Source organism: Thamnophis elegans, chromosome 4 (genome assembly GCF_009769535.1).
Source record: "Thamnophis elegans isolate rThaEle1 chromosome 4, rThaEle1.pri, whole genome shotgun sequence".
In the NCBI taxonomy this organism is placed as follows: domain Eukaryota; kingdom Metazoa; phylum Chordata; class Lepidosauria; order Squamata; family Colubridae; genus Thamnophis; species Thamnophis elegans.
The window spans coordinates 53,187,875-53,476,232 of NC_045544.1; the positions used below are offsets into that span (position 1 = coordinate 53,187,875).

Here is a 288,358-nt window from a genome sequence, read left to right on the forward strand (position 1 = left end):
CACCTTCCTCCTCCTATTTTTGACACCACAGTTACCCTGTGCGGTGAATTGGGCTGAGAGACAAAGAGAGAGGGAAAGAGGAAGAGAGAAAAGAATCACCCAGCTAGCTTTCGTGTCTAAGAAGATGGGACTAGAACTCACAGTCTCCTAGTTTCTAGCCTTGTGCCTTAAACACTCTACTAACTAGGCTATTTGGCAGTTTGACCAAACAAACACCTCAAGATTTACTTGCTTGCTTGGATGCTACCTTGATTGTCAGTTGTACTTTTACCAGGAAGGCCGGTAAACTTCCTCTGTCTGGAATTTCTGAGGATCAGCTTGTTTTGCAATTCTGAAGACAGCTGACTTCAGAAATCCTCTTTTCTTCCAAACAATTGGCTTTCTGTGTCAATTAATACAGAATTTTTGTGGGCTTTTTAAAGGCTGCAGAGGTTGACTTTTTGCATAGATAAACCTAAGAAACTGCTTAGAAAGAATATGTTGAAGTTGTACTATAATATTCTTTACTGAGAACATAGTTTTCTTTCATGTACAAAGTTCTCAAACAAGCAAACAAGAAAACAAAATAGGTATGCCTTGAGAGCCTTGATTAACCTCTTGATTTAGTGATTATGAAAACTGGTTCAGAATTAATGTTTTACTCAAGATACTTAGATCCATATTTAAGAAAATAGCCTAACTTTGAGTCACTAAGGATAAACAAATAAAAGGAATTATGCTGCCTTTCAAATCCTAGTAGTAGAATGTTGATCTTTTTTATACATTATTTTCTTCCTCTGGATCAATTTCATTCTTTATAGTCTTTTGGTTATTCTTTTTATTGTCCCTTTAATTCCCTTAAATTGGGAGGTCTCTAAAAGTTCATTAATTTTCATAATTCTAGAGATGTTTTAAAAAAATATGGTTTAAATATTCATTTACCAATATTCATTTGGTATGTCATAGTATTATCTCTTTATAAAACCAACAAACAAAAATCCAGAGTTTGAGTAGCAGTAGCACAATTCCCACCAGCAAGAAGAAAGGCTTAGTATGTTGTGCAAAGCCAACCATTTATGGTTTATTGAATAAGCCATGATTAAACCAGTGTCCTCTTATATGTATCATACATTAAAGTAGTTAATTAAAGTACATTCCTCTCTTGGAGAGTCTAGAAGCTTCCATATATTGTGTCGGACCAATCTCCCATTTATTCAGTAATGACTCAGTGACTTCAAGGATTGAGATTTTTTTTAATAGCCCACAAATCATTTCAGATGCTTGGAAATGAACATGAGACTCTCAACATCAACCCTAGGAAATCTTCTCCCGATTACTGAATTAAAGGCTAGTAGTAGATGTGAAAGGCAATTCATCTCTCAAGAGGATGCAATTCAGCTCTTCCTCCTATCTCATGTTTCCTCTTGAGCTGCCAGATAAACAGAGGGCTTGGCTTACCTCTGTCTCTCATGAGATTTAATTACCTCTGAGGGAGAGAAATATACATGGATGCTCTGCCAGTTTATTTGCAAATTGCTGCTGTCTACAGTCCTCCCTTGTTAGTGTCCCAGCCATCTTGCAATGGCCAATCTGATTTAAAAAAACCTAAACAAAACCACGTGTACTGTATATAATATGAGGTTGGCGTCACTACACAAAATGGGTAGATTAAGGTTTTTATGAGCCCCTATACAATATTTTGAACCAAACATATAAAACAAAACTGCAACTGAATGGAAACAGGAGGGAGCATGCTAATAATTACTTTATGCTAAACAAGATCTTGAGTTTCAAGAAATTTTTATCAGGATTAAAGAAAAAGGATTTTAAAAAAGTGTGTGTGTGTGTGGGGGGAATCTGGTGAGGCTCAATTGCAGTTGGGGACCAAACAGTGCTGAATTCTTGGGAAAGTTGTAAAACCTTTGGGATAACCATGACCTGGATGACTGAAAATCTCCATAGGAAGCTGTAAAAGTATAGTACTATTTTGTCAATCATGGATTGGCCTTAATACGAATTTTATTTTTATTTTTTAAATTACCACCAAGTTTTAGTTTAGTCCCTCTTACAAAGCACTGAAGAGCAGCTTCAGGAGCTGCCCGGGAACTGTCACTGGTTCATCGCCTCCAACTAAATGAAAGGGGTCTTATTGTGACGCGCTCTGCCAATCCCTGTCGTAAGTCCCGAAAGCTTTTGCATTTGGTCGGAGCGGGGCTGGAATGCGGGGGACGCTCTCCCTCCCGCCTTAATTTCCTTGTCTTCAACTCTTCAGAGGCGTTCACCGAAGGGAAATCACTGCTATGCCGCCTTTTCCGTGCCCCGACCCTGGAAGCACCTCGTCTGCGCTCGACATCTCAGCTTGTATTGCATCCTTCCCGGCTATTTCCTCCTCCGGGCCCGCCGGACTCCTCCCAACTTCTGCTCGGCGCGTCGCCGCCTCTTGCTTTGTTGATGTTTCACTTAATTTTAATGCGCAGTTCCCAAGATGGAGGCAGCGCTGGGGCCGCGCGAGTTGCTCGGGCTGGTGGCAGGGCTCCTGCTGCTGCCTCCAAGCCTTTTCGCCCTGAATCCGACAGCCGCCTTCTCCCGGATGGTAAACCAGGTAGGCAAGGAAAAGTTTCCTGGGAAGCTTCGGCTTCTGGCCCCGAAAACGTGTGTGTGTGTGTGTTTGTTTGTTTGTTTGTTTGTTGTAGGGCAAGGGGAGAAGAGAAAAGATCGGGTCTCCCTTCAAAGCCCTAAGTGGGGAACGTGAAGATGTGATTCGGCACCCGGCTTTGTATGAGTATCAGTCATGGTGGTTTAGAAGAAAGATCTACTAAAGTAGGGACACGCGACGTTGCCATGCTGGTGGCTTGTCTGCCAAGTCTATTTGCAAAACTGAGTTCTGTTGTATGTATCGGGATAACAGGCTAAGTTTTGGGCAGATTGCATGTGGAAATTCTTCTTTTCCCGACTGTTTGGAAGGAACGATTTATGAGTTAATAGTTTTACAAAAAGGTGTGATCCAGGCCTTGTGTATCTCTCTGTGTGTGTCTTGAATACAATACCCAGCATCTTCTCGTTTTACATAGATAACTTGCTACCATATTAGATTTTAATCTTTGTAGTAATGCAATTTGTACTTCCCGTAATAAGCCTGCTTTTTATAGAAAGAACAGTATGTTCTAAGGAAGCCTGTTTCTGTATTTATGTCCTTGACAAACATGAATTAAATATTTCAGGCATCATGATGCATTTGTTACTCTATTACCATGGCTAAAGCAGTCATCTGCTATATTTGTCTTAGTTTGAGGTTTAAACATCACAGTAGTGATTTGAGACATTTCCAAATATTGGATGTGGTTAACTGCCATGATAATGTTAATTGATTAAAGAGCCCACAAACTCTTATCGCACACATAAAACAATTAAATTTGTTTAATTTTACTTCTGGTTTACCATGGAGTACTTAAATAAGAAAGAATTGATTTTATGGAGAGCTGTCAGAACAAAGATTGCAGGCCTATATTTACTTAGCTGAGCTGGACCTTGCTCATTAGCCCTACTTTCATATCTGTAGGTTGTTTTTCAAATCCAAGCCATATGGGAGGTCCTCTGTATTTTACAGCAGGGGGAGAAATATGAATTTGAGGATCATTCTTGAAAAGCAGAGAACCTCCCTACACCCTTAGTCCTGACCCAGTTCTTTGCCCGAGGTGATTCTCTTCACTACAGAGAAGATGAGAAAGATGATAATTACATGCAAAAAAGATGATTATATGCAAGAAATGAAATAGTCCATGTTGGGATTCTTCTGCCTCCCTCCCTCCCCTCCCTTTCAACCCCAGAGAATGAAGATGTAGAAAGCACTCAACATAGAAATAGAGTATGCTGAAGGAAGACAAATGAAAAACTGATTCCAGACTGTTGCCATGAAAACTACATGGATGTGTTTTGAAGGCATCAGGAGTCAAGGTCAATGCTGAAGGGTTTTCCTTCACTCCTTCACTTAGCCAACAAACAAAAAACCTTCGTTGTAAACAAAATATGTAAATACATTAGTCTTTAAAATATACTATTCATTGGTGTAAATAAAGAGATAGCAACTTTATCTCAGTCTTCAAAGGTGGCAGCATCTGTTGGCAGGCTTGGGCCTGGTTAGTACTTGGATGGGAAATGTCCAGGAAATACCAGAATTTTAGAATAGATTGGGACAATCAAAAAATATGCTAAAGGAAGACAATGAAAACCTCTTTCAGATTGTTGCCAAGAAAATGACATGGATATGTTCTGAAGGCATCAAGAATCAAGCTCTTGCTGAAGGATTTCCATACTTCCATTTCTTCCAATGTATTTGGTTCTTTTCCTTATTGTTTTACTCAAGTTTATTCTTCTAAGCAGGTAATATATCCAAAGATTTGAGAAGTGGTGGAAAAATAGTCTCCCTTAAAAGACTGACAGCAAATTCTCTCTCCGTATCATACCTTCTTGGCATTGTATTCATTTCATGCCTGAGTTATTCATTTTGTAGCAAATGAGAATTAGATGTCTTGTTTCAGTCAGAGGAGGATGCTTCTGCTAATTTGCCTTTCCCAAATGGGAAGGCTCCAAATATCTGATTGATTAGTTTGCTCACAAAACCTCCTGGTATAATTTCTTTTCAGAAGGCAATTATTTTTAGAACAGAACTTCAACCAGTTGTTAATAGGACAAGTTAAAATATGAAAAGATTAAAAAAAATCTGTGCCGTAAATTGGTTCATGCAATTTTCATGCAAGTCCACTGTTGCACAATTTCTGTCTTTCCAAATATTTACGCAATATCAACTTTCTCCCCTCTCTGATTTTTCTAAGATGAAATGTGCTTCACGGCTGCCACATCTTCTTTGTTCTGTTGAAATGAGTTGGTAATTTTTTTCCTTTGAGTCAGAGAAATCACAGTGTAATCAAATAATAATCAGAATTATTGTGGAAAATCCCAGAGAGTTTTGAAATAAAAGATGATTAAATGCACTAAGGAAATACTTCCATTGAGTCATATACCGTATATACTCGAGTATAGGCGTATATACTCGAGTATAGGCCGACCCGAATATAAGCCGAGGCACCTAATTTTACCACAAAAAACTGGAAAAGTTGTTGACTCGAGTATAAGCCTAGGGTGGGAAATGCAGCAGCTACCGGTAAATTTCAAAAATAAAAATAGATACCAATAATGTTTTTGAATATTTATTTCAAAGAAAAACAGTAAACTAGCGGTGTATTCAATGAAATACTTCACTCACCTCATGATGCTGATGTCCCGCTGTGATGATGATGTCCCGTGCAGCCGCGGGAGCGATGTCCCGCCTCCTATGACACACGGCACAGTGATTCCTATCATTGGATCACTGTACCAGAGGAGGTGGGACATCGCTATGTGGCTGCTTGTCGTAACAAGGAGGAGGTGGGACATCGTTGCAGAGCGGCAGGAGGGGGAGGAAGGGGAATCGTAAGACAGCCCTGCATTACATTAGAACGTGAGGAGGGGGGATGGTGCGGTGCGCGCTGCGCGGCAAACTGACACAGAGGGAGGGGAAACTCACAGGGGCACTGGGCCATTCACGAGTGTCACCCAGCGGCATGGCCCCGCCCCTTTTTCTCCTCCATTTCGGGCAAATTTTTCACTGACTCGAGTATAAGCCGAGGTGGCTTTTTTCAGCCCAAAAAGTGGGCTGAAAAACTAGGCTTATACTCGAGTATATACAGTAATATAGATAGTATATTTGGCAACACAAGGGATGTGGGGAAGCCACAAGGGAGAAGAGGTTAATTAGTCCTTGTTCCATAACTATAATGTGTAAAAAAGAAGATAATGTGGTATTTACTGATTAAGGCAAGAAACTTTCAGATCCAAATTAATTTCTTTGATGCTTGTTTTGTCTCGTGTATACTGTAGGCTTTTTAAAATTCTCTGAGAGAAATGTGTTTAAATTAATAAGATTGCAAACTGAAATTTTAATAGTGTAACTACCTATTTAACAAGCAAGATTATGTTGCCTTAATACATGCAGCCGCTTTACAAGTATTCTTCATGTTAGAAATTACTTATAATGTTTATTTTCCTACCAAATAAAGCTGAGTAGAAAAATATATATGTATAAGCTAGAAAATGTAGATTAAATTGCTCCTTTAAATTTGATTTTTAAGAATGAAAAACTAAATGCATCAGTGTGAATTATGAAGCAATATGCACAACCCTTCTTAAAAATAGATACATTGATGTGAGGAAGAGTTTGGTCTAGTGGTTAAGGTATCACACTAGAAACCAGGTGACATGGGGTTCTAGTCTGTCTCTAGGCACAAAGCCAGCTGGGTGATCTTGAGCCAGTTACTTTCTCTCAGTCCTAAGAGGCAATGCCAAACCAGTTTTGAAAAACCATGTCAAGAGAACTGCAGGCATTTGTTCAGGCAGTCTCCAAGAAAAAAACACAACTGAATGGAAAAAGAAAAAAGGGGAAAAAAGAATGTCTTCTTTTATGGTTTGGTCCCACTAGTAAAAGCATAGCCTGACTGGAGCTCTGCTCCGGATATTACCCTTGGTTAGGGTTAGGGTTAGAGCTTGTACTATGGCTGGTTGCCCTTTGTCTTCCCAACTTCTGCTATCTTCTTTCATAGCTTTATCTTCAAAATACTACTTTATTTTCCTTGGAATGACAATTCAGATGGTCCCATGACTCAGCACACACACACACATATACTAGTGGGCTCAAGTATTTCTCTTTAAAAGGTGATGATCAAAAGTCATGTATGTAAAATGTGGCAGGTTGGTTGGGGATGGTCTGAATCATCGTAGTGAAAGCGGAGGAGAAAATCCTGCTTTACCTTTTTTTATAGAATTACTCTGTGCTCAAAATCATCTCCCTACTTTCCATCTTCTGCCTATTGTTTCTCTCCCCGCCCCCTTTATGGTGGAAAAGGAATCTAGAGATTTTTGTTTGCAGAAATGGTTATATTGAAAAGATGAAGCAACCCTTTTTCTTAAGATTGCTGCTGCAAGAGTCTCAGTGTTCAATTGTTGGGGGAGATATTGTCAATTTGGGCCATAAAAGGCGGAGAGACAGAATGAAGAAAGATGGTGAGTTAATATAGTCTGTGCCCATGCTGAGCATTGAGATAAGTGTCTTTGGAGTTACTGTGTGAGTTGATAACTGGAGAGAGATGTGTGTGCTGGAAGATTGGAAATGGGCAGTTTCCATTTTCTGGCCCCAGAAGGATGAAGATGTTGGTTACAGGCGACAGGGAGAAGAAATGTAAAACCAGAGTGAGGAATGTGCTTTATCCCAAACCTAAAGTAGATGGAGGCAGAGGAAGATGGATGGCTACCTGCAAAAGGACACCTGGAGGAAGCCTCAGAGCAGGATAGGTTGGGCAGAAGGCCCAATGGGAGATGCATCATGCAACATTAATGCAGGTTGATGACTGTCAAGGTCTGAAAAAGCTGAAAGAAACACTTTAAGTGCACCGCAAAGTAATCAGCTACTTCTCTCTCTTTCTCTCTCACTCTCCTTGAAAAGCTATGGGAGAGGGAGAAGGAAAAAGAAGAGAGTTGGCAGTTAATCAGTGAAGTGAATGTTTGCTGGCAAATACTTGTGGAAAGCAGAAAGAAAATTTAAGATTTGCGAGAAACAGGAGAGAGGAAGAAATGGGCAAACTTGGAAACAGTGCTATAAATAGTTCTGTTTTTTCCACAATTCCTGTAAATATATTTGCATAGAGTTAAAAAAATACAAAAAAATCTTGCATGGACTTGGTCTTTGGGGAGCAGCTGTTCTACTTAATAAGGCACACACAAAATCATAAAACTATAAAAGTACAGTCAGTCATACTATGGCAGCCCCCCCCCCAACATATAAATCTGTACATTTGGTTATCTCTTGGTTATCCATGGTATTTTTGGGAGTCTCTATGCATCAATATTCAAGTGCCAGTATTCTTGCTAGCCTGCTTCCTCACAGTTGAAGTTTCATGGAATATTGTAGGGAAAACTATTGACTGCATGATTCTGAGGGTTTTTTTTATTATCCAGTAATGCATCAGCAATAATTTTTCTTGTTCCTTGGCCTATCTGAAGTGAGGTGGAACATTTTGTATCTCCCTTTCCATGTAAGGTTCTAACCTCTGTTGGATGATGCTAAGTATTATTTTTCTAACATGCAAATTAAATATATTATAATAGTTTGCACACTCTGTTAAATTTCTTTGTTGTTGTTGTTGTTGTTGTTGTTGTTGTTGTTATATAGACTGACTTCTTCCAATCTTTTGGCCATTATGATTTATTGGCATAATTGGTTACAGTTTTTATTAACTCTTCCTCTCTTGCTTGCTATATTTCTGTAGACATTCCATCAATATCTCTTGCTTTCTGACTTAGTACAGGTAGCCCTTGACTTACAACCACAATTGTCCCCAAAATTTGTGTTGCTAATTGAGACAAGTTGTTCAATTTTAAATTTTCCCCATTTTACGACCTTTCTTGTCTCAGTTATTAAGTGAATCACTGCAATTGTTAACTTAAGTAACATGGTTGTTAAGTGAATCTGGATTCTCCATTGACTTTGCTGGTCAGAAGGTCACAAATAGTGATTACATGATCCCGGGACACTGCAACCATTATAAATATAAATCAGTTATCAAGCATCTGAATTTTGATCACATCCATGGGGATGCCGCAATAGTGGTAAGTGTGAAAAATAGTGATAAGTCACTTTTTTAAGTGCCATTATAACTTTGAACAGTCACTAAGTGAACTGTTGTAAGCCATGGACTATCTTATCAGATAATAGATGCTTATCGGTCTTTACCATGAGCAGCATTGGGGCATTCTGATCATTGCATGATTCACCTTGTACCTGCTTACAAACAAAGACTTAAAACCATGAAACCAACAATTAAATCAGTGAGGACTTGGACTGAGAAGGCAAAGCTAAAACTACAGGCTTGCCTTGACTGCACTGTTTGGAATGTTTTCAAAGATACCTCTGCAGACTTGGATGAACTTAGAGATACATAACATCATATGTCAGTTACCTACGAATATACAATAAACAATAAACCTTGGTTCACAGCTAAACTTAACAGCTATGTTGTACCAAAGAGGAAGCCTACAGAAAAGCTGATAGAATGCTGTTCAATCAGGTCAGAAATGTTGTTAACTTAAGTAACATGGTTGTTAAATGTCACCAGTTACAGCAAATCTGCTTCCCATGCCGAAGGAAATCAACAACTGGCAGATGACCTGAATGTGTTTTACTGTAGGTTTGAGAGAAAACTACTGCCACCCATCTCCACAATCCCCATGTCAGACACACCAACAACAGCCAAGTCTCCTATTAGGCCCACCACCTCTTGCGATTACAGAAAATGAGGTGCAAGATCCATTTCACAGACAAAAGCTAGGAAAAGTACCAGGCCCAGACAAGATAACTCCTTGCTTAAAAGTTTGTGCTGACCAACTGGCTCCCATCTTCACCCGCATCTTTAATAAATCACTAGAGATGTCAAATGTTCCTTCTTGCTTCTAACACTCTACTATCATCCCAGTGCTGAAGAAACCCTCCATCAAGGAACTGAATGACTTCAGACTGGTTGCTCTAACATCTGTAGTTATAAAAACCTTTGAAAAGCTAGTGCTGGCCCACCTAAAAACCATCACGGATCTGCTGTTAGACCCCTTGCAATTTGCCTGCTGAGCAAATAGATCGACAGATGATTTTGTTGATATGTCTCTGCACTACATCCTACTACATCTTGAATCTCCAAAGACTTATGCAAGGGTCCTCTTTGTAGACTTCAGCTCAGCACTCAATACCATCATTCCAGATATTATTCTAAGTAAACTAAATCAGCTAGCTTTACCTGACCACACTTGTAAATGGATCATAAGCTTCCTAACAAATAGAAGGTAGCAGGTGAAGTTAGACAAAAATCACATCAGATACCTGTACAATTAGCACAAGAGCCCCCCAAGGCTGTCTGCTCTCTCCACTTCTCTCTGTACACCAATGACTGCATCTCAAAAGATCCCTCTATTAAAGTATTGAAGTTTGCAGATGATACAACAATGATTGGTCTCATTCGAGACAATGACGAATCTGCATACAGACGGGAGGTTTGATCAACTAGCTTTGTGGTGCAACTGGAACAATCTTGAACTAAACTCATTCAAAACTGTAAAAATGATGGTAGATTTTAGGAGAAATCCTCCTATACTACCATCTCTTACCATACTAGAAAACACAGTCAAGACCTAAAGGGCTTTTCATCTGGCATTATAGTGTAACTCCATTTTTATTATATATCTATATGGCTCTCTTGATAATACAGGAATTCTTTTCCATTGTGTCTTCCAGCACAATATGAAACAATGACTTTGACACTGTCACTAAAGCAATTATCTGCCTTTAGTATCTTCCAATATTGCTGCTGTCCAATATAGGCACCTACGTGTGTTAGCTGGGCAGCTGGAATGATGCTAAAGCCTTGAGAGATTATGTGCTTTGGCCTTCTCTCCTGGGTATCTTTGCTCATCTCTTACAGGAACATGCCTCCTCCTTCCTTAATAAAGCAGCACAGCAAGACTTCAGAGAAACGCATTAATAACCTATCAAATTTCAATCCTGTTGATTTCAGTAGGTCTCTTTTAGGCAGGAAGGTGGCTCAATCAAATATACATAGTAAAATGTTTGGTTGTACATATTGCAACTATTGTGAGGATTATGCCATCATTTAGGGTGAGTTGTATGTTGGATCATATAAAATTTACCTGAACATAGCTTCTCATTATTTAGCTTTTAATTGATATGACTGCAAAATGTCAAGCCTTTAGTGGTAGGCAAATAAAATAAATAAAAAAATACATTGGTTTTGGAATATTCTTTATTGCTAGCAAAGTATTATAATACAAAGCATATGAAAACAATTCTTCAGCTAAGGTAATTAAAGCAAAGTTATTCTGAAACTATTTCTCACGTTTTCCCCTTCCTCTGAACTTAGATTTCCTTCTATAAATATTATCTCTGTCCTGCACTTTCTCAGGGTCTGTTAGACGTTTCATTACAGAAAATCATCTGATTATACAATTCGTATTTATGCAGCATAGTATGCACTATTAGGTATAAAAGGCACTTTGGAATCTTGATAGTTATATATACTACACTGGCCTCTATTATTCTCTGGTCTCTGAACCTATTTATGGCATTTTGTTCCTCTTTCAGTTTTTTGACTTTGGTTACTTAGACACAGACTTTAGACATGCTAGATCCTGACAAACCACATTGTGGATGGAAGCATAAATTTGTCTCACAAACTAAAAATTGAATTAAACACCTTTCTTAGTTTATAAACTGTATTGAGTATTTCTTTCTTTTTCTCTTCTTTTTTTTGTCATTTTGTTATTTCAGGAAAATATCAAGATTAAAGTAAATATACTGGAAACCACTGGGGATATTCAGGAAAGACAGGTATTGTATGTTTCACTTCCTGTACTTTTCTTTAGCAAAGTCTTTTCTCTATTGTGATTCATCAGCTTAAGGGTCTTTCTAGTTACTATAATACCATGTTTCCCTGAAAATAAGACCCAACTGGAAAATAACTCCTAGCATGATTTTTTCAGGATAGTAATAGCACTCAGACTTATATACAACTTCACAGTGCTTTTACAGCCCCCTCTAAGTGGTTTACAGAGTCAGCATATTGTCCCCAACAATTTTGGGTCCTCATTTTACCCACCTCGGAAGGAAAGAAGGCTGAGTCAACCTTGAGCCAGGGAGATTTGCTGTGCCAAATTGCAGACAGCCGAGTGTCAGCAAAATAGTCTGCAGTACTGCACTCTAACCCCTGCACCACCACAACTCTTAATGCTCGTAATATAAGCCTTATCCCCCAAATAAACCTCAATTAAGATCATGTCATTTAGTACCCTATTTCCCCCAAAATAAGACCTAACCGGAAAATGCTTCTTTTGGGGAAAAAATTAATATAAGACCCGGCCTTATTTTCGGGGAAACATGGTAGTACAATAAATATACCGAGTTGTTGATTAAGATTTTTGGGATACTCAATAATTCCTTCCAATAAATAGTTTGTTATGTTTGTACTACCTTCTATGAGTTTGTAAAAGTTAGAAGATTATTTTTGGGGTTCCAAATTTGGTGCTTAATTGGCATTATGCTATATACATAGCAATGTGCCTGAATATATGCATTTTGTAAGTGTGCTGCTTTCAGTCATAATAGTTGTCAGTAGTACATAGTTTTATATTATGAACTGACAGATGATGAAGTCCTGTAGATAATATGTGGACCCTTGTTCAGCTTGTTTCAGTTGATGGTGACAACAGACCTAGCTGTTTTTCACTGGCTGTCCCTAAGCTATACTGTTCATAGTTCCCAACACTTACTTTACAGAGTCTATGGGAAATTGAAGACCTGATTTTCCACTGCTGGTTACAAGTCCAAGATACCTGTCTGAGTTAAAGGACTGGTTTAACTACTTGCAGATGTTTCATACCCAAACTAGATAACTGTTCTGTTAATGGTGGTAAGCAAAACCGAGAATGAGTGGCATGAGTATCTAAGTTACAGCCAGAAAATAGATTTTTTAAAGGTTTCAATGACTTCCTGTCAAACAGTGTTACATTCTGCTTTTTACTCCTCTTGCAAAAGCTCAGTTTTTCCACACACAGATACTTCACAGGTTATATTTTTAATCCAAAATCACTAAAATCAGTGGCAATAGTAAGAGTAATAGTAGAGTAAGAGATCAAGCCAGTTTGGTGGAGTGATTAAGGCCCCAGGCTAGAAACCAGGAGATAAGGACGTTTAGCCTTACCTTAGACATGAAGCCAGCTGGATCTATCTTAGCCTTAAGAAGAAGATAATGACAAGCTGCATCTGAAATCTTACCAAGAAAAACACAATAGGATATTAGAGTTGGAAGGGACCTTGGAGGTCGTCTAGTTCAACTTTCTGCTCAAACAGGAGGGCGATTTCAGACAAATGACTGGCCAGTCTCTTCTTAAACAGCTCCAGCGATGGAGGACCCACAACTTCTGAAAGCAAGCCATTCTACTGATTGATTGTTCTCACTGTTACAACTGTGCAGGGATTTGCTTAGGCCAGGGGTAGTCAACCTTTTTATACCTACCGCCCACTTTTGTATCTCTGTTAGTTCAGTTCAGTTCAGTTCACTTTATTTGTATGCCGCCCTTTTCCCTGGGGGGACTCAGGGCGGCTCACAGTTCAAAAGGGGTGGGGGAAGGACAAACAATTTACAACATAAAAGCATTACATCATTTAAGAACTCAACAGTCATACAATTCGAGTAGGGGTTAGAATCTTTAACCCCAGGCCAGCCGGGATAGCCAGATTTTAAGTGCGGCGCGGAAGGTCTGGAGGGTGGTGAGGGTCCGGATCTCCACGGGGAGTTCGTTCCAGAGGGTCGGAGCAGCCACTGAGAAGGCTCTCCTCCGAGTAGTTGCCAGTCTACACTGGCTGGCTGATGGAATTCGGAGGAGGCCTAATCTATGCAATCTTATCGGTCTAGTGGAGGTGATTGGCAGTAGGCGGTCTCTCAAGTACCCAGATCCAATACCATGAAGGGCTTTGTAGGTGACAAGTAGCACCTTGAAGCGCACCCGGAGATCAACAGGCAGCCAGTGCAGCTCGCGGAGGATAGGTGTTATGTGGGTGAATCGAGGTGCACCCATGATCGCTCGTGCGGCTGCATTCTGGACCAGCTGAAGTCGCCGAATACTCTTCAAGGGCAGCCCCATGTAGAGCACATTGCAGTACTCCAGCCTAGAGGTGACAAGGGCACGAGTGACTGTTGTGAGGGCCTCCCGGTTCAGGTAGGGACGCAACTGGTGCACCAGGCGAACCTGGGCAAATGCCCCCCTGGTTACAGCTGACAAATGGTGTTCAAAAGTCAGCTGAGGGTCCAGGAGGACTCCCAAGTTGCGAACCCTATCTGAGGGGCGTACAATTTGACCCCCCAGCCTGAGAGATGGAACACTTGGCCAATTCGTGGGAGGGAAGCACAACAGCCACTCGGTCTTTTCTGGATTGAGCACAAGCTTGTTAACCCCCATCCAGTCTCTAACAGCCTCAAGACCCTGGCTCATCACGTCCATTGCTTCATTGAGTTGGCACGGGGCGGACAGATACAACTGTGTATCGTCCGCATATTGATGGTATTTTATCCCGTGCCGTCGAATGATCTCACCCAGCGGTTTCATGTAGATGTTGAAAAGAAGAGGGGACAGGACCGCACCCTGCGGCACCCCATGTGTTAGGGGCCTAGGGGTTGATCTCTGCCCTCCGACTAACACCGACTGCGACCTGTCCGAGAGGTAGGAGGAGAACCACTGTAAAACAGTGCCTCCCACCCCCACCTCCCGCAGTCGTCGCAGAAGGATACCATGGTCGATGGTATCGAAAGCCGCCGAGAGGTCAAGGAGCACCAGGATGGAGGCATGGCCTCCATCCCTGGCTCTCCAGAGATCTTCGGTCAATGCGACCAAAGCGGTTTCTGTGCTGTAGCCAGGTCTGAAGCCGGACTGGAATGGATCGAGATAACTGGCTTCCTCCAAGGATCGTTGGAGCTGAAAGGCCACCACCTTCTCAACAACCTTCCCCACAAAGGGGAGGTTGGAGACTGGACGATAGTTGTTTAAAATGGCTGGATCCAAGGATGGTTTCTTCAGGAGGGGTCTCACCACCGCCGCCTTTAAAGCGGGGGGAAAGACCCCCTCCCGAAGGGAGGCAGTAACAACCGCCTGGATCCAGCCTCGTGTCACCTCTCTGCTGTTTACAACCAGCCAGGAGGGGCACGGGTCCAGCACACATGTGGAGGCGCCAACAGCTCTCATCGCCTTGTCCACGTCCTCAGGGGTAACAACTTGAAAATCAATCCAGCGATGGCTTACCAGATTATCCCTTAGTGCCTTGGCTGGTTCTGCAGGATTGGAGTCCAGGTCCGCCCGGAGCCGAGCAACCTTGTCCGCGAGGAATTGGACGTAATCCTCAGCCCTGCCCTGCAGCGGATCGCCCGTGTCCCTCCTATTTAGGAGGGAACGGGTTATCCTAAACAGGGCGGCTGGGCGTGACTCAGCGGACGCAATCAGAGAGGCAATATGTGATCTCTTAGACGTCCTGATTGCTCGAATGTATTCTCTGATGCAGGTTGTTAAAAGTGCTCGGCTAGTAGTAAAATTTTCTAACCGCCCACCGGTTTCACAGTAATGGTGATTTATAAAGTAGGGAAGTAACTTTACTTCATAAAATTTATAAAGCAGAGTTACAGCAAACCCCTACCGCCCACCATGAAAGATGGAATGCCCACTAGTGGGCGGTAGGGACCAGGTTGACTACCACTGGCCTAGGCAGTCACCAGGAATCCACATTGACTCAAAGGAACCAAAAAGAAAACCAAACCATTGAGGGTTCAGTATAGGATGGCCTTTCATTTTTTTAAAGCATGAAAGCACAATGATGGCAAATTTATCAACCTATTTGGATGGTAACTAATTTTGAATCTCTTATATTTATGACTTATTTTGATCATTGCTCTCATGATAGTGTAAATTAAACAAAACCTGGTCAACCCTGTATCTTGAAAAGTATAAAATTCTCTTTTTATGAAACTGTACATTCAATATATATTATTCTGTGGATTTTTTTTTAGGTTGTCCTTAATATTACTTATGTGAATGGTCAGATGTATGTAAATGACTTTCCACTGAAGAGCGGAGTCACACGGATAAAATGTCAAACTTTAATCTGTGAGTATTTCTTAATTCACTATCTGGATTGTATGTTCCTCTATAATTCTATAGAGGTAGTCCCCGGCTTATGACTTTGATTGGGACTGGGACTTCAGTATCTAAGTGATGTAGACACTAAGTGAGTCATGCCAATTTTATGACATTTTTGTTGCATTCATTGAGAGAATCACTATGGCCATTAAGCAAATCTGGCTTCCCTTTTAGCTTTGCTTCTCTGAAGCCCCCTGGAAGGTCACCAATGGCAATCATGCAGCCCCAGGATCGGGGTGGGATTCTACCAGTTTGGGTGAACCAGTTCGCTCCAAATTTGAAGTGGGGTCACCCGCCTGCTCCTGCACAACATTCACCTATATTTCCTTTTCCGAAGCCCACCTGATCAGTGCGGAACAGTGGATTGCTGCACCTCAGCTGTTTTCCTCGCCAGCAATAACGCGGAAGGTAAGTTTTCTGAAAACTCCCAGAAAACTCACCTTCCGCATTACTCACAGAAGCGAGTGCACATGAAGGGGCCGCTCAGCAAACCACTTGTTAAACCGGTAGGATCCCACCCCTGCCGAGGATTCTACAGTCATCGTAAATGTATGTTGTTGCCAAGCACCCAAATTTTGATCATGTGACTAGCAGGGATGTTGCGACAGTGGTTAAGTGTAAGGACTGAACATGAATCACTTTGTTTAACCGCATTGTAACTTTTAATGGTCATTAAACTAATAATTGTAAGTTGAAGAATACCTTTAATTGTTTTTTGCATCCCCAGAGTCACTTTTCATGAGTTGGGCAGGCATGTATACATTTGATAAATAAATAACTCTCATTGCTAAAAAATCCCCAACCCTCTGCATATAAATTAGTAACAATAGATTATTTTCATTTCTAAAGAATTCAAGATTATTTATTGGTGATTGTTTATAGTTTTGAATTAATTCAGGGTAGTACATTATTGTGTCCATAACCAAATACAAACAGAGATTAAAAGCTGATTTTAGGAAAGCCCTCAGCAAGTTCCTGTTTGGTTATTTGATTGTGTCGCAGGCTGAGCTGTAGAAACTCAAGGATGTGACTCCACCCTGATAAGTCCTGTCCGTCTCCTCTCACGCCCAGCACACATCCAGCTGAATTGGTGAAGGAGAAAAACAGCATGGTTTTCAGATAGTCTTTGCAAAACACTTTTTAAGAAGACTTTCCTAATTCATATTTTCTGCAAATAAAAAATGGGATTTTTCTTGTAAGGATAAAAGAATTACCCAGCACTTACAAATTTAAAATGATGCTTATTAGAAGAAGCAAGCATTCTGGTTTGTTTACTTTTTTTGGTATTATGTGCCTTACATTGAAAAGAAAGATCCTGATTGGATACATAAGCATAATTTATGAAGCCAAAAAATTACATGCTATTTACGAATGTTTAATACACTAAGTATTTCCTTGATATACTGGTTTCAAGGTTAGCTTTTAAGATAATTTACTCTTTACTCCAAGACATGCTTTACTCAAGGACACGGTAGAAACTGATTCTTAACAGTTTAGAGCAATATGCATAAAAAGATGCTGTAGGAGAAGTGAATCCCAACAGTGGTTCATTGTGGCCTTTTAAAGGGAATCTCATACTTTCTAGTGTTTAACTAGCTCTAATATAGGTAATCCTCAACTTACAACCATTCATTTAATGACCATTCAGTTATTTCAAATGGCATTGAAAAAAGTGACTCAAAACCGGTTCTCACACTTAACTGTTGTAGCACTCCCAGGGTTACATGATCAAAATCTGGGTGCTTGGTAACTGGCATTATACATCCTGGTATCACGTGAATTGCCATTTGCAATCTTCCTAGTTGGCTACTGACAAGTAAAGTCAATGGGGGAAACCAAATTCACATAATGATTGTGTCACTGTTCCGGCATTCACCAAGGACACAACAAGAGAAGCAGTTTGGTGGTTTAAATGCTTTATCTCTTTCTTTGTGAAACCTGTGATAACCGGCAGCAAATGACTGATAATACAAAGAATACATGTGAAATCAGTTCTAACCCAGTTAACCTTACACCCATATATATATACACACAACCCTTCCCATAACCACCCATATGTCATACCCTCACCCACCCTTACACCAAGCTGCACCAACCTCCACCCATAAGCCCCACCCCCTCACCTTGCGAAGCAATGAACCATCACAGGAAGAGAGATCAGTCCAGTTCAGTCCAGTTCAACCCAACCAGGGAATATCCGCAGTCCAGTCAGGAATTAGTCCGGAACATGCCTCAAGCATTCGTTTAATAGGAAACAGCTATTCCCGGCAAAGGCATACGCTCTGCCACGTCACATGGCTCATGACGTCACCACCTGACCAGCCACAATTTTGGGAGCGGAGGAGGAGTGTTGGGCCATGCTGGTGCTCTGAATGAGTGAAGGAGGAAGCAGCCAAGGCGAACGGGGCAGCCAGGATGGCCGGACGCCGATGATTGGAGTGATCTGAACAGCTGGTAACCCCGTGTGCTCTTGTCAGGCTCCTCGCGTGCTGGGAATGGCAGCCTGAGGGCTGACAGATTGCTTGAGTCATTTAATAACTGCAGTGATTCGCTTAACCATGGCAAAAAAGGTCTTAAAAATGGGCGTGACTGGCTTAACAATCACCTTCCTTAGCAACAGAAATTCTGGTCCCAATTGTGATCATAAGTCAAGGACTACCTGAATAGACATAATTTAAAGCAGGGCTGTCAAACTTGTGGCCCACGGGCTAGATGCGTCACATGCTAGCCATGGCCATACCCAGTTTAGCAACTGGGGAAAAAAGATGTAATATGTCATGTGACGACACTGACGACGCAAGTTTGACATCCCTGATTTAAATAGACAAAAGTCCTTCTAAACTCATGGGGTTTTACTTGGGAAAAGTATACATTTCATTTATTTCTCAAACAAAATTTCATTTGCTGTAATCTAATAACTAATTACCTTTAGTTCTCTGAATTTCTATTAAATTCTGAAGAGAAGCACGTGAATTTGAGAACTCAGAATGCAATGCATTATGGTTTTCTCCAGATATAAGAAGCAGAATGTTTGCCTGCAAATCATCACTGACTTTACTGGATTAAATGGAATGGGAGGAAGTTAGATTAGGGAGATTCAGGACTCATAATACAAAAAAAGCCATGGGAACAAGTCCTTGACACTAAAAACTGGATTTCAGTTAAGTGGTACATAATAAATGCCAAGGCTTCTGTGCCACACAAACATCTTGATGATAGTTGTATTCTATGCAAATTTAACTTAATACAATGGCAGCAGTAATTACTATTCTTCTGCTGAAATCAGTGTAAGTGTACATGGCTGGAGAGGAAAAGAAGTTGGGTGTTAGCATAGTAGCAGTGAGCTACATAATTGAGAGAGAAATCTACATTACAGGAAGACAGCCTCCATTTGAAAATGAGGAGAAGATAGCCCAAGAGCGTGTCACTTTATGTTCTATTCCATATGTTGTATAGTGACTTAGATTATGGATGCTTTAGTTTGGATTTAACACGTTAAATGTAAATCTAAATACCTCCTTCAACTCTTTTGTTCAGTGATTTCTGGGACTCACCTAGTAGTACAAGTAGAACTGCTTGATTTTCTAATGCTTCCTTTAGGTGTAAGAATGGTTATATAAAGTTAGTTTATCCTAGTAATTCGATAGCTTCCATCAAATAGTAGGGAGAGGGGTATTCAACTTGATTCAATGAGCTGAAGAACCTACAGAGCAGATTTGGGAAGAAAAGAAATACCCTCAGGGCAGGAGGGAAGAAGAGAGAGTGGGAAAGTGCAATTGCGCAAAAGATGATATTTGTAGAAGACAATCTAGAAAGTAGAAAATATTCCTGTTTCCATTTTAATAGTCTATTTAGCTCTCTGTCATTTTTCCTAAAAATACAGTAATTGTGAAATCTAGTCAGCTAGTTATATTAGTTCCACACTGAATTGCAATATGGCGTCCAATCCACTTTGCAACACTATTTTAATGTGTAACTTGTTTCTAGAGATTTTGTTTCTCTGCGTGGCCTCTATATGACACACAGTTATTTGTTGATAGTGAAGAGTGGAAACCATGATACCTTAGGAATTGTCAGTGTTCGCATTATGATTCATGAGTGGCCAATGGCATCCAGCACCAACTTGAAATTGATTGTTGTTCAAGAAGAAGTGACGGATATAGATGAAAAGCAGGCAAGTATTCTTTTTCTAAATCATTGTATTTACTGGCTTAGGTATAAATCCATAGTGGAAGATTGTTTTTGCAGAATGATGGACATATTTTAGTTCTGCGTTTTATCTTCTGCCAATAAACCAAGAATACTGCTGTCTGATGTTAGATAATTCTGTGTCCTCTTTTGTATCAGAATAGGTACTTTTTAAATTAAAAAAGCCCTCAAAGTCAACACCTTTTTTATATTTTTGTAATTTTTTACAGGAATTTTGATGGTATCTATACAATCATATTTTAAGAATGTTTATATATATTACATATCTCCAGGAAATGGAGGAAAGGAAACGGCTAACTTTTTTAAAGCAGCTACTTTGTATAGTATGTGAGGGTTTTTTTGTTGTATAAGGGTAAAGGGTAAATTGGCCATACATTGAGCTTAATTCTTGATGACCTGATGGATATATCCTTGCAAGTTTTTTTATCAACAATGTGCAGTGGGATTTTTTTCCCAACTTGCCAATCTAATATACAGTGATAGTATTTCACGATGATCTTTCATCTGATTAGTTAGTTAGTTAGTTAGTTAGTTCGTTTTATTGATTTGTATGCCGCCCACTCCCGAAGGACTCCGGGCGGCTTACAATAAAACAAGGGAAGGGGAATAATACACAAACAACATTAAAATATACAACAATCACAATCTCCAGGGGGCTGGATATTTCGAGAGCCCCCCGGCCTGCTGGAGTAGCCAGGACTTAACAGCTTTGCGGAAGGCCAGGAGGGTAGTAAGTGTCCGGATCTCCACGGGGAAATCGTTCCAGAGGGCTGGTGCTGCAACAGAGAAGGCTCTTCCCCGGGGAGTCGCCAGCCGACATTGGCTGGCAGATGGAATCCGAAGGAGACCTAACCTGCGTGATCGAATCGGTCTATGGGAGGTGATCGGCAGGAGGAGGTCTCTCAGGTACCCAGGTCCGATGCCATGAAGGGCTTTATAGGTAACGACCAGCGCCTTGAAGCGGATCCGGAGACTAATGGGTAACCAGTGCAGCTCGCGGAGGATAGGTGTAACGTGGGTGTACCTGGGTGCACCCACAATCGCTCGCGCGGCTGCGTTCTGGACCAGCTGGAGTCTTCGAACACTCTTCAAGGGCAGCCCCATGTAGAGCGCATTACAATAATCCAGTCTTGAGGTCACAAGGGCGTGAGTGACTGTCTGAAGAGCCTCCCGATCCAGGTAGGGTCGCAATTGGTGCACCAGGCGGACCTGGGCAAAGGTCCCCCTGGTCACAGCTGACAGTTGATGTTCTAAAGTCAGCTGTGGATCCAGGAGGACTCCCAAATTGCGAACCCTCTCTGAGGGGCGTATAATTTCGCCCCCCAGCCTGAGAGATGGAATATTTGGCCAATCTTTGGGAGGGAACATCAGTAGCCACTCGGTCTTGTCTGGATTGAGTGCCAACTTATTTACTCCCATCCAGACCCTAACAGCCTCCAGGCACTGGCACATCACTTCTACTGCTTCGCTGAGTTGAGATTATTAACCAGGACTGCCCCTGCTTAACTTCCAAATGCCGAAAAGATCCGGCTAGTGCCAGATGCTAAAACCTCATCAGCACAGACTTCCTCAGAATTATTTTTTAGATCAAAGATGATTCTAAGATTTGCTATTGGGTGTTATTATTCATTTGTTTTTACTTATGAAATGTGGGAGGGAGAAGTACTAAATATACAAATATATATTCAAGAGAGAGATATGGGGGGGGCATAGTTAGGATAGATTAACGAAGGTAAGGGAATAAGGAATGATACTAAATTATATTTGGGTTTGTGGAAAAACCATTCCAAAAAAGCATAAACTGAAACTTGAAAGAGACATCTATAACAACAGAAAAAGAAAGGGAGATAGGAGGAGAGAATAAGAGGAAGAGGAGAGAAGGAAGGAAGTGGTAAGGAGAGGCAGGTGGAAGGGAGAGAAAGAGAAAGAGAGAGGGTAGGAAGGGGAAGAGTAGGAGTAGGGGAGAGGTAAGGGAAGAAGAAAGGGGAAGGAGAGGAGGAAGGAAGAAAGTAGAGAAGGGAGTGGGAGAAAAGAAGGGAAAATAAGGTGATGTTACAACAGGTGGAAGGGATGGTAAATAAAGCAATCCAAATTGTATATTATAATCTATTAAACGGAATGACAAATGTAAAGAAGAATAACAATTATATGAATGTATAATTACAATGGTATGTAAGAGAATACAAAATAAAAAACTTTATAAGGAAAAAAATGTGGGAGAGAGTAAAGATTTGAATAGTTAAATTTGAAAATCCTAATAGCACACATTTATTTTGGAGTTAACACACATTTTGCTCTTCTGCCAGCACTGAGTAGGATCAGTGAAGACCTCCATCTCATATTCCTAGTATTAACAATATCCAATACTTTTTGTCTTGACCATATATTTACTCTTGTTGTTCAAAATCTGGAACAAAAACGTATGTTGTAATACAATTTCCTTATGAAGCAAACCCTCTCCATAATTTAGACAGATTCTACTTAAAATTCCCATGTATAATTAGATCGTGAATCATTTTCATTACAGGGCTTAAGGAAAAGCCTTCCTGTGGAACACAAATACTTAAAAATAGTACAAGAGAATTTCAGATAAGATACCTGTTTCAGGCTTAAATTTTAATTTAATTACAATTTTAAACTTAATTACAAACTTCCACCACATATCGTAGAAAGGAGCTATGAAAATAGCAACTTTCTTACAGTTGGCACAATTAAATCATATATATGATCCAAAATTGGAGGAACCCATGCCCTGCTAAATAGCTTCAAGAACTTGACCACTTGCTTAGAACATACTTTTTAAATTGTAGAGGAGAAAACTTCCTATATACACTTGCATATTACATTAGACAGTTCTGGGATGTTGGATTATTTGTAGTACTATCATTGTGTATGCAACAGTTTTAGACAAATGGAGTGGATAAATTGATCAATTCTGCCAGGAAGCAGCCTTCAGTTTGTTTAAATGCCAAATTATTCAAGACTTTCTCATTTCTGGTTGAAGAGATAAACCTTGACTTTATTTTATTCTGGAAGCCTCTCAGATTGTCTGGTGATAAAGGTTTCTCAACTACAATGCTGCCTAAAAAGGTCCTTACTAATAAGATTTTTTATTGCAGGAAAGGTTCTAATAGATAAGAACCAGGGTAGTTTTCTTGTTTTTAGATTCTTGGTTTATGAATTCCGTTTTGAGAAGTTCTTCTATCTTGCAGGACCATCATTCAACCATGTGATGTGGTCCATAAGTCCACAAATCTTTCATGCAACTCCTCCTCTTGGGGAGAATAATTCACAATCATTCAGCATCTTAAGCACGGTCACTCCTACCAAAGCTCTTAGGTATCTTTATTCAGATACAAGCCCCGTTGGTTCCTTTGCTCCCAGTTAATCAGTTTCATTATTTGGGATGGTATTTGGACCACTGGGCTGCAAACTTCTCATCACATAAAAGTTGCAATAGCAAAATAGCCATGAGTCTTATTTTTGGCCGATCGGAAGCAAAATACAAAATTCATTTTATGTTGCAATGTGGAACATTTGTGAAGTGAATTTGCCCCATTTTACGACTTTTCTTGTCACTGTAGTTAAGTAAATCACTGCAGTTTTAAGTTAACATGATTGTTAAGTGAATCTGGCTTCCCCATTGACTTTGCTTGTCAGAAGGTTGCAAGAGCAGATCACAGGAGCCCGAGACACTGCAACGGTCATAAATATGAACCAGTTGCCAAGCATCTGAATTTTGATCATGGGGATACTGCAATGGTCGTAAGTGTGAAAAATAGTCATAAGTCGCTTTTTTCAGTGGTGCTGTAACTTTGAACTGTTACTAAATGAACTGTTGTAAGTTGAGAACTACCTATATTCCTTGTCTTAGTTAAGGAGAGAGAGGGAGCAGCTTATAATCATTTCTTTGAGGTGATGACTAGGAAGACCCAGGTGCCAGTGAACCCTTCACAGGGAAAAAAATCCTGAGGGCCAGTCCCTCTTTTCAGATCTACTGATCTGACATGAAGTTTTTGCTGGGGAGGAAACCAAAATAAATGGAGAAAATATTATTTTCATCTCCTAGAATACTTATTTATCTACATAATTTGTATGCTGTCCATTCCCAAAGATACAAAATTATCATGAAATAAATAATAACCCCCAGATAAAAAGAAAGCCTCCAAATATAAACAAAAATTAGCACTGTTAAATATTATAAACGGGAGAATACAAAATTATGTGTCTCCTGGAGTCTCATTTTTAGTCACAATTTACTTATAGATTTCTAAGTAAATAATATAATAGTAACTCGGGTTATAGATTATTTTGCCTCTAAAAATATTCAGAATTCAGATCATTCACTCAAACAGTGCAAATGTAGAAGTTAATGTTTGGGTTCAGAATTCATCTATAATTCTCATGATCGATTGTTTTAAAAGGCAACATTCTACTTTTTGCTTACATTGTTTCTCATTGAGAAAACATAATCCATACGGATGCTAGAAATGGAGCCATTTGCTTTCCCTCTTGATATGATGCACAATATTCAGGATATGAATATGATGTTGATGAATAACAAACAGAGAGCATTTCCTTCTAGTATTTCACATACTTCGTGAGGTGAGGGTGGGGGGAAGGGTAGGAATACATTTAGCTGTTACTTAAACAAAAGCATCTTTTCATTTTGAAATCACTTCTTACAATACTTGCTCTGCTTTAAAAAAAAAGTTTGGCTGTTTTCCACAACATTCCCAACATCTGTGGATAAAAAAAGTGGTTCCCATGGTTACACTTCTTTTGCAGGTTAAACAAGACGATGTGATAGAAATAGACCTATTGGTAAAGGATCGGCAAGTCCTGAGACATACAAACTACACCGTTCCTCTGGAGGAAAGTATGCTATATTCCAGCCCGAGGAACAATGATATTTTGTTTACACTTCCAAACTTTGCAGGAAAAGGTACTTAGTCTTGTTGAGTTGCAAGAATTGGACTTTGCTTTATTTATTCATTCAGTTTTTATATCCACCCATCTCATGTATGAGATTCTTATTTTTTTTCTTTAAAAAGATACTATTGAGTTTATTTCTTACCATTTTACTTAAGGATTCTGGCTTTTTTTAAAGAATTCTTCATAAGAAGGGAGTCGATTAAATTCATTATTAATTGTATCTGTTTCAGTGTTCATGGACTTTTTAAGTCATTAAACCTGAGTCAAGCAGTGATCAACAAGTTCTTACCTCAAATTTAATGATTCCACTACTAAAAAAAAAAAGGTCACACTAAAAGCCATAAATTGGCCTTTCTTTTATACGCAGGTCATATTAATATGGTTACAACTGGCTTTGTTTTATTTGTATTCTCATAATATTCTTAGGAAAAATTAAAACATGGGCCAGATCTTTTTCTCTACTATCAAGTTTCAGATGTGTATGGACTTCTATTCCTAGGGCCGTGATGGCGAACCTATGGCACACATGCCACAGATGGTACACAGAGCCCACTCTGAGGGCACGTGAGCCATTGCCCAGGTCAGCTTTACAGCACATGCATGCATGCCACCCGCCGGCCAGCTGATTTTTGGGTCTCTGCTGGAAGACGCGTGCGCATGTTCGCGGATGTGTGCATGTGTGCATACATGGAGGGTCACATGCACATGCATGGGGGGGTCATGTGCACATGCATGGGGGCAGGGAAAGCATGGGGGCTACTGCGATCCCCCTCCCCCCATGCTCCATTTTAGTGCTAGGAGGCTTCAGGGTTGGCCTTCGGAGCCCAGGGGAAACTGTTTTCACCCTCCAAGAGGTCTGAGGAAAGCCTCTGGAGCCTGGGGAGGGTGAAAATGCCCTTCCCCCCCGGGCGTGGTGCAGGAGGCTGAGTAGGCCATGTGGTTGGGGGTTCATGGCATGCATGTGCAGGGAGCAGGGAACATTGCATTGCCCACGATTTTGGCATGTGAGGACAAAAAGGTTAGCCATCACTGTCCTACCGGAATTGTGATAATTGAAATCCACACATCTGAAAGTTGTTGAGGTTGAGACACCTCCTTGGACTAGATAATAGCACAATTGGCTCATTAATGCTTCCACTTTAGCTTGAGGGAAGCATCAAGCCAAGGGCCAGAGGGATCTGTCCTAGTTCCTGTGTTGTTCAACACTTTTGTCAATGACTTGAAACTGGGAGATTTGGTTAAAACTTTAGATGAAAGAAGATTAAAAAAAGATTTAGGGCAGTAGGCCGAAATGAATAGAATGGAAATACGTACAATTCTACATCTTGGTAGGAAAAATGTAAAGCCTTAGCATGGGATGGAGGAATCCTGGCTTAGCCTGTCTTGTGAAAGATTGCCTTGTCAATTGTTTGGGATACTTTAAGAAGAGCACCAATCCAGATCACAAGAAGTAATTGTTCCATTTCATTCCTCCCCGGTCAGAGCCCATTTGGAGTAGGGGGCAGCAGAATCCAAAAAGAACAAATTGGAACAAGTTCAAAGGAGGGCTTGCAAGATAGTGCTGGGTCTGAAAAGGATACCTTATGAGGAACAGTTAGCAAATCTGGATATGCTTAGCCTACAGAAGAGAAAATTGAGGGAGACGTGATAGTCTTCAATAAGAGTGACTGGATGTATTCGCTTAGTCTTTGTGCCCCGGAGAGCAGACCAGAACCAAAGGGTTAAAACTACAAGGAAGTAGGTTCAGACTAGCTGTTAGGAGGAACATCTCCTCTACACAAGCTGTCAGCTAGTGCAACAGGCTGCCTCATAAAACAGTAAATTTTCTTCTGCCGGAGGATTTCAAACAATGGCTGGATGATTTCTATCAAGAGATTTTCTGATGGAACCCACACCAAGAAGGGGGTTGGAACAGATGACCAAAAATCTATACCAACTCCATAATTCTCTAAAAAGATTTAAATAGTTTTGCACTTTTGGACTTTTATTTCTTGTCCTTACTCTGCTTCTTTTTACTGGCTCACCATATGGTTTTTAAAATAACATACTAACCGATCAACCTGTCTTTTTGATTTTTGTAAAATAGATGTTGAAAGTCCTCTACAAACAACCAGTCACTATCTTCTCAGGCAAGTAGAAACTACTGTGGATGAACAGACAATGCCTGGCAAATTGCCAGAGACGCCACTCAGAACAGAGCCACAGTCATCTTATAAGGTATATATTTTTTTGTCACAATGATTGTGAAAGGTAAATATTATAGTTACCTAATTTGAATTAAAGGATATGTAAGGGAATAGGGACACGCTGGCTCAGTGGCTAAGACGCTGAGCTTGTCGATCAGGAGGTTGGCAGTTCAGCCATTTGAATCCCTAGCGCTGCGTAACCGAGTGAGCTCCTGTTACTTGTCCCAGTTCGAAAGCACGTAAAAAATGCAAGTAGAAAAATATGGACCATTTTGTTGGGAAGGTAACAGTGTTCCGTGCTCCTTAGGCATTTAGTCATGACCACAGAGACGTTTTCAGACAGCACTGGCTCTTCGGCTTTGAAATGGAGATGAGCACACACACACACACACCCCGAGTCAGGAACGACTAGCACATATGTGTGAGGGGAACCTTTACCTTACCTTTAATTATTGGTGCCTCATGTATCTGGTAGTCACTCTGTCAAAAAAACTAAATCCAACAAAATAAAAAGGCATGGAAAGAAGGTGGTAACTAGAAGAGAGCTAAAAAAAGTCCAGATGGGGTTGCAACTGTGTGCTTGAAGTCTTCCTTTCTACATGCATATGGTACAGATACTAAGGAGTGCAGCTTCAATCATATAGACATGACCCTCATGTCCAGATTATGGCATCTCCCTCAATTCCCCCTTCACCTGATGCTCCCATGGGTATGTGTATGTCAGAGGTGGTATTCTACCGGTTCACCTGAACCAGTAGCTGAAATCGCGGATGGCCCCGCCCACTTGCTTCAGTTCTACGGCATCCCATTTAAGCCCAGATAACTGTAAGGCAGCTAATAGCCTCTTGGCTCAGCAGTACACTAGACTGGCTACTAGCCCAAACCCATTGCAGCATTGGGCCCTGATGGACTGGTGGCAAGTTCAGCTTCTCCTCTTTGCCCTAGAGATGCAAGGAGGGAGGGAGAGAGAGGGGGAGGCAGGCAGGCAAGCAGAGAGGGAGAGGGAGAAAGGGAGGGAGGCAGGCAGGCAGAGAAGGAGAGGGATAATGGGAGGGAGGGAGGGAGATAGAGAGGGATGGAGGGAGAGAGTGGGGGGGTGAAGTGTGTGTGTGAGAGAGAGAGAGAGAGAAAGAGAGCAAACTGCTCCATTGAGTTTGGTATTGTTGAAACAAAAGACCACAGAACTCATAAACCAGCCCCATTTCCCCTAGAATTATTTATTCCCTAGAAGCCACATAGAAAGTAAGCAATGTAGTTTACCAGGAAAAGTTATTTCAGCTTCAGGGACTTGGGTTTCTCTGTTTTCATGACATTATCCCCAGCTAGGCATGTGTGAAAGGGGTATAAAGTCTGAGCTGGGTCAAACTTAACTTCAGAAGAGGAAACAGAAATAATAAAAATAAAATAAAATGAAATTAGTGGCTTAGTTAAAAAGAAGTTGAACAAGGACACTAGGAGATTACTTCAAACAGTAGAAGATGTGGGAAAAGATGCCAAGGAGGGAAAGAGTTATGTTTGAAAAGATATATATATATATATATATATATATATATATATATATATATATATATATATATATATATATGTGTGTGTGTGTGTGTGTGTGTGTGTGTGTGTGTGTGTGTGAAGTTCCCACATCATGACAGACAAGTGTAAATTATAAATTGATGCAACAAACAACCAAAGAAAAATAGGCTTTTGCAGGTGTCCTTATTGGATTTCATTGGCTGTGTTGTTCTTTTTGCAGGTGATGTGCCAGTGGGTAGAAGATCTGAGAAAGGAGCTTTGTACATTTTGGCTCAATTCTTTTCCTGTATTTTTTAATTTTATGGAGGTCATTGTGGTTGGAGTTGTGGGAGCAACTTTAATCATAAAAGTATTAAAAGTGTTTTGTCCCTCATGTGACACCAGGTAAGCATCTTTTATTTATTTTTTTAATCCTATAAAACAAATTTCCTTGAAGTTTCATATAATCTATTTATTCAAGCTAGGCTAGTTAAATTGATAAACAAAACTTATCCACAGTTTTTATAGTCTGTTAAGGAACTAACGTACCCCACCTGAGGTCTTGATTTGATGACCTTAGAAAACCAATCAGTTAAATTATAAATATTAATTATTAATGGGAAATCATCACCAGAGGATTCAAAAAGTGAGGATGCTCAATGGATTTCTCTCTCATTTTTCTGCCTCTGGCAAGAGCTCTACTTAAAGCATGCCCACTAAGTGGGAAGGGAAAGAAACATACTCCTGTCTGGTTCCTCTCCATCCCTATAAAAGCAGCATCAGATAAAGACGAAATGCTTTAGTTGAAAGAATTGATTTTGCTCTTCCAATAATTATGAACAGGTCCCAGATACACAGCAATAGTCCAGAGGTGTCCTTCCCCATGCCCCATAGGTCTCATCCCTACCTTTCCATACACATTTCAACATAATTGGCATTGGAAGAAATGAGGAACACTAGCGTCCACAGATTAGCAATTAGCTCAGAGACAGACAGGTCAGGTTTTGGAGCCTCAGAAAAGCTCTGAAAGATTTATGGTAAACCATCCTGAAAGCTATCAGTATCTCCTGCTTGCTCAGACTTAGGGGGCCAATTAACATTGCCATTAGCATTCCTCTCATGGTTTTGAAATGGTTGAAGGAGTCCTACCTGTGGAAGGTCCATTCACAATGCCACTCGCTCATATATTATTATACATAGGTGAGTCATGGATGCTTTCTTTAGAAATACTTTGTGGCAAGTACCAGATTGCACGCTAGAAAAAAAGATGAGGAAATAAATGAAGAAAAGGAAAACCCTAGCACCAGTTCTCATAAATCAGGGGCGTTAAACTCAAGACCCGGGGGCCATATCTGGGCTGCGGGGTACTTAGATATGACCCACGGGCTGTCCTAGAAACAGTAAAGGATCGGCCTGCAAAAACGGAGCTCAGGGGGCATGCATGCCCCCCCCCAGCTTTATTTTCACTGGCAGAGGGCGGCAGGAGGCTATCATGGCTGAAAACGGAGATCAGGAGCCCATGTTCGCTGGCAGAACGCTTGGACCACCATAGACGCCCCTGACACGAGTGACGTCAAGCTGGCCATGCCCACCCAGCTCCCCAGGTCAAACACAACCCTGGCGTGGCCCTCAATGGAATCAAGTTTGACATCCCTGTCATAAGTCATTTAGATGAAAATGTTAGTCCGCTGGGAGTTCTGATAATGGAGGAAACAAGTGAATGAAAATGTTTTTTTTCCTAGATAACATTCATCCTGATAATTCTTTGAAACAGGATTTAATTACATTTTGCAGTATATAAAGGCCATTTTCAGAAACCAATGATCTGGTTTTAGAGGCTGAAACACTTTTCCCTAGTTGTTTTAACTGAAGTTGAAATGTTTATATATAATCATATTTCTGAAGTTAGTATTTTAACTGATTTCCTCCCCCCCCCCAGGGGAATCCTTCAACTTGATGCCAGTGTCATACCTGTGGCTGCAATAAGTTTACTTCCAGCAATTCCAGAGAAGATAAACTATGTAGAAGAAAAATGTATTTAAAAAACATGGGTACTGTAATTATTTCAGTTTGTTGACCTAATGAACTTAGCACTTGGATCTTAATATATTACTTAATTCAGCCTTCCGAATGTACTGCCCGAATGACTTTGGGACTACAACTCCCAGTATTCATAAATAATTGCAGTTCTGACATATCTAGAGGACTCTAATTTGGGAACTGCTGATTTCACAGCAGTTCTCACCCTGCTGTTTTTATTAAATTTATGAATGATTCATATTTAAAGGGCATATTAAGGCTGACACCCAGAATTTTTGGATTTTTTTCATTTCAACCATTATGTTTTCTTGACTGGAAAAAAAGCAGTTTCCTTACATAAGGACTTCAGTAAGTTCTACGTTCTGTGAAGTAATTTCCTGCTCCCTGAAATGATATCTTCCTTGTATCTTCCCAACTATACTGGCTGCAGGACACGCAAGGCTAATCCAGGAAATTTGACTCAAGACTAATGGAACAGATTAGCATCAACAGCAGCATAGACCTGTGATAATATTAAAAGCTATTTTAGGCCTTTAAGCGTGCCTTATGGGGGAAGTCAAAAGCAAAAGAGTTTTCATACTGCTCTGACAGTAAACATTGGTGCAATTTTTGTTTGGATTTTCCAAAAATAATCTTCATATTGTAAGCACTTTCAGGGTCTTTCGTACTGAATTTATGAACATTTGTAAAAATGTGCTTCTTAAACACTTATAATACACACTACAAACGTCGTTTATCCAGGAGTACAAAATGTCTAAAAGTACTGTATAAATCGAGAGCATTTTTATATACCAATTTATAAGATCATTAGATCTTACTGCAAATTTGCATCTTGTGATTAAACTGGAGACCATGTAGTGTTCTTTTTTTTCAAATTTGAAGAGGGAGCAAATCTGGATCCAGTCCATTGCATTTGCCAAGTACTCTTATGATGTTCTAGTTGTAGATAAATATTAAGTTGGATCTTGTGGCTTCAACTGTCCATAATGTTTGGGTATGACTATATTAACAAACAGTTTGTTTCAACTGAGTTATAAGACGCTGTTTCTCATTTATAAAAATGCATAATTGGTCTTTGAAAATGCTGATCAGGAAATACTGTAGAGCTCATGTTTCCTTTCCTGTGTGTGTGAACACTTATGTTAATTGATGTTTTGGTGAATGCTGAAATAAGGTGTTTCAAGTTGTTAGCACATTTGCTAAATGAGAGGCACAGTCCATTGATGTTCATCATTCCAAAACTAAATTTACCTAGGATATTTTTTAAGTTTTCCTGATTGCTAACAACGCAGGCATTTATTTCAACAGCAACCAAGAATATTGAAATAACATTGTAGAAGAACATCACCAAGAATATTGCAGTTGCTTCATCATACTAGGCTGCCTTAGTGGTACATTTCAATGGAAGGCACATCAGAAAGGCAAATGGAACTATTGTGTGCTTTGGAATTGAATAACTTGTGGATGCAATATATCCAACTGCTTTAAAACTGTTCTAGAAGACATTTTAGTTCAACCAATTGTTGATAGTCCCAATGGCAACACTGAAAAAGGTGAGCACAGAATCTCAAATAAAGGCTGTCATCCATTAGTTAAAAAAATGTGAAAGCTATTTAAATAGTTGATGTCACTGCTGAAGCACTACAGCCAGGTGGTGGTGATATATTAGATTGTGTATAATACTAAAATAGGAAATAATAGATACTTTTTTTTTTTTTAAAAAGAGCCTTTTTCCTAGGGTTGAGAGAAAGAGGGATTGGCCCAGTTAACAACTGGTTTTGCACCTAAGGCAGAACTAGAATCCATGGTTTCAAGCCCAGTGCCTTTAACCACTACATGAATCTGTTGCTTAACCATATGTTCTGACAAGACCAAGGTATTACAACTAATGATTCTCTGGCAACTATCAACTTTGATAGAGCTCAGCTTGAGCAACTTAGGTAATTTAAGTAAGTTGTCCAAGAACAGAAAATTGTTGCCACAGTTGATATCAGTCATCAAATCAGCCAGACTGCCTCAGCTTTCAATGTGCCATTGTCCCGGTGAAAAAGCCAAAATGCAATTCATCTAATAGTGACAATGTTGCTGTATATGGTGCAGAATCTTGCTTCAAATGAATTTGAATTTTTTTTTTGAAGTTTTCCAAATGCAGTGTCTACCATTTCTATTGTATATTAGGAACTTCAATTTATGACAAAAGGTTACATGAAACAGATATTGCAACCAGCCCATGATAACTGGTTCTGGAGCATTGGATGCAATCATTTGGGCACATCTGCATAAGTTAACGCCCACTTTATTATTATTCTGGAAATCATGCTGTGGTTTTGAATAGTACATGATCAGCTCTTGAAGAAATTTGGCTGGAGCATGTGGAAGTTCTAACAAAACTCAAGACTCGATAAAAGCGAAATAGCTGGGCCACAGCAAACAAATATGGAGGAATGTGCTGTGATATCAGCAGACACAGAGCACGTAAGCCAAGTACTAGTTAAGCTATAAGTTACCAGATGGGAGTTCAGGACTTGAAGCAAGCAAGATGAGTAATATAAAGCATTTAGGTAAACATTCTGAAAAATTGAAAACTTCGAAAGTTTTTTTAAAAAAAAAATAATATTAGTTGGGCAGATGGAAGATCTATAGCAGAGTTCCCAACTCTGTGCACTGTTAGGAACTGGGCTTACAATACAATACAATACAATAGCAGAGTTGGAAGGGACCTTGGAGGTCTTCTAGTCCAACCCCCTGCCTAGGCAAGAAACCTTATACAGTTCCAGACAAATGGCTATCCAGCATCTTCTTAAAGACTTCCAGTGTTGGGGCATTCACAACTTCTGCATAGCTGGAGGTGAGTGGTGGGCAATAAAATCAAAACCATCACCACCACTCTAGTCTGTGGAAAAACTTGTTTTTTTTGTGAAACTGGTCCCTAGTGCCAAAAAAATTGGGGACTGCTTATCTACAGTACTTACTTCAAATGTCTTATTTTCTGTATGGGACATCTATATACCCCTCAAGCAGCTTTAAGTTTGAAAACAGCTGTCACTGTGCTCTTGTGCAATTCCTGTTCAAATAAATCTATCACCCTAACTTTGTCAAAGTCCCATTGATGGACTGACTTGCATATATGTTTGTTCTTTTTAAAGTCATATACATTCTGGCAGTAAATTTTCCTAGTTTATACTTCCAACCACTACTGTTTGTTTCTCTGAATGATTCCCAGGTTACGTTTTATGAGGTAGAATTTACTTCTTTTCATTATAAAGGAAAAGGGAACAAACCTCCAAGGTATCTTTTTTTTCTGAGAAGCATTTCACAGTGTTCGTCATTTAGATTTGTCATGTTTCTGTTTGAAACCATGAAATAGAATACATAAGCTTCAAGTGATCTGGTGCCATTTTCCTGAAAAGTGTCTTCTGGTCTTTTATCATTTTCTTGCCTCTGCCTTTTAGCCATGCTGGGACCTCCTTCATCCAGCTAGTTCCTCTATTAAGCTGTGGTATTGTTTCTGTTCAAATTCTCATTACTAGATGATTAATGAAAAATCGTAATCTCGAAGAGATTTAAAATTCCTGCTTCTCCTGGTACAATTTCCCCTTAACAAATCTCTTGGAAAATTAATGGAATTTATTTTTTGCATTGGATTTTATTTACATTGGGTTTAATAATGCTTTTCTTAACTGATTGAACACTTAAGTTTCACTAAGGGTTAATCTAGTGCCCTCTCCTCTTTGTTCAGTTCCACCACATTAAATGTGAGATATGTATTGAATCAGTGTTAAGTTCTAATTGTGAATTAGCTTTAAAATACTTGTTTTGTGATCTCTAAATATGACAAAGTGAAGCATTTACCTTTATAGAAAAAGAGGAACAACTTTTTCTATGATAAAGAAGTGTAAAGACAAGATTTTTTTTGCACAGAAGGCTATGTGTACTACTTTCCTGAAAAATAGAACTGTAAATTTTAACAGTGACTACTTTTAAAAATATAACCAACAAAATGTAAATATGTGTTATATGTGCAAATGTTGCAAGTGATAGTCTATAGTGTACCAGGAAACAGAACAAGTATGGCTGCAAGAACCTATTCTCATCTAGACAATTGGACTAAGAGGGAAAAATGAGCTGCATTTTAAAAAAGTAACTTTATCATATATGGTTGTTACAAAAAGTTAAAAAATAGCAGTGAGCACCCAGGAGTACTACTTTTTCATTACTTTTGGAACTCTTTGAATACTTAAGGCAGATTTCTCAAGGTAGAAAGGCTTAACATGATCCAAATTCAAAAATCCATTTCTCGTATTTTTCAATGTCCACAGCAGAGACTGATTTTGAAACTTTTTTAAGGCCATTTCAAAATCTTCCATTGTTGTTGGCATGTGCATTTCATCTCTGGAAAGATTTCTGATTTCTTCTGGCGTCAAGCCTTCAATACGCCTTCTCATAGCCATCAGTGAAGCATCTCTGTTGATTAAAAAAAGTGTCTTTAATGAGAATGCAGAAATGCCAAACAATTAACACTAAAAAGCTGCTTTAGCCATAATTAAACCTTCAATGCTTGGTTGTTTATTATTTCCACTTAAAATCTACCCAATCCAGAGTGGCTTAAAAACAAGACAACAACGAACTCACAATCCAGATAAAAACTTATCAATAAACAGATGCCAGAGCCAGACAACACAACGTATCACATACATGACAAAGGCTTCCAATCACCTAGCCCAAAGCCTGGGCGAGAACACCCCGCCCCCCAAAGCCTTCTGAAATGCAATTAAGGTGGGAATCACCCAAATCTCAGGGAACCTCATTCCAGATGACAGGTGCCATGACCTTAAACGTCAAATCAAGCCTGAAGTGGAAAAAGGAACTCTAATCTGGCCTGTCGATATCATCACGTTAAGTCACAATGTTACTTGATCATGCTGGCTAGGGAATTCTGGGAGTTGAAATCTATACATCTTAAAGGTGCCACAGTTGGGAAACACGGGTTTAGTATAAAATATACATGAATTGTTTCAGTATGGCTTAATCAAAATCAAACAAGTTTTTTTAAAATCTTATCCTCTTTTTTAAATACTTTCTTTAGATCTTTTACAGTACCAGTATTTGTACTGTAACTGGGAGTCCTTTTCCATGGTATAAGATTAGAGCTGGTGATTTCAAAATAAAATATAAATAAAAGAATTAATAAAATAATAAAATAAAAGCTGTGAAGTTTTAACATACCTGCACACATTGGTAATGTCAGCTCCAGAATAACCTTCCATATTCTGTGCAATTGTGACAAGGTCAACATCAGCAGCAAGTTCCAACTCCTGTAGATTTATTCTGAGCAGCTCCTCTCTGCCTTTGGCTTAACAAACAAAAGTAACCAAAATGAAACAGAAAAAGCATCCTTTAACCCTTGAATAACATGGTTAAAATTGTTTCAATTATATAATTCCTATCTTTAAACATAACCACCCAAATATACTTACCGTATTTTTGGACTATAAGACGTACTGGTGTATAAGACGCACCATGATTTTGAAAAGGTAAGTAAGGAAAAAAAGTTTTTGTCTTCCCCGGCCCAGAGGAGCACTCTGCAGGCTTCAGCAGGGCTGGGGTAAGGCAAAAGCATCTTTTTTTTCCACCATAACGGCATTTTTCCCTTTCCCCTGTCCTGCTGAAGCCTGCAGAGTGTTTCTGGGGGGTTGGGGGAAGGCAAAACACCCCCATTTGCTGAAATACGGCCCATTTTTCACCAAAATGGGAGCATTTCCCCCTTCCCCCAGCGCTACTGAAGTGTGCAGTGTGTTTCTGGAGGGTTGGGGAGGCAAAAACACACCCATTTTGGTGAAAAATGGGCAGTTTTTTGCCCATTTTTCACAAAAATGAGATGCAGGGGCGGACTTCGGGAGGCAAAACATGGCTGTATTCGCCGTGTATAAGATGTACCAACATTTCCACGCTCTTTCGGGGCGGGGGGGGAGGTGTTTCTTATACTCCGACAAATACGGATGTTTGTTGTTCTAGGTTCTTAACCTGCTGCTTAAGACTTTGCATGTGAATGTAAGGGTATACTAAGGGGATATTTTGTCTAAACTATACCTGGAAATACTCATCATCAAAATCATTGTTCCTGCCTCCTAGAAATGGCAATGATCAAATATGCATTTGATATTAAAAAATGATGTGCCAACTATATTGGATTTTTTTTTTTAAATGGAAGAGTTTATACCTGATGGCAAAGGAATATAAATTCTTTTTTCCAAACGACGTCGTAATGCTTCATCAATATCCCATGGAAAATTAGTAGCAGCAAGTACCATCACCATTTTGGAAGGATCATCATTTTCAGAAGCACCTCCCACTCCTATTATTAGAAGATAAGAAATAAAATAAAATAAAAGGCAATACAAACTAATATATGTACAAGAGTGCAAGTTAGGAAGTTATGTCATATTACATTCAAGCTGAATTTTAATCACCCACTTTCATGGAAACGCATGAATTTTAATTCAAATGCTTTATACTAATGAGAGTATTCAATTGCTTATAATTTGCAATAATATTAGATAAGTATGTAATTACAGATACCATCCCTATTATTCAAGTGCAAGTAAGACAAAGCTATTGCAAACCATTTAGGCATACTAGTGTGAAAACATCTGAGAAATTCTGATTTCTGGATTTGTGTTTTGTTTTTTTGCTGGACAGATACCTCAGTATATCAGTGGTGGGATTCAATTTTTTTTACTATTGATTCTGTGATTGTCTCTTGGTGGGCATGGCAGGGGAAGAATACTGTAAAATCTTCACACACACCCCTCCAGGGGAAGGTTACTGCAAAATCCCCATTTCTTCCCAATTAGCTGGGACTCGAGAATAGATGGGGGTGGGGCCAGTAAGAGGTGGTATTTGCTAGTTCTCTGAACTATCTGTTCTCCAGAACTGGTCAGAACCTGCTGAATGCCACTTGTGCAGTATATGCCCCTTACACATTTGATTTGCTCATACAATTTCTACTGATGCCATTTCAATCCAATTAACTCGTTTCCAACCTTTTATAAGTGTGATTTTACAAGAGAGAATGTGAAAAATCCATGTGTAGATTCTAATACTAGAGTCAATCAAGTTGCAGATGTTATTTCAAACATTCAAATAACAGGCAATCAAATTTATTTACACAATCTGAAAAGTTCTAATTTAACAATTTAAATTAGAATATGTGGCATTTCCTTGCTAAGCCTCTTTTCAGTTTTGCTCATAAATTCTTCTACTGTATTTATATTTGTCTGTTTTATTAATCTATGTTCTGATCCAAGAAAAAGATATACTTGAATTCTAAATAATGAAAATTAAAGTACACAAATAGGCCATTTATCCATAAATGGAACCAACTAGAATTGGGAGGGTAGAAGGTGGCCCTGAGCAGAAGCATCTCAGACTGAAAGTTGAAATCAACTTATTACTGAGTTACTTGGAATAACAACAAAGCACAGATTTAAATGGATTTTAATTTCTTAGTGAGCAATGCATAATGCTCAACTGCTATTATAATACTGAAAGTTCTACTTTTTTTCTTAATATACTTTCAACTAAGCTTGTTTACCATCCATCTGAACAAGTAATTCAGCCTTCACCCTTCGGCTGGCTTCATGTTCCTCAGAAGTTCCTCGCCGGCTACAGATCGAGTCAATTTCATCAATAAATATTGTTGTTGGTGCATAGAACCGAGCCTGGAAATAGAAGTGAATGGTGAAGGAATATTTAACTAAAATGATTCCAACAAACTACTCCTGTTCCAAAACAATATTATTTACAGTAGTGTTACCAGTAAATCGATTCTGGAATGATTTTCAGTACAAAAGGTTGATCTCTTTTATCCACTGCAATCCCAACCTAGATTACTCTCCCTCTGACACATTTTGACTTCAAACAGTGTGACAAGGAACATGTACCATGTAAAAACTACAATTAGGGTTATGTGTAATTTGGCTTGGAATCTTCTAAGTAACAAACTATACTATTATAATACTATCATAATAATAGATGTATATGATACACTAGCACAATGGAATAAATTAATACAAGGCAAAATAAATTTCCAAAATGTTAACTTCTACTACAGATAGCCTCAAATTACAATTGGGATTGGAATCTTGGTCACTGAATTAAATGGTCATTAAACAAGATCTTGTGTGACTGTTCAATGACCAGAATCTGGAAATCCTCATTGTCGTTACTAATCAGCTGGGTTGTTAGGTGGATTGAGTAAAAGAGCTGCCAACCAGAGATATTCAGCTTGGTATGGAGCTGAAATCCTCTGAAAGGCAGCTCTTTCAGCCATCTCCCAGGGATGAGAGGGAGTCCTATTGGCAAGCAGCAGCTGCAATGTTCTAGATTTGTTTGGGAAGAGGACCTTGAAAAAACATAGGAATGCAAGCACAGCATCTTATTAAATCAGTTGTCCATTGGGCTGGCATAGTAGGAAACTATTTAATCTTCTAGTAAATTTGTATTTTATAACTGATCACACTCAATCTGATGACTATTTTGTGAATAATTTATAGTTTGTGAGCGCAATTGCATGAATTTAAAATTCTAAATATGCCCTGGTTCACAAACTTTGCATATTCTGTTATGTGGTAGTATCCTCTCCAACGGCAAAAACACACAAGCTGCGTGACTTTGAGCCAATCACTTTCTGTCAGCCCAACCCATTATACAGGCTTCTTGTTGTGGGTAAAAAAGTTGGAAGGCATATTAGGCATGCTCAGTGCTCTGAGTTATACATTAAAGAGCCAGGATAAAAATATATTAACCCTACTAATAGTATTCCTGTATGAAATTTTAGAGAAATCAGTGAATCACCATTTCAAATAATAGGCGAACAAGCTTTTCAGATTCTCCTCTGTATTTTGAAGTGAGTGTTGATGATGATACATTGAAAAAGGTAGTTTTGCATTCAGTTGCTACAGCTTTTGCAAGCAGTGTTTTTCCAGTGCCAGGAGGACCAACCATCAATACACCCTGTTTACAAAGAGATCCAGAAAACAGTACTGAAAAGAATATTCATTTAAAAAATACAATTCATTTGCCATCACAATTTAAGAAATACTATATAATTTCATTTAAAATAAGCATTTTAAATAAAAGCAAAGGAAACTAGTGTGTGTTTAGTACCTTTTAGCAAGTAGCAACTTTTGTTTAATTTTCCATGTTGCACTAAATTAAATTTTATTCCATTGTGGACCAATGTTATGATACAATTCCAGAACCAAAAGGTTGTCAGAACATAATCAAAATGAAAGGAATTCTAATTGTTAAAGGGCATTATATCACCAGACACTGTTTTACTTACATAGAAAATGACAAGTGAAAAACTCTAGCCATAGGGTAATGACTTTGCACCTTTAGATTATATAAATTTATTTTAATATTATATAAGCAAAATACTTTATATGGTTTGTATTATTCTGCTGTAAAACCCTTGCACTATGTATTTGTACAGGTGTCAAGTTTCCATAATTGAAATCTGAACTCTAGCTTATGTTATTTGTATTATGTTTCCACTTAGTGCTTGAGCAATCATTAATGGGACTGCATAGCCTCGATTTTTTTCACCCTGGCCTAACACTGAATACAACCCAATGAAAACTATTTTGATGTTACCACAATAATTGAGTTGACTTTTACCTTCCATGGCCTTCTGATTCCTTTAAAAAAATCTGGCATCCACATGGGTAAAACTACTGCCTCCTTGAGTAATTTTTTAGCATCCACTAAATCAGCTATATCATCCCTGATAAAAAAAAGAAACGAGCAGATTATGACTTGCCACAAGCACTGCATCCCTATTACATTTCACTGTAATCTTGGCTGAATACATGATTTTTCAGAGTAGTATATTAATATTTTCTATTCAAATTCACTCCATAGGAAAGATTCAATATTCAATTCATTTACAATTTTTATTTTAGAATTCCATCTTTTTCAGGTGTTACAAAACCCAGAATGTTCATCACTTGAATACTCACTTCCATCCCACGGCTGACATCTTTCACTTGCAGACATTCATGGATTGAGTGTGTGTGTGTGTGTGTGTGTGTGTGTACATACATACATAAAGGATCATTTTCTGCAGATGATATCTGAACAATGACAGAAGGCGGACCTATTAATACACCCACAAAATAAGCTGCTATTTGTTCACTGAAAATTGTTCAGTTCAGTACTTTATTATAGTCACATGAGATGGAAGTAAATAAAATAGTATAGTTTAATGTCAGTTCATGTTATTTAATAACTATAATAACCAATGTTAGCATTCTTGGCCAAGGTATATGAAATAAAAAGCTTATAAACATTTGCTTATAGTTTCAGACTATCCTAAGCACATACAGGACTGCAGCTATTTTTTTTTTTTACCATTTGCCAAATAAGAATAGTATGGTGTCTTTCCATTAAAACACCACTCAATTCTGATGATGAACTTCCCCTCTTTCAGCAAGAAAATAACTAAGGATAGGTATGCGGACTGATTAATGTGTTTTTTTCTCAACAGTAGATTATTATGAATGCATCTGTAATGTTGTTCTACAGGTGAAACTCGTGCAAAAGTTCATTTATTTCAGTAATGCAACTTAAAAGGTGAAACTAATATATGAGATAGATTCATTACATGCAAAGCAAGATAATTCAAGCCGTGATTTGTCATAATTCTGATGATTATGGCGTACAGCTCATGAAAGCCCCAAATCCACCATCTCAGAAAATTAGAATATTACATTCAATCAATAAAACAAGGATTGTACATAGAACAATATCGGACCTCTGAAAAGTATAAGCATGCATATGTACTCAGTACTTGGTTTGGGTCCCTTTTGCAGCAATTACTGCCTCAATGCAGCGTGGCATGGAAGCTATCAGCCTGTGGCACTGCTGAGGTGTTATGAAAGACCAAGATGCTTCAATAGTGGCCTTCAGCTCTTCTGCATTGTTCGGTCTCATGTCTCTCATCTTTCTCTTGCCAATGCCCCATAGATTCTCTATGGGGTTCAGGTCAGGAGAGTTTGCTGGCCAATCAAGCACAGTAATCCCACAGTCATTGAACCAGGTTTTGAAGCTTTTGGCAGTGTGGGCAGCTGGAAAATGAAGTCAGCATCCTCATAAAGCTTGTCTGCGGAAGGAAGCACGAAGTGCTCCAAAATCTCCTTAATGAAGCACAGTGGTCCAAAGTCCTATTGCTCAGTGGTCCAAAGTCCTCTTTTCTGATGAGAGCAACTTTTGCCAAAAGCACCAAAACCTGGTTCAATGACCGTTGGGATTACTGAGCTTGATTGGCCTCTCCATTGTTCTTCCATACTCTGGGTCCTTGGTTTCCAAATGAGATGCAAAAGTTTGTAAAATCCCAGTAAGATGTCTCAGTGAGCAAGGTCTACTTCCTCATTTTCATACATTACTGTCTCAAATTAATTATAGTCAGATTTAATTTTCTCTAGAGGCATCATTATGTATTTCAAGTTATAATTGAAATTTCAATTGTAAGCTACTCAGAATCATTGACTGAGATGGGTGGCAATAGAAATTGAATGGATGTATGAATTTATCTAAAAATCCATGAAGCTTATAGACAGACGTCACAACTTAAAAGAATAGAGACAGTTTATACTTACCATCGAACATTGGGATTTTGGGAAATGATATCTTTTTCTAGAGCTTCTACTAAGTCTTTATCATATCCAGTCCCATCAAATTTTTTTGGCTCAGGTTCTGAAATATCAGTTGAGGACTTATTCTGCATTACATAAAAATGCTTATCAAATATATTAATATATCTCAAAATTATTAAGTTATACAACAATAAAAGGGTAAACTTTCAAACAAAGACATAATTGTACAAAACATACAATTAAAATCTCTGGTGTTTTCAACTTTTGTACAATTGCTTTTAAAACATTGGCTAAAATGTTTTTGATAAGGAAATATTACTAAAATACATGAACTTTCCAAAGTAAACAAAGTCAGCTTTTCTCCCACCATGGGGAAGCAATACAAGTTTCCCAACAAGTCTTCAGGAACCAGAAATAGGCAAATACTTTTTTACAGGCATCTGAAAAAACGGATAGGCAGCTTGCATTTTCTCTAAACTGTCTCTAACACTGCAACAGTGGTTGGTTCTGGATCCCGTTCCAACCGGTACAGTTGGAACGGGCCCAGTGTCACCCACATGGACGTGCGCATGCACTGTACTTGCCTGCGACGCTTCCGCAAGCCTCCGCAATGCTCCAGCTGCTCGGCAGAACATCGCACAGGCGCTGTATGTGCCATGTGCGTAAGCGCCAAAGGCTTAAAGGACAGGCAAGGAGCTCGGGTGGGTGGGCCCTCCGGAGCACTGTACCAGAATGGTACCTGGCGCTCCAAGCAAGCTCCGGTACGCCCGTACTGGGGCATACCGCCTGCAACCCACCACTGCACTTCATGAACGTCAGCATTGCTCTACTGTAAATATGTCATTGTTGTGATCCAATCACAAGTCATACAGCTCATCATCTTTTTGTCTTGGGTTAGTGGTAATATGATCTGGTGCTGGAAGATCACTTTCTGGGCATGGTATCTTTCTGGAACTACTTTGAGGATTGGGAGTGTCTTTCTTTTTCTAGTAGTTCTCCTTTTTCCATGGCTAGTTCCAGTTACGGTTGGTAGTTGGCGAGAAGCCTAGACTCAAATTCCTGTTATCTATAGTTCTGCCGGCTCATATCTCTAACTTTTTAAATATCTACCTGAAGCCACTAGGTAAAGTAAGCAGATACCATGAGGAAGAGTATCGTCAGCATGTGATGATACTCTGTTACATATTTCCACTCCTCATCAGACAGTTGGCGTTGTTTCAGGTGCTTGCCCAGTCACTTGAGGCATAAAGGCCTGGATGGGAAAATATTGGCTTGGACTCAACCTCAGAAAGATGGAGTGGTTTTGGATTTTTGCCCTACCATAAATTGTCATTTTTGACCCTTGACAGGGTAGTATTCTCCTAGAGAAAATTCATAAACAATTTGGGGGTATTCCTGGACTATGCCCTTGCCCAAAGAGCAGGTGTCATTCATTGCTAGAAGGCTCTTCGTGAAGTGCAATCATCTTCTGCACTGGACTGCAAGGACTTGCTCACAATCCCTCATGTTTCAGGTACTTCTCCACTGGATTACTCAAGGTGCTCTACAACTGATCCAGAATGCAGCAGTATGCACAGTCCTATGCACTCCATGATTTGCCCATGTTACATTGCTTTGAGAGCTACACCGCTTCCACTTTCTTTCCACGTAGAATTCAAAATGCTGGTTGTCATTTTTAAAACCCTGAATGATATAAGATAAGATTATTTGCAGGACTGTCTCTTACCTAGGGTAAGAGACAACTGGTTTGATGGGGTGAGCATGCTCCAGACCCTCTTAAAAATGTGGTTACCAGGAGGGTCCCAAAAGGTATGCCTTCTCCATATCTTCCCCAACAATTTAAAACAGTTTCCTCACTGACACTTGAAGAACTGCTACCCTCTTAGCTTTCTGGAAGGCCATAAAGACCTAGCTCTTTCCCCAAGCATTGATTGGGATGGCAATGAGCTAGCAAATGTAGAGTTTGTGTGTAGTGATGTCATGACTTCATCTCATGGGTAAGATGGGTGACTACCGGTATATAAATCTCTTAAGTAAAAATAGGTAAGATACACCCTACTCTGAGTAAGCAGAACACTGTACTATTATTTGTGGTTTCTTTTTTTAAACATCTCTATCAAATTCTCTTCCCTAGAAATGCTGATAGGTGAAAGACCAAAAAGAGACTCAAATGATAAGAGGGATGCTTTGTAACAGGGGTGTCAAACTCAAGGACCAGGGGCCGGATTCAGCCTGCAAGGTGCTTAGATCTGGCCCATGGGGCCGCCCTGGAAACAGCAGAGGATTGGCGCCAATGAAAACGGAGCTCAGGAGGGCAGCAGGGGGGTCCCCCTGAGCTCTATTTTTGCTGCCAGAGGGTGCAGGAGGCCGTCATAGCCAAAAATGGAGCTCAGGAGCCTATTTTCAATGTCAGAGTGTTTGGGCCACCAGACGTCGAGCCGGCCATCCCTCGCCCCCTGAAATCAAACACAACCCTGATGCGGCCCTCAATGAAATTGAGTTTCATTTGGAGGTATTGGTTTCACATTCATGAAACTTACTTTTTCCTCTTTTACTTTATTTAATGGATCTTTCTTTTCCCGACCACGAACAACTTTGCCTTTCTCATTAGTATTTCGCGAAGAAGGCCGATGAAGGACTCTAGCAGCTGCTCCGGCTCGGTTATTTTGGTTTCTGCAATCACTGCACTGAGCTGACTGACGTTTCCTAGGCCCTGGTGAAGTTCTGAATGAATACAAAATGGGGAAAATTGTAAATATGATAAGGTATTCTTATCCTAGAATATTTGAATATATTAAAGATTATACACCTTAATCTCCCAGAATCTATGTTCTGTACGAATGTGTTATAATTGCATATCATTGTTTTTTCACATACTAGTTGTGTTTAGTAAACAGATTCAATCGTTCATTGGAGCTCCATTAATGGGAGCAGGAGACAACATTGAATGCTTCTGGGGTTACAGATTAGAAGCTCAAAAACAACAAGTAACATACTTTTTAAACATTTTATATTTGAACACCCTAATAAGCTTTCCCCTCATGGTGTCTCTTACCTACGTTCTGCAGGTACAGGCAATGACCAAACTTCTCCATCATGAGCTGGTAATTCCTGATGTGCCGCTTTTAAAGGAGTGCTGTCTAATTTAAAACTTTCTAGTGTCTTCATGATATCCTTCACATGCTTAGCTTCTATACTTATCTCCTGCCTAACCTGATTAAAAACATGAAATACAAAGAAGCATAATGTTAGCTTGTAGAAACTTGTCAACTTTAAGTACCTAATGAAATGTTTGTGGCTCAGATACATGAAAAAGTTAACTGTGTAAGACATTATAGAAAACTGATGAAGCCTATTACAGAGAAGCAATTGTGCTGATGATTCTTGCAGGAAACCTTTAATGGATTTTAGGGGAAAAAAGTATAATGTATGAATGCTTTTAAAAATAACACAATTTGAAGTGGCACAGTCTTAAAAAATGCTCACACATATACATGGCACATTTCCAAATTAAGTACACCAGCTCAAGATAGATTAACCAAGTAATATTTTTAATCAAACAGGGTGCAGAAGGTAGTGTTTTTGAAGCCACTTTTATTTTACTTTTTAAACAGAGTTCTCTCCAACCACAAATAGCAGCTTTTGTTAATTATTATTATTTTTGTACTGTCACTTGTAATTCATTGGTGTTCAGCAATAGGCATGTTTATTCAATTTAGCTCAGCTTTTAAAATGAGGATTAATTGAATGTTTTGGTTGATAATCCTATTTAATACATGAAAGTAAAGGAACAAAACCAAAAAATGAAAGCTCACCTGTTGCCATTTCTGCTGAAGATACGTATCTTTGACAGAAGAGAGGTATTTGCTTATTTGGTCAAGTACTCCCTGATAGTAAACCATTGCAGAATCATAATTCCCAAGCAACGCATATTCACGTGCTAGCTTCACATTCTCACTTATCATCACAAGACTCATGGTCAACATAAAGCTAGGAAAAAAACATGAAGACCTTCTGTAAATTCAAGATAAAAAGTTGTCAGAGTATAAAAATCAAAAGAAGAGGTATCTACCACTTTAAAAGATAGTGGAAGGGAGAAATCCTCTTATTATTAATCCACTTTGATAGATACTATATTGAGAATAATTTCATTCTGCCACAAAGTCATATCTTCAAAGACAAGGGATTCCAAGATAACTAAGTCATTTGGAATGGTTAAGTAAAAGGAAAACTCATTTATATTGGACACAGCTATTAAAGATTACATGTCAATATTAATTGTTGAGAATTTTACTTTACAAGGCTCCCAAGAGGTACAAAACTACTGCGCACAAACCTTCTAATAACATAATAAAAATTATGTTTATATAAATAAAAATCATTTTTAGCTAGATAAAATTAAATCAACTAATCACTCCAAAATGTAAGAATGAAAGTCTATACCATGGGTGTCAAACTTGATCATAATCACATGACATATTGTGACATATCCTGATTATTTTTCCCTTGGCGGACCTGGGATGGACGTGGCCTGCATGGGACACATCCGGCTCACGGACCACCAGTTTGACAGATCTGGTCTATACAGACAGTGTATAATCCCTATTAGGGACTATTAGGATTAGGAACTGAGTCAATAAGTGTCATTGTAGTAAAGTGTGATGTAATGACTGTGCTGACTTACAATGGCAGTTCCAACTATTTCAGTTGCAATTAGGTGAATCCCATGTGATAGTTAGGAATGAAGTCATGTGATCACCTTTTACGATCTCCTGCTAGCGTCCCCATTGACATTGCTTATTAGAAGATGGCAGTGAAGGTTATAAATGGTGATCATGGGACCACGAGATGCTGCAACTATCATAATTGTGAACTGGCTACCAAATGCAGTCAGGAATACTCGGATGGCCACAACTTTGAGGGCTGGCCATAATCTGCTCATTAAATGCCACTATAATTTTATGTTCAATGAATAAGTGCTGGTAAACCAAGGACTACCTGTATGTAATAAGAATTTCATCTATAAGTAGCTATACTAAGCAGAATACATATACAAAGGAAAATCTGATAAAATATGCTTAACATTCTGCTAAAATAAATCATAAAATTTTCTAATTGGAAATTTAACAATGATGAAGACATGAGCAACACTGAAGGTACCATTTTTTTACACTTTACTTAAGCCCAATAGAAAGAAAATGTAAAGCTATATAGTGAAAAAAAAACCCACTTACATATCTCAAAAGAACACTATTATATTTGGTTGAAGATAAAACATTAACATGTTCATATTGATTTTTAAAATAAGTATCAATTTTCAGACAGCTACATTGTGATCAAGTGTGATATTAGCAACATTTTGTGATTCTTTGAAGAAGGTTATATTGCAAGAAATAGCAACAAAAACAGCTCCTGAAAGTTCTTACTACAGAAGTAGATACTGTACTTTTTGGATCTGAGACCATGCTGGCTGAACCTGACTTGAGCACAAAAATCTTTGGAAGACATCCCATAATCTTTGCCACATTATTAATTTTTATTATCATTATTGTCAAAGTTTTTAGGAAACCCAGATATGTTCTCAACTGGTAATTGAGAACAGAAAAACAAAGCCTCTTAAATCTGGGAATGTTCTACTGCTCAGCAGAAATGGAGACACAAAATGTAGGTAATAGCCTTGACAAAGCTGCGCTCTTATTGAAAATTAAGATCTAAGAGTACTTTGCTTCTGACACTGATGTAACAATTATGCACAGGGATGTTTTCATTCAGCTTAGAGTTTTGGAGATTTAGTCATCATCACGTACACCTTACTCACATCCAGGAGCATTAGTACGCTAATAAAATGAGCAATACTTAAAACTTTACTAGGTAAATACTGCCCAACCAAGTTTTGAAATTAGAGGACATAGTATATATTAAGACAATTAAGACTTGTGCTCAATCTCTCCCAGATGTCCCAATAAATCACTAGGATCTACTAACAGATCCTGCTTGATACGACTGCTGACTAAACATGGCCTTCTCAGCCAAAAGTTTGGAATTTCCTGTTTCAATAATCCGCCTTTCCACTCATCCTAGCATCTGAAAGCTTTATTTTGTTCTGTAGAGCTTTTAAACCACAGATCTGAACAGACACTATTTTATAGTGATTAAGCTGCAGAAACTAATATTAGGAAGACCCTGCTTCAATTCCCCCCCCCCCCGCCCCTCAGCTAAGGAAGCTCACCAGGTGACTTGGTCCAGCCATTCTCTTTTCCAATCCCTATCTATCCCGTGGATGTTGATATGGAGGAAAAGTATGTGATGACTGAGTGCTATGAGCATCAACACGAGCTCCTTAAAAATGCAGGCTATCAATCTAACAAGTAAATATTCCTTTGTTGTTGTTATTTGCGAAGTTGTGTCTGACCGATCATGACCCCCAGACCAGTGTTTCTCAACCTTGGCGACTTTAAATCCTATGAACTTCAACTCCCAGAATTCTGGGAGTTGAAGTCCACAGGACTTAAAGTTGCCAAGGTTGACAAACACTGCTCCAGACCTTCCTGTTCTCTACCATCCTCTGGAGTCAGTGACTCCATCCAGCCACCTCATTCTCTGTCATTCTTTTGCCCTCCATCTTTCCCAGCATTAGGCTCTTCTCCAGTGAGTACCGTAGATATTCTTTTATCTCCCTTTAAAAAAATAAGTTTTTGCTCATGCTATGTTTGAGTCTTAAAAATGGCACATTTTTAGTATTTACCATAAGCACTCTAGATAGCCTATATATTTCTTAAAGAGAACAAAACACACCTAAAGGTATACATACAATCAGTCCAAATTTCCTACATCCATTAAATTGGGAAAGTCGGGAGTCAAGAGCGGGACCTCTTCTTCTTCTTCGGAAAGAAGGAGAAGCAGCACAGAGACAAGCAGATCCGACGCCCAAGAGAAAACTGAAAATCTTTCCAATTCAGGGAGGCCAAAAAAGGCCCCTCGCCTCCCGGGACGTCTCCGAAAGGGCTCCGAGGAGGAGTCGGGTCGGCAGTCCCAGCCCTCGGACCCAACGGCGCAGCTCCCCCGGCAGACCGCGGAAGCTCAGGCCGGCTCCTCCTCTCCCCAGCGGGGCCACCGCCGCCCGGTCCTGCCTGCACCCCCCCCCCTTCCCTTGCTCCCGGGCACCGCGGCCAGCCGGGCCCAGACAGGCAGCGGGGATCCCGCGCTCTCTCCAGTCCCTGCGGGGGAGCGGCCGCCAGAGCTCCGTCAGAGCCGACTTCACTTACCCTTCCTCCGCGCGGGCTCCTCCTCCGTGCCCCGCAGCAGCGGCACTCGCCGCTACCGCCACTTCCAGCCAGACAGACGACCCTTTCGAGCCACTCCGGAGCCGTCGCCGCCTCCCGCCGCCACCGGGGGAGGGAGCAAGAGGTGTGTGTGTCCGTGCCGGGGCTGCTCTTCTCTGGCGGGCAACGCGTAAGGGGCGGCGGGAGAGGGGGGGGGGGTCAGGCACCGCCGTCAGCGCTTCTCCCGACCTCGCCTGGAATCGCTCCGGCTTCCCAGTCGCTCCCGTCCCTCCTCCTCCGCTCGCTGCGTGTCTCAGCCAGCCAAGTCTAAATCAAAATAGTGCCACACAATATGGCGGCGCCTCCAGTTGGCAAGGCTCGCGAGAACTGGCCCCGAAGGTTAACGGGAGAGCGGAGGAGGAGGAGGAGGAGGAGCTCCCGCGTTGCCTCGGTGACGGGTATTGGCGCCGATTTGCCCGGCGAGAGCGAGTGGACGGCGGCCGGGATGCAAAGCGGTGTCCGTCGTAAGTTCTCGCAGGGAGACAAGAACTAGCTTGCTCGGCTCAGCGTCCCAGGGAAAAGAAAATGGGCAAGAGAGGCTTCCTCGCTGAAGCTGTCGCCCGCTTCTCCTCCGTTAACCTCTGACTCGCTCTGCGGATCTTTACTGAAACCGAGAAATGAGGCGGATAGACCACGGAAAGCCGAGTGTGCACGTTAAGTGTGCTGCCTGCCCGCTAACCGTGGAACTGAGATGTGGACGTGCAAAACCAGATTGCGGTGATGGGGAAGGGGAAGAGATAACATACACCGTATCTTTGATAAAACCAAATGGGCTCTCAGAGGAGATAAAACAGGGCCAAGCTTTCTATCCAATTGATTTGGAATTAGGTTTATCCAGTTTTGGATTTGTGGACAGTATTTTAATTTACAACAACGATAATAATGATTCGATTTTTTCTTTATTCCATATTACTATTATCCCAAATTTAACTTTTCCCCACTGTCTCAACTATCCCTTAACCATTAAATACAAATCCACGATTCACTGAGACTGGAAAATACATTGAAACAATAGAGCTAACCTGCACCTCTGCTATGCTATCAACTGACGAATAGCACAACCAAGTATCCTGGCTTGGAATAGGGACTCATTCTTTTGATTGAAATACAGGGTGGGGCATAACCTTTTCCTAGGGGGTCACATCAAGATCGACAGCAGTTTACAACTTCCGCGACACCTCATTTTAAAGCCCATAAAAAACTGAATTGAATGAGCTATTAAATGTTAAATTTGCTTTAAGAATGGCTGGAAAATTCGATTCGGAAGAACAAAGGATCATTGACAGAATAAAATGCATTGCCTTTCGAGAGGCTCGCGATGCTGGAGCGACGTTTATCAATCCACCTCGTTTGAATGCTGTTCGAAGGGCTAATGGTGGTCATACTGACTATTAAATCGTGTCAATAAACTCAGTTTTTGATGGGCTTTCGAATGGTGTATGAATTATTTGTGTTGTTATTACAAGTGTTGCTGTGACCCCCTAGGAAAAGGTTATGCCCCGCCCTGTAGAATCCTTTATGCAGGAACAATGTGTTACATTTTAAGAGTTTAATGCAATACAACAAAAAACAGTATATAATTAAAGAGAGCCAGAGGAAGTTATATTCAAATTCTGTTGAGTAAGTCCAGTATTTTTATCCATGTATTTTTCCATAATTATTAATTTTATATGTATTCCAGTATTGCTGGAAATTAACCATTCTCCAGTGCACTGCTCAGAGAGTCCAAATGCTGGGTTAACACAGCCTATCTGCCCTTGGACTGAGTGATGTTTTTGTTGACCACGCCTCCCTTTGCCTGCACATGCTCAGTTCGAAAACTCAGTCCGCCCGAGCTAGGACTGTTTTGGGAGAGCTCCAGTCTAAGAGCAGAAAGGTTGGAAAAAGTTTCCCAATTTGGACCACGTTTAACTTCTCAGATAAAGGAAATCACGCTTCTACATCAGGTCTGTCCTTTTGCCTCCATTGAGGTTTCTGTCGCTTTAAGAGAAGGGCTGCCGGGTTTCCCTGCTGTTGCTAATTGCAAGCACTGCAGGGGGTTGAAAAGGCTTGCACAGCGGGGGCTGGCTAGCAACTGGAGCAAAGGGTGGGGTAAACCAAGTTCCCTGTCGGAGCAGGGGCGTCCCACGGAGAGGAAAGGTCCAGCGAAGGCTCTGGGAAGGCTCTAAAGCCGGCGAGCCGGATTGCTAGGATTCCCTCGCCTGCTCCATTTTGCCCGGCATCAGCAGAGACGGCTGGAGTCTTCACGCGCTTTTTGAGGCTGGAAAGAGCGGGAAGCGGCTGCGTGCGCACCCCCCCGCCATTTTGGATCGATCCGACTCACTGTGCAGAGCGGCAAAGCTCGGAGCGTGCGAGGAGCGAGGACAGCAAGAAGAGCCCAGCCAGCCAATGGAGCCTCAGCGAGCCCTCAACGACTGCAGAACGCCGCCGGGAGGCTGGAGACTAGACTGGGGAGCCAGCTAGTCTCTCCCTCCGGAAAATAAGCTAAGTCTCGGGGAACCGAGGGCGGTGGGAGGAAGGAATCCGACCCCAAGGCGGCCCTTCCCTCCTGGAGATTCTGCCAGCGCTTTTGGACCGCAAAGGCCAGCGCGTGCCCATCCCAAACCCAGCTATATTCCAGGCCTCGTGGGGACCTGAAATGGCTGAGGAATGCAGGGAGGCCTTAGGGGAACAGGTGGGGCCCTCCAGCAAACGCAGCAAGCTGGATCCCTCTGCAAATAAAGGCATAGGGCACAAAGGCTCACTTGAAAGGTCTTCTCCAAGAGCCACAGTGGATCCCAGGGAGGGTTCAAGGCCCCTTCAGCCAGAACCTAGCCCGGACCGTCGCAGCAGGGAGTCAGCTTCCCCTGATCGTGAGGCCCAATCCCCCGGGGAAAGTGAATTCTTGTTTGGGAATAACTATGCATCTAGGGATCCATCTCCTGAAGCATCTTGGGGGTACCCCGACTCCCCTAGCTCCTCCATTGGAGAGGAACGAGATTCTGTCCAGAACTCCCCCCTTGGGAGGGGTGGACCCAGCTCAGGCAGGCCTAGCCAGCGCAGGCCCAGTAAACAAAAGAGAAAAAGGGGAAAAAGCCCTGCTCTTTCCGATGAAATGAGGGAGGTAATTTCCTTAGCCATCTCCCAGGGGATAGCTGAGGGCATTAAGCGCAAAGGCTCTCGCAAGGGCAAGGCCCCAAAGGAAAAACGCAAACCTAGGGCCTCCACTTCTAAGGAGCCTGCATCCTCCTCCCCATCTTCAAGCCCTTCCCACTCTGGGCTTTCAAGTTCTGAGCAGGAAGAAGGGGAGATCTTCGTCCTTTCCGAGGATGAGAACCCTGCCCCTGACAAGCCAAAATTCACTGGCCTGTTTCAGCCGTCATTATTCAAGTCTATCTTACACAAAACCATGACGGCCACAGAGTTAGGCCCCACTTCCAGACCTGAGGCCTCTCAGGCTTCCACTTCCAAGGATCTTAAGCATGGGTTGTTCAAAGAGACAGTAGAGACTCCCGAGGTTATTCCTGTGCCAGACCTATTTATGGACGCGGTGCAGCGCCAGTGGCTACAGCCGGGCACCCTGACCAACCCCAGTGGGGGGGATAGAACTCTATATGCAGTAGAAGATAAAATGGAGGAAATCCTCAAATTCCCGGAAGTAGATGCCCCAGTCGTGTCTCTGACTTCCAATTCCAACCTGCCGGCTGAGCTCCTAGAGGGACTTAAGGCAGAAGATAAGAGGTCAGAAAAGGCATGTCAGAAGACACACATGGCGTCTGCCTGGGCCATCAAGGCATCCACCTCTGCCTCCTTTTTTATTAGGGCCACCCTATTCTGGCTGCGCCAACTCAGGTCCAGACCCCCGCCCAGGAAAGCTAGGTGGCGCCATGAGCTAACCAAGATTATTACCGCTGTCGAGTATTCGGCGGATGCCACCTTGACAGCAGCAAAATTCTCTTCCAGAGCTCTAGCTTCCAATATCACCTCCCGCCGCCTTCTATGGCTCAGGCATTGGCAGGCCGAAATGAAAGCTAAATGGAAGCTGGCATTGGCCCCATTTAAAGGGGGCCTTCTGTTTGGAGAGGCCCTGGACAGGTTTGTCACCGAAACCAAGGACAAACGCAAGATCCTTCCGGCAACCTTTAAAAGGGGTGACCGGAAAGGGGCGGGATCCTTTCGTAAGAGACCCTACAGGAGCCAGGAAACAGGGCAATCTTCTCACCCTTCCTCCTATCAGAGGCCCTTTCAGGCAGGGGGGGATAGGCACCAAGACAGATCCTTCGGGGCTCGTGCCAACCATTCCCAGTCTTCCTTTCGGAGACCATTCCGAGGAGGAGGAAACAACAGTGGTGGATCCCGGCCCTTTCGTAAAGGAAAGTGACGGTCGCAGGGATCCCCCCATCGGGGGTCGGCTACAGCTGTATGCCGACAGGTGGGAGGAGATAACATCGGACAAGTGGGTCCTCAACACCATTCGCAAGGGCCTTGTCCTGGACTTCCTATCCTTTCCCCAAAGAAAGTTTATCCGCTGTCCTACCCCCAGGAACCCAGAAAAGAGGGAGCGCATGAGGGCAGAAATCCGCCATCTCCTAGAGATAGAGGCGATAGAGCCAGTCCCCAGGGATCAGCAGGGGAGGGGCTTCTATTCGATCCTCTTCCTAGTGCCCAAGAGTTCAGGGGGGTGGAGGGCCATCTTGGACCTCAAGAGCCTAAATCAGCATCTGGCTTACAAGAGGTTCAAGATGCAGTCACTCCACTCCATCCTGGACTGTGTGAGGGAGGGGGACCTATTGACATCAATAGATCTCAAAGAGGCCTACCTGCATGTCCCCATCAATGTGGCACACAGGCGGTTCCTGAGGTTCTGTGCGGAAGGGGAGCATTTCCAGTACAGGGCTCTTCCCTTCGGGCTATCATCTGCGCCCAGAACATTCACCAAAATTCTGGCAGTGCTAGCGGCTCATCTCCGCAACCATCCGGTTCGTCTGGAATGTTATTTAGACGACATAATCATTCACTCTCTCACCACCAAGCAGGCACACCGCGATGTTTCTCTAACTGTGCAGACCCTGCAGTACCATGGCTTCTCTGTCAACATGGAGAAGAGTCAGTTCCGACCATCCAACTGTATACAGCACCTGGGTGCGGTCATCAACTCCACCTCCTGCCAGGTATTTCTTTCGCCAGACCGGCTGTCCAACCTGAGACGCAGAGTGAAGCACTGCAGCCTTGCCAGGTCGGTACCCATCATTCAGCTGTCCCAGCTCCTGGGGATATTGATCTCGTGCCTGGGGATGGTTCCCTGGGCTCGTCTTCACGCCATGGAGCTGCAGTGGTTTCTGCTGCCAATGCAGAGGGCCAAGAACAGCAACTCACTCAAGCGGGTTCGGCTCCCACGAAAGGTGATCCGGTCTCTGGCATGGTGGAAGTCCAAGGCAGTCAGGAAGGGCTGCTTGTTCAAGGAGCCGGAGAGACTAGTTGTCACCACGGATGCCAGCCTCCTGGGGTGGGGCGCCCACTGTCAGGGCCACCTAGCCCAAGGCCGATGGACTCAGAGGGAGGCCGCCCACAGCATCAATTGGCTGGAACTGAGGGCAGCTCGCCTAGCGCTGAGAAAGTTTGCATCTCTAGTAAGAGGGGCTCATGTACTGTTGATGACAGACAATGTGGCGACAAAAGCGCACATAAACCGGCAAGGGGGCACTCGGTCAAAGGCCCTCATGCTCGAGGCGGAAGCGCTGGGCAGGTGGGCGGAACGTCATCTGGCTTCTCTCAGTGCAGATCACATCTCCGGCGTAAGCAACCAGGAAGCAGACTGGCTGAGCCGCTAACGCATCGACCACTTGGAGTGGCGCCTGCACCCGGACCTGTTCCAGCAGATCGTGAGGAGATTTGGCAAGCCACAGGTAGACCTGTTTGCCACACACAACAACACACAGCTCCCACGCTTCTTCAGTCGCTACCGCTCGCCCCAGGCGGAGGGAACAAATGCTCTGAGGTCAGCGTGGCCTCAGGGACTTCTGTATGCCTTCCCTCCACTTCCGCTCATCCCTCAAGTGGTGAACAAACTCCTGACCGAAAAGGCAGACCTCATTCTGGTGGCTCCCTTCTGGCCCAGAAGGCCCTGGTACGCAGACCTGGTCAGCCTCTCAGTTCAAAGACCTTGGAGGATCCCCCGGGACAAGATTGCCCTCAGCCAGGGGGCCATCACCCATCTGGAGCCCCAGTGGCTGCAGCTAGCCGTTTGGCACTTGAGGGGGAGCTCCTGAGAAAGCAAAAATTCTCTGACCAGGTCATTCGAACAATCCAAGCGTCCAGGAAGCCCTCTACGACTAGAATCTACGATGCCACCTGGGCCGCCTTCTCACAATGGTGCAAGACTAAGAATATAGTGGCCTCCTCAGCCTCGATCCCTCAGACCCTAGACTTTTTGCAAGAGGGTCTGGATAAGGGCCTTGCAGTCAGCACCCTCAGATGCCAGGTTGCAGCGTTGTCTACCATCCTGGCAAAGGGCGCCTCTCGCTCGCTGAGTCAGCTCCCTCAGATCAAGAGTTTTCTCAAGGGAGCAGCGAACATCAGCCCTCCAGCTGTTCACCGGTATCCGTCATGGGATCTTCAATTTGTGCTTAAGGCCCTGACCAAAGCCCCATTTGAACCTTTGAAAAAGACCAGTCTCCGCCACCTCACCATCAAGACCGCTTTCCTGGTGGCCATTACATCCGCTCGCAGGGTTTCCGAGCTTGCTGCGCTCTCTGTCAGGGAGGATTTGTGCGTAGTTCATCCGGACAGAGTAATATTGAGACTTGATCCATCATTTGCTCCGAAAATTAACTCTCTGTTTCACAGGACTCAAGAGCTTATTTTGCCCAACTTCTGTCCCCATCCTTCTCACCCTAAGGAGCGTGAGTGGCACAAGCTGGACGTAAGACGGGCCGTGCGCACGTATGTAAAGAGAACAAAGGACTACCGCCGGTCAGAGGCATTCTTTGTCTCCTTCCTCCCTGCGTCCCTGGGCCGCAAGGTCTCCTCTCACACTGTGGGACGTTGGCTGCGTGCTTGCATCAAACTGGCATATGAACACCAGGGCAAGACGGCTCCGAGACGGGTCACCGCTCACTCCACCAGGAGCGCTGCAACGTCTGCAGCCTGGGCAACCCAGGCCTCTATCCTAGACATTTGTAGAGCGGCCACCTGGGCTTCCCCCACGGCCTTTATTAGAAACTATAAGATTGACACCTTTGCCTCAGCCGAAGCCTCCTTTGGCAGAAGAGTATTACAAAGAGTGGCTGAAATGCCAGAGGCTTCGGCGCTTCCCCACCCTGGGACTCAATAGCTTGGGCATGTCCCAGCATTTGGACTCTCTGAGCAGTGCACTGGAGAAAGACCGTTGGCTTACCTGAACGGTTGTTCTCAGGGCACTGCGAAGAGAGTCCAAACCCACCCGGGTGTTTGTACATTGAACGATGTGGCTGTATTGACTGTAATGATTACAGGACGGTGCCTTCGTTTTCGAACTGAGCATGTGCAGGCAAAGGGAGGCGTGGTCAACAAAAACATCACTCAGTCCAAGGGCAGATAGGCTGTGTTAACCCAGCATTTGGACTCTCTTCGCAGTGCCCTGAGAACGACCGTTCAGGTAAGCCAACGGTCTGTTGCTGGGAGTTGGGAGTATATTATTATTTTACCTAACCTCATTTGCTGGCTATACACAATGAATCATAAATTGCAGGGGAACAGCTTGCAGAACATTCTAGGCTAAATGTGATTGCTTACATTGTGATTGTCATTCACAGTCATAAGCTATGTATAAGTAGATAACTCATCACTAGCTCAACTTTTTGAAAAAATGGAATACTTGTTTATTTATCCATTTATTAATTTTTCTGGCTTTGCACACAAGACCAAGCCAAAATTACCATAGTGTTTGGGTTTACACAACATACTGAGGGATAATCAACCATATTTCACTGTGGTATGTTGAATGAACCTAACTGCCAATTCCATGGGGTAAAACTAGTGATATTCCAAATGGCCATTATCGAGTGCATGAATTCTTCAAAATGTTCAGGTGTACATACCTGTTTTCCAGGTTTACTCTGTTTTTAAAATGTACAAAGAACAGTTCAAAAATAATGAGAAGCAATTAATAAAGATATGAAGAAAAAACATTTAACATAGAAAGAAAACCTGCATCTGGCAGAATAGTGATCTAATAACAGTGGTATTTTATAAAGGATTTCAGTAAGCAAAAGCTACAGACATACATAGTTATTGAGTGCTATATAGACAGGGTCTATTTGTATCAAAATATCTTTGCTATTTAACCCTCCTATTTGCTTTATCAAAACTGGTCAAATGGCTGTGCCCCAAAATACCAAACCACCTCCATATTTGCAGTTTCAGTTCTGAGGAGAAAATAGTTGTAACCTAAATCAGAAATACCTAAACTAAATCTGCACTTAAGAGCTTTTGGTGGTCAATTGATAAGGGCACTATCAATTGTTTGTAATTTCTGCCTATATAACATTTGTTAAATAAAATAAAAAAATTATGAAATTCTGGCACAACTCAACATTAGAAATATTAATATAAGAGGAAGTGATGACTGGTACCATTGTAGTTGGTTAGTCAACAGCAGGTGGATTCATGGTAGTAATTGGGAGAGTCCCCTTTCTTTTCTTGCACTGAACTTAAGAACATTCTTAAGAACATGTTCTTCACTGCAGACACATAGTGTGTCTGACCTACATAAACATTACTTGAACCTATTAAATTTAACTATCTTTTACACTGAAAATACTAACTAAAGCAACTTCAGGATCCAAACAGGAAATTGAGACTCATGATATGGGGGGAAAATCAGTCATCCTATTATGCCCAATCATGTCTGGCAATAGTAAAAAATGAAAAGAGTGCAAAATAAATGAGTGACTTTTGGTGGGACTGCTACCCTTCTTAGAGAAACATGTCAGGTTACTGTAATTTATGTGTAGAATCTGTAGAGTTAAATGAAACAAGCTATTTTTGAGATTGTAAACTGAATAGAAACAAGATACAAAAGGCGATACAAATAAAATAGGATCAAAATTCTTAAGTTGCTGAGTTCAATTACAGTAGCTGAAAAGTAATTTAAGCAGCAATCATGACATTTTTACATGTATGGTGAAGATAGGCAGACTCCTATTGTTTAGTCTGCACATGTGCAAATCACAGCTGTATGGTTTATATAGAGATTATAAAGAACATTTATATTAACAGAAGTCTGTCTTTATCCAAAGTTTAGCTGTATCAAAATTTAGTTAATTTTTAGGGGAAAAAGATGAAAATTCCTTATGATTGCAGATAAAGGAGCCAATATTGTTGAGGCCTGTTCATATAAACCAGACCATGGGTTTTTATGCCTAAATTTTGCCACTCAACAGCAAAAAAACAACAAAAAAATCCTTTTATTTTTAGTCTGAAGTATTTATATGCTATAATTTATATTTCTCTACAGAAATACTATACTGGTTTATGGAAATGTGATCATAAAACTGCCAACTAAAACAATTTTTGAATGGAAACTCCATTAAAATTAAATCCTTTATTATAGTATTCTATTTTTCTGAGATTATTGAGTTGTTTATATCACCATGTGAATTTCCTCTTAATGTAATTAGAAAATATGAATGTTGGGCAATAATGAAAAAAATAGCATATCATGAAATTAATAGGAATTTTGTATTCCCTGTTATTACAGAAAATCAAGCAATCATATTTTTCAACATTACAAATTATATTGATTTAAGTCACTGAATTTACATTTTATTATCCTAACATATGGTACACTAAAGAAAACTGATTTCAAAACATAAATATATCTGTACAACACTCCAGAAATTTAATCTACTATCAGGTATTACAAGCAGAAATTTGCAAAGTTGATGCATGTATACAGTATGTCAAGACACTACTTTTCTAAAAATAAATTTTTTATCAGCAGAGTATTTATAGTATAAAAAGCATATATAAAAATGAAATATAAAAGTTAATTTTGAACAGCACCTTTTAGAGAAAGGCACACTATTAGATTCAAATATTACATTACAACAAATGTTTCATTTCAAAAAACATTGCAGAGAGAATTTAATAGTACTTTGGGATAACAGCAGTATCTATTATTCCACTCACATTGCATTTTCTAGATGTATCAACAATGTCCCAAGAACATATTTTCCATCACAGCTTTGCACACTGGAAATGCAGATTTGCTTTTAAATTTCAAATTAACATTAATCATATGTTCTACTGCTTCTGCTACAAATATGGTAGAAAAGCTCCAGGAAAAGGACCTGCCCTAAGATGGAATGTAAGAGAACAGTATGCCAATATTTACAGTACAATGATATCATAATATATTTTATAAATACAGTGCTTATGTATATATGTAAAAAAGCAAAGCATTGACATTTTATGTTTAATTGAAGACATTTTATTCAAAATGAAAACATGGAGCTGTTATTTTTGTTTTGTTGAATTCAAATGCAAAAATGAATTTGGACATATTAAAAAACTTAAAATGTGAAAAAAGCCAGAACAACTGAAATACGGCATATGCAAATATAAATGTGGCAAGATATACTACAATATACCCTGGATTCATACTAGAGATAATTATAAAACAAAGTGTAAGAAATCCTGCACATGAGAAATCCTAGAAATACACAAAATGAATTGTCATAGGCAAGAATAATAGTGATGTCACAATTCATAGAGAATGTTTTTGTTTTCCAAAACAATTTATAGGTATGTTAGAATACACTAGTTTTTACATTCAGTGAAATAGAATTATTAAAAAAGGCTTGCAATACATTACATTCATATCAACATATTACATGAAGCTTTTCAGGATATGAATTTTAGCTGTCCTAATTTAACACTGTCCTTCATTAAAATTGAATAATTTTAATCTCTTTGGGATGGCCTGTAAGGCAGAATTTTATTGTTATATGTTCCAAATCATCAGAATTATAATACATGTATTTTTGAGCATACAAATACTAACAAGCTTAATTAAAACAATTAATGTAAAATACACATACATTGTGCTATTACTCCTTAGCTGAAAATAGCAACATATCCCAAAGATCACTTTTCCTCAATTTCCAATGAAAATGGATGTGTCTTTGATGTTTATCTGTGTAGTTAAATACCTATCAATTTCAGCATAGTATATGCTTAACTTTCAATTGTATTCAATAAGTTAATCAATGAAAATTCTGTTTTCAAATTTACAAAGCAGTTTCCCAATAGCAGATTAGATTTATCTGGTTTTAACCAGGAATATATTATATTTCATTGAAAGACAAATATAATAATTTGCCAGTTTAACTGGAAATTCTAAATATTAAACCAAGGTCAAGCCTCTTTATACTATGGATTATTTTACAAAGCAAACAAATCTCAAAAATTATAACTGTACACTGCATTGTCTGCACTCTGGCTCCATATATAGAACCCATTGTTTTGGTGGTAGCTTGGAGCAGGATTATGTGATTGTCTGCAGAATGGTGTGTTTAATAGGAGGGCTAGTATACTAATTGAGAAAAGGTACATAACATTTTTATTATGCTCACTCATGTAAGAAGTACAAGGCTGAAGTGTAGATCAGAATTGAAACAGTAGATATGTTGGAAAACATTTTTAGAAGATAGGCATTTTCCATTTGCTAAACTCTACTGATGTTTTAATATATCTGCTCAAAAGAGAATGAATCAAAGGTAAGTAACGGATAATGCTTCAATGGGACAAGTTGTACTTCTATTGCTGAAACTAAATGTATTTGGCCTGAAAAACAAGCCAGATAAAATGTTATTGAGAAGTTACTTGTAAGCCACTCTTCTTTAAATGAAATAATCAGCATAAATATAATAAACAATAAATAACTGGCTGGGAAAAAAAGAAATATTTTCTAAACTTTTTTTTCAAAAAAAGACCCAGTACATACATATTCTAATGTATGACATTAAAAAGCACAAAATGTGGTGCTTGGAGATTCTTCAGATACAAGAATACAGTACTAGCACAGGGAGGTTGAAATATTTACACAGTGCTATGCTATATATTTGTAGATAAAAAAGCAGAATATTTTTAAAAAGCAGAGTATTGCCAGTAGAAAGGGAAAAAAAGCTGTAATAGCAAAAGATGCAGCTTTTTTCTTTAATTTCAGGGTGTTGATTCAGAATAGAACAATGGTGTAAATTATATTTAATCCCTTTTAAGCATGGACTGGAATTATTCCAACCTAGTAATTTGGGAATATTAGACAATGTAAAATAATTATTAAAACAGATTTTGCAATTAGATATCATGGGGATTCAAACATTTTAAATTTTTTGTCAAAACTTGCAGGATAAGAATTACAGAAAATTAATCAAACTTTTAACATTAATTTTGTGATAAACCATTTCTGTTAGCTATCTAAAGCAGCTGACCTTTTGAGTTGCTGCATAGGATCACCAATTACAAACTGTTATGCAAAATTGAAAATAATTATAATCTGAAATGAATTTTATTGTAAGGATATAGATTATTTTCAAAAAAAGACGTAGTGGACGTAGTCATTTCATGAATGTTAGATTGCAGCCTTAGCTCATAATAACTAATTATCTTATACTTTGCTTTATATATATTGTATTTGATAATATGGCTAATTAGACAAAGTGTCTGAGTTTACTAAGAATTAGCTAATGCAACACAGGCAATGACTGCAAAATTATGGAAGTAATGGTTGTGCTTTATAAAAAAATAGGCATCTCATTTCCTAAAAGAAATCACTATATTCTGTTTACAAAAAGCTTACATTTATAATTTATTTTTCCTAATATTACTATTTTCTATATTAAGCACTAACAGTGATGGAATAAATTAAAGATGAAAAACAGCTAGTTATGAGGAAAAAATGTGAAAAAATTGGGAATAATTAGCATTCCCCAATCCAAGAGGGTACAAAGTCAGCTTTCTAACAGTATCTCAGGGTTTGCCCCCCACATGATTTGAGAAATTCAGAAACACGGTTTATCTTCTCTATTAAATGTAAACTAGATCACGATTTTGGACATCTCTACTGGTCCTCTCATCATCTTCATCAGACTGTGATTCTAATCTACAAGAATTAGTGTATTCATATTCAATAGGCTTTGGATAGCTATATGGATACCCATTGTCATCAAAAAACCTTCGAAACGTGAATTCGTAAAAAGCATGCTCAGGATGTTTACCGTTTTTATACCACCCATTAAGTGTGTCATTTACATTCCCTTCTTTATCTTCACTCCATAATTTATCTGGATCAATTGGATCAAAATTTGATGTATCGGTGGGATGTGTAATTTTAGGAATATAAAAAGCAGGTTGCTGTCGTAAATCACTTGAAAAATCAATAGATTTAAAAAATGGGTGTGCTTTTATTTCATCTGCACCATTCTTGCCTAAGCGATCATCTGGTCCTCGGCAGAGTTTAATAATAAGATCTGATGCCTCTGGAGTTAGTTTTGCTTGCAGTGGGATGTGCAATGATGTTTTCCAATTGATAACCTTTATTTAAACACAAAGTTAAAGTTTCAAATTAAACACATACTCATATACATTTTCTTCAGGAACTAACACATTCAAAAAACTAAAAGCAAATATTTCTGAACCACTACTGCCCTGTTCAGGGAAAGAGCCTAGAAACATGCATCACAGCAAAAGCTGGGGCAGTTTGCATGGGGAGTCAAAAAGACGAGATGGTGGCCCTGCCCCGTTTTATGTTGTCTGAGATGTATGTAAAAAGGGGGTGGGTCATTGAGCGCATAAGTGCCATCTTGGCTTTTTTGACTCCTCCTACAGATGACCCTGGATTAATATCTAGTAGAAGGCAAAATCTAAGCATTTTGTCCTTAATAGACAGGATAACTCTTCCTCTTGATTCTATGTGTAAATATTTTTATAGAAGAACAGGACTATTTTGTCACCTTTGATGATGATGATTATGATGCTTTGCTTCATAATTAAATGTAAAATAAAAATATTTCAATTTTAGTGAACTTTGTATAATAGAAATCCATTATTATTAACTGTACACATCAAATATTTTTGTTCTATCTTCAATGTTTTAAAAGATTGTTCAGTGTTTTAAAATTCTAATTCAGGCTTTTACTGAAAGACTGAAGCAAAATGATTTCTGGGGAAGAAATTGCAAACTGAAGAATGGAAAGATATCTGTGATAGAATGAAAAACAAGCAAGTAAATCAGCTCCAATTCCTCTCCAGACAGAGAGGACTTAAAATTGCCTACAAGTGCTGCAGACAGTTGTTCCTCCTGAGGAGTCCACAAGACAGCAGTCTATGTGAGACAAATGAATAACCATCTTCCTCAAAGCATGATTGGTGCTCAGGGACACTAGATTTACATTTTTTATCAGTTTCAGAAATTGCTTGTTAACTGCCATAATAGCTTGTAAACTGCTATTTTTATCTATTAGGAAACTTTGGATCAATAAATCTGAAAACACCAGGTGAGTTTAATTCAATTCGCACAGAAAGACATAAACAGAAAAAAAGGTGATTAACACTTTTGAAAATTACAAATTGACCAAGAATCCAAATGGATTTGAAATAAAGAGTTTTCAATAAATTGTAGGAGTCTTTCCTATGGGAAAATGCTTCCTTTAAAAAAAACATGGTAGGGTGGGACTTTGAAGGTTTTAAATTAGATAGAAGGAACGAAAGGTTACAATTAAAGGAGAAGAACACTCAAATTTAACTTACTAATATAAAATGAAGCAAAATATTTTAGCACTGGACATACTGAAGAATACTTTTGAACAATGAACCTAGAAGTCAATTTCAAGTGTACCTAGATGTTATGGAAGAGGAACAGGTTTTACCTAATAACTTTGGACTAATTTGAAAGCGAATTTAAAAATAGTATGCTCCAAAAATGGAAAAAGATGCTATACTGGACATAAGAAAGAAATCATCTGATGTCTTAATAATTTAAAAGGATGTACAAAAACAAAGTAAGATAATGACCTGGATAATTTTCCTTTATTGATTTGCAAAAGAGGCTTGTTATATTTTGAAGAATTTTATGAGAAAGGCAAAATAAATTAAAAGAAATTGAATTGAATTGAATTTTATTATTTGTATGCCGCCCTTCTCCGGGAAGGACTCAGGGCGGCGAACAATTCAGAAAGGGAAAAGGGGGAACATAAAACAGAATACAGATAATTAAAATAAGCAAGAATCACGCAACCATACAAGTCGAGAGGGGAGGGAACTCATCAACCCCAGGCCTGCCGGCAAAGCCATGTTTTGACGGCTTTTCGGAAGGCCTGGAGAGAGGTGAGGGTCCGAATCCCTGTGGGGAGTTCGTTCCAGAGGGCTGGAGCTGCCACAGAGAAGGCCCTCCCCCGGGTAGTAGCCAGGTGGCATTGGCTAGTAGACGGGACCCGGAGGAGGCCAACCCTGTGTGATCTAATGGGTCTTTGGGAGGTAACTGGCAGCAGGCGGTCTCTCAAGTCAAATTCTAGGACATTATTTGAAGGGATTAAATATCAAGATTGTTAAAAATAAAGGGAAAGAATATAAAATTGATTTATTTAATAAAATAAATATATATTTTATCTCTTCTAACTCTTAATGCTGATCAGGCCTGAAATGACAAGACTTTAATGATTTGTTTATAGAGAAGAGATGGAACATCGGAAGAAGAGATTATTTCTTGTATTTTAAGAGGTGAAAATAAGTTACTAAAATGGCGATGAATTGGGAAATCATTTCTTGATATATTTCTTTTCTTTTTCTTTATTATATTATTTTTCTTTCTGTTCTATTTTTCTTTTTACTCTTTCCTCCATTTTGTTTTTTTTTTCTTTTCTTTTTTAATTTGTATTAGTTTAAATGTTTCCAATAGTAATTTTTAATAAAATTACAATTAAAAAATAAAGACTGGAGCAAACTATTACTACACTATTCATTTACTATGACTTCTATTTCAAAAGAGCGACAAAATACATAAAGCAATAAAAATATGTCCTGCAGATGAAATAAGGTAACAATAGTCGTCTACTAGGAGGTCTTATAGTGAAAACATATTTCCTCCTCTTAGGATTAGTAGAATTTCACATTTTTATATTGGAATAATTCCACGCTTCTATAAAAAAGAAAACAAAATAGGTTGGTAGCCCACTCTATTAAAATTTTGGGAAGAAATAGTATCTAATTACAATTTCTAGTTACAGCTAAAGTTGTATATAAGCATTTTGAAATATAGAGAAAATATATTACATATACATTGTTCTACGTTAAATGCAGACCAAACGTTATTTGGCTTTTACACATTACTTATACACAGAGGCAACTGATAGCATTTTTCTCTCCAAATACCTTCATTTGGGTTTCCAATGGTGTTTGTGCTAAGAATGGAGGTTGACCTACTAGCATTTCAAAAAGAATCACTCCAACACTCCACCAGTCACATAGCTGAGTATATCCTGAAGCAAAAATAAATAAATAAAAATCCAGTAATTACTCAGACCAACAGTAATTCTAAATTTCTTTCTAACAACATACTAGCTATTATGCCAATGCAGTATTTTCCAAATATCTAGCACAGGGGTGTCAAATTGGTGGCCCACGGACTGGATGCATCACACGCAAGCCACACCCATCTCAGCTCCGCAAAGGGGAAAAACATTGCAAAACATCACATGGCAATGTGACATGGTGAGTCTGACACCCCTGCTCTAGCACATCTGACTTTTAGGCCTTACAACTGAACTTGTTACATATTAATATATTATGTTCTTTCTTACAAATTAATTTATAATTTTTTGCTCAACATTATTAAGAGTTATTGGCAACAGTCCTGCAGTATTGTGGAACTTCCTTGTAGTTAGAGTAATAGTTTTCAGGAACAATTTTAAAAAACTAGCCATCAATTTAGCAAACCCAGCTATAGGAAAAAAGGAAAGCTTTACCTGTCCGTAATAATACTTCTGGTGCAATGTAATTTGGTGTCCCAACAAGTGAATGTGCTAGACAGCGCTGATGTTGACGTGCTGCTCTACGTTCAAGAGGCTTTAGTCTATCTCCACATCTACAGCTTGCTGGATCTCCCCATTCATTACTGAAATCCATGCTGTCTTGACGGGGATGGTCACCTAACATGCAAAAGCCCAAACATTACTATTATGTTTAAACTCCAGTCATCAATCAAGTTTCACAGAATCTATTTTAAAAAATATGATTTTTAAAAAAAATGTAATTACAGTATAGCATTTCAATATATTGAATTACAGCACTTTGATTTAAAGCAAGTGGGGATTTATGAGGATTTTTACTTTGATAAACAATTATTGGGAGCTACCCAAGAAGAATATAATGAATTGGAAGGATCTTGAATAAAATGTCATGTTGTGAGCGTGCAGCCTCAATAATTCAAAATATTGCAATTTATTATTTATCTGTACAAACATGCATAACTGACAACTAGATTTTGGCAGAGAGGACTTTCAGGCCCTGAATGAAACGTCCCAGAGTCTTTCCCAACACATACAATCACTTAACAACCACAACCAGAAGTGCCAGGATTGCAGTCAAATGATATCTCACTTAACAACTGCTTAATGTTTGCTCAATGATCGAGATTCTGGGCTCAACTGTGGTCATAAATGGAGGATTAGCTATATACATTGTGAGCAGAACTGCTAAGTTTATTTTAAGGCAGCTCAGCTAACAACCCATTATATAATGAACTGACTGGATTATCACATAAAGGCGATGTATTTATCTGAATACTGATTACCTGTATTTACCACATATATATTTTACTGTATTTTCTTTTATTTATTTTCTCTGATATGGTCATAAGTCTAATCAATTAATTAATTATTACAAATATTATTGTTTTATCATTTAGCATATATTCTGACTGACCTCAGTTCCTTTATGAAATGTTAATGATCAAGCAAATATATATTATGATCACTATTAGAAAACCATTATGAGACCTTTCCGTTCCAATACTAGAAAATAGGATTTATTTTTTTAGCAAAAAGTCCATTATATTTTTAGGCATTAAAGACTGCAAGGCATATATAGAAGATGTTGGGATAGAAGTATGATAATCTGTATTTACATGTTATACTTTGGGACATGTCTGAAATAGCTGATAATGAAGACCAGCTATTTAGCAATTATAGAGCATTTTATTGCCAATCAAATCTTTAAACTGCCTGAATTATTTTCATGGCATTTCAATTGCCTAACATTTCAAAATGGCAGTATATTTAATTAAAGCTTTAATTGAGTTGATCTATATTAATAGTATCTAAAATTTCCTAATTACTATCAGTACTAGAACATGCTTTGGATTCTTCTAGCTGTATTTTAATCCACTGAAAAGTATTGTTGGTGGATAGCTGTTTTTACAAAAACTTTGGAATTAAAAACATTAAAGATTAACAAATCAAATAGCTAATTTAAGATGATAGAAAACTCAAAAGAACATTTTCTTATAATTTTAATGTGAGACAATTTTCTATTTATTGGCAACCCAGTGAATATTTAAAAAAGTGGCTATTGGTTTCACTAGGTTGTAAGGGTAAAACGGGTAAAGGAATATGTACTAATGTCATACTGTAGTTTTTTGTTTTTCTTTTCTTTACATTAAAGCAATATCTTAAAAAAGGAGCAAGATGAGAAGAGAAATTGCCTCTTAGCAGAAACTTCCTATAAGTAGAAAGCCTCCTCAAACTCCCAGGTAATACTAGATTTTATTTATTTATTAAATATCATCTGGACCCTTTTTTCTCACCTTAAGGTCAAAGAACTACCTAACAAGGAAAAGGCAAGGTTAATAATAATGACTAGACAAAAGTATTTGTAGCTGACTAAATAAAAAACATTCAGCAATCCTTAAATTTCTATTCCTAGTTTCTAACATAAATCTGGACATTTTCTCTTAATATATTTTAAAACATCCCTGTAATTTTCTTAATTCTAACTCTGACTTTCTGGAAGTAGAGAGCTCACAAATTGTCAATGCCTGACTTAGTTAGCCTTTTCAAATTATTTTAATTCTATAATCTAGACACCAATCAGGTCTAGTAAAATTGCAACTACGGTAAATGGAAGCAAAAATTAGTATTTTCAGTTTCTTTTTCCTGATTTCTAGAGGTTGTCTGGATCTTTTTGTAATCCGGACCTGGTAGCCATGAGTGAGTGCCCAGTAGATGTAGAAATCACATTCTTATTTTTGAATAACCTTGGTTTTCTTCTGGACAGAAAGATTTAATTTTAATGTTCTGAATAACTAAGAGACACTGAAAGACAAAATATGAGGCTATATATCCCTTTCCACCTTTCTATTCCCTACTTTCCACAAAAATAATTTCTCCATTAGATTTTGCAACTTTTAAAAACAGGAAAAGAAGTTCTCTATGTTTTCTTATTCAGACTTTCAGTATTGCACACCAAATTAAGAATTAAGTAGATGAAGTTTCAAAAGATAGTTTACTGATGCTTTAATTTTGATGGGAAAGCAAAAAAAAAAAAAAAAAGCACCCCAACAACAACCCACCTGCACTATTATAATTCTACTTGTTGGCAAAAGGCCTGAAATTAAATATATCCAAACGTGCAACTAGCTATTTTTCAGAAATTATAACATTTTAAAATATGATATGTACAAATTTTGACTTTATTTTTGTATGAAGTTTGCAATGAAAAGTATTGTGGAAGTTAAGATGTATTATTTACTATTTTATACCAGAGATTTCTGATGTGATTTTTTTTTAAAAAGCAGTATTCAATACGTTTTGAAAAAGGATTTTATCATGATGCTACTGTTCTGGAAGATTCTAATTCCAAATTCATTTACAAAGAGTTTCCTTTGTTTTGGAGTAAATGATTACATTTATAATTACTTAACAGCATGTTATGATATCCAGTCAAATCATCTGGTAGAAAACATATTACAAACCAACATCTTGTTGTTCTGTGTGGTAATAATCTAACACATAAAGACAATTTTGGGACAAACTGCTTGCCTTACCACTCTGATAGTATTTGGAATCGTGTGTCCACCGAAAGCCAGTACAAAGTCCAAAGTCTGTCAATTTGATATGGCCGTCACGATCAATCAAAATGTTGTCAGGTTTTATGTCTCTATGAATGAAGCCCATCTTATGAACACTTTCAACAGCACAGGTCAGTTCTGCTATGTAGAATTGGGCCATATTTTCAGGAAAGACTCCCATTCGAATTAACAAGCTCATCATGTCTCCTCCTGGAATATAGTCCATTATAAAGTACAAATTGTCCTTATCTTGGAACGAATAGTACAGACGAACTACCCATTCATTATCAGCCTCTGCAAGAATATCCCGTTCAGCTTTAACATGAGCAACCTGGTTTCGAAGTAGCACATCCTTTTTTCGAAGAGTTTTTTTTGCATATAAGGCATTTGTATCTACCTTTCTTGCCAAACAGACTTCTCCAAATGCCCCAATTCCAAGAGTCTTAATTTTAACAAACATTGATTTATCCATTTTAGCTCTTTTGAGACGGATGTAGTTGGATTCCTTTTGCCATAGCATTTTCCTCATTTGATCTTGGGCCTCTTGGGACAACCCAACCTATGCAACAAATGTAAAAAAAAAATGATAGTGAAAAAAAAAACAATTTAAGAAAAGTAAACAATATCAGCCCTTAGGGAATAATACTCCCATTTTATTATTTCAGTTTATTTTATTGAATAAAAATTAGAAAACATTCAAAACACTTCAGAACAATATATAACAAAATGTTAAAATGAGATATTATAAACAATCATACATAAGAGCCATGCACAATAAGGCTCAAGATTCAAGGACAACGTTTTAGTAAGAAACTCCATTGATGAAACTCGATAAACTAATTAGAAGATTCTATTATTAAAAGTCACAAAGTGATGCTTTGACTGATATTCCAACAAATACTTTTACATTGTCAGTTAGACTAGACATATACTACCTATTTACTAGAAAAATGCACCTAATTTCTTCCCATATGACTTTCCAGCTTCTAGCCTTCATTCAAAAATCTTATTTTTAATTAAATTTAATACAATCTTAAAATAAACATTTACATAAACAAATATCTGGCAGAATGAGTACAGTACTAAACAATTCAGCCACTTTGAACAATGTAAACGAAATAAAAAAGTGTATTTGTATCATTGTCCTTGTGCGACTGTAGAACATAAAAATAAATATGGTATACAATATTAGTGATCTAATATAAATACATTCAAGTACAGTGAAACAAAGCATGCTTAATTTAAATGCATGTAAGCGTGCAGAGTCCCATAAGAAAGGATCCATGCTATTCTTTAAATAGAATACTTGTCTCCAAAATATTACTTGCCTACCCAGTAACGAAGGCTACAGATGTCAGGAAAGCTTCCAACACCTTAATAGTTTAAACCAGCTGTTAGTGAAAGTGAAAAGGAAAGAGACTAAGAATGAACATGTAGAAAGAACAAGAAATTTAACTTCATCATAAGGATGAAATTTACCAAATAATTTTTGAAAACACTGTAATTAAAATTCCACTCCTATAGATGACATGAGAACTTCAAACCCAGCAGATATATAAATTAAAAATAATTGAGGTTGAAATGAAATTCTAGTGCACTCAAAAATAGAGGCAATTTCACTACTTTTCCAACATGTAAAAAGTAAGAATTTTAAAGCTTATTTTTATTGGAAAATCAATTGTTAAATCTTTTTTAAAAATATCCAACAAGTCTCATTCTATATTATAACAAACAATAAACATACCCTTATTTATAGTGAAATCAAGCAAAATACCTTTTCTAGTCAACTTACTTAATATGTACACAATCCCACAAACTCCCAGTTTTATTAAGCTTTATCTCTAACTATATTATAGACCGTGTTGGTTCATAGCAGTTTTTATTTGAATCAGGACAACTTATGTGCACAGACAATTAGTTGCAAGTATCTGATTTGGAAAGTGCTTTCTGGTGGTGCCAAGCCCATGACAGTGCTTGGGTATTAAATCCTTAAACTTCCTGGCTCAGTTTTATGAAAGCAGCCAGTTCCACCAAGAACATAGAGCAGCTCCGCCCTATGTTCTTGGTGGATGTCTAAATATTGTTATCTATCTCCCCATCCACACTCCCATAAGCACTTTCTGTTATGAGCAATAAAATAAAAATGAAATGCATTTGGTGATTTGGGTATTTTTTAATGGCTGATTTGTTTCTGCTTCCTCTTTTTTATACTGTTTTTTGTTTACAATTTATTGGACTATAATGCAATCAACCACACAGCCAGAAAGATATTTAAGAACTTAATCTTACTGGCCTGAATAGGATTGCACCATAAAAAATGGTAGACTATTACCATTTTAATAAAGGTAAAGGTTTCCCTTATCCAGTCATGTCTGACTCTAGGAGGCAAAGCTCATGTTCATTTCTTAGCTGAGGGAGCCAGCATTGTCCAAAAACATTTCCATGGTCATGCGGCCAGCATGACTATATGCCAAGGTGCATGGAATGCCTTCCCACCAAAGTGGTACCTATTTATCTACTCGCATTTGCATCCTTTTGGGCTGCTAGGTTGACAAGAGCTGAGGTAACTAAGGAGAGTTCACCCCATTACACGGTGCTCGGGTCTTGAACCTGGGCTGTCAGCTTTCCAGTCTTTAACCTACTGAGCTATCATGTCCTAAGCAATTACTGTTTAAGTCTAATGCAATGGTGATATTACAAATTCAAAGTATATTCCATGCAAATCAAAAATTAAAATAATTTTAAAAATTACCCTCATCATTTCATTTTCAAGCTGTTTCTTACGATGCAGACGCTGTTGATGAGACTTGAGTATGTTTTCAACATGCTGTTCCATAAAGAATTTAAAGGCTTGAGGAGAATAGCTTTGAATGCGGGATTCCCTCCGTTCTTCATCTCTTTTATTCTTCCTAACAGGAACAGGAGAAGTTGTTATTTGCTTCTTCTCTCTATCGATTATCTCATTGTTTTCATTCTTTTCAGCATCCTCTTCTTTAGGAAACCCAGGCTGATCTTCTTTGCTAGGCTTTGTTATAGCTTCATATGGGGTAGCAGATAGATTTGGATGTAATAAATGCTTTGGATAAGGAGGGGGTGGTCCTTGATAATTTCCACTTTCTGCTGCAGGTGAAATAACTGGCACAATTGTACATGGTCCCTCAGAAAAAGAGGTGGGCTGGACCGCTTGCATTGGTTGAGAAATCCAAGAAGGATGAGTAGGAGCTAAGGCAGTTTGCAATTCTGGTTTCAATACACGCATACTTTTTACTGGCTGCTGTATAGGAGCTGGAGTAACAGCTGTAACTGTTGTAGCAGAAGACTGTGAATTTGCAGCATGGTTTTGTCTGTTTCCAGCATGATTATTGAAAGAATTTGATCTTACTGGAATATTGGATTGCCATACTGGGATGTCATGTCCATTTCCAGAGGATGATTGTGACCAGGTTGTTGGAATTCCTGGAACATTTATGTTATATAATTCCATATTATGGCTGTTTCTATTTGGCACCATCATAGATTGAGAAATGTTCCCATTAGGATATGCTGAAAGGGGAGTAGGACCACCTGTTTGCATCTGCAAAAGTGTAGGACTTTGTCGGCTTGTTGGAGATATTGGATAAGGAGGAGGTGGTTGGCGACTTGCTGAGTTACTAGGCACAATATTTTGATGAACAATATATTCAGCCTGACAATTGCCATTTTGTATTCCACTCCTTCCCGATGAAAAACTAAATTTGTTATTAACTGAACTTTGCATGATTATTGGTTGTCTACCAACAGGAACTGAACTAATACCTCTTTGTCCCTGCACAGGAGGATTCATAGATGAAGAATTCATAGTTTGGGGAGGATAACCATCCTGCCATGATCCTGGAGGCACTGGAGAAATGCGAGATATCATATATTCCATGTTCCCCGAATACCGTTTTGTTTGAGAATTTGCTTCCCAGGAAGGAGGAGGTGTTCCTCTGGGAGGGGGTGGTGGTGGAGTAACACTTCTGACTTGAGGTGGAGGTGGTGGGTTCACTCTTTGTCCATTACCAGGGTGGGCCTGAACAAATGCAGCTATTCCAGACCCAGATAATGGTCTTCCTACTTCCCCCTGAGAAATAGGGCTTTCTGAATGAAATGTAAGGCCATCTCCCAGTGCAGAAGCATGTCTCTGGGGTACCAAAGATTCTTTAGAACCTTTCCAGCTTTGTCTACGGATAACTGACTGCTGTACTGCTCCTCCTGCTTTTTTAAAAAAAGTAAAAAGACATTTTTTTAACTAGTCATTTTAAAATTCTGGAATAGTCATTATATATATATAAAATATTAGAAGCAAGCATTTCTGACATAAAAACACACCAGAATGAACTGATATAAAAATGAGATGAGAAACAATTTAAATCAAATTTCATATGAATTTATTACAAAAAAGATACAGACTCACAATAAATCTAAGCACATATAGGTAGTCCTCGGACAACCATTTGTTTAGTTAGAAATTAGTGTCTTGCTTAAGAACAGAAATGTTGGGCTCAATTGTGGTCATAAGTCAAAGGCTACCTGTACTCATATGACAGTGTAGAGTCCCTGGACCCAGATGTCCCGTGGCATTTATAAATGATCTGCATAGAAGACTATAACATTGACCCTAAATAGTTTTTGGAATAAAAAAGCTCCAAAAGAATTCTGTTGTCTTCTTCCTATTAATTCTTTGTGGCAAATTGGCCCTTTTCAAATGGTTTTTTTTAAAAAATTAAAAGCACTTTATTTTTCAGTCAGTATCTCTTATTTAAAATTATTTCTCATCAGTTTTGAAAACATACAAATTCCATTTCTCCTTCCCAAGGGTATATATGGATGTGCATACCTGGGGGTTTGGGGCCAGCAGTAAGGGGTCTAGATGCAGCTGCTGCCATTTGTTCTCGACGAGAATCTTGATAACTCATTATAAATTCAATGGCTGCTTCTATGCTGCGGCTATTGGTTTGTCTTAGAGCTTGCACAACCATATCCTATTGATGGGAAGAGTATACAACAACAAAACAAACAATTTCCCAATAAGATAATCATTCATAACAAAAAAATGTCAGAAACACTGTATTTAATATTAGATTGAAAATTTAAAGACTAAGTGCTACTATTCCTAACAATGCAATATTGGTATAATCGGAGCATCCATGGCATTGGAAATGTGGTCATTACAAAACAAGATGACATTAGCATGCTGGAGTGAATCAAATTATACAGAATTTTTTTTTCTAAACTCCAAGATCAGGTACTTTACCTCCACCTTGCACACTCAAAAACAAATCCCATTAACATAATTGAGAGAGTTTTTCCCTACAATTTTTATTAAATGCTGATTAACAAACAATATCAGGTAGCTACCAGTGTTGGTACCGGTTCGCTTCGCGCGTGCTTCACTAGAAATTATATTTTACCTCATCAAATCCAGCAGCTTGGAGATTTTGCAACATCTGACGATTAACTTCTGATGTTCCTCTGGTTGAAGAACTTGTTTCATTTGCAAAAGGAAGTAGAGAATTTCTAATTTCTTGCAAAGCTTTATGGTAGGTAACAAATTTAGGGGGATTTCGACCTTGCCTGGGATCTTCAGTTGGTATTTTACCCATATTTTGTTCAACTTTAGCAGCATCTGAAGGCTTCGGTAAATTTCTAAGGCTCTCTCGTATTTCTTGTAACATCTGCCGGCTGCTGCTAGTGTAATTACTGGCAGGAAATGTTTTAGGCCTCATTTGTCTATATCCCTCTGGTTTCTCGCTTCTCTTCATGAACTCGTATAACTATTAACCAATATTTTCAATATGTTTAATACTGTAATCAGTTGGATGGCAACCCCAAAACGCAGTTGATCTTGATTCCAGTAGTACATACATCCATTCAAGTCTAAGAGAATAGAATAATAGTCATTCTAAATAGAATAATAAAACACTGTTACATTATTGGAAAATGTTTTATTGCACTCTTATTTTTATCACATTCTTATATTTGGTATGAAAACAAATTTCCTTCTACTTAATATTTGGTATTTACAATCTGAAGAAAATAACCCACTTTTACAATACAAATATAGAATAATAAAAGAATTGGGTATTAAGACTGTCTCCAAACTTATTGTGACACACTGCAGATACCCATGCCAAATTCATTAGACACTTGCCACCTTCCTGTTGAAGAATCATTTTAACCTTTCCATACCTGTTAAAGATTTCCAAAAGAAGTCAGATCCATTTATGCAAATCTATTGGTTGCTTTTATCAAGTCAGGTCTCTTCTTGCAAGAAATTGGTTATGTTTAAGAAACTAGTTCTTGACTTCTCTGGAGACTGAATATTTTACTCAATATTACTCAAACAAGAAAGTATTTATTTAATCCTTAAAAGTGATATAAATGTTCAAATTAGAGGGATTGTCAGGTTCAATATATGTTTGCTTGTATTTGTTTGTTAAAAGATAGCATAAAAATTAAACTTAAATAGCAAAGCTTTAGTAACTGCAACTTATTTTATTACTGCGAGTATAGTAATTATATTGCATAAATTTTACTGCTACTTTGATTAATCACTTTAGAAAGCCAACAACCAATTTCTCTGTTTCCATCCATCTCCATCCTTAACTACTAGATGCAACAATTATATTAGGAAACATTCTCCTTCTGATATAACTCTTTCATTTTAGTTCTGGGAGACAGGGCTAACAGCTAAAATGTTCCTTTCTAACCATCAGATTCTTGTAACAATAAATACAATTCAATGTATTGTAATTTATTATTATTAAAGGTAAAGGCAAAGAGAGAGAAAAAAAGTTTTCATTCGCTTTCCAAAAGAGATGGGAAAAATATAATTCCTAAGAGAGTCATTCCATCACTTGAAAGAAATATAAGAGAAGGCCTTCACCATTAGGTGCTTTAATGAATTGTTCTGATATATAGTCTGTATGTATCTACTTGCCTACCTCTTATTCTCTTAAGAGAAAACTTTTCCAGTTTGTATTATTTTTAATAGTTTAAACACATTTTATTATATTTTAACTGTTTATTTATATTTTTAGTTTTCCTGCATGCTCTATAGACAGACAGGGGAGATTTAGATCATAAAAATGAATAATAAACCCCAATGTATCAAATCTACATTGCAGAGTTTCACATGAACTAACAGTTTAATTAAAAAATGCAGTGGAAGTTCTTAAAAGAGATAAGTTATGATTCAACATAATGATCATGTTTCTGCTCATCCTCCATCAGAAATTGTAACAAACCTCAGGGGTGATTCAGAGGTCAGTTCAAGTTTTAACTATATGAGTATTTTTACCTTATACCAGGGGCGTCAAACTCATGACATATCACAACTTTTCCCCCCTTCACTAAAATGGGAGTGGCCATGTTCACCACATGACGCATCCAGCCCACGGGCCGCGAGTTTGACACCCATCTTATACTGTACTGAAAAGCAGGATATTAAAAAACTGCTTTCTCAAAATGCAATCCTTAATATATCAAAAATTTTCCTGAAAATTAAAATAAAATTATGTTATTATAATGCAAAAACTTTAGGATAAATGGTTTTATCTTAAATGGTTACGTAAATAAATGATAAGATAAATTTCTAATGAAGATTATTTTGACCCCTATTTTTTTACAAAAACATATGTAGTACCTTTTAAAGTTATTTTATTCTTAGCTGAAATTGGCTATACTTTTATAGACGGTTACTAATTAAAAACATGAATGATAGAATAATGAAACAGGCAGAATATCAAATGCCATCTAGTTCACATCTCAGATATTACCTGTACTGAGGCCTTACTCCTATTGCATCACACTGTTATAATTAAATTACTATATTTTTAAGCTAGACCTCTGTACCGTACATTGTAAATCTTCTAAAAGCTGCTTAGTAAAACATATTTTTCTCTATTTTTCAAAAATAGGATGCTCCACTATTTCTTTTCCTTTGTCAATATATATTCATTTGTCTTCAGAGTAAACAAATAGTGGCTGGAATGAATAGTAGTGCCAAGAAGGAGGAAGAATTTCTCCTCGGGTTTCAAATAGATAGGAAACAAGGAAGAAAGTCACATCTGCCTCCAAATTTGTAACCAATATTGAATACAACTTAGTGCTTCCTACACTGAACCAAGGTGAAATTAGATAGACAATTCACACTGTGCCTATCCAGAGTTATTCAGGTATTATTTATCTGCACTGAAAACCACCCAGTCAGTTGGACTTTGGCAGCATTAAAATCAAAATGGTAATAATGAAACATCTACAGAATAATTCAGTCAACAATCCTATAAACATAATTTGGTAGAAAGACTCACATAATTTTATTCATTAATTTATTTATTCACATGACATATGGCTGTGTAACTCAGATAATGATTATCATTTAATTTTCTACAACCATACAGCTAATGAAATGAACCATAAATATATTATTATGCATTTATCTGTTATTTTAAAAACTATTTGTGCTCTCAGTCTATCTGTAGTTAACACAATGAGGCTCTTATGAATAAATAAGCTGAAAATTGCATTGTTAAAAAGAAAATATGAAGCAATGACAAAAAGTTGAAAAACTTATATCAGTGGAATATTATGAATCTGGAGGACAAAACTAATATTATTAGTTTGCTTTTGCAAGAATTGTTAAAACCTGTTATAAAACAATCATTATGTCCTTTAAAGCTAGTATTATTTAAACATATTTAAGTAACCAGAAAAAACATGAACTAAAACAACTGAGGACCACGTTTTGTAAAAGTTACTATTATTCTTTTTAATAGGGCTGATATACCTAAATTCATTTTACTTCCCCTTTTCTTTCACATCCTTTTTCTAGGGGATACAATGGTCTATTTTATTACAAAGACAAGAATTGGATCTTTATAATATTCCAAGCACGTGCTATAATTTGGTAAAATTCCTAACTAAACAAGCACGTCAGAAGCCTTATATAAACAATAAACAACTAACACTTTTCGTGTTATCTTTACTACGCTAAGGGCAACTATACAAAAAAAAATAACTCTTAAAATAATTCACTATAACTGAGAACGTCAGACGATTCCCCTCCCCCGAATTGAGAAATGTCTCCGTTGTTTAAAAATCAAATAAACCGCAATAAGCAAGAAAAACGGTGCACATTTAAAAAGAAAAAGCTCATTTAAAACCCTACAAGAGATGCGATTTAGGCTTAAGGGACAGTAAAGGAGAAGCGTAAAACACACGCAAATGCCAGGTGTTCGACCTAAGTGGGTTACTTCAACGAAGTAATCTTAGGCGACCCGAGCGATGGGCGGCTGGGAAACACAAAGGAGTCGGGACGATTCCCGTCAAAGCAGCGGAATGTCATAAAACCTTAGGCCAAGGCGTGCCCCGTCTCCCAGGCCTTCCTCATTAACTAGCCACCGATTTTCCTTTCCTTGAGGCGGAGCCCAAGCAAATCCATTTACCCACCTGCCTGGGGGAAAGGCGGTGGTGACAGCGCCTCAAGCCCAGCAAACCGGAGGAAGGTGACGACGACGACAACGACAACGACGAGGTTTCACAGCGACAGCTACGCGGTTTAGCCTAAAACGTTTCGGCTCCCCTCCCCCCTCAATTTCTATCCCCCCCCTTTTTTTTGGAGGGGGGTTCAATTCCGAGCCGCCATTTTGTCGGTGGGTTTGTAGCCCAAGATTCCCGGATATAAAACCTTTTCCCGACTTCCTTTGCGTGTTCCGCCGGCTTCTTTTTCTCCTCCTCCTCCTCGCGTCCCCCCCTCCCTCCCCGAGCCCAGAATGCGAGAGAACCCAGGAGTGCTTCGCGTGGGGTTCCTTTTTTCCCCTCTCTTCTGGCGGTGGCGCCGGGCTTGCAGGCTCTTCTGCCCCTTTGGCGCGCTTCGTGGGAGAGGCGCCACCTGCACGGTCGGACCGACAAGAGCTCCGGGAATAGCAATTTTAAGACAACTTTGCAAAATCCAGAGAAAGGCGAGGGTTGTACCTTGGGCTCAATGCGATAAACTCGGCGTGTACGGTCTCCCGCATCGGCGCTGCGTCTTAATCTACTTTGGCTAATGAAACCTACCACGTCTCAGGGCAACGCAGCTTCTGGGGGCCTAAAAAAAGATCCGTTGAGGGGAAACTGTCTCTCCTTTCTTGTATTTGTATTTATTAATTTGTCAAACATGTACAAGATAGCAGGTATAAATGTAAACATGGACATGAACGAAAGAAATGAATACAAATAAATGGGGACAGTAGGACAGGGACGGTAGGCACGCTGGTGCCCTTATGCACGCCCCCTTTATGGACCTCTTAGGAATGCGGTAAGGTCCACAGTAGAGAGTTTAAGGTTGAAGCTGTGAGGGTTAGAAGATGTAACAACTTTCTTGTTGCTTTTCAGTGTTGTAAAATAGGCCTTTTAAATGTCCAGGTGTTTGGGAGTGGTTGGCTGGCTATTACGTTGAAATGAGTCAAATTTACTGTTTGGGTCAAGCATGGCTAGCTCTAAGAACCTCCCCCCCCCTGCATATTTGTCCTTCGAATTTATCCCCATGGTTTGTCTATCGAGATTCTCAGTCATCCAGGTCATGGTTGTCCCAAAGATGCTTTTTTTTCAGGAGGGCAACTTGGACTTTCTGGTTTTTCTTTGAAGACATTGTGCTTTTTATCTAAGAAGCTTCCTTCAGCACATTGTGATGAAGCTTCTTGGATGAGAAGCCAAATGTCTTCAAAGAAAAAAACAGAAAGTCCAGTTGCCTTTTGAAAAAAGCACTTTTGGGATCCCCAAGATTTCAACAAGGAAATTACAGGTTAGATCCAGGAGGCACTTTGTGTGTGCCTGCAGTGTATTTTAAAGATTTTTTCCCCCTTCCCCTCTGAAGTGCACCTTTTTCACTCCTAGAGGGAAACTCTCCCATTGTCACTCCCAAAAGCACCTCTGTATCTATAAGTAATCCTTGGCTTACGTCCATTCGAAGTTGGAAAAAGATGGTTTTACAACTGGTTCTTGAAAAGTTTATTAATGAATCAAATTTATATTGCCAATCTCACAGAAAGCAACTGTTGATGGTTCATACAAGTTCTGACTATTGTAGCATTCCATGAATACATCGCACAAACTTGGGTGCCTGGATTTTGCTACAGTGAGCCAGTTACGTGATTGTCATTTATGACCTTAACTGCCAGTTTCCTACAGGCAACATAAATGGGGGAAGCAGGGAATTTTTCAGGTCACCCCAGTAAGTCATTCTTGTTGCTTTTTTCTTCTAAGGAAGCTGCTATGAAGTATAAAATCCAATGAGCTTGTGTTCTGTAGCAAACAATCCTTCATTGTGTGTGATTGCAGCAACTTATGTGCAGCCACTGCCAACCCTCCCCTGGCCCACCTCTGGTGTCTGCTGGTCCACTATGTTCCATAGTGCCTACCTGCAACACCCCAAATGCACCCACAGTACTTCCCACCTGTTCCCATTTAACAACCCACACAGGCTTGGGGTTATGTCAACCAGGACTACCATCAGTAAGCAGTGCTGCAATAATGTTATACTTTATAATTACTTACTGACAGCAATTCCAGTCCAATTGCCATTGTAAGTGGGGGGGCTGTCTAGAGCAAAACAGAGAACTATTGACAATTGAATAAGGGTGGGTTTTTTTCTTTCTTAAATTTATTCCAGTATCAGTGACAAATATTTCAAATAAAATGCAGTTTTAAGCATCACACACAAAAAAAATCCCAAGGGAAATACTTCTACAACCTACTTTGGTAATACCATACTTAGTATGAATACTAAAGAACTTGCAATTAATTTCTCTTTATTGGAAAAGTTGAAATAATATTTTAAAAATAAAGACAATGTAAGTAATTACAATAAACAATGCATAAATGGAAAAAAATAATATAAACATAGTACTGCTGAAGAACTACAGAAATTCATTGTTAAAAACTAGCTAACATGAATTACATTTAGTTGTATTCCAAATTATGATTCTAGAGAATGTTGTAGATTGCAATTTTAGAAAAAGAATTCTAAATTTACAGAACAGCATTGTTTTGGGAAAAATAAGGCTATACAAAGAGATCCTTCTTAACATAAATAGATTCTGTGTCAGTTCCATACACAAGAAATGATCCTAACACATCTAAACTGTTTATCGATAAAGTTGAATTTGAACTTAAATTTGTAATCTCAATGCGATCTTTAGTAGGATCATTGTTCAACCATGCACTAATTATGGACTGATTAGCCATAGAATGAGGTAGAAATGAAGTATTTCTTCCGCCTAAAATAAAATACAGAAACATTTTTTGTTATCTTCAGGTTAAAAAGAGAATTATTTAAATGCAAGGCAAATATCAAAGTATACTTTATATTGTTAAAGAACTTGGGTTTGCCATTTGTCAAAAATAGATTACATTTTGCTGCTCTAGAATAATTTTAATCATGTTCGCTGTCTTTTCCTTTCAAGTTAGGCTATAATTAAGATTTATATACCACCCCATAGTGCTTTATAGCACACACTGGGTGGTTTATAATGTCAGTCTAGTGTTCCTAACGATATGACTCCTCATTTTACCCCCCCTTGGGAAGATGGAAACACTCAACCTTGAGCCCTGTCAGGATTGAATTCCAGGCTGTGGGCAGAATTTGCCTACAATACTACATTTAACTACTGCATCACCAGGGCGCCTTGCAAAATGTGGGTGTGCATATAGCATTTTCAAGTAGCCTCATCTTGGTTTGTACAATTGGTGCACATTGGCAGGAAAAGATAGATGTTCCCAACAGATGCACATTTCAAATTACATTTGCCCTTTGAATCTGAATTTCTGCAATTTCTGTGCACAAAATGCACAGCCATACTAGTTACCAATCTAAAAGTAATTATTCTAATATTTATGTGTATTTCCTCTATTCTTCACTTGCAGAAATCTGTAGTGCTGAATGTGGGCAGCATGGAAAAATACTATACATGAAAGCATTTTACATTAGAAATACAAAAGATGTATTGTTTAAGTTAACTACAGCAATACTGACCACCAATTGACCCAGAAAAGTTCCTATTTCTATGCTAGTCTGCAAACAGCATGAAATACTTATTTAGTTAATGAAAAGTTTGGGTAAATCTTACTTGTATGAAGAAAAGATTTTCTTTCAGTCACATCAGAGGAAGCATCCCAATGCCACAGAGATCCATCTTCTGAACAAGTGAACAAATGATCAGGATTGGAAGGATGAAAGTGTACTTCCCATACTGTAAAAGTAAATACATGCCAAATATAATATGCAAAGGTAGAACATTTTTAAAAAGTTATTTACATTTCAACATTATGGTAGCAAATGTTTAAAAGTAATTTTGTACAGAAAGGTGAACTAGCAATACATGAAATAAACACCTAAGAAGTTATTCTATTAGCATATTTCTATATTCTATGTTAGCATAGGACATCTGGAAATTGTTTAATGCTTATATTACTTCTTTCTTAAGAATCCTATAGACCAGAAGTTCCTAACCTTTCTGGCACAAGGAATTGGTTTTGGAAGAAAAATTGACTTCCAGGTTGGAGGAAGATGGTTTCACGCACAACCTAGATTCTGCAGATACATTGATGAAACTTGCTCGTCCACTGTTTGCACAGACCAGTTCCTAACAAACCACAGACCACTATTGATCTGTGGCCAGGGAGCTGGGATCCCTGCTTTAGACTAAGAATAATAATCACTTCCAAATATGGTACTGATCATTTGGTTTAGTCCTTAGCAGATTGTTAAATAAACCACATTTAAATGGATTTAAACAAACCAGGACCCAGGTCAGTATGCCAACTAAATCATCATTGTTGACAACCTTTGAATTAAAATTCTAAATAAGCCATCAAAGCACATTTGTGAACCTTGCCATAATTGGATTAAATCTGGAATCCCAATTCTTTGTCTTTTTTTCTGACTTTTTCATCCAGTGGATTCTGCTCAGTATATACAGTATCCACTTGAGCTTTTCCGTGAAAAGCTCAAGAAACAACAGAAACAGCACTGGTTGTACTAGTGGGGAGAGGGTAATGACAGTGGGATGTGGGTAGTGCTATCATCCTTACTCTCCTTAACCTCTCAGCAGTCTTCGATATTATGGTCCATGGTAAAAAGGACACCACAGTCCATGGCTGAAACCTGGCAAGACAGAACAGCTTTGGGTGCACGAAGCTTCAAGATCTGGGACTTTGACATCTTTAGTTCAGGATGCAGTAATACCCCAGATAGATCGTTTGCCACTTGGGGGTTCTCCTGGACTCCCAATTCCTATTTGAAGAGCAAATAACAATCACAGCCTTTGTACAACTTTGTTGTGGACATTCCTGGATCAGGAGTCCCTGCACTTAGTCATTGAAGCCCTGATCATCTAACTCTTGGACTACTGCAATGCATTTCACATCGGGTTACCCTTGAAGAACATTCTGAGGCTTTAACTTGTGCAAACTGCAGCAGCATGGGCAGTCTTTGTGGCCCCTAGAGTGGCCCATGGTACACAATTGTTTGTGAACAGCACTGACTGCCAGTTTGCTCCCAGGTGCAATACAAAGTATGTGTTGTTAACTTTAAAGCCCTGCATGGCATGGGTCCAGTTACTTGAGAAACCATCTCAGCCCAATGTGACAAACCCACCCCATCTATTGGTCCCGTTTGTCAAGGATTTCTGGCTGGCAGAGTCCAGAACAGCCTTCTTTGCTATAGCCCCAGCTCTTTGGAACATCTTGCCCCAAATCTATATTCACCCTCTTAGCCTTCTGTGAGAGCCTGAAAACCAGGCTCTGCCAGTTGGCCTGAACCCCAATGGACTAAAAGTAGATCCCACATACCTGCTGTGCATCCCCCTCACTCCCCTCCCATCTTTTAATCATAATGTTGTATTCTTAGTGTGTATGTGTGTGCACATGCACACACAGTTTTATTGTTTTTAATGTAAGCTTCTCCAGAGTTACTTGTAGGGAGAAGCGCGGTAAACAAGATATTTTTTCAAGCACTGGTGATGTGTCAATGTGATGAAAGATTATTCCCCTACATTAGAATTATGATCCTGTTTGTTTAGGCACTTACATTCTGCTTGATGAGCATTTAGTAAGGAAACTGGCATGCTTCCTTGTCTTACATCCCAAATACTCAACATTCCATCTTGACTACCTGTAGCAACAATATGTTGTTGATTGGGATGCCTATCGACACAATGTAGAGGTACTCTTTCCCCTGTCCTGCATAGAAAAAAATCACAAAGGTGGTAGTCAAATACTATTTAAAACCCTGAAAGTAGTTACAAACTATCATGCCCTCAAAATTTCTGCTGAAAAGTATCAAGACTGCCACATTTTGGCAGAAATAAAACCAGAAGATTTTGGTTGTGCTGAGTTTTAGCTGAAGTAAAATCTAGAAGGATCCCAAACTAGTTTTAAACAAGCAAAGTTGGACTGTACCACTCCTTCCCTTGGGAGCTTTCAATCTGGCATATATCCAGCCTGTAGATTTTACCAATGTTTTCCTCTGCTCATCTCCTGGCCGTGGTTTGTATCCCTTTTCCTTATTGTGACCACAAGGACCAGGCTTGATGATCTGCCTGACTCTTACCAGTGTTTTCCTTTCTCCCCTTCCCCATAGCCAAATCTGACGTCTTTTTCTCATTCTCATCTAAATAAGTATTACCCAGATTAAAACAGTCTTATTTCATTTTGCATCTGGAACAAAACATCCAAAACACATATTTCTGTTTAAATAGACTGCCTGATATTAGCTGTGCAGGCATTTTGCACATCCCTAACGTATAACTATTTGGCTTCATCAGAGCTTTTTATATGAAAGCAAAATGCTTACAATGAAAATATTTGTGAAGGTTCACTTCCTTGCTGTCTGAAGTCCCATATTTTTAGCTGACCAATGGAATTGACTGTCAGAATCTCTGTTGTACGAAGTCGAGTCACTGCTTGGAGTGTACTGCTATCAGCATTATCTATGAGAAATTAAAGGAAACATTCATACATAACAATGCCTCTTTAAAAAATTATCAAGATTTGGTGACACAGCCATATTATAGAATGAAATTGCTTAGCAAGTACAGCATTGTGACATATTGTCTCAAAATTTGAGCACTATCTCCATTTCTCATGCACCAACTCTACATGTGAACTTTAATGCAACAAGAATTCAGGTACAAATCAATTTCCCTAAACTAAGAGCAAACACTTTAAAGTATAAACACATAGCACTCTTTCCAATAAATCACAATATTGCAGTGACTGCTCAGTTGAGAAAACAATGCTACTTTCACAATTTCTGCATACTGGAAATATTAGCTTTACAATGCCAATAAGGGCAATTCACAAATTTTCCAAGTATTGGTATATTCTTTTCATACAATCTTTGTGAATGCAACTATACAATATTCTTTAGCATGAAGATTTGAGATACAGTATTGTCTGTCCAATCAGAATATAATACTGAAAACTAGAAAGCTACTTTCCACATGAAAATACTTCCCCTTATGCACAGGACACCCTACTAAGTGGATTTCGAATGTAGTGGGCACCAGTACAGAATTATTTGAAATTTAGGTGGAAGCAGCTCCCACAGTTGAAATTCTATTCATGGAAGCTGTTGTCCATCTAATTTTACTTGGGAATGTGCCACAAATCATTCCATTTAGTAAGTCCCTTAGTATTTTAAAATGCGATATTGTTATCCCCATAAAATAACTTGGTTTCCAAATTTATACAGTGAAAATTGAATATTGCCAAAAGGGGAAGATAAGTAAGCAAACTGATACTTCTCTTTATTCTGAGCCGTTTGGAAAAAAACCTATAAGATACCTTATAGCAATATGTTGCATATATTTTATGCCTTCATTATTAGCTTATCTGCCTACCTATAGTACGTACAGCTTCCTTACGATCAGTGGTGAACATGTTTATCCTACCATCTTCTCCAATACTAAAAATTTCAGGGCTATTGCAATGATCCCAGTGCATGATGCACTTCCCCAGGAGTGATCATAATAATGTGCTTGTTCCCATTTCTGAATTAGGGAAAGAGTCCAAAATATAAGAAAACAGAATCAAACTACCTATTAATTGCACAAAAAGTTTAAATTACAAGGTTGCTTCAAGCAAAGTACTACTTCAGACAGTGAGTATATATACAATTACCGGTAATAAAATTATGCAATGTTGAAATTATAGAATATAAGATTTATAAAAATAATCTGTATAGTATATGAAAATAATATATGGAAGATTTGCATTTTCACACTACAATAATGATTTTCATTATGTAGCTGTCAATTATTCTGCTTGGATCAATAATCCAGAATTCCCTTTTTCTAATAATTGAGTATTTCAGACTGTTCATTTAGACTCAGAGTTATATTGTGAAAATATATTGGCAACCTACTATCAGTACAATCTTAACAAGTGTTGCACATTCAATTATAGACACCTGCAATGCACTTTGAAATCCCAAGACAGTGGGGCAAGACAAGGAGACGAAAAAAAAAACAACCAGAAAGCAACACACCAAAATAATGTAAAACATTTATTGTAATTCCTTTCTATCAGTGGTAGAAAATTTGTCTATGTAGTCAACTCAAGAGTTTTAGCTTTGCTGACAAAGCCTTTTGTTTACAGTGGGACCAACTGTAAAACATTTATATTCACCTTGCTTTTTATAGTTATACTAAGATTACCCTATTAGAATTTTATGTCTGTGTTATTCTTTAAGGATTCAGAACAACTTGCTACGGATTTAAGTAAATAAATCTTTATACAGCAAATTTCAAAGATGTAAAAACTTATTTTAGAAAATAATAATAATAATAATAATAATAATAATAATGTTATTAATAATAATAATTTTATTGATATTGCTATTCCCGGAGATGCCAGAGTCGAAGAAAAAGAACTAGAAAAAATAATAAAATATCACGACCTGGCTATCGAAACTACACGGCTATGGATGAAGCATGTAACAGTGATACCCATTGTCATCGGGGTACTTGGCACCATGTCCAAGAATTTTATAAGATACATCAACAAATTGCAGCTTCCTGCAACAATACCAGCGGAATTGCAAAAAACTGTGCTACTCAGAACATCTTATATTTTAAGAAGGTAGCAAACTGTATCAACCATTAGCACCAGTCAATGGTATTTGTAATGCATTTTTGAATGTTGAGTTAGCTGAGTTTCGTGTTTAATGAATAAAGTTGTTAATAATAATAGCCGAGGGTAAAGATGAAAATAATGCAAGATGTACGCGAGAGAGGAGGCTTGAAATTACCTAACCTAAAATTATATTATGATGCAGTGGCGCTATCTGCAATTAGTGATTGGACCCATTTAACCAACGATAGAATACTGAATATCGAGGGACACGATCTGGTATATGGCTGGCATGCTTACCTGTTATTCAACAAAAATTGGATAAGATTTTAAAAGTCATATCTTAAGAAATGCTTTACTGCGGGTTTGGGAAAAAATATCAATATAAACTAAATGACAAGTTACCCAGTGGGCAATTCCTAGACATGCATTGAAAATATGATATAGCCAAAAACAGGATGGAACCACCTACAGACACTTCTCACTTCCGAAAGGGGGGTTCTACACTAAATCTTTAGAGGTATTGAAAGAGGAGAAGGTAGTTCAAACATGGTTCCAGTATGGCCAATTACAGGCCAGGTGGAAAATAGACCAAAAAACTGGTTTTATCCAATTGAGGATAATTTGTTTAAACAAATAAGAGATCAAAGTTTAATGCATATAAAGAGGATATATAATGTACTAATACAGATGGATTCGGAAACAGAATTAGTTAAAGATTGTATGATAAAGTGGGCTCAAAATATTGAAGAACCAATAATGTTGGACATATGGGAAAGAATATGGGTAAGAATGTAAAATTCACACAAGCACAAAACCTGAGAGAAAATTTTATAAGATGTTTTATAGATGGCACTTAGATCCTAGAAAGCTGGCTCTATGTACCCGAATGTACAGCCTAAATGTTGGAGATGTGGTTCTCTCGATGCTACATATTTTCATATATGGTGGACTTGTCAAAAGGTTAAGGCATTTTGGATAAAAATGTGGTGGATTATGCAAAATATCTTTAAAAGAAGGATAAAGTTTACTCCCCAGTTATTTTTACTAGGTATATGTACGGACTTTACAGCGGTAGAGACTAATTTGGTTCTGCACCTAATAACGGCAGCAAGACTGTTGGTGGCGTAATACTGGAAGAAGGAAGACTTGCCTACAACTCAAGAATGGACATTGAAAAGTCACAAACCTAGCCGAGATGGCAAAAATATTGGCATATCTTAAAGACCATTCAAATGAGAGATATAAACGAGACTGGAAAAAATGGATTGACTATATACAAAACAAATATGGGACTAAGAAATTACAGATAGCCTATGCTTAAGATTAGGAATAATCTAAACTGTTCATAGCTAGTGCAACAGGAAGAAGCTGAGTTCAATGCAGAGATGTTATTAACTTTTTTTTATTTCCTTTGTCTTAATATATTGTAGACTGTGTTTGTTAAAAATCTATACCATTTACGGGCTCTGGGAAGTCGGGGGGGGGAGGGAGGTGGGGTGTTAGGGGGGAATACATAGTATGTGTTAGATTTTAAGGTAACGTGACTGCACTTGTATACTGTTGCTCTTTAATTCCACTGTAAAAATAGGACAAGCAGAATATATTAATAGATTGTAGAAATACACCGAAGGGCGGAGTAGAGGGATAGAAGAAAGAGGGGTAGAGAGGTTGGGAGAGAGGACTGGAGGGAGAGGGAGAAGGAAGGGAGGGAGTGTATCGGGAGAGAGGAGTGGTAGAGGGGGAGGGGAAGTAGGGTAGAGGGGAATGATGGAGGGAAGATGGAAAGTTGGAGGGGGGCGAAATAAAGGGTGTATGGAGGGTCGAAGAGGTACATTGGGTTTTTATTTTTGGGGGTACTGCGGATAAGAGGAATGGCTGTGTTTATTGTTTAATGTTATATGGCCCCGGTTATGCACAGTATATATGTGACTGTACGAAAATGAAAATGGAAAATAAAAACACATTTACACAGAATAATAATAATAATAACAACAACAACAATAATAATACTGGTGGGAACATAAGCCTGAAAAAGTCACCAAAAACCAGATGGTCAAGATCTTGTGGGATTTTCACGTACAAACGGACAAAATACTGGCGCATAATACACCAGACATCACACTGGTTGAGAAAAATAAGGTTACAATCATAGACATCACAATACCAGGTGATAGCAGGGTCGATGAGAAGGAACATGAAAAAATTGCAAAATACCAGGACTTAAAAATCGAAATTCAACGATTATGGCACAAAGCAGCAGTGGTAATTCCAGTGGTAATTGGCACACTGGGTGCTATTCCAAAAGCACTGGAATCACATTTAAAACAGTTAAAAATTGACAAAATCACTATCAGTCAAATGCAAAAAGCCTCACTGCTTGGATCTGCACGCATATTATGAAAATACGTTACGACGTCCTAGGCCCCTGGGTGGGGCCCGACTAGTAACCAATGCCAAATCCGGTGAAACAGCTGGCCGCTGTGATACAATTGTATAATAATACCACCAGATTACTCATTTTTTCTAGACAGAAATTCAGCTTTGCTCCTATAAGGCTTTAGAACTAATTAATTGCAAATAAATAATGAATATAATAAATAAAGCTGTGTAAGACAAGATTCCTTAACATTTTTGAACAAAGTATTTTGCTAAAGAGGACAAGGAAGAAAGATCCACTGTTTCACTGTTCAGATAGTGCTTATCTAGTTTAAATTCAAGTTTTCTTGAATAGGTAGCCTTTGTGCCATTCATCTGATAATGAAAGCAAATTCCATTTACCTGATTATTTTGATGATGCCGGAAAATGGTCACACTCCCAGTAGATGAAGCAGCAACAATTCTCTCTTGATCCAAAAACTAGGGGCGGAAAATCTAACATGTTAACACAATAAATGATTTCATCTTTAGTGAAAAAAAACATTCAGCATGGTAATACATGTTTGTATTTTTATGTGAGAGTGTATATAATAATTATAATGGCAAAAATGAATTTGGAAATGTGCTTTCATAAGTGTGGAACAGTAATATCTTGAAGCTTCCAAAGCAAAGATAATGCATGTCTTGAGGCCTCTTAAAAATATTTGAACAATTTTTACCTGCATATCCATAACATCACCACTATGTTGGATATCACAAAGCAAATGCGGTTCTCCATGATATTCACCGTTTGAGACCAAGCCTGCAAAATCTCCAACAGACCAAATGGAAATCTTATTTTCCTGTAAAATTGTAAGAAATATATATAGCACTTAGCAATAGCATATACCGCTTTACAGTGCTTTACAGCCCTCTCTAAGCGGTTTACAGAGTCAGCAAATTGCCCCCAACAATTTGGGTCCTCATTTTACCCACCTTCAGAAGGATGAAAGGCTGAGTCAACCTTGAGACTGGTGAGATTTGAACTGCCAAATTGCAGGCAATCAGCAGTCAGCAGAGGTAGCCTGTAGTACTGCGCTCTAATCACTGTGCCACCACGGCTCAGTTTCTTGTACAATGTTAATGAAACAATATGCATTCATCATTTATCAAATTATTATTTTGTAATTTATTAGATTTATATACCTTTTGTACAGGAGCTCAAAGTATCGTATTTTTCTTCCTATTTTACTCATAACGACAATCCAGGGAAGTAAGTTGGACTGAGAGAAAGAAGGACAGTACCAAAGCCATCAAGTGAGTTTCTGTGGCTGTAGGTACTATCAGAAAATAGTAGGTACAATATCAACAATATCACTAATGACATCTGCTTCTATGTATACACTATGTCCAAAAGACGTTATTGAAGAAATGTCAGATGTAGAACAAAGTTTATCAGACAAGACTGATAACAGCACCCCACTCTAATTCTTTAACTACTATTCTACAGTGGCTTTGCTATTTTCTCATTTTCAAATAATCTAGAAAAGTACCTATGATAATGATGTATACAAAGTACTATATCTTTTATTGTATATTTAAATATATAATTACTGAAACGTTTTGTTATGTTGCACAGATTATCAATTAAGATGCTCTATAAACATTTTCAGAAGTCATATATGTAGCTCTGAAAAAAGTTGTTTTAATGCTACATTTCCAAAGCAAAGGCAGATATTAATTTGTATCAATACACTGTTCCGTTATCTCCAGTAGATCCCTATTGAAGTTTCAGTAAAATGGGAGTAGTTTAGTTCAGTTGACAATTTTTAAACCCCCGAGGCAAAATTAAAGAAAGAACGCAAATTGCATTTAAGCTTAAAATTACTAAGCATTCTTAATTCTTAGCCACGTGGTGGTTCACTAAAGCAAAACAAAGGGGTCTATTCACTAGCGACAAAAACAGTGGCGCCCAAACTAAGAGGGATTAGCTTAAACTCTCAACTAGGGGGAAGTCACAGCCATGGTTCAGGAAGACTCCACATCGAGAAAAGCAAGCAAGTTTTCGCGAGCCATGGCAGTTGGAGGGCACATAAGGCGGGGAAAAGCCGAAAAGATGGTTAGGGAGGAAAGCCGAAAGAGCTGAGGAAGGAGAAACGCCGGTCTTGCGGGCGTCAGAGTTACCTCATTATCCCACGAGCCGGTGGCGAAAATCTCGGGAGGCTGCAAGGTCGTGGCAGATACGGGCCGCCAGCGGGTCTTACTGATTTTCTGGGATACATACTTGCCCACTACGTCCTCCATATTCGGGGAGAGACACTCGCTCCCGCGCAGCACGATCACGCCGCAGATTTTCAAAGCCGCACTCTTGATTGGCTCGCAAACGTCACGAGAGACGGCTTCCGAAGGAGGACAAAAAGCGCTGTACAGTAAATACATTCAGTAGTATCAATGCATTTTCCAACCTGGCAGAATGGAGACTACAGCGCCCAGAATTCCTAAACAACAGATTTAATTGCCTGCATGAGAATTTTGGGAGTTGAAGTCTCAGTAGAGGTGCAGATCTTGAGCGAATCGGCTTGAAGGAGGCTAGAAGACAACAGGAGAATTTAATAATACTTGTTGCTGAATCAAGCAGACATGCTTCTGCTGTTTAAACTATTTCAGTGTTTTCCCTATAATTCCTTTTACAAGATATAATCTCATTTGAGTCTAGCTCAGTTCCTGGAGAAATCATAAACATGTTCAAAAACTGTGCCAGGTTATTTTTGAAACTGTTCTGTTTTTCCCATTTAGCTTTCAATTTGTAGGGATGTAACCTGGCTGTTTTTGCCTGCTCTCAAAAAGATGAGCAGGGTTGAACCTGGCTAATAATTGGAGGGGAACCCACCTGAGAATCTCAGTACTGTATATTTAATAGGAAAATATTAATGACAATTTCCATACTACTTCTAAGAAAATTACGACACATCAATAAAATTATAGGAGCTGAGTTTAACTCGAGAAACTTTTCTAAAGGTAGACAGTTATATAACAATTCCAGAATTCTGAAAGAACAAGAACAATGCTACAGCAGAATGAAGTAACACTGAAGACAAGTGCAGGTAGTCCTCAATGCACGACCACAATTGAGCCCAGCAATGCTGTACCTGTTTCTTTAAATCATACTGTATAATGTGATTGGTTGCTGTTTTCCTCAATCGCCATAAGAAGTAGCCAGAACGACTGTTAGTTCTCTGTTTGTTAGATGCTGGGCTGATCTGATCTGAGTGTTTTGGAAGCTGGCTGTTAGAAAGTGCCATGAGCTATTGTAAGTTTTGCAACTGCTAGCAAACTTTGAATACCAGACTGTTTGTATGTTTATGGACTATGTTATTTGGATTATCCCTAAACTGAAAGACATTGATGACTGACTGTCTTAACCGTGTATGACTTGGACTGTTTGATGGACTCTGATACCTCTATTTCCACGAAAGTAAAAGCCTATTTAAACTGCAGTGTATCTGTATGCTGGTTTGTGTGTTCTCCAACACAACTCTCACAACACTTCGCTGAACGTACCCACTCTCCCAACGGGGAACTTACCTAACAACTGGGTAAAGGCATCTGGAGTGGTTGGTAATTAAATGTCTTTACATTTTATTTCTTCATAGCTTCACTATCATGGCAAACAGGTCTATTGGTAAACTGTAAACATTTTGCTAATTGGTGCCATTTTTAAGAAAGTATACACAGGATTGAAATACTAGAGAAACATTTTATTAGAACTCCAATAAGAACAATAATACTGCATTATGTGTTTATTTTTATTTAAAGTGACAAGTAATGTGATTTTTTTTTAAATATATGTTTTATTTCATTTTCATTTTCAATTTATACAATCACTTATATACTGTGCGATTAAAGAAACAATGAACACAACTCTTCCAAAATACAAAACCAACATAACACTTCAACCCTCCATACACCCTTTCTTTCTCCCCCTCCAACTTTCATTTCTCCCCTTCAGCATTCCCCTCCTCTACTTCCCCTCCCCCTCTAACGTTCCTTTCTCCCCCTCCCTCCATCTCACCCTCCTTCCATTCCCCTCTCACTCCCTCTCTACTCCTCCCTCTTCTTTCCCTCTACTCCTCACTTCGGTGTATTTCTGCTATTCATTAGTATATTCGATTTGTATTTTATACTAAAATTGAAAGAAAAAAAAAGGAAAATAAAAGAAAAAAAGAAGCAACAGTATACAAGTGCATTCTTGTTGTTTTGAAAATTGAAACTATGTTTCCCCCCTCCCTCCTCCCCCCCTCCCCCCTATGATCCCCCCTCCCTACCCCCCTTCAGACTTCCCAGATCCCATACCCGGCTGGATCGTGGTTCAGTTTGGAGGGAGTTGGGAGGTGTGGTGTAGACGGGAAGACAAGTAATGTGAAATTAATATCATCAGACAATACATATTTAATTCCCATGGCATGGCAAACATTAATACTAGATTTGTTACTTGTATCTCATTAGATATTCTGGTGGAGGGACTTGTATAGAAATTTTAAATATTTACAAATGAAAGACACAAGACTATTTTGAAGTATTTAAAAGCAAGTCATCCTCCAAAATTAATGACATAGCCCTCCTAACAGGACCCTTTTAAATAACAAATATAAGTATTGTTTTTGTACACAGAAAAATCTACAAAATGTTTGAAAATCATGACATCATAAAGCAGTTTGTCATTGTCAGTAAGAATACTTTGTCACTGTGCACACAACTGTATTGCTGATATTGAAGAATACTGTGTCTCACATATTCCTGTGAAATACCAAGATTGACAGCATTTCCCTTTGAGTGATTTAATTGCCCTGAATCAATTCATCAGCTTGATGATGTTATTGCAACATTCACTTCATTTTTGATCATACAAATCAGCTCTTTCTGGTTCACCATATTTATATTTTTGGCCCAGCAATAATTACACTTACGGCAACATATTCATCACCATAAAAAGCTGCTTTCAGCAGTGAATTTCAGTTGAAGCAACTTCAGCACTCAAAAATTCAGTCGTGGCACATTGCTTAAAGCATGCTTGAGTACCTGTCACAGCCTTCCAATTCACAAACAATAGCAACCCAATGTTTTTTCAAAACTACTTCTCAACAATCAAAACAAAACAACGTTTCAACATTTCTAATATGTCAGTACTACCTTTTATGGCAATTGACCACCTCGGAACCATTATTTTTCACTCAATCATTATACTATGTAAGTGGAGATCAAATAAATAAAACAGACAGGATGGGAAAGGTGATAATTCTGAGGGAAAAAATGCCTGGGTCAACATTAATTTGAGAAGCAGCTATGATCCTGCCATGAGATGCTTTTACAGCATTTCTTTGGTGTTTTACACAATCCATGTTTAGCTGACACATGTATTACATTTGCCTGTTTTGCCCACTTTGAGCCATCCACTAACACACTGGTAAACTCCACACAACACTGATCCAAGATTGCATAGTGTGAGAACAGAGCACACTGCTATTTATACAAAGCAGGTGCACTGCTTTAGTGCACATATAACACCCATGTGGATGTTTATATGCCAACAAGGAGTGTTTAATACAGCATCACACTATTTCAAGCGTTTGAAAAGCTATTTTTTAAAAATTTTCTGCCCCACTCCAAGAACCATCCCACCTCACATCCCAAGCTGCTGTTCAGTTATATACAGAATTGTCAGTCACATGCTTCCGTTTGAAGGAGACATCTTCATCCTCCTCTTCCTCCTCTTCAGTCAGCACCTCTAGTCCCTCCCTCACTGGGTCGCCAGTGTCCCCTTTATTCGGTTAGCTGCGCCTGCGCATACCGGTCGCGGTTGCCCGGCGGCGGCAGCGGCCGTTCAGAATGTCGACGGCGCCAGGAGGCGGGGGAGCAGTCCCTCCCTCCGGCGGACGCGCAGCGGCAGCCGCTGCTGCGGGAGGAGAAGAGGCGGCGCCTGTGTCGGCGCTGGAGGTTGTGTCCTTCCTGGGGAAACTCCTGTGCGCAGTCGCGGCACTGAAGGCGGCTCTCTACCTGCTCCGCAGAGTCTGTCTAACCATGGCCTGGAAGTCGGGAGGCACGAGCCACTCGGAGCTCATCCACAACCTCCGCAGTATGTGTGCGCGCCTGGCTCGGGGGAAGAAAGAAAAGAGTGGGAGGAGGCAGAGGGAGGGGCCAGGGCGCGTGCTGCCCATTCTTGAAACCCGACGCAGGCATGCAGGCACCCACCCTTAGCTCCCCGGCCGTTGCTAGGGAGTGACCGCTAGGATTCCTGTTGGCCCTCCGCGTCGCGCCCTGAGGCGGAGTTGGGGGGAGGAAGAGAAAAAAAGCCAACTGTCACTCGGCGACCTCTGGAGATTTAAAGCGGGGGTTGTGGGGGGCAGCGGCGTGAACCCTCCCGCTCGCGGCTGCTTTGCGAGGCGAGGATGGAAGGCGCAGCTGTACTCGCTTGCAGGTCGGGCGTGTCTCTTACTGCGGGGAAAGCCTGTTTGAGGGCAGTGTCCGCTTATCTTTGCTGCCAGGCCCGGCGGTGGGAGTAGCGCCCGGAGCCTTCCTCCCCACAAGCCTTGCTTTCTTGGCTCCTCTCGTGGGATTTCTTCTTCGCCTGGCGTACGGGTCTAGCGATCTTTAGGGCTGCATGGGCCGTGAAGACTGCGCATACGTAGTTTCCTGAACTCTGGTCCGCTGTTAATGCATGCCTTTTAAAAACGGAAGGGTCGTCTTTAGTCAAATTTAAGTTTCTAGTCCGTCAGGTTGCCGAGTAAGGAGGGAAAAAGTGCTTCTCGGAAAGCGTGGCCGTTGGCCCTCTCTTCTGTCACTTGTTTATTATGCAACATTTCGCTTCTTAGAGTGAGTCTTATCAGTTATTATAATGAACTTCGTTGGCTTGAGCTGCCAGCTTGTTGGGGATAAACATGTTGCACGTTGTCATATAATGAGAGCTAAACAATAGGTAGTACAACTATAATATAATTTTATCTAGGAGCTTAAACACGTCCTGTGAAATTCCTTATTGTTCAGGGCGTTTTTCAGAGAGACAGGATCATCCGAAGATGCACCTATAAAGTTCCTGTCCCTCCAGATCTGCCTTGAATAAATAGTATTTTGGTGTGATTCCTTATGAAACATTGAAGTTTATGTTTACAGGACTAAGGTAAACCCATTTGCCAATTAAGATTCTGGTTCTTCCATTCAGTAAGATATTCAGCACAAATTAATTTGGTGTAATAATATGCATTCTTGTTCATAAAATGGGGAAAAAATAATTTACAGCAAATCTGCTCTTTTCATTTGGCTTCCAATCTGGTTGTACTGTCTCATTTATGAAGATACTGTAAATGAATAGGGTAGAAATGCAGACGAAACAAGAATAGAAAGAAATTATTTGGGTGTTGTTTTATCCCATTTCTTAATTTTTTGTAAAAGAGTATAGTGCACTGAAGCCTTATGCAGTATAGTGCTTCAGGCTTGGGATTAGCACTGGGAAAGTCTTATTCATGTTTCTTGGCCCAATGTAGAAATAATTTAAAAGCCCTATGATACTAGTCAAATATAAATATTTTGCTTTCTAACATATGTAACCACCTAGATCTCACACCCTGTCTTGAAGTTGGGAAGGCTATGGTGCTTTATACTCAAATATCTGCATTTTCCACAATAGTAGTGGATATTACTTTATTTTTTACTTTTCCCCTTGGTGCTGTAGGAAATAAAAAGCTAAAAGCTCCTTTTGGTATTAATGCAATTTGCAGGGTGATCAGTTGCTAAATTGATCTTAATATTTGCTTCAGTATCTAGTGAAGTATTTGCAGTCCTCGACTTATGACCCTAATTGAGACCAGAATGTTGGTCAGTAAACAATGCGATTGTAATGTGAGAAATCATATGACCGCATTGCTTAGCAACCACAATCCCCATTGCTGCTGTTAAGCAAAATTTACCATCAGCCGAGGACTCACCCCAATCCAAACCATTCTGAACTTCAGTAAGGTAAGGGACTGCCTCCAACTCCCCCTATCTTCTTATCTCCCCCCATCTCTGCCCTTTTGAATGCTCTTGTGGGGCAACAAGCAGCTCCAGAGCCACCTCAGCCCATTCTTGCTTGCCCTCACCACCCTGTGCCCCACCCCCAGCAGAGGAGTGCAAGTAAAAATGCTATGCAATGGGGAAGCCAAAAATGGTTTCACCCAATGGGAAAACATGGGGTAGTGTTGGCTCAAGAAGCCACATATAACCAATGTAAATTGGAGAAGCTGAGCCATTGCTGCCTTTACTTTTTTTTGCAGCATGAAAAGCATTTGCCCTGGAAAACATGATGCAGGAATTCAATTCACACCTGAACCTGACTTTTTAGGGACAGGTACTTTGCCCTTGGATTGGGAGATGTGGCAATGTTGGTCTATGGGAGACTGTATTTGTCTTGCTATCAAGCCTCAGTCATACATTCATTGACTGAGAGGAGCCCATCTCTTGAACCCTTTTTGAGGTTTCTTCCAAATTGGAGGGTTATATGGTTGTGTGTGTGCGCGAAGAAAGTGTGGAACTCTGATTCCAGTTTAATTTGCCTTGTTCCTATGGATCTTCCTTTGGCAGCAGTTTTTTTTTAAGAGGGCAACCTGATGCCTGCAGACATAGACTAACCATATGGTTGGGGAAGTGGGAATGCTACTGCTTTTATCCTGGAAAAATCCAATAGGCAAATGAGGAATGCAAAGGCACAGAAAAAAGCAAGTGGCAAAACCAGATCCTAGCTTGACACAGTTCTGCTGGATTCTTTCCTTGCAATCCCTGGGTAGTTCTGATCCATGGATATAGTCAAGATGGCTTTTGGGTACTCTGTAGCTTCGAGGCTACCTGTTGCAGCCTGTAAGGCAGAATGCACAGTGGCCAAAAGGGCAGAGATAATAGGGGAAATGGGTGGCAGGAATTGCAGCACTCTTATGATTGTAGGTGTAGGCATTCTACTAATCACCCAAATTTTGATCACGTGACCATGGGACTACTGCAATGGCTGTAACTTACAGTATGAGACATAAGTTTGTTCATTGCTTTTGTAACTTTGAATGATCGTCAAATAAATGGCCTGATGTCAAGAACCATCTGTAAATACGTAAGGTTCTTGGATCAGACTCTAGCCTGATAATGGTTTGAATTTTATAAACCCACACTTCCAGTGTAAGTTTGCAAGAGTAGTAATGCAATATTGCAGATTCTCAATGGCATTTCATCTCTTAAAAACTGATTTAAGAATCTTAAATATATAGACACCCTATGATCAACTGGGTTATTGTTTCAGATATATTTTCTTACCAGATTCCTCAATTCCTTCAATAAAAATAGAGCTTCCAATATACTGCCTTCACTGGAAAGTCCTTTAAAGTTCAGGGAGATATTCAGAGATGCATCTGCCTTGGAAATAGTCAATGTTGAATTGTATAGCACAATTAAACATCAGGAGTTCGGCACAAGAATTTTTTTTGACATTTTGTATTATTTTACGAAATGTTTAATGATAATTTTATGATGTAATTTTTAAATAAAATTACCAAATTTCAATTCCATCAGCGTCAGAGGTTCTAGGTTCAGGATTTCAGATATAAGCAGTTTGAGATATGTTTGTTCAAAAAGTCTTGCCCTACTGTGTACCATTTTGCCCAGTTAAATGAATAGAATAGAATAAAAATCTATTGGCCAAGTGTGATTGGACACACAAAGAATTATATCAATTGCACATACCTTCTATGGGAATGCTGTTGACATTTTTTAGTGAATACTGTAATGAAATAATGAGCCATTTATGATTTACATCATCACTCAATTTATGAAAGCAGCTGTTCTTTGGAAAGCTAAACTGAAAAAAAAAACAGGGATAACAGATTAGATTTACTTGGCTTGATATTAATAATCTGTGTTTTTGTATATATTTTATATTGGTTTATGTAAAAGCAATATTATGTAAAAGCAAGAGCCAAGGTGGCGCAGTGGTTAAATGCAGCACTGCAGGCTACTGCTAGATCAGCAGTTCAGCGGTTCAAATCTCACCGGCTCAGGGTTGACTCAGCCTTCCATCCTTCCGAGGTGGGTAAAATGAGGACCCAGATTGTTGGGGGCAATATGCTGACTCTCTGTAAACCGCTTAGAGAGGGCTGAAAGCCCTATGAAGCGGTATATAAGTCTACTGCTAGTCTACTGCTATAATATTATTCATTTGCATTTTTTCTCCTTAATGTATTTATTTCATTTCATTGTTATTCTATATATTTGAATTTTGTTTGTTTAATAAAATAAAATTTGTATTTTCGAAATGAGCATTTGCAGCTCTCAGAATCTGAGGGCAATAGAATGCAGACTGAAACATTCTGGAGGCTGAACAGAAAAGCTGAACATATGGAGAAAACAAGAACAAGGAAATCAAATGGGCATCAAAGTAGACTATGCTGGCAAATGGAACGTACTGTATCAGAATGTTATTCTGGTACAATGGGGGCAGGCATTATGGACAGTTTAAGAAGCTAGGATCAATTATTTTTTTAGTTTGTTTTCATTCTTGTAATATTTATCTGGTTTTGTATTTATAATTATTTGGATATTTGGATATTTTATCTCACAGTAAGCTGCTCATAGTCAGCTTGAACCGCAAGATGGGTGGCAAATAAATTTATTATTATTATACAATTGTATCACAGCGGCCAGTTGTTTCGCCGGATTTGGCATTGGTTACTAGTCGGGTCCCACCCAGGGGCCTAGGACGTCGTAACGTATTTTCGTAATATGTGTGCAGATCCAAGCAGTGCGGCTTTTTGCATTTGACTGATCGTGATTTTGTCAATTTTTAACTGTTTTAAATGTGATTCCAGTGCTTTTGGAATAGCACCCAGTGTGCCAATTACCACTGAAATTACCACTGCTGGTTTCTGCCATAGTGGTTGAATTTCGATTTTTAAGTCCTGGTATTTCGCAATTTTTTCATGTTCCTTCTCGTCGACCCTGCTATCACCTGGTATTGCGATGTCTATGATTGTGACCTTGTTTTTCTCAACCAGTGTGATGTCTGGTGTATTATGCGCCAGTATTTTGTCCGTTTGTATACGGAAATCCCACAAGATCTTGACCATCTGATTTTCTGTGACTTTTTCAAGCTGATGTTGCCACCAGTTTGTTGCTGTTTTAATATTATAATTTTTGCACAAATTCCAGTGGATCATTTGTGCTACTGCATTGTGCTGCAATTTATAATCAGTCTGCGTGATTTTTTTACAGCAGCTGAGTATGTGATCAACAGTTTCATCAGCTTCTTTGCAAAGTCTGCATTTGGCATCATCAGAGGATTTTTCGATTTTGGCCTTAATGGCATTTGTGCGGATAGCTTGTTCTTGCGCAGCCAGGATTAGTGACTCTGTTTCTTTCTTTAATGTACCTGCTGTTAACCATAACCAAGTTTTTTCACTGTCCACTTTATCTTTTATTTTTTCCAGAAATTGGCCATGCAATGCTTTGTTCTGCCAACTCTCCATTCTTGATTTTATCACATCTTTTCTGTATTCTTGTTTCATCTGTTGGACCTTCAGTAGATTTTGTTCTTTACTTCGATTAATAGATGTATTTGACTTTCTTTTAAATAATCAGCCAGTGCATGTTTTTCTTCTTCAACTATTTGATTCACTTATAATAATCCTCTGCCACCTGATTTTCGGGGCAGGTATAGCCTATCAGTGTCACTACTGTTGTTGTGATAATAATAATAAATTGTAATGCTGCTGCAGAAATCTAGCAGTAACTTCTAAATAAAAGTCATTAGATCAAAAGCAAAAAGTTAAAACTAGGAAGATTTTTTAAAGTGTTATAGTGCCTTAAAGAACAAATAAATCTGTAGGTTGAAAAACTGGCAGGCATTGTTCCTCTAAATCATACATTGTTCAGAGGCCAGACACTGTGATTCCAAAGAACAAATGAAGCCATAGACCAGAAAAAACATTTCACCAACTCTTCTGCTCTGTGTTGCTCTGAAAGCAGCTGCAAACCATACCAGGTTTCTGTCAGTGTGAGGCCTTCAAATATCAGTGGCAGATTGACAACAGCAAGGAAAACAGTAACTTCTCAGAGAAGTCTGAGGGCCTCATGTGTTTGGACCATATTATTTTTCCTCATTCCAGAATAAGCAAATAAGAGCAAAGGAAGAAGCCAGCCAGCTGAGCCCCCCCCCCCCCCTTTACTCTTATGGAAGGAATGTTGATTTCTCTGTTTTTTGTACTCTAATTCATAAATGTTGATGGCATTTGTGAACTGATTTTGAAATATTTGAGTCTGAAATGTATGTGTATATGTGTGTGTATAGTATGCACACCGACATATACGTCTGTTTAAAAAAGGTAGTTTACTGCAGTATCACAGTGGCACAAACTGAAAATTCTTCTTGATTCATGATTATTTTATAAAACTTAGTTTCAAAACACCATAAGTTCCTTTTCTACATTTTGCACATAAATTGATACAAAAATAATCAATAGATTTTCTGATAGCTATATTTTTAAGAGCTATGATTATAAAAATGTAATTTGCCTAAAATCTACCAGAAGTTTCATAGGAATAAATGCATGTGTAAATATATTTTAGCATTTCATATAGTATATAAACTGAATGCAGCAGCAATTATAATAGACTTAATATTACATTTTGATTAAATTTTTCCTTTTTTTCAGAAAATGGAATAATCAAATCAGATAAAGTATTTGAAGTAATGCTTACAACAGACCGAAGCCATTATGCAAAATGCAACCCATATATGGATTCACCTCAGTCAATAGGTATAACCACATATAGTCTGTCAGATTAACTATCTAAATGTTTGATTTTCTTAAAGATTCTGAATGTGAGTCTGCTTTCTGTATGCTTCAAAAATGTATCATGGTTTTAGAAAAAGAGCAAAAAAAGCTAAAATAATCAGAGAATATACAAGAAATTAGTAATGCGGAAAAACAGCTGCAGAAGAACATAATAGAAATGTGTGGAAATTATTATTATAGTGTAGGAGTGCTGAAATGTATTTTTCCAGCCCCCAAATTAATTATTTAGGATTCATGCTTTCAGATGGTTATAAAAATTATATGAGACGCCAGATTTGTCAATGGTACTTAGTCATCATGACCAAATTCAGTCTCTGTGTTCTGAGGCAATATAGAATATAGAATAGAACAGAATTACAGATTTGGGGGTCTTCTAGTCCAACTCCCTGAATATTTCTGAATGTGTAGAACATATAGCAAATCATTATCTTCGTGTTCTGCTTTTGAATTTGAATTGTTTTCATTCATGAATGTTTTATCTGTCGCTGTTGGAAGCAAGAAGCTGTAAAAATGGATTTGTAATCTAATATTTATTAGAAACCTCTCCCACATTTATTCATATATATTGATTTGTGATGCAAATTCTATGTTCTTGGGTACCTTTTGCAAATAAGACATGAAAATATGGACTGGATTAATGTATTACAGTTAGCTATAATTTGTTTCATTGTGATTTAGTGTATATAAAGCTGTGTGGTATAAAGCTACCATATAGTGGTAACTGGGGTTTATAGTACTTGCACAGTGTGTAAATGAAGCATTTGGGGAATCAGTATAGTTAGTATAATTATTATCTAGCTGTACCTTTTCTTTAATAATCACTTTCTAATTATGATAAAAGTTATAATTTGATAATAATTTGAAGATATTTAGATTCCCAACAAAAGTGTAAGGTTTCAGTTTGGGTTTGCAATACGGAAACAAAAGGAAAAAAACGTCGTCAATATTCATGACCTAATTCAGGAACAAAACTATGTCAAGACAAGATAATGGTTGGTTCAGTGAACTTTGTAATGTTCTTAATGGCATACCAGCATACCTTAGAAAAGCTGGAGAAATTGGAGAAATTCATTTTTTTTTACTACCGGTTCTGTGGATGTGGCTTGGTGGGTGTGGCAGGGGAAGGATACTGTAAAATCTCCATTCCCATCCCACTCTGGGGCTAGCTAGAGATGGTATTTGCCAGTTCTCTGAACTAATCAACATTTCCACTACTGGGTCTCCAGAACCTGCTGAATTTCATCCCTGGCCTTTTCCCATATTCATATTTTCCATATATGGAGGTTTTTTTAAATTAAAGAACAAAAATTAGTGCTGCTCATACAGAATCAGAAACTTACAGATTTTCAAAATATTTTAACATGATTGCTTCTTCAAAATCAGGTCTTATTGGACAAATCATTTGCTGCATAAAGCAGGAAAAGTAGAATAGTTACAGAAAGATTAGAAAGAACATATATCATGGAAAAGTGATTATATGGAGGTATAAGCTGTTTTTGCTGCATGAATTAGAAGAGTGATTGTATTCCTTCATTACAATTATTGAGTGAATTATTCAACAAGCCTATGCTTGGAGTCACACATTGTGTTAAGTCAAAATGTGATTTGTTTGGCTTACTGTAATATATGAACATTGGGGTACTATTAATTTTTCACTTAAAAAAAAGTTATGTCTGTCTATCTTTTTAAAAAAGTCAAAAGTTGGCTGGGCCATAGTACCCCAATGTTCATATATTACACTAATGTGTGCGTGTGTGTGTTTGTATAAAATATATAAATCCAATATATGAATGAACTTTCATTAGTATTGGCATTTGGTAGTGGTAGATAGTTTATACATAATTTAAATTTCTTTAATGCTACAAGCATAGGCTTTCAATGGGGTGACAGATGAGGATAAATGACAACACATACATCATGATGTTTTACAAATGACAAAATGTATAATTGATGCATCAATTACTAACCAGTTACCTAATCTTTTCTGTAATAATTTGTGTAATTATGTACTTTTATTTTGATGATAGTTTGTAATAAAAGCCTAATAATAGATGTAAATATAGTTATTTTAATTTTAAATAATTGGAAAATGCTAACAAATGGCCTCAGAATTAATTAACTGTTCCATCCAGAAAAGTTGAAACTGCTTCTGTCTTTGATTTCAAATTTCTGCTAGTTTACATTTCATGTCAGTTAATTTTTTTTACAGAGTTTGATATTTTTTCTGAATGTTGCTGGCTCTTTATTGTAGAAAGCACATTTTTTTTATAAATATCAATGCTAAAATTACTAAAATTACTTTTCAGCAACCTGGATTCTTTGTCAAATATTTTTGTATACTTGCTAGGAAAATTATGCTAAAATATGAATTTTCTGTAAACTTCTGCCTCCATACCACTGACTAGAATTGGAGCAGATAGTAGAGCTGATATAATGAAGTTAGAATATTTGGGGCTGGAGACGTCATCTGTTATGAAACTGTAATTATTTCTTAGCCTAATATATGTCACCACATAGTTGTAATAATAACATGAGAGTGGGTGGAAATGCCGTATCCTTCTTTTAATTCCTGAAGAAAAGGAAATGTAATTAAATGAAAATATCCAACCGCACTCAATGTGTAGTCCTCAATAGAACTGCATCTTCATGGAAGGAAGTATGCAGTGGAGTACTTCAAGACTCTGTTTTGGGCCCAGTACTCTTCAACATCTTCATCAATGATTTGGATGAGAGAATAAATGGGGAACTCATCAAATTTGCAGATGACATCAAGCTGGCAAGAATAGCCAACACTCCAGAAGACAGGATTAAGATACAGAAGGATCTTGACAAACTTGAACATTTGGCACTATCTAATAAAATGAAATTCAATGGTGAAAAGAGTAAGGTTCTACATTTAGGCAACAAAAATGAAATGCACAGGTACAGTATAGGCGGTACCTTGCTCAACAGTAGTAACTATGAAAAGGATCTTGGAGACCTAGTGGACAACCATATAAATATGAGCCAGCAGTGTGCAGCAGCTGCCAAAAAAGCCAACACAGTTCTAGGCTGCTTAAACAGAGGGATAGAATCAAGATCACGTGAAGTGTTAATACCACTTTATAATGCCTTGGTAAGGCCACACTTGGAATACTGCATTCAGTTTTGGTCACCACGATGTAGAAAAGATGTGGAGACACTAGAAAGAGTGCAGAGAAGAGCAACAAAGATGATTAGGGGACTGGAGACTAAAACATGAAGAACCGTTGCAGGAACTGGGTGTAGAAAGAAGGACTAGGGGAGACATGATAGCAGTGTTCCAGTATCTCAGGGGTTGCCACAAAGAAGAGGGAGTCAAACTATTTTCCAAGGCATCTGAGGGTAGAACAAAAAGCATGGATGGAAACTAATCAAGGAGAGAAGCAACTTAGAACTGAGGAGAAATTTCCTGACAGTTAGAACAATTAATCATTGGAACAGCTTGCCTCCAGAAGTTGTGAATGCCCCAACACTGGAAGTCTTCAAGAAGATGTTGGATAGCCATTTGTCTGAAACGGTATAGGGTTTCCTGCCTAGGCAGGGGGTTGGACTAGAAGACCTCCAAGGTCCCTTCCAACTCTGCTAATGTATTGTATTGTATTATCTTACAGTTGTATGCATTTAACAGGGAAGAATGACATAAATTACACGTGAAACAGCAAAAAGAAAAATACGACATTTAGGCTGGAGTATTTTATGTAATGATTTCAATCAATTACACTGAATTTAGTTTTCAAACAAAGCTTATTTAAATGGAAGGCAAGTCTTTTTTAAAAAAAAACAGTCGGCATGGTTATTTCTGATCTATTTTTATCCCTAAGAAAATAAATGTTACACAATAGTTGTGGAGCTTATTAAATTAAGATCATTTCTTAAACTGCATGTAAATAATGCATAAATGTCCATTTGTATCATTTTTATTTTACCTATAGGAAATTAAAACAGAATAATAGTTACAATTGTTATTAAATCAATTCAGAAGGTTTGGTTGAAAAAAAGATCTTGATATTTTTTCCTGAGGCAATTTCCAATAAATAATGTAATTGTTAAAAATACAAGTATGCTGAAGTGGACATTGTGAATACATTTAAATAAATAATTAAAATCTGATGGTAATCAAGTAGATATAAGACAAGGAGATGAAATAAAAATAACAGCTATGGAAATAGTGTTACAAAATATTTCATTGTAGAAAGTTGAAAAAGAATGTAAGGAAAAGGATGCAGTTGACAAGAATCCATAAGCTATATTGTCATGTACATGAAGCCACTAGGAATTGAATTCGATTCTGATATTTTAGGAATATTTAGCACATATTTAACATTTCCCAATCCAAGACCATGTTCTACAATGGTTCTTATTTGTTTTTTCCTACTCATTTAGTTACATGGTAGCTGGCTGAAACACATCTGCTAGCTGAATCTTATTTACTTGAAAATGCTTGATATTACTCAAAAAAATTTCTTTGCCTTGTAGGATTTCAAGCAACAATCAGTGCTCCACACATGGTAAGTCTTCGATTCCTAACTACTGCAATTCCATACTTTAAATCTTGCATGTTCATTTTAACTGCCAATGTAATGGTTTTAAAGTAATGAAACTCTTATGTTAACCTCAAATATTGATAATTTATTGTTACAGAAGCCTCATGTTATGAGAGAGCATTTATTTAATATTGGAATGTAATGTATGTGTTAATCCTCTAAATTCCACAGGTCTATTCATTTCAGCACAAATCAAACCATTTCTGAATAGCATATTCTTTGTCCTAGTTTGGAAAGTCTTTACAAATATAGTTAGAGGAATGTGCCTTCTTGTGTAACCTGCCTACTTCTTTTTCATTATGTCATCCTGTTCTTTATTCACATTTTAATTGCCTAATATTAAAAAGATCTTGGGTGCTTCAAAGCAGACAGCATCTATTGATACCAGCCAAAGGGATTTTGCAATTTCCTCAACAAATTTTCTATAATTTAATAAAAAGAAAATAGAAAAAGCTGTAGGAAAATATTGAATGAGAAAAATAGAAGATGTCATCAGAAACTACTTGTACAATTACACGAGTGAGACAGATTGACAAAAATATAGCCTAGAAATAATATATTTTAACATTTCAGTAGTGCTTTTTAAATTGTTTTACTACTTTATACATTAATGAAATTCATGCAGTTGTTTGAGAGAAAATACAAGTAGTTCTTGGGTTATGTCCATTTATTTAAAGTTCAAAGTTACAGCAGCACTGAAAACGTACTTACATGTGGTCCTGGCACTTAAGATCATTGCAGCATTCCCATGGTTACATGATCAACATTCAGGCACCTAGTGACTGGCCTGCATTTATGACTCTCAGCAACCTGTGATCACATTCTCCTGCCTTGCACAAACTATCTTTGCTTCAACTCCCTTCATCTGCCCATCCCCCACACCCTCAATCACTTCCCTTTTGGCTGCCCTGCACAGCATGTTTCAGATGAGACCACTGTATGCTGTTGCTGCCACAACCCCCAGCTGTTCGTCTTCTCACCTCTCTGGTTGTCACACACCTTTTTCGGTCTGCTCCACTTCAACAGTCAGCCTGCTGCCAGTCAAATGGGCTCTGCACATGTTGTACATTTCTACCTCACACAAAGAAGTTTGTATACTACCCTGAAGAAAGGAAGGAGCTCTACTAGAAAGGAAAGGTGCTGGACCACAAATCTTATACACACCTTATACTTCTGCTGGCCAGGGTAATCTGCCTGCTGGGCAGTGAGGTAATGCCTTCCCCTTGGCTGCCTGGCTGCCTTGCCTTGCACAATATAGTTATCTTCTAGATATATGATTTATTGATGATTTTGGGGTTTTAAGCTTTCTTTAGAACATTTTTTTCTAGGTCTAGGTTCATTTGGCACTGGTATTTTTTAAGCTTATGGATTCAAATTGGGTAGCTCTAGATGGAAAGGGGGAAGGGGATTTTAGAAGTACTCTTTTCTTTCGGTTGGCAAACTTGTGTATTCAGAGTACCCATTTCAGATATAGTAGTAAAGCCCTGATCTTATATTTGACATATTTTTAAATTGCATTTACTTAATGAATTTTATGAGTTTGCCTTGAAATTTTAATGTAAAAACTATGATAATATTTGAGATAGCCACCTGTCTGTTTCAGTTTAAATACGGTTTTCTTTTTAGCATTTAAAATATGTTTCAATCTTTATAAAAACAGATTTAATGGTCGGCAGAATCAAAGTAAAATAGTTTTTTTTTATTCTTTTTAATTAGCATGCATATGCTCTAGAACTACTATATGAACAGTTACATGAAGGAGCCAAAGCCCTTGATGTAGGATCTGGAAGTGGTATTCTTTCTTCATGCTTTGCCCGGATGGTGAGAAATAAATCAAATGTTTTGCTTTTGTTAATCAACAGAGTAATTATTTGTTTTAATTTTTAGAGAGCTTTAGAAAACTGTTACAAGGGTTTAGTTTTTTAAATTAAGACTATTCCTTTATACTCACAAAGTGTTTTTGCACTTTGACTAGCTCTACCCAAGTTATCTGGTCTACAAAATATTTCCTTCAAGAAAATGCATAAAACTGGAATAGCTAAAACCAGCTAATTGATGTTCAAAAGTTAATCTCACCTAATAGTTTAAACTATTTGAAAGGGAAAAATCCTAAAAAATAAATAGTAAGAATAGTAAGTAATTCCAAGTAATTTATACACTAAACTGGTATCTAGTATCTCATTCAAAACATTTCAGAACTAGAAATCAAGCAGGCATTTGGGGTGCTGTGCATTGTGAGGCATGCAATATCTGTTCATCTCCTGTGACAGTAATCTCTAGACTTGGAAACTACAACTACTATGTTTCTCTGAAAATAAGACAGGGTCTTATTTTCTTTTGACCCCCAAAATAAGTGCTTGGCCTTATTTTCAGGGAGGTCTTACTATTTTTGAGGTGCAGGAGGCAGTGAGCATGCTCACCTCATGGCTGCTGCTGTATTGCAATATTTTCAGGGAGGGCTTATTTTCAGGGGAGGGCTTATTTTAGCACATGTGCTCAAAAGCCCGATTGGGTTTATTATCCAGGGAGGTCTTATTTTGGGGAAAACAGGGTAGCAACATTTATTTTTAGTAATAATTTCAAATGTTTAATTTTACATAGTCTTTCTTTTGTTTGTTTTCTAGTAAGAATATAAGAACTGTTACTTTTATTGATTGAAACCAATTGGTACCCTTATTACATCTTTTCAGTGGCATCTGTATGGGGGCAAGGATGGCTGGCAAGGATATACGTAACTGGCAACATATTTTACCTCTATCAATAATAATCCTTTTGATTTTGTTTCAGGTTGGTCCCAAAGGACAAGTTGTAGGAATTGATCATATCAAAGAATTAGTTGATGATTCAATAAATAACGTCAAAAAGGATGACCCTCTATTGCTGTCTTCAGGAAGAGTGAAACTAATTGGTAAGTACTAGAAAATATTACAATGAAATAAATATAGATTACATTGCATAGTGTAGCATTTAAATTTTGTGTTAATAAATTAGGTTACATTCTCTTGTTCTTTATTTTTTTAATTAAATAAATTTATATAACTACTTGATCAAAAAGATTCAGGATGGCATATAGATAAAAAACCAAAACATAGGAATGTTGATATTTTTTTTTCAAAAAAAGCAAAAATGGTCTCACACAAGGCAATTACATAAATTGAAAACAGCCAGAATAATCAGTGAAAATAACACATCCTGACTAAAGGAGAAGAGGAACAGCTAGGGGCCATCTGAATTTTGCTGGAAATGCTCTTCTTTAAGTCAGACATAGCAACAAAGAGAAAACTGTTTTCCCAAATGACATTATTTAAACAATGAGACCCTGCTTTTTACCATAGCAGAAGATATCCCAAAGATTGTGGAGTTAAACAGCATTTTTTTGAAAAAAAACAACAACAACAAACTATTAGCAAACAATCATTATGAACTTCTGTGGCCTCCAAATCTGACATATCTTGCAGGGCACTTGAAATCTCTCTTTTTCCACAAAGATTTAGTTAATAGGTGCTTGAACAAGGTTGTTTATTCCTTCTGGCTAGTGTTGTGAACTAAAACGGACAAGGACAGCAGTTATAGATTGTAAATTGTGTTTATCGATGAAACCTATCCATATAATCCTAGGAAAGTGCATTATGTTAGAAATATTTATAACATGCTATTCTCCAACCTTAATCATTTACACTATGAATTCTAGTTGGTAATACTATCAAAAATTAAATGATGATTTTTTTATTACATTTGAAGTTTCATGTCAATTAATTTTGATATTTCATAAAAATGTTTAATCCTTTAAGTAGAAATTTAGTACTTTGACCATTAATATTAAATTCTTTATTATTTTTATTATAAATTCTTAATATTATTTTTCTTTCAGTGGGGGATGGAAGATTGGGATATCCAGAAGAAGCTCCATATGATGCTATTCATGTTGGAGCTGCGGCACCTGTTGTACCACAAGCAGTAAGTAATACACTTGTGTGTGTGTGTGTGTGTGTGTGTGTGTTTGTATTTGTGAGAGATAGGTGTACTTTGCACCAAATCTCTTAAGTAAAGAGGGTTAAGAATTAGCTTACACATGGTTTAAATATGTTTTAATTGATTTCTTAATAGCATAAATATATTGCAGAGATGGAAATTTAATTAAATATACTAAACTTATTAAATCTGGAATTTGAGGCTATAATATGTTTGAGTTTTAAAAAGCTTTTAGCAGCCCCAGCTCAAATTCCATTCATTTTTATATAGGTTCATGAAGATGAAGGTTCTACAAATTGATTTCTACTTCCTACTTCCTTTCCTTTTTAATTTCCCCAAATTTATATTTCAACTATGATGGAGTAAAGAATAGAAAGAGGTTGAATTGTTCTTCTAATCTTAATAGGGCTGAAACTATTTCAGTCAATTTTTCAGTACAGTAATTATTGCAGTAGGAGTTATTGTTTTTCAGTTCTATATATTGCAAGACTGTTGATTTTGTACATTGTGGTATTAATAATATTTTTATTTATAGCTTATAGATCAATTAAAACCTGGTGGAAGATTAATATTACCCGTTGGGCCTGCTGGAGGAAACCAGATGTTGGAACAATATGATAAGCTAGAAGATGGCAGTGTCAAAATGAAACCTCTGATGGGAGTGATATATGTGCCTTTAACAGATAAGGAGAAGCAGTGGTCCAGGTGGAAGTGATTTTCAGTTCGACTTTCTCCTTCCATATACTTGCATATACAAGGTGAAACTCTCTTGATTCTTAAGAGGGTAGCTTGTCACTGCATCATTTGTTATCACTACTGCTTTGTTCTTGATTATGCATTTGAAGTTTTGCATTGCTGCATAACCATGCAGGTTTTTTTAATGTGCAACATTAAAAGGTAAAAAAAAAAAGAATTGCATGAATTGCATGTTATTTCAATATAATCTATTTTTAAATATTCTGTAGTATAAACTAAATAATAATCTCCATTGCTTAAAAGTATTCCCTAAATTCAAAGCTCTTTTTTCTTCTTAGGTCTGGTTTCAACAGAATAAAATGTAAAATGGACTTTGGTAATCTCAGTAGGTTCAGAAAATAATTTATTTCCCAGTCATTAAAAAATGAAACACAGCTCATAAATCTAGAGGAAACAACAGAAATGATACCTTCTAATTTCAACTAAGCTGTTTTGGAGAAGCATGTTATGCTTACAAAAACTGCTGAGCCAAATTCTTTATATTTGCATGTATCAAAATATTTCTTTTAAGTGTGATAAATATTGTGTGGTCTTCTTCAAGCTGACAGATTGTTCTTCCTTTTTAACTATGTTTTTTTAAATAACTCAGATGATTTATCCAAGCTTGCTAATTACCCAGTAATACAAAGCAGACATAAGTATAGTCAGCATAAAACACTTGTCAGTTATTCGTTTATAAATAAGTAAACCAGCAATCTCACTTTGTTACTGGCCTAGAAATGATATAATATTGATTTTTTACTAGTTGTAAGCACCTGTGCTTAATTAATTATTATTCTATGCATAAAATATATCCATATCCTATGCTTGAGGCTACAACACAGAGTTGAGGAGAATCCTGTGACAATAGTGGAAGATGACTAATATGGGATTGCATTCCATCCTCATGTGTATTGGTCCTTCCATGCTTTTATATCTAGTGCAGGCTTGTAGGATATTATTTATTTCAAAGCTTAGGATTTGCCTAATATATTTTCATAACCAATTACTTTGAAGTATATTTTTCTTATTGTTGCTATAATTAATTTTCTGTATGGTGGGGGAAGGGGCAAGCCTATACATATCTATTTTTGGTAACACAAGTGCTTCACTTCGTTATAAATAAATATTGGTAACAGATGGTGCTTTCATTCATCCTTCTGCTCTCAGTTACATATCTGCTTATAATATCACAACTGGTCTTAGACAGGAATAGGCATTTTTGAAATATTCTATTGTAACTTGGAACAGTAGCTAATGGGGAAATATGGAAAAGAGGAAAAAAGCAAATCTCTCACTCTAGTAAATTATAAGGAAGATTGCTGTCTAATCTCTTATACACAAAATTATTGCTTTATTTTATGGAATTATGAAAGTAGCTAAATAAAGCTTTTTTTTAAAAAAAAGTTTTTTTAATTTTAATTGAACAAAAACACAAAAAAAGAATCATCCTTCATTACATCTTGTAGAAAACGTGTTGATTGGTTACAGGTAACTTTCGTGCATTTCTTCCACAGTTATTACTTATAATTCATATTACATTATACACTTTAAATCAAAATCTTTGTATATCTTACTATCAATGTATCACAATTCTCATTTGACTACAATTATTTGAACATGTTTTACCTCAAATCATTCATACGTAAAGACACAACCACAAAATGGCATTCATTTCAAAAAATCCTCCAATAACATTACACCTTTATGACATCTTTTAAGTAAAAGTCAATTAATAAAGTTTTTAAACCTTTCCCTCCCTTTTTCCCCCCAACTCACTGTTTAGAATTTATATCCAAGTTACTTTTGCCAATACCATAGCATGTATATATTGTTAAACAATGTCCATTGACATTTCCTTATTATTATAATTGGCTAAAATCATTTACTATTTATGTCCCATCTCCTCTCGTCAGACCCCCCCCCCCCCAAAAAAACCTTAGACCTTTATAACAAGATCTAAATAAAAAATTGTTAATAAAATGTATAGGTCTTTTTCCCAAGTCACAATTTGCAATTTATATCCAAATTTCTTTTACTAGTTTGCCAGTACATGTATATATCATTAAGCTGTATCCATTATCATTTCATTAATGTTATTATAGTTAATTATTTGTTAACAAATAAACATTTATTAACAATCTAAAACAATCTAAGAGTTACTAAATTCCTACTTATTAATCACCAAAATCAACTAATTTTTTATTATCAACTTTCATTGTTAACCTGTATCTTTCCAGTTACAAAACAGTCTTATCACTCTTGCCAATTGTGGTGTCAGTCTTCTTTTTATCTCCTTTATAAGGTTTTTATAGATTTCTCTCCGTACTTTGTTGCTTGAAGGATCTCTCAAGTAATCTTGTTGCCCACCAGCTGCTACTAAAATTAACTTGTCTTTGGTTGTCAATCTTGCTTCTGAAAAAAATCCTCTTAAGTCCATCATCATTACCATTTTTTTTCTTCTGTATCCTGGAATCTGGGGTAGAGCTCCAATTCGTCGAATTCCCTTTTCCATATTCCCTTCTTTCCACTTTCACCCAGATTTGCTCCATTAATAAATTCATCTATTGTCTTATCTTTATCTTCTATATCTTCATTCTCCCCTTTAATTTTGGGGGCTCCAACCCCATCAACTTTTGCTGTGAGGAAGACCAGTCTGAACTTCCTGAACTTCTTCTCAATTCTCCCATATCCTCCCAATAGATTTTGAATTCCAGCCAAGATATTTTGGAATTTTAAGGTTTCCTCACCTGAATATTGATCCATGTTTCCAAAATAGAAGAAAGAAAGAAAAAAAAGTAATAGCCACTGCCACTCTAGCCTTCCAGGCCTCTTTTATTTTTTTTATTTTAGATTGACTTGAACACAAGTTATTTTATGCTCTTCAAAGGAGAAGGGTTCTTTTTACCCCCCTTTCTTTCCCCTGCCAAAATAGTTTTCAAAGGCACCTGAGAAAACAATTCATGCCCTTGACTCTTTATCAGTTTCTGTGAACAAGTTGCAAACTCTGCAGGTACTAAATCAGTGAAATCAAAGAAGAGAAGAGATACGTTGTTTCAAAAACCCTAGCCTCTGAGTGGCAGTGTGCTACTTTTCACTTTCTAATATTTATCTCTGGCTTATAGGAAACAAAGTTCTTTAGATTTCTTTTAGTGAAATTTAATAACAAGTAGTAGGAAGAATTGTTAAAATAAGAAGGAAGGTTTTAATCCAGAAGACAAAAAATAAAGCAACAAAAAACAGAAGAAAAAAAATCAATTAGTTATTTTGCTTAAGGATCTAATTTGGCTTTAAAGAAAATTTTCTTTGGGCAATCTTTTGCAAAATAGAAAAAAATACCTCACCAGATGGACTCACTTTCTCTTTTCACTTCCTTCCTTCTGGAGCGTCCCGATTTCATCAGCCTGGGGGCTGCCTGTTTACCGCTGGCTTGAAGCGCTTTCCTTGGGTCGATCAGGGACTTGCAATGTCCCTGAGACCAGCAAAGCTTCGTCTTCCTGATCAACGTCTCTACGGGATGGTTTGGGTCTCAATGGACCGTCCGGCGGCAAAAGTGTCAATGGTGGTATCGGAGTATCGAGACCGCATGTTGTGACATCGTGACGTGGCTCCTCCTCCTCCCAAAGCTTTTCTGAGTCATGCAATAGAGATATCTCATTTCCAGGAAAACTTGAGCCAGAATCCTTTTAGCTTATTGAAGACTAACAGAAAGTCCAGGTTTGAAATTAAGTACCAAAATGTTCATAGATAAGCATCTGATGATGATTGAATTATAAAAATACTGCACCATCCATTAATTCAAATATTGTTTAAAGAACTTGGAAACCAACCAAGTAGAAGAAAACTTCTTTACAGAACATCAGTTTATACTATGGAAGAAAAAAACTATCAACCAAGGAAGTGAAGAAAATAGCTTAGCTTTACTATAATATTTCATGAACATATTTTATTATAGCATGGGTAAACTAGTTAGTAGATTGCTTCTATTTCTCTTAATTTTCATTAACAAACTTCCTGCCGTGTATCAGCTCAAAGCTTTGTCAGAAGACCTATTAGGTTTGGATTAGTCTGCATAGTAATTTCTCTAATATTCTAGTTTAGGGTGGGTAATCTGATGACATTCAGGTATTCTGGGCTGTATTTCCCAAAAGGCCAGCTAGAAAAGCTGAGGGAAGATACTATGAAAATATAATTGTAGCCCAAAACACAGAGATATTAAGATTGCCTTTACCTATCCTGCTTCGATGATATATTTCATTAGTCATCAAATAGTTTGGAATAACTTCACAAACTTGAAACATACATTTTTTATTAGATTCAGCATAAACTTTTAAACATTTTAATTGAACCTCAGCAAAGAAAATTTGGAAAAAAATGTATCTTGTTTTCAGCTTCTGAATTATACATTGCTTGTGCAAAGTAAAATTTAAAACTATTGTGTACAGTATGTGGTGACTAAAAAAATACTAATTAGTATAGAATCAGGGCTGCAAGTTACAACCTCAAATCCATAATCCTTCATGCTGCTCTTGTTTTATCTTTCCCTTATTGTTTTTTTCTGTGATAGCATTCGTCATCATTATGTTGCATGTATCTCTGTCTGCTTCTTTCCTTTTTGTCCTATAATTTGAATCTGGAATTTCCACTTATTCCATAATTTATGCTGCCCTTTTCATTGCACCTCCATCTGTGTTTATAATAAATGGCTATGAATTATACTTTAGCCATATGAAAGCTCTTAATTCATAGCTGAAATTTAAGGGTCCTAGGGTAAGAATCTTATGCAATTTTGAGAAATTAAAATCGTAATTTTATGCTCCTTTTCCTTGGAGTGAGTACTATCAGATTCTGTGTATTTGATGCAGTATTTGCTCCCACTTATGAAAAGGTTTTATTTTTGCTTTGGGCACTTGATGCTTTCTGAATGTCTTTTGTAAAATATAATCAGAAGTGAATTTTGATGCTTTGGGGAAGAAGATCAGCAAAGGATGTATCTTTTTGTCAGTGATCCACTGCTTCTAGTGGATAGAAGGGTCCTTTCATTTGTCAGACCACAAAGTCTGTGGATTCAGCCCTTTGGGATTTACTGCTGAGTAGATTCAGATGTAAATTGAATTATTGTTTTTTTGAATTTTCAATATTATACCAGACTATTCCTTTTGACAGTGGCAGATTTTGACAACTGACTTTCAATATTATTTCTAAATTAGAAAATTGCCCTAAATCTCATATTATTACTGAGATTTATGTCTTGAGAGAGAGGTATTTTCAAAATATTAGGCTTAAAACTTTTTATTTTGGCAATATATAGTATATGTACTTATCCAATGGTGTGAACTACTCAAAAAATTGTGATCCTAGTTTATGTGAATTTGGGAAAGACAAAAAAAATTTTGGAAGTTGGAAGGCACCATATTTTTCGGAGTATAAGACACACCAGAGTATAAGACGCAGCAAGGTTTTAAAGAGGAAAATAAAAAAGTGTTTGTGCACTCTGCAAACCTCCCAAAAACGGCCCGTTCCCCCCCCCCCCAAAAAAAAGGCATGAATAGCCTTTAGGGAGCTTGCAGAGAGCTCCTGTGGGGTGCCCCCCCAAAACGAGCAAAAAGGGCCCATTTTTTGTTTAAAAAGGGGCATGGATAGCCTCTAGGAAGCTTATAGAGTGCTCCTGGGGGCTGGGTTTTTTTTTTAATTGAGCAAAAAACGTGCCTTTTTTTGCTCATTTCTGCGTTCCCAGCCCCCAGGAGCTCTCTAAAAGCTTCCTACAAGCTATGCATGGCCATTTTGGTGAAGGGGGTGGGGTTTCGGGAGGCAAAAAATGCTCTATTCAGTGTATAAGACGCACCCAGATTTTCAGCCTCTTTTTTGAGGGGAAAAAGGTGGGTCTTATACTCAGAAAAATACGGTAGTTGGCATGGAATCTGCAGCAAATATAAATATCTGTCTACTGAATATAATTTTGTTCCATATGTACTGCATTGGGCAAATTCCAGAATTGAATTAGACCTCATGCAAAAGCATGGACAGCATTCCTGCACTTCATTGATAAAAGTTGACTTCATTTTTCAATCTTTTGTAAAACAGTAATGGTTTAGGATTTTGTTTTCTCATCTTTCATGTCCATTCAATTATCTCCTTTGTTTCGGTTTTGCATGTTCTAGTCTGTATTAGTGTACTGTACTTGCAAGTATATGCATTTTGGATTGTGGAATGTATTGGGTGTGGATGCATATGTGTATGTATCAGTTATGCACACACATGCCTCTCTGTACCAATCGCTTCCATGGGTTGTTTTATATATTTGGTATTGGGGTCTAAACTGCGCAGTCATATATTTAATTTATATTTTGAAAAGTCTTAAAGGCAGCAATAGTAGAAAATCAAGTAAAGGTTTTTGGTCACTATTCCATTTTTTATTGTAAATAGCAGAGATGGGTTGCTGCTGGTTTGGATCAGATTGGGTGAACCGGTAGTAATGGTGGTGGGAGGCTCCACCCACCCGCCCAGATGCTTCTGCGTGTGTGTAGATGTGTCACGTGCAAGCGCGCGTCTACGAACAAATCAGTAGTAAAAATAATAGAAACCCACCATTGGTAAATGGTATTTAACCTCTCTTATAGAAGCTGCACATCCTTGTTTTAAAATCTATTGGTAATATAGTCGTTAAGCTGGTTTGATACTTTATATTTGAATAAGAAAGCCATTTTGGACATTTCGTAATATTTTATTGAAATACATGCAGTGTAACTTTCCATGCTTAGAAGACATTGTACCTTCTGCCAATAAACATGTCTGTTGCAGAGAGTTTCAAATCTGAGAGGCTGAGGTTAGAATTAACATTTTCAAAGCAGAAACACTGGCCCATGTTAATGAATATTTTGCTTTTGACAACCAATCCTATTTAATGTTATTTAAGGTATTGGGCAGTAGTAGAAATGACAGGAGGAGATAATCTTTTTTCTTGCTGCTTTTCTGATCCTTTTCCATATTAAATCTAATTTAGCTTATAATAGTTTTCATTTGTGAAGGCAGAATCCAGTTTCTCTAGAGGTAAATACTTTTAGCAAAATTCTGCAATAAAATTTTGAACTCAGATTTCCCATTATGCAGCATTTTGCACAGGTATTGAATAATTGGACCATAGTTGCAAGTGGATCACTACTGTAAATGGTCTGCAACATTCATGTCTTCAGAAAAACAAAGGTAGCCACATAATTTTTTTAATTGATGACATTTTTACTGACATTTCCATGAAGTATATGAAGGGATAGGGAGTATTTCATTTAAAAATCATATTTTGTTTTGTTTAATGTGACTATTATTTTGATGCTGACCATTTGGTTCAGTATGTGAATCCAAAGTTTTCAGCAGTACCTGAAAGTGAGCTGATTTTTAAGAAATATATGTTTAAACTAGACTTAAACATTTTTCTTTCGATTTTGCAGGGATGAAATATAAAAGCTACAACATCTGATCCAAACATAGTGTTAACAGTGGACTGCTCATCTCCAATTCTTAAAAGCTTTTTCCAAACCAACAGCATTGCAGCTTATTTTGGACCGTGTTACACTGTTATCAGCATGGAAAAGTGGTTTTGTTTTGTTTTTTTAATTTTGTAGAGGTTTAATGCGAGTTTGATAATGGACTGATGGAAAAAAATTAAACTTGGGCAAATTGTTTCGTTTTAATATGCCCTTATTTCATCTGTTAGTGATATATGTCTGCAGATAAGCAGATGTATCTGCAATTTATCTCCTTTTATTTTTCAATTTGGAAACTTTCGAATCATTTCAGCTCCAGTGTTTGTTCATCAAACTGCTTACCTGCACTTTCTTATGCTATCTGCACACTTAAGATTTGTGTTCCGCTGACTCTTAGATCCTACTAAAATGAGATGACTTTCTTCAAAGCTATCAACGTATTTATAGACTAGCATGTAGCAGATACAATCAGCAGCTTTTCTTCTCATACAGGAAATCAGACATGTTTATACACTTGGAAGCATCGACAAGGATAAAATTTATTTTATGTTGCTGTTCAGGATGGACATAACTAACATAGTTCCCCTCCTTTCCCTGTAGCATAGCAAAGAAATTCATAGCTGAGTATTATTTCTAGCTGATTTACAGACTTGAAGTATCTGAGTGTAATATAACAATTACTGTGTAAGTTATGTCCTAATCATTGAACAGTTCGCAGTGCTGCTTTGCCAAATAAAATCAAAAGCAAAAAGGTGTGGCAAATAATGTTTTGAATAGAGATATCTTGGGTAATTGAGAGGTTGCTAAAATGTTTCTACCAATAGTTCACTTTTCCCAATATAGAAGTTTTCCTCCAGGGTACTCATCTTGCACTGGAAAAACTGTACTGATCAACCAGCTTCAGAGTTTCTGCAATGTCTCAGAAAACATCTACAAATATTACAAAGAATAAATAATCCAACCCATCAACTTTTAACAGATACTGTGATAGAAGTGTGTGCTTTATAATCAACTGTTATTCCATATGATAGCAGTATCAATTACATTGATGAATAAGCCTACACATTTCTATAACAATTTCTGAAGACTTTTGTCTATTACGTTCAGTGAAAATGAGTATATACACTTATCATTCAAGGCAAGCCCAATGATTCTGATTTTAAAATGCAATTCAAGTTCATAGCAATAAGAAGCCATTTGAAAAATATGTGAATACACCAAAGTGTTAATACTGTATCACTGCTGATCTAATTGGGAAGCCATTTTAGTGTATTGCTTTGGACAAAATAATTTATTTGGGATTTGATTAGAATAACTTTGAGAAAAAGGAAGCTTTAAAAAAAAAACTTAACCTCAAGTCTTCTGAAAGAGATGCAAATTCTGCTCTTTACTTAACTGAATAAAAAGAACTTTTCTCCCTCATTTTCATTATCACCAATTAGAGTGACAAAAATATATTTTATTTAAATAACCCAAAGACCTATAAATAGTTTCATACATTTAATTTATCATAGTTGTTTAACAGTTGATTTGTTGTCAATGACTGTAATTTATGAAGCCATATAACTATTATAGACAAATATATAGGGTAGTAAAAAGTAATCTGAAATACTTTGGGTGTAGCATCCATTATTTAATTTTCTAGAACTACTACTGCATATATTGAATTAATTCTAAATAAATAAATATTTGATAATTATAGAGGAGTCATCTTTAAAATGTTACTTGAATTATTGAAATCATGACTTCATAAGGCCTTTATAAAACATGAGCTAATGCAAGTTTGGGGAAATAGCTAGGTATAAGCATTATAAACAGATTTTAAATTTAAAACAGTTCATGTTGTTACACAATTCTTGGAAGAAATCTGCTGTGGCCAGTCAGAAATAAAAGAAGCAAAAAACCAACAACATTTGAGAGAAATAAAGAACTAATTGTTTTGCAGATAATATGAATCATTGTGCAGAATGTTGAAATCTGGAGATGAATATACTGGCATTATTGTGTTTGCAAGAACTGCTCTTCATGTTTTGGTGTTTAAATCCTCAGCTTTCAATTAGTGGCACATATAAAGCATTAGAAAACAGAAGAGAATGGAGACTCCATTATAAACAATATAGTCCTACTAAGATCTTTTGTGTTATATGTGAAAATAGAAAAAATACTTTTAGGCAAGCCAGTCTTCATTATATATGATTTTTTTTTGTTTTAGATCTACTTAAATTGACTTAAAAGAATTCTAGTTTTCATCAGGGCTTCACAGTGTGTAATGACTCCTTGTTTTCCTACTATTCTGCAAAACGATTGGTGCACAATGCAGCATAATTTGGCAAAGTATTGTATTGAATGTAGGGAGGGCTGACATAGGGAAGGATAGTGAGTCTTAGTACTGAAATAAAGGATGTCTTTGGAAAAAAAAACAGAAGCTGTGATATATTAAGCAGCAAACAACATTTGTGTTGATATGGATCAATAAAAATAGAAGATTTTATCTTACAATTCTAGCTTTTCCATGTTAGGTTTTAATGAAAAACCTATGAGCATATCAGAGTATTTTTTGATGATTCTGTCACTCCATTTTATTCATATACCTGTATCCATGCTCCAGTCCACTGGAGGTGAATTAGGAAGCACATCTTTTTATTACTTGAGAAAAGAGACTGCTTTTAGAACTAGAGAGCACTTTGGATCTGAGGAGGAAAAAAGCTTCAAAGCACATAAAGACATGTATGTAATACCTCTTGACAATTTTAAAGCAACTGTGACTTTTCCTGGAACTGCAATTGTCATTCATAACTGCAATCCTGGGAAAAGACACATTTAGTTTAATGTGTTGTCAACAAGTGCTACATTCAGGCCTGTGCACACTTAAATGTTTTTTTCCTTTGAATCTGAAATGCTTTACAACCCTATTTAGGAAGTAGCTGTCACATTTAATGTCTTTATCTCCAAATCCAGATGAATCAGCTGACTTAAAAAAAAGCAAAATCAGTATTTTTATTAAATGCTCAAAATTAATGTTCTCAAGAAATTGAACCTAGATATGAAAGGTATTATGACTAAAACTGATTTATTTTTTTATGTTTCTTAGCTCAACATTTGTAATGTCATTAAAATAAGACATACCAAATTCTTGAATGTCTTTTCTGAACTGATTTGTACCTGGTCCCTCAGATGATAACATATTTATATGTTTGGTGAAGAGAAAAGATAGCTTACAATAACTGATACACAGAATAAATAATTTGCAATATAGCATAAGCCAAGGCATATTTTTAGTCCTTTAGACAATTGGATGAATAACTGATGAAACTTAACAATTTTGCCACAAGGGTTCAATAACCAGGACTTAAAGTTTTATGAAAAGTTTACTAGTTAAAACTGCAATATGTTGCTAAATTTATTCTCTGAGCTACTTCTGTGTGACAGTTAACAGAATTCTGAGGTTAATATCAGTATTACAAACTTCATGCATATTTTTTGTTGTTGATAGAAGCAATACCCCCTACAACGGAATAACTACAGAATAGGGAACAGTTTCAACTCTTTATCTAAATTCTAGGCTTTAGGAATTTAGTATTTAAGGAACCTTTTAAAATAGAACACCTTTCCCCTGTTGTCCGCTATTTGCCCTTAGCAATCTGAGATTCTATTGCCTATATAGCCTGGCCACCTTACCATATATACTTCAATAGAAAAGGTAAATACCCACATAGAATGGTAAGCAAGAAGTGTTTTAAAACAAGAAGGCAGGTAAACAAAGGATTTCTGACTTGGCTATTTCAGCATTTGAAATTATATAAACTAAATGAGTAGATAAATTAGTGTTATTTTTTTTACTAACAACTTGTTTGAAATTGCTAAATTGTACTGCTAATTTATTGATGGCTTACTTGTACTGCTACTTTTAATTAGGAATGTGTAGCGCTTCAGGTTCAGTTCCAATAAGGTGCTTTGGAGTAAACAAAAACATTGAATAAAGGATTTTCTGCAACTCTTTAACACATGTATGTTTCCTTTGCAGCTTCCCATGAGCCTACATATGGCTGCTTTAAAGAATTGTGGATGCATACAGTACTTAATTCATATGTCTGTGTACTCTGAAGATTAGAGTTACAGATATTCTTAGTGTTTGAAAAAGGCAGAAATGAAAATAGAAAATATTGAAAAGCTGTAAGGAGAAAGAAATATAAGCCTAAGGTTATATTTATCTCCAACATTGGAAGATTAAAATAGAGCAGGTAATTTAAGTAATATGGTGAAACTGTCATGCCTTCCTCAGAGATAAAAGAGAGACTAAAATTGGTGCTCCTCTGCAAACAAAAGATTTCCAATGCATAAGTTGAGACTGCAATTTCCCATAGGTGATTTAGGACTGTCTGATTACAGTTGAGCGGAGTCTGTACAGAGCAAGTACTGTGGATGTCAGAAGGTCATGTGACATAATGAGAACTGTATGCCTGATTTCCTAGTTCATTAAGAGGAGTGGGTTGCTTCATAGCCATCTAACTGAAATCAATGATTTTTCAGGTGTAATGACATCATCGCACACAGGATGCAAATTGTGTCATTTTTATCACTCACAACATATTACACATGATGCACAGTACATCATTTCCATCATGTATTCTCCCATGCATCCTCTGACCCCAGCCTGTGGGAACCAATAGGATGTTTTTAGGTGTACAGTGTCTCTCCACATTCATTGTAGAAAAGGAAGCTGAAGCGTGAACTCCAAATCTCCATATTTATATTCCAAGTGCAATTTTTCATGGGAAAATACTTTGACTAGATCATAATATCACATTAAAAGAAAAGCAAACTCTATTTAAAGAGTTTGGAAAGTAATGCCCTATAATGAGTCAAAGCTCTAAAAAAATACATATTTGGATTAGATGTGACTGCTGTATCGGTATCTGCTGTGATGTGGACCACTGCAACAGGATGTCATGCTATTGCAGGAGCATGGATTAACCACTAGCTTCCAGTATTTTAAATTGGGTTTTATCACCATACAAAACCAATTCGCAAAACAGAAATGGTGTAAAACGAGAATAAGTTTAAAAGAAAATCTTTTGTACACTAAATGTATTTTAAGCTATAGTAGCATTGCACTTGTTCACTAGTAATGGGATTTTGTTTCTGTGGGATTGCAACAGATAAACTAGATTAGCTCATATCTCCATTATAGCCTATTCTTAATAATTCCATACTAGAGTAATCCCATACTAGAGCCTCCAGTTGGCTTGGGAAAGAAAGGCATTGTCAGATCAAAACACTTGAGGACACCGTGTTGGTGAAAGCTAGCGTGTGCCATTACAACTCTCTACATCAGTGTTTCCTAAATTTAGTAATTTGAAGGGGTGTTAACTTCAACTCCTGGAATTCCACACTGGCTGGGGAACTCCAGGAGTTGAAATCCCCACTTGTTCAAGTTGCCAAGTTTGAAAAACAAATGGTGTTCATCTATCATAGGCCTTGAAAGAAAATTTTGGGAAGATGGCTGCTTATTTTGGTAACACAGTTTTCACTTTTAAAAAGAGAATTGTGAGATGCAAGAGGCACACTTTTGTGAGAAAGCTTGATAGCAAAAAAAATATCCTGAATCTTGCTCTAGTCTAGAGATACATTCCATTTATGAGGTAATCTGACTCCTCAGATGTAGTAGGTCGCGCTTTCTTTAATTTCTGCCGGGCTAACCGCAAACGGCAAGTGACCATGAGTAGAAGCAAAGCAGTGATGGCTAACCCCAAAGCCAGTGGAAGTACAGCACCTAAAAAGAGTGAGAAGCAGAATGTACTAAGTAGGCAGTCAATTCATAGATAAGACAGGAGCATCATATTAGCCAAATAAATAATTTACATTCCTGAGGATTTCCCAAAGCTGAACCACTTAACTGGAGATGAGAATATCTGCTCTATCAGGACATAGCCATGAGGGTGGCATAATATGACATTTCAACGGTTCATATACTGTGGATGATGCCTTTTGCTTCATGATGATTCACTTTTGTATATTTCTGTGTCTTGACACAGAATAAATCAGTTGAAAAAAACCCCACATCTTTACCTGTTTCTGGGACTGGAAGGCTCTTTTCAATCTGAGTGCTCTTTAAGCTCACAATATCATTGTCATTCTTATCTGTGTCTTTCCCTGAGATTCTAGAATCTGTAAAAACAAAACAATGCATCACCAATATATATTTCAGTAGCCGACGGGCTTCAATCGTGTCACTTGACATATCACAATGTTTTTGGCCTTTGCAGAGCAGGGGTGGGCATGGCCTGCCTGTGACATATCTAGCCCATGGGTCGCCAGTTTGACACCTTTTGAGTAGCAGATAAATTGCATCACAACATTCAAGAACTATGTCTTATGCTAGATAATGTAATAAAACTAGTTTCTTTATAGCTTGTAAAGAAATAACTATATTGCCAAAAGTATTCGCTCACCTGCCTTTACTCGCATATGAACTTACTGTAAGTAACATCCCATTCCAAATCCATAGGGTTCAATATGACATCGGTCCACCCTTTGCAGCTATAACAGCGTCAACTCTTCTGGGAAGGCTGTCCATATGGTATAGGAGTGTGTTTATGGGAATTTTTGACCATTCTTCCAGAAGCGCGTTTGTGAGGTAACACACTGATGTTGGACGAGTTTACGTGGCCTACCACTTGTTCTTATAATACAGCTGACAGTTGACTGTGGAATATTTAGGAGCAAGGAAATTTCACGACTGGATTTGTTGCACAGATGGCATCCTATCATAGTTCCACTCTGGAATTCACTGAGCTCCTGAGAGAGACCCATTCTTTCACAAATGTTTGTAAAAACAGTCTGCATGCCTAGGTACTTGATTTTATACACCTGTGGCCATGGAAGTGATTGGAACACCTGATTCTGATTATTTGGATGGGTGAGCGAATACTTTTGACAATATAGTGTATCTTTTATTTGTGGACTATCATATTTGTACTCTGAGACCCTCTTCTAGCTGAGATTTTAACATAACTAGGTAAATGATCCTTTTTTATGACCCAATTGACTGGATCATGGTGCTTTTACGTAACTTGACTTGCTTGGGGTTTCATTTGATGTGAATTATTTATTGGGAAGTTACCTAATGCTCACTTCTGAGAGTAAGATGTCACCAACATGAAAAAGGCAGAGTTAGGTGTGAGGTAAGAACCTTTTCTGATTGTCTATTGTAGCAGTGACTCTGGATGCACCACTTTTTTTTAAAAAACTTTTAAAAAGGGGGGATGTAAAATAACTGGTAAGGTATGGCATAGTATCTTCTTTAACAGTGGTTGAAAGGAATTGTTTTTTTAAAAAAAGATGGCTATTGAGAGATGGACACTGAAAACTTAGAATAAATTGTGCCAACACAACAAAGTTGAAACAGTTAACATGGGAAAAAATAGTTGGTTGTTCTTAAGAACATAGCCACAAAAGCAGAGACTTAGTTTTACTATATGCAGCTGAGCTCCCACCACATATGTTTGTTTAGGTACTGTTCACTAAATAAGCCATAGTTTACATATTCAGCCCTAAAGCAATTATTATATTATAATTTAGCCCAGAACAACTATCTTGATTATGAGTGTTTTGGTAGGGAGCCTTCAAAGTGACACTTTCAAAATGAACAGAGTATAGCACAATTTAGTTTAGTCAGTAAACTTGACCAATAAGCTTGAAGAAGTAGTTCTACCTAAGAATGATGGCTGACTGCTCTACAAATTCTTTTTCTGTTCTTAGAATTTGAAAATTGGAAATATTGAAAAATGTTCACCTTACAGTCTAGACAAAGTAAATGACAGGGGCCCAGAGAGTGAGATGACCATTTTCAAACTAGTAATGTTAAATGATAATTTTTTTTTTATTTGGCAAATACTGCCAAGCCCACCTAGATAAAGTTTAAAAAAATCAGTATTTGATGCCATTCTAATATTTACATGCTATGCAAATCTATCCATTACCATGATAGATTTTATGACAGACAGATCTGCACTTTAGCAGACTGCAAAGGTATTATATTCTTAAGCTTTCTGTCAAATCTTTCTCCCATCAATAGAAGGATTGCTAAAATACAACTGGGATTCCAATTGGACTACAAAGCAAAGCATGTTATGCTATGTTATGTTGTGCCACTTCCCTACCCCAGGTGACTGATTATTACCATGAACTTTTACACATTCAGCAAGACAGTCAGATTCTTGAAGAAAGTTGTTTTCATTTCCTTTGCAACCACCATAGATGAAATGCATGCAAGTGCCTGAAAAAGCATCAAAATGCCAGCGAGGGAGGTGTTTGTTGCATGAGCCAGTGGCTAGGGGGAGCAAACACTGTTCTGTAATTATAAGAGGAAAAATAGATTAAATCCTTGCAACTATCCTTAACATATGAAAATCAGACAGCAGTTAGGTTTTATAATATACTAGCTGATAACTCAGCATTGCCCAGGTATTTATTTATAGGGGGGAAATGTCCAGACCAAATGTAATTTCTAATGTTGGATTTTCCCCCTTATCAGAGGGAACCCCGTTGTGGACTACTGTGAAGCCATTACCATGGCAATGCCATTGCGCTATACAGTAGAATCCAGTATGGCAGTACAACAAGCTGCATCTTAACAGAACACACACCCTGAAGGGTGTTAGGGATATCTTATCCCCACAGTATTTGTTTCCAGAGAGTAGGTCATCTGTGTACCAAGTTTGGTTGAAATTGCTTCAGGTGTTCCACAGTTATGCTGCAACATACACACACAGATGTTTATATACATATATATAATTTGGAATACATTACCATAATTTAAACAAAGACTATAACAAAATACAGAATCTTGTCCTTGTCCCTTTTGTTGACCTGAAAAGAATCTTTCCAGTCACAGTTCCCAAATGCAGCCATTTAAGTATGTTGCCTTCCCCCTCTGAATTTAACAGAATCCAACACCTGGAAGTGTCTAGCTATTTCTACCCACTTCATTCACTGTTCTTCATATTAAAGAAGTTGCTTCCCTATATAAGGCATTCATCCCTTGCATATTCCAGTCAATTAATCCCGAGGCAGTCTTACCCTGGAAGCACATCAGGAAGGGTGAGGTGATGGCACTTTGTTCATAAGTAGTCTAATGACAGAATGTCCCTGCGGTTCTCCCTTGAGTGAAGGGGAGTTTGAATACATGATAGAACATTATGCATGTGTCGCATGTCATTATGTGCTATTACTATTCCATAATAGTAGTTTATCTTCAAATATAACAACCTAGGGAGATTACAAATAGTCCTCAATTTACCACCACAATTGAGCCCAAAATTTCTGTTGCAGTTGTTAGTTTGAATTTTGAATTTGAATTTTATTAATATTTATAGGCCGCCCTTTTCCCTGAGGGGACTCAGGGCGGCTTACAAAGTATAGGGGGGGGGGAACACAAAAACGATGAACATAAACATTACATGAGTATAAAATAGTACACACCATTCATTCATCATTCGGGTGGGGACAGATTACGATCTTCATCCCCAGGCCTGACGGGATAGCCAGGTCTTAAGGGCTGTGCGGAAGGTCTGGACGGTGGTGAGGGTACGATCTCCCGGGGAGATCGTTCCAAAGGTCGGAGCTGGCTACTGAAAAGGCTCTCCTCGTGTAGTTGCCAGTCGACACTGACTGGCGGATGGAATTCGGAGGAGGCCTAATCTATGCGATCTGATAGGTCGCAGGGAGGTAATTGGCAGGAGGCGGTCTCTCAAGTACCCAGATCCACTACCATGGACGGCTTTAAAGGTGGTAAGTAGCACCTTGAAAGTGCACCGGAGATCAACAGGTAGCCAGCGCAGCTCGCGGAGGATAGGTGTTTATGTGGGGCGAACCGGGGTGCGCCCACAATCACTCGCGCGGGCCGCATTCTGGACTAGCTGAAGTTGCCGGATGCTCTTCAAGGGCAGCCCCATGTAGAGCACATTGCAGTATTCCAGCCTAGAGGTCACAAGGGCCCGAGTGACTGTTGTGAGGGCCTCCCAGTTCAGGTAGGGTCGCAACTGGCGCCCAGGCGAACCTGGGCAAATGCCCCCCTGGTCACAGCCGTCAAATGATGTCAAAGGTCAGCTGTGGTCCAGGAGGACTCCCAAGTTGCGAACCCTGTCTGAGGGGTATAGAGTTTGACCCCCCCAGCCTGAGTGATGGAACATTAGCCGAATTATTGGGAGAAAACACACAGCCACTCGGTCTTCTCCGGGTTGAGTACAAGCTTGTTAGCCCTCATCCAGTCCCTAACGGCTTCGAGACCCCGGTTCATCACGTCCACCACTTCATTGAGTTGGCACGGGGCGGACAGATACAGCTGTGTATTGTCCGCATATGATGGTATCTTATCCCGTGCCTCCGAATGATCTCGCCCAGCGGTTTCATGTAGATGTTGAATAGTAGGGGGGGATAAGACTGAACCCTGCGGCAACCCCATATGTGAGTTAAGGTTAGTAACACGGTTTGTTAAGTGAATCTTGCTTCTCTACTGACTCCGCTTGTCAAAAGGTCACAAAAGCATGACCCTGAGACACTGGTTCTGTCATAAATATGAATCAGTTGCCAAGCATCTGAATTTTGGATCACATGACCATAGGGATGCTGCAACATCATAAATGTGAAAAAATGGACACGAGTCATTTTTTTCAGTGCCATTGTAACTTCGAACAATCACTAAATGAATTGCTGTAATGCAAGGACTACCCCTATGATTCCATCCAAGAAGTAGTATACTATTAGTAGAAAATATTTCTGCTCGTACTAAATGAAGCCTCTCATTTTCAGACATTCCATCCTGTGTTCTCTCATGCAATATTGCTCAATCTCAATTTTAATTTTCAGGAGCAGCTTTGCAAGGGCAAAAGGGTTGCAATGAGTGGGAGGAAACCGCATAAGCACATGAAAGCATGCTCCAATACTACAAGAATAGCACTGAATACAGCTGTTCTATTTTGTTTTTCACAGTCTGTACAAAATATATAGGTGAAAGCATTGATTAATTCAATGCTGGTGTTTTTTTGAGGTACATGTATAAATTATGATTTATCTTCTGTCCATCTCTACCCAACCTTGATTGTATACATAAGTATTACTCATCAATTTTAGAAATTACCTGTTTCCCAAAGCTGTAGCTGAAGTAATTGTATGCATTTCTTTAACAGATTTCTATAGTTAACTCAAGGACAAATGTGAAAATTAAACCTTAAAATTTTTGAGAGTCAGCTTATCCACAAGTGGCACATTTTTCATGACATTTTGGTTAAAAATTTAAGGGTCCAGTGGATAGGCTTATACGACTATAACAATAATTCCACATTTGAGCAAAAATAACTAAACTTTGTAAGTAAACCTATTTACTAATGTACTACTTTATACAAAATGCATTAATATACATATTCATACATCATATGAATGCTTAGACTGCAGTGCCTGCGGGACTATAATATCATTTTTCCAATCCATAGGATATAGAAAAAAAACACAATTTAGTCAAAATATAAAGATGGAGGTGGTCAATTGAGTAACAACAGATCGAACCTCCCCACCCATTCTACCCCACCACCCCACTCCCCACATGCCCTTAGATTTCAATCTTTGATTTAATTTATTTGGTGTTTAATGTAGGTATATTTTTATGACTGAAATCCAACCAAAGTTACCTCACAATAAGGATAGGCTTATACGACTATATACAATAATTCCACATTTGAGCAAAAATAACTAAACTTTGTAAGTAAACCTATTTACTAATGTACTACTTTAATACAAAATGCATTAATATACATATTCATACATCATATGAATGCTTAGACTGCAGTGCCTGCGGGACTATAATATCATTTTTCCAATCCATAGGATATAGAAAAAAAACACAATTTAGTCAAAATATAAAGATGGAGGTGGTCAATTGAGTAACAACAGATCCCACCTCCCCACCCCATTCTACCCCACCCACCCCACTCCCCACATGCCCTTAGATTCAATCTTTGATTTTAATTTATTTGTGTTTTAATGTAGGTATATTTTTATGACTGAAATCCAACCAAAGTTACCTCACAATAAGACAATACATTTTATAAATCAACCAACCAACCAACCAACCAACCAACCAACCAATCATATTGTTAATCTTACCTGGTACAAACCCTGTAACTTGTTTCTTTGGTCCCTGAGAGGGTGAGTGTTTGATTTTCTCTGCTTCAAATACTTGAGTGCTTAGTGTACTTGTCTGGGTGATTTCAAATGTAAGGTCTTTATTGGCTTTTTTCATAAATTCAACTGAATTTTGTTGAATAGTGTCTATGTGAGTTATTGCACTCTGCCCTGAATTATCTGAGTGTAAAAAGAAAACACAAGAACATAAGGAAAGCCCAATTGGATTAGGCCAAACTTCAACTTAATTCATTGTTTAGCTTCTCATAGTGATCAACCAGATACCACTGAGGTGAGACAAAGTAAATGTCATTTTGTGATGGGCTATCTTCAGTTTCTCACTCACTCAAAGTATACTTTCACCCCTTCCTGCTCAAAAATCTAGTCCATACACCTGCCACAATTTTTTTTCTTTTGTAGACTCAAAGTGCCTGGACTGTAATATAGCCAATTGCTAGAGGATAGCATAGTGATAGTCAAAACCCCAGATCTTTGCTGGCATCTATTGGCCAATTGGAAACTTGCAACCTAAGTATGGTACCTATACACCACACAATTAGCCTTGCTGAAAACATGGGGCAAGGAAAGAGCAAGGGAGACAGGTGAAGCCTCCTGTGCTTGTGGGACCCAAGCAGTGGTGGGTTGCAGGGAGTACACTCTGGTACAGGCATACTGGAGCCTGCCTGGAGCACCAGATATCGTTCTGGTACGGTGCTCCGGAGGGCCCACCCGCCCACCCGAGCTCCTTACCGGTCTTTTAAGTCTTTGGCGCTTCTGCGCACAACACATACAGTGCCTGCACGATGCTCCGCTGAACAGCTGGAGCATCGCGGAGGCATTAAGATGCATCTGTGTGCTGCATGCATGTGCACACATGCTGCACCCATCCATGTGGATGCTGCCGGGCCCATTCCAACCATACCAGTTGGAACGGGATCCGGAACCCACTACTGGACCCAAGGCAACTCTATTCTTTTTAAGCCACTGATATGTCTAGACCACCGTTTCTCAATCTTTGTCAACTTGAAGATTTATGGACTTCAACTCCCACAATTCCCCAACCAGCATGGATGGAGAATTCTGAGAGCTGAAGTCAATACATCTTCAAGCTGCTAAGGTTGAGAAATACTGCCTAGAAACAATAAATACCAATATTAGTGTGCAAATGATAGCATTTTAAAGAAGGAAATGTTGCTTAACTGGGTTTTTGTCTCTCCTATGTGTTTTCTTTTCGTTTCAAATATTAAAAGATACTGCTAGTCTGTATGCCACCAATGGAGCAACTGTGTGCTTGCTTTTGTTTGTTTTGTTTGTTTGTTTTATTGGTTTTGTATGCCGCCCACTCCCGAAGGACACCGGGTGGCTTACAATAAAACAGGGAGAGGGGATAAATAAGACAGTACAAGACAATACAACAATTTAATACAGCAACATTCACAATTGAAGTCGGGCCGGATACTTCAACAGCCCCCAGCCTGCTGCAACAGCCAGGACTTAGTAGCTTTACGGAAGGCCGGGAGGGTAGTAAGGGTCCGGATCTCCACGGGGAGCTCGTTCCAGAGGGCCGGAGCAGCAAAGGAGAAGGCCCTCCCCCGGGGGGTCGCCAGCCGACATTGTCTGGCAGATGGAATCCGGAGAAGACCAAGCCTGTGCGATCGAATCGGTCTTTGGGAGGTAATTGGCAGGAGGCGGTCTCTCAGGGACCCAAGTCCTATGCCATGCAGGGCTTTATAAGTAACGACTAGCACCTTGAAGCGTGTCTGGAGACCAATGGGTAGCCAGTGCAGCTCGCAGAGGATAGGTGTAACGTGAGTGTACCTAGGTGCACCCACAATCGCTCGCGCGGCTGCATTCTGGACTAGCTGAAGTCTTCAAACACTCTTCAACGGCAGCCCCATGTAGAGCGCATTACAATAATCCAGTCTTGAGGTGACGAGGGTGTGAGTGACTATCTGAAGTGCCTCCCGTCCAGGTAGGGTCGCGATTGGTGCACCAGGCAAACCTGGGCAAAGACCCCCCCTGGTCACAGCCGACAAATGATGTTCTAACGTCAGCTGTGGATCCAGGAGGACTCCCAAATTGCGGGCCCTCTCTGAGGGGCGTATAATTTCACCCCCCAGCCTGAGAGATGGAATAGTTAGCCAAACTTTGGGAGGGAGCATCAATAGCCACTCAGTCTTGTCGGGATTGAGTGCAAGCTTGTTCGCTCCCATCCAGACCCTGACAGCCTCCAGGCACTGGCACATCACTTCTACCGCTTCACTGAGTTGGCACAGGGTGTATCGTCCGCATATTGATGGTATTTAATCCCGTGCTGGCATATGATCTCACCCAGCGGCTTCATGTAGATGTTAAATAGGAGGGGGGACAGGACTGAACCCTGCGGCACCCCATAATTGAGGGGCCTAGGGGTCGACCTCTGTCCTCCAACCAACACTGACTGTGACCTGTCCGAGAGGTAGGAGGAGAACCACTGAAGAACGGTGCCTCCCACCCCCACCTCTCACAACCGTCGCAGAAGGATACCATGGTCGATGGTATCGAAGGCCGCTGAGAGATCAAGGAGCACTAGGATAGAGGAGTGACCCCTATCCCTGGCTCGCTGATCATCGATCAGCGTGACCAAAGCAGTTTCCATGCTGTAACCAGGCCTGAAACCGGACTGAAAGGGATCCAGATAATCGGCTTCATCCAAGGACCGTCGGAGTTGAGAGGCCACCACTTTCTCAACAACCTTCCCTACAAAGGGGAGGTTGGAGACTGGACGATAGTTGCTCAAAATGGCTGGGTCCAGAGAAGGTTTCTTCAGGAGGGGTCTCACCACCGCATCCTTTAGGAGTAGCGGGAATGATCCCTCCCGGAGAGAGGTGTTAACTATCTTCTGGATCCAGCCACGTGTCACCTCCCTGCTGGTCGAGACCAGCCAGGAGGGGCACGGGTCCAGTATACAGGTGGAGGCACTCACCGCTCCCATGGCCCTGTCCACTTCCTCAGGAGCGACAAGTTGAAACTCGCTCCATAAGCTCCGCTCAAGACCTTCCCCCGGTACCTCGGCTGGTACCGTGCAATTGGAGTCCAGGTCTGTCCGAATCCGAGCGACTTTATCCATTAAAAACTGAACAAATTCCTCAGCTCTACCTTGTAAAGGGTCATCCGCATCCCGCCCTTTCAGGAGGGAGCGGGTTATTCTAAACAAGGCGGCTGGGCGCGATTCAGCAGATGCAATAAGAGCGGCAAAATGCGAACATTTCGCCGCTCATATTGCCACGAGATAGGCTCTGATATAGGCTCTCATCAGTGCTCGGTCTGACTCAGATTTACTGGCTCTCCAGCGGCGCTCTAGGCGTCTCTTTTGGCGCTTCATCTCCAGGAGTTCCTCGGTGAACCAAGGAGCGGTGGATCCGCTACCTCGGAGAGGTCACAAAGGCGCAATCCGGTTTAGAGCCCCTGTCGCCGCTATATTCCAAGCAGTGACTAAGGACTCGACCGGACTGTGGACGAGAGTGTCAGGTATTTCTCCAAGCACCGTCTGAAATCCCATCGGGTCCCATCTGGGGCAGAACCACCTAATCGGTTCCCCCTCCCTACAGTGGGGGATTGGTTTCCGAAAGTCAAGCCTCAGCAGGAAGTGATCTGACCATGACAAGGGCAAGATCTTAGTACCCCTCAACTCCAGATCACGCCTCCACTCCTCCGAGAGGAATACGAGGTCAAGTGTGTGACCCGCTAAGTGAGTCGAACCCCGGATTACTTGGGTCAAGTCCATGGCTGCCATGGAAGCCATGAACTCCTGTGCCCCGTCAGAGCATTCACCGAGCGTGGGCAGGTTGAAATCCCCCAGCACCATAAGCCTGGGGAACTCTACCGCCAGCTCGGCTACTGACTCGAGGAGCGAGGGGAGGGCTGTTGCAACGCTGTTGGGAGGTAGGTATGTTAACAACAGGCCCACTTGACCCCCAAGGTCCAACTTCATCAACAGGGACTCACACCCGACAAGCTCCGGAGCAGGGATCCTACGAGGAACTAATGACCTTCGGACGATGACAGCCACTCCCCCACCCCTTTCTCTGGGGTCGCGGCTGATGGAGCACCTGAAATCCTTCTGGGCACATTTCAGTGAGGGGGACACCTCCCTCCAGGCCCAGCCAGGTTTCAGTAATACATGCCAGGTCTGCCCTCTCGTCTAATATTAGGTCCCGGACGAGGGGAGCTTTGTGAACCACAGACCTGGCATTTAGCAACTACAGCTGGGACCAGGGCCCTGACAATTCTTGCCATCTGGCCCTGGAGTGAACTAACAGGGCCGGAAAGGGGGATCGCTGTGACGTAGCGGACCCTCCTTCCCTGGTAATGGCTAGCCCTGAAGTCCCCGTCATACCTGCCCCTCCCCGTAATGACCGTAATTGCTCCAGCCCACCCCTGCAACCGTAGACCTCATTTCCCCTCTCACGGCCTCCACTCCTTCTGGCAGGCGATTTATATCAGTCATTCTAGGATGGGAGGCAGGCCTGCCCACCCCCTACCACTTCTGCAATAGCACTCAGTGGAGGAGGGCACCAGACTATATTCCCAATCCACTCAAACATACACAGCTACTCACCATACAGTCCCCATATGAATCAATTAAAAAACAAGTTACAATGATAATAGGAATTAAAAAAGTGGGTACACACATCAGCAATCACACCATACACACCTCATTCATAAAATTGCGGAGAGATTAAATTTGCGCAGTTCTTAGATGAACAGGAGTGAGGAGAAGGAGGGAGAGGTACTCCGCTCCTCTCCCTTCCTATGATGATTAAGTTGGCTGAGATAGTTAAAAGCCCAACAGCAGTCCACAGAGAGTATGCAGGGGGGAGTCGCGTTTCCCCCCCTCCGGTAAGGCTGAAAAGTCCCAAGAGTCTAAGGCGGTTGAGGGGAGCAGAAGGCCTTCCTATGCGCAGTGGGCATCCCCGTTTGTCCAAAAACCAAGGCACTATGATAGATGAAATTAAATAAGTGCTGTTCAAGATGGTATTGGTATTCCTAGGGCAGTTGCAGCTAGTAATAGTCAAAGCAGCTGGGGCTGAGATAGCACGTCCAGAGGCCCTGGGATTATGGTTAGGCAAAACGTGATGTTTAAAAGCCCAGCTGGAAAAGGGCCAGATGACCTTTTAGTTTCCTTCCTTTTATGGAAGGAAATTAACAAAACTTTGCAACTGGATGGAACCTTCTGGCAAGTTCAGAGACATGCAAAATGTTTCACTATGGATCTGCTTGTACAACAATCTCAGTGATGATGGTTCTTTAGTTTTTTCATAGGAGCCATGGTGGCACAGTGGTTAGAATGCAGTATTACAGGCTAACTCACTGCTCACAGCCAGGAGTTTGATTTTGTCCAAATCAATGTTGACTCATTCTTTTATCCTTCCGAGGTTAGTAAAATGAGGAGCCACCTTTTTCAAGAGGCAACTTGAAAAACTGGTCCAGAAAGTCCAGTTGCCTCTTTAAAAAGTACCTTTGGGACAACCATTACTTGAATGACTGAGAATCTCCATAGACATTTAGAGAACCCAGATTGTTGTGGGCAATATGCTGATTCTGTAAACCGCTTAGAGGGCTATAAAACATATAAAGTAGTATATAAGTCTAAGTGCTAGTAAAACATATAAAGTGGTATATAAGTCTAAGTGCTATTGCTACTGCCATTTTCCTCACCCTAAGACTCAAATGCATGATTTCAAATCTACGTGGCCTTTACTTATTATTGAACTATTATTATTGTTGAGCTATTTTTAAATGCTTAAATGGACAGGTTCTGTTCACTCACATTTATGGCAAAAGCTTCATCTGACCCGTCAGGACAGTTGTTCTCCCCATCACAGGCATAACTGATGTCAATGCAGCAGCCGTCATCACAGAGGAACTGGTATCGGGAACATTTCCCAACGCAACCTGCAATAGGCCAATTCTCAGGTTAGAAGACAAATTAAATTGCAAATATAAGAAGCAGCAGTTTACAATGGATATTACAGCAATGGAAGCCCCCCTGTTATGCATCCTTTCGTCCCTGTCCTTCATAAAATGACTATGAATATTTCAGGTAGAAGAATAACCACAAATGTCGAATGTTTTCTGGACAAGGGGGAAAAAAGCAACCAGTTAAACCAAATTCTGCCCGCTATAGAAATTCAGCATACATGGGATAGATCTGTATTGCTGAGCTGAGAAAATTAGTGGACCAGAGGAATGCTCTGGATATAATTTACCTGGACTCCAGTAGGTATTTGATAAAGTAGACCATAATCTACTATTGATAGATAGAAAACTCTGGGTTAGACAGCATCACCACCAGATGGATTCATAACTGGCTGACTAACCACACTCAATATGTAGTCCTCAATGGAAGTGCATCTACATGGAGAGAAGTATGCCGTGGGGCACCCCAAGGCTCTGTTTTAGGCCCAGTACTCTTCAACATTTTCAACAATGATTTGGACAAGGGAATAAATGGGGAACTCATCAAATTTGCAGATGACACCATGCTGGCAGGAATATCGAACACTCCAAAAGATAGACTTAAGATACAGAAGGATCTTGACAAACATGAACATTGGGCACTATCTAACAAAATGAAATTCAATGGTGAAAAAAGTAAAACTCTACATTTAGGCAAAAAACCAAAATGTACAGGTACAGTATAGGTGGTACCTTGCTCAACAGTAGTAACTGTGAGAGGGATCTTGGAGTCCTGATGGACAAGCATTTAAATATAAACCAGCAGTGTGCAGCAGCTGCCTAAAAAGCCAACCCAATTCTACGCTGCATAAACAGAGGGATAGAATCAAGGTCACGTGAAGTGTTAATACCACTTTATAATGACTTGGTAAGGTCACTCCTGGAATTCTGCATCCAGTTTTGATCGCCACAATGTAAAAAAGATGTTGAGTGTCTTGAAAGAGTGCAGAGAAGAGCAACAAAGATGATTAGGGAACTGGAGGCTAAAACATATAAAGAACGGTTGCTGGAATTGGGTATATTTAGTTAAATGAAAAGAAAGACCAGGAGTGACACGATAGCAGTGTTCCAACCGGGGGTTGATACAAAGAAAAAGGGGTCAATCTATTCTTCATAGCACCTGAAGGCAAGACAAGAAGCAATGAATGGAAACTAATCAAGGAGTGAAGCAACCTAAACCTAAGGAGAAATTTACTGACAGAACAATTAATCAATGGAACAACTTGCTTCCAAAGTTGTGAATTCTCCAACACTGGAGGTTTTTAAGAGGAGATTGGACAAACCATTTGTCTGAAATGGTATAGCACTTCCTACTACGCAGGGGGTTGGACATGAAGACCTCCAAGGTCTCTTCAAACTCTGTTATTCTATTCTCAGAGACGTGCAGTGAGCTTCATGGCCGGTGAGGCAAGTGCGAAAGCCCTGCCGAAGCCCCGGCGCTGCGTCCGCCATAGAGCGGAACCAGGACCCACTCTATGGCGGATGCGGGCGCTGGGACTTTAAAGCCCTGCCGCTGGGTCTTTAAAGTGGCGGCAGGGCCCCGGCGACGTCCGCCATAGAGCAGGACTGGCTTGGGACTTTAAGTCCTCCTGCCGGGGCCCTGAAATGGAGGCCCGCTCATCTTGCCGGCTGGTGCATGCACACTCCGTGAGGGACAAGAGGGCAAGCGTTCAGGTCCTCCCCGGGGAGCGGCTGCGGTGGCTCTGCAGTCCCCTGGCTGAGGAAGCGCTCGCTCGGCGGCCGCTCCGATCGGGTAGGGAAGCCCCCCCCCACGTCGGCTCCCCTTGGCGCACTTGAACGCCGCTCCTGCCGGCCCAAGGGTTGCCCTTCCCCAGGCGCCAGGCCAGGTGTTCCAGGGTTAAAGTCCCCTGCCGCCGGGGATATCGTCCGTCACCCTCCAGGGAAGAGGCGCAGCCATGGAACCCATCTCGACGCGCAGGGCGTGGGGAGGGGTGCAGGCCTTCTGACAGGCCCTGCTGGCGGGCAACGGCTGCACCCTTCTCTGCTGCCTGAGTGACCCCGAGAGCGGCGTGGGCCCCAACTCTGTCTTCGACACTAGCGATTCCCATGAGTGGCAGCAGTGCCGCCACCTGAGTGCGTGGGGAGCGAGGCGTGCGGAGTGAGGCCGGCCAGCTTCATGGAGAAAGGGAGGGTGGTAGCTGTGGACGTGGAGATCCCACTCCCACCCCAACCCTTCTCCCTCTGTCCGGGGTAGGGAGCTGGGGCTGGGAGGCCGCCCACCCCCAGAGGCTGCCCCGTGGCTCAGGCGGCTGACCCTCCGCCTTCTCTCCACAGAGCTGTGGTCTCTGACCTACGAGGCAGGCAGTCATGATGCCGCTGCACATCACGGCCAGCCGCGGCTACCTAGACTGTTTGCGCCACATGCTGCTAGCACGGAGCTGAGGTGGATCTGGTGCCCAAGGGACAGACTTCCCTGCACGCGGCTTGCGCAGCGGCCACCACCGACTGCATCAGGCTGCTGCAAGAGCAAGAGCTGAGTGCTCACCCTGAGCAGCTGCCTGCAGAAGAGGAGGGGAGGGGGCTTCGGAAAGCTTTGGGGCATTTGAAAGTACCCGGCCATTAGGTCGCCAGAGCCAGGTTTCCCCCCTTTGGGCTTTTTGAATTGTTGCAAAACGGGGCAGCTGCACTCCACACAGGCAGGCAGGCAGGCAAGCCCCTCCCTCCCTGCCACTCATGGTTTGCCTGGTCGAGATCGAGCCTCGATCATCAAGGTCTATCTTGACACGCGCCTGAGGGCCAAAAAGGCAGCACACCGTTCCCTCCGGCCAGCGCTCCGCTTAGCTTCCGCTCGGGCTGAAGTTTACTCGAAGAACTGACTCCTCCCGCCCAACGTAAGCGTGCTCAACCAACTGCAAGGCATGATTCGCTGCTCCCAGATCAGGAGGCGGGAGAATCAGTGCCTCCTTTGCATACATTTTTTTGCTTTTTAACCCTTTCTTTTAAAGGCGAAAAATTCCTTATGCAAAGGAGGCCCCGAGTTCTCTAGCCTCCTCCTATAGTTAACACTAAGCACAGACTCCAAGTCACTGTGACTTGGAATCTGGTAGCAACTACCTTGGCTTTAATTATTTTTTTAAAAAATTCTTTAAAATTCTTTCCTTTCCCTCAGGAGACTGGTGAGGCCCCGCCTCCCCTGCCTCTAGTGACTGCACGTCCCTGTCTATTCTAAGAAACTGCTGTTCTGAGTTAATTGCTCATAATTGTTGCATTTTATATGATCTTTATTGCTTTTCATTTATTTATTGGATTTATATCCTGCCTATTATTTTAAAACTGAAGGCGGTGTATGTAGCCATCCTATTTCTTCCTGGAGAAATTATAAATATTTAACAATAGAGATTACACCTGCTCCCCATTTAGCAATTATCTCAGCTAATAACCATTTGCAACCGTAATGATAATGAATGGTAATAAAAATCATTTTTCAACCAATTTTGGGCTTCTAATATGCTGACGTGAGAGTAATGCTGGTGTAGCTGTGTAAGAGAACCATCTGAATGAGATGACAGTAACCAGTGATTTTTGCATTCTCTCTCTCTCCTCTTTCCCTCCCTCCCCCCTCTCATGTGTTCACATAACAATCATTTCATTTTGCTTAATACTTAATTTTCCTGGTAGTTGAAATGGGACTCAATTGCTAAACAAGGGGTAGGTCTATATGTAACTCAGGGGTGAATTTTGGGATTCTTGTTGTTATCAGAATTTGGTTTGCTTTGTTCATCTGTTTCATTATCAGGTTAGGAGTGAGATTTGTTTAGATATAGTAGTCTGGATTTGGGCAGGATGTGATGATTAGCAGTATTGTTCTTTCATTGCTACTTAGTGTGATGATTAGATATCACTTCCTCCTTCTCTCAGTGCTGGGAGAAGGGAAGAAGTGCTCAGCAACATTTGCTCCTTTATTGGCCTGTGGTTAGTCCCTTTGAATGCTTCATAAATGGGGCAGTAGTCCTCAATTTACAACCATATTTAAGCCCAATGTTGAGACAGTTAAATGAGTTTTGCCCCATTTTACAACCTTTCTTGCCAAGTCTAAATGCTATTGCTATTCTGACAAGCAAAGCCAATGGGGAAGCCAGATTCACTTAACCGGGTTACTAATTTAGCAACTATAATCTGGCTTTCCGATTGGTTTTGCTTGTCAGAATAGTAACAGTAGCAATAGCAACAGCATTTAGACTTATATACTGCTTCACAGTGCTTTACAGCGCTCTCTAAGTGATTTACAGAGTCAGCATATTGCCCCCAACATTCTGGATCCTCATTTTACTGATCTCGGAAGGATGGAAGCTAGTCAACCTTGGGCCTGGTGGGATTCGAACTGCCAAATTGCAGGCAGCCAGCAGAAGTAGCCTGCAGTTCTGCATTCTAACCACTGCCCCACTCTTAAAGTCACAAAAGGTCACTCAGGGACACGGCACATAAATATGAGTCAGTTGTAAGCGTCTGAACTTTGATCACATGACTATGGGGATACTGCAATGGTTTTAAGCGTGAAAAGTGGTCATAAATCACTTTTTTCAGTGCCGTTGTAACTTTGAACATCCACTAAATGAACTGCTGTAAGTCAAGGACCACCTGTATGTCTGTTGACAGATCATTTGTCAGAAGATCAAGCTTGTAATTCTCTTTATAAGCATCAGAGCAACCCTAGAATATTTGCCAGCAACTGGTACCTTAGGACAGTGGTCCCCAACCCCCGGTCCGCGGACCGGTGCCGGGCCGTGGAGTACCTGGCACCGGGCCGCGCAGCGGCCGGGGGCCATGATCACTGCAGCGGCAGGGGACATGATCGCTGCAGCGCAAAGGCTCCTGGGCCGTTGCACAAAAGCTCCTGGGCCGTGCGCAAAGGCTCCAGGGAAGAGAGCCCCGCGCAGGTACGCAATAATGTGTCGTCTGCGAACAACGCCCCCCCACCCCTGCGCGCGCTCAGCGGGCCACGGTAAAATTATCAAAGGCTGACTGGTCCGCGGCGATAAAAGGTTGGGGACCACTGCCTTAGGAGACCAGACTCCTTTTGGTAATTCTTTTGAATTTTTAGTGTAACTGGATCTCACTCATGCAACCCTAAATAGTTTAGATTATTTTAAATTGAACTCCTGAATAAAAGTGGAGAAGCATACTTCTGATAAATAAATAATAGGAGAAAGAATGGTCAGGAGAGCAAGGATACTTCCCAGCAATAGTGCTATGGTGATTAGAATGTCGGGGAAAGTACAACTGAGCTGGAGAGGTTGTAAAACCTGGAGGGAAAGAAAGGCAAAATGGAGCAAAGCCGAAAAGGTAATAGCAATGAGCCAGGTCCAAGGTACACAATGGAGTCTTTTTCCAAGACTGGGGCAACTAGGCTGATGGAGGCAGGAGGGTTGTGGGGAGCAGAAGGGAAATGCAGTATCTGCAGAACAGATAGGCTGTGGTATCTTTGATCTTGGCACCTTGTAAATCATGATTCCTGAATTGGTCTCCAACATCTGAATCTCACCATTGGTTGTGACCAGGGGTGGATTCAGCTGGTCAGGCTGGAATCCACCCCTGGTGGATGAGCTGATGATCAGGTTGGGACGCCTGCCTGTCCTTGTGCTTTACTTACCTATATCCTCTCAGCTGATTACTGTGGCAGAGCGGATTGCCGCATCTCAGCTATGTTACTTCCCAAGAGGTAACGTGGAAGATAAGTTTTGGTGCACACACATGCAACACACGATCACCAAATCGGTTGTTTAAACCGGCAAGATCCCACCACTGGTTGTGACTCAGGATGAGATGGTTCCTACTGGAATTGGTTATATACTTGGAGAGATTCAGAAGTATGTGGTAAAAGCTTATCAGCCTTTCAAGGTAATCCAGAGAAGAAACTAACACTCCCTTTCTTGTAAGGGTCCAATAGCAGAATCTTGCCAGTCTGAAAGCACTTCTCCTTTCCTCCACCTTTACTTTCCAGGGACTAGGGAGGGTCGTTTCTGAGACATTTTCCACATTCCCATTCTTTCTGTGGATAGAGATGTCTCTTATCTCACCACTGCTCTGGTTCCACCTCTTCTGCCTTTTTTGCTTTCAAGAATATTCCTATTGACCATTACAGAGCCAGTGGACGTAATTGCTAAGGTATTGGACTAAGAGTAGCCAGATCCATATTCAAATCCACCCTCAACTATGGTTGCTCACTAGATGACTGAACAGTTCCATTGCTATCTCCCAATCTACCTCACAGGATTGCTTGTTGTGGGAAAAAAATGGAGGATACATATGCTGTCTTGAGTTCTCTAGGAGCTCATTTAAGACAGGATTAAATGTAGGAATTATGAATAAAGTTGGCTCGCAGGATCAGTGCTGGAACAAATGCTTTCCATATTTGTTATTTTATTTTCTGTTTGTACATTGTGCCAGATGTCCACCTTGTTTTTGGCTGGCATTGGTTTTCATGTTACTATTTGTAAACCACCCAGAGTCAATTGGAGTAAATACCATATGGGATTCACTTAACTAGATGATTGGACGAATTGTGCATTATGTAAAAAGGAATGGAGCATTCTTGGTATTGTATATAGAAGGAAAAACTACTTTCTTATGAAATAAAGTTGCTTAAACATGTTGCTCAATTTCAAGATATCTGCCCAGGTTAGTATGTGTTAGTATTGTGGGTCCTGCTATAGTGGGTGCCACATATAATGGCAAAATTACATCTTAGAGACTACATCTGTAATACAGTTTACTAGAATGCAAGGAATAGCATGCGGGAGAGCCAAATGAAAAAGAGAACAGGCTTTGGCACAGTATTTTTTCAACCCTGGCAATTAGGAATTCTGGGAATTGAAAGTCTGCACATCTTAAGTTGCCCAAGTTAAAAGCACTGGTGTAGAAGGAAATGTGGTGGATATTGTACATTGTGAAATTGTCTCTTTAATGTAGTTTAAGTGATAAGACCTGTCCCCTATTTGCAATGTATTTAAGCACGCCCTGTTGTGATTTTAATTACAGACATATAGTCTTTCTCTCAACTATATCACAGAACAAGAAAACAGTTATTCCAGCAGTTTTCTCACCTAATCAGAATGAATCATTGGAAGTACTGTCACTGAGATGTTATCTGAACTCCTTTGACCAGCGTGTCAGTCACGGTCAGCTGCAGTGTGTATTTTCCTTCTTGCATATGAGAGAGCTTCAGCGTTCCTGGCTGAGGTACCTGAGCCAAAGAAAATAGGGCATTGATGGAATCCCATCCTTCATACTGTAGCTACCAAAGTACAACTCTCATACAATCATGAGATGCACGCACACACACACACACACATTTTATCATATACATAGGAGGCAGTAAATTTAAAGGCATCATGCCTTTTTATTCCTATCTAGGTTGTCTGAATACAGGTAAAGCAAATCAAAATAGGTCTAGGGTTTATTGCTAAATGGATACTGGAAACAAATACAGTGATCATTTGTAAGTCCCCCCAACCCACCACATTGACCCTCCACCACATGGATCAATGTTTCCTTAGATTTCAGGATGGTGGAGCAAAAAATACAGATTTGAGACAGTACAGATTTCAGTGCAGTGCTATCATAAAAAAGCAACGTGTTTGAAATTATCCAGGATTGCTGTCATGCTGTTAGTTTTAAATCTTAAAACTGATCTTAAAATATAAAGAGGAAATTTATAGTTTACATCTCAGTGAATCTGTCAACTTTCTCAAGTAGCAGAGAGCAGGAATTTATATTTCAAGCCCCTAAGACATTTTCACAATGAAGAACACTGTAAGCTACAAGTCCACATTCAAGTATGATGGAAGATAAAATAAGTTATTTAGTAATGAAATACATACATTTAACTTGCCAGTCTTGTCAACTTGTCACTGCGCCATCTCGGCTCTTGTCAACAAGAGCCGAGGTGGCGCAGTGGTTAAATGCAGCACTGCAGGCTACTTCAGCTGACTGCAGTTCTGCAGTTCGGCTGTTCAAATCTCACCGGCTCAGGGTTGACTCAGCCTTCCATCCTTCCGAGGTGGGTAAAATGAGGACCCGGATTGTTGTTGGGGGCGAAATGCTGACTCTGTAAACGGCTTAGAGAGGGCTGAAAGCCCTATGAAGCGGTATATAAGTCTAACTGCTATTGCTAACTGGAGGGAAGCAGCATCAATTTATTTTTGGCTCAGAAAATATGTGACAAACCTCACTTACATTCTCATTCATTCATGTGTGCTCTGTGTACACAGAGAAGCACAGACATTCCTTTTATTTCCTTCTTTTGCGAGGATCCTCACAAAAGGAGAAAATAAAAGGAATTTGTGTGCTTGTTTGTGTACACAGCACACATGAATGGATGAGAAACCCATGAAGCAGGACTCATATAATCAGGCGTATACAAGGCTGATCTTTGGTACAAAGAAGCTATTTCTTCCAGCTTTTATCACTGATTCTATTCCTATTCCATTATTCCTATTCCTTCCTATTCCTTCCTATTCTATTCTGATTCTTTTATGATAGATTCTATTCTATTATTTCCATAATTTTTTTTAGATCTGAGAATTCAATTTAGCTAACAATGCAAGCTTTGTGTATGCAATCCTCACTGCTTATCATTCAACTACTAAACCAGTCTTCCTATTATACAGATCTCCACATCCATCTTCCCCTGTCACTAGTAGTAACTTCAACTATGCTAAATAGTTGTGCATAAGACTGAAGCATTAGAATCTTAGCACTTCAGTGTGTTGCCTGTGAAGAAGAGCACTCTGTTATAGCTATTGGGAGAGAAAGGGCAGGGATATCTTTGCAGGCTTAATGTAGGAAAAACAAGTTCTGCTGAAAGATTATTACAGAAAGAAATGCATTATTTTTTCCCTGTTACAATTAAATCACAAAACAATATTGTTTCTTCTACAGGGGATAGATCTATTCAATATTTCTCAACCTTAGCCATTTTTAAGACATGTGGACTTCAACTCCCCGAATTCCCCAGCCAGCTATGTGAATTATACTTCACATGTCTTGCCAAGTTGCCAAGGTTGAGAAACCCGGATCTATTCCATTAGTTTTCAACAGGAGGTGGCAGCCATGGCTCAGAAGGCCTTTGCACAGCTACAAACTATACTGTACCCACTTTGGATCAAGAGGCCCTGTTCATAGTCACCGATGCCTTGATCACCTCTTGGATTATAGCAGTGGGCTGCATAATTTTGTGAGATTATCCCTGAAGACCACTTGGAAGCTGTAGCTGGTCCAGAATGCAGCAATACAGATAGTTATTGGGGGGGGTGTGTATCTCAGTGTACCCATTTAAGCGAGCTCCACTGCTTATCAGTGTGTTTTGGAGTACAAATTAAATGTTGGTTCTCATATATAAAACTCTTCATGGAGGAGGGCCATGTATTTGTGCAGCTGTTACCTCTGATTACTTCAGTCTGTCCAGTGAAATCTTGCAGTCTTGTGATCTGCAGTCTTGCAGTCTAAGTGATCATGCCTGTCACTTAGACAGTGTCATCCGGCAGAATGTAGAGGATGTGCCTTCTTAGTTGCCACTCTTGCCCTTTGGGACAGTATCCCCATGTTAGGATGGGGTGGGCTGCTGGGAGTTGCAGGGGTTCAGGAGAACCCCTAGCTACGATTCTGTGCAGTTCGGAGAACCCACAAATCTCACTTCTGGCTGGCCCCACCCACCCCACCCTGCCTCTCCCAGGAGTCCCCACACAGCCTGTTTTGGATGCAGGTAAGTGCAGGGAGCCCGTGGAGGCTTGGGGAGGGCGAAAAAACCGTGACCCGTCAAAACCGTGTTCCACAAAGCGCAGTCGACGAAATCGCGTATGTGACGTCATCACAGCGCGACAAAAAAGATCGAAAATTGAAATAAAAATTAAATTACACCAAGCCGATTCACATAAAGGTAAGCTTTAGGTTAAGGGTTAGGGTTAGGTTAAGGGTTAGGGTTAGGTTTAGAGCGTTAGCGTTACGTTAGCGTTAGGTTAAGGGTTAGCGTTAGGTTTTTCGTTAGGTTAAGGGTTAGGTTTAGGGTTAGGTTTAGGGTTAGGTTAAGGGTTAGGTTTAGGGTTAGGTTTGGGGGGGTTAGGGTAAGGTTTTTGCTTTATTTTTACATTTTTCGATCTTTTTCATCGCGCTGTGATGACGTCACATACGCGCTTTCGTCGACCGCGGTTTTGTCGTCCGCGGTTTTGTGGTGGAACCCGAAAAGCGGCCTACCAGAAATTCAGGAAGAGGGCCTCTGGAGCCTGGGGAGGCCGTTTTCACCCTCCCAGAGGCTCAAGCCCAAGGAGCCAAATAGTTTAAGATATAGCATAGGCATACCCTTTTAATATTAATATTTCAGTGGAATTGTAGCAATATTGCAACCCCATTGGAGATAAACTCTGACTAAGCAAAATACAACTGCAGTACATACTAAATAAATAACTACATTTTTAATAACATAATAAAGTAATAAGTACTATAGTAGTACCCCTTTGACTGCATCTGTATGATGACAAAATGAAAAGTCCTGAATGCAGTAAATAACTACAATTTTTTGGGAAGTGTTCCTATAAATATCTATGAGATTCTCAGTCACCTGAGAGCTAAAGAAGCTTCTTGGATGAGAAGCGAAATGTCTTCAAAGGGAAAAAAAAACAGAAAGTCAGTTGCCTCTTGAAAAAAAAAAACCTTTGTGTTCCTATAGATACTTTGTACTATGTCAATTTGAGTGTCTACATCAATTCCTGGACATGACCTTTGTAATGTTAATAGATGCAGTTGTTTTGCTCATAGATTCCCCTGATGAATCTTTGTTTAAACCTGGTTCTCAAAATCCGTAGTCCTATGTCTAAAATGGTGAGGTAATCCCACAAATCAAGCAAGGAATGTCTTCCCTATTATAATGAGTGCCAGAGATCAGCTTACCATCAAATTGGTCCCTTACCCATTCTTCATCCGTTTTATGCATGCAAAACTGGAGGCCCGCTGGACTTCAGTCCTGCCTCCCCACTCAAAAGACAATTTTCCAGGACACAGCAGGAAGTGAGAGAGACATAAGCAGCTACTTCTCAGCAAAGCACTATCAGGCACAATTTTCTTCTCTGTGTGTTTTATACCTTCTACCTCCACAACACACAAACATATGGGATCTTGGTTCCCTATCCAACATAAAAAACACCTTGTTTTGCAAGCCTCTCCTCCTGGAATCATGGAGTCTGGAAAGGACAAAGAAGACCGACTTCTGGGGATACTCTACAGATGCCTCATTCCTTCTATTTTCCCTTCCTTTCATTTCCTTTCCTGTCCGTTATCTTTGTACACATTTCCCTTCCCCCAACTTCTTTCAGTTTCACACTCCTTGCACATGCCTTCAAAATAAAAAAAAAGGTGACCCTGTCTTTGAGCACAGTGCTGGAGTTCTGCACTTTCCAAGACTTGCATTTTCCTAAATATGCAAGCAAATATTATGTTACTCAAAGTCTGCAATGCCACACCAAGAAGTAACTCTCTAAGGCAAGAGAAAAAGCTGAAGCAATCCTGACCTGATCTTCTCATTACCCGCTAGTCAGAATAGAAGGAGAGTGCACTTGGGACATTCCATAATACAAGCAATAGCAATAGCAGTTAGACTTATATACCGCTTCATAGGGCTTTCAACCCTCTCTAAGCGGTTTACAGAGTCAGCATATTGCCCCCAACAACAATCCGGGTCCTCATTTTACCCACCTCAAAAGGATGGAAGGTTGAGTCAACCCTGAGCCGGTGAGATTTGAACAGCCGAACTGCAGAACTGCAGTCAGCTGAAGTAGCCTGCAGTGCTGCATTTAACCACTGCGCCACCTCGGCTCTGCAAAGCAAAATTGGGATTCTTTATCTCTTTTATGCATGTAAAACTGGAGACAACGTGATCCTGCTGTGATAGGAGAAGGCAAATACTTCTCCAGTCACAGCAGGATTGGAGTTGAATTAGCCAACCACTAATTCATCTAGGCAGGGCAGATCCACATTTGCAGAGTAATCTGGCTTGTGTGGGCAACTCCTCCTATTGCAAGCTGTTTGCTGTCACTCAGAGGGCCATGACCCACAGATTGACTCCTAACTATCATATCAATGCATTCCTTTAGTATCAGTGCCTTCCTTTAGTGTGGACAGTTTGTTTTGCTCCTCAATCTGAAGGCTTGCAGAATAGAATCGTTACCACCACCACCACCACCACCACGACAGATTAGTTACAATAAACAACATGTCAATCTGCTCAAAAGATTGAACGACTAGTCCCAAGTCACTCAACAGATTTTCATGATTGAGGGTGGACTTGAATTTGTTTATTGTTACATTGTGGTTTATAAATCATTATTTATGTCTTAAGATGTGTGGAAACCAACTGTGATTTATTCAGTAAATTGTCATTACATAAACCATAGCTTAACAAAGATGTATGAACTAAGACTCATTTAAAATGAGACCTAGTTAAAAATGGAACTTAGTTGGATATGACTACAGTAGTTCCACTGATTTTAATATATTTAGCCTGAATGTCACTGAATCTGAATTCAATCGTTCTCTGTCTATGTGTGCAGGGGTCTGTGTGTGCATTCATCTGTAAACCGAATTTCACAAACGCATGCTTCAGGAAACAATATGAACAAAATAAATTACTGCCTCTAATATTTATTTACTTTGCTTTATTCTGACAGAACAGTGAATATTTTTCAATTTTGTTTTTTTTTTTAAATCCACAAAAGGTGCAGCAAATAATATGCCTTATATTGCAAAATATAACATACCTGCATATCAACGGACGATGCACCTTGAAGTAATATCCACTCATATCGTGTGATTCCATGGTCATCCACACTTTCTCTGCCATCCAGAATAACCCAGTCAACAGGTAGTTGTAGAATAATATCTTCTCCTGCCTTGCTAAGAGGAGGCTCATCAGTTTCTAATTAAAATAAAGAATCTTAGTGAAAAAATGAGCATAAATCACTCACAGTTACAATTATTGTCTTTGCCTGACTCACTTGTATTGTTTATTGTAGATTTTTAAATCAAGAAAAATCTGTCCTAACAACAAAATATTTTCATCAATCTACTCCAGACTTTTAATACAAGTTTATTGGATACAGATGAAAACATTCGATATTTAAGATTCATGAAGCCTATATGTAAAACAGATTATGAGATTTTAAATTAGATACCATTTTGCTTTCTATGTAACCATCTGCTGACTGGAACACAGGCTCTGATAAGCATATATTCATCCACACAGTTTGATCATTTTATGGTCATGTTTTTGAAATCTAATCCAATTCTGCAAAATGGTTTTTTCCCTTGTGAAAAATGCTGCGGCTTTTTCATTTGATACTCAGGATCAAGCTTTGGTTTAGAATTTATTTTGACATGGTTTTTGCTTACCCAGAGTTGCAGTTTGGCCAAGGATACCCTTGTTGCTGGGTCTCCCCCTTTCTTGCTGGGTTTCCCCCATCCTTTGGGCAAGGAAGCCCTTGTTGATGGCTTTCTGTCATTCTGCAGCCTCCTAAGCTACCCTTTCTTCCATTGCTTCTGAACTAAGAATATGAAATGTGAATTATCTCATGTCTTTCTGGAGTTTTAATGAGTTGTGGAAAGCCTGGAGGCTGCACACTGATGGAGGGATAATTGTATAATGAATGACAGACGCTGCTTTACATATGATTTGGATATATCACTTGAATGTCACATAAGTGCATGCACATTGAATCCCTCCTAAAATGCTTCATCAAAAAACAAATTTATTTATATGTTTATTTTCTATACAATTAAGTGGAATGTCTAAAAAACTGCAATGGAAAACATTGGCAGATTTTTAATTGACTCAATTAAGAATCTTATGTGAAGAGGCCCATTGAGCTTTTCTGGTCCAGTGTGGATAATAGTTGGATAATATTTTATGCTCATGATTATCCTGCTCATTTTTGAGCCAGGGTAGTAAATGTAGCTTTAGTGAATTAGAGTAGATATACAAATAATTTGTGATCTTGATATGTATCTGAAAGCATTCTAAAACATTTCTAATATTGCTGTCTTGGCTTGTGCAGAGCCACAATTTATAGCCGGCAATAGAAATTTTAGTTAAATATCTCAGGCAACAGGGCTATAAAAATACAGTTCAAGTGTTTTTGGAAAGCACCTGTAGGAATAATTTGAAAAATGAAGGGAACGAATCCAATCAATTAATTCTGGAACTGCAATGACATAATAACTAACACATTGTTAATTGAATCATGGTTTCTTGAATAAACACAATTGACAAGGTTAACTGTGGCCTCACACACAAATGAGGAAAATATGTTTCACTTCTAATATACTGGGTCAGTCACTCAGGGTAAGTCAACTTCTTCATTTTATTCCCTAATAATCACTGATTCATTTCCAGTCAGAAAAATAAAACTACCACTCTTCAAAACTGAAACCTAGCTCTTCTTCCCTGTCCATATAGTTGGCGTATTAAACAAGATATGTTAAGAACAAACAAAAATTATTACTGTGCAAAAAGATAAATTTGTGTTATGGAATGGACTAGTTTGACATAGTTAGTCTACATATATCAAAATTAGATTCATATCTGACCATTTTTTGCCAGACCCAAATCAGTTTTGAAGTAAGAATAGACACACTAAGCATCACTGTTTAAGGATTCATAAAATCTGGAAAACAGGCCCAGAGTAAGGCAGCAAGGATGACCAATGAATGAAAAAGCTAAAGTAATGGAAATATAAAGCCTTCACAGAGTAAGGTGGGATACAACAACACTCCTCAAATTCCTGATGTCACCAAGGAGAAAGCAAAATCCTGTTCTATATTATCCCATGATAATTACAAGAATGCATTTGAAGCAAAACTTCACAGAGGAAACAATCATCCATAGGGAGTGAGCTCCGTTTTATTCGATCATGTAATCAAGCAGAGGGTATACCCCTTCTGGGAATACTTCCAACTGAATGCCCACCAAGCAAAGTAGTGGAGTGGAAAAAGCAAACAGCTTGTGCAAGTACACAAATATGTGAAGAAGAAGATGCAGGCATTTTTTTAATTGTTAGCCACCCAAAGTTGTTTGCTGGGAGGGGCAGCTATAGAAATCAGATAGATGATAGATAGATAGATAGATAGATAGATAGATAGATGGATGATAGACAGACAGACAGACAGATAGATATGGGATGGGGGAGGGAGGGAAGAAGAAGATGCAGGCATTTTTTTAATTGTTAGCCGCCCAAAGTTGTTTGCTGGTAGGGGCAGCTATAGAAATCAGATAGATTATACATATATATATATATATATATATATATATATATAGATAGATAGATAGATAGATAGATAGATAGATAGATAGATAGATAGATAGAGATAGATAGATAGATAGATAGATAGATAGATAGATAGATAGATAGATAGATATGGGATAGGGGAGGGAGGGAAGAAGATGCAGGCATTTTTTTAATTGTTAGCCGCCCAAAGTTGTTTGCTGGTAGGGGCAGCTATAGAAATCAGATAGATTATAGATAGATAGATAGATAGATAGATAGATAGATAGATAGATAGATAGACAGACAGACAGACAGACAGACAGACAGACAGATAAATAGATATGGGATGGGGGAGGGAGGGAAGAAGAAGATGCAGGCATTTTTTTAATTGTTAGCCGCCCAAAGTTGTTTGCTGGGAGGGGCAGCTATAGAAATCAGATAGATGATAGATGATAGATAGATAGATAGATAGATAGATAGATAGATAGATAGATAGATAGATAGATAGATAGATAGATAGATATAGATGATAGATAGATAGATAGATAGATAGATAGATAGATAGATAGATAGATAGATAGATAGATAGATAGATAGATAGATAGATATGGGATGGGGGAGGGAGGGAAGAAGATGCAGGCATTTTTTTTAATTGTTAGCCGCCCAAAGTTGTTTGCTGGGAGGGGCAGCTATAGAAATCAGATAGATAGATAGATAGATAGATAGATAGATAGATAGATAGATAGATAGATAGATAGATAGATAGATAGATAGATATGGGATGGGGGAGGGAGGGAGGGAGGGAGGGAGAGAAAGAGGATAAATCGATATTTGGGGGCAGGGGGAGGGAGTTAATACTACATTACGTCTCCAATCCTATATTCTAGTATTAAAGATATTTTTAAGAGTCTTCTGCTCACGTGCAATTCGCTCCCCCCCTTCTTTCTTGAACTGAAACCGTTATTATTTTAGCCCCCTTTCAAGAAACCTCCGAACTCTTAAGCCGACGCCGTTCTTACCCAAAGCCGGAGGAGAATGGCTGGTGGGTTCCAGGAAGTAGCTGTTGTAGCCGCGCTGAGGGGAGAAGACACAGACGGCGCGGCCGCGATAGGTGCAGTTGAAGAGATAGCAGCGGACCGAGGCCGACTGCTGCTGCTGCTGCAAGACGGCGAGGGTGCAGAGGACATCGGCGCAGCAGGCATCCAGGCAATGCCTGGGACCAGCCACCGAGCCCGGAGACCCCAGGAACGTGGCACCGGCGGCGATGGAGTCTTTGGTGCGGATGATGGAGTCGGACCTGACCGAGAAGAAACTCCCGCCACCGCCGGCTGGTCCTTCAGTCCCTCCTCGGCAGCGGCCAGCCACTTCTTCCAACTCATAGCTGCGGCCGCTGGAGGGATCCCTCTCAAGCTGCAGCTGGCGGCGGAACTCCTCCAACAGCGATTCCACCCCCGACGCAGCTGGGGATCTTAGTTCTCCGGTTGACGATTCCGGCGCCCCCAGAAGCAAAATAAGCGGCGGTAAGAGCCAGAGGACGAAGAGGCCCGGGGGGCCGGGCACTTCCGTGGCCATAGCACCCAAGGGACGGAGACCAGCCACGGCAGCGCAGGACGATGGCGGTGCTGACATCAGAAGGAGGGAAGGCAAAGCCTGGCTGCTACCACTGCGGTCCGGGAGAAGGAGAAGAAGCGGGTGGCGGCGGGCGCGCCATGCCGGCCCCTCCCTGCACCAGCCGCCGAGGACGGAGAGCAAAGGCAGAGACTTCAGTCAGCACCACCGATCCCCGAACAGTTCCAAGCGGGAGGCCGCCCCGCCCAGGCCAGCCCACGCTCGGTGGGCGGAGGGGAGGAACTCTGGGGATGCCCCGCCTAGACCTCTCTGGTCGCTGGGGGGAGGGGGGGAGCAGTCACTCCTTGCTACGTTGAGTTGCTGACGTTTAGAAGGTGGGATTGTGTGGATGGAAGTGGGGGGGAGAGGTTCCGGGTAAGGTCTGAGGAAGCTCTTGTGACCGCGCTTCTGCTGAAGCATGACACATGCAAGCAGACAGTCTATACCTGCTGTGGCCTGTAACGTCATCGATTCAGGTTGATAATAAGGACAGAGGAGGAGGTTTCAGCTCTAAAAAAGCATGTTTTATTTTGAGATGTATTAAAGGTGTACAGAGATCAGGCCACAGTAAGAAATTATCCCCACTCTACAGTTGTCTTCCTCTGGAGAATCACATGCTGCAGTTGTAGATGCAAAGAGCACAATCTGACACAGACCGATCAATCATCCTGACATGTGGTCCCTTGGCCAGTTGTGTTATTAACAACCACGGCATTTGCATTTACGATCGTGACATTCTCACTTACAACAGCAGCATTTGCTTGACAACCGTTGCAACAAAAGTTGTAGAATTGAATTAGCCACATGACTTTATGACCGCTATGACTTATAACTGTAATGGGTAGATTCTATTATGGTCATAACTCAAGGACCACCTATAAAGTTATCCTAGCATGACATGTTTGGTGACAAAACCAAGCTGGCTGTTATAAATTGTTGTGTTCCTGTTCAAGGCATCATAATTATATTGTTAATAAACTGCTTAACTATCTTAACTATGGTGTAGACATCCAGCTAGCATGTTTGTAACTCTTTGAGTTTTCCTTCCACCGTGAAACTTCAGGGTTCTCCAGGAGTTGTCAGAGATTAAATTCAGCTGCTCTGTGATCATCTCTGTTACTTCCTACAGTACATTAGGATATCATTATTTTGATCCTGGAGATCTAAATTCATTTAAATTAACTAAGAGAATTAACTTCTCTTATCCTCTTCTTTCTCTTGAGCTTCAGCTCCCTCCTTCAGATACAATTGTGCCTGATATCTTGTGAAAGATATATCTTTTTCTCATATCAAGTCAATTCAAAAGTAAATCACTAGATGTTATTATATGGGGTTCAAATCAGTGGTGGGGTTTCATTTTTTTTACTACTGGTTTGCTCGTGCACATGTGCGATGCTTCTGCGCATGCGCAGAAACATCTGGGTAGGTGGCGAAGCCTCCTGCCGCCATCACTACTGGTTCACCTGATCTGGGCCAAACTGGCAGAAACCCACCTCTGGTTCAAATTCTGTATCAGGAATTGAACTCATGAACTTTTGCACTTTAGATCCCTTCCTGCAATAAGTGTTCAATTTGGATAGTTTTTGAAACAAATGTATTATATGTAGTCATCTGAAGTACAAAGGTTCAGGAGCTCACTTCACAATAGGTTTGACATTCCTCCATCCTGGTTCTCCTCGACCTCTCAGCGGCTTTCGATACCATCGACCATGGTATCCTTCTGCGACGACTGCGGGAGGTGGGAGTGGGAGGCGCCGTGTTGCGGTGGTTCTCCTCCTACCTCTCGGACAGGTCGCAGTCGGTGTTAGTGGGGGGGGCAGAGATCGTCCCCTAGGCCCCTAACTTATGGGGTGCCTCAGGGCTCGGTCTTATCCCCCCTACTATTCAACATCTACATGAAACCGCTGGGTGAGATCATTCGCAGGCACGGGATTAGATACCATCAATATGCGGACGATACTCAACTGTATCTGTCCGCCCCGTGCCAACTCAATGAAGCGGCAGACGTGATGAACCGCGGCCTCGAAGCTGTTATGGACTGGATGAGGGTTAACAAGCTCGTGCTCAACCCAGAAAAGACCGAGTGGCTGTTGTGTTTCCCTCCCAGAGATTCGACCAATATTCCATCACTCAGGCTGGGGGGTCAAATTCTACACCCCTCAGAGAGGGTTCGCAACTTGGGAGTCCTCCTGGACTCACAGCTATCGTTTGACCACCATTTAATGGCTGTGACCAGGGGGGCATTCGCCCAGGTTCGCCTGGTGCGCCAGTTGCGACCCTACCTGAATCGGGAGGCTCTCACAACAGTCACCCGGGCCCTTGTGACCTCTAGGCTGGAATACTGCAACGTGCTCTACATGGGGCTGCCCTTGAAGAGCATCCGGCGACTTCAGCTAGTACAGAATGCGGCCGCGCGAGTGATTGTGGGTGCACCTCGGTTCACCCGCATAACACCTATCCTCCGCGAGCTGCGCTGGCTACCTGTCGATCTCCGGATGCGCTTCAAGGTGCTATTAGTCACCCATAAAGCCCTACATGGCAGTGGATCTGGATACTTGAGAGACCGCCTTCTGCCAATTACATCCCTGCGACCAATAAGATCACATAGATTAGGCCTCCTCCGTATACCATCGGCCAGCCAGTGTCGGCTGGCAACTACAAGGAGGAGGGCCTTCTCAGTAGTAGCCCCGACCCTTTGGAACGAGCTCCCCGTAGAGATTCGCACCCTCGCCACCGTCCAGGCCTTCCGCACAGCCTTGAAGAACTGGCTCGCCCGTCAGGCCTGGGGACAAGGATAATTCCCCTCCCGAATGATGAATGTATGTTGTTTATTATTTTATTATATGTCTTATCTTAATGTCTGTATCTCCCCTTCCCCTATTTTATGTGAGCCGCCCTGAGTCCCCTCAGGGAAAAGGGCGGCCTACAAATATTAATAAATCTCTAAATCTCTAAATCTCTGTAGAATATCATCAGGACACACATGTCTGAACAGTCCCTAATAGGATAAAGTTGGTCACTTACTACTTCGTATTGATCAATGTAACTGAAAACACTGTGTAAATTAAACAAGGCTGTATACAAAAATACATAAAATATACACCTCCATGATAACAGAATGTTGGGTGGAAATCATGTAAAACCTCATACATGGGGCATGACATAATATGTAACCTGTATACCCCAGTATTCTTTATATATCATTTTGATAGATCATATCAGGTCTGAGGCTTGGTGCTTCTCAGCAGGAAATCATCCATCACAAACACTTTTCTTTCTCAAAGCGATTTGGAGATTTCCGTGATTTGGGGCAACATTGTCTTCTGCCCTTTTCTCTGAATCTTAAGATGGCAGGACTTGTTCAGGTGGATGTCAACTTTCATCTTGAGTGACAGCCTTGGACCAACTGTTGATTTATTTAAATATTTTTTCATTTATTAAATTTGCACACTTACATTCAAAAATTCAAGATGGTGACCATAGTATTCCCTCCACCTCCACTCCTTCCAAGTATGTTGGTCTGAGAAAGAATGACTGGTCTAAAGTCATCAAATGAGCCTTAATGGCTGAGGAAGGAGTTGATCTTCCTGGTCTCCATCCAACAGCTTAACCACAGCTTCTCATAGGCTGTCTGTGTAATCAGTACCACTAATTTCCCCTGACCCCTTTGCTTTGCTTAGTCACAAGCAAAGTACTCTGCATTTTGTGGAAAGTTAGCTGCCTTGAGGATCTCCAGTTGAATAGAAAGGCAAGATAGAAATAAAATAATCCAATAAAACAAAATGAATAGTGTATCAAGTCACACTAGCAGTCTTTGGTTTTTTTCTCAGTGCTATTTAATGAAATACAAAACATATATGAATAAATAATACTTTTATGCTGAAATTTAGTTGTACATTTCCATCTCAGGGTAGGCATTACAAAGGCAGTCATTTTAGGTTTTATTCAGAAGGTGGCAGTAGCTTATAGTGTATAGAACTAGTATATGATTTTTGAGCATGTTTAATATCATAGATATCGTGCTACATTTTGTGATAATGAATTATTGATAGATATTCTACAATAAGATAAACATATATATTTATTATGTCAATTATTTTCCAGCTCAAAACTATTTCCTCAAAAGTACAAAAGGATTTCAAAACAGAATTCTTTACAGTTATAATTGGGAATGATCCACTGACTTTCTAGATTTAAGATTCTGGAAGGGAAAGTGTTAATCCAGATTGGTGCCGTCATTGGCAAATGCTAAGATTTAATGTGTTAATAAATGAATGAACAAAAGAAACAATTAGATCACACCATGAATTATGCTGCAACTAATTTTGCTATTTGTCTGTGCCAGTCTCCTGCAAGCTTGACATCCTGTATTTAAACCTCCAGTATTTTCAGCAATGGCCATGTTGATGAGATAAATCTAAGAAATGAAGTCCACATATCTGGAGAGCAACCAAATTAGGAAATGCCATAGCTGACCATTGATCTGCATTTCCTATATCATAAATAGAATCTGTCTGTGATTGATAACTACTAATATTTTCTTACTATTTTCATTTTTTAAAGATGTTGGTTTATTTTGAAATGGTTCAATTCCTCTGTCCTTTTTTTTACTGTGAGCAATAGAATATTACTGTCTTGAAATTCAGCTGGTATGGGGTGTTTAACTTATTGTATAGGTATACTCATAGTTAGTTTCTTTTCCTTCTCAGACATTTAAATTAACTGATTACAATTTTCTTTCAAAGTTATCAGACATTTCCAACTGCTCCCAGATTGTTAAATGTCTTATGGTAAATGTTCTGACCCCCCACCTTGCCCGTTCAGAAACGACAGCCACACAAAGCTTGCAAAGGAACGTTTTTATCAATCCTGGCTCTTACAGGCTACGAGCCCAAAATAAACACAGATAAATTCTCTGGCAAAAGTAAACTACAGCAAAACAGGTTTATATAAACCAAATCACTTATCCAAGTGCTTCTTCTCGATGATTGCAAACAAACAGAGACTTGACTAGAACAGGAATGGAACAGAATGGAACGAACATTGACTTCTGCAACTAGGGCGTGGCACATCAGTCTTTTATCCGCAGAAGGAGATCCTAATGAGCCACAGCTGCTCATTATCCTCTCCTGTGAGTCGGTCAGCCCTGCCTCCCGAAACAACTCACAGGAGGTTTCTGCTGAGTCACAACAGGTAAATATGGATCCAATCAGCTAAATTAAGCATTTCATTATGGAAAAAAAAAAGCTCCACAGAACATGCCAGAAGAAGAATGCATGCACACATATAACACATGATACAAGATATAATTGAATTAATCTGTGGACTGAGCTATAGGTAAATATGATGCAGAAACAGAATTACTTAGTAAATTAATATGAAAAAATAAAATTTTTATAGATGAGGAACAAAGAGATGCAATGTTTACTTCTGACCTTGTAGTCTCTTTTTCTCTTGCCCACATACATCCACTCTGCTCCAAGTATATCCAGAATATCTGCCTTGGGTGAGGTAAGGACACAGCTTGGGGAAGTGTTAGGGTGTCATGGAAGAAGCTAGAAGCTTCTACATTATTCAAACAATCCTTTCCCAAGACCTCATGGCCATAGAGGTGTTTTTTTCACCAATTTACATAAGAATGTCATTATTGAACTGTGAGACATAGATATCAGTCTTCTACAAAATATTGCCCATAACAGCTTGGATTACTTTTAGCGTTCCCACCAGCCTTGAGCAGAGATCTCTCCAGATCCTTCTCACTATCTTAGGTATGAATTATGCATTATGTGGCATCCTGTAGCATATTAGTCCTTTGGATAATATGCTACAGAATGCCACAAAATGCATCATTGCATTTTGAAGTGATTCCCTTATTGTTTTTGCCTAAAAGCATTTTTTTTCCCAGGAGCTGTGATTTGGGGAAAAAGTCACGCTGTGTAATATATTTTGCACATGAATACCCATAGACATAATGGTGTATGGATGATTTTGTGTGTGTGAGAGAGAGTGGGGGAGACAGAGAGGGTGGGAAGAGAGAGAGAGACAAAGAGAGGGAGAGGGACAAAGAGACAGAAGGGGAAGGGGAGGGAGGAGAGAGAGAGAGAGAGAAAGACAGACAGACAACAGCCACTGTTACTCTGCCTAGATATAGCACAACTGGATGCACAGCCCTAAGTAGACACCATGCAGAGTAGAAAAGGACAATTGATTTCAAGAGAAATCCTTCACATTGCTTAAGAATAAAAAATCCTTCCTTGTTTAAGAATAAAATGGCAAGTAAAAAAAGAACAATTTGAAGACTTAATCTTATAATTTTTCAGTTGCTTTAGGGAGAAATTAATGCTTGACAGGGAAAAGCCCTTTGCCACCAAAAGTACACTTAAGCACCTGCAGAGCAGGTGGCTGTTGACATTGCAAAACAAACGTTAGAGAGAGAAAGAGACAGGAAAAGAATGGGTCACAACTGGCCCAAAACAAGCCTCTCTCCCCACAGGGAATGGTTGCTCAAGAGGCATGGAATGTGGAAGAGCCACTTCCCTCACCTTGCTCAGCAATGATTTGATGATTCACAAAATGACAGCACTGCTCCTTTCTTAGATAGTGAAGGGTTGCTAGAATTGGGATGCATAAATCCAGATGGCCACTAGATGGCAGCAAAAGTTATCAGCAGCCTGTATTTTTCACAGCCATGTTTGGTAGCTGTGGAGAATTGCAGAGATAACTTTGGAGAAACACTGAGGCAATACTAATAAGAACATGCTTTATATCTAGGAAGCAGAGAAAATGCTGCTGTGAAAAGGAACTCAAAACTGGCTTTTCCTTAATTATTTTTATAAAAGGAATGGGAGAGAAAACACAGTCAGGTGTTCAAGCTCTTGTTACTATAGCCTATATCAATAAAGAGTATATTTCTTCACTAGGCATACCTCAAAGTACTCAAAGTGTAGACCATTTCATGTGAACATACTGTGTGATTAAGGCATCTGGCTAGAAACTGAGAGATTGTGAGTTCTAGTTCTTCCCTTAGGCAAAAGCTACCTGGGTAATCTTGGGCCAGCTACTTTCTCACAGCCTTGGGAAAGAGACAATGGCAAACAACTTCTGAAAAACTTTGCCAAGAAAACTGTAGGCAGTCTCCAAGAATCAAACACAATGGAGTGGAAGGAAATGTAAACTTGTGATGTAGGCAGAATCTCCACAGGTGACTTTTACACCCTCTTCTATATTGCCCAGCACATTTGAGAAATATAGCTTGTGCCCATGACTGTTATTGCAGCACAACAAGTTGGATGTCTCTAGAACAGGGGTGTCAAACTCATGGCCCATGGGCTGGATCTGGCCATTGGGTGCTTAAATGTGGTCCACGGGGCCGGCCTGGAAATAGCAAAGGACCAGCCCGCGATGGCTCTGGCAGCCAAAAAGGCTTCCTGAAGCACTCTGTGGGGGCCCCACATCCCATTTTTTGCTTGGCAGCCTCTTGCATTCTCCCGCTGGCCAAAATGAGGCATGAGGGGGCTACGTGCACCCCCAAGCCCTGTTTTTAGCCTATATGGCCTCCTGAAGCACCCTGCCAGCCAAAATGGGGTGCAGGCGCAGCCCCCCTCACGCCCCATTTTGACTGGCAAAGTGCTACAGGAGGCTGTGCAGGCTGAAAAAAGGCATGGGGGGATGCAGGAGGTGTCCATCCCATCTCCTCCTCTGGCTGGCCCATGGAGAACTACAATGCTGATCCAGCCCTTGAAGAAATCCAGCTTGACAGCCCTGCTCTAGAAGATGTGATAAGTCCTTAAATGGGGATTCTCCAGTCTTCTGCTCAGAGCAGTGGAATGGTTTCACTATGCTAGGAGTACCGTGTTGGATGTAGGGCAGGCATTGGACTTTTTATGGGATGTGTTTCACTAACAGTGGTCAGAATTAACAACATAATGCCTATATTCACAAGGTGTGCATCTTGGCCTCTTTCCCCAATCTTCTACTATAATTAAGATCTGAGCTTTTTGATATCATCTGAACAGGAGTCATTCTTGATTTACAGAAAACAAAATTATAATTTCGTAAGACCGAAAAGGCAGTTTTCCTGGATTCAAATGACACAGTGAAACTTTGATGAAAGAGGCTTGCATGACAGGGATAAGACATCTTTATTAATCAGATTTTTCCAGCTAAATGTGTCACACAAACATCACCAATGCTTATTTGAGAAACAATGAAAACAATGTCACAGTAAGCAGAAGCCTCAGTAGAATGGGATTAGAGCTAGCAATCTTCTAAACGACTTCCCACCCAACTGTGAACTGACAAAATTCTTATCCATCTCCATCAGCTTCAGTTTTGTTGAATTTCTCTCCAACTAATGTGATTAAATAAAAAGTAGAGTGATTCACTAAGCCAGTTGAAGAAATGGTGGATTGCTGAGAAACCATGGTTTTTTAAAAACTTAATCCTAGTTTTTTTGTTATGTAGTGGAAACAACAGCTCATCATTCTTAGTAGAACAGGTGCCAGACTTCACTGCAAGGGGAAGTGGCAGTAAAATGACATTTTATGCAATCTTTCATGAATATCCCTGGACCACCTGCTCTCACTGTAATCTCTTTGCAAATTATCCGATAGGAATGCCAAAATGACAGTTTTAAATCAATGAGAACAGCCTTCTTTGTTTCAGACGCTGGTTTGAACAAGATTTACCAAATAATTGGAGGCAGCTTCGGGCTTATAAAATAAAAAAGAGCCTTACAGATCAGCTGTATCAGAGATATATCACTGCAGAAATGAGACTCAGAGATTTATAAGTTAGGGTAAGGTAGTGGAAAACTCCACTAAGAGAAATCCCTTTGAGAAAATTCCAACCACTGGTGAATTGATCAAAATATAATATTATTAGGTAAAGATTTATCCTCCTCCAGAATACTGAACAAAATAAATGTAACAGTATAATTAACTGGCAAATTGAACCTGATTACCATACCTTCCTTATATGCTTTTAAAACATACATTTTTTTAATTTTTAATTTTTAATTTTACACACATAAACACATCAACAAGAACAAACACATGACTTAAGACAACATAGGAATGAAAGTTCCATCATATATCATACAGCAGTTCCGTATCGGTTTCTTTGCAGTTAGTGTTTTCCCTTTCTATACCTTTCTATCTTACATTCATGGTCTCTTTATTCGTTATCCATTTTTATGTATAATTCTATATTTATTTATACTTAGCTATTTATAACCAAATGTTGTTTATCTATAATGTGCTATATATTCTTACTACCATTTATTCTCTTACATACATTCTGGGTATACATTCATGGTTATTCTTTTTCTTTGCCAATCTTATACTATTCATTTAAAGGTTATAGAGTACAGTTTGGATTGTATTGTTTACCATCCAAGTGTCTGTTATGACACCACCTTATTTTCTCTTTCTTTTCTTTTCTCTCTCCCTTCCTTCTCTACTTCCTTCCTTCCTCTCCTCTCCTTTCCCCTTCTTTCTTCCCTTACCTGTCTCCTACTCTTACCCTCTCTCTTCCCCTTCCTACCCTCTCTCCTTCTCTTTTTCTCCCTCCCTCCCTCCTCTCCTTCTCTTTCTCTCCCTTCCACCCACCTTCCTTATCTCTTTCTTCTTCCCTTACCTCTTCTCACTTTTTCCTCTTCCTTTCCTACTATCTCTCCTTCTCTTTCTCTCCCTTCCATCCTCCTCTCCTTTCCCTTCCTTCTTTCCTCCTTTCACTACTTCCTTCCTCCTCTCCTCTCCTTCCTTCATCCTCCCTTTATTTTTCTATTGTTATAGGTGTCTCTTTCAAATCTCAATTTATGTTTTCTTGGGGATGGTATTTCCACCATATAATTTCATATCATTTCCTTTTTTCTCTTTCGTTCTATAGTCTATATGCCACCTATCGTCCTGAATTGATTTCACCATTCTTAACCGTCTTATTTTATTAAACATCTGGGCTCTTTTTTTTTGGTGCATTCAGTCCATTCAAATTTATCGAGATAATTGTTGTTTCTTGACCCATCTTTAACTGGGGTTGTTTTTTTTACTTCTGGTTTGTATCTGACTTTTCTCTCTCGTGCGTTCCTTCTCTGCTCTCTCTCTTTCTTGCCTCTGTTCTTCTCTCCGTTTCTTTCATTATATTCCTCTTGACCTCCACTTTCCAATTCCTCCTTGCTTCCTTGTTCTATTTCCCTCTTGTGGAATTTTTCATAGAATTTCTGTGCATCTTCTATATTTTCTATCTTATATCTTTTCCCTTGCCAAGATACTAGAACCCCTTCTGGTACCAACCATCTGTACATTATTCTGTTTTTATTTAACTGGTTTGTTAAGAATTGGTACTGCCTACGTTGTTCCCGAATTCTTCGTGGAATCTGTTTGAGCGTGATCAACTCTTTTCCCTGTAGAGTAATTGTCTCTTCTCTGTACACTTCATTTCTCGTTATTTTTTAAGCAAATCTTACATGCACTTCCCTAGGGAGTCCATGTCTTCTGGCATAATTAGTATGCACCCTATAAGCCTCATCAATGTCTCCTCTCAATTTAAGAGATTCAGTGAGAATTTTAATTACTTTTCCTTTCACATCCTCCTCCTTCTCTTCCGGTATGTTTTGGAATCTTAGGTAGAATGCAGCTCTTTCATTTTCCAGTCAAATTAATGATAGTTCTAAATCTTTATTAAGTTGTTTATACTCCAATTCCATTTTTTCCATCCTCTGGTCTGATAGTTCTATTTTTTCTTCCATACACTGGATTTTCTGTTCATTGATTGTTAAGGCCTTCTGTATCTTTTCAGTTTTGTCATCTACCATCTTAATAGTTCCTTTCTCCCATTTCATTTTTCATTTCTTCATGATTCCTCCTTGTTTCTTCATGATTAGTAGTTGTCACTTCTTGGCTTTTCGCCAGTGTCTCTTGTATCATCTGGAGGATTGATTGCATATTCTGCATCGTTGGAGCTGGTCCCGCTGTTTCTGCCATCTTTTCACCTTTCTCCAACCCCAACGCACTCTCAATTGATCTTTGATTTGATTTGAGGAGGGGGGGTGTTGCAGGGATCACATTGGGTGTAGTTTTTTCACTAATTTTCACTCCGAGGCAAATAAATGTCAAATACTTATAAATTCAACAAGCAGCAGAAGGAAGCGTGAGCAGAAAAGAAAAGGAGCTCAGTGTACCAACCCGACTGTTAAACAATCTCTTCTTTGAGCTTTCCAAATCTTTTCGGCACTCCTGTTTGTCCATGTTGGATTTTCGTTCTCACTGTGGCTAATTCCTTTAACCTCTTCCGGCTGTCCCTTCCATCCCAGCGTCTCTGCATCTCTGCTCTAGTTCTTTTCAGCAAAATTGAACTGCAAAACAGCTTCTCTCCCGGCTCTTTCTTCTTTCCAGCTCACCCTCTCTGCCAGTTTCACGTTGCCTTCCTCTTTGAGTTGTCAGCAATAGTAACAAGTATTCTGATTTCCACTGCTTCTCTGTCTATTCGGTCCCTTCTTATGCGGTCGCTATCGCTCTGGTCCTAACCAAAAGGCAGGATAGCTCCTCGTTCATTTAGGGGGTTTCTCCTATCCGCAGGAGGATTTGTCTTATCACCCCAGGGTCTACAGAGTATCCCCTTTAATCTGTTGGTCCCTTCAGGATCAACAGTGCTCAAAACTGAGCCCAAAGGAAGAAGTTAGAGTTAGAGGTTAGGAAAGCTTCCTTCCCTCCACTCTAAGCACGTGACGTCACCATAGGAATTTTTATTTGTCAAGAAATATCTTACCCATTTCTCTAAACATATTCTAAAATAAAGGTATCTAGTTTTAATAAGAATATTTTCTTTATTTTTTTTTAATCAGAGCATTTCCAAGAAAGCAAAGTCTTATTGTGCATATTAACTACTATCACAATTGGAAATTATGAGGTCATACAGAAATATCTCACTTAAGAGACTACAAAAGGACTCAGATAATTCAGGACGCCTATTCTGGATATTAATGAAGATGACATGTTATAAAGCAGAGGGCACAATTTTAATTAGACACTTTATGCCATAATGATGTTTGCTGTTAAAAAAGACTTTAGTGTCTTGGATTGTCTCTCACATTTTTGGAATGTGGAAAAACTAAGATGGCCCAAGCAAATATGTTCTTTGTATTTGGCTGAAGGCGAAAATAAATGATTTAACCAAAGGTGAATCTCCAGGGAGAACCTCTGATCTAAGAAATCTAATATGTAAATTGATTTGATGCCTGATGCTGGAGCTCATAATGCTCTGCTCATTTACAATGGTATGACTGCATCTAAGATCCACTTTGGCATAGTGGTTGTGATGCTGGAATACAAAGTGGAAGACCATGAGTTCTAGTCTCATGTTAGGCACACAGTCAGCTGAGGAAACCTGAGTCAATTACTCTCTCTCTCTCTCTCTCTCTCAGCCCTAGGAAGGAGGCAAGGGAAAACCACTTTAAATATACCTTGCCAAGAAAACTGCATGGATTTGCCTAGGCAGTCATCAAGAGTCAAGAGTGACTTGAAGGAAATAATAATAAATAAGGAAGATAAAAATTTATGGATAGTTATGGAGGAGGGACTGACATCGCTACAACACAACATGCAATCTTGGTGCTCCAGGATTGCTGTTAATATCTCTGTTGCTGGATGGTCCTTTTGGACCTAAATCGTCTCATAGAGACGGTGATAGAGAAGAGCATGGCCTGCTTATCTCAGGGACATTGTAAAGACCCTGATCGATCCAGGAGAAAGCTCTTTTTGCCGGCTATAAGAGAAGCAGCCATTGAAGCTGCACAACTTTGGGACAGATCCCTGGATGGAAGCTGAGCAGGAGAGAGAGTGTGACAAAATTGGTGAAATAAATTTTACTATTAGAGAACACACAAAAGTCTTAGAGTAAAGTTAAAATTGAAGATAGAAGAGAATAAGCAGTGAATTAGCCTGAATTACAACTATTGTGTTATCCTTTTTTCTTTAATTTCGTTTCTTTTTTATGGAGGAATTTTTTACAAATGCCTCTTACTTTTAAATTGGACTGATCTTTTTTTCCCTTCTTCCTCTACTTTTCTCCATTATTTGTATTTGTGGACTAAGAACATCTTCTGAATGGTCGGCTGAATTGGAATTGCTAAGCTTTAAAAACATTTTTTCCTTTTTCTCAAACTTGGAATGTAAAGAGAGAGCTAAAAACAGAGGGAAAAGAAGTAACACTGCCATCTAGAGGCTGGAGGCTTGGTTACATCTGTTATTTCAAGGCCATTGGCTTTGCTTACCGAAAGGGACAGAGAGAAAATCACGTCTTGTTCATACAGGTACTCTTTTGAAGTAAAGAGAAAGCCCTGACTTGAAAGATTACACTGAATTTATTTGAAACCTAGCAAAAAGTCTTGGATGTCCTAGTGGCAGTGTTTACAACCTGGAAAAATTGCACAATATGATGAAGAAGAGGAAATAACTTTGCAAAGAATTATGCAAGAAATTCAAAAAGTCCTAACAAGCACAGAAAGAATTGAAAAGAATCTGGGGATTATAGAACAAAGAACAGAAAGAATGGAGGGAAGAGTTGAGGATATTGACGAAACAATGATGGAACGTGAAGATAGAGTTCAAAAAATTGCAGAAAAGTATGAACAAAGTGACAAGAAAATTGTTGATACTGACAGCAAACCGAGAGTGGAGGGAAATGATACGTATGGAATACTGAAAGGAGAGGTAGACAAACTGGATCTCTGTCTCATGCTTCAAAACATAGATGAAGAAAGGGGAGAAAACTTGGCAAAAACAATGAGAGTATCTTTGGCAGAAGCACCAGTGATAACCAAAGGCACATTGATGAAAGGAACAGATGGAGGGTTTCGAGTCTTTACAAAATGTGCAATGAACAAGTTGTCAAGAGAAGTTCACATAAGACTTATCAAGAAAACACCTAGAATACAGATTTTACAAATGGCAAGAGATATTGGACTGTACTACTACAGGAAGGATACAGGATGATGAAATGAAATGTCACAATAAAATTAAGTTAAACTTAGTTAAACTTTGAGTATTATGTATAAGACAAAGTAATAATGTCAATAATAGTTATAGTTTAAATGATTAATAATGATAATGCATTTATATATACTAGATTGATATATGGAATTTTATATGAGTTGTAAATGAGGACCATGGAGATGATGTGGAAAAGCCTTTTTTAAAATAAAAAATAAACAATTCTATATAGAATAAAATACAAAGATGTTGTCAGCCTCTGCTTTGCTGCTGCTTCGGCTGCCATTGTAACAGGGAGGTTGAGGTTGAGGTTTGTTTTATTTATATGCCGCCGTATTCCCTACCGGAACTCAGGGCGGCGAACAACTCAAGCGGGAAAGGGAACATACAAATACAAGACAAGCATTTAAAATAGCCAACAACCACACCTGTCGAGAGGGGAAAGGAGCTCATCAACCCCAGGCCTGCCGACACAGCCAGGTTTTAACGGCTTTTCGGAAGGCCAGGAGAGAGGTGAGGGTCCGAATCTCCACGGGGAGTTCATTCCAAAGGGCCGGAGCTGCAACAGAGAAGGCCCTCCCCCGGGTCGTAGCCAGATGGCATTGGCTGGTAGACGGAACCCGGAGGAGGCCGACCCTGTGCGATCTAATGGGTCTTTGGGAAGTAATTGGCAGCAGGCGGTCTCTCAGGTACCCAGGTCCAATACCATGAAGGGCTTTATAAGTGATAACTAGCACCTTGAAGCGTATCCGGAGACCAATTGGAAGCCAGTGCAGCTCGCGGAGGATAGGTGTAACGTGGGTGTATCGAGGTACACCCACAATCACTCGCGCAGCTGCATTCTGGACAAGTTGAAGTCTCTGAATGCTCTTCAAGGGCTGCCCCATGTAGAGCGCATTGCAGTAGTCCAGTCTTGAGGTCACGAGGGCGTGAGTGACTGTTGCGAGTGCCTCCCGGTTCAGGTAGGGATGCAACTGGTGCACCAGGCGAACCTGGGCAAATGCCCCCCTGGTCACAGCCGACAAATGATGTTCTAAAGTCAGCTGTGGGTCCAGGAGGACTCCCAAGTTGCGAGCCCTGTCTGAGGGGTGTAAAATTTCACCCCCCAGCCTGAGTGATGGAATACTAACCAAATTTTTGGGAGGGAAACACAACAGCCACTCGGTCTTGTCTGGATTGAGCACAAGCTTGTTAACCCCCATCCAGACCCTGACAGCCTCCAGGCACTGGCACATCACGTCGACTGCTTCACTGAGTTGGCACGGGGCGGACAGATACAACTGAGTATCATCCGCGTATTGATGGTATTTTATCCCATGCCACCGAAAAACGGTGTCTCCCACCCCCACCTCTCGCAACTGTCACAGAAGGATACCGTGGTCAATGGTATCAAAGGCCGCTGAGAGGTCAAGGAGCACTAGGACGGAGGCATGACCTCCATCCCTGGTTCTCCAGAGATCATCAGTCAGTGCGACCAAAGCGGTTTCCGTGCTGTAGCCAGGCCTGAATCCAGACTGAAAGGAGTCCAGATAATCGGCTTCATCCAAGGACCATTGGAGTTGCGAGGCCACCACTTTCTCAACAACCTTCCCAATAAAGGGGAGGTTGGAGACTGGACAGTAGTTGTTCAAAATGGCTGGATCCAGCAATGGCTTCTGCAGGAGGGGTCTTACCACCGCTATCTTCAATGCCTGTGGGAAGAAGCCCTCCCGAAGAGAGGCGTTCACCATCGCCTGGATCCAGCTCCGTGTCACCTCCTTGCTGTTTGCGACCAGCCAGGAGGGGCACGGGTCCAGTATACATGTGGCAGCACTCACCGCTCCCATGGCCTTGTCCACTTCATCAGGGGCAACAGGTTGAAAGTCAGTCCAGAGATGTCATTCAATGCCCCCCCGGGGAGGGGGGGCATAGTATTTGGGAGGGGAATCATGATGTGCTGGAGGAAGATTCTAGATGCTGACCTGACCATCTTACTGTGCATGTGGAGGAAGGGAGTTTCCCGCCAAGGTTAACTTTCCGGCATTCCATCCTGGTGATGTCTTTTGAAGATATCACCCACCTGACAGTTGGGTGCATTATAATTGGACTATGGACTGGGGTGCCACGGGGAGGGGATTGAATTATACATGATGTTCTTTGCTTTCATGCCAAATTAACCAGATTCAGCTTAGCTTTGCTACTGTTCGTTTATAATTAGTAAAAGTACACTTGATTTCAAACAAATGGAGTTGAGTGGTTTCTTTCCTGATTATTAAATGAAGTCGCACCTGACAGATGTAACACTGTTGGATGAGTCCAGGATGATGTAATGAAATGTCATGATATAAATTTACTTTAAATTTAGTATGCTTCACATAAAAAGGATATAATAATGTTTATTTTTATTTATATAAAATAATAGCTATATTCAATGAATGTTTAATAATCATAATAATTGTATGCATATATATTAGATTGATGATATGAGTAATGGAATGTGCTGAAATGAGTAAGTTGACATATGAAATTAGAGAACAAGAAGGTAAACAATTTTATAGGACATGGGATCTGTTTAATTAGTGGTTAGATTTTAAAAAAAGGAATTGAAAATTTATTAGAGAATGTTACCAACACCAAAATAATATAATGATTTAAAATAGGATATAAAAAATACTTATTATTGGACATGTTGAAGATGATGTAATGAATTATTATAATATAAATGAACCCATATTTAAAATACCTCATTTAAAATGAAGAAATAATAGTGACAGTCAAACAAATGAAGTACTATAATAATAATGTATACAAATATACTTGATTGATAATATGTGACTTTTTATAAAATTTAAGGGATGACTACGGAAAGGATGCACAAAAACCTTGCAACTAATTAACACACTGTACAGAATGGAAGATGTTTTTATGTTATGTGTTTTGTTTGTTTATGTTTGTTTTAAAAATGAAAACACACACACACACACACACACACACACATATATATATTAGATTTTTTTTTTTTACAACCCCTGGTAAGCCCCAATTATGGGAGGAAGCTAACTGCTTCCATCATCTGTCTATCGGCTCGTCACAAGAGTCCATCATGACAGAAACCCAACATTTTTACTGTTGCCTTTGTTATATTTGTGTTTTTATTTGTGCTGATAAATAAATAAAGGGAGACTAGTATAGATCTATTTAAAGCTATTTAGCTCTCATCAGCTAGCCATACCCTTACTGGGATTTGAACTAGGTTGTGCTGATAAATAAATAAAGGGAGACTAGTATAGATCCCAGTAAGGGTATGGCTAGCTGATGAGAGCTAAATAGCTTGAAATAGATCTATACTAGTCTCCCTTTATTTATTTATCAGCACAAATAAACACACACACACACACACACACACACACACACACACACACACACACACACACACACATATATATATATATATATATATATATATATGTATGTATGTATGTATATCAGTGGCGGGTTTCAACATTTTTTAGAACCTATTCTATAAGTGTAGCCTGTTTTGTGGGAGTGGCTTGGCGGTCATGTGACTGGTTGGGCATTGCTTGGCAGTTGTGTGACCGTGTGGGTGTGGCAAACTGGGAAAATTTGGTGAAAGTCACTTAACAATGCTCTTGCTTCGCAGCCAAGGGCCTCCAGAAGAACAGGTACCGGGGAGGCATGCTAAATTTCATGAAGGGATACGGGCGTACCAGTGCATACCGGCTGAAACCCATCCCTGTGTTTTACCATAATATCTTGCAAAACAGAGAAAGGCACAATAAAAAGGAAAGTCTAAGAGGTGATTTAATATAATAAGATAATTAAATGAAGTGCTAATGTCTTTAGTTCTTTCCTGCCTTCATTAAGCTGTTCTTTCAGTAGAGTGTATTAAAAGGAGACTAAAAACATAGCAAAATTTTACTGTGTGTTATCCAGCGTCAGTACAATTGGTAGACCGCTTAGCACTCTCTCTCTCTCTCTGTGTCTCTCTCTGTCTATTGATATTGATATGTAGATGTAGATTTATAGAGTTAGATATAAATTTCTACATTAGAACTGCCAGTTCTCAAGCATCCTCTGTACCAAGATAGTTTGCAAAAGATGAGATGGGATGCGGAGGCGGAGGGAACTGCACTGCAGCTTGGTGAAACTGCTATTTCCTCTTATCATCAAAACCTGCCTTCTCTATCACTTGACAGAGGAAACTGTGTTAAGAAGTGAGACCAGCAACATCAACAGGATCAATAAAAACAGGCACCAGAATAAAAGTATCTTAAAAGCATATTGATTGATTGATTGATTGATTGATTGATTGATTATATTTGTATGCCACCCTTTTCCCCCGAAGGGGACTCAGGGCGGCTCACAATTCAAATCAGGGAAGGGGGTACAGACAAAAAAATAAAACAAAACATAACAATGCATAATTTAAAAACACACAACAGTCATACCATTCGAGACGGGGGCAACAGCTCTTTAGCCCCAGGCCTGTCGGAACAGCCAGGTTTTAAGGGCTTTGCGGAAGGCCTGGAGGGTGGTGAGGGTTCGAATCTCCACGGGGAGTTCGTTCTAGAGGGTCGGAGCAGCCACAGAGAAGGCTCTCCTCCGGGTAGTCGCCAGTCGACACTGACCGGCGGATGGAATTCGGAGGAGGCCTAATCTGTGGGATCTAATCGGTCTAGTGGAGGTGATTGGCAGCAGGCGGTCTCTCAAGTACCCAGGTCCAATACCATGAAGGGCTTTATAAGTGATGACTAGCGCCTTGAAGCGTATCCGGAGACCAATAGGCAGCCAGTGCAGCTTGCGGAGGATAGGTGTTACGTGGGTGAACCGAGGTGCACCCACGATCGCTCGCGCGGCTGCATTCTGGGCAAGCTGAAGTCTCCGAATGCTCTTCAAGGGCTGCCCCATGTAGAGCACGTTGCAGTAGTCCAGTCTAGAGGTCACAAGGGCACGAGTGACTGTTGTGAGGGCCTCCCGGTTCAGGTAGGGACGCAACTGGTGCACCAGGCGAACCTGGGCAAATGCCCCCCTGGTCACAGCCGACAAGTGGTGTTCAAAAGTCAGCTGTGGGTCCAGGAGGACTCACAAGTTGCGAACCCTGTCTGAGGGGCGTACTGTTTGCCCCCCAGCCTGAGAGATGGAACACTTGGCCAATTAGTAGGAGGGATGTCTACCAGGGATTCCCTAAGAACACATGCAATATTTGAAAAAGTTATGAAGTTGGTGTTACATTAAGCAACCGAATTAATGACCATAGTGACTTGCAACTGTATCATGGTCATGAATGAAGGAAAACCTACAATTAAGAATAGGAGAAATGCAATTTTAGCCTATCCGGAATGCAATAGGTAAGCCACTTAGTGCTTAGTGCTCAGGCAAAAAAGTTTCAGAACTGCTCATCTTGTCAGAGGTTATTTCCTAATTACTATTCTTTATGATCTACTGCTAGCGAACAATGGAAGTGAGAAATATTTGAACATTTCCCCGCATTTAGAAGCACATACTGCTCTAGCTCAATCCTGATTTAACTTTAAGCAGTAAAAGTCTGCTATCAAGATGGGGTGGAACAGTTGCTTTCGTGGTGTGGAGATATTAACTTCACCCTTAACACAAATAAGACCAAGGAGCTTATAGTGGACTATAGAAGGAATAGATGAGAAACCCTGCCCTTGCTTATCAATGGAGACCAAGTGGAGCAAGTGGCTAGTTTTATCTTTCTGGGTGTTATCTTAAAAAAGGACCTGAGGGTTGCTCAAATTGCAGCATTGGTCAAAAGGACCCAGCAGAGAATATACTACCTGAGACTTCTCAGGACTGCCTTCCTCTTGCAATCAATTAAAAAAAATAGATGTTGATGTTTCTTATTTTATACATAAATGACTGATCCAGACTGTGGGGCTAAACATATTGACATGGACTCTTTTATAAATCAACTGGAAAATAGTAATAAACCCTATACTTAACTTTCATCATAAGAGCTGGGTAGAAAGGAGGTTAGCAAAACACTTGCATTAATACTCTTTTTATTAATTTCCCAGTTCGCAGCATGCTCAGAATGCTAAACTTGATGGCCTTTTAGGGCAACTGAACAAGATATTACAAATAATGTCTGTTTGATTTGTCTCGTTACTTTAAAGGCAATGGTTTGATCTCAATGGTCTGAGATGATATAAATGGGGAGTCAGACCAATTTCTTCAATGTAGCAAGTATGGAAGCCTGCAATTTATAGTATCTGCATCCTTGAATTACAGTAGGAATGTTGTAGGCCATATAAAGATCCCGAAAGGACTGAATCCTGAACCATCCTGCTTTTTTAGTTAGAAACAACACCTTGAATTGTACCTGGATACCTACTAATAAGCAATGAAATTCCCACAACCAAAATATATGTCAATGCATTCTGAACCAACTGAATTTTAGGTAATTACACCATGTAGAGTAGGACACATTAATCTGATCTAGAGATGGCAAGCAGAGGCTGGGCATAATATCTCCCTGAGTGCCAGAACAGAACAGAGATTAAATTAAACAGCCTTTAAAAATAGACTAATTATTGAACCAAATGTAAATGGTTTCACTGGTATTACCAGTTGGGCTATCCTAATCCATTTTCAGAGTGTACTTTATTTGAAACATAACTTTATGGGCAGTCACTAAAAAAACAAAATGGGGGTGCCTAGCAGCAGCGAGGAAATCGGTTCGGGTGTGTGGCAGGCCTAGGTCATTGCTGGTTCTGTGACCGAGGCCAGAATTCCATTACCAGTTCAGCCAAACTGGACCAAACCAGCAGCAACCCACCTCTGGAATGGAGATTTCTCCAACTCCAGAGATGTATCCAGCAACAGACAGATTGTTGTGGTCCAGCATCCCCAATCAATAGGCCCTTTTTTAAGGAATTCTGAATCTCTTTTGCCCTGATAGATTCAAGAGTTTCCTTGGCCAACTATTTTGCTGAAGGCCAAAGGCTCCTCTAACTCCTTGGGATTCTCCTGGTCTTTGTCAGTATGGGGACATTCCAGAGGGGCATAGCCTTAGGTTGAGTTTTCACATCTAGCAGAAATTTCCCATTCCTGCCTTGCACCAAAGACACTCCTCTCCCATCTAATAGTGACACTGCTGAAATGAAGAACTTGGAGGTAGCCAGGAAGATGTTTTTTAATTGGGGGTGGGGGCTTTGATAGAATGTAGATGGGAGTTTCCTTTGACTTCCAATGTAGCAATAGATAAAAAATAATCAATTCATAAAAATGCAATATGAAACTGTAGGAAGAGGAAGCACATCAAAAGATTCAATATTAAAATTAATTAGGAATTTGATAAAAATGACTAATATGTAACCGGGTGGGGACGGAATCTTCATTTAATGAATTGAAAATGGAGCTGACTTTCAACATTATACATATGTGGATGCCTGGCTGGCTGGCTGGCTGGCTGGCTGGCTGGCTGGATAGTGGTGGTGGCGGTGGTGGTGGCATGTGTGTGTGTGTGTGTGTGTGTGTGTGTGTGTGTAGCTCATCAAAGAGAGATCCAACCCTGGAAATAAGAAAGAATTTCCTCACAGTGAGAACTGTTAAGCAGTAGAACAGTTTGTTTCCAAGACTTGTTTGTGCTCCATTCTTGAGATTTTCAGGAAAAGATTGGACAATCATTTGCCTGAGATGGTAGGAGGAGCCCTTCCTTGGGCAGGGAGTTGGACTAAAAGTCGCTTCCACCTTAGGATGCCATAATTCCCTCTGTGCTTTGTGCCACAATGATGGTGCTTCTCTGTTGTTCATGAACCAACAACTTCCCACATGAAACACACAGACTAAAAGGCCACAAAGGAAATCAGCCACCGGCCACTCCTAGACCCAGGTGAGCTGCCCTCCTTGGGTGGGTATAGAATATGGCCATTGTTTACTTGGTTGCCAAGGGAACCAGATTGTCCGTTTCCCTGAAAAGCCACTAGCCAGTGCCCAGCTGCCCATTCTCCCTTCGTGCAGTGAAAGGACGTGCAACTAGTTGGTCATGGCTCTCAGAAGGCTCTTCAGAGTAAGTGTGGCCATCTCAGCTGTCAAGAAACTGGCAGCAGGGGAGAAAGTCATGGTTCTCAACTCTTCTGACTGATTCACAGCTATTTCTCTTCTCTTCACAGAACATCCGGAAAAGGTGTTCGCACCTTTTCTGTTGTCTGAAGAGCAACGTTGAAGACCTTCTTGTGCCTCCTGACAGGTACCACCCCCTTTTCCTTAAACCCTGGGCATGGTGGGGCACCATTGATGGACTTCAGAGTCTGTAAGAGCCTCTCCCCAAATGGCTTTCTGTCCAGAAGGGGCTTCAGGGCAAAAAGATGGGCAGGGTGACTGGCTGGGCTGAGAAAGGAGAGACTGAGCTAGATGGATGTTTTTTGTCATGTTACCTTCTTCTTCTGATCAGGATGGCACAGGAACTGAAAGACCAGCAGGGAGAATGGGAGACACATCATGTGTCTGATGGCGTCACATCTTCCTCTTCAGGGATAAGAATGCTTCTGCAAGAATGCCAGTTCATGCTTCAAAACCAGGTGGGGGAAGGGAGGAATTCCCACTTGGGGGGGAACCTGGCCAGCCCAGAAAGCTGAAGAAGGGGTCTTTGGATTCATGGGATGATCTTGATGGCTCAGAAGGGAAGATCCTGGGAAAATACTAAGGAGGAGCCATTTTGAGTCTCTTCTTATCAGCCACATTTCCCATGATCTGCTGTCTCTTTGCCCTCTATAATGCAGCCCTTCTTCCCGGGGAAAATAAACATGCAGAAGACTTTTAATTTATGCCGTCAATAAACAATTGTTTCTTGCAGGTTGTGATGGGTGGTCCTGCCACCGCCCGGAGTCCCAGGAAGGAAGATGTCAGGCCAGCTCTCATTTCATTGAGGTTAGTGTTCTCTGCTGAGGGATTCTGAAGCCCCCAAGAGAAGGGCTAGAAGAAAGGTTGACAGAGGGCAGTCTCTCCCTTCTTAATGGGCTGCACCAGAAGCTGTCTCTTTAGCCCAGCAGACAGATAGATGTGATGCTGGGAATGTGTTCATGAGCAGTGGGTTGGACTAGAAGACCTCCTAGATCCCTTCTAATTCTGTTATTCTGTCTGCCTACAGGACGCCTTCAGCAATGGAGGAGATGCAGCTGGAGGACAGAATTTCCACACTTACAAAACCCTGCATGGCAATTTCTCATCAAATGTTGTTGTTATTGTTATTGTTGTTGTTTGTTCTTAGTTTCTTTAATTTGTTATTTTATTTATATTGTTAAGTGTAAAAAATAAAAGCAATGGTTAAAAAATGTTTAAAGGACTCAAATGTCTATACACCAATGCACAGAGTATGAGGAATAAACAGGGTGAATTAGAAATTCAAGTAAATTAGGGCAGATACTATATTGTTACCATTACAGAAACTTGGTGGGATGAAATCCACAAATGGAACTACAGCTAGAAGGATTTAAATTATTTAAAAGAAATAGACCAAATAAAAGAGGAGGCGGAGTTGCACTATATATAAGAAATAACTACATCTCTACAGAAATAGAGCACAACAATGATGAGAACTATCTTGAATGCATTTGGGTCAATATTAAAGGTTGAGGGGGGGAATGACATTGCCATAGGTCTATACTACAGGTCACCCAACCAAGCAGAGGAAGTAGATGAATTTTTTGCTAATCAGCTAACTAAGGTATGTAGCAAGCACACCACAATAGTAATGGGGGATTTTAATTACCCTGACATCAACTGGGAAACAAACTCTGCACCAAGTGGAAGATCCAACAGGTTCCTAACAAACCTAGCAAACAACTTTGTTCCCCAAAAAGTTGAGAAAGGAACAAGGGGATCAGCCATATTGGACTTAATTCTCACTAACAGAGAGGAAATGATAGAAGGTGTTGAAGCCACAGGAATCCTGGGGGCAAGTGACCATGCAATATTGGAATTCAACATTATGCAAACACAAGTAGCAGAACAAAAACAAACTAGAGTTTTGGACTTTAAGAGAGCTAATTTCAATAAACTTAGAGAAAGCTTGGGAAGAATTGCATAGATGAGAATTCTCAAGGGGAAAACGACTCAAGAAGCTTGGGAAATTTTGAAAAATGAGATTACAAAAGCCCAATATAGCACAATATCAATGAAGAAGAAAAATAACAGCTCCCAATAGAAACCAGCATGGCTGCATAAAGAATTCTCTGACAAATTGAAAGACAAAAATGATAAGTATAAAAAGTGGAAAGAGGGGACCACAAGTATGGCAGAATATCAGCAGATAGCCTGAGCCTTTAAAGATGAAGTGAGGAAAGCTAAGGCTCACAATGAAGAAAGGCCACAAAAGTAAAAAATAACAAAAAAAGTTTCTTCCAACATGTTAAAAACAAGAAAAAAGTTAAGGAAACAATTGGTTCATTGCTGGGAGAAAGTGGCAAGAAGGTGACAAGCAACAGGGAGAAGGCAGAACTATGCCACCTGTGGCATGCGTGCCATAGGTTCGCCTCCTGGCTCTATACTGAAGAGCCGAGGTGGCACAGTTGGTAGAGTGCAGTACTGCAGGCCATTTCAGCTGACTGCTATCTGCAGTTCAGCAGTTCAAATCTCACCTGCTCAGGGTTGACTCATAACCACCCATCTCTCCAGTTAATGCGTGGGTTCCATTTACGGAGTCAGGGGAGTCCTAATATAAGGGGCCGGTCCATTCCTGGGGCTACAATAAAAGTTATCATCTCTTGGTGAGTTCCCAACCACATTTCGATGGGTTCAGTAGCAAAATGAGCAGGACTTCCCCCCGCAATAGAGCCATCTAATTGGCAAAATGCAATTGGGATTTTCAAAGTTTTCAGTTTCAACCCCATTTTTTCAACTACATCTGGGCTTATAATGCAACGTGAGCAACCAGAGTCTAAAAGAGCCAGAAGTTTCTCTTGCATGCCAGAAGAGGGCACTCTAAGTTCAACTGGGATAAGCATGGGCCCTGAACGGGAACTTACCCAGCGGTCCGTGTCCTCAGAGTCACTGTCATCAGACGAACTGGGGCTTCTGCTCCCTCCTTACTCAGGCCCGAAGCGTCAAGAAATCTCCTCCCCCGTCAAAACAGGTTCCCTTTTCTTGCTAGGAGGCTTCTCAGGCTTTTTCTCTCTCCCGGGGGGGGGGGGCGAGCAGTGTGGGTCATCTTGACTCAGCAATTCACAGCACGGTGCCCCTCCTTCCCACAGCGGAAGAAGACGGAAGGCTTGGCTTTGCCTGTGAATCCTCCCCTTCCCCCCTTTTGCATCTTTGGGAGGGGGGATTTGGTGGGAGGTGGGGAATCCTCAGCTTTTCCTTCTCCCTTGTAATGAAGTCTGGCCAAATCAATTTCAACATCTGCTGCAGCCTCGTACCAAGGTTCTAAGCGGCGGGGGAGTCTCCTGTTTACACAGTGCTGGTAAACTTCTTTGTTCAAGCCATCCGCGAAACCATCTAACAAGGGCTCTTCAGACCATCCTCTCATATAAGTTGACAATTCCCAGAATTCCTGTACATACTCAGGCACAGTCCTTTTGTCCTGTCTAAGGGTCGTAAATTTAATTCTAGCCCGGCACTTGGTGAGAGGGTCATCAAAGCATCTTCTCAGGGCTGCCATAAACCTGTCAAAATTTCTTAGGAGAGGGGAGTCACTATTATGTAATCCAACCATCCATTCAGCTGCGTTCTTCTCCAGAGCCACTAATACTATTCTTACTTTAGCTTCGTCTGAATTCAGGTCAGGTCCATATATTTGCATATAATTCCAAACCTGAATTGAAAACAACCCCAGTTCTCTGGGCTCTCCAGCATATTTTACGCTTAAGGGTGGAACCTTAGCCATTCGGTGTCACCTGCCACCACCCCCCTGCTCTCGGAATGTCTCTAGCTGCAGGGAGTTAGGTTGGTGCTGGGTCTTCTTGTGTACATTCCCCTTTGGTCCCTCCAGCCTCTCTTAACCTATGCAATGTGTACCTTTTCTCTAGTTCCTCCTCAGGTCCTCTTTCCACACCACTTTCTCGAACCCGGCGTTTTCCCCACACTTCTCCGAGAAGTTTCATGGCTTGGGACATCATGAAATCTTCCTCTTCAGGTTCACGCCAATCAGCAGCTGGTTTTCTGGACCTCCTCATCGTGACTCCAGTTACTGGTTCTTCAGGTTCCTCTTTCTGTCCCACTCCCCAAGTCCACCTGGGTTGAACAGTAGGTTCCTCCACTTGCAGGTCAGCCAACATTTCCATTAATGATGGTGCTGCAGCTGCTGCCATATCCTCCTCTTGGTCACTGCCATGGAAAGACATTTTTTTCCCCATTGAGTGCACCCCCCTCGGAAGGTATTCGCTCCGGGCTGGGTGCGAGGTGAGACTCAGGTTAAAGTCAGGTGCCTCTTTGTTTAATAATCAAGAAAGAAACCACTCAACTCCATGTTTCAGAATTAAGTGTACTTTTACTAATTACATACGATGAGAAGCAAAGCAAAGCTGAGTCTGAGTAAAAAGGCGCAAAAGCAATAGATATCATGTATGATTCAATCCCCTTCCCTTGGCACCCCAGTTCATAGTCCAATCATAATTCACCCAACCGTCAGGTGGGAGATGTCTTCAAAAATCATCATCAGGTTGGAATGCTGGACAGTTGGCCTCAGCGGGAAACTCCCTTCTTCCACATGCGCAGAGAGATGGTCAGAATAACTCCTAATAACAATCCTCCAGTACATAATGATTCCACTCCCAAATACCATGCCCCACTCCCCATTTCAATGGCAGCCGAAAAGCAGCAGCGAAGCAGAGGCTGACACTAACCAATTATGGAAAACATGCTACTTGCCATTTCCATGATTCTTCTCAAAAAGTCCATTTATTATGTAAGTCCACCACATCCGATGACTGAGCTGCAACTGTTTTACCATAATATCTTGCAAAACAGAGAAAGGCACAATAAAAAGGAAAGTCTCAGAGGTTATTTAATATAATAAGACAATTAAATGAAGTGCTAATGTCTTTAGTTCTTTCCCGCTTTCATTAAGCTGTTCTTTCAGTAGAGTGTATTGATAGCAGACTAAAAACATAGCGAAATTATACTGTGTGTTATCCAGTGTCAGTACAATTGGTAGACCGCTTAGCATTCTCTCTCTCTCTGTCTCTCTCTGTCTATTGTTATAGATATGTAGATGTAGCTTTATAGAGTTAGATATAAATTTCTACATTAGAACTGCCAGTTCTCAAGCATCCTCTGTACCAAGTTAGTTTGCAAAAGATGAGATGGAATGCGGAGGGGGGTGGTCTGCACTGCAGCTTGGAGAAACTGCTATTTCCTCTTATCATCAAAACCTGCCTTCTCTATCACTTGACAGAGGAAACTGTGTTAAGAAGCGAGACCAGCAACATCAACAGGATCAATAAAAACAGGCACCAGAATAAAAGTATCTTAAAAGCATATTTCCATGTCTACCAGGGATTCCCTAAGAACACATGCAATACTTGAAAAAGTTATTAAGTTGGTGTTACATTAAGCAACCCAATTAATGACCATAGTGACTTGCAACTGTATCACGGTCATGAATGAAGGAAAACCTACAGTTAAGAATAGGAGAAATGCAATTTTAGCCTATCCGGAATGCAATAGATCAGGTAGAACATGCTTAGTGCTCAGGCAAAAAACCTTCAGAGCTGCTCATCTTGTCAGAGGTTATTTCTTAATTACTATTCTTAATAATCTACTGCTAGCGAACAATGATTTTCTTTTTGAATAACCAGTGGTTTTGAAGTGAGAAATATTTGAACATTTTCCCGCATTTAGAAGCTCTAGCTCAATCCTGATTTAACTTTAAGCAGTAAATGTAAAAGCTTGACCATAATGCTATTACTCAGCAGCAAAGCAGAAAAGAAAGGGAAACTAAACAGGATGAGGAAAAATTCTGTGCCAGGGCAATTTAGGCAGGGATTAGCATTAGAATTTAAGAACAGACAATAGGTGTTTAAGCCTACACAAACTGCAGGTCCTACATCAAATTATGGATCACCTCATGACTGGCTGTAAACTGGGGGCATATACAGTATCTGATTTTTTAAATATAAACAATGCTTCACTTCAATGGTTAGATGGCCTAGACATTGGTATTTGAACATGGATCTAATATTTATATTTTACTGTGTTTTATTACATAGATGAAATTTTAATAAATATTGCTAGTCCATGTATGATATGGCACAGGCTAAATAAATAAATATAAACACACACACACACCTGCAAACTGGGATTTGAAAGAAAATAAGAATTTGTTCTGTTTTTGTGAATCATGTGGTTTCATAGTTCACTGTATCTGAAGTAAAAGTTGTGAAGCTGGTTATTTTGAACCAGCTAGTGTGTGTGTGTGTGTGTGTGTGTGTTTAAACCAAGTGTTTAAACACACACAAACCTCAAACTGTAGATCAGATCATGACCGGCTATAAACTGAGGGCATATGCAGTACCCAATTTTTTAATATAAATGATGCTTCGCTTCAATGGTTAAATGGCCTAAACATTGGCATTTGAGCATAGATTTAACCTATTTGTGTTTTCTTAATGCAGATGAAATGTTAATATATATTGCTAGTCCAGTGGTGGGTTTCAAAATTTTTTGGAACCTACTCTGTGGGTGTGGCCTCCTTTGTGGGAGTGGTTTGCCGGCCATGTGACCAGGTGGGAGTGGCTTGCCAGCCATGTGAAGGTATGTAGCTTACTACTTACTACTTGTATTTCAAAGGGAATAAATGCATATTTAATTTTACACATGTTAACAGCTGTTGGAATTGTGTTTGCACAACAGTGGAAAAAACAAAGATATGAAAAGGAATAAATATTAGAATGTGCAGGAATGAATAAATTAACAATTAAAATCAAGAAGGAGGAGGAGGCGGCGGTAGCGGCGGTGCGGGACTGGCCGGTGTATTCTTGGCAAAGCCAGAGAACGGCTCTTCACCTACAGCATCCGCTGTAATCTAAACGAGTTGGTCTAGTGGTCAAGAAGACTGATGTGTGCCACTTTTAGTTTTTATTCTCCCGGGCATTGGTATTTTGTTCAAGGAGCTTTTTAAAAACCCCAAAAGTTTGTAGACTTCTTTGTAGTATCTTTTTTGCTGGCACTGTTACTATTTTTTGAGATTATTAACCGTATTCGTTGTTAGCTGCGTGGGAATGCTGTATCGAACTATTAAAGTGCGTAAAGTACGTTTGTGCGTATCCTTGCGCAAGGAAGATGGCTGCCTGAGCTCTGCCGCTCAGGTTCCAAGAGGAAAAACGGCCAAAAAGAAATGGAACCGAGGTTCAGGAATTGAATTGAGGTGAAATTAAGACAAGAGCAACATAAGGGGGATCTGGAGAAGCAGCTAACGGAAGAAACATTGTTTTCTGAAAGTGCTGAAAGTGCTGCTCTCGGAGGAAGCCGCCGACCCTGCCACCATTCCACCTATTCCGGCCACCGCGACTGCTATTCCACCTACTCCAGCTGCAGCCCGGTCCTACTGCTTTGGGGGAGCCGCCGACCCTGTCGCCATCCCACCTACTCCGGACGCCGCGACCACCATTCCACCTACTCCGGCCACCGCAGCCTGGTCCCTGCTGCTTCGGGGGAGTTGCTGACCCTGCCACCATCCCACCTACTCCGGCCGCCGCAACCGCTATTCTACCTACTCTGGCCGCCGCCCGGCCCTGCTGCTTTGGGGGAGCTGCCGACCCAGCCGCCATGCCACCTACTCTGGCCACCGTGACCACCATTCTACCTACTCTGGCCGCCGCGGCTGGCCCCTGCTGCTTCAGGGGAGCCGCCGACCCTGCCGCCATCCCACCTACTTCAGCCGCCGCAACCGCCATTCCACCTACTCCGGCTGCCACGCCTGGCCCTGCTGCTTTGGGGGAGCCGCCGATTCTGCCGCCATTCCACCTACTCCGGCCGCCATGACCGTCATTCCACCTATTCAGGCTGCCGCGGCCTGGCCCTGCTGCTTCAGGGGAGCCGCTGTGTCTGTGCCGCTGTGCCTGCCCTGTTGTCCGTGGAGCCATGGAGCCGGTGAGTCTGTGCCGGTGTGCCTCGGGACTGGGTGGCTGGCCTCCTCTGCCGCCGCCATTGCTGTCCTGGATGCAGCTCCCCCCTCCCTTCTTCTTCTCCCGCTACGGCTGTTCTGTGACACATGGCCCCCACAGAGAGAGAGAACAAGGACGAGAAGAATGGGGAGCCTGCTCTTTCTAACTAGCACCAACTCTCCCAGCTGCCTCAGACTTTTACACCATTTCCAGACTACGCGGGAGAAAAGAATGAGGAACCTCTCCCTCCCAAACTATTACTGGCCCCAGCCGCCTCAGACTTGCGCTGACTGCCTTTGTTTTCGCGGATTTAAGAACTGCGTTTTTAACCAGTGTGTTGAGTGTATGATGGTATGATTGTGAGAGAGAATGGGCCCACTTTTTAATTTAATTAATTTAATTAATTTTGTATCATTGTATTGTATTTTTAACGATTATTGTGGGGTGTGTGAGTAGAATGTTTGCTTAGTGAATATGATAGGACTGGGGGTGCGACCTGGAGCCCCCTCCACTGAGTGCAGAAGCAGAAGTGGATGGGGGCCCAGATCCGCCCCCCCGTCCTAGAGTGAATGGTGTGTGTGGCCTGCCGGGAAGAATGGGGGCCATGGGAGAGGGGGGTCTATGGGGAGGGGGAAGGGTTGGAGCATTTCAATTATGACCGGGAGGGGCAGATATGATGGGAGCTGTAGGGCTAGCCATTACCGGAGGAGCCCCCTAGATAGGGAAGGTGGGTGGCGGGGTGGAGCAAGGGAACGCAAGCAGCGGATCCCGGGCTCATATGCAGACGGAGCTCTCCAGGCACAGGAGCGCTGGAAAAGTGCTCCGCTCATGCACCCACCGGGACGGAGCACGCTCACTAGCTCGCTCCAGCCCTGCCTGCCAGCACGCTAAAGTGCCGGCATGACTTTGAAGTGCTGGCTTGCGACTTGCCACTTGCCTTCCACGTCGACCCGCGCGGAAGTCAATCCAGCCCTTCAAAGTCACGCCGGCAGTTTAGAACTCGGCCGCCGTTCAGCGAAACATCTTTCGCTGAATGGCGGCCGAGGGGCATGTTAAAGTGCCAGCATGACTTTGAAGGGCTGGCTTGCCGCTTGCCTTCCATGTCGGCCCACGCGGAAGGCAATCCAGCCCTTCAAAGTCATGCCGGCAGTTTAGAACTCGGCCGCCGTTCAGCGAAACATGTTGGGTGAGAGACAAGAAGGGGGCAGGCTTTATGCGGCCGGCGTGGAGGTGGCGTTTGGCTCCATCTGAAGTCGGGCGCCGTTGTTGGCTTGAGAACTGCTCTCTTCGGTTCGCGAGGACGCGCTGGTTTCGTCTATTTTGGCAAACGCGGTGACGCTAACTGTGCCGACCGAAGCTACTGGTTGGCGTGGGAGTACCCGGCTGCCTTGCCTCCACGGCTTTCGTTGACGCCGCCACTACTGGTGCTGCTTGTGCAAGGGAGGGATTCGGGACAGGACAAGGAACAGCTGAACACCTTTCTTAACCTGCTTTCGAGCGCTGCCTGGGCAGAAAAGACGCGAGAGCTCTCCCCAACCGCTCCAAATTGGCTGGAGGAGAAGGAGGAGGAGGTGGTGGCTGATCCGCTGATGCTCAGATCCATTCCATTGTATTTGTATCCCCCGTAAGAGTCGGCATGCATATTGCCTGGATCTCTATAGGATCCATCCATGGATCTGTCGGCCCCATAATTTAACAGCTGATAGTTTGGGGCATTAGGGTAGCGTCCTGAGAACGAATGTACAAAGTAATAACTCATGTGGGTTTATATCTTGGAGGCCTTGATTTGTGGGGTTTGTGGTGCTTATAGCCCCCGTGCTTGAGAATTTATGATGTATTAATGAGTTATAGCGGCGGTGCCTCCCCCTCCCCCTCTTCCGCTAGGAACACCTCAGCTGGGCAGGCAGGGGTGCTCAGCTTTGCCAGCTTCAGCTCAGCCGCAGCGTAGGTCAGCAAATTTTAAGAAGAGGCACTGGACAGCCGCTTGTCTAAAATGGATAGGATCTCCTGCTTCAGGGGGGGAAGGACTAGAAGACCTCCAAGGTCCCCTCCAGCTCAATTCTGATTTGACCAGAGCCCTGGTCAACAGTTGCAACATCGACATTGTGGAATGAAGGTTGCAATGGCCATTGCAAGCCACTAAATGGACTTTCCAGCCCCTGTTGTCTTTCTTAGAGAAGAATGCAGAATACCGGAGCTGGAGGTCATCTAGTCCAACCCCCTGCTCAAGCAGGAGACCTGATACCATTTCAGGTAAACTGTTGTACATTATCTTTTTCAAAACCTCTTGTGATGGATCACCCACAACTTCTGGAGGGAAGCCATTCCACTGGTTAATTGTCCTCACTGTCAGGAAATTTCTCCTTAGTTCTAGGTTGCTTCTCTCCCTGGTTAGTTTCCATCAATTGCTTCTTGTCCTTCAGGGGCTTTGGAGAATAGGTTGACCCCTTCTTCTTTGGGGCAGCCCCTCAAATATTGGAAGATGCCATCATGTCACTCCTAGATCTTCTTTTCTATAGACTAGAAACCCGCAATTCCTGCAACTGTTCTTCATATATTTTATCCTCTGATCCCCTAATCATCTTTCTTGCTTTTCTCTGCACTCTTTCCAGAGTCTTCACGTCTTGAGACTGATTGATTGATCGATCTCAAGTAGCTTCTATCCACCTCAAAGCCACAAAGTGTTTCCTCCAGGCTCTTATCACAGATCACTTATGTTACTAACTTATCAGCTGCAGTTATTCACTTAAGAACTGTGGCAAGAAAGGTGGTATAATGGGCTTAGTGACCAAAGTTACAATGGCATTGTAAAAAGTGACTGATGACCATTTTTCACACTTAGCGACCATTTTCACACTTAGCGACCGTTGCAGCATCCTCATGGTCACGTGATCAAAATTTTGATGTTTGGCAACAGTTACAATTTATATTTGTAAATTGTAGTTATGTTAAAATAAAAAAATTACAATACTATTTTTGCGTTATATGAAAATTTTTGTTGCTCCGTATAAAATTTTTAATCAGCCCCCCCCCCTCCCCCCCGGGCAAAGGTGTCCCTCTTTACCAATCTGAAAATCTGGTCACCTTATGCTGTCCCTAAGAGACAAACATAAAAAGACCATCCCTGCAGTGTTTCATCCCCATGGAGTTTTGGCTTTCATTTAATTGTTAATTTTAATGCTAGTCTATTAGCTTTTATGGCATTGTAAACTGTCCCGAATCAGTTAAGCTAGTGAGATGGGAGGTATATAAATTTAATAAATAGACAAACTCAGTTATAGACATGCAGAACAAATTGGAAGTCTCTAAATGATGGATTACAGTTGGTGATTCTCACACAAGTCTTTACCCTTACAAGAATATTTATTTTTTAAAAAAACTTTGGTGGGGATGTTGTCTTTGCATATAATTTGGCTTTTATTTTACTTGCAAGTACATATAGGTTCCTTCTGATAAAGACCCTTTTAACATTCTGAATTTGCAAAAGATATTCTATAGAACGTCGGAACACGGTGGAGCCTTAAGGGGAAACTCCCTGTTTTGCAAAATGCTGTTGGTCTTCCCTCCAGGGAGGGGAACAAAGGAAGACAATTGAGGGAATCTCCTCCAGTTCTCCTCCGATTCCCTGTCACCCTGTCCGCGCGTACCTCTTCAAGGTGCTGGGCATCTGGGATCCCTTTCTTCCTTGCCCCCCCAGCATCTGCTCTGATGGCAATTATGGCTAAAAGCAAAAGGTCTTTGGAAGCTGTCCCCTCCCTTTTGCAGAAACTCCTCTTGCTGGACAATTGCTCCATCTTTCCTGACTTTCAACTCCTCTTGTCCGACTATCTTCTCCTGCCCCTCCCTTGCATGGTCTCAGTTGCTGCTTGGAGCGGGGGAGATTTCTGGATTTGCAGGGCTGAGAGGAAAAGGGGAAGAAGGAACAGGCCCTCCAAGTCTGCCCCCTCCCCCTTGGTGCTTTTGCAACCAAATTCTCCCACCCCAAACAGAGGATCCTGCCACCCAAATACTGTGGGGCAGAACAGGCTGGCCCCATTACTGGGCAACGTGTGTGTGGGGGGGAGGGGGAGGCTGGAGCAGTTCCGCTCTGAATGGAGGGAGAGGAAAAAAGTTGGGATTCTCCCTGCTGTAGCCTTTAAATGGCAGAGAGAAGCCAAACTTTTTCCTCTCCATTCACAGAGGAGCTGCGGCTCCCTTTATGCCCCCCCCGGCCCCCTCCCTCCTGGGTGTCGAAGTACCTGATAGGGACAGGCAGGCTGCCACAGCTCCATTGAGAAGACATTTCTGAGAAGAGAAAGTTCTCCAGTCCGGCTGCACCCGCCACTTCTGGACGTCTATTGCAGTCGCAAGGTGCCTAGGAGAGCACGGAGAAGAGTGCGAAGGTTCTTGGCACTTTGGAAAGCTGTGAAAGCAGCTGGAAAAGGTGCGTGGCTTGGTTTAGCCTCCCTGGACATCGCAGCAGCAGCCCCAAGCATGCCAATCTTGGTGTTTTTCGCATCGTGGCGTGCTGCAAGAGGATGTGAGCAAAGATCTTTTGCAGCCGGCGCAAATGACTTCCAAGACTTGCTTTTCTGAGCACAGGGCGATGGGCCCACACCTCCACCACCAGCAATCTGGAAAAGGTCTTCACTCACTCCCATGATGTGAAAAACGCCGAGATCAGCATGCTTGAGGCTGCTGCTGTGACATCCAAGGAGTCTAAACCAAGCCGCACGCCTCTCCCTGCCGCTTTCGCGGCTTTCCAGAGTACCGAGAACCTTCACGCTCTTCTCCGTGCTCTCCTAAGCTCCTCGTGACTGCAATAGATGTCCAGATGCGGCAGGGGCTATATGCTCAGAAAAGCAACTTCGGGAAGGTCCTTTGCTAGCAGGCAGGTTCTAGGATGCCTGCCGCCACCAAAGGACCTTCCCGGAGTTGCTTTTCTGAGCACGGGGAAAACGGACAATATTTTGTCCTTTCTGTCTCCCCGTTGCTCAGAAAAGCAACTCCGGGAAGGTCCTTTGGTGGCGGCAGGCGTCCTAGAACCTGCCTGCTAGCAAAGGACATTCCTGAAGTTGCTTTTCTGAGCAACGGGGTGACAGAAGGGACAAAATACCATCCGTCCAGGACAGGTATACAGGGCCGTGGGTGGGGCAGGCTTATTTCTGGGTCCAGTAACCAACCGGTTCGCGAGAACCGTCGGGGACCGGCAACAACCCACCTCTGATATACATACATACATACATACATAGTTGTAGTTGTAGTTGTAGTTGTAGTTGTAGTTGTAGTTGTAGTTGTAGTTGTAGTTGTAGTTGTAGTTGTAGTTAGTTATAGTTATAGTTATAGTTATAGTTATAGTTATAGTTATAGTTATAGTTATAGTTAGTTATAGTTATAGTTATAGTTATAGTTATAGTTATAGTTATAGTTATAGTTATAGTTATAGTTATAGTTATAGTTATAGTTATAGTTATAGTTATAGTTATAGTTATAGTTATAGTTATAGTTATAGTTATAGTTAGTTATAGTTAGTTAAGTTGCAGTATTTTGAGACAGCAGAAAAGAAGAGAAAGAACTGGAGGAAAATCACTACATTCAAAGACATGTAGAATGACCGTGGCAAAATAAAGCAAGGATAGTACCAGTAGTAATACGGTACCAATAGTAATACGGTAATACCAGTAGTAAGTACAATCTCAAAACAACTTGAACACTGCTTGAATACCATCAGCATTGACAAAATCACCATCAGTCAATTACAAAAGGTAGCTTTATTTGGAACATTCCGCAATGATAATTTTAACACCAAAAGCAACAACATGTGTCTATCCCAGATCTTTGGGAAGGACTCAGTAGGTGGATAAAAATGCCAAATCTAGTCTAAACATCTAGCTGACTGTATGAACCAACCACAATAATAATAATACAACTGCATCTGGAATATTGTGTGGACCAATGTTTTTTTTGAAAGCTATTAGCTTGATGTGAATGCACAAAGGACATCTTTCCAGCAAAATGCCAGACAATATTTTAAGAGTGTACATTGCATTTAAAGTAAGGGGATTGGATGACTTGATTTCTTTTGTTTGCACTTAAAGGCAGGATATATAAGGTGGTTTGTTTGCTTTTGCATTAGCATGGTACTTTCATACTTAATCAGCTGTCATCCCTCAATACATCTTAAACTACTGTTGAAACTATCTTCTTTAAAAAACTGCTTGCCAAACTGCACAGAGATCTGGTGTGGAGTAGCAGAGTAGGCAATAATGAGGAAGTGGGACAGACAGATAATCTTAAAAAGTATATTAGATGTGCACTCTTGGTCACATTTCTCTGAATTGGGGCCATGAGAGCCTTATTTGATAGCTAAATAAAGTGTTGTGGGGTCATTTAATATGTTCTGTTTGCAATTGTGAACAAATGAGCATGAGCTGTAATTTCAATACTCAGCTGCATTTTCTTCCAGTAAGAGTAATTTGGGAGAAAATAAATTTCTCTGAGCTTATCTGTTGAAAACATACCTGCATTTTCCCACGAAATGAGAATGACTCTGCGGTCTTGTTGAGCAGATGCTTGCCAAGGAATAACATTACTGCTCTCTCATTTGCAGGAAAATGGCATCACTAGAGCACGCAGGCTGAATATTTCTGTTTTTTTTTCATTCAGAGAATATGTGCGCCAGCCCAGTTTAGCAGCAGGCAGCAAATGTTGTCCTCCATTGATTTTCATGCCTCATTTACGAAAATCACAAGTAGGCTGCCTGATACCCACCAGAAGATTTAGAATTCAGCTCCCATCAGCCGCAGCTGATGGTAGCTGATGTTGTGGCCTGCGAGTGGCCAGCGGACAGTAAGGAGGTTGGGGAGAAACATAGGCAAGTCCTGGAGGCTAGGGAAGGTTCAGATGAGGGCTCTGCATCAGAGGCAGAGATAGGGCCAAGGCTATCTGGCAGTTCTCAGCTGCCTTTGGAGCTAGACATCAGTGAGGCAGAGGAACAGCTGGAGCCTGTCCCAGTGTGCACATGCACAGAGCTGCCAAAAGAACAGCTCAGAAATCAGGGTCGACTTGGGAATAAAGCCACAGGTGGACAGTCAATGGCCCCTCTCATAGGAAATAAAAGAGGAGCAAAAGGGGAGTGGGCTTTTGCAGGAAACAATTCATTTATTTATTTCAGGAGTGTGAAGACCTGTCCGTGAATCTCAGAGACTCTGTGCCAAGTCTTTCCTTGCACAGCACTGCATTTGGAAAATATTCATATGGCAGCTTTTCCAAGCTAGATAAGGTCTGTGGTCATAAATTCACCTTTGAAAGACTGTTTACTAGGCCTTTGCTGAATGTGAATGGGAGGAATTCACATTTGTTTAATAAAATGGCTTTTGTTGGGATCGGAAATCTGCTTCGTGCTTTTTGGGGAAGCCTAGGTCAGAACAGCTGAATGAGACAATTTGCCACAATCAACTCACCATGGCCAATCACTGTAGGCAACTTGCTACAGGAGAATTCACCATGGTCAATGTGCCAAGGGACAACTCACCACAGGAAAAGAATTACACTAATATCGAAGAAATCATGAAGAATTAAATTGAATTGTTGAATTGTCCTGCCGCAAATGGTTCTGTGCAGAATTGGCCATGGAAAATTGACCATAGTGAGTTATCGTAGACCCCCACAGCCAGCATTCCCCCTACAGCAAAAGCTTATATTCCAGAGCATGCTGAAACAGTGGTTTGCAAAACGAGGACTTAACAACCTCAAGTCTTAAGTCTGTCCAGGCAGCTGTGAGACAAAGAATCCAGCATTTAGAATAGAAGGATCATGCATGCTTACATTCCACAAAAACAAGGAGGCAGAGATTTATATCATGTCAACATGCATTTCTAAACACTATTTGCAATTATCTAATAATTAAAATAATAACCAATTATTTTGTTGCAGAGAATTCCACCTTGTCCCTTGTTGAATGGGTGCTATGTATGGATAAATTGGTAAAGTCCCATAGTATTGTGGATGATTGCATAGTTTCCCATCATCCCTAAGTTACCATGTTTCTACTGAATTTTAATTTTGGGGTGAATTAATTAGATACAGAGTACTCTATTAATTCAGCACAAAAGCATCAAAGGAGTTGTTAAAAATGGAAACATTGGCAGTCACTTTTAGCTTATTGTTACAAACAAGAAGCACAAGGGAATAATTCAAAATCTCCCTGCAGACCCTTTTTAAAGAACCCTTACAATAAGCTGTTGTTAGGCTATTTTTAAAAGACTCTTTAAAATATCTGGATAGGGAACTCTTAGCTCTCCTACCATCTTCCTTTTACCCAACTTTAGGGAAAAAAGGCATAAAGGGTTCTGCAACTTTCTGCCCAAAATTTAAAAGTACAGAATGTACTTTTCGCAAGCCATATCTGGAATGCGTGGAGTAGCTATAGATTCATTCAGTCTTGCCCATGAGCATGGGTTTAATGAGAGGTAGCTCTAAAACATGTTATGCCAACTCTGTAGCTGTAAAAGGAATTTATTGGGGGTGGTGGTGTAGGAAAAACAAGAAAAAGCCTGTACAGAATTCCAAATAAATTTATGGATTTTAACATATTTTCATTTCAGAAAAGGTGGTTGGACAGCGATCTTCATGTTTGGAATAGAATAAATTCTTTATTGGCCAAGTGTGATTGGACACACGAGGAATTTGTCTTTGGAGTATAAGCTCTCAGTGCACATAAAAGCTATAAGTGATAAATTATGATCATAGTCATCATAAATATACATTCATCATAAATCATAAGATACACTTGTGATAGTCCTAGGATACTAAATAAGCAATCAACATACATATGAGGAAACTAAATAAAACAATATAAATCGTAAAGATGCAAGCAACAAACTTATGGTCCTAAGTAGAAAAGGAGATAGGTAATGGGAAAGATGAGAAGAATAACAGTAATACAACCTTACTACATAGTTTGACAGTGTTGTGGAAATGGATGTTTATAAGCACATTTTTCTTGTTTTTTCTTCTTGCTTTCTTTGGCTTCAGCACTTATCTTTGATTTTATAGAATGTGGGTGGGTGAGTAGTTAACTGTCACAAGGGGATAATCTGGCAGACCATCGCTGGGTTGAGTTTCAGGATGTTGCCCCAGAGGACGTGGACAAGGCCATGAGAGCTGTGAGTGCCTCCACATGTGTACTGGACCCGTGCCCCTCCTGGCTGGTTGTTAACAGCAGGGAGGTGACACGGGGCTGGATCCAGGCGGTTGTTACCGCCTCCCTTCGGGAGGGGGTCTTTCCCCCCGCACTTAAGGCGGCAGTGGTGAGACCCCTCCTGAAGAAACCATCTTTGGATCCAGCCGTTCTTAACAATTATCGTCCAGTTTCCAACCTCCCCTTTGTGGGGAAGGTTGTTGAGAAGGTGGTGGCCTTTCAGCTCCAGCGGTCCTTGGAGGAAGCCAGCTATCTTGACCCATTCCAGTCCGGCTTCAGGCCTGGCTACAGCACAGAAACCGCTTTGGTCGCATTGACCAATGACCTCTGGAGAGCCAGGGACAGAGGCTATGCCTCTATCCTGGTTCTCCTTGACCTCTCGGCGGCTTTCGATACCATCGACCATGGTATCCTTCTGCGACGACTGCGGGAGGTGGGGGTGGGAGGCACTGTTTTGCAGTGGTTCTCCTCTTACCTCTCAGACAGGTCGCAGTCGGTGTTAGTTGGAGGGCAGAGATCGATCCCTAGGCCCCTAACATATGGGGTGTCGCAGAGTTCAGTCCTGTCCCCCCTGCTTTTCAACATCTACATGAAACCGCTGGGCGAGATCATTCGGCGGCACGGGATAAAATACCACCAGTATGCGGACGATACCCAGTTGTATCTGTCCACCCCGTGCCAACTCAATGAAGCGGTGGACGTGATGAACCAGGGACTTGAAGCTGTTAGGGACTGGATGAGGGCTAACAAACTCGTGCTCAACCCAGATAAGACCGAGTGGCTGTTGTGTTTCCCTCCCACCAATTTGGCAAGTATTCCATCTCTCAGGCTGGGGGGTCAAATTTTACACCCCTCAGATAGGGTCCGCAACTTGGGAGTCCTCCTGGACCCACAGCTGACTTTCGAACATCATTTGTCAGCTGTGACCAGGGGGGCATTTGCCCAGGTTCGCCTGGTACACCAGTTGCGCCCCTACCTGAATCGGGAGGCCCTCACAACAGTCACTCGAGCCCTTGTGACCTCTAGGCTGGAATACTGCAATGTGCTCTACATGGGGCTGCCCTTGAAGAGTATTCGGCGACTTCAGCTAGTCCAGAATGCGGCCACGCGAGCGATTGTGGGTGCACCTCGTTTCACCCACATAACACCTATCCTCCGCGAGCTGCACTGGCTACCTGTCGATCTCCGGGTACGCTTCAAGGTGCTACTTGTCACCCATAAAGCCCTTCATGGTAGTGGATCTGGGTACTTGAGAGACCGCCTACTGCCAATTACCTCCACGCGACCTATTAGATCTCACCGATTAGGCCTCCTCCGAGTTCCATCTGCCGGTCAGTGCCGACTGGCAACCACGCGGAGGAGAGCCTTCTCGGTAGCAGCTCCAACTCTATGGAACGATCTCCCCGTGGAGATTCGGACCCTCACCACCCTCCAGACCTTCCGCACAGCCCTCAGAATCTGGCTATCCCGTCAGGCCTGGGGCTAAGATTGTAACCCGCCCGAATGGTATGAATGTTGTGTTTTTTAATTATGTATTGTCTTATATGTTAAAAGTTTGTCTTTCTCCCCCCTTCCCTTTTTAAGTTGTGAGCTGCCCTGAGTCCCCCCAGGGAAAAGGGCGGCATATAAATAAACTCAATACCAATACCAATCTTGTCCAATCAGAGAAAATACTCTGTATATGATATCTACTAGATACCCTGGGTCTAAAAGCAAATAAGAAATCATCTAAGAACTAAGCTAATGGCCCTTGATGGAATATTAGTTTTTCACCAATTCTCCCTTTGTCTAAATGGGATAACAATGGAGAGGGTCTTCTGGCAATGGAAGCTGAACTCTGTCTATTCAGGACTTTAAGCATGGACTCAATTGAATAGATGCAATTTAGAGGCACTACTGTGCCAGAGAAAATCTAGGAGTCCCTCCCATCTATCCCCACCCAGGACCACAATTTTCGATGTTTTCATTAAAAATTATTTCAACATTGTATTCTCTTCGCAGAACGATTTCCTTCTTATTTAAAGAAGAGACCAAGTCACGTTTCTTACCTTCCTGGCATTCTCCTATGCCAGTGATGGGCAACCTTTTTGGCGTGGTGTGTCAAAAATCGGCAAAAAATCGAGCATAACTCGCGTTGTGTGTCACTTCGACAAAAACATAATTTTGCGCAATTTATAGTTGCTGCTAATGGCGCTCACAGTTCCCGTTGGCACTCCGCTGTTCCCTGCTGTGGTGCGGTCGTAACCGACAATCCCAGGAGTAGACTCTCTGTGCCGGCCTGACTGGAGAGAGGTGCGCACTGTTCCCGCGCTCCTCTCCTGCGGGTCCTCCCTCGCCGCGCTGATGACGTGTGTGCGCACGGCACGCACGCCTTACCAGCAGCCCCTGCGCTCAGAAAGGGGCGGCGGCGATACAGTAAGTGAGTGTGGGCGGGGGAGATCACACGTCCCGCCCCCCGTTCCTCCAGCACAGATTCTTTCATCCTCGGCGGCCGTGCAGGAGCCGAGGATGAATCGCATGAAATCCTGTGCGTGTCACCCCAAATGGCTACGCGTGTCAGCACTGACATGCGTGTCATAGGTTCGCCATCACTGTCCTATGCAGTGATATCCTACCCACCCATTATTTCATATTGTATATTATTGGAGTGAAACAATTGCTACATTATTGAACTTTACTCTTTACACAACTGAATGCCTTTTTACACAACAGAATGCCTTTATTGCTGGAAAATGCTTTGAGAAAGTAATTTGCATACCATGGAATACGAATGTTGTCTGGGTAATTCTTGTCTATCTATTTACAATTTTTAATTTAATTATTTTTATGTTTCTATTTCTTTTCTATTATTTTAATCTCATTCCTACCTAGGAATGCCAGCAAGGTGGTATCAATTGCAGTGGCATATATAGTGTTTAGTAAAATGAATGAATGAAGTATCTAATTACCTATCTATCTCAATGCATACATTAAACAGTGATGCAAGAGCCTATGTTACACTCCCCCCCCTTCACTGTCATTTATCAACAAGTAGACTTTGCTGCTGCTGCTGCTGCTGTTGTTTTTTCTTTTTCAATTGTTTGAAGTCCCAGTTTCTTTTGACAGCCCCTGGGAGATAGATAGATAGATAGATAGATAGATAGATAGATAGATAGATAGATAGATAGATAGATGGATGCACCATTGACAACAATATCTCCTTTGCAACTCTCATCACTCTTTAAACTGTTCAATTTTGCTGAGATAAGTCTGCCAGCCAGATATCCCATGGCCCAGTTCTTTTTTTAGAAAGCAGTAACAACTGGCCAGAGGCCCCGAAGGAATTCATATTTGGCCTTCTATAAATAGCTGAAAAAGTTTTCTTTTAAACTCAGTTTGGGTCATAACCTCAGTGAAGGTAAAGATAAAAATTTCTTCCAAATTTCTTCCATGGGATGCAGTCTGCTGTTATTGATTTAATGAATACATCTCTAAAGCCACCCAACCTGAAAATTGTGATTCTGGTTGTTTAACTTCAGGTTAGAAGTACAGAACCCAAGGAATAACGTAAGCCAAAACATAAACATAAAACATCCATGCCATCCAAGATTATTCTCATAAACCTTAGGGAATGCATGTGTGGAAGGCCAACCATGTCTGGGAAACCTGAATCTTGGAGAGTAGCTGGTCTTTAGATCAGGCATTGTGATGGACAAGGTATGCCGCCTGACTCCCATCTTGGAGGGAACCCAGATCATCCAAGCATATCAGATTTTATGGGATGGGAAAACACGAGTAAAGATAGGTGGCCCTGCAAATAATGCAGCTCTGTGTCATGAAGAGTTTAATAAGTGGCAATCAGCACCTTTAATTCAACCTGGAAGTCTATCAGGATCTAGTATAGCTTGCCAAGGTAATTATGTTACATAGTATATCCTGTTCTTCCCATAACCATCTCTGTACTACTGCGTTCTGGACAATGGTGGGTTTCAAAATTCTTTAGAACCTCTTCTGTAGGTGTGGCCTGCTTTGCGCTTGCCAGCCATGTGACTGAGTGGGAGTGGCTTGTCGGCCATGTAACTGGGTGGGAGTGGCTTGCCAACCATGTGACTGGGCGGGAGTGGCTTGCCAACCATGTGACTGGGTGGGCGTGGCCAACTTGTAAAATGTGGTGAAACTCACTTAACAAAGCTCTTGCTTAGCAACCTAAATGTTGGCTCAGAAACTCTGGCATTTGAAGCATGCAAGTCTTAAAGCTGTCAAGTTACAAGACCCTTGCACCCCTAACCCTTTAGAAAAAAAAACCCAGGGGTGTTCAAACTTGACAGCTTTAAGACTTGTGGACTTCAACTCCCAGAATTCCTCTCGCTCTTCATCTTGATGATGTGCAGACAGGCGGGGGGAGGGAGCTGGAACCTGTTAGATATTCCCCACCGCTGACAGACTGCAAGAGGTTTCCACCAAGGTCCTCTGTTCCAGCAGGAACAGAGGTTGAATCTCATTGGTTAAGAACCGGTTCTAAACGGCACTGTAGATTTGTGGAACCTCTTCTATAGAAGAGGTTAGAACTGGCAGGAACCCACCCCTGGTTCTGGACTAGCTGTAGTTTCTGAGTGAAGTTTAAGGACGTATTCCATGTACAGTATATACAGCAGGGGTGAAATGCTACTGATTTGGACCAGTTTGCCCGAACTGGTAGTAAAAATGCTACTGGTTTGCCTAAACCGTTAATAAAATAAATGAAACCAGTTTTTGCAATGATCAGCTGTGATGTGCGATTGTGTAGCACAGCAGATTTCCCCCCACTCGCTGTTCGCTTACCTTACCTTTTTGATACTCTGCACATGCACACGTTCATATTGCTTCTGAACTGGTAGCAAGGGAAGTGGATTTCACTCCTGATATATCATAATCCAAACAAGTACCAAACAAACAAACGAACAAACAACTGACTAAGGGATGAGTGACCACGACCAAAATCTCTCAATCTTGGAACAGGTTCCATTGGCAACAAAATGGATTTATACTAAGACCTTCCTGGCCATGGCTGGTACCTACTCTTTTAGCAGGAATTGAGAATGCAGGTGGGCTACTAAACTGTAAGAGTTTTTTTGTGGGGGAGAGCTACCCCACTCTGAATTAAAGATGGAAGGTCCCCAGGCCTGAGGGCTCACAATTGTTTGATCTTGCTAGCATTTAGCCAAAGCCTGTTCTTCCCTATCCAGCTTTTTCAGAAAGGAGTTAGGAGCAGAACATCTCTTGGGAAATGAAATCCCGGAGAGAATGTTCACCTGAATCTAACTTACTGATGTGAAAGTAAAATGTCTAATTCATGAAATGTAGCTGCGAGCGAAAAATCAATGAGTAGCACTGTAAATTAGGCTTTTAAAATTTATTGTAACGTAACTGCTGTTTGCTTTCATCATACAGAAAACCTGCTGAAGAGTGTTGTATTAAGGGATAATTGGGTAATGTGAATCTTTTTAGTAAAAGACAGAAATTGAACATGCCCATTAATTTCAAGTTACCTAACATTCTATCTTCAAATAGATTGCACTTTCATGTCATGATCACAGTTTTGTACATACTGTTCAGGCACCACACATTCATATGGCTAGCTGTTCGCCATGCACATTTATAGCAGTTGGACTTATATACCGCTTCATAGGGCTTTCAGCCCTCTCTAAGCGGTTTACAGAGTCAGCATATTGCCCCCACAGTCTGGGTCCTCATTTCACCCACCTCTGAAGGATGGAAGGCTGAGTCAACCTTGAGCCGGTGAGATTAGAACCGCTGAACTGCAGATAACAGTCAGCTGAAGTGACCTGCAGTACTACACCCTAACCACTGCACCACCTCGCCTCCATTTGGGATAAATCGTTCAACGTTAATTGCAGTAAGACTCCAGGATTCCAGGCAATATAGCATGCCAAGTGTTTCAGTTAAATATGGCAAATTGTACTACAGTTATTGCTTTCTTTGCAAAATAGGGAACAAAGAATGCTGCATCTGATAGCTATGAGTGAATTTTGGAGCTAGGAGACATTCTTCACCACAGCTTATTGAATAAGCCATATACCAGCTGTGTTTGCCCAAATTAGAAAGCATACCTACACTGTGTTTCTTCTCTTCCTTCAGACATCATTTTTTATATTTTGCATTTCATATCCTTTTCGACTCTAAAATTGACACCAGCTTGGAGTTCCAGAATCTAGCCTTTGTATCCATGTTTCAGAGATTGAATATGAATATCTGGGTCTTTGGGGCCTAATCAGGTGGAAAATATAAATCAGGATTAAAGAGGATGGAGTTAGTTATGCTAGTTACCGTATATACTCGAGTATAGGCCGACCCGAATATAAGCCGAGGCACCTAATTTTACCACAAAAAACTGGAAAAGTTATTGACTCGAGTATAAGCCTAGGGTGGGAAATGCAGCAGCTACCGGTAAATTTCAAAAATAAAAATAGATACCAATAATGTTTTTGAATATTTATTTCAAAGAAAAACAGTAAACTAGCGGTGTATTCAATGAAATACTTCACTCACCTCATGATGCTGATGTCCCGCTGTGATGATGATGTCCCGTGCAGCCGCGGGAGCGATGTCCCGCCTCCTATGACACACGGCACAGTGATTCCTATCATTGGATCACTGTACCAGAGGAGGTGGGACATCGCTATGTGGCTGCTTGCCATAACAAGGAGGAGGTGGGACATCGTTGCAGAGCGGCAGGAGGGGGAGGAAGGGGAATCGTAAGACAGCCCTGCATTACATTAGAACTTGAGGAGGGGGGATGGTGTGGTGCGCGCTGCGCGGCAAACTGACACAGAGGGAGGGGAAACTCACAGGGGCACTGGGCCATTCACGAGTGTCACCCAGCGGCATGGCCCCGCCCCTTTTTCTCCTCCATTTCGGGCAAATTTTTCACTGACTCGAGTATAGGCCGAGGCGGCTTTTTTCAGCCCAAAAAGTGGGCTGAAAAACTAGGCTTATACTCGAGTATATACAGTAATTGAATTTTGTAAAATCAATAGGTTTATATGGTATATGAAATCAAACTTGTGCTAGGAATAGATAAGGAGTTCTTATTTTTTAATACTCTATTCTAGTTTTTAATCCATAGAATAGCTGCATCACCAGTTATTGAAATTAAATCAAATCTACCTTTATTATACTTTATTACAGAGCAGCATGGAGGCTATTTAAGAACTTGTTAGACACAGCATACATTATACCTGTATAAAAAGTTTCTAAAGATTACTCTACATATATACATATAGAAACATGCACTGCTCTGGTATGAATTTTGTAGCTATTATAATAGGAAGATGCTTTCTCGCTCTCTTTTAATTTGTCCAGATTCAGTTATTATTTTACCTCAAATTATGCTATAGTTTAGTTATCACTATGGCTATAGTTTAGCATATTATTAGAAGCAGTTCACTGTGCTCTGTTCATATATAATGTTCAGCGATATGTCACATTTTGCAAACTATAAGGGTTGGACTCATGCATCATGCTCAACCAAAAGCAAATAAATTATACTGCAGTGAATCTAACTTTTGTGATCCCTAAAGGGATAACTTGAAGTTTTCAGAGACAAGAAAATATTCCAAGCTTTAGTCTCAGTTTCTGGGGCTTAATTTTTATATCCTTTAAATTTAAGGATTTAAAACTGAAATTTACTTTTGGGGTCGAACCAGGGGTGGGTTTCAATCGGTTTGTGGCGGTCCCTGCGAACCGGTTGGTCGGCGAACCAGGAAGTAAGTAACTTCCGGGAACAGCGAAGGGCCCACCCGCCCGCCCGCGCTCCTTACCCAGTTTTGACGAGTTCTGCGCTTCCACGCATGCGCAGGACGCATACAGCGCCTGCGCGATCCTCCAGGAGCACCTGGAGCATCGCACAGACGCTAGTACGCATGCGTGCGCCGTGCGCGTGCATGAGGACGCCGCCGGCCCCGTTCCAACTGAACCGGTTGGAACGGGGCGAGAAACCCACCCCTGGGTCGAACTCTAAAAAATGTGACCGAAACCTACAATATATAGATGTAGAACATCCTTCAGTAACAAATAGTCATTTAGGATGTCCTGCTTCTAATGATTATGGCAAGCAAGCGTATATCTTGATATCCTTGTAGGAGACAGAAGCATACATGTAAATTTGTGTGACAGGGAAACCCCCCCACAAGTTAAATATAAAGTGTCATAAGATAAAAAATAAAGAGGAGGATTGAGTTACCCAATTTGAAATTGTATTTTGCAGCTTGCTGTTTGATTTTGATGAATGAGTGGGTGCTGCTATAAAATAGGCTCTTGGGAGTTAGAAGGACACAACCTGAGATTTGGGTGATATGAATTTTTGGTCCCAGGAGGCTTCAGGAAGGCCTGCTAGGCCCCAAATGGGGCACGGGGGTTCACAGGCATATGTGCAGAGGGCGCACGGGAGTGCACAGGGGGAGGTTGCGTGCACAATTGCACATGCACAAGGGGGCGGGGAGCACATGGGGGAGTCACACGCGCATGATTTTATGGGTGGGCATGTACAAACATGCACGCTGTCATGCATGCATACACACTTTCGGCATGCAAGGAGAAAAAGATTAGTCATCACTGCACTAGGTGATTATTGACCCTGACTATATGTAATGAACTTGTTGTTCTAACTTTAAACCAAGATCAAAGAGGAGAGTAAAGGCAATAATACACCATCAGATCCTGAACCCCCCCCCCCCCCATTTTTTTGAACTTCGGCTTCCCTCAGCCCCAGACATAGAACCAACGCAAATGGATTCTGGGACTTGTAGTCCAAAATGTCTAGAAGGCTTAAGGTTGCGCATCTCTGGAAGACAAGACTGGAGAGTAGTAATCCTTGATAACTGGAACAAAGCTACCTTTGTTAAACAGCAATTTAAAGTGAATGACTATATATTGTAACTTCCCCCCACACCCACTAAAACCTGAACCTTCAGTTTGAAAACTATGTACATCTGTTTGCTCCAGGGCCTAGGCTGATGTTTAACTAAGGAAGGCTAGGAGGAAGCAAAATCTGGTATCGGTATGTGTTAGAACCTGTCATATAAATGTCTTTCATGGAATGGTGTTGGATGTGTATGGTTTTACAATCCACTTCCCTCAATTTCTCTGAGAGCCAGTGAGTTCCTTCACGCACTAAGTTGTACCTTTGAAAATGAACTCTGCCAATCGTTAGGTTACAAAATGGATCCCTGGCTGGCTGTGGAAATCAGAATTAGACAGGAAAGATTCTGAACAACTTTACTTGGTGGAGTAAACTCTCCCAGAATAACTAACAAAGCTCAATAAGCAGATTTACATTGTTGGCTTGGCTAATAGAGACACTGTCAAAATTAAATTTTAATTTAATCCCTCCACACTCAACTTGGACTTGCTAAATGGTAATGACAGAAACATTCTTACTGTGTTCAGTTACTGATTCACCACACAAAACTATTGGCTCTAGGTCATAAAATAAAAGGATTCTTGCAAGATTTCTCTATGATTCCATCTTCCCTTGTCTTGTCCTTAATCTCTCAATGCTAGGCGGGATCATGTCTCTTGCTGATGGACAACAGTAAAAGTCTAGTAAGAAAGAAAATACAGAATAGTTACACTGCAGCTTTTCTTTGCCAGCCTGCCGAAAAAGTACTATCTGTCTGGAAATACCCTTCCTTGAAAAAGATCCTTTTGTTTCCACATTCGCCGAAACATTCATCAACTGTACATGCACATGCCAAAATGAGCAAGGGTGTGCAGCAGCAAAAGGGAGGGAAAAAAGGAAATTCATTTGCAATCCTTATTGGGAGTCCTTGCTTTCTTTGGACAGCCTACAATCCTCTTTATCTCCTCTATCTTCATGCTCCATCTTGTTCTGTTCACTGCCTGTTTCTTCAAGCAAGAGAAGTCTCTCAATTGGCTGCTTTTGTTGCTGGGTGTCAAATCTTCCAGAGTTTTCAGCTGCAAGCAGATCTGCCAAACACAAGCAAACTGGGGAGGCGGGGGGGGGGGAAGCGGGTGGAATCATAGTAAATAGATATAATGGAAGATATCAAATTTATCTTTTTGAAAACCCGTTCATTCTGTGTGTTAACAATAATTACATTCTGAATAGCATGTTCCCTTAGTAAATCTCCAGATTTAAAAGCCTGTTAGCCTGTTAAGTGCTTAGCTGTTTACCTCACAGGTTAAAAGTGACAGAATGCAAACAAAGAGCTGGTGCTAATAGTAGATACCATCTTTCTTCGCTTCTCCTTTATTCTGGAGACAGCCGTTTCTCCACAAGAAGCACACTGGAGCCCCTTCCTCTAATTTATTGACTGGTTCAGAGCAGGATACTTGCAAGATAGATTAATTGGTGCAATTAATTGATTCAGGGTGAAGTTACAGATTTATATGAAGCACGTCAGGTGATCGCACAGAGCTTATGGAACAGTTTTTAGTGTGTGTGTGCACCAAAATGAACCCTTGATCAGAAGGAAGCAAAGCTGAAATTGACCGCAGCTTCCTACCTTCAAAATTAAAAGAAGGAGCAACTCCGTGCCAGACTCTAGTCTTATTTCTCCCTACTAATTTGAGGAAGGAGGTTGTATCCCAGAGAGGTGAATATACTTTCTCTCTTTTACCCCGAGTCTTTAGATGAAGGCAAAATGCTTAATGAAGGTTAGAAGGATGTTGTAGCTAGCACCCCGTCCCACACACCAATTTTTGGAGATTTGGTTTTATATTACCCCCCAAAATTGTCCCTTTCTTATCCTTATTCACCACATGGTATGAAAAAGGAAGCATGATGTGAAGCTGCCTATGGCAATGGATCTCAGGAACCACTAAATTAATCATTTTAAATCCCGTGGATCACTAATATGAATTTTTTAAAAAGATAAATAGTATTTAGTTCAGTATAAAAATGCAAATATTTTTTCTGCGGACCACCAAAATTGTCTTGCGGACCACCAGTGGTCCGTGGACCACCAGTTGGTGACTGCTGGCACAGATTCCTCCCCCTCCCAAATTCAGATCTCCTGGATCTCCTGCAATGTACCAGCAACCCAGAAGAATAGGCTGTTTTGGGGGGCTTAAAGTAAACCACAGCCCATGTCCCTGGGTTCTCCAAAGGTCCACCTCACTTCAGTCTTTTCTCAATGTTTACTATTCCTTCTGCATCTTTGCTACCATTTGCTGATCTTTAGGTAGTTTGCAGCCAGTTTTCATAGCTGCAGTGTAGAGGAAAGCCCCTGAGAAAAAAATAGAAGCCCTGGACTATTCTTATTTGATAAAATGAGGCAGATCCTTACCACAGGAGACATACTAGACATCAAAGCACCTTTTGCACTGCTTATGCCAGGTACAGGAGTTAATGCAGAACAGATTGCCAAAGCAAAATCAAAATAGAAATTATATATGATGACAGATTGAAGCTCACATGCAAAAATGTTCTTTCTAACTGCAGCAGAATAGTTTCCTTTAGATCATGGCTCCAGTAATACTAGTTGATAGTGTCTCCTTTAAAAAAAACAAAAAAAACAAATCTGCTTGGTCTACAGTTATAACTGGATTTATACACACCAAACCACATTTTGTTTGTATTTAATTAGCATATCATGCAACCAAAAATTGTAGTTTATTTAATAAATCATGGCTAAACAAATAGCTACATGCAGTGTTTTAACCCATATGTTAAAATACAGGCAATAATGATTAACTCCAGCTAATAAAGTTTCATATATTTATTTGTCCACTGCTTGACATAAAAGATGATTGAATATTTTTGCTGGTTTGTTAAATATTCATAAAGCACATTCATTCATTCAGATTTGCTGTTGTAATAATGTGAATTGGTAATGTAAATGTAGCTTTCTGTTTTTTTAAGGAATACTTTTAACAACAGTGTTTTAACAACAGTGTAAATTACTAATAAAATATAGGTAGTCCTCAACTTATGACCAGAACTGGGACCAGAACTTATGTCAGTAAAGACTCATCAATTGCCCAATTTTACCCTTTCAAAACTATAGTTCTTAAATGAATCTGGCTTTTCCCATTTATTATGCTTGTTGGGGTCTGGTTGGGAGGGCACAAATGCTGAATGCATGACCCCTGCTGCAACCAGCATAAATATATGCCATTTGTCACTTGCCTGAATTTTGATCATGCGACCGTATGGACATTGTGATGGTTGTGAGAGGACTAGTTATAAGTAAAAAATTTTCAGTGCTGTGATAGCTTCAGTTGCTAAACAAATGGTCATAAATCAAAGGTTATCTGTAATACATTGTCAAGAGCAGCTAACTCATCAGTAAAAAAATAATACCTGTAAAATTAGTCTTGTTGGCTGAAAGGAGCATTAGGAATATAGAGTCAAAAAGATCCTTTTTATTTGTTTCTTTCTTTCTTTCTGCTCTGTTTTTGTTTTGATAGAAATATAGCTTCTTTTAAGTCCTCCCATTGTTTCTTTTCTACAGAATACTGTAAAGTACCGTATATACTCGAGTATAGGCCGACCCGAATATAAGCCGAGGCACCTAATTTTACCACAAAAACCTGGAAAAGTTATTGACTCGAGTATAAGCCTAGGATGGGAAATGCAGCAGCTACCGGTAAATTTCAAAAATAAAAATAGATACCAATAATGTTTTTGAATATTTATTTCCTCCCCTGGAGTGGGGAGGAATTGGGGATTTCATAGTATCCTTCCCCTGGAGTGGGGAGGAATTGGGGATTTTGCAGTATCCTACCCCTGGAGGGGGGGGGAAATGTGGATTTCAGAGTATCCTACCCCTGGAGTGGGGAGGATTTGGGGGATTTCATAGTATCCTTCCCCTGGAGTGGGGAGGGAATGTGGATTTCATAGTATCCTACCCCTGGAGTTTAGGTTTAGGTTTAGGTTTAGGTTTTATTTGCATTTGTAGGCCGCCCTTTTCCCTGAGGGGACTCAGGGCGGCTCACAGAAAACCAGGGAAAGGGGAAATACAACATTGAGACAACAACACATAATAAAATAATGAGCAACATGCATACAACATTCGGGCGGGGTAGAAATCCTTATCCCCAGGCCTGACGGGCGAGCCAGTTCTTCAAGGCAGTGCGGAAGGCCTGGACGGTGGAGAGGGTACGAATCTCCACGGGGAGCTCGTTCCAAAGGGTCGGGGCTACTGCTGAGAAGGCCCTCCTCCTTGTGGTTGCCAGCCGACACTGGCTGGCCGATGGAATGCGGAGGAGGCCTAATCTATGGGATCTTATAGGTCGTAGGGAGGTAATTGGCAGAAGGCGGTCTCTCAAGTATCCAGATCCACTGCCATGTAGGGCTTTATGGGTGATCAATAGCACCTTGAAGCGCATCCGGAGATCGACAGGTAGCCAGCGCAACTCGCGGAGGATAGGTGTAATGCGGGTGAATCGGGGTGCACCCGCAATCACTCGCGCGGCTGCGTTCTGTACTAGCTGAAGTCGCCGGATGCTCCTCAAGGGCAGCCCCATGTAGAGCACGTTGCAGTATTCCAGCCTAGAGGTCACAAGGGCCCGAGTGACTGTTGTGAGGGCCTCCCGGTTCAGGTAGGGTCGCAACTGGCGCACCAGGCGTACCTGGGCGAATGCCCCCCTGGTCACAGCCGCTATATGATGGTCGAATGACAGCTGTGGATCCAGGAGGACTCCCAAGTTGCGGACCCTCTCTGAGGGGTGTAAAATTTGACCCCCCAGCCTGAGTGTTGGATTATTGGCCAAATCTTTGGGAGGAAAACACAACAGCCACTCGGTCTTTTCCGGGTTGAGCACAAGCTTGTTAATCCTCATCCAGTCCATGACGGCTTCAAGCCCCCGGTCCATCACGTCAACCGCTTCATTGATTTGGCACGGGGCGGACAGATACAATTGAGTATCGTCCGCATATTGATGGTATCTGATCCCGTGCCTACGGATGATCTCTCCCAGCGGTTTCATGTAGATGTTAAATAGTAGGGGGGATAAGGCCGAACCCTGCGGCACCCCATATTTTAGGGGCCTTGGGGACGATCTCTGCCCTCCCACTAACACCGACTGCGACCTGTCCGAGAGGTAGGAGGAGAACCACCGTAACACGGTGCCCCCCACTCCCACCTCCCGCAGTCGTCGCAGAAGGATACCATGGTCGAGTGGGGAGGATTTGGGGGATTTCATAGTATCCTTCCCCTGGAGTGGGGAGGGAATGTAGATTTCATAGTATCCTTCCCCTGGAGTGGGGAGGGAATGTAGATTTCATAGTATCCTTCCCCTGGAGTGGGGAGGATTTGGGGATTTCATAGTATCCTACCCCTGTAGTGGGGAGGGAATGTGGATTTCATAGTATCCTACCCCTGGAGTGGGGAGGATTTGGGGGATTTCATAGTATCCTACCCCTGTAGTGGGGAGGGAATGTGGATTTCATAGTATCCTACCCCTGGAGTGGGGAGGATTTGGGGGATTTCATAGTATCCTTCCCCTGGAGTGGGGAGGGAATGTGGATTTCATAGTATCCTACCCCTGGAGTGGGGAGGATTTGGGGGATTTCATAGTATCCTTCCCCTGGAGTGGGGGGGGAATGTAGATTTCATAGTATCCTTCCCCTGGAGTGGGGAGGATTTGGGGATTTCATAGTATCCTACCCCTGTAGTGGGGAGGAATTGGGGATTTTGCAGTATCCTACCCCTGGAGTGGGGAGATTTGGGGATTTCATAGTATCCTTCCCCTGGCAGGCTAGGAAATGGAATGAACGAGGGGGCAGGCAGGGGAGGGAAACGGAACGAATAAGTGGCCAGGCAGGCTAGCAAATGGAATGAACGAGGGGGCAGGCAGGGGAGGGAAACGGAACGAATAAGTGGCCAGGCAGGCTAGCAAATGGAATGAACGAGGGGGCAGGCAGGGGAGGGAAACGAAACGAATAAGTGGCCAGGCAGGCTAGCAAATGGAATGAACGAGGGGGCAGGCAGGGGAGGGAAACGAAACGAATAAGTGGCCAGGCAGGCTAGCAAATGGAATGAACGAGGGGGCAGGCAGGGGAGGGAAACGGAACGAATAAGTGGCCAGGCAGGCTAGCAAATGGAATGAACGAGGGGGCAGGCAGGGGAGGGAAACGAAACGAATAAGTGGCCAGGCAGGCTAGGAAATGTAATGAACGAGGACAGGCAGGGGAGGGAAACGGAATGAATGAGTGGCCAGGCAGGCTAGGAAACGGAATGAATGAGCGGGCGGGCGGGCGGGCGGGCAGGCGAGGAAACAGTCCAGCGGATGGAGCAGAAGCAGCCCCGGGGCTCCGCTACCGCTCCCCGCATTTTTCTGGACGGGGTCTCGCAGGAAGGAATCCCCTCCTCCTCCAACAGGCAACAGCACTGCCGGATCCAGTTGTAGACTCGAGTATAAGCCGAGCCGGCTTTTTTCAGCCCAAAAAGTGGGCTGAAAAACTCGGCTTATACTCGAGTATATACGGTACATATTTTCTTCCATCTCTTTTCCTCTCCAACAAAAGGAATCCAATAATTTGAAGAAAATTCTTTTAGAACTTGCAGCTTTCACAGTGTAGTTCTCATTTGGCCTTAATGGTCTAGTTCTAATCACACACATCTGCTCTACTAAATATAGTTGGCAGGAAATGATCTGGAGGTTCTAACAAGATTTTCCTCAATATTTGTCCTCAATCAAGTGATAAGAAGGAGAGAGGGTCATGAACATGATATACTTAATCAGTCCGGATGTCTTGGTTGATGTGATACACCGAACCATTCAATAGCCACATAGGCTGATTTCACACATCTTCTTCATCTTAACGTTTTCCCACAGGTGTAGGTCAGATTTCAGATTTCTGGATCGACAAATGCCATTTAATGCAATCAAATGTAGAAACAAGGTCCAGCGGGATGCTTTTTAATGTCTGCATTAATTCTGTCATTCCACCTTTGATTTCACACAACATGCTAGCCTAAAATGTGTGTGTTAGTTTGCAGCTCGATGTGTCATGCAAATAGAGAGCTTTTCTGTCCTCTTACTACTTTAACAAAGTTATTCTGATCTACCAGCAACTTGTCTGAATCCTGGTTATGCCCAGTTTATGAAAATGATGGGAACAAGCAAACTGACTTTCGCAAAAGAGTTCTGGATGAAATTTCAGGAAAAGAAAATAGTAAACTGAATTAAGCATAACTTTATCTTGTTTGTAAACTGCCCAGAGTCAATTAGGTGAGAAGGGTAGTGTAGTAATTTGATAAATAAAATGAACAAACAGATCTAGGCTATTAAAACTCTACCAGATCTAGATTGTTAAAACTCTAATGGCCACTAGTTGGAGCAGCGAGATATAGAACACTCTTAACCTTTTGCTACCATCTAGTGGTCATCTGTATTTTTGCCAACTGATTTGATACTGCACCGAGCTAACACATTTTGAAACAGCCCAACAACTTATCTCAACTTCACACATAGTTTTCTAATAATAGCTAAGCAAACATGAGCAAATCTAATTTGGCTGTATTTCTATCTGTGTTTTAAAATAAACTTTAAAGTTCTGTCTCTCACTGTGCTGTTTCCTCTCCCATAGTCACTAATCACTATATAGGATTAGAAAATAGACTTTTCCTCCTCCAAGATATACAACAGGAAGGCAATGAACATTGAGCTACAAAAGGAAAAGGGGAGTTTTATTTCAGTGCTAAGTAAGGAGAAATAAGCTTGACTTTGAACAGTGTTTCCCTGCTTCCCTGCCAGGAATTGCCAAAAGCAGAGTAGAGTCACCAGATTCCACTGGACAAGATCAAACTACACTTTTTAGTATGGTGTCATGCTTCCCTTAATACAGATTGTTTTATTGCATTTTCTTCCTGGTTGTTTTTCTCTAGCTGGCAATATATTTGAAAAATAGATCCCCAAGCATTACATCATAAATCAAGGCATGTAGGACTAATTTACCCAAGGGCATCTAATTCCACTCCCATCAACAAGAGGATTACAGCAAACCAGACAAGCAGGTACATGTGTTCAAATTACTTTTTCAGAATCTTTATTGTACTTAAAACAATTAGCCTGGTTCACATTAATTGTCAAAATTTCACAGTGGCCACCACTGCAGAAGTCCAATTAAAGAATGTACCATAAGCAAAGAATAATAGCGAGAGTTTCAATTTCCAGGAACTTATTTCCTAGAGATGCAAGCTGCTAAACCATAATCTAGCAGAAAGCTCCGGGAGCCATGGAAAAAAAGAAGATGACAAATATGCTTCCTTTAATGCCTTTGGAGGACAAAAAATGGAACAAGAGCTGAAATGGTTGTGCAATAAAAAAACTCTGAGTGTCCAGGCCTTAGAAAGTGTGCATAGGGCTGTGATGGTGAACCTATGGCATGTGTGCCAGAGGTGGCATGCAGCACCCTCTCTGATCGTATGCGAGCCATCACCCCAGTTCAGCTCCACTGCACATGTGCATGCGCCTCCCACCAGCCAGCTTGTTTTCAGGTCATGCGTGGTGCACATGCGGGAGGGTCTGCTGTGCATGTGTGGGGGGCAGGCACGTGTGTGGGATCACATGTGCATGCACAGGGGTGGTGTGTGCGCACGCTTGTGCGGGGGTGGGGTGCATGCACAGGGGGGCATTTTGGGGGGCACGGGTGCTTTGGGCACTTGGTCCGGAAAAGGTTAGGCATCATTGGTATAGGGGAAGGAAAGGAATCCCAGGATCCAACCTGTAGGGGCATCTGCTTACTTTGTAATGCGTCTGTATATGGTTCAACGGAAGCAGTACAGTTAGTCCTTGACTTTTTAGTGACTGTTCAAAGTTACAACACCACTGAAAAAAGTGACTTATAACCATTTTTCACATTTACAACCATTGCAGTATTCCCATGGTTCATGTGAACAAAATTTGGATGCTTGGCAATTGGTTTATATCAATAATGGTTGCAGTGTCCTGAGATCATGTGATCAACTTTTGTGACCTTCTGACAAGCAAATTCAACGGGGAAACCTGATTCACCTAACAACTGCGTTGCTAACTTTAACAACTGCAGTGATTCACTAAATAACTGTGGCAAGAAAGGTTGTAAAATGGTGGCAAAATTCACGTAACCTTCTCATTTAGCAACATATATTTTAGGCTCATCTGTGGTTGTACGTTGAGGACTATTTATACTGAATTTGTGTGAATTAAATAAGAAAACATAAGAGGGAGAAAATGTGAGGCATCATACTGCAATCTTATTTATTTATTTGTATCCCACCTTTATATATATATTTTACAAATAACTCAGGGTGGTGAACACATTGAAAACACCTTCCTCATCCTATTTTCCCACAACAACCTTGGGGAAGTGAATTGGGCTGAGAGAGAGTGATTGCCGCAAAGTCACCCAGCTAGCTTTTATGACTAAGGTGGGACTAGAACAGTCTCCCACTTTCTAGCCTGGTGCCTTAACTGCTAGACCAAACTGGCTTATATGCTGCTTAAATATGTTTGGGAGAAAGTCCTACTGAATTTAGAATTAAGCCCAATCATATTCACTTGTTGACCTCAAGGAAAGATGCATAGGATTAAACCATGAGTATCTTCAATGCTGTGGTTATATTTCATAATGTATACATTACGCACATTTGTTTTGCTATATATTCAGTTACATAGACCTAGGGTATATTAGTTAAATATTTTAATTCATTCAATGAAAAGTATGTCCTGGCCGGTGTGTGTGTGTGTCAGACAGGGGAAGGAATTAAAGGAAAATCAGAGTAAAACAGAGAGAATGTGGTAGTACTTTTTAGACTAGCATACTTTATTAAAAGGCAGAATCAGTTCACAAAACATATTTTTTTAAAATACATTGTGTTAATCTGGAAAGGTGCTACTAGACCCCTGACTTTTGGATGCTCTTCACTGGCAAAGATTAACTTTCTGACCTAAGGTATCCATTTATGCTTCCATTTTTCTAAGAGTAGATCAGTATCAGTGATCTATGCATTCTCTGCTCTTTTTCAGTTCCCAGTCATGCAAAACGAACAGAATGTTAACTCGCACATGTTTGTATGTATGGCTATAAAGAAAAAAGAATTTTGCTTCATTTATAAGGAGGTGAAAATTGGTTATTTTTTATGGGGAGAAGGTGAAAAATCAATAATGCAAAAAGGTTTTAAACAACAGCGCAACGGTGACAGACAATTAAAGTCCTATTGGTTCTGGTACAGAAGTATTGATTTTGGTATGCCCTTGAGCCTTGCTGACTTTAAAGACGAATGTGTTAACCCTTTGACTTAAACCAGTGCTCTCTGCTTCAGCTACTTTAATTCCCCATGGCTAGCTGACGAATCCTGGGAGTTGAAGTCCATATATCTTAACATTGCTGAAATTGAGAAATACTGAAAACAATAAAATGGAAACAATGGTTTAGACACCTGCAGAAGCTATATTGAAGTATTACTTCCATGACACAATTTTATACTATAAAATTGTAGAAAGAATGCATTGGAGTGCTTATGTGGACTAATCAAACCTTATAAGAGCCTGGAAGAATATTAGGACAACTCTCTCTCTCTCTCTCTCTCTCTCTCTCTCTCTCCCTCCCTCCCTCCCTCCCTCCCTCTCTCTCACACATACAGAGAGACCATTTTCTACAGAGAACATTTTGTAATAAATCTAGCTGTTGTCCATAATATGAGGCTTAATGTTAACTTGGATTCCCCAAAGATCATCATATTGGGATTGAAGCTTTGTAATTAGTTTGTGTGAATAGCAAATTATTCAAAATTGCTGACAATTTCAATTTAATTAATTGGAAATAAAAATGACATCTGATAGTAGAAAGCTTTTTTGCCCTTTTTAAAGCATGTGTAAGCTGTAAGAGGCAATACCCATAACAAATCAGAGTGATATCAAAATGATATCTACATGCTGATATCATCGTGCAAATACCACAGCTGTGCAAAGACAGGATTGGGGGCAAGTGTCAAAATATGCACCGTGACATCACAAAACAAAATGCATGTGATGTTAAGATGCTTGTATGGAGCTTATGTCATGCATTTGTCATTTTGATATAATTGCAGATAGAAGCAGACACCTAATTATGTATTGTATCATAACATCTGATACAAGTACATAAGTTGTGGTATTTGCATGGTAATGCAGCCATGGCATTACACAATGTCATTGTGCATGTGCCCTTTATCCCCATTTTTTTGTCCCTCTGTGGATGCCTATGATTGAAAGTCACTTTATAGGTCATCCAACACCTTGCTCATTTTTCACCTTCTGGCAGATTTGGGATTTGCATTATACTCAACTTGGAAAATGGTATGGTGTGTTTTAGCAGCCAGAATGTATGTCTGCTTTTTTAAAAATTTCCTTGACTGTTTTTTAATGTCTTGTTAGGCACCTAGAATCTCTCTGCCAAGTGGGCTATCAAATAACTTGATTAAATGAATGGATCAATGTTGATCATTGTTTTCAGTGACAGGAAAAGAGAATCAGGATTATGGTTTAAGCAAGGGTTAATAAGTGATAATTTTGTTCAGTTGGATGTGACCCTAAGCTATTAGAACTCTTACATCCACATATTGCGCTGCTCTGTAGTTTTAAGTATTGTTTCTTGAAAATACCTTGCTGGCTAATTTCGTAGAATATGCCATAAATTATAATCAAATTACGATAACTAAAGTTTACATAACATCCATATTATAGCTTAGTATGATGCATGAACCTGCCAAAGGGAATGGAAGATGAGGCACGGTTGTGAGGGAGCTGCAAATTTTACTTGGTTTCTCTCCCCTTCTAATATTTATTCTTGAAGCATGCTTGGCTGAACATGGTTAGACTGTTCTCCTCCCAACAATGATGGATTACCTTCCCCAAGTCATCATGTATCAGGGATAGTAAGAGACACAGTTTTATTTAAAACTTGGCTTTCTGATTCAGTGCTGGTACTGAGGAAACGGAATAATAATGTATTTGCTGTGTTACGCTAAAGAAGAAGTAGCCAAGTATACTGTTTTTAAGGACACTACTATTATTATGATGTTATAAATATTACTCTTGGGGAAGGGGGCACTGAGCTTGTCAGTAGGAAAGCTGACTGGTCAGGTTCAAGACCCAAGCACTGTGCTATGGGGTGAACTCCTGTTACTTGCTCCAGCTCCTGCCCACTTAGCAGTTGGAAAGCATGCAAACGTGAGTAGAAAAATATGTACCACGTTGTTAGAAAGGCATCAGTGTTCTTTGGCTGCTGGCCACATGACCACAGAAGCGTCTTTGGACAATGATGGCTCACTCGGCTAAGAAAGGGAGATGAGCACTGGCCCCCTAGAATCAGACATGACTGAATAGGAGAAACCTTTACCTTTTATAAGTATTGCAGGTAGTCCTTGACTTACAACCACAACTGAGCCCAAGAATTATGTCGCTAAGTGAGACATTTGTTAAGCGAGTTTTGCCCTATGTTAAGAAATTGTGACCAGTTTCTTGCCACAATTGTTAAATGAATCACTGTAGCAGCACGGTTGTTAAGTGAATCCAGATTCCACATTGACTTTGCTTGTCAGAAGGTCGTAAAAGGGGATCACATGATCCCACAATACCGCAAGTCATAAACATGAGTCAGTTGCCAAGCATCTGCATTTTGATCATATGACCGTAAGGATATTGCGACAGTCGTGTGAAAAATGGTCATAAGCCACTTTTTAAAGTGATATTGTAACGTCAGTCACTAAATGAACTGTTGTAAGTCAAGGACTTCAGATTGTCTCACTAGGTATAGATATTTGTTAATATTTTTCATAATGACAACCTTTGAATAAGTTCTGTGTACAGTCACAATTAACAGAGAGTGCTTAATTTGAATCTCTTTAGTCATTTCCTACATTCTACCTTGCACTTGGCTAGGAAGAATTTATTATTTAAATTAAATATACATTATTTTATTCTTTTTCTTCACATTCCTCAGGTGCTTTCTGTAATAAATTAAGAAAAAAAAATCTGGAGATCTTTGAAAGCTTGTACATTTTGTGACCCTTTTTTTGGCTTAACATTAATATGTATTAGTTAATGTGGTTTTTAGAGTATTGCATCTAATTAAGATGTCAGCCTCTGCTTTTTAGTCATCAGAGTTAGGTATTTTCCATTGCAATTATCTACTACTTTGTATAATTACGTAATTATATTCCTTGCTTGAATACTTTCTCCCTGAGGATAATGTAATGATATTTAACAGAATCAAACGCACATTTCTTCCCTTAGAAATCATAAATCAAATCTACAAGTATAGGATGGAGGACATGGTAATGTCTTGGTAATAGAACTTATGCAAGCATTTCGAAAAGATAAACAATTGCATACAATATATGAGTGAATGTTGCAATGTGGCTGCAAAAAAGGCAAGCACAATTTGTATATTTTTCAAATCATAGGAAAAAAGTGCTCTCTTTCATTCTATGTTGGCCAAATCACATGCTGAATTATTGTGTACAATTTAGAGCATCATACTAAGGAGGATTTAGACAAGATTCAGAAAATAACAGCAGAAATAAATACAAGGGAATTTAATATGCTCCAGTTATTGTGTCTGCAACTTTAGGATTATATTACTCAATGGCAGCTGTGTTTTATGTACTCCCAAACACAGAGATTTTCACAAGAACATCCTAATGTCCAAACACTTTATTTTGCTTACTATTGATTTAAATTCCCAAGAACAAAAACAGGGTTGCCAAGATTGACCAAACACGCCTGCTTGCAGAAGAATCATACTATGAGGGGTCTTTGGTACTCTCTGAGCTTGCTTGTTTTCTTGCAGACGTTTCATTACCCAAACTAGGTAACATCATCAGTGTTAGTAAGGAGTGTGGTGTTACTAGCACTGATGATGTTCCCTATCTTGGGTAATGAAACGCCTGCAAGAAAACAAGCAACCTCAGGGAGCACCAAGGACCCCTCATGTCAACCCTGAGGTACAAATATTTTTTATTAGAATCATACTACTTTACTCCTGAATTCACAGATTGCACACGGTCTTATTCTTTAATTAGGCATGAATCTGTATGAATGCAATTTAGTCAATAAACCACATCTAAGACAACTATGGTTTTTCATGGAAACAGATTTCAACCACCCCAGGTAAATCCATAGTTTGTTTACTCCTAATTATTTCGCTAAGCCCGACCTGTCTCCGCTCACACATAACGTGTGACTTAAATGCACATCTTGATTTATAAGCCACAAGTAAGCAAACCACAGCCTGTTTTACACAGCTGCATAAATATGTTCGCCCGCTATGGTTTCTTCCAGATTACTTGAGGGATGCAAGAGACTTTTGAAGTTCCACACAAACATTTAGTGGAACCCAAAGAAAAAGATCAGCCGGGACAGACATGTTTCACCCTGGCACGACTTCTATCCTTCGAAGAGCTGCGTGAACGGGAGGGCAAAGCTGTACCGAACGCATTTCAGCCCCCCCCCCCCAACAGTTCTAAGTTGGCTCCAAAAGTAGCAGCTCTGCAATCGCCTTAAAGGCGCAGGAGATCCGTCGGGAGGGGGGGAGAGGGGGGGAAGACCAGGAGCGGCCCCGAAGGACCGACAAGGGGCAAATGTCTGGCGTAGCGAGGCGCTGGCGGTGTCTTTAAGGCGCTGTCCCCGCCCTGTTTTCAGACTGCTGGACACCCCGCCTTCCTCCTGCCGAACCGGCGGCGGAGGAGCGAGCAGTACCGTGAGAGGCTACGAGCCGCAGGTGTAGGCAGACGAGCGCTCCCGGGCGGTGGCGTGGCCGGAGGAGGTCATCTTCGTCGGCAGCCATACCGCTAGCTCCGGCGGCGCTCCCCGAAGCACCGATCGCCTGCCCGGAGGAAGGGATCTGCCCACGAGGCTGAGCTGGAACATGTCGGTGGTTACCGGAGGTAGCGAACCGGGCCCCGCCGCAGCCGCCACCGCGGGAGGCGCCGGTGGAGGGACCCGGGTTTTCTTTCAGAGCCCGCGCGGAAGCGCCTCCCGGGAAGATTCGGTGGCCCCCGCCGTGGTCCAAGTCCAGCAGCAGCGGCGCCACCAGCAGGGCAAAGTGACGGTCAAGTACGATCGGAAAGAGCTGCGTAAAAGGCTAGTGCTGGAAGAGTGGATCGTGGAGCAGCTCGGGCAGCTCTACGGCTGCGAGGTACCCGTCGTGGTCGCACCCCTTCGCAGTCCGATTTACTTGCCCTGAACCGTGGAAGCGCCCGCGCCCGTCGAGGGGACCGAGGCAGCGTGCGCCACACCCCTGACGGTCCCGCTTCCCTCCTCCTCGAGAGGAGAGCTGAACCGGGAGCTGTGGAGTTGGCTCTCCCTGCCTGCTTTGTGCAGCCGGGGTAGAGCCAGCGCTGCTCACGGCCACCTCGCCGGGATTTTTAGCTCACCCTGGCGACTCCTTGCTTTGCGGGATTAAGTCCCTCGCTCTCTACTACTAATGTATTTGCCGTTCGGATGTTCCGGAGTAGAGACGGAGCCATCCGTCCGCAGGCGAGGAGGTCCTCCTTTCCTAACAGTTTGGAGGTTTGGTGTATGTAGTTTGCCTTAGTGGGAGCGGGCGTTGAATGTCTCTGAGCGCTGCCACCTCCAAATGACATTCGTGGTCTTCCCTCTCCCTTTTTTTTGGCCGCCTTTTCCTGCTGCTGCTTCTCCTTTTATTTGCCTGGGCATCCATGAAGGACTCCTATTTTGCACACAGTCGTTAGTTACCTCTGCTGTTTCTTGAAAATAAGTAGACTGCATATATACAGTTTGGTGGTGGTGGGGAGATAAGCTTAGCATTCATGCATGTACCATGTGATACATGTCACACACTCTGTTTCTGCCTACATCAGTTTAGCTGAGATCATTAACCCTGCAGGCAGTGAAGCTCTGATTTATTCAAGCCCAGAAGAAGTCCTTTTTCTTCCTCCCTGGGTTTAAGATTCCTAGCTACATATAATACTTCACATTTTTTTGCAATTATAGATGCAGTTTCTGTTCCTCTTTCTGACTGCTAAATTCCCTCTATCTGTGATTCTAAACTGAAGTTTTAGGATTAAAATAGGTTTTAGTAATCTCAGTTGATTAGGTAAAGAGGGCTTTTCTGATCAAATAAAGCTACCTACTGTGGGAAGAAGTTCAGGGAATGAACCTTCTGCATTCTTCTTTCCTTCCCCCAAGTATATTTAAAGCTTGAGCTGGAATCTGTTGAGGCTTGTAAACAGAGAAGTTCAATGAGAACCTGATTTATTTTCCTCTGCACCAAGGATCTTCCTGTTGAGTGAAAAGTGACATTTCAGTGGGATTATTAGTTGTCCCTAGAGTCAAAAGAAACAAAATACTCCCTAGATTAGCAAATGGCATCTGAATAGGTAATATTCATCTACTTCTGATTCTAAATGTATTTGTAGTGGGGTTTGATTTTTTAAAAATGGTTAATCAACAAAATTACACAAGAATGGCACCGGTTTCCATAAATATTTTGCCATTTTTTAATCTTTCAATGCCTCAAGTAGTGACAATAAATAAATGAAATCTGTTCCTTTAGAAGTAGCCATGATAATCTATAATATAATACCAAAATCTTTTTCCTCAGAAACTATCAATTTATTATACAGTTAATATTTTGAAAGCAGACCTTTCTTTAAAACCTGAGGAACAATTGGGCAAAGGAATTTTTAAGAAACTTTTGCATTTACAAAATCTCCCATATTTTCCCACCTTTTCCCTTCCATCTTTTTGCTTTCCTGAAAGTTCATTAAGGAGGGAAAGCAGGTATATAGTTCCATATCTCTTGCGTTGATAGCACTAGGACAGTGTTTCTCAATTTTGGCCATTGCAAAATACGTGGACTTCAATTCCCAGAATTCCCTAGGGAGCATCGCTATCTGGAGAATTCTGGGAGTTGAAGTTCACACATTTTAAAGTTGCTTAAATTGAGAAAACTAGGAATTAATTATTTGCAACAGGAAGTGGGGGCAGTAGGTCCAATCCCATATGCCAGACTGGACCATCTGATTTGTGGATGTCAGGGTGAGGCCATGCTATCTCCCCCACTTTGCTAGCTGCTCTGTGTTTTCCCTGCCTGTTGGTATCATCCCTTCCCCACAACCAGCTGCTCTGGGCTGTCCTGCCAGCATGTCTGGCAAATGTGTCAGACAAGCCACTCCAGATTTGTCTGACCTATGTTTTCTTCCATTGGGAAAGTGTATATCAAAATATAAGGATTTCTGCTCTGATAGGAACCCTCCTTTAACTGCAAAACTTCTAAATATGTTTTTGAAGATTAAGGGCAGTTGCGTGGTTTCAAGTCAGTAGAAGTTAATTTAGTCAGAGATGAAGCTTTGTTGCAACCTAACAAGAACAAAGGATTTAATTAACAATGGATTATGTTGCAGGGGTTCCGTAAGATGTATTTTAGCACAACCACTCAGTCTACAACCGAGGTAGAATAGTGAATGACATTGGAATAAAATAATAGCGAATGATGTTGGAGGTTTGTTATATATTATTCTTTCTAGCTAACCTACAGTGCAGTAAGGAAATAAAAATACTGAATAATGTTATGGGATATTATAATCTGTATTTCATTCACTCTTCATTCAAAATTTAATATAGCTGGACAACATTATAGGATGCACTCACCCAACATAAATAAGGTGATTATTGCATCAGCCAATGTACTGAGTTTGTACAGTACGCTGAAACATAGTCTAACCAAATGACCTGTGTTTTTCTTACTAGAGAAAAACTAACCAAGTTAGCTTTTAGTAAATGCAGCTGCTAGGTGTGTAAGTAACTGTGAACTACTATGAACCACTCAGAATCTGTGCTATAATATTTAGGATGAATCATGTTGTGTGGTTGTCATACTCCGCTTTCTCCCATATCCTTCCATTCTGCAGTATGTGCAATGAGTGGAATTTCCTATCTGTATTTTATGAACAAGGCTGTTAGTTTAACATGTCATGCTAAATAAGAACAGGATGAGAAAAGGATAGGAATAATTCGCTGCTATCTTCTTCAGCTGGGAGACTAGATGGACAGATGCCCTCTTCCAGTTATTTTCACATCTTAGTTTCCTTCACTGATTTGTGTGAGTAGAGCTCACTTCCATGCCCAGGGATATTTAAATTATCTTTTCAGGAAAGATGCCTGTGGCTGATGGTGCATCACTTTTTGGTTAGATGCTACAGAGTTATTTTGAAGATGACTAAGTTAAAAAAAACTGGACAGCTGCTTTTTACTTTTCATGCTTGAAAGGAGATGCTCACCAGTGGATGTGTTCAGCAATAAGCCATATTTTGGCTTTTTGGGTCATTTCAGTATCCAACTAATGTTTAGTCCTAAGAGCTCCCTTTTTAGTTTTCTTTCTAAAGATTTCTTGAACTAACATATTGGCAAGAATTCTTTGGAGTCTCTTGACATCTCACAGTTATATATGGAACTTGCGGTTTTGACTACATAGAAATTGGCATTCCCCTTTAAGATTAAAATACATAAGAAAATAGACATGTTTGAAGTCTATCCATAATACAGGTAGTCCTCGACATACGACAGTTCCTGTTCTGACCTAGGATTCCTGAGACAGTAAAAAGCACACACTTAGTTCCAAAAACCCTCTTTTTATTTCAATGGCTGTGAATTATATTCATTCACAGCCTGTAATGAGTCACAAATAGTTTGTAAAGAGTCCGACAGAAGTCTGCCAAACTCTTTCAGGATAAGGCTGATAGGCACCCACCTTTATCTCCCTTGAAATGCTGCCAAAGACCTAATTGGCAATTAACTGTGCAAGGCCACACAGAGCACAGAGTCAAAATGGAGCTTCAGACTTTATAAAGTGACCAGAACGAACAAAGTTGCTTCCTGCAAAGGCTCACGTGCCTTTGCTCCTCCTTTATATCTTATGGGAGGGGCCAATCACCTCCAAGTCTTACTCCTTAGTTGCCCCTTTTGTCTTAACTGTTCTTGCCTTTTGGCAGCTCTGTGCATGTGCGCACTGGGAACAGTTCCCCCCCTGTTCCTCTGCCTTGCTGATGTCTGACTCCAGAGGCAGCACATAACTCCCAGATGGTCCTGACCCCCCTCTGCCTCAGACGCAGAGCCCTCATCTGAGCCTTCCCCAGACTCCAGGACTGGCCCATGTTCCTCCCAAATCTCCTCACTGGCCGACTCTGCTGTCAGCTCCGCAGGCTACTGGCGGACCACAACAGTTCCTTTAGTGACCATTTGAAGTTATAATGGCACTCAAAACGTGACTTATGTCCATTTTTCACATTTAAGACCTTTTGCGGTATCCCCATGATCAGGTGATCAGAATTCGGATGCTTGGCAACTGATTCATGTTTATGATCACTGGTGTGCCCCAGGGTCATGTGATCCCCTTTTGTGACCTTCCAACAAACACGGTCAATGGGGAAGCAACTGGTTCCCAACTGGTTTACTAACTTATCAACTGCAGTGATCCACTTAATAACTGTGGCAAGGAAGGTTGCAACATGGGGCAAAACTCACTTAACAAACGTCTCACCTCTCAACAGAAATGTTGGGCTCATAGGTCGAGGACTATCTGTATTGTAGACCATAAGTTGAGGAAAGAGCCAACTTAATCATTTTTCCCTTCGCCAAACCATTTTTGGGATTGCATCCTCTCTTGCAAGGAGAACGTATGGGTACCAGTAAGTCTCCACCAGGGATAAATCAATGCTGTCCAGCAATGAAAGAGTCATATCTCTCCTCACTGCCTGTTCTTACTATTGCTTGGTCTTTTTATTTATGGAAAAGGTGATAGACTATCACTGTGCTGGGAGCAGGGGTGGGAAAACAAGAAGGGCATGTTTGATCTGTTACCTTTGCTGTGCAATGCCCTCATTCTGGCAACATTGCTTGGTCTTGCTCAGCTTGCTGTAACTACATATTGGGAACGAGAATGAAGTGTGAGAAAGTGCTCAAAGTGCATTACAGGTAGTCCTCAATTTAACAACAGTTTGCTTAGTGACCATTTGAAATTACAACGGCACTGGAAAAAAAGTGACATGACCATTTTTCACATTTGCAACTATTGCAGGGTCCCCCTGGTCACAGAATTAAAATTCAGACTGTTGGCAACTGTATGTATTTTTGACGGTTGCGGTGTGTTCTGGGGCCATGCGATTTCCTCCTTTTGCGACCTTCTGACAGCAAAGTCGGTGGAGAAGCCAAATTCATTTAGCAACCTTGTTACTAATGTGACAGCTGCAGTGATTCACTCAACAACTGTGGCGTGAAAGGTCGTAAAATGGTGCAAAATTCATTCAACAAGTGACTCATTTAGCAACCAAATTTTTGGCCTCAATTATGGTCGTAAGCCAAGGAATACCTGTACTTCTTGACTGCTATGGTTAAGTTCTATTGCTTCAGACAATACAGGTAGTCCTCGACTTACAACAGTTCATTTAGTGACCCTTTGAAATTACAACAGCATTGAAAAAAGTGACTTATAACCATTTTCATATTTAGCAATAGCAATAGCAGTTAGACTTATATACCGCTTCATAGGGCTTTCAGCCCTCTCTAAGCGGTTTACAGAGTCAGCATATCGCCCCCAACAACAATCCGGGTCCTCATTTTACCCACCTCGGAAGGATGGAAGGCTGAGTCAACCCTGAGCCGGTGAGATTTGAACAGCCGAACTGCAGAACTGCAGTCAGCTGAAGTAGCCTGCAGTGCTGCATTTAACCACTGCGCCACCTCGGCTCTTATTTATGACCGTTGCAAGTGTCCCCATGTTCACATGATTTACATTTGGATGCTTGACAAGTGACTCATATTTATGACGGTTGCAGTGTCCTGAGGTCGTGGGATCATCTTTGGTGACCTTCTGTAAAACAAAGTTAATGGGGAAATCCAGATTCATTTAACAACCATGTTACTAATTTCAGGACTGCAGTGACTTGTTTAACAAATGTGGCAAGAAAAGTCATAAAATGAGGCAGAACTCACTGAATAAATTTCTCACTCGGCTCAATTGTGGTCATATGTTGAGGACCGTCTGAACAGTTGCTGTTCTTTCATTCATTCATGAATTCTCATTCTGGAATAGAATGAACAAAAAAGAACTACTTACAGTCTGTGTGAAAGAGAACTTCGATTTTACTTTTTCTATATTATTGGCAGAGAGCAAGGGACACCAAATTCTAAGATGTTACTATTATAAATAGAGACTACCCCAAAATTGGACTAGATTCCTAGTGATTATAGGGACAATCCATGTCATTTTCTCAGCACAGTAAGAAATTGGTTTGTCACTGTCTTCTTTTGAGAGCTTTTTTATAAGTTCCCGATCTGGGATTTCCTGCAGTAGTGTACAGGCAGTCCTTGACTTACAACAGTTCATTTAGTGACCATTCAAAGTTACAACAGCACTGAAAAAAGCGACTTATGACCGTTTTTCACATTTACAACCTTTGCAGCATCCCTAGGATCATGTGATCAAAATCCAGATACTTGGCAACTGGGTCATATTTATGACCATTGCTCTGTCCCAAAGTCATGGGATCCACTTTTGCGACCTTCTAAGAAGCAAAGTCAGTATGGAAGTCAGATTCACTTAACAATCAGGTTGCTAACTTATCAACAGCAGTGATTCACTTAACAACTGAGGCAAGAAAGGTCGTAAAATGGGACAAAACTCACTTAACAAATGTCTCACTTAACCACAGAGAAATGTGATCATGTCGAAGACTACCTGTACTGACATCCAAGTGCTAATGAAATCTGACCCTGCTTAGCTATCTTAGAACTCAGCTGTTTGACTCGGTATTGCCACCTTTGGTGATGCTCTCATTATAAGATAACGGTAAAGGTTCCTAGTCATTCTTGACTCTAGGGGGCGGTACTTATCTCTGTTTCAAAACTGAAGAGGTCTCCATGATCATGTGGCTGGCAGGAGTAAACACTGAAGGCACACTGAACGCTGTTATCTTCCCACCAAGGTGGCCCCCATTTTTCTACTTGCATTTTTTACGTGCTTTCGAACTGTTAGATTGGCAGAAACTGGGACAAGTAATGAGAGCTCACTCCATTACGCGGTGCTAGGGATTCAAATTGCTGAACTGCCAAAAATAAATAAAGAATAAAATAAATAAATAAATAAATAAAATAAAATAAATAAATAAATATAATAAAGCTCTCATTATAGCTCTATTCAAACATGATATGTATTGTATATTATTTTCCCTGAATCCTGGGAGCAAAAGATTTGTGAACAATGAACTACCAAAATAGTTCATTTATTTTTCTGTAAACATGATCTTCCTTTTCCATTAAAATACTCAAGGTGACCTACAGCTACAGTTCAAATAAGACAAGTACACTCTAAAATCACAAGGTAAATGGGAAAAATGGGAAGTAGCAGAAAATTAATAGATCAGCGATTTGCCATCTCATTTTTCCGTTTGAAACAAACCTCTGTGCGCTAAATTGCAAAACATCATGGAGAAGGTACAGCAATCCTCCTAATGAAAGGGTTTACACAGATTAGGTAAACCTTCTCAATTTAGGATATCCTTCTGGAATTTTGCTGTCATGATGGACAAATAATCTGGTTGAGAGAGAGAAAACTCCATCCTGCCTCCTAACCAAGTACAAATCATATGTTGACAAGTAATAAGAATTCCTGATAGCTGACCCAGATTGGATCCTGGAATATTATCCCGGGACACGTATATTCACTTTCATTCGTAATAAGAATTCCCTCTCCAGTAGATTTAGTGGTTTTTATATAGCAGATTTTCTTGGTCTTGGTTCATTTAAGATTTATGGTTAAAAAAAAAAGATGAGACTGCAAATGAACCAGAAGCTGGTGAAAAATTTATAAAAAGTAGAGTCACTGCCTTCCAAGAATTGACCTGTGTCAGAAATATTGCTGGTCTTGAATTGTAGCAAACAACATTTCTTAAAATGTTCAGAAAGACAATCTAGTGTAAAGAAGGTTTCGGTGATGCAGTGATAATGTGATTAGAGCACAGCTCTAGAAATGGGTCTGGTGGTTTAAAGTGGGCAAAAGCATACTTGCTGATAGCCAGGAGGATCTCAAGAGGATGAACCTGGTTTCTCAGGTTGACTAGAGCATAACAGAAAATCCAAATAAGGACCTGTTCTTAGACAAACCGTTCTGTGCCTGCAAGCAATTTGGATTACTGAGAAAGCAATTAAGTCTTTGAAATAACTTGAGCACTGTGTAAATTCTTGTTTGAACCATAACTGTATTACCCAGATTAAGAATGTGACTTGCCTGCAGGCAGGGTTTATTTGTAGCCTTTTCCCAAGCATGTGTGTAATGCATTTTCCTGATGAGATAATGTCACTTGAATATTTCAGACTCACTTTCTTGGGTAAGCGAAATGTGACATTTTGCCTTCCAAACTTCTGTCATGTGTGCATCCATGTTAAATGTAAAGTAAAGAGGAGTTGCGAAACAACTGAATATTTACGGAGAATTTGATGAAAGCACAATTTTAAAGTCATGATGTAAACATGGGTCTCAAAAGGAGAGATACCATTCAACATAAGCAAGTCTAAAGCATTGGCATATTGGTGCCAAAATCCTATATACTCATGAAAATCAATAAGATCGGAGATATAACAGTGAAAGATGAAGAAAGAGATCTAAGGTTAAATAGTTCAATGTAGGTGTCAACCCAGTGTGAATTTACTGTAAAAGAAGGCCAAAAATACATGTTAGGGAGAATAAGAAATCGTATTGGAAATAAGAATATAAATGTGATAATGCTATAGACGTATCTATCAATATCACCAATGGTGAGACTGCATCTAAATATTATTCCCTGTTCTTGTTGCCACACCTCCAAAAGGGTACTGTAGGACTAGAGAGAGTTCAGAAGAGGGCAACTAAGATGATCAAAGGGGTGGCGTAGTTTCCCTAGAGGAGTGGTTGTGACCGGGGGGGGGGGGGCGGCGAATGAAAGGGACGTGATTGAGGTTAACAAATTATGCCCTGTGTGGATAAAGTGGACAAGGAGAAGCTGTTTTCTCTTCCCAAAATACTAGAACCAGATATTGCTCAATGAAATTGAACCCAGGAAGAATTAATTCTTTTTTTCCTTTTATTTGTCCCTTACACAGCAATTAATCCAGCTTTGAAATTTGCTACTATGAGATGTGCTGGCTACTAGTTTGATTAGTTTTGTTTTGTTTTTAAAAAGATGGACCAATTCATGGAAGTTTTGGAGATCAATGGCTATTAGTGTTGATGGGAATGCGACTGCCTCTGAAGGCCATCTGTTGGGATACTGTTAGCCTTCCTTGTGCAATTGTTTGGCCAGTATAAGAACAGACGGACGAATAAACAGACGGACGGGCCATTCTTATGTTCTAATGTACACTGGATAGCCAGGTGGAATTATTCTAAAGCAGCGTTTCTCAACTTTGGCAACTTTAAGTCCTGTGGACTTCAACTCCCAGAATCCCCCAGACTGGGGAATTCTGGGAGTTGAAGTCCACAGGACTTAAAGTCGTCAAGGTTGAGAAACACTGTTCTAAAGGATGTTCATTGGTATAAGGATTTCAAATGTTAGTGGTAAGTTATCAAAACTTCCTGTATAGAATAATTCTTTTAGTTATTAGGAGCCAGAGGTACTATTATCGTGCCTTGTTTCCGTTGTTCAATAGAGATACTGTATCTCCATTAAAGTTGTGCAGATCTTTGAAAATCTTTTTTGCTTGGTTAGGTATTTGAATGACCCCCCCCCCCTTCAAAACAATGTAAAGTATCATCCTGTTCTCCTATCAGTGCTGTCCGTGTCTGGATTCTGCATATGTGTTCTGCATCCACAAAAGCAAGATGGATTTTCCAACATTTATTTGAGGCAAAGCAGCACATCTCCTGTGAAAGTTGGACCATAAGGAAGGCTGAGCACCAAAGAATTGAAGCCTTTGAACTATGGTACTGGTGAAGACTCATGCGAGACCTTTGGACTGCCAGGCGAATAAACAAGTCAGTCCTAGAGGAGACCAACCCTGACTGCTCTTTACAACGCCATCCTGAAGATGAAACTCAAATACTTTTGCCACCTAATGAGAAGGAAGGACTCACTGGAGAAGAGCCTAAGGCTGGGAATGATTGGGGGCAAAAGAAGAAGGGGACGACAGAGTCACTGAAGCAGTCGGCATGAGCTTAAATGGACTTCAGGGGATGGTAGAGGACAGAACAGTCTGGAGGAATGTTGTCTATGGAGTGGTGATGGGTCGGACACGACTTTGCAACTAACAACAACAGCACATCTCCACGAGATGAAACAGTTACGTTGAGATGAACCTTCTACAAACATCTGTGAAGGATGGGGAGGCATTTGGCAAAGTTGGGGACACATTTTTTTGTGTGAAGAAGGAATAGGTTTTTCTGAAAATGAGCAGAAAAACAATGTTCTTAAGAGTTTAATGATGCCTCTGAACAGAAATGGTTCTTACCTTATCAAGCAGGGAATAACTAGCACTACTGGTTGAAGGTACCAGATGCAGTTGATAGGAGAAGATATGGGATATAATAAGATACATCTGTTACAATAATTAATCCTTGCTCAATACATTCTGCACTCTGGGATCTAAAAAAAAAGTAGTGTCACAAAATTGGTTGTATCTTTTGGTAAACATGGTGGAACTAAACAAACTCATTGCAATGTAAATAAAATAATCTACATTATTTTAAGAGAATGAAAATAAGTAGCACAGACCAGTTCTCAATTCAATAGAAATCAATAGATTGCCTCCACAGCCATTCAAATTAAGAAAGAGTGCACTTATATTTTTTTAAATATAAACAATAGGTTAATGAATGAAATATCCTGCAGATACTGAATATGCACAAAAGTTGATGGAATTGAGGATAAATGCATGGAAAACATCTCTGTTTCATCTATTATTTCTAAGAATTAGGCTCTCCTTCAGACACTTAATTTTTTTTCAAAATACACAAACAGTAACTTCCTATCAACCTAGCATTTGCAATTATAATAAACAGCAACGAATCTCAAGAATTCAATTATACCCAAAAGCTTCTTTGATGGAAAATTAAATATATGTATAAAAATCTAAAGTCAGATCCCTTGAAAACTTAAAATGATATATTTGCAAGAAGCTCAAGAAGAAAATCTGTACTCTTAAAAAAAAATCAGAGCAGTAATGGGCGTCCTTTGGGAAAGTAAAAAGGACTGGAATGAATGTCTGATAGCTTTTGAAAAAGGGAGATTTATTGAAATGGCTTGTAATATTAGCTTTGTTTACACATTAAAAAAATTTCAGATAGTCCTTGACTTACAACCAGCTGCTTAGCTATCAAAGTTCTAACAGACCTATCTTGGGGTTACAACCCAGATTCAAAATTCTGATACTCCCCCATCCATCGTGATCATATGTGTGAACTTTGGGTGCATGGCAGTAACAGCCATACTTAGGGCCATTTGCCACATCCTGCAGTATTTTATGCTGGTTTTGTTGAAAATCTGGCATTTGCTTTCAGTTTTCAAGCGAAACAATGCTGGAGGCCATTTTTTCTTTTGGATTTTCAGGGCTGCCATTATGACTGTCACGATTTATGACCATAATGGCTAGACTCCAGTATGCTTGTCATTTGAAGACTACCTGTAATAAATAAAACAGCCCTTGATATCCTGAAAAAATGTATAACTTTTTATTTTATGATACAATTTTTTATTTTGCAATTTTACATTCTACAGTATACACACCCTGCAGCTGGTTCAAAACCCTAGATCCTCCATATTTATACTATCTCCCAAAAGCTTTTTCATTCCCTGTTCTTTCTTTTCCTCCCTAATGTACTTTCAGATTGACATGATTCCCCTAGCTTCAATTTTCTTTTTTTTTCATGTGTATGTTTCTCTGTACAGTATATAAGTGCATCCCTGAATACAAGGTGGATTTTAGAATGTGTGTTCTTTTTAGAATATAACAGACCACCCATGCTTCGCTATAAAATTATATGATCAGACTTGATAAATTAAAGGTTGAAAATTAATGAGTAGTTACAATCGGGCTTGATACACACTTAAAGCTTGAAAATTAATGTAGAATGTGTAATTCCTTAGCGTCAAAGCATGTTAATATAAGGCAACTGGCAGTTGAAACAGAGTTCTTTTCAGGTGGGTAGGGGGAGTAGAATGTCTAAACTCCCAGCCTGCAGGCCGGATGAGTCATTCTCTGGCCACGCCCATATAAAACAACTGACAGTTGGAACAGAGTTCCTTTCAGGCAGGGAGGGGGAGTAGAACACCTAACTCCTTAGCATTGATGCGTGTTAATATAACACTGTATAAGAAATACTGATGATTTGATGGTCATTTCAGAAAATCCTTTCTTAGTGAGCACCTAGAAGCTAAGAGGAACATACGTGCCCAATTTTAGGCTTTACAGTTCTGGAGATTTTGTGATGAGTGAGTGGTATTTGGCTTGTGTGTGTGTGTGTGTGTATGTGTTTTATTTATATATATATATATAAATAAAATAGACCATTTGTTTATTTGCTCAAAACATTAATAGAGCTGCCCATCTTCTAATCAACTCTAGGTGGTTCTTAATAATAAACCGTTGAAGTTCTTGTTTAAAATAATATTAGATTTGCAAGCTAATGTTTTCCCCTCCCGGGCGAGTGGATACAGGAGGGAGGATCCTTTGCTCTTATGGAGGTCTAATTGGATCATTTCTAGCTCAAAGAGCTTAAGTACAGTACTTGTAGCAATACTCTGCCTGAATAGTCTATGTACCTTTCAGACACCAGCAACTGAATGAATAAATTGCAATGCTGCTGATTTTGTATATAAAAAGTAAAATTCAATTATATAAATAAGTGGTTGGAACCCAGCCATTCTCTGCATGAAAAAAATGAGTTGTGTAAATGAAGCTACAGACTCTTTGAGTATCTCTCTTGACAGATTGGAAAAATTAAGTCACCAAGCTAGAAATCTGTTCTGATTCCATCTTCTTATCCTCATCAAGAAAAGTTATGCCAAATATAAGTTTGTCAACAAAGAAAGTAATTAAACTTCAGATTTTCTTACCTGTCAGTGCTTAAAAGAATTTATTCTGGAATTTTATAATTCAGATCTGCAAATATTTATATCTGGTTAGAAGCTGTTAAATGAAACATATTTATACTTAAGAAATCAGAATTTACAATATATTTTAGTCTCCAGAGTGATCCTTCTGCTGGAAAATGGATCTATTTGCACATCACTACTTGTATTTCCTGTCTAATAGTTGCTACATGAGAGAACAGCTTTTATTTCAGACATATATTAATTTTGTGGTGTAAATTTTTATCTACTTTTTTTCTCCTTAAGCCTTGAAATGTATGAACTGTAGTGTAAAAAGGAAAATACCTTACGTCAGGCTACCTGTTGCAAAATATTTCTTAAATATAGATTAAAATAGTACTCTTGAATGGTTTTTGGTTCACACACTGAACGCTTTATCAGATGAACCATCAGTGATAGCTAGTAGTAAGCCATGTAGTACCATAGAACATGTAAAATATATCCTTAATTTCATTAATATTCATCAAAATGTGAACTTTTTTCAGATCTGGTGCTTCTTCATTTCTATTTCATAAAATGTTCAATTTATATTTGGATATAGATTTCCTGTTGCATAACCTTTTTGATCACTGTTGCTGGAAATTGCTCTCCCATGTTTAGAGAAGGTGATGGGAACATATTCGGTTTAAAGAAATTATGGGACAATTTACAGATTACAAGACAAGTTCTTTAGGCTTTGGGATAAGTACTATATAAAACTGTCCGTCTGGAAGCAAACATTGTTCAACAGCATGATTTATGTTAATAGCAGTTGAAGGAGTTCAATCCAGAGACCCTATAGACCTGCACTTTGAGAGAAGAGGAGGCTATGATTTCTTAGTTATTAAAACTAACTCTATAGCAGCAAGAGCAATATAGCATACATTGCTTTTAGCGTCTTCTTATGGGGTAGTAAAAGGCACGTGGTGGGTCAGTGGTTAAGACACTGAGCTTGTCGATCAGAAAAGGTCAGTAATTCGAATCCCTAGTGCCGTGTAACGGAGCTCCCATTACTTGTCCCAGCTTCTGCCAACCTAGTAATTGAAAAGCATGTAAAAATGCAAGTAGAAAAATAGGAACCACTTTGGTGGGAAGGTAACACCATTCCGTGCTCCTTCGCTGTTTAGTCATGCCGGCCACATGACCACGGAGACGTCTTCGGACAGCGCTGGCTCTTTGGCTTTGAAACAGAGATGAGCACCGCCCCCTAGAGTTGGGAATGACTAGCACATATGTGCGAGGGGAACCGTTACCTTTTTATGGGGTAGTAGAATTCTTTCAAACTTAAAGGACCAACTGGATATTTAAAAAACATTTTAAAATCTAAACTTATTCTCTACTTTTAAGTTTCTTTGCTTAGCCACAATACCTCGTACTGCTGGTGCATGAAGCAACATAAAGCCTCCTTGCTGGCTGTGAGCAAATTTGAAAACTGAAGCTTGGGAATTGTAGTTCTGCAGAGATGAGAGTTCTTTATAAATAGATGTAGTTGCTTGAGAGATTCCGATTCAACTGGATGCTAGGAATTGCCTCTGCATCATCATTTTCTCCACTGTTTGAGGTCTATAGGAACTGCATATTTACGGGATTGTATGTTTTAGTTCTAGTGTCTCATCATCTTTAAAAAATCAGCCCATTGGGTAGAGAAATAATTGTACTGTTTCTTCTGGCAAGCATTCTCTGGCAGCAAAGGAGATGGGTCTCAAAGCATTCTAGGTTTTCATTCTGAAGTAAAAAACCCATAGTTTTTTCCCCCTTTAAAAGTGGTTTACTCCTTATTATATTTCCTCAAAAAGCTGAAGCTACTACTTTTAGAAGCAAGACAGCTGTTTGATTTTAGATCATGGAGCAGTGGTAAGTTTTCTAACTAATCTTTAGTAATTTTCATAGGGATCACTACAATGCAGTAATGCCTCATAGGAGCCAATTATGGTTGTACTGAATCATTGTCTTGAATGCCACATCAGATGTCCCTGGTGGCCTTATGTGGCCCTTGAGAAAACATGGCTGTCATCCTGCAAAGCAACTCTGAAGATTAATCTTGTGACATGCTTTTTTTTTTTTATCCTTCAGCATCGCAGTGTTGGAAGAAATGTCCATCTGGGTTCAGTTCCAAGTGGGGAAAAAGACACTGGAAACATGGAGGCTGTTTGGAAAGATGATTTAATGATGAACATGACCACATGGTTTGAGGTTGTGATGTTGAAAAACAAAAAAGGGCTGGCTTGCTGAGGGTTTTATGCCCTCTATTGCCCCCCCCGCCCCTCCCCCGCTCTGTGCAAGAAATGCACTCTGATTGGCTGTCACACTCCCATGGGGCCATGCAAGGGCAACTCTGTAGGCTGTGCTTTGAGTCCAAGTTGGTTGAGCTTTGCTGGGTGGTGATGTAATGAAAGGGCTTTGGGATTACTATTATGGCTTTGCCCGTAGATCTTTGTTATGTAGAGTAGACTGGCTCAGGCTTTAATGGCCCATTGACAAAGATGGGGCGATGAGTTTCTTCCTCTCTTTTAGGGGGAAATATTCTGCCCTTTTAATATTTCCCAAAATATTTTATCTTCTAGTAGAGAGGTGGGTATTAACTTCTTACAGCAGTAGAGGTTCTCCTAGAAGATGTAGGAGGTCCTATACAGGTAATCCTTGATTTACAACCATTTGTTGAGTGACCATTCTAAGTTACAAGGGCACTGAAAAAAGTGATTTGTGTCCATTTTTCACACTTATAACCATTGCAGCATGCCCAAGGTCGCATGATTAAAATTTAGGCACTTGGCAATTGGCATATATTTATTATGATTGCAGTGTCTTCGGGTCATTCAATCACCTTTTGTGATTAAACAGAATAACAGAGTTGGAAGGGACCTTGGAGGTCTTCTAATTCAACCTCCTGCTTAAGCAAGAAGCCCTATACCATTTCAGATAAATGGTTGTCCAACCTCTTGCCTCTTCCAGGCAAGTTGTACAACTGATTAATTGTTCTAACTGTCAGCAAGTTTTTCCTTAGTTTTCTCCTTAACCAGTTTCCATCCATTGCTTCTTGACCTGCCTTCAAGTGCTTTGAAGAATAGGTTGATCCCTCTTCTTTGTGGCAGCTGCTTAGATATTGGAACACTGCTACCGTGTTTCCCCGAAAATAATCCCTGATGTGTCTTTTGGAGCCAAAAAATATATAAGACCAGGGAAACATGGTATCATGTCACCTCTAGCCCTTCTTTTCATTAAACTACATACTCAGTTCAGATGATGTTCCAATTTCAGCTGCGAATCCAGGAGGACTCCCAAATTGCGAGCCCTCTTTGAGGGGCGTAAATTTTCTCCCCCCAGGGTTAAGGATGGACTGTCCGAACAGTCCTTCGAGGGCAACATCCAAAGCCACTCAGTCTTATCGGAATTGAACACAAGTTTGTTCGCCCCCATCCAGACCCTAACAGCCTCCAGACATCGGCACATCACGTCCACCGCTTCACTGAGCTGGCAAGGGGCAGAAAAATATAATTGAGTATCATCAGCATATTGATGATACTTTACCCCATGCTGTCGCATGATCTCACCCAGCGGCTTCATGTAGATGTTAAATAGGAGGGGGGACAGGACAGAACCCTGCGGCACACCACACTTGAGGGGCCTAGGGGTCAACCTCTACCCCCCAACCAACACTGACTGCGACCTGTCAGAGAGGTAAGAGGAGAACCACCGTAATACGGTGCCTCTCACTCCCACCTCTCCCAGGCGTCGCAGAAGGATACCATGGTCGATGGTATCGAAAGCCGCTGAGAGGTCAAGAAGCACCAGGATAGAGGAATACCCTCTATCCCTGGCCTGCCAGAGATCATCAGTCAGGGCGACCAAAGCAGTTTCCGTGCTGTACCCGGGCCTGAAACCAGACTGAAAGGAGTCTAGATAATCCGTTTCATTCAAGGTCTGTCGGAGTTGAAGCGCCACCACCTTCTCAACAACCTTCCCTAAAAAAGGAAGGTTGGAGACGGGACGATAGTTTTTGAAAACAGCTGGGTCCAGGGAGGGCTTCTTGAGGATGGGTCTCAGCACTGCTTCCTTTATTGAACCCCTCCTGCAAAGACGCGTTGATAATCGTCTGGAGCCAGCCTCGTGTCACCCCTCTGCTGGTCGAGACTAGCCAGGAGGGGCACAAGTCCAATAAACAGGTGGAGGCACTCATCACTCCCATGGCCTTGTCCACTTCCTCAGGGGTGACAAATTCAAACTCATTCCCAAAAAATCTGATTAAGACTAGCCCTCAGCATTTCGGCTGGCATTGCCCAAACGGAGTCCAGGTCTGTCCGAATCTGAGTGATTTTATCCGACAGAAACTGAACAAACTCCTCACCTCCTCACCTTTCAGGAGGGAGTGGGTCACCCTAAACAGGGCGGCTGGGTGAGATTCTGCGGATGCAATAAGAGCGGAAAAATGTGCACATTTTGCCCCCCGTATCGCCACTAGATAAGTCCTAATAAAGGGTCTTAATAGTGATCGATCAGACTCAGAGTTACTAGCCCTCCGTCGCTCTAGGCAGCTCTTTTGGCGCTTCATCTCCCAGAGTTCCTCAGTAAACCAAGGTGCCCTCCTGGATCCGCTGCCGCGGAGAGGCCTCAAAGGCGCAATCCGATCCAATGCTCCAGCCACCGCACTATTCCAGGCAGCGACCAAAGACTCGGCCGGATTGCGGACAAGGGAGTCAGGTATCTCTCCAAGCTCCCTCTGAAACCCCTCAGGGTCCATCAGGCGCCTGGGGTGGAACCACTTAATCGGTGCCACCTCCCTGCAATGGGGGGGGGGGGGTAGTGTCCTGAAGTGAAGCCTCAGCAAGGAGTGATCTGACCATGACAAGGGCAAGCTCTCTATTCCCTTTAAATCAAGATCACGTCTCCACTGCCCCGAGAGAAATACAAGGTCAAGTGTGTGTCCTGCCCTATGAGTCGGACCCTGAAATACCTGGGTCAGGTCCATGGTTGTCATGGAAGCCATGAACTCCTGTGCCCCATTTGAGCATTCACCGAGAGACGGCAGATTAAAGCCCCCTAATACCATAAGTCTGGGGAACTCCACCACCAACCCGGCTACTGCCTCTAGTAGCACAGGCAGGGCTGTCGTGACGCAGCTGGGAGGCAAGTACGTCAACAGCAAGCCCAACTGAACCCTTAGGTCCAACTTCAAGAGGAGAGACTCACACCCCACAATCTCTGGGGCAGGGATTCTGCGATCAACTAGCAACATTCGGACGATAACTGCTACTCCCCCACCCCTTGTCTGGTGTCATGGTTGGTGGAGCACCTGAAACCCATCTGGGCACATTTCTGAGAGGGGGACACCCCCCTCTTGGCTCAGCCAGGTTTCGGTTATACATGCCAGGTCTGCCTCCTCGTCCAATATTAAATCTCGGGTGAGGGGACCTTTGTTCACAACTGACCTGGCATTTAGCAACAACAACCTGAGACCAGGGCCCTGTACTCCTCTGACACCAGATCCTTGAGTTGAGCCTGAGGGGCTGGAACAAGCAATTGCTGTAATGTAGCGAGTCCTTTTTCCCCGGTAATGGCTAGCCCTACAGCTCCTGCCATATCTGCCTCTCCCAGTCATGACTGGAATGCTCCGACTTCCCCCTATTCCCGTAGACCCCTTCCCCTCTCCCACTACTATTGACCCAGGTTTTTCCTATTCTATACCTGTGCATTTTGTTTTTCTTGCCTAAATGTAGAACCTTACTTTTATCACCATTGAATTTTATTTTGTTAGATAGGACACAATGTTTAAGTCTGTCAATATCCTTCTGTATCTTAAGCCTAACTTCTGGGGTGTTGGCTATTCCTGCCAGCTTGTTGTTGTTGATGATGAGTTTGATGAGTTCCCCTTCTATCCTCTCATCTAAATCATTGATGAAGATATTGAAGAATGCTGGGCCTAAGAGCCTTAATGCAGGTACCCCACTTCATACTTCCCTCCATGTACATGCATTAAGGATTGCTTTCTGACAAGCAAGGTCAACGGGGAAGACAGGTTCACTTAACAACTGCGTTACTAACAACACATTTTGGGTTCAGTTGTGGTCCTACGTTGAGGACTTCCTGTATATATGGACTACATCAGGGGATCTGTAGGTCAATCTCTAGACTGAGTAGCTTGTTATTTCCAGAGGCAATAATTTTTACCATTTATTATCTAAGGATAGGTAATCTAGGATAAAAGTTGAAATCACATGAATCAAATGGTCCACTACCAAAGCAATAACCCAACTTCCCACAATAGAAGCTGTATAAGAACTTGATTTAGATGAGCACAAATTCAAGGTAGCAATCTTGAACAACAGAAAAAGGAAACAGAGCACACACAATCCAGCACAGCAATATTTAAGATTATGAATTCAGATTTAATTTGTCTCTTCAGTTAATGGATTTGGGAAATAAAGAATAAAGGTTTTGTAGGATATGCTTTAAAAATCTGGAAACTTGATGGGCTAGCTGTATTTAGAATATAAATAAATTATTCAAGGAACCCTTTTTAATAGTATTCTAAGACAGCAGAAAGAGATTTCAAAATGGCTGTTCCCACAAATAAGAATGCCATTTAATACCACAGGATGAGGGAAATAGTCTATAGTAAGCATGTTTAAAGTAGACCCTATCTGATTTTTAATAATATGAAATTGGATTGGATTCAATTGTAAGCAAATGTAAAGAAAAACCAATGCCTTCCATGTTCTTAAAATAGGCTCAAATAGCAATAAAATTCACTTATCAACAAGTTTGTTCCAGGAGTTCAGGTCAGATTGTCTCAAGAGGATTTTTACTTTAACCGAATATCTTTCTCAAATGTAGAGTGCAGAGTGGCATTAATACGCAGAGCTGTATCTACTGCAAGCACTAGAGAACGTGCAGCAGGAATTATGATCCTGTCGAATTATGATCCTCAAACTACTAATCAGAGCATCATTTATATTCACTGGACCTCGCTGAGGTCCATTTTCTTCTTGTACAAATTTAGATGGAAGAATATCTGTCACTCCAAGACCCACTAAGATTATAGAAATGCTGTTAGAACTTTGGAAAAGAACATAAATCTCATTTTGGGGTTGTGGGTTTTTACTCCCCATTTATTTCTGCCTTGAACGCAAAGCAGCTAGGGCAGTGTTTCTCAACCTTGGCAACTTGAAGATGTCCAGACTTCAACTCCCAGAATTCCCAGCGAATGCTGGCTGGGGAATTCTGGGAGTTGAAGTCCGGACATCTTCAAGTTGCCAAGGTTGAGAAACACTGAGCTAGGGGATCATGAGCCAGTCATTTTCTCTCAGCCTTAGGAAGGAGGCAATGGCAAACCATGTCTGGAAAATCTTGCCAAGAAAACTGCAGGGCTTCTGAGCAGAGAGGGAGGGAGGGAGGGCAGGGAGACGGAATCAGAGTCAGAGAGAGGGGGAAAAAAGAGATTATCTGGATAGATAGAGATAGAGATATGTATGAAATATAATTTATTCTTATAAATATATTAATATTTTTATTTTAGTCTTAAGGAAATGACCTTGCAAAATCCACAAAAGACTATCATCCACATTAGATTTTTTTAAAAAAGGCTTTTTATTCCATTCTCAAATATTTTGTGAGGGAATTCAATGGAAGTGTCTGCCTACTTCCCTGTTTTGGAAAGCATATTTGTCATGCCTAATGTGTAATCTTTTACACATTATAAACTTGACTAAGCTTGGGGACAATGTGACAACTTGATCTTCAGACTAAAACAGATTAATGAATTATATTCTACATCCTAACCGTCTGAAAAGTTAGATGATTTTTACTTCCCCAACTTGGATTTTGTGCAGTATTATAACTCTGTCAGATTAAACTGGTATGATCCATGACTAGGGTCTTTAGGAGTTATACTCGAAAACATATTAGCAGATGCAAGGCGTGTCTTGATTAATACTCTAGAATGTACTGATTTTTCCAAGGTATTTCATTCATTTCAGAAGATAATCAACCTGTCCTACTATTCAATGTTGTAGCCTACACCAGCGATGGCTTTTTTGGCTTGGGGGAGTGCACAGGGGTTGTGCGTGGGCGTGCCACACCCATAATGCGATGCACGACCCCCCAGTGCACATGCGCACATGACAAGCACGACCCCCCATTTTTTGCATGCTTTTTTCACCCTCCCCAGGCTCCAGAGGCTTTATAGGAGCATGGGGAGGGCGAAAAAAGACTCCCCCGCCTCCCTGGAGGCCCTCCGGAGCCTTCAGGGACCTTCAAAAGGCTTTACTGAAGGTTCCAGAGGACTAAAAATGACCCTACGAGCAAACCGGAAGTCCGTTCCCGAACTTCTGGTTTGCCCATAGGGCTGTTTTTTTGCGCTCCGGAGCCTTCAGGGAAGCTCCTGAAGCCTCCGGAAGGCCTCCGGGTGGGGGTGGGAGACTGTTTTCGCCCTCCCCAGGCTCCTATAAAGCATCTGGAGCCTGGGGAGGGCGAAAAATGGCTTTAAAAAAGGTTTGCCATCCCGGGCCTACACCTATGACTGCACACTTATTACAATTTAATTGCTGCAGTGTTTTGTGTACTTGTTATAGGTTATTATGAATAAATGGCAGCTACTTTATGAAGGCTTGTACAGGGATAAATATAGGTCACCAAGATTAAAAAAATTATTGTCTGTACTTTATTAGCTCATTGTCAGAACCAGAGGTGGGTTTGGACCGGTTCGACTGAATAGATAGTAACTCTGCTGGACACGTGACTATCCTGAGCACCCCCATCTTTATTTTCTGTTCTGCACATCAATCTTCATTGAAAAAAATGTAACCCCCCCTTTTTTTAATGGTCTGTGCATGCGCAGACCTTTTTAAGTGCAAATGTGCATGCGCGCAAAAAATATCCGGCAGCAAACAGGTAATAATGCCGGCAGGAACCCACCCCTGGTCAGAACCCTTATACTCCCTATATAATGCATGCTGATGAAATACATTTACAGATAGTCCTCGATTTATGATTGGTCACTTAGCAACTGTTCAACATTAAAACAGATCCAGAAAAAGCTACTTAGCAGCTAGATTTGAAGTTCCAATGTGATCATGTGACTGCATTTTGGGTGCTTGGCAACCTGACCAGATTTAAGGACATTTGACTGTAATTTATGCAATTTAGGTATTTACTTCCTTTTTTCTGGCAGAAAAACACCCCATCATAAACAATGGGTTTGCTTAATGACTGCAGTGTTCGTTTCAAGACCATTGCAAAAAAAGGTCATGAAATTAAGTGGGGTGACCCACTTAATGACCATCATGACTTATGATCAAATTTGAGGCCTCAATTATAGTCGTAAGTTGAGGACTATCTGTATTGCATTTATATCAAACCTTTCCTCATGGAGTCTGACTTTGCTATTTAGCCCAGAATAGATGCGTGAAGTAGGCTGGGCTGAGAATGACAGGTTAACAGTCATTTGGAATCCTCCATGGTTAAGTGAAAACTTGAACCTTCATCTCCCCCAAACTCTTTGCTAAGCAACACAGCACTACTTCTAACTACTGTAGCAGTGATACCTGCTGCACACCTACAAGACTGCTTCAAAAAAGGCATGGCTCTCCAGATAGATTGCATTTTTCGGTTTTAAAGCTCCTTAAATGCTAATAGTAGGATTCTGCATCTGTTAAAAGTGTATATTTCCTCCTATGGTGTGTAAGAATGAGATCATTGTAGAAATAAATGACTTTACAAAAAGATTAGAAAGGATCCTTGGAGACCATTTAGTTTACTTTCTCCCAATTAGGGGGAAACTTCTGTCACATCAAATCTAACAATTATCATGAACATCTCCAGAGAAGAGAATCCACATCTCCTAGGGCAATTTATTCAGCTCTTACTATTAGGGAATTTCTTGTGATTTCCAAGCAAAATCTACTTCCTTTGAACAAGTCTGTCTCAACTTCTACATATGCTATCGCGTATCCTGCAGTCTGTTCTTCTTAAAGGTAAACTTCAGTAGTGGCAATACATTGCGTTTATACCTACTAATATTCATCTTTGGGGATCCTGCCCATTATTCCAGGTGATTAAAACAAATCCCTCTTGAATCTTATGGTCTTCTAAGGTGTCCTCTTTGTGTCATCTGCAGATTTGATCATTCTGTTTTCTAATCTCTGTCCAAATCATTTGTAAATATATTGAGCAGTATAGTGCAGAGCCCTGAGACTTGATATTTCCTTCTGGCTTCCTATGGAGATATGGAGCAGTGGTGGGTTTCACATTTTGTTCCCACCGGTTCACCGCATGCCTGTGGACTTCCACACTTTGCTCATGCATGTGCCTTCTGCACATGTGCTCGGCCTTAAAAATGTGCCTAAATAGGACAGCATGGAGATTTCCGCTACTGGTTCGGGTGAACCGGTCCAGACCGGCTGAATACCAACTCTGATATGGAGGTACATTCATCTTAGGCTATCAGTCTTTGTCAACTCCTCTTCTAAAATTGAATGAGCTTTTATCAAATGCTGAATCTGTATTAACTCTAGCAAAAGTGATAAAATTGGTTTGCCATGTGTTTATTCCTGAAGAACTAATGCTGCTTCCTGTCAAGAAAGGCATTTTTTTAAACAAAATGCACAAACCACTATTTAATCTGTTCCAGAGTTTTGGTCAGTAATGATGTCAAGCTGACTGGTCTGTAATTATCCTGGTTTTCTCCCACCACCCACCCCCTTTGAACATTGGAACAACATTTGCTTTTTCCCAACTCTGCAGTACTTTGCCCAGCCTCCATGATTTCTCAAAACTCATAGAAAGAGACTCAGAATGGCATCAACAGACACCCCCCCAAAGACTCTCAAGTATAAGTGGCCTTAAACTTGACAAAACATTTTACAGGTAGTCCTCAACATAACCATAATTGAGCGCAAGATTGTTCAGAATGATATTTACATAGTCGTAACGCAGGAGAACAATATACAGCCCCAAGGACTCCAGAATACCCCTCCATACCATCTGCACACTCACAAGATAATGTGATTGCTGTTCAGACTGATGGTAGATTAACTCAATGCTGTAGAGTAGTTGTAGAAGGGAATTGCAGAACAACTGTTGCTTTCTGATATAGTATTATGAATTTTTTATTGGTGGCAAAGAGGTACCCTAAATGTTTCGTATGTGCTTCAAATCTCTTTGTCCGTAAAGTTAAACTGTATAGCCGACTATGTTGGCTTAGGTTATGCTCTGTCTGTGTTAAAATGACAGTTTGGGAAATGTATTTATCCTGGAGCTTATAACAGATTTAAGAAAAAGAAACATCAACATGTATCTTCACGTATCTGTTGTCCACTGAAGTATCTAGCTTGTTTTTCTTGCTATTGCAATAATGGTCCAAAAGTTTCCTTTAGCTCATGAAGGCTGTTATCCTAAGCATACTTTATACAGAAGCAGTTTTCTTTCTGCTGTTGGCTTAACAGGTCTTTCAGGAAAGGACAGATGTACACTGAGCTACTGTAGAAAGTTGTCTTGGTTTTTGTTACCAGAGGGAATAATCACCATTAACATCTATGGCTCAGTATTAATGGCACCTTAGAATATATGTCTTTATAGCCATAGCATAGCTTATATGAAATCAGGATGGAGGGGATTTTATTTTTTTTATTTCCTGCAACTTCATTTGTCTATCCGTTAACGGACATATTAATACTTATATTTACTTTTACCTGCTCCAGTGAATCATCCTCCCTGACTGTGTGCGGTGGAGTGCAGGATGGAGCTAGTTGCCATAGTTACTCCCCATTTCGGTTCAGGGGCTACAGCAACTGTAAATCACAGGCCTTTTGCAGCACTGATGGAGGTTTGTAGGTCCTGTTGTCATGCCCCAGACTTAGCTTGTGCATGTTTTTTTCCAATGTGTAGTTTTACAACAGGAGAACTGCTGGCAGCAAGTACCAAGCTATTATAACAGATTATGGTTATGATTGGCTGCTAGCATGCAGTGATGATACTTGGATATCCTAGTATCATACCTGAGTGCATGAGAACCTTATATTTGGGAGTGGGAAGTTGACAATTTAGTGATGTGGTTCCCATATCATTCTAAGACATAAGAGGTATGTGTATATGTGTGTGTGTGCATTTGTGTTTGACTTGTGGGTGAACTCAGGCATTGTTTTTTTTCCAAATTTTATAACATTTTATTAAATCAATCAATCAATCAATCTATCTATCTATCTATCTATCTATCTATCTATCTATCTATCTATCTATCTATCTATCATCTATCTATCTAAATGACTAACTCTCTCTCTCTCTCTTTCTCTCTCTCTGTGTGTGTGTGTGTGTGTGTGTGTGTGTGTTCCAGCATAACTCTGGAATGCCTCGAGCAATTTCAACCAAACTTGGTGCACAAATGACTTACTCTCTGGTCAAAAAATACTGTGGGGGTAAGACCCCCCTGATCCCCCTTGGTGTGGGTGTTCTGTTAAGATACAGCCTGTTGTGCCGTAAAATGGCTTCTACTGTACAGTGCGGTGGCGTTTCCATGGTAACAGCTTCACAGTACTCCACAAGGGAGCTCCCTCTGGTAAGGGGGAAAATCCAACATTACAAATTACGTTTGGTCCGCACATTTCCCCCCTATAAATAAATACCCGGGCAACACGAAGTTATCAGTTAGTTATGGAATAAAATACAAAAGTGCAAAAGCAAATAGTAGGACACAGTGGGGCAGGAAAGGGGAAAGAAAAGTGAGGAGAAGAGGGGGGAAAGAAAAGAAAGGCATTGACTTCCAACTCTCTTGGTTGTAGTAGAATAAAGCATTAACATTGAATCTCAGCTTTTTACTTTTCCATAATAGTATAAGCTAGCCCTTTCTATAACAACAAATCAAACCCCAAAACAAACTTTCATTTTTTCCCACCTCAAGCACAAAGTCCAGAAGCTGCCTTCAAGTAGAAACAAAAGTCCTTATATTTTTTTCTTTGATCAAAAGTCAATTTAGCCACCTCTGCCAACTCAGCCATTGTGATTTGGTTTTTGTCTTTCTTTAAAATTCAATTTTATTGAAGAAAATTTAACAAGATAAAACAATATAAATATTAGAAAAAAAAAAATAAAATGAGAAAGAAAGTGACTACAAGGAAGTAGGAAAATAGAAAACATTGCAGTATAAAGATATGGCTTCCAATCTTTTTGATAGCATTCATATTTTACCTTCTGTTTTTAAAGTTGTAGCATTGATTATAGAATAATAGAGTTGGAAGGGACCTTGGAGATCATCTAGTTCAACACCTTGCTTAAGCAGGAGACCTTATATCATTGTGGACAAATGGCTGTCCAATCTCTTCTTGAAAACCTCCAGTATTGGAGCACTCACAACTTCTGGAGGCAAGCTGTTCCACTGGTTAATTGTTCTCACTGTCAGGAAATTTCTCCTTAATTCTAGGTTGGATCTCTCTTTAATGTTTTCCACCCATTACTTCTTGTCCTGCCCTTGGGTACTTTAGAAAAATAAGGTCAACACCCCCCCTTCTCTGTGGCAACATAATTTCCTTCTTTCTGTAGGCTACCCTTTGTAATCTTCATACCTACAAAGCTCAAGTTCATTTTTCTCTTCTGTCAGCAAAAAAAATCCATAAAGGGTTCCCAGTCAATGATAAATAATCATTGTGATTTAAAAATGCTGTTTTATGGCTTCATTCAAAATTCTTCAACCTGGACTACTTGCAGATTTATATGCTTCAGTATCCAGATTTCTCTAACCAGGCTGACCACTGCCAAGAATTCTTGGAATTGAAATCTGTATACCTGAAGAACACTTAAGTTGAAGAATGCTGGTTAATAGGATGTTGGGCTCCAGCTATTATAGTTCATTGAACAAACCATGAATTTATGCAGTGGTTGAACCCAGATAGGTAAAATACTCCTCTGTTCTTTACAAAGTTATATTTATTGTTGAATTTTTCCCCTTTATCTTTTGAGAAGTTATTAGATGTGCTCTGAAACTGTGAGTGTTATCAGAAGGTTTTGAATAAACTTATCCTTTTTATTTGAACAGTAGCAAAATGAGAAATTAAACCTTCATTAATATTTATTTTACAAGCAAACTATTAATGACAAGCATTTTCAAGGATGTGCTTATAGTATGCTTATGCCTTCCCAAGCCAAAGCATTGGGCTTATTAAATACCATATGAGATCTACATTTTGCAAATAGCAATTTGAATTTAATACACTTATTGATGGATTGCCTAGCTGATAAATTTTCATTATAAGCTATAAACAGAAATAGAATGCTTTTCCTAATCTGTCCTACTGATTTCCATAAGACAATATTGAAGTTAAAAAAAAGCTACAATTTCTTTATAGAGAATTGTGTTTGATGGAATACCTCAAATGCAGGAGAAACACCAGTATTCAGCTCACAGAAATCAAGGTACCCTCTGGCTTTAAAAAAAAAATTCTATTGTGGTTTTACATTCTAAGACGTTTATGTGATTCATTATATAAATAAAGAGATGCATCCCTTCCAGCAAATGAAGATGAATCATCGGTTTAAATTAAAGCATCTGTGAATATGTTAAAAGCAGGAGGTTATGTTCTATAGTGATGGTTTTTTAAATGACTACTTTTAATTTATGCCAAGTAATTTGATTGAGAACTTTGGTTCACAAGATCCATAGGGCTTGGAAGGAATATTCACACTGCAGAGAAGAAGAAAATAGAAATAAAATTCTGCCTAACATTTTTTCAGGGTACAGGTTTAGAAAGTGAATCCTTTTCATTCATTTCTGTCATATATCTTGTCTGTCATCACTGAGCTTATCTAAGGAAGCTGTACTAAATTTCTCTTCCATGAAGTTTTCTGATTTATGGTCTGCAATATATGCAGAAACCATCTGAAATGACTACCATAAAGAATATAAATATGCACTTAAACATTCCTGGAACAGAGATAAATCAGGACTAAATGCAAGGCAGAGTCACCTTCTTTAACTTTCTTTAAACGTTTTTATAAGCAGTATTGTATTGTAGCCTTGTCCTTAACACGGAGTTCATTTCCCAGGTGTGCAGGTACCAACCTATAAAATATTTTATGCTTGAAATTATTGTGTGTTTGAAAGGGTATTTTTTCCAAGCCTTATCATATTTTTTTTGGAGCCAGAATCCTTGTCTGTTGAGGAAGGAACCATTCAAATGTTGGATATTGTGCCCAGAGAGGGACACTTAATTTATTCCCCAAAGCCCATTGTTGTTTGATGTTAATCTTCATATTGCAATTCAGCACCCTAATCAACAGTAACTTTTTCAGCAGCGGTTTATTGATTATCATTTCGCAAAGCCTTTGAAAGGACTGTTAACAACACACCATTTAGACCATTGGTGAAATGAACCAGCTGTGCCTGTACATCTGCATTGACAGTCAAGGAAATTGCTGGACAAAACTGTAAGGAGACCCCAGAGGATTCAGCTGCTTTAATGTTTAAAGAAGAATGTGGTGCCAACAAAATTTTCAAAGTTCCTCTTTTGAATATAATTTGCAGCTCTGATGTCTATGTCATTTCAGCTTTTTTTATTGTATGTTGCTCTAAAAATTGATTCCGTAGGGCCACTGATGATGGCCCTACATCAAGCCGGGATATCCTAGGGTAAACACTGCCAGGGTGTGTTGTTGGAAAAATTCCCATTTAATTAGAAACCAAAGCTATTGGAGGCAGTTGTAACAAAGTCTGGCTTATTGGCAGGCACAGCTACAGTGATTATTAGGCTCCTCTTAAGTGCCCATGCCAAATATTCATTTATTCTTTTACTTATTAATTAAAATGAGAAGCTGCCAGTTTCCAGATGATTCTGGGCAGCCTACAATCTAAAAAGTTTTTTAAAAACACTTAAAAGAGAAAGAGAAGAAAGACCCATCTACAACCCAAACAACAGCAACATTAATTGCATGCAATTAATGAGCTTGACATGAGCTCGACACCTACCCTACCCCAAGGCCAGACAAAACAGCCAGTTCTTAAAAGACTTGTAATGGTATTTGAGAATGACCTTGGGAAGGAGGGGAAGAGACGCTGCCTAAGTAACAATCACATAAGAGAAGGCCTGGCCCATGGCTATACAATGGGCAAAGAAATTCAGCAAGGAATCTCCCTAACTTAGTCTGTAAAAGATGGCAGGAGATTTGTATGAGATCAGACTTGCAAAGATTCTGTTAACATAGCCTTATAATAAAGTAGAATTATCTCATCTGGTTGTGTTTCTGGAGTATATGGGATGGTTAACAAAATGCTAACTTTTGGAATATCATCAGGGTTAATGCTGTACAGATTTGGGGTGGGGGTGGGGGTTAGGGTGATCCAGAGGGCATGTACAATGACAAGTCATACTTCCTAGATTCTGATGGGTGACACCATTTAATCAAAAGGACCTGGAGCATAACCACTCTGCCTAATTTTATTGGATGGGCAGACGTTATGGGAGAAAGGTGGCCCTCAAATAACCATGCCCTGTGCACTGAAGGGCTAAAAGTAGATTTTTCATATCTTAACCATTTAAAAAAAACTTATTTCGTGCCCATAAATTGCCCCATGCCTTTATTAGCCCCAGCCTCTAATGTGCCATGTAGCACTTCGATTCGTATGACGAAGGTCTATTTGAAAGTCTTCTCTCTTTTATTATTGGCACATACCTGTCTGAAATAAAAATAACCTCGTTAAAACTGACACTTACTGTACATCATCTTATCGCTGTGTTTCAGAAATAGGAATGTAGTATCTGGGTAAAACTGCATTCTCACAGTAGCCAGACTCAACCAATTGCAGAGGAACTCAAGCTGGCTCTTAATCTTCAGCCAAGTTATTTGGTAATTGATTTAACTTACTTTGTCCATGCTTCCAGCTAGCTGAAAGTGGAAATGGCTACATTTGGCTCATTTTCGAATTTCAGAATGAATGGCCAGATAAGCAGAAAATTGGAAAAGAAAAGAAGGAAAGAATGCCAAAGCAGAACTAAGGAAAGGATCTTTCAAAATTGCTCAGGAATGATTTATTAGCCCACTGAGTTTCAAGTCTTGGCATTCTTTCAGGACAACAACTGTTTGAATTCATTCATTTTGAACTGTTGCCTTATGGAGAAACAACTCCTGGAATGTCTATTTTTGGGAGGATCTTGATTTCAACATTGATTGTTAAATCATCAGGAAGTTTATTTCATTTCTCCAACTGTCTCTGTTGTGGTTTGGTGTGTAGTCGTTAAAGTGTTGGTACACTGGAAAGGAGAGTCAGATTTAAAACCCCATCATCCTCCATGGAAACTCATTAGATAAGTTTGAGCAAGTTCCCTCTTTCAGCCCAGTCTACTTTACAGGACTGTTGTGATGGGGGGAAAATAGGCAGAAAGGATTCTGTAATGTACTATAAGTCCCTGTAATAATTGTGGGATATAAAGCCAGCTGATAAATAGCTTGTGTGATGGATGTGCTTTTGTTCATCATGATTCAGTATTACTTCCTGTTGTTAGTCATATTGTTGTTAATCCTCCTGTTGCTACTCCTGCCAAGAGTAGATAATACTGACAAGATGGACCATTTTTCCAGAAAACAAATTCATATCTAGTGGTCTTTGTTGTTTATCCACACATCATGGATGAAACATGCCTCACTATACATTTAATGTATATTCAGTCATTATTATATATCTCAGGTGTGTCTGTCTGCACAAGTAGTAGAAAGCTATCCAAACTGCATGAAACCTTGAATTATGTGACTCCAGAATCAGATTAGAAATTCTTTAAATCACTATTTTTTTTAGGCAAAGGTATACCCAAATTTGTCTGGTTATCATGAAATTATGGGAAGGTTTATCAAGTAGCCAAGAAGGAAATGTTAGGAATGCATTTCAAACTTCCACAATAGCCAAATCTTCTTCAAAGCTCCTAGGATATTTACATTCAGCTTTACCTAGTGCCAAGTTTGCATATGGGACCATAAATACCTGACTTTAGCTACTTAAAATAAAATTACTCCTAAACAAACTTTTACTAGAATCAAGCATGAAGGGCGGCATATATAAAGCATTTTAGAAGAGATGCATGTGTGCTCAGAATCCATTGATTAAAGGAAGGCCTTTTGCCATGTATTCATTTATTCATATATGATTATTATTGAATTGCTGATAATCCACAGAAATGCGGTACAGATGGTCTTTGGAACAATATTTCTGTTGCTAAGCAAGGCAGTTAAGTGAGTCAAAAAAAATTGTATGACTTTTTTTTTGCCATGGCTGTTATGCAAAATATCACAATTATTAAGTGAATCATATGATTGTTAAGCGAATCCAGCTCCCTTTGCTTTTCTGAAGCTGGTGGGGAAGATTGCAAATGGTGATCACATGTCTTCAGGACACTGCAACCATTGCAACTACATGCTGATTTCCAAACCTGAATTTTGATCACATGACTGTGGGAATGCTGATGGTTGTAAGTACGAGGACCAATTGTAAGTTATTTTCTAATATTGTTCTAACTTTGAATGGTCACTAAACAAATGGTTGTAAGTCAAGGACTACTTGTATATACCCCTCTTTGTAGTAGTTAACGGTATCAGGCTAGAAACTGAGAGACTGCATGTTCTAGTGCTACATTAGGCACAAAGCCAACTGAGTGACCTTGGACCATTCACTCTTGTTCAAACTTAGGAAGAGGCAAAGCACTTCTGAAATCTTGCTAAGAAAACTGCAGCAACTTGTCCAGGCAGTTGCCAGGAGTAAAGATTGACTTAAAAGCACACATTTCTTTTTTTCTGTACCTCTTAACACTTGAATTTCCATGAAGTATTTTAAAATTAACTAAAAGCAATACCAGACAGCATAATTAAGGTTTCCTAGTGAGCATCAGTGAACACTAAGAGCCGTGGAGGCACAGTGGTTAGAATGCAGTATTGCAGGCTAATTCTGCTGACTGCTGCCCGTTCGATTTTTGACCATCTCAAGATTGACTCAGCCTTCCATCCTTCTGAGGTTGGCAAAATGAGTACCCAGATTGTTGAGGGCAATATGCTGACCGCTTAGAGAGGGCCGAAATGCACTATGAAGCGGTATATACAGTAAGTCTGAGTGCTATTGCTATTATCTTATTAACTTGCTTTAACATGACTACTCTGCCATAAATTTAAGCTGTTTTAAGCACCTTTAAATGTTCATAAGGTAACTGTAGTTCCATAATATAAAAATGATTTTGGCCTCCATCATGTTATAAACCTATTTCTCTATCTACTTTAGATGACAAGCATAATGACAGCTGCAGTAATTCAGTCCTGACCCTTTCTTTGTTGGTACATAATGGACACTAGCTAGAAGCCAACATCTGGCAAGATTTATTTGTAAATGGTAGAAAGTGGTGCCCTGTGAAAATCTACAGATACATCACATTCATGTATTATAAAAGGCAGACTAGCCTTGACTGATAGACAGAAGCTGAGTATATATTTGAAAATGAATATGGAACATTGATGGAAAGCATGGGTTTCTCTATGCTTATATTTGCTTTGATATCAAGGGTTTACTTTTATGGGTAGAATCTTCTGGTATGGTAAACATAATACCTCTACAAACTATAAGATAAATCTAAAGGTTCCCCTCGCACATATGTGCTAGTCGTTCCTGACTCTAAGGAATGATGCTCATCTCCATTTCAAAGAGCCAGTGCTGTCCGAAGACATCTCCGTGGTCATGTGGCTGGCATGACTAAATGCCGAAGTTGCACAGAACACTGTTACCTTCCCACCAAGATGGTCTCTATTTTTCTACTTGCATTTTTACATGCTTTTTAACTGCTAGGCAGAAGCTGGGACAAGTAACAGGAGGTCACTCCGTTACATGGCGCTAGGGATTTGAACCGCCGAACTGCTGACCTTTCTGATCGACAAGCTCAGCGTCTTAGCCACTGAGCTACTGCATCCCGCTACATACTATAATAGCTACTTAAATGATGAAGTAACATCTAATTTGCTCATGTGATTCTTTTGCAACAGGAAGAATAAAATGTCACATTGATTAGCATATGGTGGTAAAATGGCTGATGGTTGAAATCAAAACTCATCCCTTCTTCATGCTTTGTTCTTAAACTGCTTAAGTTAGGATGAAGTGTTGCTTTTTAAGATAAAACAGGGGGAGATCCCTCTGTGTATGGCCTTGAAAATTTAGAGGAAAGCCAGGATATAAACATAATAAATCAATAAACATCCAGTTCTTATGCCCGATTAAATTAAATTCTCTCGTGTGTAATTTGGCTTGAGTTGAAATATTAAGCATCTGATATAAGATTTAGTTCCTACTTACCCTGTCAACCTGTTCATTAATTAACTTCCTAGGTGACCATTCTTGACATGAAAATGGCAACATTTTTATTCCTTTGCCAATTCTTTTTTTTTAAATAGATACTTGCTGATATATATGAAATGAGATGTACTTAGCTCATCATGAGTTCACCTTGGGTGGAGGTCAGTTGGGTTGGAGATAATAAATGCTGTCTAATCAAGACTGGGCATTTTTATCGGCCAAATATATGCTGCTTTATATGAAAAGGGATGAGGCAATTAAGTTAATCCAATGCACTCAAAGCAACTTATGGGTCTTTCTTTTCTGGAGTTGTGTTTCTTATTAGAGCTGGTTTAATTTCACTGTTCTGTTGTGCATAAAAATAGTTCACATTTTAATTTAGTTCTAATGTGCATGTGCAGGATGGAATATGGCTGCGAGGAGTAAAAAACAGGCAATTTCTTGGGACGGAGCTGCCTGACTTTGGAAAGGAGTCCCCACGAGAGACTGATTATCGGGCGAGCCGGGGAAGCATTTGTCGGGAGGAGGTCACCGTTGGGCGGCCCCTAGACGGTGTCTTGAACAGTCTTGGCTGTTCCTGTGTTTCTTTCACCCCCATGCTGGCTGGCGACAATGGCGTTGGCGGCGGCGGCGGCGGCGCTTGGGCGGCTGGTGGCTCCCGGTTGCACTGCTGGAGTGAGGTTTCGATCTGTGCTGGGCTTGCTGGACCTTCTGGGCTTGCTGGATTTTCTGGAGGGGGTCGCTTTCGGGCGGCTCCTGGGCGGCGGTGTTCTGCGAGTGGTGGCGGTGGCGTTTGGGCGGTGAGTGCCTTCTGGCTACGCTGCTGAAGCGAGGTTATTGATCTGGGCTTGTTGGACCTCTGGACCTGGGCTGGGTGTTATCGGAGTGGCGCCCCGAGGAGGGGCGGTGAGTTGTTATAGCCATGCTTGCCGGGACTGGGCAGCTGGCCTTTGCTACTGCCACAGTCCTTCTAGGCCTCCCCCTCCCCTCCTTCTCTTTCTGTCTACTATCTGCCATCTGCTGCTCCCTCAAGAGGACCTTTTTTGACAGCGCCTTTGCTGGGTCGGCAACGAGAGGTGGGGGGGACGAGGCTGCGAACTTGTCACCTGTTTCAACTGGTGCCTACCCCACTCCCCTACAACCACTCCAGCCATCTCAGACTCTGGGCCTTTGCACCCCCCTTTGCATTTCCGGACCTACAAGAGGGAGAGGGACTGTGGAACTCTCCCTCCATTTCATCATCATTGGTTTCCGACCGCCATTTCTGCACGAATCCACTTGAGCGGAATTTTTTTTAAAGATCTGTGCAATTCCTTTGTGTATGGAATGTGTATGGTGTGATTGTGTCACGTCCCACTCCATTACATAATTAGGAAAGAAAACTAAGAGACTCCATGGGTTGGAAATCCAAAGTACTTTTACTAATTATAAATGGTGAGTGAGCAATAGCAAAGCAAAGTCTGATTAATATGGCGCGAAAGCAATTGATATATAGAATAGCCCGTTCCCCCCCCCCTTAGGATCAAAGCTCCAGTCCAATCATAAGTCCTTCAAATGTCAGGTGTGAGATAACTTCAAAAAGACAGGCCGGACGATGGAATGTCGAGACCGTTGATGCAGGCGGGAAACACATACGCATGCGCAATCCCAACGACTGGTACATCCTAGAACATTCCTCCAGCACATCAATTAACCCCTCCCAAATGCAAGCCCCCCCCTTCCCGTTTCATGGCAGCTGAAGCAACAGCAAAGCAGAAGCTGACATCCGGCCGTCCCCCGGAAAAAAGGCTGTCAGGCCTGGAAGAAAAACAAACAAAACAGACAAACGACCAAAACACAAAAAAGAAGAGGGAGGGGAGAAAAGTCAAGGCTTGTCGGGATACGAAGCATAAAATTTCTGTAGCAGGCGGGGAGCACGAACGTGGGATTTATCAACCCATTCCGTGTGGGATGGGGGGAAGTGTTTCCAAGCCACCAGGTATTGGATGCGATTACGGTGCCTGCGGGAATCAAGAATTTCACGAACTTCAAAATGATGTTCCCATCAATCAGCAACGGAGCAGGCGGAGGGTCATCCGGGGGCCGTAAGTGGGGACCACCCGAACCGGCTTGATGAGGTTGATGTGGAACACCGGGTGGATACGGTTGAGATGTTTGGGTAATTGTAAACGAACAGAAACAGGATTGATGACTTTCACAATAGGGAAAGGGCCAACATACTGGGTCCCAATTTCTTGATTCTGTGTAGTGTGCAAGAACTTTGTGGACAAATACAACCAAATCCCCAATGTGGTATTGATAGGGCTGAGAGCGTTTCCTATCGGCCTGGTTCTTATGGGCTTTATGGGCAGCGTCCAAAGTGGAAAGAGTCAGAGGCCAAATGCCGACTGAGACGCTCACCTCCAGTCCGCAACTGAAGGAACCTGAGGTTGGGCCGTAGGCAATTCGGGAATAGGAACAAAATCCTGGCCGTAACGACCCGAAAAAGGGGTAAACCCCGTGCTGGAGTGAACCGAGTTGTTATAGGCCACCTCAGCATGTGGTAACAAATCACCCAATCGTCCTGTTGATAATTGATGAAACAACGTAAATATTGTTCAAGGACGGAATTAGTACGTTCACAGCCGCCATTAGTCTGAGGATGGTAGGCGGAGCTAAGGCCCTGGGCGGAGCCAATGCGTTTGAGAAACTCCTTCCAAAAAGTAGATGTGAATTGGACCCCACGATCGGAGATAATACGGTCGGGAACCCCATGCAAACGGTAGATGTGTGAAAGGAACAGTTTAGCCAATGCCTTCGCGGAAGGAATTTTGTGACAAGGCACGAAATGAACTTGTTTGGAAACAAATCAGTGACCACCCAGATGACGGTATGCCCCTGGCTCTCGGGAAGCTCAACAATAAAGTCCATAGAAATCTCCTTCCAAGGGGCAACCGGGCGAGCAACGGACTGGAGAAGTCCCTGCGGTTTCCCCGGCGGTTTTTTGGCGGCAGCGCAAACAGGGCAACTGGCCACATAAAGTTCAATGTCCTTTTTTAAAGAGGGCCACCAGAATTGTCTCTTCACAAGGTGCAAAGTCTTTACAAAACCAAAATGACCCGCCAATCTGGAGTCATGAGCGCGACGAAGGACGACAAGTCGTAGGGAAGCGGGGATGTATAATTTAGCACCAATCCACGGTAGATCGTCCCTCATGGTGCACTCGTCCCGATGGTTCAGAAACCAGTCGTCTTGCGGAAGAGCTTTTTTAAGGTCAGAAAGTAGATCTTGAGGCACTTCCTTCTGAGCGTGGGTCTGTTGACGTGTGAGTACCGGAGCTGCCAGGAGCGGTTGGACGATACTCAGTTTAGAGCAATTATATTGAGGTAATCGGGACAAAGCATCTGCCATGAAGTTCTTCCCGCCCGGGATATACTTTAGAGTGAAATTGAAACGGTTGAAATATTGGGCCCATCGCATCTGTTTGGGGGAGAGACGACGAGGCGTTCGCAACGCTTCCAAGTTCTTGTGGTCAGTCCAAACCTCAAATGGGTGTTTAGCGCCTTCCAGGAAATGGCGCCAAGTAGCGAGGGCCCAACGGACCGCAAAAGCCTCCTTCTCCCAAACTGCCCAACGCCGCTCCGTGTCAGTGAGTTTACGGGAAGTGTATGCGCAAGGCTGCAAGTTACCTTGGTCGTTAGCTTGTAGCAGAACGGCCCCTACGGCGACATCACTGGCATCAGCCTGGACGACGAAAGGCTGGTCGAGATCAGGGTGCTTAAGAACTGGTTCAGCGGCAAAAAGGCGTTTAAGCTTTTCGAATGCCGCCTGGCATTCCATGTTCCAGTCCAAAGGCTTATTGGGTTTAGGCTTCGGGTCCCCTTCGTCTTGAGCAAATTAGTAATAGGGAGAGCAATGTTAGCAAAAGAGGAATGAATTGACGGTAGAAATTGGCGAACCCCAAAATTTTTGCAATTGCTTACGAGTTCTGGGCGCGTCCCATTCAGTGACCGCCTTCACTTTTCAGGGTCCATTTCAATGCCATCAGGGGAGATGCGGTAGCCAGATAGTCAATTTTAGTTGGGTGAAAGTCACACTTAGACAATTTGGCATAAAGGTTAGCGGCCCGGAGTTTTTTCAAAACAGTGCGCACCAGATTGACGTTGGGTCGTAACTGCGGGTATAATGAGGATATCGTCCAGGTATACGATAACGCCCTTATACAGATGATCGGCAAGACCTCATTAATAACTTGCATGAACAACAGCAGGAGCCCCCTTGAGGCCAAAAGGCATAACCCGAAACTGGAAACACCAAGAGGCAGGTTGAAAGCAGGTCTTCCATTCGTCCCCTTCCTTAATGCGTATCCTATAGTAAGCTTCTCGCAGGTCCAATTTTGTGAAGATGCGGCCCTTCCCTAGTTGCGCCAACAAGTCTTTCATCAATGGGAGAGGTAGAGGTTCTGAGGTAGAGCCGCGTTAAGGTTTCTAAAGTCACAGCATAAACCGAAAGAAACCATCTTTCTTTTCACGAAACAGTACAGGGGCAGCCACTTTGGGTCGGGCTGGTTCAATGAACCCACGTTTCAAATTCTTGTCAATGAAAGAACGCATCTCCTCCATTTCCCTGGGCGACATGGAGTAAATCCGGGGTTTAGGGAGCTTAACCCCGGGTAAAATGTCTATGGAGCAATCAGTAGGTCTGTGGGGGGGCAGAATGTCCGAAGATTGTTCGCTGAAGACTTCCTTAAGATCCAGATATTCTTTCGGACATTTTCTCCTCTCCTGCAATCCTCTCCTGCCCTTTAGCGGCTACCTCAGGAACGTCAGTGACGGCAGGTTGGTCCCGGAGAGCCTCCCCCACTGGAGGCACCTTCGAGCGAACGCGGTAAGCGCCTGTCCGCAATTTATGTGAGGGTTCCACTTTCGAAGCCATGGGATGCCCAAAATGAGTGGCCTGTCCATGCCAGGTGCGACCACAAAAGAGATTAAATCAGTATGGGTACCCATCCTCATTTCCAAAGGCTCCGTAAAAAAATGGGCGGGCCCCCCTCCCGCAATGGAGCCGTCTATGTGGCAAAATACAATGGGGGTTTTCAAAGTGCGCAATTGAGGCCTAATTTCTCCACCATGGCTGGATTGATCATGGACCGGGAGCAGGCCGGAATCAAGTAAAGCCAAAAGGGTGGCAGGTATCCCCCTCAGGAGGAACTTTTAATTCAATAGGGATTAGCAGGGGCCCCTTGTTTGAACTCACCCAGTGAGGCGATGCGCGTCATCGGAGGTCCTCCGAAAAGAGGAGTGTAGCATCCGCGTCTCCCTCTATGGCTGGGCAAAAGGAGGGGGGGTTGGATTCCCCAGCGAAAGCTGTTTTCCTTCTTCTTCTTTTCAGGGCCTCTGGCAGACTTTTCCTCACGTTTGGGAGGGGGTTGGCAGAGAGGGGTAATTAGCACGACAGTCGGGGGCGATGTGCCCGAGTTTGCCACAGCGAAGCATGTTACAGGCCTGGAGAAACCAGAAGGGGGCCCCCTTGCTTCACCCTCGTCATCGGAAGAGCGATTGATTGGCTGGAGGGGGGAGAGACTTGGCAGCCCTCTCTTTCCGCTTCCTTCTTTCTCCTCTTTAGCATAACGGAGACGGGTTAAAGTCGAGTTCAGCGTCCGCTGCATGCTCAAACAAGTGATTAAACGTCTCGGCAGGTTACGATTGACACATTGCTGATAAATTCCTCATTCAACCTTCAGCAAATCTATCCAAAGGGCGTCCTCCCCCCAGCCTCTCATGTATTGGGAAAGACACTGAAATTCCTGGATGTATTGGGCGACAGTCTATCGTCTTGTTCAAAGTGTTAAAAACTTCAATTTGTTTCCGCTTCTCAGTTAACGGGTCATCAAAAACGTTGGCGGAAAGCCTCCATAATCGTTGAAAATTCCCCAGAGGGGAGAGCCAGACATATGCAATGCCGTTGACCATGTAGCCCGCCTCACCATCTAAGGACAAACGAATCATCCTGACTCTCATGGTGTCAGTTTCAAAGTCCCGGCCATAAATTTCCATGTAGTGAAACACTTGCATAAGAAACGAGGGCAGCTAGCAGAACCACCATTATAACGTACAGGCAAGGGAGGGATTTTAGAGCCATCCGATGTCTTCGGGGTGGGAGGGCCTCCTTGAGCAGCAACACCTCTAGCCGCAGGGGCGAAGCAGGCCGAGGGGGAGGGGGAGATGTCGGCGTGGGTAAGCGTTGCCATTTCTCCATTCCCTCTGTCCTCTCCCCCCTTCTCTCCCCCAAATATGTTTGACCCCAATAATCAGGTAACTCACTTCCGCTGGGGTTTTCTCATGGGCCCTGGTGCTGGTAGCTTCGTCCATTCTCCTTCTATCGCCCCCCCCTTCTTTCCTCAAAGGACCTCTGGCTCCAATAGTCAGGGACTCCTCGTCTGGGGTTTTCTCACAGCACCCGGCTCCAGTGAAGTTTGTCGGGTGGTCTTTGGGTGAGTCCAGCATTCCAGCTTGTCTCTGTCTCTCTTTGTCCCCCGAAGTTGACCATCGGGGTGGGGGGGAAGTTCAGGCTGGCTGGAAATTTGCAGTTGAAATAAATCTTCGTGCAAGGATCGGTCAGGCGGGCTGGGCTCGTGTAAAGAAAGGTCGGGAGGTCCTAGTTCACTGGAATCCGCCCCTCCAACAGCCCCCTCCTCCTCTCTGCTCGGAGAAGACATTATTTCCCTTCTCGGTAGACGTAAATCTCCTGGAAAGGGGTTTTTATTTTCAGACTTTGCTTCTTGTCACGTCCCACTCCATTACATAATTAGGAAAGAAAACTAAGAGACTCCATGGGTTGGAAATCCAAAGTACTTTTACTAATTATAAATGGTGAGTGAGCAATAGCAAAGCAAAGTCTGATTAATATGGCGCGAAAGCAATTGATATATAGAATAGCCCGTTCCCCCCCCCCTTAGGATCAAAGCTCCAGTCCAATCATAAGTCCTTCAAATGTCAGGTGTGAGATAACTTCAAAAAGACAGGCCGGACGATGGAATGTCGAGACCGTTGATGCAGGCGGGAAACACATACGCATGCGCAATCCCAACGACTGGTACATCCTAGAACATTCCTCCAGCACATCAATTAACCCCTCCCAAATGCAAGCCCCCCCTTCCCGTTTCATGGCAGCTGAAGCAACAGCAAAGCAGAAGCTGACAGATTGTTTAATGAATGAACCCACCTAATTTTAATTATTATTATACTATTGTATTTTTATATGTTTTTAATGGACTACAGTGGGGTATGTATGAGAGAGTGACTGAGAGTGCATCTGAGAGGACTGAGGGCGCGGCCTGGTGCCTCCCCCACTGAGTGCATAAGCAGAAGTGGTAGGGGGGCCCAGGCCTACCCCTCATCCTAGAATGAGTGATAGACACGGCCTGCCGGGTAGAGCGTGGGCCATGGGAGGGGGGGTCTACGGGGATGGGGGTGGGCCGGAGCATCCCGGCCATGATGGGGAGAGGCAGGTACGACGGGGGCTACTGGGCTAGCCATTACTGGGGAAGGAGGGCTCACTACGTCACAGCGATCCCTCGTTCTGGCCCTGTAAGCTCAACTCAAGGACCAGGTGGCAAGAGAAGCCAGGGCCCTGGTCTCAGGTTGCTGTTGCTAAATGCCAGGTCTGTGATTCATAAAACTCCCCTCGTCCAGGACTTAATACTTGATGAGGGGGCAGACCTGGCATGTATTACTGAAACCTGGTTGGGCTATGAGGGAGGAGTCCCCCTCTCTGAAATGTGCCCGGAAGGGTTTCAGGTGCTCCACCAACCACGACACCAGTAAAGGGGTGGGGGAGTGGCAATTATTATCTGAGGATCATTAGCTCCTCGCAGGAGCCCTGCTCCGGAGATTGTGGGGTGTGAGTCCCTTCTTTTGAAGTTGGACCTAGGGGTTAAAGTGGGCTTGTTTCTGACGTACCTACCTCCTAGCTGCGTCACAACAGCCGTGCCTGTGCTCCTGGAGTCAGTAGCCGGGTTGGCGGTTGAGTTCCCCAGACTGTTAGTACTGGGGTACTTCAACCTGCCGTCCCTAGGCGAACACTCTGATGGGGCCCAGGAGTTCATGGCTTCCATGACAGCCATGGACTTGACCCAGGTAATTCAGGGTCCGACTCATAGATTTGGGACACACACTTGATCTAGTGTTTCTCTCGGGGCAGTGGAGACGTGATCTTGAGTTAAGGGGAGTAGACATCTCGCCCTTGTCATGGTCGGATCACTTCCTGTTGAGGCTTGATTTTCGGAAGCTACTCCCCCACCGCAGGGAGGTGGAACCGATTAAGTGGTTCTGCCCCAGGCACCTGATGGACCCGTTGGGATTTCAGAAGGAGCTTGGGGAGATACCTGACTCTCTTGCCCACAGTCCGACAGAGTCCTTGGTCGCCACCTGGAATACAGCGGCGACTGAGGCCCTAGATCGGATTGCGCCTTTGCGGCCACTCCGCCGCAGTGGATCCAGGAGGGCACCTTGGTTTACTGAGGAACTCCGGGAGATGAAGTGCCAAAAGAGACGCCTAGAGCGACGTTGGAGGGCTAGCAACTCCGAATCCGACTGAACACTACTAAGAGCTTTTATTAGGACTTATTTAGTGGCGAAACGGGCGGCAAAATGTGCACATTTTTCCGCTCTTATTGCGTCCGCAGAATCTCGCCCAGCCGCCCTGTTTAGGATAACCCGTTCCCTCCTGAAAGGGGGGAAATGGGGGATGCCTTACAGGGACGAGCTGAGGAGTTTGCTCAGTTTCTGTCGGACAAAATCGCTTAGATTCGGACAGACCTGGACTCCATTTGGACAGAACCAGCAGAGATGCCGAGGGAGGGTCTTGATCAGACTTCCTGGAATGAGTTCCAGCTTGTCACTCCTCATGAAGTGGACAAGGCCATGGGAGCGATGAGTGCCTCCACCTGTTTACTGGATCCGTGCCCCTCCTGGCTGGTTTCGACCAGCAGGGAGGTAACAGGAGGCTAGCTCCAGAGAATTACAAACGCCTCCTTGCGGGAGGGATCTTTTCCACAACCTCTGAAGGAGGCGGTGATGAGACCCCTCCTCAAGAAGCCTTCTCTGGACTCAGCTATTTTTAAAAACTATTGCCCAGTCTCCAACCTCCCTTTTTAGGGAAGGTTGTTGAGAAGGTGGTGGCCCTCCAACTCTGACGGACCTTGGATGAAGCAGATTATCTAGACACTTTTCAGTCTGGTTTCAGGCCTGGTTACTGCACCAAAACCGCTTTGGTCGCACTGACCGATGATCTCTGGTGGGCCAGGGATAGAGGGCATTCCTCTATCCTTGTGCTCCTTGACCTCTCAGTGGCCTTTGATACCATCGACCATGGTATTCTTCTGCGACGGCTGGAAGAGGCGGGAGTGGGAGGCACTGTTCTACGGTGGTTCTCCTCTTACCTCTCCAACAGTTCGCAGTCGGTGTTGGTCAGAGGACAGAGGTCGACTCCTAGGCCCCTCAATTATGGGGTGCCGCAGGGGTCGGTCTTGTCCCCCCTCCTATTAAATATGTACACAAAGCCATTGGGTGAGATCATTCGCCGGCACGGGATTAAATACCACCAGTACGCGGACAACACACAGTTGTATCTGTCCGCCCCGTGCCAACTCAGTGTAGTGGTGGAAGTGGTGTGCCAGTGCCTGGAAGCTGTTGGGGTCTGGATGGGAGCGAACAAACTCGCACTCAATCCTGACAAGACCGAATGGCTGTGGATGTTGCCCCCTAAGGACAGTCCAGCTAGTCCGTCCTTAAGCCTGGGAGGAGAAAATTTGCTCCCCCCCTCAGAGAGGGTCCGCAACTTGGGGCTCCTCCTGGATCCGCAGCTGAGTTTGGAACATCACCTGTCAGCTGTGGCCAGGGGGGGCTTTGCCCAGGTTTGTCTGGTGCACCAGTTGCGGCCCTACTTGGACCGGGAGGCACTTCAAACAGTCACTCACACCCTCGTCACCTCAAGACTGGATTACTGTAATGTGCTCTACTTGGGGCTGCCCCTGAAAGTGTTCGGAGACTACAATTAGTCTAGAATGCAGTCGCGCGAGTGATATTGGGTGTACCAAGGTACACCCATATTACACCTATCCTCCGCGAGCTGCACTGGCTTTCCATTGGTCTCCGAGCACGATTCAGGTGCTGGTTATCACCTTTAAAGCCCTACATGGCCTAGGACCCGGATACCTACAAGACCGTCTTCTGCCGCATACCTCCTTAAGACCAATAAGATCGCACAGGATGGGCCTTCTCCGGGTGCCTTCAGCTGGACAATGCCGGCTGGTGATGCCTTGGAGTAGGGCCTTCTCTGTTGCCGCTCCGGCCCTATGGAATGAGCTACCCCCAGAGATCTGGACCCTACCCACTCTCATGGCCTTCCGTAAAGCTATTAAAACCTGGCTTTTCCAGCAGGCCTGGGGCTGTTGACCTCTTGATTGAGGTCCAGCCCCCCTTTGACTGGGTGCATGTTGTGTTTCTTCTTAATCTTGTTGTATCTTATTGTTTTAATCCTTTTTTAATATTTTTCATTTCTGTAAGCCGCCCGGAGTCCTCCAGGATTGGACGGCCTATAAATTCAATAAATGAAATGAAATAAATGAAATTAGAACTTTAAATGGGGGTTGAGCAGTCTTTAGTCCAAGGAAGTCCCTACGCATCCTGAACTTCTCATTTTGTGGCCTTGTAGTTCCCTTTTAACATAACCTGAAAATTTAAGATATAGTTTCATGCCATGAAGTGGGAATCAAAAACCCCTCTTCCTCTACTGCATGTAGCTAGTGGCAGTATCTTATCAACCGTGACTGATCTCCCAAGCTAAGCAGAATTAAACCTCATTGGCACTTGGACTAGAAATCACCAGGAAACGCCAGGGCTGTTACTTATACTAGAATGCTGGGGAAAAATTACTGCAATAAAACATTCATATACTTGCTCAGAAAACAACTTAGAAGGTGGCCATGAAGTCATCGACAGTAAAACTTGATTTGAAGGAAATGTAACTTTAAATTTGAATCTTAGGGTTTTCTGGTGAAATGAATAGTACTGGGAATGTTTTCCTTGTCTACACAATAAATAATAGAGTAAAGTAGAGTACAATAGAACAGAACAGAACAGAGCTGGAAGGGACCTTTGAGGTCTTCTAGTCCAGCCTCCTGCTCAAACAGGAGATCCTATACTATTTCAGCCAAAATGACTGTCCAGTGTCTTTTTAAAAAACTCAAGTGATGAAGCACCCACAAGGGCTTTCTTCTTGTCTTGCCCTCAGGTGCTTTGCAGAATAGCTTGACTCCCTCTTCTTTATGGCAATCCCTGAGATGTTGGAACACTGCTGTCATGTCACCTCTAATCCTTCTTTTCCTCAGACTAGACAACTAAGCTGTAATGAGGTTTGTTAGATTCAACATGACATGTTTTATAACAGCCTAGTATAATTTAATAAACCTTAGTTAAACAACCCTAGATTTAGCACAGTACATAAATCATACCACTAGGTCCCTTTCCTCCTCTTAAGATTAACTTTGTGACTTTTAGGTGGCTTTTAAAGCTATTTGGAACAGAGTTTGTGCCCGAATGTTCCACCATTGATTCTAGATTTTTCTAAGCCACATTTAGCATTTCTCAGATGAATTCTCCTGCAGTTTCATGGAATCGGCTAATTTCACTAATGGAATTGGACTTTCTTCATTAATCAATGGTCACACATGAAACCCAAATTTCAACATAATATTTCTACAGTCAATATGAAAACCAAATTCTTCTAAGACATTCAGAGGCTCTTTCTTACAGCTAAGGATGATGACCTTTTTTTCAGTTAAGTACCATAATCTATAGGTATAATGGAAAAGGATTAGATTTGACTAATCATTAAGCAGGGGAAAAGAGATACATACAACTAAACCTCCTTGTGTATCTTCCACATCGTTACTATGCCTGCTTGGTTTGTTATCTTTTTCCCTTTCTTCATTTTTACTGTTTTCTCCCTCCCAGTTTCTCTCCCCCTCCCCCCTTTTCCAGTTTAACTGTGATCAATTCCAAAATGTGCATGGCATTCTTGCACAACACTTATTTCCTAGTTCTTTTGAAGTAGATTTGTCCTCCTCCTGGGAAAATAGAATTAATAAATGCATATATATTGCACCCCCCTTTGTACAATTTATTTAAGAGTCTAGTTGGTTCTTTTAACAGACTTGGCCTTCTCTTCTACGCAAGTTGTCATGTTGAATAATTGGGCCTGCTAGACTGTGACATACTAACATCCATATAACTGTTGATTTCTTGGTGAAGGAAGCTCTTAAGTACATTTTAGCTGTCCTTGAATGTGATAGAAGCAGAAGAACAAGTATCATCTTGACTCTCTAGACAGAGAGGCAAGTTGTGGATTTTTAAACAGTGTAGGCACTCCAAGGTAACAGAAAATAAATTAAACAGGGAAATATATATTATGATAGAGAAGGTGGAAAGGAAAAGGTTTTCACTTCCCACTCTCAATTCTGTTACCTGTTTCGCATTGGGAATGCTTTTAGAACCATAGAATTCTAGATTAAGAGGAAAAATCTAGGGAACACTAGGTTCCATACCAACTAAGTATAGGAATCTAGATTAAAGTATCTCTGACAGATGCCAAATATGCTTCCTATTGATTTACAGGGGTCTCAAGCCAGTCAGGCCCTTTATTATTATTTTCTTTCTTTAAGTACCACATTCAACATATAATCTAAAAAGGATTTTGGAGATTATCTTGTCCATCTCCTTATTGAATGCAAATGGCACAAAAATACCTCAATCTGAGTATTGTTTTCATTCAGTGGTAAAATATTGTAATCAGTCCTTCAAGAGGGTGTCTAAATCTGAGAGAAATCTGTTCAAATTATTATGTAATTTTCATCCAAAGAAGCAAGTCTAGTAATATTGCCCCTACAATCTCTTACTGCATAATGACTGTATATAAAGAATTGCAACCCTGAGTTGCTGTAACTGTACTAACTATATCTGCACTAACTGGCAGTGACTTCCCAGTTTCAAGCAAGAGTTTTTCCAGGTTTGACTAGAGTTTCTGTGAACAGAATGTGGGATATTTTTTTCATGGGAAATGCACAATTAAAGATCTTGTGTCATAAGTGCAAGGATTGATTGCAACGTTTTTTTGGACACTGTTGTAACTTTGAGCAATTGTTCAACAAAACAATTCATAAGCAAGAACTACCTATATAACCAATCTCAATAAAATGAGTTTTGGCCTGCATCTAGAACCGATTGCCTGGTCTGGTCTGCATAATGGTATCCACAATCCCATGAAAGTATATTGTTTCCTTAGTGTTTGGTCCATTATATATCAAGATTTTATTTTATTTTATTTTAAATTTCAAATACCGAGAGCTTGCTTTCAGATGATGTTGCTTTGTAAACTTTCAAACCTTGCAAAAACAGCCACTACTGTAATCTTAACATTAATATTTCTAGACAAATATTTACATAGCTGTAGAAGAATATTTCCTGCTATATTTCTGAGTTCAGATTTATGATCAGGATAAGCCTTCTAAAAAATAAAGTTGTTTTAACAATAATTACAACCCCCCCTCCTTTTGTCTGGTTCACCATATGGTAAAACTGAACTAGCTGTGATATGGCAGAATGGAATAAGAGCAAAACAGCTTGGTCTAAAAGGGCTTTATTTTGAGTTGCTTACACAGGTTATCCACTGGTAGGAAAATAATTTTGATGTAGGTCCTTCTTTTCCCATCCCTTTGATAACATGTACTTGGGTGTTGCTATTATAAAAGGCAATGTAAGTTGTTAGTAAACAAAATGAGCTTACAAACATCTTTGCTTACTTCTAATCTGCAGTAACTCTGTTCTCTGTAAGTTATGACCTCTGGAACAAAACTTGATGCTGTTCCATCCTGGTGACCTACCAGATTAAAGTAGCATCATCAGCTGTCCCTTTTAATATAAAGGAGACTATCACAGTGGACTCTGTCCTGGAATAAGAGGGTATTTCTCCCTTTCTCACCCTCTTATTAGAATATTTCCTACATTTTAATTCTTTGTTTCTCCACCTAAAACACCCAAGGCTTCCAGGATACTGGAAGGTAATAGTTCAGGTCCTCCAGTATCCTGGAAGCCCTGGGTGTTTTAGGTGGAGAAACAAAGAATTAAAATGTAGGAAATATTCTAATAAGAGGGTGAAAAAAGGAGAAATATTTTATTATTACCTAAGTTATAAACATACATACCAGCAATGTTCCTTCTAATTTTTTTTTCAGTGTGTGCGGAAAAGTATAGTGTTCGAACAGCACATTTTCATGCCTGAGCACCTGAATTTTTTTTAGCCATAATTGCCATCAGAGCAGATGTTGGGAGGGGGGCAAGGAGGAAGAGGGTCCCCTCCCTTTCCCTCAGACCCCCAGGAAGGAAGGGAGGGGAGGGGGAGGGAAAGGAAAGAAAATGGGAAACAAGAAAAGGAAAGGAAAAAGGAAAGGAAATAGAAAAGAAGGAAAGGAAAAAGGAAAGGAAATGGGAAAGAAGGAAAAGAAAAAGGAAAGGAGATAGGAAAGGAAAAGAGAAAGGAAATAGAAAAGAAGGAAAGGAAAAAGGAAAGGAAATGGGAAAGAAGAAAGGAAAGGAAAAGAGAAAGGAAAGGAAATGGAAAAGAAGGAAAGGAAAAAGGAAAGGAAAGGAGAAAGGAAAGGAAAAGAGAAAGGAAATAGAAATGAAGGAAAGGAAAAAGGAAAGGAAATGGGAAAGAAGAAAGGAAAGGAAAAGGGAAAGGAAAGGAAAAAGGAAAGGAAATGGAAAGGAAGGAAAGGAAAAAGAAAAGAAGGAAAGGAAAGGAGAAATGAAAAGGAAAGAGAAAGGAAATGGAAAAGAAGGAAAGGAAAAGAGAAAGGAAAGGAGAAAGAAAAGGAAAGGAGAAAGAAAAGGAAATGGAAAAGAAGGAAAGGAAAAGGAAAAGAAGGAAAGAAAAAGAGAAAGGAAAGGAAAAAGGAAAGGAAAGGAGAAAGAAAAAGAAATGGAAAAGAAGGAAAGGCAAAGAGAAAGGAAAGGAAAAACAAAGGAAGTTAGAAGGACAGAAAGGAAAAGGAAAGAGTGGAAAGGATTGGTACTGCTCAAAAATCAAGTCTCAAGTACCCGTGGACCCCCTTGGCTCAGGCAGTCCAATCCACGCTGCTTCCCTCTCTCCCCAAAGCAAGGGATGCAGAAAAAATGCTGGACAGAACGGGGCTTCAGATGAGGCAATGCCTGAGAAACCCCGGATGTGCAGAGAAACACAGGCTACAACCAGCGATCCCGTTTTCCCAGGACTGACGAAGCCCCAGAGGACAATGGGAATTCTCCCTTCTGCAGCGTCATCGATCTCCGGGCAGAGTCTTCCTTGATTCCCAATCAGAAATCAGAGTTCAGAAGGGAGGGAAGGGGATATTTTCAGTCACATTTAAAGGCATTAAAAAACACTGCGCTGCACTTTGAACTTGTGCGCGGTGTTTTTTTGTTATCTGCGTGGCCGTTCACGTGCGCAGCTTAGAGGGAACACTGTATACCAGACTACCTGGTGCCCAGTTACCCAGTTAGCTGCCTCTTATGTTTTAGGTTTGGGTTAAGTTTGGGACAGTTAAATTTGGAGTAGGAAGACCCAGAGCATTTTGTACTATGATTTCCTAAAGCTAAGCTGAAGGGAGAAATCTTAGTCAGTCATTGACACCACTATCATGTTTAATTTGGAATATAGCACCTAAAATAACCACATTCCTAATGTGATTAAAGTTCTTCCTGGCAGAACTGTTTCTGTTTCAGCTTTTTGTGTGCCATGCTTTTTTCTTGAGGTTTTTGGTTTTTTTTTTTTTAAGGTCAGTGGAGCAAATCTGTTTAACATAGGAGGGCACATGAGAATTCATTTCCCTCTCCAAGTAGTAACTTAGAGCATACAATGGATGTAGATAAAAATCCCTGTCTTTCTTTGCAGGACGAAAGGGAAAATAATTGTGTTTCCAACCTGACAAACAGACTTTATCTAGACGCTAGATGGAAACGCCGTCCTAGCTTTTTTCAGTTCTGAGAAGGATCAAAGTAGTTAGAGTTTTTAGAAGTTTGATTGTATAAGTACAGAAATTTAGGAATATGATTTATATAATTATATAATTATATAAATTATTTATATAATTTACCATTACATTCCAAATTTATGTGCTCTGTTTCTAGCCTTAATACTCCTTAATATCCTAACTGATTTCATACACATCTAACAAATATGCATCAATAATAGTAATAGAGTTCTTTATTGGCCATGTGTGATTAGACACACAAGGAATTTGTCTTTGGTGCATGTACATAAACACTCAATGTACATAAAAAGGCAAGATACATTCATCAAGAATCACAAGGTACAGCACTTAATGATAGTCATAGGGTACAAATAAGCAATCAAATCATATAATAATAAAATTAAAGCTGGACTACTGCAGATGAATCAAGTCTACTGAATTCTGGAATTTCAAGAACCTTCATTAGATATTAAATGGGACAAGTAAAATGTATTAGAAAAATATATGCATGAAGAATTGTATTGTACAATTGTCAGTTAAGCGGATAATATTGTATCTCATATGTAATAGTATAGATTAGTATATCCTACTGAACAAAGTGTTGTTTCTTCATAGAAGTTGGATCTGTGCAGAAATTTGGATTAAAAGTGTTTTGGAGAAAGTAGGGGGAAGAACATAGCATGTCTTTGAAACAGCAATTTTTTCCCTTGAGAAAAGTAGCAGCAGAGAACAATCATGTAATCCATGGAAATGAGGCAGCTGTTTTAAGGAGCTGCAGGAAGATACTATATTTATAGTCCTGCAATTTTGAAGCACCTTTTTCCAATCAAATTTTAAGCTCAGCACAGGTCTAGTAGGAATGCTTTTAGGTTGGCAGGCTGGACCATTAGTTTTAATGAGCAGACAAATTCTCAGTGGCTGAAGAAAGTTGGAAAATATGCCAACTAGTTTGGTGTTTAGATTTAGGAAGTGAGGCCTTCAAAATGTTTTATTATGGAATGTATTTCAGTAGTGAAGTCAAAATACCAAGGGAGCTGCTGGGTTTCCTTTCACTGAACGTGCTCAATTTGCAGCTGGACAGCCATCTGTCAGGGATGCCTTAAATTATATTCATGCACTGAGCAAGGATTTGGAATTGATGGCCTAAATGGATGCTTCCAGGAGTTTTGCCACTGCCAGATAGTTCCAATGGAGTTTGGCTGTAGTCCCAGCATTAGGTATTAGCAAATTTTATGTCAAATAGCAGGGGTGCTGCATAGTAACTGGGCAGCATTTGGAAAGAGAGATTAATGCAAGGAAAATTTTGACGTTCTTGATCCCAAAGTCTAGGATTATTAAGTAGAGAGTGGCCTTAATGCTAAATATGGGTAGAACTTCAATTTATGATATTGGAGAGAATGCTTAAAAAACCTCTTTCAATAATTGTGGCTGTGGATCATATCAGTATTACTCACTGTAGTTTCTCAATGATTTCTGAAAACCTTTACAGTATAGTGATGGGTCTGAATTAAACTGATGTAATGGAATGTGCACCTGCAGGTCAGTGAGGGAGAATTTTAGCAGCACGAAGCCTTTTCAGAAGGAGGCCCAGACTGAGAGACTGCACAATCGTGAGCTAGATGTGGGAAGGGAGAAGAAATTCCAGGTAACCACATCCTAGAATCTTTAGAATATATCAGTAGGTTAGAAGATTACAGCTTTCTTTTGGCAAGATTCTACCCATTAGGGGTGTCAAACTGGCCGCACATGGACCGGATGCATCATGTGCAGGCCACACCCACCCCAGCTCCCTGAAGGGAAAAAAATGTAGTAATACGTCACCTGACAGCAACATGACATGGTGAGTTTGACACCCGTGCTAGGTATAAGCAAATAAAGGACTGAACTAATTTGAATTTTGCTGTTTCATCTCTTGAGTTTTGGCCTAACAGTTGACAAGGGAATGTTCTTTGTATTTGTTTATTTAAAAAGTGGAATTTCAGGTTTCCACCTTCATTTTGACATAGCAATTACAGAATTGTCACATTTGTATCAGAAGCAAGTCCATATATCACGGCTATTGCAGGTTCTGATGTTGACCAAATTGCCCCAAAATGATGAGCTTGAAATCTCTCTAACTTCTCCATAATCATCGCTTATCTAAATCTGTCAGGTTTCATCACGAATGTGATGAAATTCTGTGGTTCTTAGAGACTACTTTCTGCATCAGTTATCCAGCTGAACTTGTTGGAATGGCCTTATCTGGGCAAGTTTGCAGTTGCTTGATGTCTTCTCTATTCATAGATGAATTTCTGAATGATTGATGTTCAATTGTTTCACAATCATTTTCAATTCCTTCCCAGACTTATAACTTTCTCTCTGAAGGCCTCAGAGAATTATTTCAGTCTAGGCATGGTCATGGTGTCAACTACAAAGAGCAAATCAAATTCAACATTTAAGGTCTAAATTAGCCAGGTTTCTCCCTGATCATCTCTAATGTTGTAATAATTTGCACTTGATTTGATGCACCTGATTCTAATTTTAGGTCTTAGATGTTAACGTAGGGTAAACTTTTTTGGGAGAACTCATCCAAAATCTGCCTTCTGCCAGTCTAATCTGCTAGACAATAGTAGTTTAACTCCATACTAAACTCTGCATAAACAGTTTATGATAAAATGACTATAAAGTGACTAAGCAGTGCAGTAAAGCCTACTCTTTTAATAAACCAAAGTTAGCTCATTAGATGTAAAGGTATCAGTAAGGTTGCTGTTATCTGAGCAGACTTTCCTATGGGGTAAATTCATTTAATCAAAAGTGGGGCTTCTGATGAATTTTGTATACTCAACTTTGCTATGTAAATCATGGTTAATATTCTGCAAATGAAACTAATTTGATTTCTTGGCCTGGATAAGTTTGAGGAAAGCTAATTGTAGGAAGGTATTTGATTTCAGTCAGATGAATCAGAATGCTATGTAAACAGTAGAAACCTTGCTTTGCTAAACAAATGTCTATATTTGTGTCTGAATACCATTACTCTCTAAAAATAGATGCATACAACTTTGGAAGGGTATCATTATAGAAGCCTTGTGAACACCAATAAAGCTGAAGCAACTATTCTATGAAATGATTGTAACTTGTCAGTGGGTTTTCTGAGTAGTCACAGGAAAACATCTCTGGTTGCTTTATGGAAAACAGAAATTGAAAACCAAAATGTAGGACAGGATGAGAAAGAAACTAAAGACTAATAATGTTATTTATAAAAGATGTATTTTGATTAATATTTTAAGAATATTTTCCATATATAGTGACACCCACCTCTAGAGTTCTTGGACCATTTTACTGTCAGAAAATAGTAACATCTCAGTAAAAGCAATAAACTATCCAATGCAGGGACGTGCAGTCACTAGAGGCAGGGGAGACGGGGCCTCACCACTCTCCTCAGGAAAAGGAAAGAATTTTACAGAATTTTTCAAAAATAATTAAAGCCCAGATAGTCGCTACCAGATTCCAAGTCACAGTGGCTTGGTGTCTGCTTAGTGTTAACTAAGGCCAGAGAACTCGGGGCCTCCTTTGCATAAGGATTTTTTCGCCTTTTAAAAGTTAAGAAAGGGTTAAAAAGCAAAAAATTTCATATGCAAAGGAGGCACTGATTCTCCTGCCTCCTGATCTGGGAGCAGTGAATCATGTCTTGCACTTGAGCGACTGTGCAATCGAGGGTGATTCTGGAGAGGTTGCTCTGGGCTGCCAGCCGCCATTTCTTCAGCAGCAATTTCTTCTCTGCCCGGCATTTTCTACTGGGCGGCTTGGCGCCTTTGCTGCAGACCTGGGTCTTGGCGGGTCCAGCGATGCAAAGTGCCCCGCCAAGCACCAACATTCCTGCTGCCCCGGCCTGCAGCCAGCCCAGCACTGAGCGGGGAGGAGGAGGAGGAGGAGGAGGAGAAGAAGAGCGGTGAGTCCTTGTGCCGGCCGGCTGGCCAGGGGGGAAGCAGGTCGGGTGGGGGGTGGGTGGGCTGGCTGGCTGGGGAGGGGTGATCATGGCCGCTCAGGTGGCCCCCGCCGCTGCCAACAGCAGCTTGGGTGTCCCGGCACCATCCGAGCTGCTTCTCACCGCCGTCGCGCTCCACCGCCTTGCCTCCCCTGCCTCCTCCAATGAACAATCCTGCTGCCCCGGCCTGCAGCCAGCCCAGCACCGAGCGGGGAGGAGGAGGAGGAGGAGGAGGAGAAGAGCGGTGAGTTGTTGTGACAGCTGGCCGGCCAGGCGGGGAGCAGGTTGGGTGGGGGGGCTGGCTGGCTGGGGAGAGGGGATCATGGCTACTCAGTTGGCCCCCTCCCCAGCCAGCCAGCCCACCCCCCACCCCCGCCCGACCTGCTCCCCACCTGGCTGGCCGGCCGGCACAAAGACCGCTCTGCTGCTGCTGCTCCTCCTCTTCCTCCTCCCTGCTCGGTGCTGGGCTGGCTGCAGGCCGGGGCAGCAGGATTGTTTGTCGGAGGAGGCGGGGGGGGGCAAGGCGGTGGAGCGCGATGGCAAGCAGCTTGGACGGAGCTGGGACACCCAAGCTGCTGGCGGTGGGGGCCACCTGAGCGGCAATGATCCCAGCTCTGCTGCTCCTTGGCGGCATACTTTTGGAATGTCCTTTTGGAATGTCAGCGGGGACGGAGGAGGCGGGGGGTGAGGCGGCAGAGCGCGGCAGCGGCGAGAAGCAACACCCCCGCCACTGTGTCCAACAGGCACCTCGCGTTTATGTCCGCCATAAACGCGAGACACCTGTCGGACACAGCGGTGGGGACGTTGCTTCTCGCCGCTGCTGCGCTCTTCCCTCACCAATGGTAACCCTCACCGCACATCACTGATCCAATGTAATTTAACCTAAGGCATACTTCCATTATCAGGCAGATATGCTGTACAGAAAATACAGTTTCCAAGGTGTTTCTGAAGGCTGGGGTGCTGCAAAGAATGGGTGAAACCAAGCTCATGGGATGGGATATTTCAGCATGCCATCCCGCAGAGACTGAATGTCAAATAAGGATGGGGAAAACAGTGCTGGGTGTATCTGAGTACCAAACTTTGCAAGATTTTGAAGGCAACAGTCATGATGTTGAATTGGATTCAAAACCACTGTAGAGTCTGCGTCATACATGTAAAGCTGTTGAATCTGCTCACTCAATTAGCAGGTGGGTTTCCAGTCGTAACCTTGAGTCATCTTTAAAGACGAAGGACATTTTGCAGTCATTTAATACAAGATATACCTAAATACATTTAAATAAATACTATTTATACCATACTTAACTGATAGAGCAGTACAGTGCATCGGATTCAAATGCAAAAAGGTGTTTGAAAGTTTATATGAGTGAATCTACCATCTGTCTCGAATTATTTTAAACCAAGAACTATAGAGCAGAATTGCCCAGTCCCAGAAAAAGTCATGGTTGCTTTTAGGGGTTGCAGACAAGTGTTACATTTGCATCACACATACCTCTAAAGCACTTTTCTGCCTTTATCAAGACTGGTGTAACCAAGCACAATGCCGAGTGCTGGTGAAAATGTCTTAATTTTTAAAAAAATCAGAAATAAAAATGAGTAGAAGTTATTCATTTTCATGTCTTTTATTGAAACACAGGCAAGAACCACACAACATTGGAACATCAAACCAATACTCTTATTTATAACCTATAGTTGTAGTGTTGATATTAAAATTTAGTAACCTTGTTGATACGAGAGAGACATCATAATTAGCAACAACTGATAATGATTACAAAATAACACCCATATATACTATTCTCTCTTTTTCTGTAAAAATATGATGAAAATATAATTTGAAATATAATTTCAATTTTTTAATTAAATGATAATTTTAATATTTTTATTTTTAAGGAAAGAGAGGCTCATAAAAGCAAAAGTCTTTAGGGCCCAAGTTATAATACTGTCCTGGTAGATCCTTTGCAGAGGTACAAAGAAATAGTCACAATTAAAATCAGCATTCTTAGCAACAGTACTTTTCTCATGATTTGGCGATTGGCTAATGGCTGCTAAGTATTATTTCCTCAGCAGCGAGAACTTTGAAAATGTCTGTCTTCTGTTATGATAATTTATCACTTGATTATTTCACTGGCTTCTACTGGAAGATGTTTATAGGTACTAAAACCTATGGTTATAAGTTATAGTTTTTAAAAAGTATATGCAACATCAAAGGGTTATTCACCACAGATGCAGGATTTAAACAGTTAGAACATAATATACAACTGCATAGCACAGGTAGAATATTTACCTGGACAGTGTCAGGATCCTAGAATAGACTGGAGCTTTTCATTTTGCAGAAGATGGCTGTTTTCTGGCTAGTCATACATTCATCTCTTTTAATGATGGTAATTTATTTCATGATATAAAGAAGGATTCAGAGTTGTGCTTCCTGATAGAAATGCTTATATACAGGTGAAACTCAAAAAATTAGAATATTGTGCAAAAGTTCATTTATTTCAGTAATGTAACTTAAAAGGTGAAACTAATATATGAGATAAGACTCATTACATGCAAAGCAAGATAGTTCAAGCCGTGATTTGTCATAATTGTGATGATTATGGCATACAGCTCATGAAAACCCCAAATCCACCATCTCAGAAAATTAGAATATTACATGCAATCAATAAAACAAGGATTGTACATAGAACAATATCGGACCTCTGGAAAGTATAAGCATGCATATGTACTCAGTACTTGGTTTGGGCCCCTTTTGCAGCAATTACTGCCTCAACACGGCGTGGCATGGAAGCTATCAGCCTGTGACACTGCTAAGGTATTATGGAAGACCAGGATGCTTCCATAGCAGCCTTCAACTCTTCTGCATTGTTTGGTCTCATGTCTCTCACCTTTCTCTTGGCAATGCCCCATAGATTCTCAATGGGGTTCAGGTCAGACAAGTTTGCTGGCCAATCAAGCACAGTAATCCCACAGTCATTGAACCAGGTTTTGGTGCTTTTGGCAGTGTGGGCAGCTGGAAAATGAAGTCAGCATCCCCATAAAGCTCGTCTGCGGAAGGAAGCATGAAGTGTTCCAAAGTCTCCTGGTAGACGGCTGCGTTGACCCTGGTCTTAATGAAGCACAGTGGTCCAAAGTCCTGTTGCTCAGTGGTCCAAAGTCCTCTTTTCTGATGAGAGCAACTTTTGCATCTCATTTGGAAACCAAGGACCCAGAGTATGGAGGAAGAATGGAGAGGCCAATCAAGCACAGTAATCCCACGGTCATTGAACCAGCTTTTGGTGCTTTTGGCAAAAGTTGCTCTCATCAGAAAAGGGGACTTTGGACCACAGCAATTTATAGTGACTTCATTGCTATTAAATTGGTGTTGCTGGTATATAACATTGCATGTTGTAAAATTTAAGCATCCTCTTTATTTACTTATTTTTGTCTACTTCTACGCTATCCTGACAAACATTACCACATGTTTTCTCTAACTTGTCCATGTGCTATAAATTGAATTGGCATGTGTTTGAAGTTGGTCCCTGGGCATATCAGCTTCAGAAAAAGAATAGTGCAAATATTTCTGACAAATTTCTGAGATGCTTGGACCTAGAATCAACAATTTAATGGAAGCACTTATCTGTACTTTGTTCTTAAAAGTAGAATAATGTTAAAAAGAGCTTTGTTAAAAAAATTAACTTAGAAGATTCATGGAGAAATCACATTAATCTAAGAACTGGTTCCCACGATTGTTGGTAAATTAAAAAATATTTATTTATTTTTATTGCTTTAATGGAACTAGTTTTGTTTGGCTTTCTTGGCCTTGTTTTGGCAGTGTGTGTGCACCGAAGAGTTAACCGTTATTGCATTTCTCACTCAACTTCATCCATTTCTATAATGGAACCATAGAATCTGTTTCAGCAATATGCTTGGACTACATTTTCTGTATGATTCTATTTTAAGAGCAGCTTAATTTCACACAAGATCTCATTCCCCCATGATTATATGGAATACAATTATAGGAGATAACTTATTTTTCCTGAAGCTGACATTGTCATCTTGGGGGAGGCAGTTTGTTCTCCTAAGTAGGTTGCCTTTCTTCCTTTTTGTCTGCTCTTCTTTCCATGTACACATTTGCAATTGTTGGCAAGTAATGATGTAGCTTTCAAGAGACTTACAAGGGTGTAATGGAATGTGTGAATAACCTTGATGAACTAGGGGAAGAGATGCTGCCTAAGAAACAATGTGACAAAAAAGGGAGGAGCCCCCAAGGACTAAATAGCTAGGGGGGGGGAGAACAGGCAGAACTAGCCCTAATTCAGGGGTGTCAAACTCGATTTCATTGAGGGCCACATCAGGATTGTGTTTGACCTTGGAGGGGGGGGCGTGGCCGGAGTGGGCATGGCCAGCTTGATATCACTCATCAAGGCTCCATTTTTGGCTGTGACAGCCTCATGCAGCCCTCTGCCAGTTAAAATCGAGCCCGGGAGGGATGCATGTGGCCCTCCTGAGCTCTGTTTTTGCTGGCAGAGGCACTGCGGGCCAATCACTTGCTGTTTCCAGGGCAGGCCCTCAGGCCAGATCTAAGCCCTTGATAGGCCGGATCTGGCCCCTGGGCCTTGAGTTTGACACCCCTGACCTAATTGATCAAACATTTAAAAGTGGCAGGGAAAGTTGTACCTTCAGATTTGCAAGATTCTGTTAATGTAGCCTTGCAACCAAGTAGAATTAGCTTATCTAGTCTTATTTCCTTTCTTGGTTTATCTTGAAGGCTGATAAATTGCTCTTGGTTTCCTCAAGATAAACGAAAGAGAGACTCCAACAATGCAAGTCTGAATGCATGACATCTACTTTACTAACCTCAAGTGCAGTTTTCCAGCTCTTGGCCTAATTGGCATGGGAGTAATAGAGGATAAATAGCATATCCCAGGTTTCTGCCCAGAGAGCTCATGTTACTGTTTTTAAAAAAACGCTGGACTAGGCACCTGCTTCTCTTTTATATGCAGAGAGTGGCCAGCTGGCTACAAGTTTAACCTGGCCCAGTGCCAAATGTCAAGAGAGTGGCTTAAAAGGGTGTGTGTGTATGTGAGTACATTATTAGAGAGAATGAATGAATGAATTGCCATTCAATTTTTTTGGAGCTGACTAAAAAGGAAGTGAAAAAAATAGCTTAAACACAGTTGAATTTCTCACCCAGCTTTCTTGTTTTTTAGGAAGAAGAGATGCCAGATGTAGAAATTGATATTGACGATCTTCTGGATGCTGCTAATGAAGAGGAGAGAGCCCTCAAATTACAAGTTAGTTTGATTTTTAAGAGATTTGGGAGAATGGCACAGAATCCCCCTTTAATTTAGGCTCTCTGTCTTCTAGGACATCCTTTTAATGTTTGGAGAGAGCAAATTAACAAAACACAATAAAGAAAGGTAAAATTAAGTCTGTAACAGCTATGAATTGTGGTATGAGGATTAGCATTCATGTGATTTGATGGCACATCTGTATGGGTTTCCAAGAATGTGTCACTGTCCGTCTGTCACTTTCTATTGGTGAGGAAAACAGTACACTTTAACACGGGGAGTGCTTCCCTTATCATACTTTTGCTATAACAATGAGTGATGAGGGAAAATCTTACCAAAATATGCGTTAAAGTATTAAGCTTTGGATTGATGACTGATTTTCACACCCATGAAGGAAGCTTGTTTTGCATATGCTTCCTTTGGAAAAGATGTGCGAGCTACCCAGAAGTAGCCAGTTCTTATATATGTGAAAGAGGAATGAAAGATAACTAATGCTTTTATTATTGTACTTCTAGGAAGCGCTTGTAGATTGCTACAAACCTACAGAGGTAAACAAATTTTATATTATTTTACATGTAAAAACTTGATATAATAATTTTTTGCATAGGCAGCCGTTATATATGCCAACTAACCTGATCAACACTGATAATCAAATAAATGATTACTTTCAATGTTTATTATATGTAATTAAAAATTTAAAAAATGCAGCTCACACAAACTTACAGAGTTAATATGATATAGTATTGTTTGGAAGTCTTTATAAACTTTATTTATTTTAATTCTTTGGATTGGAAAAGTACTTCATCTTGAAGGAAAAAACACACACACACATATATATATATATATATTTAAATGAAAGTTCATACAACCTTTAGAAATTTATTACAGTATTTTCTTGCCATTAAAAAAAGAACTGTTAATGGTTTCCACAAAGAATGCCATCAATTCACCTACGTTGGCTACTCCTAGATCATTTGACCCTGAAAACATCTTTTTTAATTTTATAAAACTAAATTTTGCATTGCTGAATTAATGTATGTTAAAAAATAAATTTCAATCTTATGTCTAGTCCCATTCTTATTCTCTATAAGAATGCTTTTACACAGTAGTTGTTTCAGATTTTTAACCTTGTGAGTGATAATTGAAGTGTGCGTGACTATAGCAGCTGTATGTGAACAATAGGGATGACCTTGAAACAGTTGATAGCTGCTGATATAGAGATAGAAATATGCTACATCTCTCTGCCTCCTTCTCTCCCTCCCTGTTTAGTCTGGTCCTCCCCACTTAGAAAATGTCATTGGACCATGCTTTATTTTTCAGTTCTTGGGAGAAAAAATAGCATGCCCTTAGATGAAATAGTAGTAATCCTATCAAAATACCATAATCATGGTATGAATCTATGTCTTCTTCAAGATATTGGAAAGATTTGGTGGAAGAAATTTAATCCCTGATTCAATAGATTGTTCCAACTACAGGAATATAATGCACAGAACCATCCCAAGGCTTTATTTCTATATTGCCACCTGGAAAATACAGTCAAATTATTAGAGGCAATTCAATTGTGTTTTCACCATCTATGCCGTAATTTACTCTATGTCAAAAAAATTTTTTAAATTCTTTTTAGGTGTTGTTAGCTGCATTTGAGAGATGTGTGGCCAAATACATTAAACAAACAAAAACAAAAAAATGTGCTATTTTTAAAAAGATATATACTGCCGTGTTTCTGCTCCTGGCAACAAGCCTCATGTACTCATACTATGAATTGTCAGTGTTAGTTTCTGAATTCAGAGAAGAAAAAACGTACAGGAAAGTTGCATTGATGTAAACAACTGCTTATGTCCTGTAAACCCATGTGGCAGAATATGGGGTGTTTGTCTCCCCCCCCCCCCCAAAAAAAATTCCTAAGAACTAAATCTGCTGAGGATTTATAGGCAGTAATTTTTGTCAATAGAAGCACAATAGTCTTAGTTGTGGTAGCGTATTTTGAATATCTTTCCCTGTTAATCTTGAGGCAAAACTCCTTCCATAATAATAGTCCATAGTTCAGCTTTTGGGCAGCTTATTTAACAACACTGATATTCTGAAGAGATCTGATACATTCTGCATTTGGATATTATTTGGCCTGCAATCTTATGTTTAAATCTTTAGTAAAATGTTACAATAGCAAGAGCAGTAGACTGGATTTTATACCGCTCCATAATCCTTTACAGCACTCTCTTAGGCCCAGGGTACCTGCGAGACCACCTACTGCCACCAATAGCCTCCCACCGTCCAGTGTGATCCCACAGAGTTGGCCTCCTCAGGGTGCCGTCAGCCAGACAGTGTTGGCTAGCGACCCTCAGGGGGAGAGCCTTCTCTGTGGGAGCGACTTTCCTCTGGAATGAGCTGCCCCCGGAGTTTCGCATAATCCCCGACCTCCGGTCCTTCCGACGCGCCCTAAAAGTTGGCTTTTCCAGCAAGCCGGCCTGGCCTGAAACAAAACAAAATAAATGATTAATTTAATTGTTAATTTTAATCTAATTTTTAAATTTTTATTGTTAATATTAATTGGGTTTGTTTTGGATACTTTATTTAATTTCCTTTTTAACTTTTGTAATGTGTTTTTTTTATGTTGTACGCCAGCCTGAGTCCTTTGGGAGAAGGGCAGCATATAAATCCAATAAACAAACAAACAAACATACAAAGTCAGCATATTGCCCCCAATTTAGACTTCTATACTGCTCCGTAATGCTGTCTAGCTCTGAACGGTTTACAGAGTTGGCATATTGGCCCCAACAATCTAGTTTCTCATTTTACTGACCTTGGAAAGATGGAAGGCTGAGTCATCCTTGAGCTGGTCAGGATCAAACTGCTGGCAGTGGAATGCAGAGTTAACCTGCAGTACTGCATTGTAACCATTGCACCATCACAGCTCTCTGCTACATGCAATCTTCCCCACCTGGTCTATATGGTGAATGCTAAGGTAGGCAATAAGCGTAGATCAAAGCTCTGATACAATACATGAGGCGACTCTCTTAAGATTAGTGATTTAAATGTGTTGTACAGCTGCTTGTAGTATCAGTGCAAAGTATTTGGATGTCTTTCATGGCTGTTTACATACCAGCTTTACCCCTTGCTAAACAAACACCCTACTGTTGGGTTGTTTTTTCATGGCTTTCATTAATTCTCCAGATTTTTAACATGCAAGATATTCTCTCTTTATCTCTGTTGTTCACATGCATTGGATTTATGCTCTACAAGAAGTGAACGCTGCAATTTGGGGGGAGGGGAATGTAAGGATGCCTTAAGCCAACAATTAAAAATAGTTTTTGTCCCCATAACATTAATCTTGAGGAAGATATTCTTTGCCAAGGTGAGCCAAGGTGGCGCGGTGGTTAAATGCAGCACTGCAGGCTGACTGCTAGATCAGCAGTTCAGCGGTTCAAATCTCACCGGTTCAGGGTTGACTCAGCCTTCCATCCTTCCAAGGTGGGTAAAATGAGGACCCGGATTGTTGTTGGGGGCAATATGCTGACTCTGTAAACCGCTTAGAGAGGGCTGAAAGCCCTATGAAGCGGTATATAAGTCTACTGTTATTGCTATTGCTATTTGCAAGCCAGTTGCACACAGCATTCAGGCATTTTCCAAATAAGGAAATGGTAAAATAAAAGTCCGGTAACAGACCAAAAAAGACAATGTTTCAACAATTGGTGTTTTGCTCTAAAAAGTATGTACAACTGTAGCTTTTATTGGGCACTTCAAAGTCTCAATCCATTGGTGCTTAAAATAGCTTTATTGCCTGGAAAGAGAAGCTCCTGGCATCAGAAGCCTCTAGGAAGTGTTTGGCTATTATAACTAATGGGTGTCTTTATGCTATTAATACATACTTAGTTCCATTTTCCAGATAGCAACCTAAAATAGAGTTATGCTTAGTGTGAAATTTCAGTGATGGCGTCCTAAGGAAAGTGCCATTAATATTTGAGCAGAAAATGTTTGATAGTGCCTTCTGATTTATTCAGATGAAATCTAGGATTGGGGAAATCAGTTCTTTATTATGGGAATCAATGCTCATGTTTTAAAATACATTAGCGCAGTGCCTAGTTGGCTAGAAACAGGAAGTAAGTTCATGTTTCTTCAAAATTTCACGCTTCTTCAAAAATTACCAATATGCTCAATTTTTTTTCTTTCTTCTGTAAAATTAAGCTTGGCCCTCAGTTGGCAAAGTTAGACATAATTAGATTAAATGACCTTGGTGATTCTTCAGAAGCTACCAGAAGGAAATAATTGATTTTATCTCAACATACCTCTCTCTATACAGTATGTGATAGAAACAATGCAGCCTTAATGTCTATGGAGATTCTCAGTCATTCAGGTCATAATTGTCTCAAAGGCGCTTCCCCCCCTCCAAAAAAAAAGACAACTGGACTGTTTTTTGAGGAAGTCGAAGAAGACATTTTGCATCTCATCCATGAAGCTTCATCAGCTGTACTCATGAATGGCACAAGTTCAGTTTCCTCTTGGAAAAAAACACTTTGGAGACAATGTAACCTTAAAGCAGTGGTTCTCAACCTTCCCAATGCCGCGACCCTTTAATACAGTTCCTCATGTTGTGGTGACCCCCAACCATAAAATTGGTGTCTCGGTTCCTAAGACCATCGAGAATATGTGTTTTCCAATGGTCTTAGGCAACCCCTGTGAAAGGGGGTCCTGACCCACAGGTTGAGAACCACTGCCTTAAAGGGGGAAAAAATGAGGATTGTCATAAACGCCACTGTTATAAACAACAATGTCACTCCAACAAGTCCTGCATGTTCCCTAGCACTGGATTGTATTTCTAGGCCAGTGATGGCGAACCTATGGCACACGTGCCAGAAGTGGCACACAGACCCATCTCTCTGGGCACACCAGCCATCACCCGTTGCTCTTCTGGGTTCCGATGCTCACTGGCCAGCTGGACTTTGTTTGCACAGGAATGCTTGTGTGTGCCGGGAAGCTGAGATTCTGGTTTCTGGCATGCCAGGAAGCTGGTGTTTGCGCATGCATGGGCACCAGAGACCAGGAGACCGCTGCGCATGCACACGCTGGAAACTGAAAGCTGAGCTTATGTGTGTGCACATGCACACCAGGAAACTGCTCTTCCTTTTTCCAGCGACCCCACACATGCGTGCCAGGAAACTGCTCTTTCGGTTTCTGGCACTCCCTCATTGCTCGTGTGCACTCCCATTTTGGCACTTGATGCCGAAAAGGTTCGCCAACGCAGCTCTAGGCCTTTTCTTTTACGAAGACCACTGTATTGTTATTGAGGGATTTGAAAGCCAGTTCATAAGCAAAAGCCTGTCAAAGAAGTCCTTATAGGCAAATTATATGGCTGCCCCTTTCACAGAAAGTGACTCTGAGTGGCAATCCCAGGTTTATGCATAAAACATTTTTTTTGACATTAATCAAGTTGTCAAGTACAGAAGCAGGTACAGAATAAAGATCAGTTAACCCTAGATAAGTCACATGCTTGGTCCTTCATTAGAACATAAAGGCACAGGAAAAATAACACTTGAAAAGATTTCAAGAAGATGACTATATCCTCCTCCCTCTCCCACTGTATATTTCACGGCCCTCTCGAGCTCCGTTTTTGCTGGTAGAGGATCTGCAGGAGGCTGTTGCAGAAGAAAACCTCGGCCACCACAGGTGCCCAGATACGAGTGATGTTGAGCTGGCCATGGCCACACACACCCAGCCCCTCCCAGGTCAAATACACAACCTGATGTGGCCCTTAGTAAAATTGAGTTTGACATCTCTGTTTTAGCGAGAATGGGGAGGATATGCTGAATGGGGATTAAACTGATAAGGCAAGTGGTCTGAAAATTACATGAGAAAAACATTGTCCTTTGCTATGATGGTAGCAATTACCTCTGCCACTGAAGAAGCAGGGGCATTGGAATGGTAGAAAGAGTTTAACTTCTTTAGAGCCTCACTCTTTATATGGGCTCCTTCGCCATAGAATTCCTGGCAATGGCTTAGTCCTCTAGAATTCAAAAGTGGTGATTTGGTTGGATGGATCTTGATGTAGGAGCTTTGAAGAGAATTGAATGGCTGATGCAGCTAGTCCTCGATTTAGCACAGTTCATTTAGTGACCGTTCAAAGTTACAACAATAGCATAGCACTTATATATCATTTCACAATGCTTTATAGCCCTCTCTAAGCAGTTTACAGAGTCAGCATATTGCCCCCAACAATCTGGGTCTTCATTTTACTGATCTTGAAAGAGCTGGAAGGCTGAGTCAACCTGAGTCAACCTTAAGAGCCAAGGTGGCGCAGTGGTTAAATGCCAGCACTGCAGGCTACTGCTAGATCAGCAGGTCAGCGGTTCAATCTCACCGGCTCAGGGTTGACTCAGCCTTCCATCCTTCCGAGGTGGGGTAAAATGAGGACCCAGATTGGTTGGGGGGCAATATGCTGACTCTCCGGTAAACCGCTTAGAGAGGCCTGAAAGGCCTATGAAGCGGTATATAAGTCTACTGCTATTGAGGTGGTAAGAATTGAACTGCCAAACTGCAGGCAGCCAGCAGGCAGCAGAAGTAGCCTGCACTACTGCATTCTAACCACTGAGCTATCATGGCATTGAAAAAAAGTGACTGATGACTGTTTTCTTACTTGTGACCGTGGCAGCATCCCGTGATCACATGATCAAAATTAGACACGTGGCAACTGACTCATATTTAGATGGTTGTGGTATCCCGGGGTTATGTCGATCCGCTTTGGTAACCTTCCGACAAGCAAAGTCAACAGGGAAACCAGGTTCACTTAATAACCGTATTAGTAACTTAACAACAGAAGGGATTCACTTAACAACCAAGATAAGAAAAGTTGTAAATGGGGCAGAATTCATTTAGCAATGTCTCAATTAGCAAACAAAAATGTGGATCCAATTGTGGTCATAAGTCAATAGGATCCTATATTGTGATATTGTAAGACAGTGGAGGGTAGAAAATACTTGCATCTTGAAGGTACTTACATTAGTTTAATCAGTGATTTCACCACCACCGCTCTTTTTTTTTTTTTTTTAGGATTTTATCAAAGAACTTCTAACTCGGATAAGAGGGATGAGGAAGCTGAGCCCTCCTCAAAGAAGAGTATATAAGTGAACACGGAGCCTCTTGAGAGAAAGTGATCAATAACTGGACTATTAAATAGGACACCCTGCTAGTTTGGTCGTTATGAGCAATTTTCTCTTTTTTGTTGAATTCTGACAATTTAAAGAACTCAAACCCTTCTGTTATGGCAGTTTTTTTCAAGTGTGGTTTTATTTTATCACAGAAGCAACATTACGGATGCTGCTTTGACTACCTGCAGATGATCAAGATGGATGGGACATACATCAATTTTAGAAGGACTTTCCTGGGCAGTAATTCTGCCTGATGTATAACTTCTAGGGAAACTACTGTTCCTTTACAACCAGTTTGATCATTAAGTTATACACCAGACTCATGGATGTTAAGGTTCTTGTGGTTGTGTACATAAATTATCAAGTGAGTGTTACTATTGATTCACATCGGTGGAAACGAAATGTGCTCTAAGTAACAATATAAGCTGAAGTATAACCAATGTGATGTTGCGGGCAAAGGGGTGGGGGAGGGGAGGGATGCAGTTTGTTCAATGGGGATGCTGCCACTGTTAAAGCATTGCAACAAATGCCTCTATTCACAAAGCAACACATAAGCAAACTTGGGGTTCAAGGCCTTTTTTAGGTACTATTACCAATTTTGAGGTTCAGCCAGATATAATCTCTCTTCATGTTATGATCTGCTAGGATTGATCAACCTACTGCTAAAGGATCTGATAGAACAGCAAGAAAAAGGTCAAGACCATTATGGGAAAGTCTTGGAGAGAGACTATCTCCATAGACATCTTGGAGAGAGGGGAAATGGAAATCAACCCACCCCTTCTTATAATAAGAATATCCAGCTACCGCTTCCTATTGTGACATCCAACTTGGTAGTTTGGCTGGCTGGTTGGCTAAGTGATCTAGGTTGTAGAGGTGAAAGCTTGTTCCCCAAACTCTTCAGGAAAACATTCTTTGTTCTAATGCCGTGTTTCTAAACTTTAGCAACCTAATTGCATGCTGGCTGAGGAATTCTGGGAGTCCACACATTTTAAAGTTGCCAAGGTTGAGAAACACTGCTGTAATATTTCACAAGCTACCATCTGCTGGTAGATGCTAGTCTGGCATTTTATATCAAGGGTGCTCTGAACATAATTTTATTTTTTAAAAAGAAGAAATACATGTTTGTGGACTTTATGTATACTGGCAAGGTTTTTTAAATGTATTTAATTTTGTAATGTTTTATTAATGACTTTATTTACCAAATATTTACTCAAATAAATGCAACAAATTGAGATGTTGTTATGTATATGTTAACTATGATAGAAAACGGGAATATTAGGTGAAAAAGATACTTTTACATTTTGATCGTAACTAACAACTTCATAAACTATATACACACTGTTTCCTAAGGAGTTGCGCACATATATGCCCTTCAACAATTTTCCTCTGCTTTCAGAAATTATTTTAAATGATACGTTATCTCAGGCAAAACAGAGCAAAATTTCATGAAGAGGAGTGTGTTCCCAAGCACATTGTGCTTTGTTTTAATATTGTGAGTTACATAAAGATCTGTAAAACCTTTCTCCTCTCATTTGAGCCAACTCATTTCCCATGTAGTTCTCTGAAGTAAATGTGAAAATATGTTTATTCACCCCGCATTCTTGTTTGAATCTTTAATTTTACTGAAATGGGTTTTGAACATCCCAGTTAATAGAAATAACTGGAGAAAAATGACACAGAGCAGCATCCTTTAGAATGAAGAATGCTAAGTGTATTTAAAAGATTACAAAGAATTAGCTATCTAGACTAGTTGCTGAAGTGTTGTTTTGTGACCTTGATTATTTTAATCCTGAAATAATTACAGATGAATTTTAACAGAATGCTCCTGACCTATAAATAGTAATTAGCATAATTACACTTTTATCGTACAAATGCTCACTTAATGTGGGAGAGGAGGGTGGCAAGATTGTGGGTCTATCTCATTAAAAGGTGAATAAAAATGTTCTTGCTATGTTAAGTTGATGGGAATAGAACCATTTGGGAAATGATTTGGCCAATATGAGGTTTTACTCTAACTTCATAATCCTTGCTTTGTTCTGAGATGAGAGGAATTAGAGAGAAACTTTTCCACTTGTTTTTAAAAATGATATAACATTACTTAATTAAATAAATCCATTAAAGATCACCATAAAGACCATCAGTTGAATGCAGGGCAGACTATATTCACTTTCACATTGCCGTTGTGTGTCACTGAAAAGTGGCTTGAAGTAACATCCATAGTAATCTTCATTTCTGTGGTGTCAGAAGCCCCATGTACATGAAAAGAGTCATAATTCACGAAGACCCAGTGCAGTGCTGGTGTAAGAGGGGAAAAAAATCCCTTCACATCATTCCACATTCAAGGAAAACAAAATGCTACCACTCCCACGCCATATCTTTAATTTATCCTATGTGTGTTGGCTGATAATAAAGACAACTCTGATAATTTGCTTAGAGGCAAATGAGGGATGGGTAGGGGAAAGGTTCCATGAATGGAAGAACAGATTGTCCCACAAGTCAGCAGAACTATAGCAGTATAAAGATTTTGCTTTCAGCTCCAGATCTAAAACCAGAAACAGGAGCAAGCAAATTTGATTCTTGAACAAAACTGATACAAGTGGAATTGCAGATCTTGTTCCAGTACTGCCTCGGATACTCCATAGGGAGGGTGACGCCACATCTTCAGTTATGCTAACACAGGTAGGTATCTTTGCTTTTGTTGTCCCCACACCACCATTCTAAATATGAGGGGGGAAGAATCTACCATATTTTTCAGAGTATAAGAGGCACCGGAGTATAAGACGCACCAAGATTTCGAAGAGGTAAATTTAAAAAAAAATTGCACTCTGTAGGCCACCAAAAACTTCTGCACACCATGGTTTTTGTGAAAAATGGGACATGCAGAGAGTTTGAGAGCCCTGCAAAGTGCTCCTGGGGGCTGGGGTGGGGGCAAAAATGAGCAAAAATGGCCTGTTTTTCACTTGTTTTTGCCCTCCCCAACCCCCCAGGAGTACTTTGCAGGCCTCCCAAACCCTCTGCAAGTCCATTTTTGCAAAGGGAGAAGGGTTTCAGGAGGCCAAAAATGCTGTATTCAGTGTATAAGACACACCCAGATTTTCACCTCTTTTTGGGGGGGAAAAAGGTACTCTGAAAAATATGGTAATTAAAAACATCTTCAAATGGAGAAGTGATTATTGTATATGTCTAGTGGAGAAGGTTTTTTTTTCTGTTGACAATTTTTGGGTTCTAGTCTATATTCCTACATACTTCTCTCCAACCTCTCAAAATCTTCTATAACCACATGTAAGGTTAGACAGACACCTTCTTACATGAATACAAGACACTGGATTTGAGCAATGCGAGGCGGAAAGAAGATTCAAGTTTTATTTCCTATGACTTCTTTGCATAAGTAATCCCATCCAGAATCAAGATTTTCACTGCACTTTTGATCATCATGCTAGCTTGATTCCTCGTGGACTGGCTGTCTTCTGCTGACGATCTGATTACAGGTGTTCTAATGGGGAACATGGGAGAGGCAAGAGATGGGGGTGTGTGCTTTAAAAAAGACCTACCATTAAGAATGGAAGGGATTTTCTTTTTATCATCTGGCAACATAGTAGGAGCTTCAGTAATCATCTCTGCCTTAATCTGGGCTAGAAATGGCATTTTTATTTCGCTCCATTCATAAATGTTCTTAATGTCTAAGTACATTTGGGGTGGAGCTAAATTGTTATTATTCAGGTGATGGACACCTAGAAATGGGCATTTTTATTTAGTTCCATTAACAAATCTCTTGCTGGCTAAGTAGATATTGGATTAAGCTAAATTATTATTGGGTGATGAGTAACTTCCTTGTTTTTAAGGACGTTTGATTAAAAAAAAAAGTAAACGCCATACTATAACGGCAGCCCACAAAATGAATGGGATGGCAGCCTTCCTTGTGTTGGAATAACTTGGAAGTATTTGTTGCCCAATGTGCATGAGAGAACACAGAACACAAAGCAATTGTTCAACATGACAAATGGTTTTACTTTTAATTGTCCAAAACTTTGAGTCACATCTAGAGAAGAGGTGAAACCGTCCTCGGGAATTGAGCGGGGGAGAGAGCAAGGCAGGAGCGATTCATTGGGGAGCTGGTGGCGGCAGTGAATGGGAGATATATCGCTCTCCAAGGCTGCCGTTTGCGGAAGACGCTGACGCTGTTCGGAGGACGCCGCGGCTCAGCTGTTTGGGAGACGCTGCGGCCCAGCTGCTTTGTGGAGTCCCGACCTTGCCGCAACAGCCGCCCTGATTGCCGCGATTGCTGCTTCACCGCTCGCCGGCTCGGCCACCTGGAAGAGCTTGGAGGACCCCGGGGGGGAGGCTTGCTGGCTGCCCTGCTTTGTTTGCTGGTTACCGCGCCCATTATTCCCTCCACTCCGGCTGCTGGCAGTGAATGGGAGAGATATCGCTCCCTAAGGCTGCCGTTTGCAGAAGACACTGATGTTGTT

The 288,358-nt window shown here is 40.6% G+C and overlaps 8 protein-coding genes and 1 long non-coding RNA gene across 11 annotated transcripts; 4 read left to right on the plus strand and 5 right to left on the minus strand.

Annotated features, from left to right (window-relative positions):
* The first annotated feature begins 2,235 nt into the window (after positions 1-2,235).
* GINM1 (glycoprotein integral membrane 1) lies at positions 2,236-32,400 on the plus strand. 2 transcript variants are annotated; one of them, XM_032216955.1, is made up of 8 exons: positions 2,236-2,581; positions 11,399-11,458; positions 15,681-15,777; positions 19,851-19,984; positions 24,808-24,964; positions 27,041-27,171; positions 28,888-29,051; positions 30,586-32,400. In XM_032216955.1, exons 1-8 carry the CDS (start codon positions 2,465-2,467, stop codon positions 30,686-30,688), a joined length of 963 nt encoding a protein of 320 aa, XP_032072846.1. In that variant the 5' UTR covers positions 2,236-2,464; the 3' UTR covers positions 30,689-32,400. The 2 variants fall into 2 exon arrangements, with proteins under 2 accessions (XP_032072846.1, XP_032072847.1); XM_032216956.1 differs by lacking the exon at positions 2,236-2,581 and adding an exon at positions 12,404-12,536 and having other exon boundaries at positions 11,401-11,458.
* Positions 32,401-33,584: 1,184 nt separating this feature from the next.
* KATNA1 (katanin catalytic subunit A1) lies at positions 33,585-49,986 on the minus strand. Its single transcript, XM_032216954.1, is given in 12 exon segments — positions 33,585-35,023; positions 35,026-35,150; positions 35,913-36,039; positions 36,907-37,041; positions 38,281-38,407; positions 39,543-39,701; positions 40,368-40,473; positions 42,347-42,468; positions 44,884-45,067; positions 45,399-45,556; positions 46,159-46,333; positions 49,609-49,986. Coding segments are annotated over 11 exon segments (1,485 nt in total). The 5' UTR covers positions 46,330-46,333; positions 49,609-49,986; the 3' UTR covers positions 33,585-34,952.
* Positions 49,987-61,355: 11,369 nt separating this feature from the next.
* LATS1 (large tumor suppressor kinase 1) lies at positions 61,356-79,471 on the minus strand. Of its 2 annotated transcripts, none has more exons than XM_032215736.1 (8): positions 79,220-79,471; positions 75,181-75,646; positions 74,607-74,751; positions 72,501-73,981; positions 69,725-70,307; positions 66,648-66,830; positions 66,055-66,161; positions 61,356-63,219 (listed from the first exon to the last, which is right to left on the minus strand). In XM_032215736.1, the coding sequence occupies exons 2-8, from the start codon at positions 75,529-75,531 to the stop codon at positions 62,713-62,715; spliced, it is 3,357 nt and encodes a 1,118-aa protein (XP_032071627.1). In that variant the 5' UTR covers positions 75,532-75,646; positions 79,220-79,471; the 3' UTR covers positions 61,356-62,712. The 2 variants fall into 2 exon arrangements, with proteins under 2 accessions (XP_032071627.1, XP_032071626.1); XM_032215735.1 differs by having other exon boundaries at positions 72,501-73,984.
* A 600-nt stretch (positions 79,472-80,071) lies between these two features.
* On the minus strand, positions 80,072-92,917 carry NUP43 (nucleoporin 43). The gene is given in 9 exon segments (XM_032216793.1): positions 80,072-82,029; positions 82,879-83,001; positions 84,840-84,991; positions 85,605-85,740; positions 86,653-86,742; positions 86,745-86,820; positions 90,665-90,742; positions 90,982-91,104; positions 92,426-92,917. Coding segments are annotated over 9 exon segments (1,248 nt in total). The 5' UTR covers positions 92,681-92,917; the 3' UTR covers positions 80,072-81,814.
* A 1,679-nt stretch (positions 92,918-94,596) lies between these two features.
* PCMT1 (protein-L-isoaspartate (D-aspartate) O-methyltransferase) lies at positions 94,597-122,812 on the plus strand. The gene is made up of 8 exons (XM_032215537.1): positions 94,597-96,374; positions 102,961-103,065; positions 107,602-107,633; positions 109,386-109,490; positions 110,457-110,577; positions 111,541-111,626; positions 112,177-112,399; positions 119,822-122,812. The coding sequence occupies exons 1-7, from the start codon at positions 96,128-96,130 to the stop codon at positions 112,354-112,356; spliced, it is 876 nt and encodes a 291-aa protein (XP_032071428.1). The 5' UTR covers positions 94,597-96,127; the 3' UTR covers positions 112,357-112,399; positions 119,822-122,812.
* On the minus strand, positions 120,133-154,925 carry LRP11 (LDL receptor related protein 11). The gene is given in 9 exon segments (XM_032216013.1): positions 120,133-125,630; positions 125,927-126,025; positions 128,040-128,210; positions 132,020-132,217; positions 137,846-137,974; positions 145,110-145,163; positions 145,166-145,241; positions 150,805-150,962; positions 154,326-154,925. Coding segments are annotated over 9 exon segments (1,593 nt in total). The 5' UTR covers positions 154,879-154,925; the 3' UTR covers positions 120,133-125,475.
* A 21,790-nt stretch (positions 154,926-176,715) lies between these two features.
* LOC116507487 lies at positions 176,716-177,380 on the plus strand. The gene is made up of 3 exons (XR_004255215.1): positions 176,716-176,757; positions 177,038-177,114; positions 177,319-177,380. It is a non-coding gene; the product is annotated as an uncharacterized LOC116507487 (long non-coding RNA).
* An 8,797-nt stretch (positions 177,381-186,177) lies between these two features.
* Positions 186,178-186,725, minus strand: LOC116507690 (homeobox protein Hox-B5-like). The gene is given in 2 exon segments (XM_032216014.1): positions 186,178-186,332; positions 186,335-186,725. Coding segments are annotated over 2 exon segments (546 nt in total).
* Positions 186,726-217,986: 31,261 nt separating this feature from the next.
* On the plus strand, positions 217,987-283,869 carry PPP1R14C (protein phosphatase 1 regulatory inhibitor subunit 14C). The gene is made up of 4 exons (XM_032216015.1): positions 217,987-218,256; positions 276,670-276,753; positions 277,266-277,298; positions 283,792-283,869. Exons 1-4 carry the CDS (start codon positions 217,987-217,989, stop codon positions 283,867-283,869), a joined length of 465 nt encoding a protein of 154 aa, XP_032071906.1.
* The last annotated feature ends 4,489 nt before the right edge of the window (positions 283,870-288,358 follow it).

Bases quoted from the DNA above. Each gene is read 5' to 3' on its own strand.
- GINM1 (XM_032216955.1), top strand. From the start codon at position 2,465: ATGGAGGCAGCGCTGGGGCCGCGCGAGTTGCTCGGGCTGGTGGCAGGG. The intron at 19,985-24,807 runs GCAAGTATTCTT...CTTCTTTTGCAG, and splicing joins CGGATATAGATGAAAAGCAG to GTTAAACAAGACGATGTGAT. The intron at 29,052-30,585 runs GTAAGCATCTTT...CCCCCCCCCCAG, and splicing joins TGTCCCTCATGTGACACCAG to GGGAATCCTTCAACTTGATG.
- LATS1 (XM_032215735.1), bottom strand. From the start codon at position 75,531: ATGAAGAGAAGCGAGAAACCAGAGGGATATAGACAAATGAGGCCTAAA. The intron at 74,752-75,180 runs GTAAAATATAAT...TCCCATCAATAG, and splicing joins AAGCTGCTGGATTTGATGAG to GATATGGTTGTGCAAGCTCT. The intron at 63,220-66,054 runs GTATTTGGAGAG...GTTTAAATAAAG, and splicing joins CATTGGAAACCCAAATGAAG to GTTATCAATTGGAAAACATC.
- PCMT1 (XM_032215537.1), top strand. From the start codon at position 96,128: ATGTCGACGGCGCCAGGAGGCGGGGGAGCAGTCCCTCCCTCCGGCGGA. The intron at 103,066-107,601 runs GTATAACCACAT...TTTGCCTTGTAG, and splicing joins GGATTCACCTCAGTCAATAG to GATTTCAAGCAACAATCAGT. The intron at 107,634-109,385 runs GTAAGTCTTCGA...CTTTTTAATTAG, and splicing joins CAATCAGTGCTCCACACATG to CATGCATATGCTCTAGAACT.
- PPP1R14C (XM_032216015.1), top strand. From the start codon at position 217,987: ATGTCGGTGGTTACCGGAGGTAGCGAACCGGGCCCCGCCGCAGCCGCC. The intron at 276,754-277,265 runs GTTAGTTTGATT...TTGTACTTCTAG, and splicing joins AGAGAGCCCTCAAATTACAA to GAAGCGCTTGTAGATTGCTA. The intron at 277,299-283,791 runs GTAAACAAATTT...TTTTTTTTTTAG, and splicing joins ATTGCTACAAACCTACAGAG to GATTTTATCAAAGAACTTCT.